General features: G+C 31.5%; 12 protein-coding genes and 3 long non-coding RNA genes across 17 annotated transcripts in view; 5 read left to right on the top strand and 10 right to left on the bottom strand.

The window, feature by feature from the left end:
• The window catches only part of Taf3 (TBP-associated factor 3), a 102,932-nt gene extending 4,360 nt beyond the window's left edge, over nt 1–98,572 (top strand). Inside the window, exons 2-10 of one of the 3 annotated variants that reach the window (XM_067272910.1) lie at nt 10,450–10,692; nt 13,739–13,910; nt 18,221–19,973; nt 30,337–30,537; nt 30,792–30,865; nt 38,491–38,773; nt 40,681–40,758; nt 95,599–95,699; nt 98,344–98,572. In XM_067272910.1, the coding sequence (XP_067129011.1) occupies nt 10,450–10,692; nt 13,739–13,910; nt 18,221–19,973; nt 30,337–30,537; nt 30,792–30,865; nt 38,491–38,773; nt 40,681–40,758; nt 95,599–95,699; nt 98,344–98,467 (3,029 nt within the window). In that variant the 3' untranslated portion in view covers nt 98,468–98,572. Of the gene's footprint in view, nt 1–10,449; nt 10,693–13,738; nt 13,911–18,220; nt 19,974–30,336; nt 30,538–30,791; nt 30,866–38,457; nt 38,774–40,680; nt 40,759–95,598; nt 95,700–98,343 lie in introns of all 3 variants that reach the window. The other 2 variants (XM_067272908.1, XM_067272911.1) reach the window with 2 other exon arrangements.
• Nucleotides 71,150–73,005, top strand: LOC136977446 (uncharacterized). The gene is made up of 2 exons (XR_010881092.1): nt 71,150–71,648; nt 72,847–73,005. It is a non-coding gene; the product is annotated as an uncharacterized lncRNA (long non-coding RNA).
• A 6,806-nt stretch (nt 98,573–105,378) lies between the features above and the next one.
• LOC136977486 (protein FAM200B-like) lies at nt 105,379–105,947 on the bottom strand. Its single transcript, XM_067272980.1, has 2 exons — nt 105,773–105,947; nt 105,379–105,689 (listed from the first exon to the last, which is right to left on the bottom strand). Exons 1-2 carry the CDS (start codon nt 105,945–105,947, stop codon nt 105,379–105,381), a joined length of 486 nt encoding a protein of 161 aa, XP_067129081.1.
• An 8,026-nt stretch (nt 105,948–113,973) lies between these two features.
• On the bottom strand, nt 113,974–114,462 carry LOC136977485 (zinc finger protein 436-like). Its single transcript, XM_067272979.1, has 2 exons — nt 114,222–114,462; nt 113,974–114,062 (listed from the first exon to the last, which is right to left on the bottom strand). Exons 1-2 carry the CDS (start codon nt 114,460–114,462, stop codon nt 113,974–113,976), a joined length of 330 nt encoding a protein of 109 aa, XP_067129080.1.
• Nucleotides 114,463–114,492: 30 nt separating this feature from the next.
• LOC136977483 (zinc finger protein 436-like) lies at nt 114,493–114,981 on the bottom strand. Its single transcript, XM_067272978.1, has 2 exons — nt 114,741–114,981; nt 114,493–114,581 (listed from the first exon to the last, which is right to left on the bottom strand). The coding sequence occupies exons 1-2, from the start codon at nt 114,979–114,981 to the stop codon at nt 114,493–114,495; spliced, it is 330 nt and encodes a 109-aa protein (XP_067129079.1).
• A 30-nt stretch (nt 114,982–115,011) lies between these two features.
• Nucleotides 115,012–115,500, bottom strand: LOC136977482 (zinc finger protein 436-like). The gene is made up of 2 exons (XM_067272977.1): nt 115,260–115,500; nt 115,012–115,100 (listed from the first exon to the last, which is right to left on the bottom strand). Exons 1-2 carry the CDS (start codon nt 115,498–115,500, stop codon nt 115,012–115,014), a joined length of 330 nt encoding a protein of 109 aa, XP_067129078.1.
• A 30-nt stretch (nt 115,501–115,530) lies between these two features.
• Nucleotides 115,531–116,019, bottom strand: LOC136977481 (zinc finger protein 436-like). The gene is made up of 2 exons (XM_067272976.1): nt 115,779–116,019; nt 115,531–115,619 (listed from the first exon to the last, which is right to left on the bottom strand). The coding sequence occupies exons 1-2, from the start codon at nt 116,017–116,019 to the stop codon at nt 115,531–115,533; spliced, it is 330 nt and encodes a 109-aa protein (XP_067129077.1).
• A 30-nt stretch (nt 116,020–116,049) lies between these two features.
• Nucleotides 116,050–116,538, bottom strand: LOC136977480 (zinc finger protein 436-like). The gene is made up of 2 exons (XM_067272975.1): nt 116,298–116,538; nt 116,050–116,138 (listed from the first exon to the last, which is right to left on the bottom strand). The coding sequence occupies exons 1-2, from the start codon at nt 116,536–116,538 to the stop codon at nt 116,050–116,052; spliced, it is 330 nt and encodes a 109-aa protein (XP_067129076.1).
• A 37,668-nt stretch (nt 116,539–154,206) lies between these two features.
• On the top strand, nt 154,207–205,850 carry ScsbetaG (Succinyl-coenzyme A synthetase beta subunit, GDP-forming). Its single transcript, XM_067272929.1, has 11 exons — nt 154,207–154,339; nt 171,402–171,546; nt 175,073–175,172; nt 183,216–183,306; nt 184,736–184,888; nt 186,096–186,185; nt 187,524–187,620; nt 203,711–203,872; nt 203,943–204,085; nt 205,145–205,265; nt 205,329–205,850. Exons 1-11 carry the CDS (start codon nt 154,277–154,279, stop codon nt 205,439–205,441), a joined length of 1,278 nt encoding a protein of 425 aa, XP_067129030.1. The 5' UTR covers nt 154,207–154,276; the 3' UTR covers nt 205,442–205,850.
• LOC136977443 (uncharacterized) lies at nt 191,736–192,284 on the bottom strand. Its single transcript, XR_010881088.1, has 2 exons — nt 191,932–192,284; nt 191,736–191,857 (listed from the first exon to the last, which is right to left on the bottom strand). It is a non-coding gene; the product is annotated as an uncharacterized lncRNA (long non-coding RNA).
• Nucleotides 191,851–200,570, top strand: LOC136977444 (uncharacterized). Its single transcript, XR_010881089.1, has 3 exons — nt 191,851–191,936; nt 200,207–200,352; nt 200,519–200,570. It is a non-coding gene; the product is annotated as an uncharacterized lncRNA (long non-coding RNA).
• An 896-nt stretch (nt 205,851–206,746) lies between the features above and the next one.
• On the bottom strand, nt 206,747–208,528 carry LOC136977479 (uncharacterized). Its single transcript, XM_067272974.1, has one exon. It carries the CDS (start codon nt 208,526–208,528, stop codon nt 206,747–206,749), a length of 1,782 nt encoding a protein of 593 aa, XP_067129075.1.
• A 112-nt stretch (nt 208,529–208,640) lies between these two features.
• LOC136977478 (uncharacterized) lies at nt 208,641–210,627 on the top strand. Its single transcript, XM_067272973.1, has 2 exons — nt 208,641–209,825; nt 209,950–210,627. Exons 1-2 carry the CDS (start codon nt 208,641–208,643, stop codon nt 210,625–210,627), a joined length of 1,863 nt encoding a protein of 620 aa, XP_067129074.1.
• A 7,140-nt stretch (nt 210,628–217,767) lies between these two features.
• Tbc1d22 (TBC1 domain family member 22) lies at nt 217,768–275,981 on the bottom strand. Its single transcript, XM_067272926.1, has 13 exons — nt 275,783–275,981; nt 259,034–259,081; nt 254,614–254,750; nt 247,476–247,661; nt 241,147–241,365; nt 240,259–240,329; nt 240,035–240,163; nt 236,879–236,944; nt 231,494–231,614; nt 230,454–230,636; nt 226,102–226,229; nt 224,803–224,898; nt 217,768–221,279 (listed from the first exon to the last, which is right to left on the bottom strand). Exons 1-13 carry the CDS (start codon nt 275,857–275,859, stop codon nt 221,142–221,144), a joined length of 1,599 nt encoding a protein of 532 aa, XP_067129027.1. The 5' UTR covers nt 275,860–275,981; the 3' UTR covers nt 217,768–221,141.
• On the bottom strand, nt 263,517–264,857 carry LOC136977497 (uncharacterized). Its single transcript, XM_067272994.1, has one exon. The coding sequence runs from the start codon at nt 264,785–264,787 to the stop codon at nt 263,567–263,569; it is 1,221 nt and encodes a 406-aa protein (XP_067129095.1). The 5' UTR covers nt 264,788–264,857; the 3' UTR covers nt 263,517–263,566.
• Nucleotides 275,982–288,358: the final 12,377 nt, after the last annotated feature.

Below are 288,358 nucleotides of genomic sequence, written 5' to 3'. Positions count from 1 at the left end.
AACATAATTTTACTTAATCTAAGAGGAGAGAACAACATCGTGCTTGCAATTGTTTACATTGAGGTCAAAAATGGCAGAAATTATGCTTAGGTAACACTTGAATATCACAATTGAGAATTTAAATACCTTATTTTTATTTAGTGTTTCAACAATTTGTTGTACAATATAATATAATATACAGTATAATGAAAACAAATTTGAAGATTAGAATGTATTTATTTATTATAAACTGTGTCGAAAATTATCTGTTTTTTTTTAATTTATTATTGTGCTATTTTATAATTGTAAAATATTACATAAAAAATTTAAAAATATATGTATAATTTGGCAGATTATATTTTTAATTCAATGTATTTTTAATTGATTTCATTCTCTATAAATTTAATTAAATCAAAAAATGCTTACTGGAATTGATAAATTAAAAATAAAATAACACCTTTCACTGTTCCAGCACAAAGTTTAATCATTTAAGAACGTTTTCGACTGACTTGAACAGTCTTCGTCAGTTAATCGTACAAATGAAAAAGAACAAAGAATTTGAAGTTGCGAAATATAAAATATAAAAAACAAAACTCGAACAGCGGTTGCGCGGTTAACGGTAATATGCTTGCGCGCTATACAAATGTACAATAAATACAAAGATGAAAAATAGAAACAAAAAGTGATAAATTAAACAATAAAAATAAAACAAAGTAAACAACAGTGCCGACGCTGAAGAAGTATCCGCTAATTTATGTTATTAAAAAAGGATTTCCAAGCAGAAGATAAACCGTCTGCATCTCTGTGGTTGATGCACTGCGTGGTTAACTTTGCTCTATGTATCTCCATTTTTTCAATGTTCCTTATCGCCTGTCTAGGACTTGTAGCCCTTCTGATTGCGGCTTTATCCCAGTAAACTGAGACATCTTGTTGTTTTGCAAAAGCTGCCAGAACCGTACTGTCAACGTTCCTGTTGACAGTACGGTTCTGGCAGCTTTTGCAAAACAACAAGATGTCTCAGTTTACTGGGATAAAGCCGCAATCAGAAGGGCTACAAGTCCTAGACAGGCGATAAGGAACATTGAAAAAATGGAGATACATAGAGCAAAGTTAACCACGCAGTGCATCAACCACAGAGATGCAGACGGTTTATCTTCTGCTTGGAAATCCTTTTTTAATAACATAAATTAGCGGATACTTCTTCAGCGTCGGCACTGTTGTTTACTTTGTTTTATTTTTATTGTTTAATTTATCACTTTTTGTTTCTATTTTTCATCTTTGTATTTATTGTACATTTGTATAGCGCGCAAGCATATTACCGTTAACCGCACAACCGCTGTTCGAGTTTTGTTTTTTATATTTTATATTTCGCAACTTCGAATTCTTTGTTCTTTTTCATTTGTACGATTAACTGACGAAGACTGTTCAAGTCAGTCGAAAACGTTCTTAAATGATTAAACTTTGTGCTGGAACAGTGAAAGGTGTTATTTTATTTTTAATAAATTTAATTAATATTACAAAAGTTTTTTAGTGGAGAAAGTTTAAAAAATTGCATCAAAATGCTAAAATTATCTTTTGTATTGTCTTTTGAATGTTACATCTATAAGGATTGGAATTTAATCAGTTATCAAAAATAAATTATTTTCAATTTTTTCTATTTACAATTAATTTTTTATTATTTTTTAAAAATAAAAACAATTTATTTATATTTGTTTCTGATATAACTATTTAAAATAATATAAATGAGAAATGAAAAAACTTTTTTGTTATATATTACATTTTTTTATTTATTTTATTTTTACACACTACTGGTGATGTTGTTTAGACAATGTTTGCCTATCTCATACAACAAAGAAATAACAAACCTGTTAAAATGTTAATCTAGACCAGCGATTCTCAACCTTCTTATCTCCGCAACCCCCCAAATAGTAAATATAAATAAAATTAATATTTTGCGACTCCCCCACTTAAAGGAATAATAACAGTAAGCCTTACTATTATTAATTGATTTTTGACTGTAATTATAAATGAAGCGTGCAATGCCATAATGTTGTAAATGCCAAAAAACAAACTTTTTAGGAGAGAGAAAAAACATTTTTTCTAATGAACAAACTATAATCAAATGCTATAAAAATTATTTTAACAATTTACACTTTGGAATAAAACATTGGGTTTAATTTCAAACACCTAAGTATGCTGGTAAGGAAACAAAAAAAGTTTAAAAACAGGGTTAGAGCCATAATGTTGTAAATGCCAAAATTGTGCAAGTGCATAAAGTTGTAAATGCCAAAAACAATCGCAATCATAAAATTAATGTTTCTGCAGCTGAAAAACAGTTTTGAATACCAAAAACTTACATTTAAATTATTAAACACAATTTACAAATTCAATATCAATTTTAACATTAAAAACAGGCAATAATCTATTAGTGACTGCTTCCTGGCTTCAACAATGTTGAGCCCACAGTTTTGGTACTTGAACTGGGCTGTAATCTTTATCAATTGAAATATAATTATGATAAATAAAGGAAAATATAAACAATAAGGTATTAATTTAGTGTAATAATAGTTAAAATGTATTTAAAAACTTCAAATTTAAAAGATTAATGGAAGTCCGAATATCATTTTGAAATATTAAATAATAAGGTGATACAGGTCAACTATTAATAAACTGGGATTCAGTTATCCGGTTCTGCATAAAAAACTCACTGCATTACAAATTGGAATAACAAAATGATGTAAATGTAAACCGTAACATTTTACGCGCCAAAAGTCACGTGGCTTGCACTTTGGCACTTAAAACGTTATGGCTTGCACATAAATTCATCTTCAAAATATAGCCACTTAGAGCGCCACTATCGCCACAATATTTTTTTGTAGGAAAAAACATTGCATTTAAAATTCATTTCTTCAATAAAATGTATTTTGAGAAAAATGGCATTTACAACCTTATGGCATTGCACGCTTCAAATGTAAATTTTTTTAAATATTACATAATCATATTGCACTAATTTTATACATTAAGAAAATACTGACTGTATAAAAAATGTAATACAACTATTCCTATTATTTTATGTCGCTGCGTTTATAGCAACGGGTATGATCATGCATGTATGGAGTATACATACATGAGCAATTTACAAGTTCCAACTTGATGTGTACGTACTCTTTGTAATTTGATCTCCTCCTATAATACTCGCTGTGAGAGCATGTTTGAACATGCAACTGGTTGCATTTGAACAAGTCGTGCTGTCACTAGTATAAAAGAGGCGCTGGCAATTGCACCACTTTGGTTAAGTTTCGAATGCAAAGCATGCGTCTGATGCTTTTATTTTAGTGTGTGGTCAACTGTGAAACTGAATTTTTTTTTTTTAGATTTCTAATGCAAAATGGATAAATTTGTGAAAAAATGAAGTGAGCCATCTACATCCAGTGAATCAGTTGGTAAAAAGACAAGGTTTCACCTCATTGGATGGAAAGTCATAGTGCGTTGTTTGCTCTCAAGTTCTCTCTGATGAAAGCATGAAGCCATCAAAATTAGTTTGACACTTGGAAAATAAACATACGGCTCATAAAAACAAACCCTTGGAATTTTTTGAAAGAAAATTACATACCTTGAGAAATCAATAAACTTCTATTTGTAAGTTAAGCCATACTGATAAAAGTGTACTTGAAGCATCTTATCTCGTAGCACTAAGAGTAGCTAAGATGTCCAAACCCCATACAATCGCTGAAAACTTCATATTGCCTGCTGCAATTGATATGGTCAGTGTTTTAATAGGTGTGGAAGAAGAAAAAAATTGAAAAACATTCCACTTTCTAACAACACAATATCAAGGCGAATCGATGACATGGCTGCCAATGTTCACAATCAGATAATTCAGCAAGTGAGTTCGAGTGAATTTTTTAGTATTCGATTTGACGAATCAACAGATGTAGTAAACATGTCTCAGTTCTTATGTTTTGTGAGGTATGAATGCAATAGGGACACATTGATCAAAGAAAATATGTAGTTTTGCAAAACAGTACCGGGTCATGCAACAGAACAATGTCTTTTTGATGTTTTTTATGAAGCTATGAGAAACTATACTAACATAGATTGGACAAAATGTATTGAAGTATGTAGTGATGGTGCAAAGGCAATAACAGGAAAGAACAGTGGATTAATGAAAATATAAGAGATTGTTTATACCAAGGGCAGAATGGATGCACTGCTTCCTTCACAGACATGCTCTTGTCACAAAAAATATGCCAGAAAATCTCAATCAAATTCTTTGTGAAGCTGTAAACTTGGTTAATTTTATTAAAAGCCGACCGTTACAGAACAGGCTGTTTGCTAAACTATGCAATGGAATGGTGCAAAAATAAAAAATCTCTTCTTTTCCATACAGAAGTTAGATGGTTATCGCGAGGGAAAGTGTTAACCCGGTATTGGAATTGTGAGATGAATTAATAATATTTTTCCAAGATAAACAAATGCCATTCTCATTGTTTTTACAGAATGAGTGTATGATGATGTTGGTTTACTTAGTTGATGTATTTTTGCTTTTAAACGACTTGAATGTGAATTTACAAGGACGTGATAGAAACATTTTATTAATGACAGACAAAGTTCATGCATTCATTAAAAAGCTTGATATCTGGATTATTTGCCTTCAAAGCAAAAATTTGGATATGTTTCCACTCACTTTGGATTATATTGAGAAAAATTTGAATGAACAAGACACTATTATTCACCACAATTTGGATTGCATGAAGATGCATTTGTGTGAGCTAAAAACTCAGTTGACGGAATATTTCCTGGTAGATAAAATGACTTCTCAAAGAGATGGGTACTGAATTTGTTTAGTGAAAATGTTGTTCCACTGCTAAGTTACCAGTTGAGATTTACGACCAGCTCATCGAAATGTCTGCTGACAAAACGCTACAACTGCAATTTACATCTAAAGATTTAAATATGTTTTGGCTTGCTTGTCGACATGAATATGGAAATTTAGTCACAGAAGCATTGAAAATATTAATTTCCTTTTCGCTACGTCTTATCTCTGTGAAAAGGGTTTTTCATCTATGGTTGCGCTAAAAACTAAATACAGGAATCGTCTTTTATCACTCGAAAACAATTTACTTTTGTGTGTTTCTAACGTAGATTCACATAATAATGGAGAAAATTTTAAATGAAAACAAATGCAGCCATCACATTAATTTATTTCTTTACATGTACACTTATTGTAAGTAAAATGTTTATAAGTTTATAATAAATGATTTTTCTCATAAAATGATTTCATTATTGTTTCACGATTCCCCCCTTTAATATTACCGCGACCCCCAGGTTGATAAATGCTGATCTAGATCTATTTTTTAAACTACAGTGGAACCTAGTTAATTTCAAAGTCATTTGTTTTTCCCAGTTGTCTAGCATAACATTAAATCAAACTGGTTAACTCAAATTTCTCAAAACTTTTTAACACTAAGTCTGAAATTTTTTTCGTGACCGATTTGAGTTAACCAGGTTCCATTGTATTTTTAATCAACAACTCTTTTTTACTATATAATAATAAATAAACTTTTAATATCAACAAATCATTCAGACTGTTTGTTTGAGTCACTTTGTTTATGAACTTAATTAACATAGAGTAACTTGGTCAATTAATCCCAAGATCTTTTATGATCATCATAGGAAGCAAGTATGGACTTGAGGAGATTTTTTGTTCCTAGAACAGAAAGTTCTTTGGATTAATTAAGTTTATAAACATAAAGTAACTCCAATGAAGTAGTTTGGATAGTCTGTTGATTTATTATTATAATCTAAATATAATAAAAGTAATGTAAACTGTAAAGTATGACTTACTGAGAAATATTAATCCATTGACATCCATATCCAAATTATTTGTTAATGCAAGCACAAATTTAGATAAAATATATTTTATAACTAATTTAATAATAATTTTTAAAAGAAAGTAGTTTTGATAGTATAATATACTTTTTAAGTTTACTTATCACTTTTGTTTTTAATTCAAAAATTGTATTTAGAAAGCTAGGATAGTTTATTAAGACTATTAAGACTATACAAATGAGTCTTTCGATGTTCTTTCTCACACCTCAGGAAAATAATAGTCTTACTTTTGCATAATGAGTTTTGCATAGTGAGGCAGATGAGCAGCCTCTAATAAAAGGTCGACTCTGCTATAAGACTGTTATTTTCCTGAGGTGTGAGAAAGGACATCAAAAGACTTATTTGTGTAGTCTTAATTGTGTATTAATTTTACAATTATAGTCCTGGCCATTTTCTCAAAATACAATAGTGTGCACCTGTAACAAACCTGTATGGATCATCAGAACTGGTTCGTTATAACCGATGTTCATTACATTGGATAAGAAATAAAGCATAGTCTAATTTTGAAAAAGAAAGTTTAATGTCTCAAAGATAAAATGTAACAAATTATTACATAGGAAGTTGCTTTTTGAAACGTCAATATAAATTCTCGTGATTACTTAAAAAATTCTGTTATTTTTATTTTTCAATTTTTGCTAGTTGCATAACATTCTACAACATATAGTTTCACCACAGCAAAACTATTTGAAATATTTTGCAAAGTATTATGCATTTGTAAAAACTCATGAACAACAATGGTGTTTTGCAAAACTTCAGAAATTGGCATTATCAGAATGTCTGCATATGTTGCATTATCATCATCATCATCATCGCTAATTTCATTATTTTTGGAAAACACTGATTCTATAATATCATTATCCGTTAAAAGTTCCTTACTAATAACACTCATCAACCTTGACATATTCTTCAAAACTGTAGTCAGAAAATGCATCTGGTAACTGCAGAGGAAACACATCTTGAACATCTTTTGTTTCACCATTTGTTACTTTACTTTTCAAAAGTTTGTTGATTGGAATGTTGTCATATAAACCAAACTCTTCTTTATTAGTTTGTAGAAAGCCAGTGTGTCAAAAACAATTTACTATTGTTGGCATTGATACATTTTGCCATGATGTATGGACAAAGCTTATTGCATCAAGAAGATTTATAGAAAACAATTCTTCACTATTATATATAGACGCTACCATTTTTGAAAAGGAGAATTTGCCAATAGCTGCTCCTCAAGTTGTCTAAAGGTTGTAGTTTTGAACTTGTATTGGGCAGCTTGAACACCAGTGTAATGCAACGTAAATTCTTGATGTCAGGATGTGTGGTGCAGTTGCCAATCAATAAATAAAATTTTTCATTTTTTTCTTCTGTTCTTTATCTCATCTTTTCAGTTTGCTACAGAAAATGCCAGATGTCATCCAAGCTCTTTGGTTAGATTTATAGTTTAACTGGTAGCTGTCAATTTTTGAAACATCTTGGATTTTTCAGTTTACTGATTACTAACAATTTTCTCTTTTCCATTCATAAGATTTGATGCTCTATGTATATGAAAGTTGTTTTTAACATTAATTGAAACCAATAACTAATTTTTAACAGAAGAATAATTATATTAATTTAGTGATCCATAAATTCATAAACTAAAGCAAGGTATATCATTATCTGTTAAACATTTTAATAATTAGTGGATTTACATTAATTTTAATTAATTATTTAGGGGATACTATAGATTACCACCTATGGAATTTCAGGTCTTTGAGTATATATCTGAACTCAGGAGACCGAGACGAGTTCAACGATACCCTACTTTTGGACCGGAGACGAAAAATAATAAAGTTATCATACTTTTTTCCAGCAATCGCGCGATGATAGGGAGTCGCGTCGCTCTCTCCGCTAAGTCGGCTTCGCTATCGCGATTGGGAGTCGCGTCGCTTGCCGTTAAAATTGCCTTTAGTAGACGTTTCCCCCCCTTTTTTTAATTTGTTCAAGAACTATCGTGAATCAATAACTAGTGACGTTCAGCACATGGCGGCTGTCGGCGGCTCCCTCCGGGAGGTCAGTCGGGAGCACGAACAGTGGGAATGGCTGCCATGTTTGCTGCCATAAGTAACATTAACCGAAATGGCGATCGCGCAATGATCGGAAGTCACGTCGCTCTCTCCGCTCTCGTATCGCGTGTTAACCCTATTGGAGATGACCGTAGTCTGATGTCATGGTTTGCAGACTTTACCGCAAGATGGCAGTACTAGCAACTATGGTGCCATCTTCATGAGAGCATTAAAAAAGTATGGTAACTTAAAAAGCATGATAATTTTTTTTATTTTTCGTCTCCGGTCCAAAAATAGGGTACCGTTGAACTTGTCTCGGTCCCCTGAGTTCAAATATATAATCAAAGTCCTGAAATTCCATAGGTGGTAATCTATAGTACACCCATTATTTGATATTTTAGAGCATATCAATATTTAATTAAAATTATTCTATCTGTATTAGTGTTGGTGTGTTTTGATCTCTAACAAATGGCAACAAACCAATTTGTAGTTCATAAATTTACAGATTATTAAAAGTAGCATAATTGGCCTAATTATAATCTGGAAATATTTGTTATCTATTTATTTACATTTGAAAATTTTTATTAAATATTTATATTCTCTTATATTTTAATATTAGCTTAAATTTATAAACGTTACTTTTTGTAAATATTGTTGAATTATTTAGCTGGAATACAACATATGCTTCACTCTATACTACATTGTGTATAATAAATTGCATTTTATATCAATGAAGGTCGAAACTTTATTAAAAATATATTTAAAATGGGATTACTCAGGTAAATAAATAACTTTAAAAAAACTAAATAAATATTTTAATAAATAAAATTCATACTGCACTCTTAGAACCTACAACCGGTGTGATATATATAAAAAAAAAAAAATTTGTCACACCGGTTATAGGTTCTAAGAGTGCAGTATTTTACACATCCCAGTGTTCTCCAGTGTAGTGTAAATAAAATTCATTTTGTATGTTAATGTTGCATTCTATATTGCCATTGCTTATGTGAAAATAAGTGAAACTTTAGTATAAATTAAAAAACTTTTTTATTAGTTGTATAAAAATGTATTGAAAATTTTAATATTTATAAAGCAAGATTATAATCTTTATAAATGTAAAAGGAATTCTGTTCAATAATAGAATTATCAGAAGACATGGCAATGACTCCCTGCCAAGTAAAGAAGTCACTGATTGACTATATATACAGGAATCAGAGTTGTCTATTTTCAAAAGTCAATTTCTCTGTCCCCAAATAGCTGAAGTAATTCTGAATATCTTGTATAAAAGAAAATTGTTTTCTTAGGTAGTGGTCAAAATTTCAAGATTTTCCATAAAACAGTTGCTAAAATATAAGCAATTAAAGAGTGCAAAAAAATCACTAAAAAAGCTGTATTCTTCTTCATCTAGCAGTACAGATGCTGAAACTTCTGGAACAATAGGTCAAAGTTCACAGGGTTCCCATAGAGCTAATTCAATTTTATGGCTTAATTTTATTCTTATAAAGATAAAATTGTATTGAAACAAATGAATTTTATTCAAAATGTTACTCAGAATAACAAAAGCTCAAATTTATGTGAATTAAAACTTTTTATGATGATTTTTCTAAATGGCATATTGAATGCATCAGTTGGTGGTGCATTTGTTGGCACCAACCAAAATGAATATTGAAAGCATTCAGATGGCAGCGCATTTGGTCAGCAATGTGTTTAGTTGGTGCTCGGCAATTGCTGACCAAATTATATGTCATCATCTTATGTCTTGATGTAATAATATAGTTATTAAACAAAAACAATTGTTATCCAAAGAAAAACATCTGAGATGTAAAAAAATTTTGCCAAGTAAAAACATATGACAATTTAGACGACAGTCAAAATTTTTTTAGGAGTTTTCCTTTGGTAAAGATAAGCTTAGTGCTCGGAAGCAATACCCACAAGATTTTTACCTGTGTTATTCTTTCCTACATTTCACTTCCTAGTACCAAGCTTATCTTTACTAAAGGAAAACTCCTAGAAAAAATTTTGACTGTCTAAATTGTAAGTTTTTACTTGGCAAAATTTTTTACCAGATGTTTTTGTTTGAATAGAATAATTACAATAGAACTGAATAATGATAGAATAATAAATTCAGAAAAATTTAAGTGGATTCTACTGTATTAGCTTAAGAGCAATCCTGAAAATTTTGAAATTTTCAGGATTGCTCTTAAGCTAATACAGTAGAATCCGCTTATTCTAACCATGGATATTGTTATCAATTGTCTAATGTTATCAGAATTTTCATGTTTATAGACATATAAGTTAAAATAAACGTATGAAATGTTATTATATAATCAGAGTTTCCATTATAGTCATTACTATCTTCTTTTTGATCTGTATTTTTGTGTTATTAACCTTAATATGCTGGTAACATAGTCATTATCAGTTATTGTTATCTGTCTTAATCAGTGCTTAATCATTAATTGTTACTTTACAGTACAATAGTTTAAATTCTGCATAAAACAAAACACTACTATATTATTATTATTATGAACAAATTTTTTAAATTTAGATGGAAGAACAGAACCAAATCTTGATGATCTTGGATTGGCTTTCAAAGAATTGGGTATTCTTATACAAGAAATGGAAGAATATGCTAATAATGTAGAACCTGTAGCCTTTGCTCATAAAGTATCTGCATTTCCTGTTGCTCATCCATCTAATCTTCAAAGTTTGAAAGTTGAAAATATGGAATCATTTCATGGATCAGAATGGGTTCATGAGAATCTTCCAGAGTCTCATCATGATTTGGAAGGTATTAAATTATTTGTAAAATATTAAGAATTTATTCATATATTTATTGCTCATATATAAACAAATAATAGAAAAAAAAGACTTAATTCATTTTGTTTAATAGGCTTAATTCATTTTGTTTTATACAGTAATTTAAATATATTTAAACCAAGGTTTAAATATATTTAAATTATAAAACATATTGCACTTTAAAAATTAAGAATTCAATGTCCACAAAATTACTTCATATTCACTTCGTTCTTAATTTAATTATGTTCTGTGTAAAAAAATAAGCAAATAAAATTGTGAGTAAATCATTTAATAGTATACATATTGCATAGATGTAGTTTCAAATAAAATCATATATCTTTTACAATGCTTTTTTCTCTTACTGAATGTAGATTGAACAAGTGGGAGCAAAAGTCTAAGTAGATTTTGACCCTTAATACTCACTGTGTATCTGACAATAAATTTTTCTTTTCCCTTTTCTATTTATTCTAGAGACTTTGGCTTTTGCTTTATTCTCCAATGTTAAATGCTGCTAGCAGAAATGATATAAAGCCCAAGCATTTATTTTGGGATAAAGTAATATTAATTAAAATTGATGCTGAAGATATTGTTGAAACATAGTCTTCTAATAATTGAGAATTGATATCTTGATATTGAAATATTGATATCTTGATTTAAAAAGTTTTTCAATATATGACAAGAAAAAACACGTTTACAATAACACCAAAGTATTTTTCGTAATTGGACAGATTTTTTTGCATGGTTTTTTAAAACTAGTCGTAAACAATAGTTTTGAATCAAAAATGATTCATAGATCATTAAAAAAAATCAAAGTTATTAATTAGGCCATTTAGTAAAAAGCAGTTTTAATAGAGTTGGGAGAGTTAGAGTAAGGAGTAACATATTACTACTGTTTTGGATAAATTAAATGTAATATTAAATTAATGGAGTAGTGAAACAATATGAATTATCTCTGTAATTGGACTAAATCACAATTTAAAATCTTGATATTGGTATGAATTATGAAATTAGAGTTAAGTGTAGATCAAGATAGACTTTGAAGCAGTACAGACAAGATTATTAGTCAATACAGACTTTAATAAGTATAATCAAGATGGACTTTGCAGAGAAAAGGGCTTAGAACTACTGTAAAATACTATTAGTTGGAAAAAATGTAAAAAAGAAAACTCTCCAGTTCAAATTTTAAATGAATGAATAGTAAAATAACTAAACCAACTGACAAGAGAAGAATGGATATCAAAGTGATTATTTAATATATCCAACAAAAGCAAACAGAATTTTAGAAACAAAAATCTGATGTAAATATAAGTATGTGAGTATGTGATTATAAAATGGTTTTTTCAGATTCAAAATTTTTTGAGATTATATTCTGGTTTAAGCAGAAGTCGTATAGTTGATCAAGATTTAATTCCACAACTTTGGTTTGGTTTGATTCTGAAAAATATTACAGAATTGTCTTTCATTGAGACAGTTTAAATCAATGAGAGACAATTCAAAAATTTTAAATAGATGCAGACAATGATATTGGCCTGTATTTATTTATTTCTTTCTTTGAAATAGCAATTAGTGTTAAACAATATAATTGAAAAGGCTGAAAAACTTCATGCTTAATGATATTAGTAAACATAAAAGATAAAATTGAAGATGTAACTGAAAAATTATTCTAATAGAAAATTGGTAAAATGTTGTCCAGATTAAAATAAGATAGCGACAACTTAGATGTATGTTGACTAATGATCATAAAAGAAAAGTTTATATTATAAGCCATAAGATAAAAGCATGATTCAGAACTGTAAATTTGGAATTACAATGTTGGAAAAATACAATTTTAACTGTTTATAAATGCTTTAGATCAGTGGTCGGCAACCTTTCTGACCTCATGGACCACTAAACTCACAATTTTGAATCCTGCGGACCACTATCATGAATTTTTTTAAATGATACAAAGTCTGTAGTATAATAATGATCACAAAAGTTTAATTTTACTCTATTAATATGAAACGCGTGTGTTTAATTATAACAAATTAATGCAAGCCTAAAGTTCATTGCTGCATGTTTGAAATAAGTTTATGGATTCTTGGCGTTTTTCCAGAAAGGACGACAATCACACTCACAATATTGTTTATTGTTCATTATTTATTGATAACAGTCACTTCATATTTGGTTTCAGATTCAAATAAAAACCCGCAAAGAGTGAAAAAAGCAACAGAGCATTTTGCATTTCTTTCGTAATACTTCACGTAACCTTCAGTTGAACAATGTCCAAATTTTCTCGTGGATCATTGGTTGCCGACCATTGCTTTAGGCAGCTTAATCAGAAAAAGACTGAAAAGGCTCTATAAATGTTTGGTAAATTTTGGTATGAATCCCCAAAACATCTTAGCATTGTTTGCAAAGCAGTTTATGACTGAAATGAAATAGCATAGGCAGTTTGATATTCATGATAAAACTTTTTTGAATTACATGATGAATGTGTAGTTTTTTAGAATTTTCCAGATTTTTGCCAATACCTTACATTAGTCATTATTGGAGTATCCCAAGATATTTTCAAACCAAATACTGTTACAATTTTTGCAATAATTCCATTCTGATTGTCATTCAAGATTATATACTTTTTGTACATTTTCAACTTCATTTAATTTATTCAATTTATTACCTTATTTTTCTATTATTTGTATCATTTTTTATATATTCTTTTTAAAAAATGCATAGATAACATCACAAGACCAAAACACTAATAAAATATATTCAAATACATTAGTCACTAAAATTGAGTTGTAGATCATCTCAAAAAACATATAATAAAATGATTTTTTGTGAATGTTAGAGTTTTGGTATTGTTAATTTTTTATATATTTTCTTGCTTGTTCTACTAATATTTTATAATCTCTTTTTTAAATATATTATTGGCATAATTGTTCAAAAACAAATTTAATGTTTTTTAGCATTTCTTATTAAAATGGATTGCATTATTGAAACTTTATTATTCTTATGAAGGATTTTTATTTAAACATTTCTATTTTTTCTCTATACTACAGATGAAGAAGGTATGGCTATGTCCCCTAGTTCAGCTGGTGATAATGGAGGTAAAAAGTTAGGATTAAATGGTATCATCAATTCAACAGATGTTGAATCTCCTTCTTTAGGAAGTCCTCATCCTGGCAAACGTTCTTTAGAAAATTCATTTGAAAATCCATCAAAGAAACCTAGGTGTGTATACATATATAATTTAACTTCAGTTTATATAATTTAATTTTAAAAATAAAATAAATAATAAAAATATTTTATGAAAGTAAATGTTTATTTTTGAAAATATAAGAATGTTAATCTTTTTGATAAAACATTATTGAATTTGTGTAAGCATTTTCTATTAAGCTATTAATCTATAGTGTTAAATAGAGAGTATTGCATGCCATAAATGATGTTCAAATGTCAACATCCTACTCTTTGTACCTATTATATTATTAAATATGTCAAATTTAAAAAAAAATTTGAAATTAATTCAGATGTCAACAGAATTATAGAAATATTTGTGCTAAAACTAATAGAAAAATATTGTGTTTATATATTTAAATACTACATAAAATATTTTTTATGATTTGTCTATGCAAAGAGCAGATTTTTCTAATTCATCTGTGCAAAGTTTTGATTTCTTAAGTGAATGCTGATTTTATTTGTGAGCTGTTTTAAATAAACATGCTAAATAGATCAAATTAAATAAAAAAATAAATAAATCTAATAATTGTACATTTAAATAAAAAAGTACTATTTTGAAATACTTTATTTTTATACAGTTGAAATTGTTTGTAACAAGCATAATTATAATGAAGCAAGCAAATCTTTAATTTGTTTTCCATTAAGATGTATTTTCACATAAATAATACAGTTATGACAAGTTTGCGTTATAGGTTTAATGAATAGAAGATTTTTGTCCTGTTTAGAACTTAATGAATGGGGAAAACCATTATCTACTGACTGAACCATCTGAGTTGTCGAGACTTCATTTTATAACCATTTTATAACCATTTTTTAACCAAAAGCATTTTATAACCATTCAGTTTTAAGTTTTCTTTCATAATAAACATATCGTCTAACAAAATAAAGTGTGTCTTAACTTGTAAAAAAAAATCCAGCAACGAGTTGCCTAACTTTCCCAGCAAAAAATATTGATGTTTAAGAAATATATTAGGAAATTTTAGAAAATTGTGTGTGGCAGCTGTGTTATGAGATTTTATTTAAAAAAAACTTTATTATTAATTATAATAAAAAGCAAATGCAAATTTTGAGGGCAGAGACAAGTTTTTATTTAGTAAACTAAAAATTTGTATAAGAAAAAATTTCATAACTAAGAAGTTTTTTGAGATGTTGCCCCATCTCCTTAATATCTCTCAACCAAATGGTCTGGTTTTCCTGAAAATTTCTAGGAATATTTTTTCCTAACACACATCTTCTAGCAAAATTTCGGAAATTTACTACAAAAGGGATAGGAGTTATTAAGCTTCAAATTGGATGGAAAATCCAGCAATGAGTTACATAACTTTCCCAGCAAAAAAAATTTAAAATTATGGGGCTGCCAATTGCTATGATATTTTATTTAAAAAACTTTTTATACTGAATTTTTGAATTGAAGTCACATGAAGGTATTCAAAAATCAATTGCAGATTATTTTGTTTAAATGTAAGACTAAAAAATTAATTTTTTTCTCATTGAAACTGTTGTTATTAATTTCTCTTAATTCATAAATTATTGCATAAAATTAAGAACAATGCATTTGATGCTTTTCAAATATCTTTCATTTAATAAGAACCTGATATGAAGTTATTTCCTAATAACAGACAACTTCGAACACCAGATTTTTTTAGTCCCTAGGCTGTCCACTATTTGGAGATTCTACTGTACTTAAAGCTAGATGTTTATAGATTAGCTGCCTTTGACATGGGAAACAGATGCTATTTAGCTACCCACTGTGGGTCAGATGCTGTTTGTAGGTTAATGTTTGCTTCATTTCTTCCTGTATATAAGGTGCTCCACAAAAGTATAGAACCACTGCAAATTTACTATACGAAGGTTAGGAATCACATGTATGATGTAGCTACCTTTCTTATATTATTCAGGATTTATGAAAACAATTTGTTGAAACTCATAGTTTCCTATATTGCAGCAGACAGCAGAAATTGTAAAAAAACTGATTTTAAGCACCACAAAACTACAGAATCGACTAGTAAATGAATGCAAAAAGCATTAAATACTACAAAATAGATTTAATTTAGTAATTTATTTGCACACCTCCTTTACTAATAACCTTAAAAATGTGTTTTGGCATGCTATCAACTAGGTTTTTTATGATCCATTGCTTCAAGGGAGTTCCAAGCAGTGACAATTGCTTGTTTTTAAGTGTTTAACGTCGGCATACTGACAATTTTGGTCATAAATTCGGCTAATCCATCACAAGTTTTCTACATGGCTGCAATCAGGAGAACGAACTGGCCAATCTGTTTATTTTCAAACCACTGTTTTGTATCTTGTGATGCATGTTAGATGCGTGTCCTGTTGGAAAATAACAAGAATTCTTCTGAATCTATGTTTGTATGGCAGCGATTTGTTCTCCAGAACTTGTCGATAGTCAGCACTATTCATGTGACAGGTAACAAATGCCAAATCCAATTTTCCCAATGCAGAAAAAGCACCCCAAACCATAACACTTATACTACTGAATTTCCTTCATGAAATGTTCTTGGGCCCTTTTTGTAAATTATGGTAGAAGAATGCTAAATCATCTGGTCCATCCAAGTTAAATTCTTTTTTGTCTGAAAAGGTTACCTATATGACAAAAAGGTTGTTATTTCTTGTGCTAGCATGATAGGTCTAAACAAAACAAAACTTATCTTATTTCATTGAGTGGGCATATTTTTCCTAGCAAAATTGAGTTGGGCAGCTTTGTGCTCAGGCTTAAGAGTGGAGCCACTTCTCATTCAAGACAGAACAATATTGTTGCTGTGTAAAACCCTTTGAGTGGTTTCATGATGTACTTGAGTACCCAAATAGTCCAAACATGTGAATGCAGTGGAATAGAGGCTGTTCATCTGTGGTCTCGCAGAGTAAGCTTTGGAGAATGTCCACTTCTACATTTTGGTCCCTAATTTGCAGGATTTGACAAATAATGCTAAACTACCTTTTTCAAATGCTTGATCTTGTTTGCTACTGCCTGCTGATTTAAACTGGTGCTTCTCAAAGCTACAATTTGTCCTTTCTCAAAATCTGTTAAATGGGTATCATGAGGCATGATAAAAAAAATACTTTTACACTTAAAACTTGCAAGAAATATGGTGATTCTATACTTATGTGGCCGTATATAAATTGACTTCATCGCTCTTCTGCAGTCAGCCACAAATTAGTTTCCTAAAATCATGTTTTTATAAGTTAGGTACTGAATTATGTGTAAAAAATCTATTTCTGTCTATTAGTGCATGTCTGACCTCAAAAGACTGATTTTTTTGAGCTGTTCTATACTTTTGTGGAGCACCTTATTACTAACATGGATAATGTACTGAAAGCTTATACTCCTGCCAGCATACTCTGGGTCATTGGAGCTACCGAGTTCTCTTAAGATTGGCACAATGTTAATTAATTTGCAAATATATCTAAATTTTGTTGACAATTGATAAATCTGAAGAGAATTGTAATTTAAGTGGCATTTACTGTACATTGATAAGCATAGAGGTCATTTTAACCGTAGAATGTATTGATAAGAAAGCTCAACTTTACACCAAACTAGATATGATATAAACTATAATTACACCATAAAAATATAAAGTGTAATTATCATAGAAAGACATGAAATTGATCTTAGTAATAGATCAAAAACAGTTGTCTGAAAATTAAATATATTAAAATTCTTTACTAGTGATTTAAGGTTTTTAAGGTGTGTAATTATATATAATGTATTGATATAACAAACGTACATCATGGAGAAAAACATTTAGATTCTAGCAGTTTTTTAAAGAAATAATATGAAAAATATGAAATAAGAATAATTTTTAATCATATCCATATAGAGCTATCACATCCCCAGAATTGAATTAGTAATTTGAATTTAAAGATTGTATTTTTTTTTAACGATTACTTTTTTATCCTGTAGCTTTTACTTGCAAATTACATTTGAATTCTAATAAGTTAATATGTGTTGTTAATATGTTTTTCTTTGTTAATTGTTAATACATTGTTCTTAAATATATATTTTTAATTGATTAAAGCCAAATGATCTTTGCCAAAATTATTATTGTTTATATATATATATATATATATATATATAATGTAAATTTTTTTAACATTTAATTATACATTTCCAAGTTTGAAATGTGTTTTGTTTAAAATTATACTCATTTATATATTATGATAAACTTTATGTTATGATGAACGTAATTTTATCTTATAATGAATATAAAATATTTGTTATAAGATAAAATTGTTATATATGTTAATAATTAATTAGGACTAAAGTATGAATATTTATTCATCAGATTATATACAGAGGAGGAGGGACGACCAATGAGAGAGGTTACTAGTGTTTTTATGACATCGTCAGGATTAATATCTCCTGCCTGTGAAGGCAGATTACCTGATGCATCAATACCTCCAGAGATGGATTCGCCTTTACATACATTAGAAACCAGAATAGATGCTTTAGATGGAATATCATGTGGAAACAGAGATAGAATGCTCAAAAAAGAAAAAAGCAAGAAAATGAAAGATTTTCATGCAAAGAAAGAAAGCAAAAAAAAATTAAAACCTTCTAAGAAAGAAAAAGAGAATAAAGGAAATGTTTTATTGAAATCAGAAAAGATTGTTAATGTGATTGCTGAAATTGATGAAGTAAAGAAAACTATATCAGAAGATATTAGTCAAAAGAAAAAATTATTAAAATGTCAAAAAAACGAGGATGATAAACCATTGAAAGTTAAAAATGATAAATTTAAGCAAAAAGAAGAGAAGAAAAATAAAGAAAGTACAAAATCAATTAAGACAAAAAATAAATTAAAGAACTCTTCTATAAATAAATTTACTTCTATTCCCAAATCTCCAAAATCACTAAAAGTTCCTAAATCACCATCAAGAGCAAAATCACCTGTTGCATCAAAAACATTAAAGCCAATTAAATCACCAGTATCAACTTCTTTAAAACCATTAGTTAATACTCCAATAAAAGAAGAACCAGTTCCATTACCATTATCTCATTCTTTTAAAACAGAAGCTGAAGAAAAAGAAAAATTTACACCAGTTTATGATGAACTTGATGAGTCCAGAGAAGAATCTCCAGAACCTAGATTAGTGATTGATGATTCTGCAGAAGCTCAAGCAAGACAGGAAAAAGAATGTAGAATGGCAGTGCTAGATGAATGTATTGATGCAGTAATTCAGAGAGCTATGGTAGAAAGTGAGAAAAGTGCTAAAGAAAATGATAGGGCAATGAATGAAACAATTGATGAAGTAGTTAGAAATTCAACCATTAAAAAAACAGAGCCTCGTGATATTTATGACTTTACAGATTCATCAAATAGTTCTCCTCCTCTATCTCCAAAGAATCCAGAAATGGGATCACCTATTATTCGAAATAAAAAAGAAAAGGTGAAAACTCCAGATAATATTTCGACTTCAGCTAATGAAATAGTAAAAAAAGGAAAATCAAAAGATAAAACAAAGAAAAAACCTGTGTCCAAGTCAAAAGTACCATCAACATTATCTTCACCAAAAACAAACAAAACACCAACACCTGTGCCAATTCAAAGTCCCACTGAAAAAAAAACACCTACATTAACTACACCTGAAAGAAAGGAAATTGTTGAAATAGATGATGATTTTCCAGTTATTTCAACAAGTCCACTTAAATCTACCCCACCTCCTCAGTGCCAACTCCCTCCTCCCGCTCTTTCTCCCTTTTCATCTTCACCTTTTATTTCTGCATCCCCTCACACCGTTAATCCTTTTTCTTCTTATTCCAGTCCATTTAGCACTATTCCTGCTCAATTTCCGTCTCGTGTGGCTTTTCCTACCCCACCTCTGTTTGTCCCTCATAGGTCAGAAATTTCTACTCCTTTTTTTCCTGCACCTCCATCGCCACAACCATTGAATTTAGCAATGTCAGGACCAAATGTTCCGGTAAAAAATTCAGATAAGAAGTCTCTGCAAGTTGGAAAATCAAATAAACAATTAGATGACAGTATAGAAGAATTGAATCCACCCAAGAAATTAAAATTAGAAGATGGAAATGAAAAAGTAAGTTTGATAAATAAATAATAATTTATAATAATTATGACTAATTATTACATATTCCTTCATTATTTTTATTTTTCTTATAGCAGTAGATAATAAGAAAAAATAATATAAAAAAATAAAAGCATTTTTCTTCTCTAAGGACTCAATCACATTGGGTGAGTTTATTAATCACTCCCTGACAAATTTACCTTCTGCTATTAAACTCACTCAATGTAATTACTTTGGCTAGTAAACTCACTTGATGATTTATCTGAGCAAGTTAAGTGGAAGATCAGATTACTTTTGTTGCTATACACTTGTGAATTTATTCTCTGACTATGAAACTTGCTGTGCAATCAGGTGCAGTGAATAACATACAGCAGAAGATGTAAGAATCTCATCTTTGACTTTAACATTTATATAATCAGGATGTTTTATATTCCATAATAGTGGACATTGTTCATAAATAACTAAAAAAATTTAATAATATCATTGCAGTTCCACTTTCTTGACATTTTACATATCAATAAATCAGGAGTTAACTGCACAGAAAAAGCATTAGTGTTGCTGACAGAAAAGTTAGTTACAATCATAGATTTTCTTTTTCATTGGTTTTGATAGTTTAGGCTAAAATTTGAAAATACTGTATATAAAACAATTGATGAGACTATATCTCGTCTCTAAAAACACGCTGCTGTCAATAGCTGCACACTTTAGAGGTATGAAGGAGTACGTCAGGTGTTGCAATTTGACACAGAGTATTTGGTGCCCAAATCATGCGCACATAAAGTAAACCATACTTGTAGGTAGTCAGGGAACCAAGAACCGGGTCAAAATAAAATACAGAATGCTGAGACTGTTTCTATAAACAGGCATGAGTGTGAGATTTGCAGGTGCGTTGCTTGCACTGTCCAAGACATAGTCTCATCCCAAGAATGACCTTGCTGTTTTACTTGTTATTTCTGCTAAGAATGACACTACTTTTGGATTTATTTTGCATTATCATTATTACATTGATTAAACAGGCTAAAAATCACTGTGTATTTAGTGGATTATGCCATCGCTGGCAACATTGCAGCACTACATACCTTACTACTACCAAGTAAAAGTGAATTTACTAGCCCAGTACAATTGATACTCAATGTGTGTGACCTCTAAACCATGCATTTTCATTATTTCTATCTGGCATTTTTCAATATAACTTGGAGTTGGATCCATCATTTTTTGTCTACAGTAATTGGTTTAGAAGGATAATTTATTAGACAGATTGCGGCCAAAGTTTTCATCGTGAAAACGTGAACGTCAGATGTTCAGCGCCATCATCCTACAAGCCTAGAAGTTTGACATTTAGAATGTCTAGCACGATTCCACTGATGTTCCAAATGCCATTATGAAACTTCTAGACATATGGGATGGCGGCACTGAACATTTGATGTTCATGTTTTTGTGATTAAAACTTTCGGCTGCAACCTCACTATTAGTCAGTCCCATGGAAATATAATCTCTTCTCCCAGGTGAAGTCTTGCTGGGGGTATATTTTGTAGAATCTTGGGTGCTGGTATGTATTGCTAAAGCTAACTTTGATAGATGCTAGTCCTGGTCTCTGTGATTCTCTGCTATATAAGCAGCAATTATATGTCCAATAGTTCGGTTAACTTGTTCTGTAAAATTGGACAGGGAGTGATGAGGCATTGTTAAAATATGTTTAATTTTTAAATTATTATATACCTCTGTCATTAATCTTGAAATGAATTGTCATATATTATAGTTTTTGGCCTGCCATATCTGCAGCTATACTCATTGACAAAGCAGTTTACAATTGTTGGCACCGTAACATTTCTTAATGGAAATAGTTCAGTCCATTTGCTGAAATAATCTGTAATTACTAGTAAATAACTATTACCTTTTCAAAATAGAGGAAATGGCCCTATTATATTGATTCCCACTTTATCTCCAGGCTGGGTAACTTTAGTACTGGTCATAAATTCAGCAGTCTTTCATTGGTCATACTTAGTGGTTTGACAAGTGTGACAAGCAGTGATGTAATTCTTGATTTCTGCCATTATTCCAGGCTAGTAACATCTTTGACGGATTTTCTTGATTGCGCCTAAATGGCCAGCAATTGAGTGATTGTGAAAGATTTTCAGAATGGAGCCTCTTGGTCCTTTTGGTATAATGCAGTGTTTCCCAACATGGGGCCCATGCCCCACAGGGGGAAATTTGATTTTTAAGGGGGCTATTTGAAAATTGATTCGTCCAGAGTTTAAGTTAACCATATAGCTGCTGTACGCTATATTTATTGTAAATATTGATTTAAGTTAGTTTTAGTTTTCTTTGTTCTTTGTTTCCCTTTCCTTCCAAAACTTTCCTTTTATAATCCTTTTCCTTTGGGGTTGGATTAACAATTCTGGGAACCTCTGAGAACAAAGAGATGAATGAAGTCCTGATGCCGGTGAAAGAGGAGAAAGGACATTCTTTGCCCAGACCTTGAGATGGACACATGTGAGTTGTGGTTTTCCAGGTCATGTTTGGCAACGACTGGAAAGTGCAAGAGACTTTGATGAAAGGATCGGGTTTCATCGTGGTTATGACAACAGTGTGGCAATTAAGTGTATATCTTAGGGGAGCATAAGAATTTTAGAAAGGCTTAAGTGAGGCATAGCACAAAATAGGTTGGGGAACACTGGTATAATGGGTCTTGGGTGACCCATACTATCTAATCTAATATAGTATAGTATAACATAATATAGTATGTCACTAGTTAGCATGTAGTGTTGTGACTTACAGATTACTTTGGCTGCTGACTTGGGATCTGTTGGTAATTCCCCATTTTCTAAATATTTATATAAGTCTGTCCATTCTGGGTTCCTGTATTATGTCATCAGTGTGAGATATATCCATTATGGCTAGTAATTTTTCCATTAAGTTAGTTTTGGGTGTCTCCTTGGTTTCGTGTGGTAGTCTTGACAATGTGTCCGGAAGTCGATTGTATTTTCTAGATCATGGTTCTCAGTTGGTGTTGTAGTTCAAGGTTCCATTGTTTGTCTGCAGAATTTGTATTCTTTGGCTGTTCTAACTAGTTTGTTAATGGAAGAGTAGTGTCTTACTTCTAGATGTTCCATCAAATGAATGGAAAATTGTTAAGGTTAATCATATTAGTCATTGTAAACCGCGCTTTAGTCAGTCGCTATCCGCTTATTTTGTGTGTCCGACCGTCAAAGAACCGCTCGGGATCGGGTTACGTATATACAAGCTAAGTTTTTGTTTATTGTCTGGTCAATGTACACTTCCGTTTGTCAATTGTTCACGATAGGAGGCGTCCTTTTCGTGTAAGATCCAAGTCGGATGTATGTGAGTTAATAAATGTTCTTGTTGCCTTTGCCTCGCCCTGTTTTTGACTCGTTCACGGTTATAGGAAATCACCACAGGTTATGGGCCCAGGTCCCGTGAACGAATCTCAACAGTCGAATTTGTCTGAAAGAAAGGAAATTGCATAAATTGAGAACCGCAAGTTGCGTCGAGACACGTGTCAGCCACATCTTCGTTCATCGTCCGCAATCGCCATCTTTGACGAGCTTCATTCGTCGGTCAACCTCGTCAGTGCTCTCTGTCAATATGGATATCGTGAAATCTCAAATGGAAACTTTGTCAGAAGACTCGCAGGGAAATATTAATTATATCTCATGGAAGTTTAAGCTAAATCTTACGTTGAGATCGAAGGACTTGTACGACGTTGCGAACGGAATCATTCTTAAACCTGAAGATGCGAATAATGCGGCAGATGTCGCAGCGTGGATTAAAAAGGATTTAGACGCTCAAACTTGTATAGGTTTAAATGTGAGCAGTAATATCGCAAAGAAAATTGCAAATTGCACCTCTGCGTATAGTATGATACACAAATTAGAAACTTTGTATGGTAAAAGGTCCGATCTCACAATTGAAGGACTACAGAGAAATTTTTTTAATTATAAGTATGATTCAAGTAAGTCTGTAGTGGAGAATTGCTTATCAGTTCAACAATATGCAGAAGACTTAAAAGCTGAAGGAGAAACAATTAAGGAAAGCTGGATTATAACAAGAATGCTCGGAATACTGCCGCCGAAACTACATCACTTCAGGACGTCATGGGATAATGCTAATCCAACGGACAAGAACATCGACACTTTAATTGAGCGACTTCGACTGGAAGAAGACAGACTGAAGGAAGACGACAAGAAGGAACCAATCGCACAGAATGCCCTCATTTCAAAACAGAAAACGCAAGGTAACAAGGACAGAAGTCAGCAGAAAAATTCAGGAGTCGAATGTTTTAGATGTGGACAAAAGGGACATATAAAGAAATATTGCAAGAATAAGCCGTGTCAGAAATATCTTGAATACTGCAGGAAAACCTACAATTGTAACAACTGCAATCAAAAGGGCCATTTTGCAAGGGAATGTAAAAATGAGAAGTCAGACGAATCAGACAAAGGAGATAAGACCAAAGGACAACGACGAGCTCTTGTCACTGTAGGATTGACGTCTACGAAAATAAATGACAAGAACTCAAGACGAAACCGACAGGATATTTGGTATCAAGATAGTGCTGCCACACAGCACATGACCTTCAGGAAGGAATGGCTGACAAACTACAAAGCGCTGGAGGAGCATACGAAAGTGATACTCGGGAACAACACAGAAATCAATGGAATCGGAGTAGGTGACGTCGAACTCGAGGCCTTTAATGGAAGGGAATGGTATCCAGCAACCGTGAAAGACGTTTTATATGTTCCTAATATATCATTCAATCTATTTTCAGTTACCCAAATGTTGGATAAAGGGTTTATTCAGACTGCCAATGCCAACACATCAGTTATCGAAACGGCCGATGGAAAGGAGCAAATAGCAGTAGCACAACGACTCGAAGGATTATATCAAATGATGTTCCGCAGAGAGATCACAGGAATATGTATGGTGGCCAACTCAATCAAAGTCTGGCACGAAAGACTGGCACATCAGAATGTGAAGTACTGCAAGAGTATTTTGGACAAAAACAATATAAGATATATTGATGACTGGGACAACAACGTTTGTATTGGCTGTGTCTACGGCAAACAACATCATATCTCTCACCCAAGAAATAACAAGGTAGCGAAGGAAGTATTGGATCTGATACATGTTGACTTAGGTGAAATGGATACCTTATCTCTGGGAAAGGCAAGATATTTTCTCTTATTCAAGGACGACTTTTCTCATTTTAGAACTGTTTATTTTTTACGAACCAAGGATGAAGCCCCTGCAGCATTGGATAAATACATGAAACTAGTTGAAAATCAATTTGGAAGAAAAGTGAAAAGCCTAAGGTCTGACAACGGGACAGAAATCAAAAATTCGACTACCAGAGAGTTATTGGAGGAGCTTGGAGTTTTACATACCAGAACAAACACATATACACCGCAGCAGAATGGACGAATAGAAAGGGAGATGCGCACCATAGTAGAGTCAGCTCGATCTGTTTTACATGCCAGAAATTTAAGCGAGAATCTTTGGGCTGAAGCTATTAACTACACTGTATTCACCATTAATCAAACAGGAAAGAGCTCTGTAGATGACAAAAGTCCTGCCGAACTTTGGTTTGGACGTATGGTAAACATCTCAAAATTAAAAAGCTTTGGCTGTGAATGTTATGTGTTGATTGAAGATCATAAAAGGAGAAAGATGGAGAGAAAGTCTATGAAAGGAATCTTCGTCGGATATGATCTCGATTCACCCTGTTATAGAATCTACTTACCAGATGAAAAGGAGGTCGTCTGCTCTGACAATGTGATTTTCAATGAAAAGTCTGAAACTAAAGGAAGCACTGCCGAAGTCGAGACCTGCATAAAAGAAAAAGGAACAGGAGAGAAGATAGAAGAGCCTGAAACTGAAGACGAAACCGTGGAGGATTCGGATGATAGATGTTCACAGAATCATTCACGATACATCACTCTAGAAGAAACCGATGAAAGACCACAACCGCCAGAGGAAACTCAACGAAGTTTACGAGATCGCCGAAAACTAAAGGCTCCAACCAGATTTAACGATTATGAGATGAGACTCATTCACAACTATGCCATGATAGGAGAAACCGAGGATATTTCAGTTAAGGAGGCTTTGAAGGACAGAGAATGGTATAAGGCTATGCAGAACGAGTACGACAGCCTGATCAAACTGAAGACTTGGAGCTTGGTGGAACCTCCAAAATATGCAAAACCTCTTACATGCAGATGGGTGTTACGTCGTAAGCAGGACGGCAGGATGAAAGCCAGACTTGTTGTGAGAGGATTCGAACAAAGACAAGGCATCGATTATTCAGACACCTTCAGTCCCGTGGCCAGACATGCATCTATCAGACTTGTGCTCAGTCACGCAGCATCCAGTAAAATGAAAGTAACAGTTTTTGATGTCAAGACAGCTTACCTACATGCCAATCTCAAAGAAGAGATATATATGAACCAGCCGGAAGGATTCTCTGATGGGACAGAAAAAGTTTGCAAGCTTGAAAAGAGTCTGTACGGTTTAAAGCAAGCCGCCAAAGATTGGAACGACGAAATCTCTGACTTTTTTCTCACAATAGGATTCGCTAATACCGATGACGATCCGTGCATTTATTATAACAACGACAGAAGTGTGATAATAATATTAGTTGTAGACGACGGGTTCATTGCCACCCAAAATGAAGAGGACATTTTCAAGATTCTGAAGTTACTGAATGACAAGTTTGAAATTACTTATAAAAGGACTTTACAATCACACATGACATACTTAGGTATGAAGATAAAAGTGTCGTCTGAGGGAATTTTTGTGAGTCAACCTGATTACACAGAACGAATATTAAAACGATTTGGGTATGATCAAGTGAACGCCATGAATACACCGATAGAGCCAGGAATGAAAACGAATTTTGAAAATCTTGTCAATGACCAGACACTAGAAAAACAAAATCGTTACCTCGAAGCCGTCGGAAGCTTACTTTATTTAGCAACAATTTCCCGCCCAGATATAAGCTACGCCGTCAATTATCTGAGCAGATTCAGTAATCGACCCATGAAAAGTCACTGGAAGATGATTAAAAGAATTTTTCAGTATTTAAGAGGAACTACACATTTTGGAATATTTTTTAACCAAGATCCGAAATTGATAGCATATACAGATGCGGATTACGGAGGAGACGCCAATAGTCTACATTCCACAAGTGGAGTTCTTATCATGAGAGGAGGTCCAATTGTATGGTATTCAAGAAAGCAGCGTCTCGTGGCGAACTCAACAGCTGAGGCTGAGTACCGTGCAGCAGTTTCATCTATCGACGATATCTGCTGGGTACGAAGAATAGGAATTGAACTGAGATTATTAAAGAATGATAAACCCACCCCGTTATTTGTCGACAATCAGTCGGCAATTCACATGCTTAAAAATGCTCACCAAGGAAAGATAACCAAGGGTAAAAAGCATATTGAGATTCAGAGAAAGTTTATTCAGCAGCATATTGGCACGACTGTTGAACTGAAACATATTAAAAGCGTCGATCAGCTTGCTGACATATTAACAAAACCTTTGAATCGTGTAATATTCAAAAAGTTATGCTGTAATATGATTAAGGAGGAGTGTTAAGGTTAATCATATTAGTCATTGTAAACCACGCTTTAGTCAGTCGCTATCCGCTTATTTTGTGTGTCCGACCGTCAAAGAACCGCTCGGGATCGGGTTACGTATATACAAGCTAAGTTTTTGTTTATTGTCTGGTCAATGTACACTTCTGTTTGTCAATTGTTCATGATAGGAGGCGTCCTTTTCGTGTAAGGTCCAAGTCGGATGTATGTGAGTTAATAAATGTTCTTGTTGCCTTTGCCTCGCCCTGTTTTTGACTCGTTCACGGTTATAGGAAATCACCACAAAAATTGAGATATTAAGCAATGAATCTGTTCTTTATCCTGTCCATATGGTTTCCATGTTTGATATAGTTGGACAGTTTTCCAAATGAAATTTTCTATGCCTGTTTTCCCATCATATGTCCAGCTAAATATTTGTCTAGCCAATGCAACTTCATCTATTATAGGAGTATATAATTTGTTTAATAAATGCTTAAATAACTGCCAATTAGTACCTACTCATTTTCTCCCATCTGAATGTCACTGCTTTTCGTGTCCACCTTCTAGTGAAAATGTGGCAATCTGACCCATCATGTAGTTGGAGTATGATTCATTGTAAAGTTCTGTTTCATATCCTGTATAAATTTGATGACAGGATATTCGGTGCTGCCATGAAACTTGCATGTAGTTGTTTGGATTGGGTTGTTTATTATCACCATCAGAGGAGGAGAGTTCATTGTTGATGTCATTGGTTGAACGTTTGGAGTTGGTGAAATGTCATTGTCTTTGGGTTGGCCAAAAGTTGGAGGTTTTACAGTACTGGAAGTAATAACTGACATTATATTAGTGAGACTATGGGTTAATGCCGTAACATGTGGCATTAACAAAGATAATTGTTGCTGTAAGATGAGGAATTCTTCTTGCTTACTGGAACACCAGCCATTGTGAATTACTGTTAGAGGTGTTAGCTAATTTACAAACAAAAATACTAGAAACCACAAAATGTATAAAAACAAACCAACAATTAGGAATATCAAAAGGTAATGAAGAAAAAGACTAATCAATTATAAGTAAAGACTACTTTCAACTGCAAATCCCAAAATATCAAATAACAAAATGACCTAACGGTTCCTGTTTGAATGCCAGTTATGTAACGTCTTATTCAATCAAATCAAAAGTCTGGATAATATTCTAACAGGCTCTTGATTTGATCAAATAAGATGTTACAAATTTAATTTTAAAAGCATGTTTTCAGAAATTATTTATTTTTTGTAAATTTATATATTGCTTTTTGTGTTGGCACCTTATTATGGGAATAACAGTAAAACTTATTTTTGTTCTTTATTCTTTGAAGAATTTTGAAATTTGAAAATATTTTATATACAGTAGAATCTGGATTTAATGTGTTTTGTTTAAGTAGTCTCAAGTCTCTAAAGACTTGAGACTACTTAAATTAAATACATAGGCTATCAGTTATCTGGTATATCCCCAGTGCAATCACCTAGGACAGGGATGGCAAATGTTCTTGAACCCACATGCAGTATAGTAAGCATACTTAGCTTTAAAGATGTTTATGCATGCTAAAGTTTAACTTTGAATAATGATATTTTAAAGAAATTAAACAAATATATTTTAATTAGATAAATGTAAAACAGCTGATTGAAAAAGGATGATCAGGTGATAAACTGAAAGAATGATTGAAAAAGACAGATGATAAATCAAAATTGTGTGATAGATTCCAGATGATTTTTCCTTATGTGCCACAGATTCACCATCTCTGACCTAGGTGTTTCCAATACAGCCTCTTCAACCTTAAAATTCCTGGTACACAAGACGACAGTTAACAAATAAACTAACGTTTTCGATCCTCCACCAAGGTCTTCGTCAGGTTCGTTGACGGTTTTGATAATGGAAATTGTGTACCGGGAATTTTAAGGTTGAAGAGGCTGTATTGGGACTGTATATGTACCGGTAGTCACGGGTGAAGATTGTCTTTCTAGGTGTTTCCATTTTCATGAAAATGTTAGTCATGTCACATATCCTGTTTTTCTGTTTATTCACATTTCATTTCTGTGTACAGTGCTACATGTCAGCACTATACTTTTTGCCTGCTGCCTCCAAAAAGAATTTGTATTGTAGGGTGACTTCAGGCTGGCTTTAGATCTATACTCTAATAAGCCAGCACTGTCATTAATTTGGCAACCCACTGTGCAAAAATTAGCCAAATTAGCAGGAGTCTACTGTATCTGTTAAAAATCACTGTGTATTTTACAACAGTTGACAGTTTCTAAATAATTGATATACATTCTTTTTATAAAATAAAATTATGTGATAGGAACAGAAATAGCAAAAATTTAACAGCCATTTTTATGCAGTTAATAATTGACAAAAACAATTTTTCACTTCATGCGAGGAATGTTATACAGAAGAGAAATCACACCTAACTGATGTTAAAAACATCAGGCAAAAATCAAGTGCAATTTGTTCAAAAATCAAACAATGTGAATCAAAATTTTTTAATCTAATAGTAATTTATAATGATGCACTCAGAACCAATTACAGTGTTATAATAAAACAACAAAAACAAACATTTTCAAACTCCTTCTGGGCTCTGCATCAGGTTCTTAACCATTTCTAATATTAATTTTTAAATTATTTTTGCCCTTTATAATGAACAAATTTGATTGATTAAATCTTATTTAGGGAAAATCATTAATCATAGAAATTTTTCATAATAAAATGAAATTTATATGCTTATATTCACATTTTATATTTAGATTAAAGAGAAAAAAGAAAAGGAACAGAAGAAAGAGAAAAAAGAGAAAGTAGATAAAAAGGACAAATCCAAGAAGAAAGGAAAAGAGAAATTAAAGGAGAAAGCTAAACCTAAAGATAAAATTGAAAAGGGGAAATCAGATAAGAAGAATAAACTTAAAAATGAAAAAGAAAAGAAAAAAACAAAAGAGAAGGAAGAAAAGGTATTCTGAGTTTAATCCCTTGTAATTGTAATGAAGAAACTGTTAACAATTAGGTTTATATTGATTCAAAAATTAATTCTCTGCTATATATTTATTTGCATTCGTTTACAGATAAATATAAGTTTAAACATAATGAAATTTAGTTTTTAAATATTTTTATTTAAATCAGAAGTAAAAAGTAAGATTAAGATCAGAAGTAAGATTTAAAAAGGCTTAGAAATAAAATGTATATATTTGAATCTTATTTTTATTAGCAACCAAAAGATGATAATAGCATTCCGAAAATTACTTTTAAATTGGGTGGAAATTCTGCAACTTCAACCAAAATGTATGTATTTGTTGAATTATAATTTACGCAAAAAATATATTTTAAATCATTTGGCTTTTTATTATACATTATTAAGTAACTTAAGCCTTGTATAGAATGACTGCCTTTATAATGCTTGTTTATTATATCTTAATTACTCTAATATTTTATCTTTTATGATTAAGATTTTCATTATTTTATTTCCCAAAAACTAATTTATTTTTTGCCTGTATTTATATCATTAGGTATTTTGTATTGCATGATTCTACCATAGTCTACCATTAATACTTTCCATTTTTCCCTAACTTAAACCTTGCTGTTTACTTTGTAATAAAGTGAATGAAAAACCTAAAATTAATTAATTATTAAATAACAACATTTATTAAAATATATTTTAAAATTATGATTTGCCTGACAAAAAAAATAAAATAATAATCATAAATTTAATGAATTTAATTCTAATATTTCTGATAGCTTTAAAGTCTGAAATAAATTAATAAAAGCAAAAATATCTAGTTTATTATACAATTTCTTAAAATTATTAACTGTTTATTTTGAAGCCTGCATTTTCAGAATATAACTCAAATGTTGTTAGAATGAATTGCATAAAAGTTTTAATCCTAAGGAATGTTTAATGAAAATGCATGAGAACTCTGCTCTTGTTTCGCTCATTTCCCCCTTTTCTAATTCATTTTCATATGTGGATTCTGCATGACAAGATTTATTATGTTGTTCTGCCCATTTATTTCAATTTACTTTAATGATATAGAATTCATTTAACACCATGAATTTGTCATTTCAGTAAATTAAAATGGATTCATTTTTAATACATTTGATAATTTTCATAAGACTTGTTGGTTTACATTTTATTTTTGTAATAGCAGAAATGTGCATTTCTTATTTTATTTGTTGTCTATTTTTTTTAATTTATGCCAAAAATATTATAAATTTATTATAACATTTAAAGAAATATAGAGCATGAATATTCATAAAGTAAAATAATTTTTTAAATGAATTTGAATATGCATTTCAAATAGCCTTAACAAAATATTTATATTTTCAAAAATATATTAATAATCAGGATTGAAAATCAATAACTGAAAATTGTTGATATTCTCCTAGTATTTTTTAATTTTAATTTTATTTTCAAAATATTGTTAATTTAATATTTTTGTAGACTGTTTCATAATTGAGTCTTAATCTCTTGAATTTAAGAGATTTTTTTTTCTGCTCCCCTCTTCATGAATTAAAGCTTTAGACAGCAAGAAACTTTAATTGATGATAATATTTTTTGAATTAAATTTCTTATTGTCAAACTTTGTGTAAATGAAAAAGATACAATAAATTTAAAGATGTTATTCCTAAATATGTAAATCTAATCTAAACTAGTGAGATGTAGAGAAACTAATAACAAATAGACAAATAGGTTCTCAAAAGAAACTTCCTACAGAATAAAGAATCAAATACAGTGGTGCCTCATATAACGTACTTAATCCGTTCCAGGTTCACGTCCGTTAAGTGAAACGTCCGTTATACAAAACGCATTTTTCCATAGAAATACATGTTAAAACATCTAATTCATTCCGCAGCATAAAATAACCGTACTGTATCATAAAAAAAATGAACATGGGGTGTGTTCTTTTATTCCTTTGCGTAACTCTGCGTGAGCGATATCCATTTAAAAATTCCTGCGGAACACGTTCCTAAATTCCGGTGGGAGTGCACGCCGTTGAACGGCAAAAACGGCCGCTTGTAGCAGTAGTTTACGGTGGAAAGCAACATGGCGTTCTCCATGGCTCAGATAGTTTCGTTTCCGGGTCCATTATGTGGTCTTATGAATGAGAATTTACAAATTGTGAAAGCGCCAGTTAGCGCACGCAGTGATGTAAGTGTCTTTACGAACTTTTTTCGAGGCTATTTTGAATGCTCTTTTAACAAATAATCCATTTTATGGTTAAATTTTACAATTGGCACCCTTTTTTTACCTTTTAAAGCTCATATTTTAGAATTATAGATTCCTCCATCATGATACTATCGATAGTGTGGGAAGTGCCATCTTTCTTTCACCATCATTCCTAAATGCCTACAAACAGCAGCGCACTCCCATAGTAGCGGAGACGCAGAGTGACGCTATTAAAGAACGCATCCATGGAGCAGTCACCAATTATGCCAGAAAGTCTGTTGTTCGCAGCGTCCGTTATTTGAGGCATACGTTATACGAGGCATCACTGTATATACTTTAGAAATCCATTTCAGATTTTCTGATCTATATTGTGTATACAGTCAACTCCGCATAAGTTGACACCCGGATAACTCGTCACTCGTTGGTTACGTAGTCAGTTTTTTGTGGTCCCTGCTGACTTACATAGGCATTAATGTTATTAACCTTAAAAATCTCGGTTTACTTGACATCGTTTAACTCATCCCACTGGATAAATCAACATACTTTTTCTGTTTCACACTTTTTAGAATTCTGATAAGTCGACTTCCCCTTCCTGAAAAATGAGTTCACACCACACAGCTTATTGTACGGTGTGAACTCATTTTTTCAGGAGGGGAGTCGACTTATCAGACGTCTAAAAAGTTTGAAACAGAAAAAGTATGTTGATTTATCCAGTGGTGAGGAGTTAAACGATGTCGAGTAATACCAAGTTTTTTAACATTAATAACATTATTGCCTATGTAAGTCGGCCAGGACCACAGAAAACTGACTAATTAACCTATGGTGTCAAGTTATCTGGGTGTCAAGTTATGTGGAGTCAACTGTATTTAAATAAATCATATATTACAGACTGAATGTAAATTATGATGCTTAGGCCACTTTCACACAATCTGGGTGTCTTCCTGGATTACTAAAACTTGAATGTCACCCAGATGGGTAAAAGTGCATTGTGAGGTATGAAACTTTTCATACCACACAGAAATGGTGAAATCTCCATCCAGAAAACAAAGCTATCTGGATTTCTTCACTACCAGCTTGTGAGCCCAGCAAGAACATTTGTCTATGTTGCAACCCAGTGGAACACTGGAGAAAATGCACATGATCAGATGACTGCCTTGGACACCTTTGATTAGCTTCTGTTCCACAGAACTTTTTTCTCAGCTCTCTCAGGAAGTATGGTAGAAAATCAAAGTCACAAAATGTTTTGTAGCTTTTTTAATCTTTTGCAATAGCTTGTGTGGATGATACAAATTCTTTAAGTTTATTGGAGGAAATGAAGACTAATCAGTGGAAGAATACAAGGACGGGAATAAAACCAGGAAAGCATGAAAAAACATTTGTGTAGACTTGAAAAAGGATTTTGAATGCAGCAGAAAGAAAATTTTATAACAAAGGAAGGGAGAGGAGACGATAATTTTCAGTGTGGGGAGAAACCAGGATTTCAGCCAGATGTTATCTGAAAACAACATAAGTGCATTGCCTATCCAGGTATCTGAATGGACAAACACCCAAATCATGTGAAAGCAGCCTTAATTGATATTTGGATGTAAATAACAGATATAGTGTATGGAAATGTTTTTGTTTGAGCAATCAATCTTTTTTCCCTGATTAATGTAGATAAATTGATAGACATTGGAAAAGATTTGGTGTTGAACTTTATACATTCTAGAACTAATCTGGACTTTGTAAAATAAAGCTTTTTCAATCTCTCAAGCTGTTGCTTTAGTCTTGTGGATAACACAAGAATAAAGCATCAGCTCGAAGGAGATTGAAAAAGCTATGCCAATGGCTGGCTTCATTTCTAAAAAAAGTTAAGGCATACATGAGAGACAAAGGCATACATGCATTAATGCAGATGAAGAACAATTCATTTTTTTAGTGTTAAAACCAGAAAACTGAATTCTTCTTCATCTGCATTGATACATGTGATGTACTATACAGTACATCTCATTCATTTTTATTTTTAGTATAAATTATATCTGACAAAAACCCAGTTATAATATAGGATAATAAATTGATAATCATTTAATTTCAGATGACTTTTTAATAGATAAACACAAATAAAAATCATAATTTTTTTATCAAAATAAATTTTTAACAAGAAAAATATTTTTGAATGTTTTTATTTTTATTGTCAGTTTTGTCCGTAGAATAGTTAGATTCTATTTTGTTATTCTATTAATGGAATTTATGATGATAATAGAAACTTCTGAAAACATTTTTATTTAAATTCAAAAAATCAACATGAAATGCTTAGCGTTAATGAAATTATTTGTAAAAAATTTCACTATTATCTCATCACTTTAGGGTTTCTTTTAAAACATTTTATATATATATATATATATATATATAATTTATTGTCACCAAAGGACGAGATTGGTATAAAAAAAGATTGATGGATGCTTGTATGGACAGTTGAGTTGTAGGAAATTGCATGTGAAGGTATGAGTAAAAGACCTGATTTAACAGACTTTGAACATGGAATGATTGTGGGTGCTAGAAGCAGTGGTGTGAGTATCAGCAAAACTGCTTCGCTTATGAAGTGTTTGAGAACGGCTGTTGTTTATATGTACAAAGAGTGGACTACCAAAGAAAAAAGCAGGCCTTAACATAAGGCATGTGTAAAATGTCTGAATGCTCAAATTAATTGAGCATTTGTGGAATGAGATCAAAAGTGACATCAGGTAGTTGGATCCAGAACTATCCATTCTTAATGAATTGGAAATGCAATTTATCGGATATGGTATCAGATTTCTCAAACTATTTGCCAACATCTCGTGGAGTTTATGCAAAAAAAGAATTGCAGAAGTATTGCAAGCAAAGAGTGACCCTACAATGTACTAAGTATATGGTCATAATAAATTGGCTACGCTGTGTGTGTATATATATTTTTAAAATCTTCACTTTATATAAGTGAAGATTTTGTCTTTCTTTAGTGATCTCTGTTGAAATTGAACTTAACAAACAATTATATATGCCTGTGATACTTTAGTCCACCTAGATGAACCTAAATCTCTGTAGACTTTTAAATACATTTATTACAAAAAAAGACAGAAAATGAAAACTACATAAATAAAAAAACTGATATTCCCAGCAAAGTAAGACTGGAGAAACTCATTTTAATTGTTAGGGATCCTACCTTCATGATCCACTCTAACTTCAGTGCTGGCTGGAATGGTGTTTTTCTTTTCCTTTCTCCTTTTCTTCTGCCTCTTTTCTGCCCTAAAACTCCATTCTCAATCATGTTTTTAATCTCATTCATGTTTCCTCTTGTATCCTGTTAGCTTCTAAGGAAGCATGTTATACCTTTCTATTGGGAAGGGAGATAATATTGCCATATGGACCAGGTCTTTCTGAGAAGCACCACTAGTAATCATTACCAAGGCAGCAAATAAACTACTAAAAATTAAGTCATAAGCTCTGACAATATAGAAAACTTTAATTAAACAGTATTTGTGATAAAAATGGAAATCAAATATATGAATAATCCACGTTTAAAAGTATATTGCAGAAATGAATCACCGTAGATTGTAATCATCTGATGGGTCTTGAAGTAATGTTTTATGAATTTTGAGACTTAAAATGTTAATAATTCCAAACTTTGTTAAAATACTTTATACTTTGTTTGTGAGTATGATCTGATATTTTGTTATTTAAATGAAGATCTCAGTTCTCACTATGCATTTTCTGTTAAAGTAATTTAAGAAAATGGAAAGTATTATAAGTAATTTTTTTTGAAAGAGAAACTTATATTCACATATCAGAGACATTTATAAAATGTCTAGTCAATGATATTACTAAATTAGAATAAATAATTTAAAAATCTGTTTCTAGCATAAATCTGATTTTGATTGGCTATCACTTCAGTATCATAAAAATAATGATTTTTAGAACAAGTTTCTGTTTTATTGTTTCAAATATTTTTCTAAAAATCTTATATTTTGTACATAATTACAGTTAGCAAGCTCATTTTGATAACCAGTAAACTGAATTGCTGCAACATTTACATTACCTTAAATTGCTGAGAAAATTGATTTAAACGTAACTAACGTTTTTGGCCTATCAAATTTTAAGTCAGTTTAGCTGTGAAATCCAAAATTTTTTTTAAACACATCTTGAGTTGATATTTCTAATTTAGTAAAAGTGCTTGATATTAGCATTGACATTTCACATCTTAAAATGAAACATAAAATCAAAATATGAAGTATTTTATTGAAACATAAAATGTTAACATAATAAAGTAGCATTATAAAATCAAATTAACCACAGCAGTTAATTTAAGGAAGTAACCAATATACCTTTAATAATAGGGTAAGGGTGCGACTATGCAGATGCGAGTGAGTGAATTTTTCCAGCCAGCGAGAATATGTAGCGAGAAGAGGCGAGACGCGATAAATATCAAAACCTGTCAGATATGTGCGAGAACCAGAAATTTGCTCTCGCCAGCTATATTTCGCGCTTCTCACTTGTGCATGGTTTTCCTTTACGAAAACTAAATCGCTCGCAACCTCTCGCTCGCTCTAAATTTGCATCTGCATAGTCACACCCTAAGGTTGGAGAAAGACTAATGTTTCCAGTCTAGTTAACAGGCTATCTTCAGACATGAACAGAATATCATATCTATTCACATTCCTCTAATGTTTTTGAAATGTATTGGTACTTTATTAACCAATACATTTCAACAGTGAATATGTGAAGTTTATTGATATACACTACGCACATTCTTTTATTAGTCTTATTTAGAAAAAGAAGAAAAATGTACTTGGTTGTATAATTTGAAAAATAAACTATAAATAATTGCAACAAAATGAATAACAAGTATCAATAATTATATTTTATAGAACGAATAAATAAAATTATATATTTGAAGTAAAAAATTCAAAAAATTTTTTACTTTGTCTTTCACATTATTGACATTTCATGACATATAAACAACAATAACTGAATATATGAAAATATCATTAATAAACTTTTATTTTTAATACCTTAGCCAAATTATTTCAGACTTTTGATTGCTGCTTTAAAATAATATAACAAATGTGCTGTTTATGAAATGTTTTATTATAAATGCTATAGAGTTAAGAAAATATACAATGATACTAACAATTAAAAATAATAAATTTTTGTTTGAAAATAATAAATTTATATTTTGTTTTAATCAGATTTTTAATATAACACTCAGCATGTTTTATTGCAAATAATAGAAATAATTAAAAAAAATTAATTTTATAATTATTAGTAATTTCTTTTATATTCATAATATAATTTAAACATTTGTTCAAAGTTTTGTATATTATTTATTTAGTTAGTTTTTTTTAAAAGAAGATAGATAACTTTTTCGTAAGAAATTTATAACAAATTTGAATAGTAAATTAAAAAAAATTACTTTTAAATATTACTTTTGGAGATTATCAACATTTAATCTTATAAACAAACATTCTAAAATATTTACAAAAACTAACATTGGATTGATATAATTTGATGGAATGTAATTTATGGGAATTGGTTTTCTTGCAATAAGAATAAAAATCTATATATAGATATAATGAATATCCTTCACTATCTGAAAGCTTAAATGATGATGCTTAAACTCTCAAATAGTGACAATTAAAATATTTCAATTTTGAAAATGTTATGGCTATTTGTATTTATTTAATATATATAAATTTAGTGTGATTAAATCATTATCCAAAACTGGTACAAGCTCCCCTCCATCGAGTTCATCAAGCCCAGAAGTGGAGAATGTACCTGATATTCCTGTGGTCAAAACACCATCTCCGCCACTACAAGTAGAACAAATACCAGCTTCTCCACCAGCACCATTGACTCCTCCTCCAGTGCCTGCACCTTCAATTTCTAATCCTAAGGGTCACCCAAGAACTGCTCCTAAAGGAAAATCATCTCAAACGGCTGTAGGTAAAAAAGTAACAGCTTCATCATCACCACCAGCAAGAACTGTTATAATAGAAACATTGGGCACTTTTGTTGTAAGTATTATAAGGTGTAAGAATTTAACTTTAATTACACAAATAATTTTTTAAAATTTTTATGATCCTTTTTTAAAGTTTATTAAAGATCCTTTTAGGTGGAAATTACTTTAAAACATTTTTAAAAGAAGTAATTATTAATTTAAATCAAATAGAATTGATAATCAAAAAATAATTTACATTGAACTATAAGATAAATTTTTAAATTATTGTTATACAAGAAATGTTTAAATTCTCTTTCGTAATTTTTGTTTTCGTACATTATAAAATCAAAATCCATTTATTAATTTAGCTTTTCTTTAAAAAAAATTTTATATACTCCTTAAAATTACAACTGAAGTTATAATTAATTAATTTTTTGTAAACATACACAATATTTAATCTTAGTTTATGTATGCATAGCATATAAATATCAATTCTTAAAACAGAATGATAATCAGCTTTAAAAATTAATTATCAGTCAATGTAATTTAAATACTTTTAATATATATTTAAATAAATTTCTATTATAAAAACGGTACAATATTTTATTTTTTTATATTAATATTTTTTACTTTAAAAAATCCTTCTCATATCAAAAATACATTAATTTTTTTTATATAAAAATAATTATACTTACAGACAGATATCTGACTTTTACCATTTCTACAATTTTGTTGTCTTTAACATTCTGAATATTTTTTCAAAGTAAAATTTATAGTAACTCAAATGAACAAATGAATAAATAAATATTCAAAATTTTTTAAATTCAGTAGATAAAGTTTAATAGACTTTTCTTATTAGAGTTTAAAGGTTTTTAATACTTAACTTATTTAAATAAATTTAATATGATATAGAATTTAATATTAACTAATAATATATATGAAAAACAAATTAACTTAAGAAATCAAACTTTATTATTATTAATAAATATTGATATTAAACATAAGTTTTTTGAAGATTGTAAAAGGCCTGTTGAATGATTTATTTAAGCTACAGTCTATGGAGAAAAATTTTAACTAGGAGTTTGACAATTTGTTACTTGACAGATTTCATTTTCAATTCTTATAATTTGGAAATTTAATTAACATCTAATAACTTTTTCTCATAATTTGTTGAGGTTTTATAACTTTTGAAATTCAAAATTTTATTCATATTTACTATTATATCTTTTTTTTTATACATGTATAATTATATATTTATTAACTAAAACAGAAAAAAATTTGTAGGATATTTATATCATAGTATTTAACTGAGATTTTACTAGATTTAAATAAGATTATCCATATATTTTAAAGGTGTATTATATAACACTAGTTTTTACATTAAGTTATAATTCAATACATATATATTTATAGATTGAATCTGTCAAATGCAATACATCATATTTATAGATGATATAACAAGATGAAACAATGTAAATGGTGAAAATATTAATTTTTAAATTACCATTATTATTCAACAAGAAATTTATTTAAAGATTACTACTGTTCATTTCATAAAAATTTGCTTTGATTAATTAAACCATTTGATTTTTATTTAATAGTACAGTTACATATTAATATATTTTAAAAATTTGTCAGTTAATATATTGTTAGTCTCAAACAAATTGATAATTTATTAAATAAGAAATAATATAACAAAAAATAAAATTTGAAATTGTTTTATTATTATGAGTAATTGTTTGAAAATTGCATAATTTCATAAATAATTAGAACATTAAAGAGAGTATATAATAATTTCAAAGATTTTTTCCAAGATTTTAATAATAATTTTTCCAGGAGTAAAATTTAAAGACTTGATTACATTTATTTTTTCAATTTTTTTAGTTTTGTTTAAATGGTATGCATGAAATATGATAATTTAGCCTTTCAAAATTTGATTGTCAATATGTGTATTCTACATTTTATGTCCATTATCTATGACAGGAGTGTTCAAGTAAAATTGATGAAGGCCAACATATGTTTTCTGTTGACCAGTTGCAGTTTGGAAAAAAAGCAAAACAAGTTAGTGGGGAAAAATTATCTTTTTGCACTAACTTCATAAATTATTTGTTTAAGAATACACAATTGTGCTTTTTGATGATGATTTATCAATCTTGAAATTTTTTATTCTATGTAGTTTCATTTCCTACATCTCTAAATTCTATCCTGATTATTTTGTTTTTATATTCGGAATGCATTTGATTAATTTTAGTAGAAAAAATAACTGTGAATAGAAAAAGCAAACTGTATCATTAATTTATTTTCTTTGGTTACTAATACTTGTGGTGATGCTTTCTTTCACTTGTGCAAGCTCTCTGAAATATTTTGCTGTCAGTTACAAAAGAATATATTAAAATTTTCTGAAATATACTATTGGTCTTTGAATTTCGCCTTCAGTAAATCAAAACTTTTTAATAAATTTTAATAAATAGTTTTATTTCTGATTGCTAGTTAGAAAACTTAACTTTTTACTTTAAGAAAAACTTATTATCATCTATATAGTTAAAATATTAATGCAAGTAAATACAATTTATATATTTAATTCTAAAAGCTGAAATTTAAATTTACTTATTATTACTTTCAAAGTAAAAGATAAATGATTTAAACATTGACTATTTTAAATGATATTTTGTAATATATAACATAAGTAAAATGAAAACATCTTATTTTTAATAAAGAAATCAAAGTTTTTAATAATATATTTTGCATTTATTTGTTGTCGTTATTTCAAAATACTTAAATAAGCTAAAAACATTTTTAAATGAATTTAACATTACAAACTACTTTAAATTAAATTAAAAATATAAAATTTGATAAAACTACAGTAAAAACCATTGTTATCCTTTTTTACTTTTTTGATTTTTCATCTGAGGTGAACTTTAAAGTAATGATAAACACTTTATAGTCTTTTAAAATAAGTTTATCATTATTAAAGTTCACCTTGCATGAAAAATCAAAAAAGTAAAAAAGGATAACAATGGTTTTTATTGTAGTTTAATCAAATTTTATATTTATAATATTATTTAAATAGATATCTGACTTGGTAAAAATAAATAGATAAGAATAAATCATCTTAACTTTTTTTAGTAGATTTAATTACAAACAACTGTTCAAAAATTGTCTCATACATCAGTAAATAAAAAGTAATAAAAACTCTCAGTCTTCTTTTCATTACTTATTCATAGAATAATTACTATTTAATGGCAGATATGGTATTAGTATGATGGGTTATCTTCATATTTTAATGATTATTTAAATACTTAAATTTATTTAGATTTCATGTATAAGATCCACAAAGATCTATGCATTGGGCATCATGATTATCAGATTTGACTTCTTGATATATTATGGGAGAATGTTTGTAAATCTAAAAATTCTGAACGACCAAATATAATATTAACAAATTATTGTTTATAAAAAATATAATAAAGTTTGGGTTGTTTAAAATGAAAATATTTGCTTTTTTAATTAAGAAATTAAATTATATATTTTGCAACATCAATAAAAAAGTTATTATTTCTAAGCAACTACGGAAATGTATGTCTGAATTATTTTACTTATATGTCTATTGAAAGTTTCAGCTTATAGAATTAAACAAGAATTGTATTTTTATTATTACTATAGTATTCAAGTCTTTAGTAACAGCTAAATTACTGTAGAATTTATATATTATTATTATTGAAGTTTACAGTTTTATTTTTAAAAAGTTAAGTGTAAATATTTTATATATTAAAATATGATTTATTGTGGCTAATAATTTTCTACCTATCTTTTTATTTTTATTCTCTGGAATGGGTTTGGCTTTCACAAAAATTTAATATTGCACTCTCTTAGATTTTGTTTCTCCTTGGTAGTTTTTTCCTTTAGTGATTAATAAAAAAAATCAGTGATTTCCCAATTTAATATAATTTTGCAAAGTAAATAATATATTGAAACATGTTATGAAATGTAAATGAAATATGTATTTTAGACATAGAATTCAAAATTAAACCCATCTTTTAATTTAAAAAAAAAATTTATTAGTAGAATTTTAATGAATGAGAATTCATTTTATCTTTAAGCATTCAGTATGGCTTAATCTTTAAAATTTCAAATACTAGAAATTCTAACATATTTTCAGTAATTAAATAATAATTTTTTCATTTTCAAAATATTTTTTATATGTTAACATAATCGTGGAATGAATAATTAGGTTAATAAATAAATAGCATCCTGTAGAAGATAGTATTCAGCCTGTTACTAAAAGAAATGAATTTTAGCTGTTATTGCGGTCACCTTTACCTAAGGATGGTCGGAATAATGGCCGAAAACATTTTTTAGTAAATAAACATGTGTGACTTCCTGAACTAAACAATCTATTTAATTAGAGTTTCAATATACTGCCATACTTATTTTCAGTGTGCATAAATTTAATTTAAATATTAAAATGGGAATTCACTGTAAAATTTTTAGATTTTAATTTTGTTAATATTTAAATTATTAATTATAAAATATTAATTTTTGTTTTTATTTTAAATGTAATTTTTATTTTTTAACTAATGTTTTTATTTTTGTTTATAATATTAGGAAAAAAGGTATAATTTAATTTATGATAAGTTTAAATACATAATATATAGCTGGATATTTTGTTTATAAGATATTATTAATTAATGTAATCTGTCATAACGAGAAATCTTTAATTTTCATATTGGTTAAAATAAATAATATCTATATATCTAAGTTTATAAAAAAGAATGTTATCAGATGTTTATAATATGATTTTTTTTAATTAACTATATAGAACAGTTAATAGTAGTGATAAACAAAAATACAATTGGTATCTTTGTGAAAAGCAATACAATAGAAAATTATTAAAGATATAATAGAATGTTGAGTTTCACTACAACTTTACTCAGCTTAGAAATACTAATAATAATAGTTTCTTAGAAAATGACATTGAAAGCTTAAATAAAACAAATTTGGTTTCAATAGATTCTATGAAAATAGAAAAAATTAATATAAAGTACAGGATATTAATACAAGGACATAAATACAGTAAAATATCAAATATAATGAAATTTGTGAGGGTTACTAAAATATATTTGTTATGGTGAAATTTTTTTTACATTAAAATATAGTCAAAATACCACAACATTGAAAAAAATCAGTAAATAAAGAAAAATTCTTGTATCTTGAGAGCAAGAAATCCTTAAAATTAATTTTTCAAAACTGTATAAGAAAGCACAGGTGAATCACTGTTTTATGCTTGTAATTTTTTTTAGTTTTTGATTCTCATTGCCTTGTGCATATTAAGGTTTTTTAATCATGACCATTATGGATTTAGCCATGTTTTCAATGGGAATGGTGACTGGTGAGGTACAGGACCTGATGTATCCAAATGGGTACAATTGCAGATGTGAAGGATGCTATTGGACCTTAACAGAGCTGTAGAGCATGTCCACAGGAGCAAAAAAGTCAAAGGAAATCATACTTCTAAATGTGACCCTTTACAAGATATAGCCTCCTGAAATCAGCCACATGCGATTTGCGAGTCATGCAGTATACTATGCACTCTGCTAATACTATCGCATTTAACTATTTAGCCCATGGAACTATGCTGGCTTCGAGTAGCCCACTTGACTGTTCCTTGATGTTATATAGTTTTAAGGAGTGTAGAGGCTCACTTCCACCAATGCACTTTAGTGTGAGTGATAGCAAAAGCACTAAAGTGCATTACTACATGCAGAGCATTGGTTAAGGCAAACAATAGCAAGCCTTGACAACATTAAGCATGAAGAATAGGCAGTATTACTGGTTCAAGGTAAAACTGTTTTTGGTCAGTAGAAATTAATGCATTTATTATTTGTTATAGGCACTGATTGCAGTGCTTATAACAAATAATAAATGCATTAATTTCTACTTGTTTGCAAGTGTAATGTCTGCAAGCAAGATGACCGAAACTCGTGCCCTTGGGTTTCACATTTGGAGGTGAATATCTTGCAGAGGATTGGGTGTTGGACTTTTCTTTATTTTTTGCTGACAAATATCATTTGAATGTCTGATCACCATGTTGTACTGACTGTTAAACACACAATAGGCTTAGTGGAGTCCGCAGCATGACTTCCTATAGTGCCTGGAAGCAGACTTTAGGCTGATTTCAGAGAGCTAAATCTGATGAAGAATGAACATTTAGAAATCCTGGGACAAGCAAAAGACCGGGAAATGAGAAACCCTAATTATGATGTTATGATAGCAACCTATAAGTGTAAATAATGATCCTATCTGAATTTTCTTTAATATGAATATATCCAACTATATTTGCATTATTCAAAATGATTAGACTGATTTTTGAATTTTGTATTTTGTAAAAAAACTATTATATGAAATCATTTGAATATTATTGACCATGTATGTAATAATAGGTATATTGGATAGATTTTTCAATATTTTTGCATTCTAAGTTTTTATTGCAAATCATTGTTATGTGTAGAGACTACACTCCTACTTTTTTATGTGGTTTCAGTTCATCTATCATTATCCTTATAGACAAGGAAATGTCTTTATCTTTAAACCAATTTATGGGAAATATTAGAAAGATTTAAAAGATGACTCATATCACAGTGAGATAGATGTATGTACTTTGCTATTTTTAGCACTATGCAATAACTGCTTTTTAGAAAACCTCAGATTTGTCAGTCTTGATCAAATATTAATTTTGTAAACATGATAATGGCAAGTTTTGTGATCAGTAACTTTTGCCTTATTGAATATTTATCAATGAATCTCAGGATCAAGGAGTATTTTGAATCCATTACCCAATATCCCATAAATCAGGGATGTCCAACCCATGGCCCACAGGCCTCACTGCGATTCACTTAATATTTTTATGCTGCCCACTGCACCCTAAATTTTTTTAGGTATATTTTCATTTATTTTAGTAAAGTATGTCGTAAAACTTTATTCTTGTTTCACTGGATACATGAAGTAATTTGTGTTAGAAAACTGTTTTATCTAGAGAACTTTTATGTATGTGGGGGTAGTACATACTGTCGTGAACAATTCTTTTCATGCACGAAAAACATCAAAACTGCTGAAAGAAATAGGTTGAGTGATTTCCATTTAACTAACATTCTTAGAATTAAGACTAGTATCATAAAAGCAGATATTGACAATATTATAAAACGAAGGCAATATCAAAAATCGCATTGAATTTATTTTTATTTTGTATGAGTATTATTTCTTTTTTTACTGTCAATAATACAGTATTACTTTTATAATAATACAGTGGAACCTTGCTTAACAAGCAAAACAAATTGTAAAAAAATGACGTGCTTAACAAGCGACATTTTGTATAATGAATGACTAGGAGAGGAAGTCCTGGATTGTGTGCATCAGTCTATGTTTAGCATTCATTCCCCTAGCACAGTGTTTTTCAACCTTTTTCATTGAGTGGCACCCGATTGAAAAATAAAAAATCGTGACACCCCTGACCAGTGGCAGATGTAGAATCTAAATAAGGGGAGGCTAATGGGCCAGATGAACCTTTTATGAAAACGAATATCACACGCAATGCTGGGGTGGATCCGGGAAACTTCCTCCCTGAGAAGAAAAATTTTAAAAATTGACAGTTTGAAGTAGCATTTTAATGCAAAAAAAGCATTTCTATGTGTTCGAAATCAAAATTTAAGTTCATTGAATTTTGTCGAATTACCTACATGTAAAATAATAGTCTCGCTATTGTTTTTTAAATCTACTTTTATTATCGGCCCTAAACTTTGTGACACCCTAATCGTGGTGCTGTGACACCCCAGTTGAAAAACATTGCCCTAGCATTGTTGTTTATGATCACACATTTTTCCAAACTTGGGTTCACATATATTACGTATAAACATCAACAACCATAGTTCATTATGTAATAAACATGCCAAACGATATGCCAAATTCTTGGGCTATGTAAAGGCTATAATTAAATATCAGAAATTAAATAATTTGACTAGAGGTAGGCAGTTATGCTGCCATCTCATATTAAATTTAATGACCAATTCCAAATTAAATTCTAGAAATGTCTAAAGTATAAATAAATTATTTATAATTATTAAATTTAATATGAGATGGCAGCATAACTGCCTACCTCTAGTTAAATTAATTTATTTCTAATATTTAATTATAGCCTTTACCTAGCCCATGAATTTGGTATATTGTTTGGCTGTTTATGAGACATATTATCTGTGATTTTTTTTTTGTTTTGTTTTCCGCAAATCGAATCTGCATTTCAGGTTGGTTCATTCTGTGTGAGAAAAGATGAAGATGATTCATGCTCCTTAACAATGTATATTGTATAATTTTCTTTGAATAAACATTATACATAAAATATTTGAGTATTTTTTCAGCATGGAATGCATTATCGTATTTTACATTAATTTATATGGAAAAAATTGTTTTGCTTAATGAGTGTTTCGCATCATGAGTAAGAATCTGAAATGAATTATGCTTGTTAAGTGAGGTTCCACTATAGATGCAAGAATGAACAAAATGCAAGAACAAAGCAATCACTGATTGGTTTGTCCTTGGACTAACTCTTTGTAGTGGCAAGTGTAAGGATTGCCTCTTGGTTGGCAGGTACAAGCAGGGCTACAAAAAGGCAGGGCAGTGAGCGTTCCATTGTATATATTTGTTATTAAAATTTGATATTCACATTTTGAACTTTTTAAAAGCATATATTTATATAAAGTACCTTTTAGGCCTGCTGAATATATCTAAATTTCTAATTTGGCCCATTAGGAAAAAAGGTTGGACAACTTGGACAACCCTGCCATAAATAGTATGATTTTAATGCAATGGGCCGTAGAGAAAGAAATTGACATATGTTGGAAACAACCTGTAGTACTTAGAAGCTGGTATGACATTAAGAATATAAGAATACTGGAGCAATGTTTCATTTACATCTTATAAAGCATCTAAACATCATTAATTAATGCACAGGACTCGAAAAAACTGGACACTACATGGACAGGAGTATTAGAAACAAGAAATTAGGGGGATATAACTAAATGCTTGCAAGACACAAGAATGAAAGAGGGAATTTGATATAAGTGAAAAATTAACATTTTTAGTTGATCTGGAAAGCAATATTAATACTATGCATACTGAAAATGAATGAGAAACCAGAAAGCAATTTTCATTTGCTTGGTGAAATTGATTCACACTATAAAGTGTAGAAAGTGAAAATTTTCAACATACTGGAATTGGAGGAGTGATTTGCTAAATTGGGAAATTTTTCATAAATCATATTACATGTTACATATTAGTTTCTCAGCTTTTTGCAATTGCTGGTGATTCACTGTCAAGGTGAATGCAAATTTGCTTTTTCATTTTTTTTAAATAATTGCTTTAAACTTTTCCTTTTTAAATTGAATAACATGTAAGTGAGAAGAAAGCGCTGCAGGTTATTAAAAAATGTATAAGTGAAATAGTTGTACAGTTTTAAAAAAGTTTGATAATATTGAAGTTAAACTTACCAAGACAAAAACTTACAATTTTACAAGTATACTGTAAAAATTTTGAATCGATGCATAAAAAGCCATCTTTATAGAAGCTCCACAGAGTTGGTACAACCAGCAGATGTATAGATGAAGGCAACTTTGTGAGTGGTATGCTGATGCTGCAAATTTTGCAACAATTGGCATTTTAGTAAATATCGCCTCCTCCCTTTGATTGGTCATCAGTAAAAAATGAAAGATAAATGAAATTTTAAAAAAGAGCTTATTCAAAATTCTAAGAAATATCTAGTATTTCTGTGACACATCTGATGCACTCTTATGACACACAACAGGAGTAATAAATATCATGAGTTGATGGTGCAATTTACATAAAGATATTCAACTTTCTTATGCAATGCTTTCATAATTGTAAAATGACCTTTGCCAATATCATTTATAATGTATTGTCACTTGCTTTTTATCATTTGATAAAAAAAATAATACAAACAGAAAATATACAGCTGGCTTGCTTTTCCAGCGGTTTAGAATGGTTTTTCTAAATGTTTTTTGCTTTCTTGAGAAGTTGTCTTCAGGATAATTTTTATTTAGAACATCAATGTTTTAATTTACAGTTCTTTATGGGTTCTACCCTTTGGAATGTTTTTTATTCTCTTTTTGATGGCGGGAGGGCACATGTGCTATATCTTATCTTCTAGCTAATCATTGGGTTTCCTTCTTCTCAAGGAATGTGCTCTGGTGCCACCTAAAAGAAAGTAAAAAACATTCCAAGAACATTTTAAAGATAGAATTCAAGATGAACTTTAAAAATTAAAATGTTGACATTCTAAATAGAACATATCCTAAAGTAGGTTTCTCAAGAAAGCTACTTTAAGATGTTTAGAAAAATCTTTCTAAACTGCTGGAAAAACATAAAATGTATATTTTCTACAGTCAACTTGCATTAATACAAATTGCTAGGGAAACAGTAGTTAGTTCGCTTTTTTGAAAGTTTGTATTAACAAGTTTCAAGGACAAAGTCAAGGTAGTATAGTTTAGGGAGTTGAGGCTTAAAATAGACAAACAAAATCTCTAAAATATAATGCAGTATTTTGGATTAATTTACTAAATAAACTGAAAAAGAATTAAATTTATTAACAAAAACAAATTTTAAATGATTTTTAAAATCAAACAAAATGGGGAAATGATGATGTTTGCCATTTAAGTGTAGTGTAGTATATCAGAGTGGTTAAACAAAACAAAGCTAAAGAAAATTTATAATTTTTTTCCTGTTGAAGATTATTTTAAAAAGTAGAAAACAGTTTTGGTGCCAAAAGCGTAAAAAAAAAGCCAAATTTGGCACAAAGTGGCCCGAATATGCAAACTAGCATGAACTATATCCATTTAAAGGAGTAGGCATCCTTAAACTTTAACTTGTATTTTCTGAGTATAGTAGAATGATCTACTAAAACTGGATGTTTTAATTGCTTTACAATTGGAGGTCAAACTTGTCTTTGTTTACTACAAGGAAAAAATTTACTTTACTCAAAATAGAACATTTATTACAGTACTAATTTTTATTGTTCATATCAAAAACTGTAGAAAGCAACCATGACTGGAAGTAGGATTATTTCTTGAGTGTTGTGGAGTTAATTTATAGTTCAGTTTAACAAATTTTGGCAAAATCTTTGTTCACTTTATCACATGAAAATTAACATTGTGACAATGCCATTTTGCCAGGACAATGGCAAAATTCTCTTTATCAGTGTTTGATTTAAGGCAAGTTGACTGTATTTGTATTACCTGTTCCAATTTGCATTTCATAGTTACTAGAAAATAATACTTTTTACTTTGTTTTTCAGCTGTTTTATTTTATTTCGTAATGAAGTTGTTGCCTGTTATCTATAATGAGAACACTTAGATTTGACTGTTTTATTTCCTGGTACCTTTCCTGTCTCCAATACTTCCTCTTTATTCAGACTTAAGACCAGCTAAAATCAATTAACTTTGGATACAGATAAACAACACATGTCTTAATTCCAATTAAAATACTAATTTGGTTTCCAGATACCTTAACTTCAGTGATGTAATGAGAACTAGTATATTCAGCAAGTGCCAACCATTGCTCTAGAATGAATTTCATAAATTTTATGTTACCTATTCTTTTCAAAAAGTAATCTGAATATATAACATCATTTCATAACTACTTTGACACGATGAAATATAATTAATTTCATATTGCATAAATGATATGTTATTTAGGAAGCAACTAATACATTCACAGCCTTTTAAGCAGCAAAACAGTATTTAATAATAATTGTTTTGTTACTTAGAAAGATATAATATACGTTTAAGCTATAGCAAGTATGAGAATGACAGCTTTTTATCTTCCTTTTATATAAAAACAAGGTTTATCAAGCCAGTGGTTTAGCGTGGGTGTCAGCCGCCCGGGGTGGAGGAAAATTTCACCGCCCCCTTATTTAGGTATTATTATTATTTATTGTGAAATTTTGCCGCCCCCTTAAAGTGCCGCCCCTGCCGCTCCCACCACACTATGCCACTGGGTCAAGCCTACTTGATAACACACTCCACAAAAGCAAATCAAATACATAGGTCATCCAGGAAGTAACGACATATTGTGCATTCACACTGTGCAGATTGATATTAGGCTTCTATCCAAAGTCAAATAGTTTCCTTGACATCTTTTCTCAGTGTTGTGTGAGTATTAGTCGAAACAAGTTGTTATTGTGCATTCTGTGATTGTTAACAATGAACTGTGTGATACAAAGTTCCACTGACTGTGAGGTCAGAGGTGTTATTCGATTTTTGAATGCTTGGAAGTTGAAATCTGCAGAAATTTACCATCAGCTAAAGGAAGTGTATAGTGATACAGTAAGGAATGAAAGAAATGTGAGAAAGTGGTGTGAAATGTTCAAAAATGGACAAACAAATGTGCATGATGAAACTTGACCCAGACGTCCATCATTCATCACAGATGATTTGAAGAATTAAGTGAAAAACGAAATCTTGCAAGACAGACACGTAACCCTGGATGAGTTACACATTTCTTTCCCAAACATTTGTTGTTTTTTGCTTGGTGAAATTGTGTCTGAACATCTTGGCTATAGCAAAATTTATGCACGATGGGTTCCTCGGCAACTGAGTGACCAGCACAGAACACAGAGAATGGGTGCAGCACTGACATTTTTGATGCAGTATCAATCAGATTGAAATGCCTTTCTTGATCAAATTGTGATTGGTGATGAGACATGGGTGTCTCACTTCACCCCAGAGATCAAGTGCCAGTTACTTGAGTTGGTATCATTCCTCATCATCAAAAAACTGCAAAAATTCAAACAAACTGTCAAAAACTCATGTGACAGTTTTTGGGATTGTAAGGGTGTTCTCTTGGTGGATTTCATGCCAAAGGGCACTACGATCAATGCAGATCAATATTGTGACACCCTAAGAAAACTATGGCAAGCAATCCAAAACCGTAGGTGTGGAATGCTTTCTCATGGTATTTTGCTTCTTTATGACAATGCCCACCCTCTTGATGTAGGTGGTTGCAGCCTGTGGTTGCAGCTACAATCATTGTAGCTGCAACCACAGGCTTGCTGGATTGATTTGGATGGGAAATTTTTGATCATTCACCCTACAGTCTGGATTTTGCTCTTTGTGATTTTCACCTTGTCATGAAGTGCAAAGAGTTTCTAGGAGGGAAATGTTTTGGAAGTGATGACAAGGTGAAGAATGCAGTGAACAACTGGCTTAATGGACTGGTGGCACCTGACTACGACAGGAATTCTGAAGCTCATGGACAGATATGACAAATGCTTAAATAATGATGGTGATTATGTAGAGAAATAAAGTAAGCTTCAATTTTGTAAGACATGTTTTTGTTAATAAAATATATTTCTTTAATTTATTAAAGCCGAACGGTCGTTATTTCCTGGATGACCCTCGTATTAATTTAAAATACAAGGGTAAAATATGTTTAAAATAAATTTTATAAATTCTTGGAATCAAGTAGTAGTACAGAAGAATTTTTCACTAAATATACAGTAAAGAATGTGGTTTATAGATTCCAGAGGATTAGAGTAGTTTTTACTATAGCCTACAGTGACCTTGTCGAACGAAAATGTTCAGTTCCCTTTTGCACATGCACAATGAATGGATTGAACAGAAGCATGACAAAGTACAATTGAATCTACTTGGTAAATATTTGCATGCAAAAATTTTGTATATTATACTCTATAAAATGAAAATTGATTTTCAAGTTGTTCTTTGTCATTAATCAATTTTTTTGTATGTATTTACTTGATTTTCAAATGATCTCCTGGCAAAACTAATAAATACAGTTGCTATCAATTGCTGTCTCAAATATAAAATGTCTGACAGACACACAAAAGTCCTAACATAAGCATGTCACTGCTATAGTGGAGTGTGCTAATAAAAATGTACTTAAAATGAGATTTCATGGTTGGGATGGTATAAAATATAACTTTTAGGAATTTGGAATATAATTTTAAATGTCTTCATAAACTTTGACGGCTATATTAATGCCAAATAAAGTAAAAAATGTGTATTCATAGCCTGAAACATAGGTCTACTTTAAATAGCAGACTATATCTATTTTTGATTATCAAAAATTAAAGATTTTTAATTGAATATTTATTATATAAAATACTACATGTAAGAAATTTTTTTAAGTAGTAATAATTTCAAAGTTCTATTATATGTTTGAAATAATATTTTTGGTAAATTATTTATTTTTCTTGTGAATTTATTAATAATTTTAATGTAGTCTTATTATATTAGTATTAGTAAATTTATAAATATAATTCTAATTTATTTAATAAAAATATATTAGCCAGGACATAAACATACTTTAAAAAAATTCACAAACGACTTCTTGGAACATAACTGTATGTGTCCTTCATCTGTTGTCCCTTTGTGAATTTTTTAAAAATGATTTTAATTTAGTTTAATTTTTTTGTTTGAGGTATTACTAAATCAAAGCTGCTATTGTAATAAATAAAAAATCATACAAGATGTGATCAAAAAGAAAGTGGATTTAGTCTATTACAATTTTAATACTGAACGAATTTAAATCTTTCAAAATAGTCCTCCCTGCATTTTTACTGCAATCCCATTGCTGCCAAGCCTCAAATGCTCTTTGGAAGTTATTGTTTTGAAAATTTTGAAGCACTTGTGATTTGGACTGGATCTCTTCAACCATACTGAAACACTGTCTTTTGAGTTTCAATTTCGTTATAGAGAACAAAAAGAAGTCACAAGAATCTATACCCAGTGAATGTGGAGAGGGAAGAAAGACTGGCATGTTATTTTATGCCAAAAACACTCTCTTTGAAGATTGTGTGTACAGAAGTGTTGTCATGAAAAACCAGGTTTGGTGGCACTACACTTCTGGATTTTTTTTTTTTTTTTTTTTTTGAAGAATGTCTACACAGTTGACTCGAAACATTACACTAAAGTCTGAATTCACTGTCTAATCAAACATCTTTACTACACTTGATACATGTAAAGCTATACCCCAACCAAAGCCTATATAAGCTATAACTTATATATGCTGGAATATATGGCTGGTTGAGTGCCTTGAGTAGCACGCCGTGGACGCTAAATGTGTCCCCAGCTGGCATTGTAATAACTGTCGATGGTTATAGCTTATATATGCTGGAAGAGGAGATCGGGTCGAAGGTCTGGGTAGTGTAACTGGTAACATATCTGCACGGATAGCAGAAGTTGCGGGTTTGAGTCCCGCTTTGGGCTGATTCTTTCCTTCCAGTAATTCTAAATTATTATTTAAATTATTTAATTAATTGTAATTATTAAATTTATTAAGAGATGGTGCCTAACGTCTACCTCTAATGCCAAGTTGTCTATTAAATTATTAGTATTATAGCCATTTCTCGCCCGATTATATTCGGCTTTGGTGTATAGATTCACTGTCTGACTGGGAGGAACAAATTCCTGATAAGCAATCCTTTTATGATAAAAAAAAAAAAAAAAGATCAACATACTCTTCATTACACTTGTGACTTGCCATAGAACAAAATTCAAAGTTAGCTCTTTGTTCAGTTTTCAATCTCTATCTCATATCACAGTATGATACTTACACAATGTTACAAAATCACAAGTAGCAAGTGTTCAGGTTTGAAAAACTCAACCTCACTTGCCAGACTGACACTCAAATGTGTAAGGAGTATCTTTGGTGGCAAAAAGATTATAATTTGTGTTATCACTAAACAGCAGAAACAGTCCAACTTCTTTTTAATTGCATCACATATAATGTTTTGCCAAATGTATATTTGGCAAAGTTTTTGTTAGCATAAGTTTTATTTATATCAATTGATCCTATTTTTTGATATAGTTTCTCTGAAATATTTTATAATTAATATTAATAGTTATTCAATACATATTTACCATGATTTTCTGTCTACAATGAATTTATTATGTATTCAAAACTTTCCAACTTTGATGGTGCAGATTACAAACTATTCAAGGTTAATCATCGACTTGTGTACTGGTGTAATCAAATAATTCACTCCCAACAACCTTTGAAAAAACCAGTAATAGTTAATTGAAAACAAACGTTTTCAACTGTTAACTCAGTCTTCCTCAGGGTTATAACTATTGAGATTTGTTACAACTTCAAAAAGAGTTTTGAAGTTGTAACAAAGTGTCCCTGAGGAAGACTGAGTTAACAGTTGAAAATGTTTGTTTTCAATTAACTATTACTGGTTTTTTCAAAGGTTGTTGGGAGTGAATTACAAACTGTTCTATATAATTTACAATGATATTACTGTGACACACAAAAAGAAGACATTTAAAACAATTATTTTTTTACTTCTGATGCTATATATTCAATGGATGTTGTAATCATCCTTGTCTATGTCTATCATTAACTGAACTGAACCACTGAACAAATTGTCATTCCCTTATTTCCTTAGATCTTATAACATTTTTGGGCATTCAGGATTCATTTTTTTCTGTACCTTTTCCTTTGTAAAGAGTGTCATTAAATATTTTTCATTTCATTGTCATTATGCCATTCTTCTGTTCTTTATGATTTTTACAGGTTCTGTCAATTTATACATTTGTTGTAAAAGTTAAGTATTATTTATTAAATATATTCAAGATACTCTTAGCATATATTGATGGCAGTATAGTTCAAATGATTAGTATCTTTGTAAGTATCTAGATTTTCCCCTTTTTTTCTTTCTGTCCTGAGAGTTATTAAGAGCACCTTTTAAATCATAGTCATTGTGGATTCAGCCAGGTTTATGATGAGTGCAACTGAGTAGTAAAAGATAGGCCCTAACATATCTCTCAGGTTACCCACGAGAAGTTATTGAGGTTTCTGACTCAGATTCAAACCTATAATTTAGAATGGCAGACTGATATCTTTACTATGTCAGCTGTTTGGTTGTCAAACGTCCAAAGTTAGAATTGAAAGTTGGAGATTTAAACTGATGTTATTTAGAAGTTAAAATCATTCTATATGAAGGTAATTGAGAGCATTGATTTATTGTTATGATGAACATTATTGATCCAAGCTTTGGATTGCATATTCAGGATAACTGTTTCAAAAGCATATAATAATGGAAATGTAACATGTTCTCTATATTAAGTGTTTGCTACATAGGACTCATAGATGCAAAAAAATTATTTAATTATTATAAAATTAGACTCACTTCAACCATTAACCTGGTGTGAATTATGATTAACTCTTGAATATCGAATGTTTTTGTAACCCCTTCTGGGTTCTTCCTCAGGCTTCTTTCAATTCTAAACCATCTGGATCTTCTAAAACAAATGGGAATATAAAATTCAGAACACCTCAAATAAGTTGGAGGTGATTGAGATTTTTAAAGCTAGCTGCAGATCCACATGCAATAATTTCAGGTTGGAGATATGTGTTTCTATGGCATGGCAGACTTTACTTGACAACAATATTTAACATTCAATCTTATTTAAGGATGATGTGGGAATGCATGTGCAGAAGTTCTCATTGTTCAAACTCATCCTCGTACTCTTTCATTTTTTAAGTTCAAATTTGATATTCTGATAATTTATCAGCAATGTTGGTTAATGTTCGATTTTATTTAAACATATCACAGGAAGGCATGTGTATAAGGATGTTTTATTTGAAATCTTCATCTCTCCATTCAATTATGTTTGAATTTTATATTCATGTTTGTTTTAGAAGATCCGGCTGGTTTAGAATTGAGGAAGAACTCAGAAGGAGTTACAAAAATGTTTGATATTCAAGACTTAATCGTAATTCACACCGGTTAATGGTTGAATTGAGTCTAATTTTATATTCATCCCATTGTGTGGTGCATATATGTATTTAATTATTTTTAACTAGTCTGGAAATATTTAACATGTTAGTTGATCTCCTAGAACTGGTCTGAGAAAATTAACATATTTTATTTTTATAATTCAAGATTTTAAATTTATATTGTACATCTTTAAAATAAATTAATTTCTTTCTTGGATTTAAGAATACCACTTTTTAATTATTAATGTCTTTGCAAATTGTATAATCTTATTGCTGACACCAAAAATGCAGTGTGTTATATAGAGTGATGCAGTGCAATAGACTAAGGAGGAACTGAACATTTACAAAATAAGTATAAGTTAATTTATATACAAAATACTGTTTAATTTTACTTAGCTTTTTAATTCTTCCCAAATGGGAGGGGTAAAACTCCCAAAATCTCCAAAGCACATGGTCTTAATCCAGTCTGTATATTATTATCTCATGTGTATACTTATTATATATACAGTCAAACTTTATTTATGTTTTTCAAGGGAACTGAGAAAAATATTGTACTGTATAAATGAGAAAAACGTACAAGTGAACCTACTACTGAATTACTTTCAGAGTGATGAATATAGTCGCAAATCACACCTAAACTCAAATTTTCCAGCGAATAAACATAAAAAACTTACAGATCGAATGTTTTCAGCCACAAATTTATCGGCCTTCTTCAGGAAAAAATAAACAGAAAAAGCATTCTATAAATAGAACATCACTGCCTTGCAAATTTATAGTCTTTTTATACTTATTCTTTTTTATATAAATTTATATTTTTAAATTTATAGTTATTTAAGAATATAGTCATTACAAAAATAAAGTTTAGCACAAATTAACACCATACAACTTTACAAGTAATTCTTAAAAGAATTTCACTTCAACACGCAGAACCAATAACTGGCATGAAAATTTCAAAATGGCAAACGTTTTTGATGCCCCTCCTGGGCTCTTCCTCAGACTTTAAGTGTTTCTTCCGTTGGAACTGGATTTTTTAAATTAAAGGTTTTTTAAATTTGGAACGTACCCTGTTTCCAAAACTCCGAATATGGAAGGAATCCACAAGCTATTTTAAATATCTTTTCCACCAATGGGGATTTGATATGTATACATTATATTATTTAAAATTTTCTCCTAAATCTAAATATAATATTAATTAAATTAAGATTTATCATCTATTAAGAATTGCCATGCTGTAGAGAGATTCATTTCTTCCTTAAATTTAATGCATGTGGATTTGCGATCTACCTTAAAAATTTCAATTGCTTCCAAAGTTCTTAGTTGTTCTTGATGTTGGGTGGTACAGATGACATGCACTTCATTGAATTTCAGTTTATTATATGCAGGGTTCCTATTCACCTGGAAAGTCAGGGATTTTCATTGTTTGGAAAGAGTCAAGGAAAGTCAAGAAATTTTTCAAAAATTTTCAAAAAGTTGGAATTTATCTTCTTGGCTGCCTTGTTAATTTTGTTTGTTTGACAATATTGCTGACCATGCTATCTGCAGGTGGTAAGAAGTAATGTAGTACAGTGCAACTTACCAGTACGAGAAGGGGTGCAGAATATTTTCAGGACCCAAAATTTCTCTAAAAATTATTGCACACAAAATAAAACCATAATAAGGAATTTATTAATAAGTTTTACATGTTTGCTTAGGTTTGCCTAATTTCTATAAATGCATTGAATAGTTTGATTGGATATATACTTATAAATATTTTAATGGTTTACTTCCATTCCGATATATTTACCTTTGCATTCCCTCTGTCAGTACTTTGTGTTTATACTCTCCATATTGTCATCTTAATGTTACCATAAATTTTTTTTTTTTTTTTATCATTACCAGAAAGCTGCCATAAAAATTGAAGATAAACTTTACATTTATTTCACTAAAGTTAAGGCTGTTTGCAAAAGATGCATTATTATTGGGTTGTTCGGAAAGTTCGTAGCGATTTTTGATAGCCGACAGTTGAGACACCGATTGACGCAAAAATGATTAGAATTGTACAAACCAATGAATATTATGATAAATGACCTTGAGACGCGTCCGTTACAAAAAAACCGTTAAGATTATTCAAATAGCGTTTAATTTGGCTCATTGCAAAAATGGATGCGAACAACGTGCATTATCGACACTTGTTTCTTTTCTTTTTTCGTAAACGCAAAAATGCTGTACAAACAGCAAAAAAGATATGTGATGTTTATGGTGGGAGTGCTGTATCAGAATCAACTGTTCGAAAGTGGTTTGCAAAATTTAAAACGGGTAATTTCAGCCTTGAAGATGCTCCTCGCTCAGGAAGACCTCCTGTTATTGAAGAGGACCAAATCAAAGCATTATTGGATGAAAACCCTCATTACACAACTCGAGAGATTGCAGACATAGTGAAGTCATCAAACAGTACTGTATTTCAACATCTAAAGAAGCTCGGATACGTGAATCGTTACGACATTTGGATACCTCACGACTTAACGGAAAAAAACTTACTGGATCACATCTCCATTTGTGATTCTCTTGAAAGACGAAATGAAAATGACCCTTTTCTGAAGCGTTTAGTGACAGGTGATGAAAAGTGGATCATTTATAACAACATCAGCCGAAAACGATCGTGGGGTAAGAAAAATGAATCACCATTAAAAACTCCAAAGGCCGGTCTTCATCCAAAGAAGGTCATGCTCACTGTCTGGTGGGATTGGAAAGGAATCCTGTACTATGAGCTGCTTCCACAGAATCAAACAATTGATTCTGATAAGTATTGTTCCCAATTGGATAAGCTGAACATGGCAATTAAAGAAAAACGTCCACAACTGGCCAATAGAAAAGGCATTGTGTTTCACCAAGATAATGCCAGACCTCACACGTCTTTACGAACATGCCAAAAATTATTGGAACTAGGCTGGGATGTTTTACCCCACCCCCTTACTCACCCGACCTTGCCCCGTCAGACTACCATTTGTTCCGTTCTCTACAAAATTCCCTTCATGATAAAAACTTTGATACTTTGGAAGCTTGCAAAAACCACGTGGATCAGTTTTTCGCGGAAAAAACTGGAAAGTTCTACGAAGAGGGTATCATGAAGCTGCCCCATAGATGGCAACACGTCATTAAAAACAATGGCGCATACATAATGGAATAAAAGTATATTTTTAGTATTAAAACAATTTCTTTTATTTCTCTTAAAAATCGCTACGAACTTTCCGAACAACCCAATATATCAATATTAAATTGTTTTTTATTTTTGTTTTATCACATTTTTTTAATTCATTTTACTGGATCTTTTGCTTTGTTGTTTTATATGAAAAATAAAGAATCAAGAATTTCCCTAAAAATCCAGACTAAAAATAAAAAGTAAAAAAACAAATTGACAAGAGAAGAAAAATTCTAGTCATTAAAAAGTGAAGTTTTGTTTTATTTTTATTGTAATGTACATGGATTTTCTTTTTTTTTTATTTTTTTAGAATAGAACCACTCTTTGAATAAAACAATCTTATAGATATGCCAATATAATGCGATCAAATTGGGGATAATTCTGGCAAGCTTCCAGGTCAATCCAAGAGCTTTATTGTTTTAGATGTAACCATTCTTTGGCTTTCTTTGCATATGTTACATTTAGCTTTATCGATTGATAGATTACTTCATAATTTTGATGATAATCTTCCCCGTGTTAGGATGAGAAATATTCTAAAATATCACAATATACATCAAAATCCATTATAGTTAAGTGAACCCCACACTATAACTTTAGTGGAAAATTTAATGGCTTATAAACAATCTGGATGGTTGGTTTTACATCTCAATTTCTAAATTTTTTCTCTGCTATTTAAATCAACATAAAGCATACTTTTGTCCTAAAAATGACTTTTTGCCTTTGTTTGGGTGTAAAACACAGTGAGCAAAAAAGTATCTGTACACCTTGTTATTTTTGCTCAAACCTAATATAAATGAATGCAAAATAAATTATAAGCAAAGAGTATCAATATATTGACATAACAGTTTTAATAGCTACCTTGATAGGTGAAATAATAAATTATAATAATAATACCAGTAAGTAACAGTTTTTAACACCAAAAAAGTATCTGCACACTTGCAAAGGTAAACAAAAACAAAGAATTCCTCAAAGAAAATTGTTAATAGTACTTAATATGCATGCCTCTTGAATCACTTACAGCTTGTAATCACCTGGGAATTGATTGCACTAATGTTTTTGTTGTTTCTGGACTGCTACAACCATTTCTTGCTGAGTGCTTGCTTCAGTTTTGTTTTGTTAGAAATTTTCCTTTTCCACACTTGCAAGTCTTCTAATAAATGCCACAAATTCTCTATAGGGTTTAAGTCAAGTGATTGGGGGCATTTTGAATACATGTTTTACATTATAAAACAACCACAACCTTATTACATTAGCCATATGCATAGGATCATTGTCCTGCTGGAAATAGTATGACTCTTAAATTCCCACTTTTGATACACTGCACAATAAGTTACCTCACAATATATCAATATACTGTCTAGCATTCATATTACCTTCAATAAAGCAGGGATGCACAACCTTTTGTGAAGAAGGGCCAAATTAGGATTAAGTTTACTGACTGGGGGCCGGACCTCCAAGTGATTAATGCGATGGCTGAGATTGAATGCTGGCAGCAATCTTCTTGATGTCTGGTGTAATGGCAGATGTTGAAACAACCAGCAGATTTTCCAAATTCTCGTTGGTTAACCTGTTCCGTGTTTTGCACTTGTTTAAATTCATAAGCGAAAACGCTTGTTCGCATACATAGGTACTGCCAAACATGCTTGCACAAAATCGAGCATTGTCTTTCAGTTTTGGAAATGATGTATCTGGCAGTTCTTTGTAAAATGTGAGGAGATTAGAATTTTTGAACTGTGATTTCAATTCATCACTGCACTGGATGTCTATCAACTCAAGTTGGACATCTGGAGGGGCGTCTTCCACTTTCACATCAAATGGAGTTGAAAAAAGTTGCAGATAGATCTTGTATTTCTGGAATTCACCAAACCTCTCATTGAATGATGTAAGGAGGGTGTTAACTTGGTCAGAGTAATCCATCTTCATATGTGGGTATTTCTCTTTCATGGTCTTGCAAAGTGGAAAGTGTGTAAAGTTCTCTGATTGCATTTGGGACTTGAAAAGTAATAGTTTGGTCAAAAATGCATTGATGTTACTTGTCAACTGAGAAACAAGTTGCATCTTTCCGAGCAATCCCAAATTAAGGTCATTTAGATAAGCAGTAATGTCAGCAAAAAAAGCTAAATCACACTGCCATCTTTGTCCCTCCAAATTCCTTGTAGTGTTCCCCCGTTCTTTGAGGAAAGTGATAATAGGCCCCAATAGCTCCACAAATCTCTTGAGGACTGTTGCCTTGCTCAGCCAACAAACTTCAGTATACGTGGGCAGGTCAGCATAATCAGCATCTATTTCTTCAAGAAATGATTTGAAGAGTCGATGGTTGAGTCCATGACGGCGGATTAAGTTCACAGTATCATAGACATCTTTCAGCAGACGTTCAAATCCCAGCTTCTTTGCACAAAGTTGCTGTTGGTGAATTATGCAATGATACTGGACTAACTCCTTTTGCCTGTCCCCAAGGTGGTTTTTCAGCAAGGTGACCATGCCATTCTCACATCCAACCATAGATGGTGCTCCATCAGTGGCAATGCTGGATAGCTTGTCAAAGTCCAGTGCTGATTTGTTGCAAACGCTCAATAAACCAGTAAGTAAGTCAGCACCAGTTGTATGTCCGGAAAGTGATGCCATGACAAGAAATTCTTCATTCACAATAAAATCTAGTGAAACACTTCTAATAAACACAATCACTTGTGCTGTTGATGATATGTCAGTGGATTCATCCACAGCCAAAGAAAAATAAGCACAGTTTGCAACTAAAATATTAAGTTGGCCAGAAATGTCTGATGCAATTTCCAAGATTCTCCGTTGTATCGTCATGCGGTTAAGACTGATTGTTTGAAAACACTTTGTCTTCTCAGGACACACTTCTCACTTGCAATGATAAGACATTTTTTTATCATATTGCCATCTGTGAAAGGTTTCCCATTCTTGGCTATTAAAGCAGATATTTCTAGGCTGGCTTCAACAGCTGCATCCAATTCTCCAGATTGTTTCTTGAACACATTTTGTTGGCTGATTAGTGATCGTCGTAACGATTGGATTTTCCGTTCGCGTTCCATACCTTGCAGAAGAAAATCCTTGTGTTGGCTTTCATGATGTCGCTTCAGGTTGAATTCTTTTGGCACTGCTACTGTTCCATTGCACAAGAGGCAAATAATGCTGTTGTTCTGTTGCACAAAACAGTACTTGTTAGTCCACGTTTCTTGAAATTGACGATTCTCGCGATCGACCTTGTGTTTAATGCCCGGCGCCATACTGTTCACTCTGCAAAACAATGTCTCGTTGTGCCGAAAATTCTGAGCCCCGCAATGAATCGTGTTTGAGATAAGGCAAGCTAGACTACCACGTGCTTTGTTCTGTATCCACTCTGACCAAAGACTAAAGAGGCGGGGACAGAAGACTATTACGCACACGTGACAAATGGCCAGGCAGGTCTTAATTCGTTCAACCCCTGTCCGGGCGTCTCCACTATTTCTCAGAATTTGTGAGTCAGATCGTCAACATGCCAGGTGCAGGACACTAATCCATCATAAATGTGGTTACCATTCTTATCTAAATTATATTTATGGCCTGTCAGTTTTACCCCGGTGTTCAGAAATGAATCAAAAGTGATTAACGCGGTGCAGTGGAAAATCTGAATATTTTAAATATAATAAAATTGCGATATCTCGTTTCAAATTGGCGCTAGAATCAATCTGTTTTTTGTTTTCTGTCACAAATATATCACAGTTTACGACTGTTAAATTTCAAATAAAATAAAAATTAAAAATAATAATTTAATTTTAAATTTACGAAAAAAAGAATGTAAAAATAAAAGTAAATAAAAAGTTCCAATTAATTTACTACTTAAATAACCTAAATATATCTGTTTTCTTTCAAACAAAAGAAACCGCAGCTTTCTAGCTACATGGAATCATTTTACAACCCTCTTTGTTGACAAGTTTATGGCGTGACGTGGTTTGTAATAATTATTAAATCCAAAATATTTTAGTGCAAATGGCTTCCTTTCAGTCATAATGACTCTATTCCAATTACAGTATTAATTTTCTTGGTCCAACTTAATAATAATAAATTTGATGCGAAAAAATTTTTTTCTATTCTTAGTCTATGGAGAGATATTGTTGTAAATTATTGGTTGTTATAGTTTTTTGTACATTTCTTTTTGAACTCTGGTTAGTTTTTTCTAGTTTGAATGACATTAGATTGATGAATAAGCGTCTTTTTAGAAAAGATTGATTCAAATTCGACTATACCAATCAGAATCTAGAATGTAAATAAATGCTAAAAAAATTGTTATTTTCATAGTTTTTCAGCGCTATTTTCACTTATTTTTGTTATTTGACGCTATTTAGACGAATAAGCAAGTTTTCCGAAGCATAAAATTGAAGATTTCCCGCCAAAATAGAAACTTCCTGATAACATCGGAAATGACGTTCTAACATCATTTTATTCTATTTGATTCTTCAAAAAATCTTTAAACATTGATAAGGGGCCGTATGTGGCCCGCGGGCCGCAGGTTGTGCACCCCTGAATAAAGACTAACTCCATTAGAAGCTATGCATCCCCAAACCATTACATGTCCACTACCATGTTTCACAGATGGCAGTAAATTTTTGGTTTTTCCTTCCCTACATGCTTTTTCCCATTTGAACCAAAAATATTAAACCTGCTTTCATCAGAAAATAGAACATTATTCCAGAACTCAGATGTTTCATTGATATATGCTTTGGCAAACTCTAGCCTTTTCAGCCTGTTTGCTTTGCTGATAAAAGGTTTTTTCTGGCTGTTTTGGTTTAAATAAGGGCCATATGAAGAATATTTGCGAATAGTTTATGAACCCCAATGTTGAAGCAACATTAGTTGCCAACTGTCGAGCACCTACAAAGGGATATTTCAATACTTGCCTAATCCTATATCTCTGCTGACTTGCATTTAGTTTCCTCAGATGTCCAGATCATGCTTTATTTTCTATACTACCACAGTCTGTTTTCTTTATTTTTATTACATACTGAACACTGGAAAAGTTCAACTTTAATGTTTTACCAATCCCCTGATAACTTAAACCATAATCCCATGGGGCTATAATCTTCTCTCATGGAGAATTCATAGTTTTTTGGAGTCATGACAACTGTAAATAATCAAATTTCTCCTCTAACAGTTGTAGAATATGCTTTTTAATTAGTGTGGGCCTATCAGGTGCTTGCTATTTGCATATTGTAATACTTAACTGTTGTAAAACTGGACAACACTATGTGGCAAATAATTTTTGGCATGGGAAAAAAATGCAAATTTACTTTTATAGACATATTTCCTTTGATAAGGTCAGAAATCAAACACGCATGTGGATATTAATTGTAAAAGTAATTCAATGATTACATTTATTTTGTTGTAGTTGTTTCGCAACTTTATTTACACAAAATAATGCTTGTGAACAAATACTTTTTTGCTCACTGTATATTTTTTGCCCAGGTTAATCATTTTTTTATTTTGCACTTTTTGGTTTGAATACTATTGATATACGACTCATAAATAATTGTAAATTGTTGTTTTTGAAACTGGTTTTCCAATTACAGATTTCAATTCTTGTGACATCTGTTGTACGCTTGCATGTCTATTTTGTTTTACAGTTTTTCTGTGCTGATTTCTGTCATTTTTGAAGTAATTTTGGACAACCAATGTATATTTCAGCATTTAAACTTTCACCTTCATTAAATTTTTGAAATATTTTTTGCAATGTAAATGCAAACAATTCACTTTCCTTGCTGTTTATTGTTGTTTGATATTTTCTTCATATAAAACAATAATTTTGGCCCTTTGATCCAGGCTTAATTGTGGTTTCTTGCCCATGATGTTTACTCTGCTTTTGTGACAAATGCTGGATTCTAATTTATGTAATACTCTATACAAATTATATTGTGATACAATTTACATAATTGCAGTAAGTTAAAAATAGTATTACTTATAATTGGACAATATTTATTAATTTATTCCATATTATTATAAATTTTTTAACATCATTCATGTAAGTAAAAAATTGATTTTTTAAACATATTTTAGGAATTAATTTTTTTAAATGAAAATATATCTAAATGACCAGGCTAAGTATCCCCTTTTATAATTTTTCCATAATTTCTTATTTCATCTAGTTATTGTCATTCAAGGATTGGCACTTTGTGATGGAGTTAAATTGTTCTAAACTTTTTAAACTGACTATACTGTCAGTTTAAAAATTGATTAAACTAAGATTATACTATCTTAGTTTAATCAATTTTAGATCATACTTTCACTCTGAAAACAGTTCTGATTTGGATGAATAATAGGATCATGACTGGTATAAACTGCACAATTTTAACCTGCACTACAAACAAATTCTAACACTGCAGCACTTTTTCCACAAGAAACATCAAGATTATATAAAGCTACAGCTCTAGCAGACAGTAACACACATCTTTAAACTTACACTCTGAGCACCTGGATGTAGCTCAACACACAAATAACATAAATACCATTAAGCAGTCATGTGCCAAAAGGCACTTCATGGCAGACATGCTTATGACCTAGCTCAGGACTCTAGTGACAAAGTTCTGGCTAGGGGCTGTCTGTTTGGAGAGATTGAAGTGTTTATGGTTGCCATTCAAGATTAGGTCATAAACACTAAAAACTACAGAAAACACATCCTGAAGAATGCATCACTTGCAAACGACTCATGCAGAAAATGCCACATTCTACCAGAAACAATACAACATATAACTTCTAGTTGCAAGTTCTTAGCACAAACAGACTATTTACATAGGCATAATCAAATAGCAAGTATAATACACTAAAAGCTTGCACACAAATACAGATTATTAAACATCCACATACCATTCTACAAATATACTCCACAGGCAGTATTAGAAAATGATACACACAAAATATACTATGACAGAGCCATAACCACAGAAAAACAATTCATCACAATACACTTTACATCACTTTCATTGATAAATACAGTAAGATTGCTTATATAATAGACATCTCTGTTTCAAACACTCATAACACACAAAAAAAATGCTCACACTGAAAAATTCAACAAGTACACTCTACTTGCTCAAGAAATAAGACAGATATGAGGAAGATAAGGTATTTATTGTACTTGTAGGCCTCTTTTCTACTGGTGTTATACCATATACATTACACAAAGTGTAGAAACAATAGTGCTCATATTTTGTTCAAGTAATTAAATCTTGTTCTAATAATGCCAATAGAGAGTTTGTTCACTTTCATTTATTTTTAGTAAGTGGAATTACTTATTTTTATCTTTAAATCTAGAAACATTAAACCCTAATAAAAACATACACATGGCATACAAAACACTGCAATATTGAACACATGTCACATTGTTAGGAAGTTTCTAGATGTTGACACATGTACTAATAACACAGAAGCTTAATGTAACACTCATTTGGCCCACCAGTGGCCAAGCAGTTTCATTCCCTGAACACTGGGAGTTTGAATTATTAAACACTAGTTTTATAGTGTATTTCGAAAACACTTGGCAAGTTTTTCATCAATTATCTTTATTTAGTTGAGTTGATATGGTGCATCTTTTTTGTATGCGTTTTGGGCTATGCCCCTCCTCAGCCAACTGTAATATAATGCATATTGTTTATTTATTACAATATGGAGAAAGTACATAAAAATTAATGAGTACACAAACCATATATAGATGTACCTTTAGGTTACACATTGTATAAATTAAAATCTTGTAAAATCTGATTTCTAACTAATTATTTTAATTTGCAACTTGAACACAAACTATATGGTGTATTTTCTCGGACACATGGCAAATTTCATCACTAAGTTTTCCTCAGTTGATACGTGTATTAAGTTTTGTACACGTTTCGGGCTGTTGACGCCCCTCTTCAGCCAACTTTAAATCACAGATTTTTGCAAACATAAAATTGTTTTAAAACCTCTCTGTACATTAATTAATTTTTTATCATCTAGTCGATCTTTTTCATCGAGGCCAGAGATTCTGTTGTACAAACGAATACAACATATATTCGTTTGTACAACAGAATCTCTGGCCTCGATGAAAAAGATCGACTAGATGATAAAAAATTAATTAATGTACAGAGAGGTTTTAAAACAATTTTATGTTTGCAAAAATCTGTGATTTAAAGTTGGCTGAAGAGGGGCGTCAACAGCCCGAAACGTGTACAAAACTTAATACACGTATCAACTGAGGAAAACTTAGTGATGAAATTTGCCATGTGTCCGAGAAAATACACCATATAGTTTGTGTTCAAGTTGCAGAATAAGCACCGGCACGGTTTCATAAACACTAATTATTTTAAATCTTTTTGTAGATAGACAATTGTACATTACCATTTTAAAAAGGTGTTTTAAAAATTTTCTTGTGGGTAACATTTATACATTACAGTTTTAAAAAATTAAGCTTTTTTCCGCTTCCTTTCTTCTCCACCCCTCTCTTGATGTTTCCGCTGGTATTTTTGGTATTGCCACATATGTCGGTTAGCCACCTTGTGGCGGTTTGATTGTGGATTATTTTAAAAAACCATCTTGTAAAATTATTTTTTAAGGGAATTATTTTTGAGAAAATTTTTCTTTATAATATATTAAGCCAGTTTTTGTTTATTTTTACACTTTTTGTTTATACTTTCTTTACTTTTTATAATTTCCATGCTTTCTTTAAACTTCCTATTGTATGTTGCTTTTTCTTTATGCAGTAATTTTACATTATCTTTGTCTATGTTACAGCCAGAGTACAGTGTTCCTAAATGCAGAATTTATTCTATTGTATTTTAGGTCTGCTATATGTTCTTTCAATCTAGTTTTTAACTTTCTCCAATGTAATATTTATTGTGTCCACAGGTACAGTACATGGAATTTTGTATACAACACCTTGGGCTTCAGTCAGTATTTGCTGTTTTTTCTTGGAGTTTAAGTTTAGCAGTCTGTTTTCCATTTTTTGTTATGAAGGTGCTAATTTGTAGTTTATTATTTCTATTTCTGTGTTGATTTGTTCGTACAGATCTTTAATATAAAGAAACTTAATATATTTTGTTTTAGTTGTCTGTCTATTTTTGCACAGGTTTCTTGGATTATTAATGTTTGTTTCCCATCTTTTTAGCAATCTCTGTGGATAGCCCGCTAGAAGAAATTTCTTTCATAATTCCTTAAGGTCTTCATATATATGGGTTTCTTGACTTGTTTTGTTTATGATTTTATTATCTTCCATTTTAAATACATTATATTTGACATATGACAGCATTTTAGATTGGCATCTTATTGTTACTTGATTAGAGCTTGGTTTCTTGAATGTTTTATATTCGAGATGTTGTTCTAGTCTTGTTATTGTAATGTCTAGGTAATTAATTTTTTGTCTTGTTAAATCTTCAGTTTCTATTTTAAATTTTATTGCTTTGTGTATACTATAGGTTTTTTTGTTAATTTCTTCTATTGTGATTTCTGTTTCATCATATATTATTAGAATGTCATCAACATATCTTCTGTAGAATTTTATTCCTGGTATGTTACTTATTGTATTATCTATATCTATCATTATTAGTTCAGCAAGTTTTGGGCCTATGACTGATCCCATACTTATTCCATCCATCTGAGTATAGTATTCTCCATTGGTCTTGAAAGAGTTACTTCTGTATGTGAATTCTATTAGGTTGATTATTTCTTTGTTGACTTCTAGGTTATTAAGTTTTTCTTTTATTAGGTTCCAAGTTATTGATGGATACATATCAACTACAGTACAGTCAAACCTGTTTTTATGCGGTCTTTTTTGTGTGATTTTTTTATTTGTGCGATTTTTTATTTGTGCGGTATAGTTGGTGACTAGTCTCGTGCGATTTGTCATGTCTCACGTTGACTTATTATAGCTAAATAAACTTATTACAGCATAAATTAACTTATTATAGTAATATTATTGCATGAATATGCGAAAAATGAAATAATTTATTTTTTAAGTCAACAAAACACCACCTGGACAAAAATATGTAAAACAGATGATAGACGAGATGATGCAGTCAAGTGCTGACATCTGTTGTCAATAAATTCTATTTCGTACGGTTTTGAGTTATTTTCTATGTGAGACTTTTTCTATGCGGTCCCTATCCACCGCATAAAAAAAATATATTTTAATTGTGTTGCGAAAACTATTTTTTATAGCCACTCGTGAAGTTTCGTGCGATCTTTTTTTATGCAGTCCCTATCCACCGCATAAAAACAGGTTTGACTGTATATCAAGGCTGGCCATTTTAGATTTTTCTTCTATATTGATTTTATTTAGTTCTTTTAATTTTTTAATCTTATTTAGTTATTTATTTAGTTTATTTTTTATTTTTTAACTGTAATGTATGAATGTCTATCCACAAGAAAATTTTTAAAAAACCTTTTTAAAATTGTAATGTACAACTGTCTATCTACAAAAAGATTTAAAATAATTAGTTAAAAATAAAATTTTATAAGATTTTAATTTATACAATGTATAACCTAAAGATACATCTATATATGGTTTGTGTACTCATTAATTTTTATGTACTTTTTCCATACTGTAATGAATAAACAATATGCATTATATCACAGTTGACCGAGGAGGGGCATAGCTCAAAACGTGTACAAAAAATTGTACCGTATCAACTCAACTAAATAAAGATAATTGATGAAAAACTTGCCAAGTGTCTTCGAAATACACTATAAAACTAGTGTTTAATAATTCATAAATACGGAAAAGGACACAGTTTCATACAATACAACACTGGGAGTTTGGTCGTGGATTCATGCCTTGCCAGGATGGGCTCATTATGTGTAGTTTTCCAGGCTTTCTCCATGTCTGTAATGCCAGTTACTTTTAAAAAAAGACCTCTTGGAAGGCATCCCCCTAGGCAGATTCCCCAAGTTTTGTATTGCCATAATTTAACAAAACAAATAAACAATTATTTGGGTAGATATGACTTGACTTTAGCACTTGGAACCAGTATCAGCTGAGCATAACATTTTCAAAAAAAAAACAATAATAATAATAATAATAGATAATTTTATCTCTTGCTATTATTTTTTTATTTAATAAAACTAGTAGTTATATTTTGACTTAATGAGATCATATTATATGGAAAACTCTATATTACTGTGTCTAGGATCTATAGACAAATTAGAGTTAATGCAGTTTAGCTTTGTGAGGGTTTGCTCTGTTTAGAGTCTAGTACAATAAAAACTCACTTGTGTGGCCACCTTTAGTGTATACAATTTCTGGCTGCAGTAAGTGAGGTGATCATCTAGTTGAAGTTATGAAAAATTTGACATACAGAACTGTAATTAGATTACTGTTCTGAATTCTGCTAAAAGTTTAATATAGATGATAAAAATAAACAAAAAAAAAATGTAATAAATTGACCTAATACTGTATATCTTTTGCTATATATAGTAATTCAAACTTTTACACAGAGTAATGTACTGTACAAGTATGATTAATCTGATCATACTTAAAGAATAAGTGTTCAGCTTTCTGTAAAAAGTACTATTGGGAAAATTTCAACCAAACTTGGCTTACATATTGTTCTGAGTATGCAATTTCAATTACCAGAAAAATTATGAATTCCCATACAAAGATGATTCTGGTATGTTAGAGTTAATCTTTATTTTCCCATTTCTTTGTGAATAAAGATTTTAATCATTGCAAAAATTATGGAGTTATCTTCTTCAAGTGTAAAATTGTATGGCTTACCTTAAATTGATAGTTGCATTCAGTAGCTAGCTAACAATATTTTTATTTAAATTTTATTTTAATGTTCCCAAATTATATTCTCTTCTTTGCCCGAAGAAGATTATAAAATGTAGAAAGTGCTTGCAATGATTATATAAGTGATAAAAATTGTTCAATATCACTAAACAGTGCTTATCTCATTCTTTAATTGGATACTGTTTTGATGTGATGAACCTAATCATTAGTTTTACAGTAGTTACCACTAAACTTAGAGCAGGCCACAGTTAACATGTCATGCAATAAATAGGTTTAAAAAAAGTAGCTTTGATTCATTGCATGAATATTTTACATAATTTAGAACAAATATACAGTAATTAATATTTATTTTTGCTAAATATCAACTTGATATCTTGCAAGTATAACAAAATTGAGCCAGTCAAATTTGAGTCATAGGCATCAAAAAACATAGACTGCTGTGTCACTCATGTCAATGAACATAAACCAGCCGATAATTTGCATTTAAATAATGTTACAATTGCTGTATTTCCAAAACAACTGATTATTTTAGCTTCACTTTAGCCTGCAGTAATCCTGTGAATGATATAAAGTGCTTTTTTAGTTTTATTTACAAACCTTTGCATTTTGTCTACAATGACCAGCAGAAAAGCTGTTTCAGAAGATTTAAGGAATGCTATCATTGCAAGGAATTGCAAAGTTGGGCATGTCTGAGAGTGCTATTAGAAAAGAGCTGATGCTAAGCAAGACAACAGTGCACCAGATTATTGTTAATTACACTAACCACAGCCATATTATACCTAAAAAAGCTGCTGAACATCAGCAAAAAACTTCAAAAGTTGATGATAGGAGTTTTGATAGAATCATAAAAAACAACTGCTGTGCCACAGATATTGAATGTAACTTACTTTACTTTACTTAAAGAAGGTAGAGCGCTGTCTGGCCTTTATGTCAGATTTTTGCCCTAAAGAAACAGAAAGAAGAGATTAGCAAAGAGAAGAAGTTAGTTGGAAGAGGAAGTAAGGAAGATAGGAAAATATTGAATGTAACTATAATATGGAATGTTACAACTGGAAAGAATGTACCTGTTTCAACGACACATAGAGACTGCAAGAAATGCATTTCCAGTTCTATGCAGCACATAAAAAACCTTTGTTAACAGCACAATTTCTTTTGAAGCTGTTAGCTTCAAAAGAAGAAACAGGTACAGTGAGCCAAAGAATATCTTTCCTGGTCTCAACAAAAGTGGCATGAAATTCTGTGGTCTGATAAATTAAACTGTGAATTATCAGCAACAAACAAAAGCAAATGTGTTATTTGATCTGCCAGTCAAGCTAATGAGCCATCGTTGTTATACTGTTAAGTGAAGTTTCTTGCCAGCTTCATGGTTTGTGGATGTATGAGCACTAGTGGTATGGGTCAGTTGACATTTCTTGAGGAAAAAAATTTTACTTCAAAATTTATCCACTAAGATGAAATTTAGTGCTGCTGTTTACTTAATTTGCATACTATATGCATTTTCGAGCAAATTTCAGGAGTTAAGAAACAAAGTGCAATAATTTTATTTTAATTACAGATGTAATTACAAATGTAGAATGCAGAATAAACAATTAATGCAAGATTAGACAAAGTGGGAACCATGACTGTTCTCCTATCAAAGAATTGTGAAGAACACCTTGATACTCCTTTTCTATCTGAAATTCATTGAGAAAACATATGCAATATACACATTAAGGAGACAATAGTGACAAATTTTTCCCTAACAGCTGAATTTTGAAATAAATAATTTTTTTTTCTCAAAAATCAAAACCACATATTCAGGATAGTATATTAGTATAATTGTGTTTATACTAATATACTGAATATGTGGTTATACATATATATATATATATACATACATACACACATACACACACACACACATTTGTAGAACAGTAAATAGAGTTACATGGCCACTTGTTTTACTCCAGGTTAAAAGATGTTAGAGAACAAAAGGGTCGTCTTCATTGATAAATGATTCTTGAAGAATGAGGGCTCCCACAATTACACAGAAGGCAAAAGGAATATTTTTGGTCTAGGAACTGAAGCTGACAGATAGTAAACTGTACAGCAAAAGTCAAAAAAATTGAAGAATTTACCTATATATATATGAAATTTGGTTGAGATTTGCCCAATAGTTAGTTCTTTCTATAGAAAGTTCTGAATACCTACTCTTTAATTACAATCAGCCTGTATTAACACAGAATAATAGTGTGTTGGAAGACAGTGTAAGTACAATGAATGCAAATTATTTGCAGTAGTATTCAAGAACTGTACAGTACAATTGTTTAGTATCTATAAATGGAATCAATACTCCAACAGAATCAATGTGTTTATGAAATAGTGGTAAAAATTTTGTTTAAATATTTTATTTTAATAGGAAAATCAGAAAAAAATTTAAAAATCAATACATGTGAAAGTATCCAAATGTCAGAAAAAAGCCAGTTTTATTCATTAAACTGGCTTTTATGTCAGGCTTATTGACATTTTTCTTTGTTGGGTGCTGTGACATATTAGTCACCTAGATTGATCATTGCTGATTTTACATAGTTACATATATACAAAAGCAAACAAGTTTTGTATAATATTATTGAACAAATATATAATAATCTTTTTTCTTACTAAATCTTAGAAATATATTTGATTTGTTGAGTTTAAATAAATGTTTACTTTATTTGAATTCATCTGTCAAAGGAGTCTCAACAAATTATTCCAAAACTATAGCAGCAAAGCTCAGTTCTGTCTAAAAGGTATTAAACAATATGTTGAGTTTAGGAATATGAGGTTTTTTTCTGTTCTATTAGCTATATAAACAGGGATAAATGTCACTTCAGGACACTCTTATCTTGGCCACCTACCATGATCACCAAAATGGAGTTTAATTTATATTTAAAAATTTATTAAAACTTATGTAATTTTATTGGGGGTAGTCACATAAGCAAGGTGACCATGTAACTGAAGTAGCTAAAAAAAAACAAGGTTTACTGTATTTAAAAAAAGACAAGCAGTTCAAGTGTTTTAAAAACTAAATCAATGCCACTTATTCATAAAATGTAATTGCAAAATAATTTTTATTGAATTCAGATATTTTATGGTAAAATTGTAAATATAGTAAAATCTCAATTTAACAGACTGTTCCTGGAAATCTGCCAACTGGGGCTCCAGGATCTGTGGTCAGACAGTAGATAAAATTTTTGACTACTAACGTTAAAACTCTTGCTTGCATAATTGTTATACCATAGAGTTCTGATTATCCAAGATAGTGTGGATCAAAGGTGTCTCAGATAACATAGAATGTTTTGGTACGAAGTGATCAAGAAAATATAAAATATTATAGGCAACACATCTTCTAGATCAGTGGTCGGCAACCTTTCTGGCCTCATGGACCACTAAACTCACAATTTTGAATCCTGCTGACCACTATCATGAATTTTTTTAAACGCTTAATACAAACTCTGTAGAATAATGATCATAAAAGTTCAATTTTACTATATGAATATGAAACTCCCGTGTTTAATTATAACAAATTAATGCAAGCCTACAGTTCATTGCTGCTTGTTTGAAATAAGTTTATGGAATCTTAGTACTTTCCACAAAGGACGACAATCACACTTACAAAATTGTTTATTGTTCATTATTTATTGTTAACAGTCACTTTGTATTTGGTTTTAGATTCAAATAAAAACCACCAAATAGTGAAAAAAATCAACTAAGCATTTTGCATTTCTTTTGTAATACTTCACATAGCCTTCAGTTGATCAATGTCCAAATTTCTCCACAAACCATCCAAGTTTTCTCGTGGACCATTGATGGTCCACGGACCACCAGTTGCCAATCACTGTTCTAGATTATTGTATTATAATATTATTATTGTATGTTTTCCAACAAAATTCTTTAATGGAACAAATATTTTAGGGGCCTGCCTCAGGTTTTTAGACTGTTAAATAACATCACATAATGTTTGAATGTTCTGGTTTGGAACACTCATTAGAGCATTCAATTTTGGAATAGTTTAAAAATCTGATGCAAGCCTTTAAAAGAGGCTAAAAATGTTTGTTCCATTAAAGAATTTTGCTGGAAAACTTGCAGACAGTATCATGTTGCTTATTGTTGAAAAAGTTCTAGCTTCTGAAAGGTATATTGCTGTAAAAATATTATTATAAAGTCAGAGTTTATGATGGTTACAATTAAAGTTTTCTTTAATCTTTTTTAAAATTCATATTTTCTTGAGAAATCACCAAGTTAAATATCTTTAGAAGTTCTAGAGCCCCTTTTGAATACCAAGCTTTGCATAACCAAGATTTACCAAATTATGCTGTATTATGTTTCTTTTTTTTGTTGATAAAAGATTCTTCCACAATTCATCTCAGATAATATGGAATCTCAGTTAAATGGGTCTCAATTAATCAAGACACTCTATATTTGTTGTTTATTGTATATTTAATGAATTTCAATTGTCACATTTCAAATTTCTGTTTAAGATTTAATAATAAAGTTTGTTATAGACCATGAGGATTAAAGAATTATTGTTGACAAAAAAAATATCTTATACAGAAGTAAGATGCACTGCAAGATTATAGAACTAATAGTTTTTATGGTAAACTTATAGTATTATAGCTCTTAACAAATGTTTTTTAATGTTTATCTTTTATTTTATTTTTTATAAAAACAGTAACTTATTTTTATTGCATTTTTTTGAAGTCAGTGATCAATGGCTGAGTAGACAATTCACATACTTGATGAACAGCAATAATTTCCAAAATGGTTTTACTTATTCAAGATTCAATTGCTATTTGTAATGGGTGGTATTGCCCTCTGAAATTCTTCTTCTTTTTTTTTTTTTTTAGAGTATTCATTAAGAACCATTAGGAATTAGTTTTATGCTAGAATACTTCCTGAAATAAACTTTGTTAAAGGATTATTCTTTGTTTATGAACTTTTTACAGGATACTGTATGTATATATACTCCCATTCTATTATGGTTTCTTCAAACCCTTTATTCAATAATCTACTATTAATTCTGCTCCTCTCAGAGATGATACACTTTTTTAGCTCAGTTTTATTCAATTTAATTCCAAGAATATGAAGAAAAGGTGCAAGAATAAAAAAGAACATGTTCTAGAAATTCTATGTATATTTTCTAAAAGAAATTGCAATATCTATTATCTCTGTCACAAAAGAAACATGTAAATGAAATGTATTAATGAATTTAGACATATAAATTAGTGTGTGAGCTACCACCCCCATTGGGCAATGAGTAAATCTAGGGGACAAAATGAAGCAAGTTCATGGCAGAGGGTGCTGGATGCAGTGTACTGACCAAATGGTGGCAATAAGCAAGGGTTGGGGTCACTGACAATCTTTCCCTTTCCTCTGATAAAATGGATAAGAAGAAACATTGTGTTTAATGTTTTCCAGATTTAACAATGTACAGTAAAATAGAGTGGTTTCAAGATGGAGAAAAATGTACAGTAAAACAAATAATTTGCCTTAAGAAAGCATTTCCTCAGTCACTTAAACACATTTTTGGAAAAAATTCAATATTTTTGGGACAACTGAAGAAACAATGTTGCAAGCCCAAATGATCTTTTAAAATTGCAGACAAGATCCAAATGATACTGGAACATGTTCAATAATTGTTAAATAATAATCATTGAGCACCAAATCTCTGACTTGAGTAATGTGTTGTTCATCAGTTGAAGTGGATAGTCTACTAGATGCATGAGTCATCTTTGATGTGTTCTCTGCTTTCCTTGAACATCTTGTACCACTCAATCCCTTGTTTTTGATAGACTATCACCACCAAAGGTTTTTTGTAACATTTCCAATATTTTTGTATCAGTAATTCCATTGAGAAAACAAAATTTAAAGCACATTCTTTGCTCAATTACACTCAACATTTTGAAAAATTGCTGGCACAAAAATTCTTTACACACAAAACAAGCATTCATTTGCAGATAATGACAGATAATGACATGCTAGCTACATATTGATGAAAGTTGTACCAAACATTGAAAAAAAAATGACAGCAGAACCCTCTTGCACATGAACAGTTTAAATGACCATTCTCTACACTTTTTGATTACAGTAGTATCATGTGTCTGGGAAACAAAAATAATAAAAAATAAAATTTTTTTATGTGAAAAAAATTTGATGGCATATATAAATTCAAAATATAAAAACTGTTTAACATATTAATGTATCAGACATGCTCCTAAATTGAGATATTGTTAAAAACAAGATATGGTTATATAAAACAATCTCAACAGCATACAGTTGAACCCATCTATCTTAAACATGTTTATCTTTAAATTTATTTTCTCCTCTCATTTTCAGTTTAAATTCAATATATTTTCCATGTTTATTATAAATAATTTTCTTTTAAAATCTCTGTATCTCAATTATGAATCAAAGTGTCAATTACAATTTCAAATCTCAGTGACTACTTTTGATAGCATAAATTATAGTTGAGAAACATCTCTTGCAATACAGTAATAATAGCAGTTAACGCTGCATTTCTCTGATTATCTATGAGCTTGGTTTGGTTTGTTTGTTTATGGTAATGCAACACATGGGTGATCTGCCAATGGGGAATACCACTCAGGAGAACTTTCTATGGAGCTGTCCCTGTTTAGGTGTTAAAAACATGAAGAAAACCTGGGGCCAAGTTGTTGGTGAGGTGCAAATCCATGACCAACTATCAGTGTTCAGTGGTTTTATTTACTCAGCTACTGGTGGGCTAAGGCTATGAGTTTGGCTTGTGTCTTATTGGTTTGAGAAAGTCAGGCATCAGAAACTATTGACAAACTATTTCTATTAAGGTATATCAGAAATGTTTTATTTATACCTAATACAGATTTGTACTGTACTTGCTATTGTATTAATGAAATACCATACATTCAATCAAACTTATTACTGTTTACTGTGTAGGAAAGGAACCTCTATATCTCAAAACTGTGTATTTCAAATTTTTTTTCCTCGTTCCTGTGAGATTTGAGATAGACTGGTTCAACTGTACTTATAATTGGTAATTGTGATGATGTGTTGTCAGCATGATCAGTTCTGAATCATTATTATTGTTTACATATTATCGTTAAATTATTAAATAAAAAAAACTTGTGTTGTTGAGATAATTAGTATTAAAAAAAGCAACTCTACTAACCCAATACTTTAATTAAAATCAGATAATTTGCCAAATTATCAGGCTATAGTAAGGCAAAGTAACTTAGTCTTATTATAGATACACGAACATCTCAAAAACCTGATACATTAGCAATAAGTCAAACAACAGGCTATATCAGGCTACTTTTCCATGATTATTTTTAATTAATTTCTAAATAATTTATTGCTAAGGGAGGTATTAGGTACCATCTCTTATTAAATTTAATAATTGTAATTAAATTAAATAATTTAGAATATTCTGGAAGAAAAGAATTGGCCCAGAGAAATTAGTTAAAAACAATCGTGGAAAAGTAATCTGATGTAATTTAGTAGTTGTTTGTCTTATCATAGCTTGATAATTCAGCAGATCGTCTGATAGTACAGTAGAGCATCATTTATCCGAAAGCCGATCAACTGAAACATCAGTTAACTAAAAGCTTTCCAGTCCGACTGTGTGGTGCTGAATCGAACGTTTTTGATACTAGATTAACTTCTAAAATATAATTTTTTTTTTGTTTTTATATTTTTCAATATATTTATTTTGTTTGTACAAAATAAATATATTGAAACAAAATATTATACAAATAAACAAAACAAAATATTATACAAATAAACAATTAAACAAAATATTATATTATACAAAATAAATATATGAAAATAAATAATTTTTAACGATACAGTAGCCACGATTATTATTATAAAAATTTTCGTTAGGCTTAAAATTGACGAAAATTCAACGCGAAGCGATACGCAACCGAGAAAAATTTCAACATGGGATAGGTTAATATATTTTTTCATACATAATCAGTTATCCAAACAACCCCAGTCCCCATTGATTCTGATAAACGACGCTCTACTGTACATAAAGTAATACTATCTAGATGAGTCAAAGTTTTGTCTTTGAAATATTTTTTCAGTTAGTAGCAAAATGTAGTATTAACTCAAGTATAAATATTTTAAATTATGGTGATTAAAATTCACTAGATATGCAATAACAAAAAGAGAGGAAAAAAATGACTATATGTAGTAACTCCAATTCTGGTGATAAAAAGTTTGCAATCATTATATCCAAACAGTAAGAGATGCTTAATGTTTATTCAACATTTTATTTTTTCTTCTGCCTCAGCTATGTTTTATATAAATATATTCATATAACTAAAATCATTTTTTACTTAATTTATTTGAGCTATTAATTTATATATTTATAATTTTGTTTAATTTGTAAGTTCTGACAATGAAAACATCTATGAAAATATTAATAGAAATTAATTATAATCAAATAAATTTCTTGAATAAGGCAAATGTTTTTTTTTTTGCTTAGAATAATTAAATTTAATATATAAAGAGTGCTTCAAAAGTAATGACTTTATTTTTTGATCTCGGATACTACTTCAAATAGGAAAATGAAGATAATATACATGCTATTTTACATGCCTTTATTAACTTTTTAATGATTTTCCACATAATCTCCATTAATTTCTAATCACTTTCTCCAGTACTCAACAAGTCTCTGTATTTCTGTTGTGTAAAAATCATCAGTCTGACTGAGCCAGATGTTGATGTGTTAGAGAACTAATTCCCTCAAAACCCATTCTTCATTAGACCAAACAGATAAAAGTTGGGTGATGCCAAATTGGTTCTAAATGGGATATGTAGGAAAATGTACTGTGAACTCCCTTGTCAAGATGGTTCTGTGAGGAATGCATTATCTTTCTGATAAACATTATCTTTTTTTTTTTTTTTAAAGCCAAACATACACATTTGTGATTTAAACTTCTTCAGCATCTCCACGTGGTAAACGTCATTTATTGTACATCCATGTTCTAGGAAGTCCACAGTAATTACTTTCCTTTAATCTCAAAAAATACTGCACATGACTTATTTCAGCTGATTTTTCTGTTTTATTTCAATTTAATTTGTTGATTTTTCTTTCTTGGAGAATCTTTGTGCCATCATTCCATTGACTGACATTTAGACTTGAGTTCATAGTGGTAAACCCAGTTGTCATCTTTAGTAACAATATTGTCAAGAAATTTTTCATTAAGGACTTGCATCACTGAAGATTCAGTAAAGGCCTGCAATCTCTGCTTCTTGTGGGCACTCATCAATGTGTGGAACCCACCTCTTACATAGTAATGTGCCAGAGATAATTATTAAGAAACTGACTATTTCCGGTTGCACACAATTCTCTAATTGTTGGGTTCCAGTTTGGAAAATTAGCTGATTTATTTGCTCTTTATTAGTCATTGTAGTGCTAAGGTAAGCTTGGCATGTCTTTCAAACCAACAATGCTCACATCAGCTGCCAGTTTACCATATAAGCTCCTCAAATGCAATTTCAGTGGGTGCAATGTGCTCTCCATTCAGGAATTCAATTGTGCATTACTACTTCAAATGCTCATTGATATCACCCACCAATTTAATATGTTACTGTACAAGGGATGACTAGGTTTTTCTGATGAAACTTGCAGTTGATGGGCAGGGAGATTAATATATTTATATTGCTTACCCAAAATATATTTTCACTGTAGCAATAAAAGATTTAAAAAATAAGAAGTACTTTTGGAGTACACTTTGTGTGTAAGAAACTCGATACAATATAATAATCTACACGTTTCCTGAAGATGGAGGAAAATCTGTAAGTACTCAAGTTTGTTCTGTATTCTTCAATGAGTTTTGAAGGTTTATATAATTATAAATACTAATTATATTAGAAACAAGTTATAGATAAATTATGTTCATCTTAAACTTTTCAAATACAAGAAAAAACCTCTTATAAAAAAAGCATGTAAATGAACAGTATAGCTGCAAAATATACAAGAAGTGACAATTTAATTCCTGAATGGCTGCATAGTGTTGTCAGTGACATAATTATATCAAAATGACATGCACATTTGTGTTTGAACATGTTTGAACTAATACATGCATAAATTTAAAACCAATAGATCTAGTTGTTAATTAGCATTTGGAAGATAATAGTTATCTGTGTGTACTCTTTGGCATAAATATGGGTGACTGAAATTTAGAACAATGTATTAATATTAAAGTTTGTGTGAAAGTTGGCAAATGCACAACTGAAATGCTATAATATATCCCAGAAACAAATCATTCAATGGCAATTCCTGAGTTCACCACACCCTAAAAAGGCATACATGTCACACAGTTTAAGACCATGCTGGTGTGTTTCTTCGATTACAAGGGAATAGTCCACCAAGAATTTTATTGAACAGAGACAGTCAACCAACAATGCTATTTAGAAGTACTGCAGAGATTACGAGATTCTGTTCGAAGAAAAAGACCCAAACTGTGACCTGACGAGCAGAAGATCATTTATCACTCCAAGTCACAGTGAGTATTTGCACTCACTGTGAGACATTTTCTGGCCAAAAAAATTACCCAATTAGATCATCCTGCTTATTCACCTGGTTTAGCTCCCTGTGATTGCTGCACCAAAATTAAAAACTGCACTAAAATGACAAAGCTTTTTTAATATAACTGATCTCCAACAGAATGTGAAATGGCTGCTTAACAGTATTCTGGAAAATGAGTTTCAGGCCTCCTTCCAGAAATGGGAATGCCATTTAAGTCAGTGTATAGATTCACAAGGAGAATACATTGATGGTGACAGTAGTCACTAGCGTATAGCTCCGTGTGTATATTTTTTAAAGAAGCATTCCAGGAATTAAATTGTCATACCTTGTACATAAAATCCAAAACTAAATTTTCAAAAATTTTCCAATATATTGAGTATCTGAAATGAAAAAATAATTACTTGAAATATTGTTAAAGTACTGTGAAGTGTCTATTAAAAAATCAATTATCCAAAAAATTGATTAACTGAAATTAGTTTCATATTGTACTCATTCTAGAAAATATGATGTTTTACATTATAACTCTGGAATTGGAGTTCTTTTTGAATTTTCCATTACTGATACCTGCTGGTATGTTACACTCCATTATCAACATTAGCATAAAACAAAACAAAATAATTGACTTTTTTCAAAAAAGTTTGTAATAAATAATTTTTACATGAGTACTGTACTTTATTTAATATTAATTCTACTATTATGTATTTTTTATTTGATGAAACTTTGCATTCAAAATACAAGATAGCAATGAAAGTAGAAGTACTTGTTTTTAATAATTAGACAGTTTTTTCACTAGCGAGGTTGAGGCCAAAGTTTTAAACATGAAAACGTGTACGTCGGACTTTCAGCGCCACTTTCCTGTAAGCCTAAAAGTTTGATAATGGCTTTTGGAATGCTGAGCATGATTCCACTGACTTTCCAAACACCATTGTCAAACTATCTAGGCTTACAGGAAAGCAGCGCTGAACGTTCGACATACACGTTTTTGTGTTAAAACTTCAGCTTCAACCTCTCTATTATTTCTTATCCTTTGTAAATTTTTATGCTTTACCTTGTTTTTTGGCTATCTTACTATCTTAGAATTACTGTGCATCCCATAGATATAAAGCACCAATAGATTTCTGTATAAAATAAGTAATACAAAAAATTGGCACATCACCACAATTGGCAGATGTGTATTTCTAATGAAAGTGGTATGCTGATTTCTAATGGAACTGATATGTTTGGACTGTTAAGCTTACTAAAAATAGGGTTTGTTGGTTTTTAAAATCTGTTTTGAAAAATCGGTTTTTTGAAGAAATTGATATTATTTGAAAACTGGGTTTTCCCAACTAAAAAAGCCAGTTTTTGAGCCTAGACTTAAAACATAAAAATTCATTAATTATTTGATTAAAAACATCAGCATTTTGACACAAAATCATTTCTGGCATAAAACGGGAATATTGTTAAATACTAAGTTTCATAAAACTAACTACAAAAACAAAAAAAAAATCTCCCTACACCTAAAAACATCCAATTCTCCCTACAATAGAGAGAAATCATGCAACAATGTAAAAACGTCTGGCAACACATGATGAATGTGTTTTTAATTTTATGAAAAGGGATAGTTCAGAAGAAATTATTTCAAAACTTGCTGCCATTGATGGATTGTCCATTAATAGCATTACAACAGGCTTGTTCATATGAGAGTCTTTGCAACAACGGGGATATTTCTTACTACAAAACAACTCACAAGTAATGGAACTTATTAATACATTTTATGAAAATGTCAAATATGAAATCATAAAAGAATTGAATTGTATGAAGAAGGATGGGAAAAAGTTTTCTGTAACTTTAGTTGAATGGACTAGCAAGAGAAATGACAGATATTTGAATATCAGCGTACGCCATTTTGAAAACAATTTTAATTTAGGATTAGTTTTCATAGCTAGTTCTTGTGATGGATGATAAGACAACATTAAAACTGGTTTCTGAGAGGCTACAAATTTTTAACTTAATCTAGCAACTGATATAGTTGCAGTAACAAATGAAGGTGCTGCTGTTATGAAAAAATTTGGCCAAATATTACTTATAATTAATCAACTATATTATTCACATGTGATATACTTAGCGGTTACTGATGTATTATATAAAAATAAAAACCTGCTGAAACTGATGTAAATGTTACGAGTGAGGAATCGGAAAATGGCAAGTCTGAGGATTCCGAGTATGACTATGACGAGTTAAGTTCTCTTGATCTGGATGATTGTAGATCAGACAGATCAAGAGAATAACTGTGTTATCAGACAAATATAAACAATCGATTTTCCAAATCAGAAAAATTTGCAAATTTTTATAAAATCTCTCATAAGAAATAGCATTCTCCAGAATTATGTAAAACAGAAAAATGAGAAGGCATTAAGTCTGATTCTTGATTGCTAAAAAAAATGAAATAGTTTAGAGACCATGATAGAAAGATTTGTACACTTAGCTTTGAATGACATTAGTACTTCTCACATGTGGAATGAAGCAGAGTATAAGATAAAATGATAGAACTCCTTAATGTTTTAGAACCAATATGTTTAACAGCTGAGGCCTTAGGACAACAAGATGCAAATTTATTAACAAAGGAAGGTATATTTGAATTTTTGTTATGTGAATTGAAAAATTTGAAAACAAATTAGTTGCAAGTTGTTACATGCTGTAGAGGCATGAATTCAAGAGAGAAGACAAACAGGATTAGTAACACTTCTCCTTTATTTACAAAATTCACAGAATGTTTGGACAAAGTCATCTAGTATATTTCTTCCACTAGCTGCAAAATCTATATTATTAAGTTATCTGGACAAATATTATTGAGATTATATTCAAATTATTCTATATAAGATGACTACAATGATGAGAAAAGTGGCAAAGAAGAAAATCAAGCTGTAGCTTTAAAAAATGCTGTGGAAAAATCATTGCATAAATATTTTCAAGAACCTGAAGAAGTGACCTTCATCCAGCCCTAAGATACTAAAAGAGGAGTTTTTAGTATTAGAGGGTACAAACAGAAGAACAAAAAATGTAGATTTATTATTTAATGCTTCAAAGCAATTAAACCCAGCTCAAGTGAGAGATTTTTCTATTTCTGGCAGTTTTGTGTGCAAAATAAGGACACGGTTGAGCAATAATCTATAGATGTTCTTTGCTATCTATGTTAGGAAGTTGTAAATGTAACCCTTAAACTTGGAATCTTCACACCCTTTCCTTTACAGTCCATGCCATGATCTAACTTGTGTAAACCCTGGTAAGTGGCGTGTTGTTCCTCATGCTTTCTGTTGAATAAATGTGTGTTGTGTTCTTACCTCCATTTTGTATCTATTTCTTTGTGTTACCTTCGACACAAACCTACATTAATCCACATCCTTACATTCTAAAATCATATTTTCTTAGGAAAAATAAGAAATAAAATATTTTGTAGGCATTCATTGTTGTTTGTTTTTCTTTATGGTTTTCTATAGAGTAAATTTTATAGTTTAATGTGATATTTTAGTTTGGTTTTGTTTTGTTTTGTGTAGATATTGGTCAATTTTATTTTGTTATATTTTTGAAATTTTATAAATATTAAATAAATTAAAAAGGTTTTAAAATAAGTTGTAAATATTCCTTATCTCCATTTTTGGGGGGGGGTGAAAATTTGAAAACTGGTTAAAACCAGTTTTGTAGAAAAGTTGAGATTCAAAAACCAGTTTTTTTAAAAGCTGGTTTTTGTATAAACCGTAACTAAAAAAGATTTGCCAATGGATATAAAAAAACAAGAAGTTGAAAAAGGAGAAATTGTACCTTAGACAAGAGGAGAAGTAACAGTAATGAGCAATTATTTATTATGACATCACAATGCTGAGTTAGTTTTTCATCACAGTGCTCTCAATTTTAGTAGTGTCTTGCCCCTGTATATCATACTATTCCTATTAACAATGGAGTCATGCTAGTCATCTGTCTAATTCCATTCAGGAGAAAATTTTTGAACTGAAATGACTTGACTTTTGTTCCAAACCAGAAGTTCATATGTAGTTAATCAGAGCTTCCTGTTTTTAAGCTTTCCATATCCAGTTTCAACTTTAATCTAACTAACTATGTTCTCAAGATTAAGAAAGGACAGACTGGCAAGCAGATGGAAGCCATGGGAATTCATAGGTCTACAATTTTTGAAAATTACAGTCCAGTGAAGTGGAAGGATAAAAAAAAAAGTATTATTGTTTTTAACCATTCATAATGCAGACATGGTACAAGTGTAGCATTGAGGTATTGTTGTAAACAAATCTAAGGCTATTATGAATTAAAACAACACAAGGGATGGCATAGATAAAGTTGATCAGCATTTATCAAATTACTGACTCCCACAAAAAAGATTATAAAACGATTTTTTTTATTAATGAATTTGGCATTATGGAATACATTCCTTATTTATTAAAAATGCAGAAGAAAAGAAACAGTCTTGAAGTATCAAATAAATTTAGTAGAATGCATAATGAAGAAATTTTATTCGCCACTTTTATCTACAAAACCAGGTAGAACAGGGACATCAGCATTTCCATTTTATCAGACAGAGAGAGACTTTTCTGATATAATTCTTTTCAAAGAAAAGGCAAATCCAACAAGAGTGTGTGCAAACAAGATGCAGAAGGAAATAAAGTTAGAAAAGAAAGCAGATACTTTTCCCTAGTTTGTGAAGTAGAACTTTGTGTGGCATCATGCTTCAAAATATATAATACAAGCAGAAATATATAAGCAAATAAGAAAATTGTAAATTTTATATAATGCATTTGCAGTAAATGTTATTACAAATAGTTATTGCAATACAGGTACAATATGTACAGTGTACAGTACAGTACATGCTGTTCCTGGAAGGTTAACATGTGACACACACAGGTGCTGGTATGCATTTGTCTCACATGACATTGATATATCATACAGCAGCCCTGATTACAAAACTCGTAAGTCAATTAGCTCAAATCATCATGTGCTGTATTGACATCCATGTTTGTCACATGCATATCATCATCTATGCATGTCGCATATCAACCTTGCAGGAATGCCTCTGATTGGTCAACTGCATGTGGTACACACATTGCACTCTATATTGCAACAGCTTTGTCATGTTTTTTTTCTTTAACTCCAGAGTTAATTCAAGAATGTAAAAGATGATAATATTTCAAAGTTTCATAACATCCGAAAAATTAATTTTTTCAAATAAATATTTTGTATTTATTATTTAGTATAGAAGATCTAAATAAACAAATAAAAAATTGCTTATTTTTAACACAGTTGCAAAATAAAAAAAAATTTGTTTACTCATTTTCATCATCATGGAAGGTTATAAAAGAGACCAGTGTTGTGGAAATAACAAGATATGCTGATTGCTTGTATCAGTCTCAAGATTTCCTTATAAAAAGTGAATCTGGGTTTAAATAGGACATCAGTAATTGAATATTGGCCCAAAAGGGATCAAGTGAGGATTCTAAAATGCACTATGTTAGCTCAGTCATATATCTACCAAGTTCATTATGATGATCAATTAAATTCATGGCAAGCATACTTTTTGTTGTACCAACATATTATGACAAAATGTTGTAGGCATTATTTGAAGAAGGTTTCTTGATGATAAATTTTCAATTTGATATCAAGTCAAATTGAAATTGAATATCATGATTTGATATCATGTCAAATCAAACCCCAATCTTGGATCTATTTTTATTTATCTAGAAGAATTGAAATATCTCGAGATTTAAGAGATGTTTGAATTTCTGTAAATTTTAGATTTGTTTGAATTTATTTTGAATTAAGGATGATAATTTTCAAATTAGTGTAAGCTGATTAAGAAGTTTTATGACAAGATGTAATAGAAAATTGGCCATTTATAAAATAAACAAGTAAAACGGCAAAGCCATATTTGGGACAAGACTATGTCTCGGATACTACTAAGCAGGATCACTTCAATGCTCATGGCGGGTCTAGTTCTCATTCTCTAATCTTTGGTATCGCTGGTTTTGAGCACAATCATTTACACTTTGCTGACCACGGCCCTGAGGTCGTTCACGAAGCATTTTCAGTGAAATTAACCTAATGTTGAAATTTCTCTCCATTGCATGTTGAATTTTTTCAGGTTGAATTTTTGCCAATACCTAACAAAAATTTCCCATTTTTTAAAAAAATAATTGTCGCTATTGCATTGAAATTATTTTTTTATTTTGCACAAACAAAATATATATATTAAGAAATGTTAAAAGAAAAAAATTATATTTCGGAAGTTATAATTTTATATTAAAACTAACAACTAGCATCATCTACTTTCAAAAACGTTCTGATGCTGAAACGCGATATCTCAGGTCAACTGGTCGAGGTCAGCACATCACGACCAGAGATATGTCAGGAATAACATAGGCTAGGTAAATGGGTTTTTTCAAAGATTTGTTTGTCAAAATTCAATTTTGCAACAGTCACATTTCTAACTTCCCAATGAGCAACGCATGCGCAAATCTCACACTAGTGCCTGTTTGTTGCCATTTTGTATTTTATTTTGACCTGGTTCTCAGTCTTCCGAGAACCTACAAGTCGGGTCTTTTTTTATGTGTGCATGATTTGGGCTGTGCCAAATTACAACTTTTAACATGTACTGTATCTTTTCATACCTCTAAGCTGGTAAGCCAGGACGGCACTGCAATTTTATAAACAAGATGTAGTTTTGTCAAAAACAAACTGAATGTGAAAGCTAACTAAAGAAAAAGAAAACATTTAAAATAAATATACTGTCTAGTAATATGATAAGGAAGAAAATATAGAAAAATAATTAAATATTAAAAACAAAAATTATACTGAATGTAGCACAAAAAATGATAACTGGTAAAAAAAAATATGTGAATGGGGGAAAAAAATACCCAAAATTCATTTCCCAGCATAAAAAGAATATAACTTAGTTGGTGTGTGACTTCCTTCAAAGAAACTCTTGAGTATCTTACTATTGGATCTCTGATTTGAAAAAAACTTGATGAGCTTGTAGCCCTAAAAATACAAACATCTCCTTACATCCCACTTCTCAAGTGTTTCTAAAAAAATTGGCCTCTGAAAATTGAATGCTTAGCTTATAAGGCTTTGGAAGTTTCATGTTTCCTTGGAACAGCAATAGCCAAAGTGGACAAGATGCTAGGCACTGGAGTAACACAATAATGGTTAGAAGTTTTGCAATTTTAGTTGTTTTTTTATGTAACATAATTATCTTATTATTTTACATAACATTAGCATTATTATTACTGTTATTATTCCTCATGTTTAAAGCTTATAAAACAAATTAAAGCAGATACAAACAGTTGGAAAACTTTAATTAAAATATACATATGTATATGGTGTAATCAAGAGCAAATAAATTTAGGCAGTTACAGTGCATGGACAAAAAAGACAGGTCTGTTATTAAAACAGCATAGCATAGCCATAGCTTCTACTTTCTTGGCTGTTATGTATACATAACAATGGAAAGTACTGTATTGGAATCATGTGAAATTTTACCCTCCAAATTTTTTGCAAATTTCCACATTTTGAGACCACCTGAATTCAAAAGTCAAAAAAATGATTAGAAAAATTACATGCCGTGTGTGTTGGCATCTATTTTGTTTAATATCTTAGGATAAAGTAAAGGTTAAGAAATGGAATTTGGCACAGTAGCTTATGAATAAGAGAGCATTAATGCTATTAATTTTGATTTTGAAAGGTTAAGGGGATGGAAAGGTAGAGTGTGACCATTTGTCATATCTCACATGGGAACAGATTTAATAAAGATTTTATTTGTTGTTAGCATTTTCAATTTTTTATAAAACTCATCTTTACCCTCAAAATTAAGTTTTTTGCCATTTTATAATAATTAAAAATGTAGAAAGTTTTTATAACGAAATCTTATAACAGTCATAAAAGTTGCACAACTTGTTGCTAGGTTTTTTCATTGTTAATGTTATAGATGAGGGGTGACAAACCTATGGCACGTAAGGAGAAATTATCTGGCACATAACATAACAACAACAACAACATATATGGTTTTGATTTATTGTCTGTCTTTTTCAATCATCTCTTCAGTTTATCACCTGATCATCCTTTTTATTCAGTCAGCTTTTTTTACATTTATTCTAATTAAAGCAAATTTGTTTAATTTATTTAAATATCATTATTCAAAGTCTAAAACTTTGGCATGCCTAGACATATTTAAAGCTAAGTATGCTTTATTACATGGCACTCGGGCTCAAAAAGGTTCACCATTTCCTCATGTATTTATGGTTGTTATACTTCAAATATAAAAATACCACTATATCTGAAAATAAATATGAAGAAATAAAAATTTTGTTTGGTGACGTTACAGTTAAATCTGCAGAGGCATCATTTTTGTTAAATAGGAAATGACAACATGATTTTTAATCACTTATGACATAGTTTTCAGAGATCCATTTTTTGTAAATGCTTGGGAACTGGGTCCTATTATTTGGACAAGATGCTGTTTGTGTTAAGGGCTATACATTCACCAAGTTTCATTTGAATTGGAAACCCTCTCCTTGTTAGTATAGCTTATGTAATAAAGATTACTTTTATTAATACTTCAATAAATGATTTGCTTTAGAGGTCTATGCTTTGTCTTTTGTCAATTTCTCTTACAGGGGCATTTCATTTAAATTGGTACAGATACTGAATCCAGTCTGAACCAGCATGACCCACACATTGCAAATATATTAATCAACATAGAATTTTACAATATCATTTTCATCATTATGCAAGTATATATGTAAATATACTTACAGAATATACTTAGCCTCCTGCCTCTGTTGGAGAACCAGCGTCTATTTCATTCTCTCAGAATTTCACATCCAAACAATATAAAAAGGGGAAAATATTTGTCATTCTTCTTCTTTCTGCCATCACTTCCATGGTTTCCCCCATCTGTTCTCTTTTCCAGATAATGATAACTGTGGATAGTTCACAAGAACTTTTCTTTTTTATTTAACAGAAAAGCACACTATTGCACAACAACATTACAACATTACTACCATAAGCATAAGGTTATTATATTACTGTATCCATGTTTCACAAATTTTTCTAGCCATCCTCTGCTAGCTAAGAACACCATGTTTTGTTTATCACTTTCATCTAACCAGGTTAAGATTTCTCTTGCCTTGTTCATCATCATCCATCTGGAGACAGTTATTTTTCTCTAGCTGTGCACAGATCCATTGCAGAACCTTTTCTTCTAATTCTTTGCTGGTCTTCTTGCACTGTCCTCCTACCAGCCTGTTTGCTTCATTCTTATTTTTGATAGCCTTAACGGCATCATGCTTGTTCCTCCACTTTGAATTTCCAGAGTGTTCTTCTGCATACAAAACTGCATTCAGTTTGAAGGCAATGCTATAAAGCAACTTGGTTGTCATTCTGATTGACATCTAATTCACTGATCTGTGTAAAATGAAGAGTTCAAAAGATATAATACAGGAGGATGTGCCCACTTTCATATTATTTGCTGTAAACTACAGTTGCATCCCATATCATAGTAAAAACATTTTTCAAGGATTCCCATGGGAAAATTACCACAGCATGTACAGTAGGGTGGTGCTTAAAATAGGGAAAAAATAAATTGCTTACTTTTTTGTGGTCCTACCCTTCAAACTATTTGAACTTGATATATTAATATTTAGAGGTAGCTCAATGACCACAAAGTTATAAAAAGAGCGATTTATGACAAATGAAAACATACAAGATCTGCTTTGGTAAACCAGACTTATTTCACTTTTGGACAATTACAGACAAATTAAATAGTCATGTAGACTCTACAATATTCAAAAACTTGATGGATTACAAACCAAAATGCAACGAAAAAATTTTTAAACATCACAATTCACAAAATTTGAAATTTTCAGTACTATGTTTAATGTAACTTTATCAGTTTATTTTGGTAGAGGCAGAGAGTGTCTCTTTCTTGCTGTCTGGATAATCTGCCTCCAACTGCTCTCTCACTAGATACTCTGTCTCTTTTACAGCTTGCATCTTCTTCAATATCTGTGCTGCCTCTTGAGGGTATTAGGTCTGCTATGTCTTCACCACTTCTCCAAGTTTTCCATTCTATGTTTTCTGTTAAGTGTTCCTGTCTCTGTGCTGATCATTTCTCCTCGCAGCTAATTTGCAACCATGCCTACCATTGACCCTTTACGTCCTTTCTCACACTGAGCTAACAAAAACTCATGATCCTCTGGAATTTTTATCATGTTGACTGCTCTAAGATGAGAAATATTTTTGACATTTCTCTTCCTAGAGCATCTAGTTTACTAACAAATTCAGCCTCGTTTGTTTGCTGTGTTACAGATTGTCACCTCTTATTTTTCTTTAGCAAACGCCATTATTCAAATGTTTGTTCTAGTTTAGTTATGCAGTTTCTTGGATCCATCATTGGGATCCTTGCCATTTGATAAAATATTGCCAGCTTTTTGACTGTAACAACTGATGATTGCCTGATAGTTTGTTTCAGTTGAAGATGGTGATATAAAAACAAACCAAGAGCCTGACATAAGGATGGCAACTTGTTGCCAGTTATAGATCTAGTTGCTGCTGCCACCATATTTATTATTTAGTAACTATGCCAAAATGAACAAAAATGTATTATGTGATTTGCTTGAGCAGTTTCTGGATTATATAGTCCATGCATCTGATGATATCAGCAGTCCTTCAGTGATGTGCCTGAACTTGTCCATACAAGCCAAATAGCCAATAGATGCTGATGTAAGTAGTATGAGTCACTGAGTCAGCCTCAACCAGAAACAGGGAAAAAACATTTTCAGCAAGACTTGATGATGTCAGCAAAATAAAGATCACGAGTCATGATTAATTTAATGGTTTATTTATTGAGATGACCAACTACAGTTTTACAAACTGTTGTACTAAAATGGATACATGTGGTTGAAGCTTGTAATTGCCATATACTCATCCTTACTTTTTCAAACCTATAAAACTTCAGTGACATTGAGCTACCAGTAAATATTTACCAATGGAGTAGATTCAAATAAGTTCCACCCTAATGTACAGAACACTTAAGTCTCACAAGCTGCATAAAGAAATTTAATGACACCCAGCATGTATTTAGCAGTTTAAATTAAATAGCTGGCATTTAAAGGAGACTCAATGCCTATTGGGTCTTTGTAAACTATGCAAACAATTTAATATATATATATATATATATGTTTGAAACTAGCCTAGAGATAAATTGATATTGTGAATCATCAATAGCTCTGATAGGATTTATTTTAGGGAGTGTATTGGTGCACTCCCTAAAATAATGGAGTAATTGAACAAAGTGATTGAAATTACTGCAATTACTACACAGTCAAGTCATATTAATATAATTACTCCTTATTTTTGACATCACAGCATGAAATAAGCACTTATCTGACAAAAATAATTTACACTTCATGCTGGGAATGCTACAGAAGAGAATTCACACTAAAACAGTGTTGACTAAAAAATTGCAAGTACTTTCAATTTTCAATTTTTATTAAAATAGGTGATTTTAACACTGTTTTAGGATGCACTTATCATGAGCTGGCTTCATATGTAAATAAGATGAGACATAGGCAATGTGTAAATATATCAATCGTCACTGTCGTGAGTAAAATGTGCAATTTATCACATTTGCAAAAGGTAGATGATCATCGGTTTTCAGGCCAAGGGTGGTAGTATTTCTGAAACTGCACAGTTTGTGAACTGTTTGTATGCTGTGGTTAAAGTGTACCATGATTGAACAAACAGCACCATTGTGAAGAAATGGTGTGGAAACTGCAGGGCATTCCAGGCCATTGATACGAGAGAAGAATATCAGCTTCAAAGGTATGTGATGGCCAAATGACACATTATAATTGAATAACTCACTACCTAAATAAACCAGGGGACTATCAGACATAAGTCTAAATGTCAACACAGTGAACCGTGTTGCAGATGGGGCTCTGCAGCAGACGGATGGTTACTACACCCATGCTGACAAAGATGCATCAGCAGAGAAATGGCTTCAATTTGTGAACCTCTTCTGAATGACAAAGGATTATCTTTTTCAATGAGTCACATTTTCTGCTTCATCAAACAGATGGACATTGGTGTGTTAGGTAAGAAACCTTCAAGAAGAAACATTCTGCAATTATTGCTGGAAGAACACAAATTGGTGATGGCAGCAGCATTATGGTCTGGGGAATGTCTTTTTGGAATTATTAGGGCCCACTCATATCTGAAAGGCGCACTCAACCAAATTGGATATGTATCCATCCTTCCAGATTAAGTTCACCTATACATGTTGATGGGCAGATGTAATCTCCCAACATGACAATGCAACATATCATATGGCCAGAATTCTCCTGTAGTGGTTGGAGGAGTATGACCAAGACTTCCAAGTACTTCCTTGGTGCCCTAATTCCCTAGACTTAAACCTAATTAACCACTAATTAATTATTATGCCTTTTTGTCCTTTTTAACTCTATTTAAAATTTATTTTGTATACTAGTACTTTCTATATATTAATAGGACTTATTATACTGGAAATTATGGATGCAGATATTTAGTCTTACAGATCAAAAATAATGTTCTTTATTTAGTTCACCAGGTGAACTAAATAAAGAACATTGTTTTTTATTATTATTTTTATTTTTTATTATTTTATTTTATTTTTTATTATTATTTTTAATCAAGCAGTATATTCCAATGATGATTGAATACTGAAAATGTTTAGTGAAATAAATTCAAATTAAAGTGTGAATAAATATAGGATTATTATTATTATTTATTGAAAACATACAAATATCAAACCATTATTTGAATTTGTTGGATAACAAATATGCTAAAGCAATCCTGTAGGTTGTGTTTATGCATTCAACTGCAAGTTTCCATTAATATTAAATTGGATATTATACATTCAATGTGTAGCTATCCACTATTAGTATAAGATATGTTTGTGTATTCCTGTACAATAGATTTTCTCTTTATAACTGATTTATGTTTTCTTTTATGATTTTAGTGCTTTTTCTTCTTCCTGACCATTTCAATGTGGTATTACCTAGTTCAAACAATCTCCATGTAATTTATGATAAGCCCGTAGAAAGTCAAAGTTTAATTTATTATGCTTTGTCAGGAATTAATTATATCATAAATGTTGAAAGTACCTCTACAAGTAATCAATAAATGATTTGTTATTGCATTATTGTATTCTTTGTAGAGGTTACTATACTGTAACCAACTTTAATTTACATAAATTGAAGATTTATTTCATGTTTAAATTTTTTTAATCTTATACAATGACTTACATTTTGTATTTTTTATAATTTGTCAAAAATGAATATATTTTATTCATTGACAAATTAAAAAAAATAAGTAAAAATCTTTAAAACTTGGTTCCATAGTGATATCTTAATTAAAAGGTTGTTTATGTGGCAAAAAGTTTTTCTATTCTGTACTACTATTTGGAAGCTTATATAAATAGATGTTTGTTGCCACTCAAACTAAGCTGTTTGTTTGTTTAGACATTAATTTTTGATTTCTTTATAACATAAAAATTGTTATCTACTGAATTATTTAAAATGTAAAGCTATTTTTTTCTTTCAGGATGAAAGTGGAAATAAAATTTGGATATGCCCAGCTTGTAAACAACCAGATGATGGAAGTCCAATGATTGGTTGTGATGAATGCGATGATTGGTATCATTGGTATGTAATTATTTATTTTGTTTTTTTTAGTATTATTATTTGATTTGAACAGGAAAAATGTAATGTTATATATCATATGATGTTTGTTACATTATTAATTTTTTAAATTTTCTCAAAACCCAGCACTTTACTTGAGTTAACATAAATACTGTGCTTTTCTCTCAAAAGCATAATGCAGAGTGTGAAGATTATTTCCAGGGTTTTAGGAGGATGCAAGGAAAAAATAAGTTTTATTGCCTAAGTTTGACTCATTCGTGGTCTGTTCATAAACTGCCTCCAGGTGTAAAAGGCAATAAACAAATAAACAAGTGGAAGTTTACCACCTCACAAAACATGTCTGTAATGGAATACTATTATATGGTAACCAAATGTAACAAATCCTAAAATTAAGGTATAATAAGTAAAAATAAAAATTAATATGTAATAAACAAGGATATAATATATAACATGGACCAAAATCTAGCTGATTAGTTGGACTCCCCTCCTTCAAACTGTGAAGAAGGAGATTGTGAATGAAGGTGAAAGGGCCACTACACTCAGATTTCACATATCCAATAACTCACAGAGAATGAGAAGTTACTCCTCTAAGAAAAAAATGTTCAAGTACAGATACAGTAATGAGATTTGAGGAAGAATGTAGATAGTCCAATGCAATTTTTAATTAATTTAATTTAAAATATATGCACTCCACCTCAAATTAGCAATGAAGTTGTGCTGGTCATTTCACTAGCTCCTTTCAGGGAAAAATTTTTGAATTGAAATAACATGACTTTCAATGCCACCCAGAAGTGCATATATTGTTAATCAGGGCATCCTGCCCCTAAACTTTCCATATCTGGTCTTGAATTTCATTATCTAACAGCGTTCTTTAGATTAAGGAAAGACAGACAGATGACAGTGGGAATTTATAGGTATACAGTTTTATCAAATTACATCCCAACAACTAATGTTAAATATATAATTGGTACATAAACACACAAATGTGATGATAGGGTGACAAAATTCACAAGACTTAAAATTTGTGGATTAGTTTCCATTTTGAGGAAAGTTGCAGAGCAATGATTGCCAAGCTTGTGATAATACTTTCTACATTATTGATGGAAATGCCTTTGAGTGTAGCTTTATAGATTTCAATAGTTTCTATGGTTCTTATTGTTTGAATACCAAATATTTTTTTAGCAATTTAATCTTCCCATCACAGGGACACACCAGGCTTGCTTGCATATTGTTCAAGTGTAGGGATATAATTATCTTTATCTCAATACAAATTCAAAGAATCTCATACAATTTTTGAACAGTTTAATAATCAGGAGCAGCCTCATAAAAGAATCCAAAAATGTTTGTTTTTTTTCAATTAAATTGTGCTAGCTTACGTATGTATGGTGTGTTATGTTTATTACATAAATCTAATCTCTTTGTAAGTTGTCAGTTATGACTGTAAGGAAAGATGTCAGCTTATACAGTGGCACCTCATATAACGTACTTAATCCGTTCCAGGTTCACGTTCGTTATACGAAACGCATTTTCCCATAGAAATACATGTTAAAATATCTAATTCGTTCCGCAGCATAAAATAACCGCACTGTATCATAAAAAAAAATGAACATGGGGTGCGTTCTTTTATTCCTCTGCGTAACTCTGCGCGAGCAACATTCGTTTAAAAATTCCTGTGGAATGTGTTCCTAAATTCCGGTGGGAGTGCACACTGTCGAATGGCAAAAACGACTGCTTGTAGCAGTAGTTTACCTGTGGAAAGCAACATGGCGTCCTCCATGGCTCAGATAGTTTCGTTTCCAGGTCCATTATGTGGTTTTATGAATGAAAATTTAGAAATTGTGAAAGCGCCAGTTAGCGCACGCGGTGATGTAAGTGTTTTTACGAATTTTTTTTCGAGGCTATTTTGAATGCTCTTTCAACAAATAATCCATTTTATGGTTAAATTTTACAATTGGGACCCTTCTTTTGCCTTTAAAAGCTCATATTTTAGAATTATAGCTTCCTCCATTGCGATACTATCGATAGTGCGGAGCCGCCATCTTTCTTTCTTTCACCATCGTTCCTAAATGCCTACAAACAGCAGCACACTCCTGTAGTAGCGGAGACGCAGAGTGACCACTATTAAAGAACACACCCATGGAGCAGTCACCAATTATGATGGAAAGTCCGTTGTTCATAGCCAGTCCGTTGCTCAAGTCACATAACAGCCAAACAGAAAGTCCGTTGTTCGCAGCGTCCGTTATTCGAGGCATATGTTATATGAGGCACCACTGTATTTCAATGAGTATCTGAATTTAAATCCACTCCAAAATCTATATGTCATCATTGGTAGTATAGTTTAAGACATTCTTTCTCAATCCTCATGTCGTCCTTGCTGTATTATTCTGTTGCAAGTCAAACCTATCTTTAATGTATGTAAATTGTGACTAGCCATATATACCCTAATATATTGATGACTCATGTTAATTAATCAATTTCTGTGTAAATTTAAAATAACTTTGCTATTCTCCATACTTTAACTAGGTTTTAATGAAATAAAGCACTTTTATATAATGTATAATAAATTGTGTATTGTGTTCCAATTGTATATAAATTATATTAAAAAATAGTAAATTGTATAAAAAAATATATTTTTTTCCATTTATAGGGTATGTGTAGGAATAGTAGTGCCTCCTAAAGAAGAAGAAAGTTGGTATTGTACAAGATGTATAGCCAAACGTCAAGGAGCAAATCCCAGAAGAAAGAAAAAGAAACATAAAAAAGAAAAATAATTTATATCATTATTGTTATTGTCTATTGTGGATATTGTAAATTGATACTGAATGTTGTATTGTACTTTGTTTTTGTGGGTAAATATATTGTTTTTTTTTACTGTATTTGTTTTAATTTATTGTGTATAAAATTGTTTTAATAATTATTTTGTTTATTTCTTCAGACTCTATTTTTTTAAATGAAAATTAAATAATTGAACAGATTTTTTAAAATTAATTTATTTATTTCAATTTTGAAGATTAATTTTTTGTTGTTGATATAATTATGTTTTTGAAAGTTTTTCTTATAATTATTATTAATTTTTTGAATCTTATTTTTACTAAAAAAAATGTTACTTTTTTATATTGAAATTGTTTTTTAAACCCAATAATGAAAGAATACATAATTTGTAAGCTTATTTAATCCTAAGAAATTCTGAATTTTTTTATAAAAAAAATAGATCAAAATTTTATTTTATAATGATAAAGTCCTCTAAGAAATAATATAAAATTGAATATAACAGAATATAAAAAATTACATTATGCAAAGTATGTTAATATCAAAAAAATTACTAGAAAAATACTAGTTAAAAGTGCATTTTTTCCATAAAATACCACACTTCAGAACTTTATAATAATACATAAGAATGTGTACAAAACTTTATTTTATAAATATTTTACTGATATACAAACTGTAGCTAATTTTGAGTTTTTGTTTTTTGTTAGATATAGTAATTGAAGCAGTAAAATATACTGTACAGTGTGTTCAAACAAAACATTTACTTGTGACTAGCAGACTTTGACATTATATCTGGCCATGCTTTCATTGTCTTATTACACATTGCCAGAAAAACTTAAATCTTGTACATTTAATTATCCTAGATTGAAAGAATAATATTTTAACAGAAATGGAATCATATAGACAATCACACTGGGGTATGCCAAATTATTAAGGACTGAATTAGCAAGTGTACTGTAGTTAATTACATTAGAGTGAGACTTGGCCAACAAATTGACCCCCTCTAAATCATTCAAGAATGTAGTTAGAATTCTTGAGGGATCTAAGTATCTTGCCAGAAATTTTGATGTTTCACAATGAGATGAGATTCTAGAAGCATCTGATGACAACTGTGGTGTCATAAAAATCAAATTTGCAATGAACATCTATTCTAATGGTTTTTATTATTAGGGGCAGTAGGATAGTATTTCATCTGTAATTAGATTAACTACAGTAGAGCATCAGTTATCCAAACGAAACCGATAATAACTGAAGTCAATGAAAACTGAGGTATTACTGTAATTAAAACTATAAAAAGTTTTTTTTATAACAAAATTTCATAACAGATGGCACCACGTATAATTTCATTTATTATGATTAATTATATAAATGTTATTTTTTAAATAAAATCTCATAACAGTTGGGAAAGTCATGCAACTTGTTGCTGAATTTTTTAAAATGTGAGTAGAATAAAATAAACAAGACTTTTTAAAAAAAAAAAAAACTTAGATGTATACAGTACATTACATAGACAAGATTCTTTTTTCAAAGCACATTTCATTGTGCAAGTTGACAATTCCACTTCAAATTATTAATTTAATTGCATAAACAGCACAAAATCATCATCATCAGCTGTGACATCAGTACACTCATCGTGGTCCTAACCTTTACAGACTATAATCTAACCTTCACCAGGCTTAGATTCACAATATTTGCTTGAACAATAAATGCTTAGTGTATTTTCTTCAATATCATTATTCAAAGTTTTTTCTTCAACTAAGCTCTTCATCTCTTGAATCTTCTTTTGTTTTGTTTGCTTTTCTGGTATCAGCAAAAGTCATAAAAACATTTTTCTAAATCAAGCATACGAATAATTAATGTTGCTTCTTAATCTGGGGATAAAAGTAGTTTTATAATTATTATTCCAAGGATTCATTTTTATCTTAGAATTTTTCAAACTCCTGATAATGCACATCTTTGGAATGCTGTAACTAAAGCTTTGATAAAATAAAATATGGCCAAATATCCATTTGGCCATATTTTATTTTATCAATTCTCTGGGGATGTCTGCAGCTGACCAGAACAAACAACTTGGTTAAAGAAGAGGTAAGGGGACTAGTTTTGGGCAAAGAGAACTATTTGGTCTTTTTCACCCTATTCTGCTTTTATGAAATTGTATTCAGATACGTAAAAGTGTGTATATGTTATGTGATTTGCAATGTGCATGCAGGATAGCTAGATGTTAGGGCTAACAACAAATGTTAATTGACTTAGAAAAGTCTCCATAATAAAAAGTTTAAGGACTAAATGTACTTTTACATGACAAAAGTCATGAAAAGTTACATTGTTTGCCTCAAATACAATACAATATTTCCTTTTAGCACCAAAACCACATGCCACTCTTGGCATCCTTTCTGCACTCATGACATATGAACTAGCCTTTATGTCAGTAATCTTGTTATGACATATCACTAGTGGTACCATAGTAAATAATCTGGTCCTTTTTGCCCTGCTGGACTTCTGTATCCATGGACTCGACAGTCATATGTAGCGTAAATGGACCCTAACATATTCATTAGATTTTTCACTCCTCCAGAAATCCTGCATACATCCTATTCTACTAGATGGTGCCACTTCCATAATTTGATTAATCTGAAAAGATTTTGTTTCAAACATCCAAGTGAAAGTGGATAGGATGAGATGGCCCAATATCTTGTCCTCTATAATTGCCAGATTAATTCCACTCATCCCTTTCCTTTGGAGCCACATGAAGAGTCTTATTTAAGAGACCCCTGTAGAGATGACGAAGATTGCTTACACAAATTATGGTCACAGCACAAGAAATTGAACATACACCAGGTATTTTTGAGCAGGTGTACCAGAACATGCTTTGCAGATACAGTGTTTGCAAGTAGTCATATTGAGCAGCTCTTGTAGTCCATTAGGATTGAAAGCAAAAAAAAAGTGCTTAAGAAGTATTATATTTTTATAAAAAAATGTTCTATTACAAATACATAAAAATAATGTACAAAATTTTAAGGTGAATCTTCTCAGTTTTTCTTTAAAACTTTTTCAATTTAAATAACAATAAAACACGAATTTGTTTTCATTTTTACAAAACTCAGAAGTGACATCATTGAACTATAAATATCTATAACTCCTTAATAAAGACTTTATTTGAAAAATGTTACTGAATATTTTTTATCTTATTTGTTTTTTTAAGAAATTTGTCCTACAAGTTTTAAAACAGGAATTTCAAAACACTCTGTACACTGTAGTTCATTTAAAACTTCTGAGTAGTTTTTATACTGTGAGAATATGGGCAAGGGGGTATTGCCCTCTTATCGTCAGATCGGGATCTGCTCACTTTGTCAGTGGATGGCATTAAAATTAAAAGGATTCGAGTGGGAGGCCACTTGGACTCTCAGTAAGACGTCGGAACTTATATGCTGGAAAAGAGGAGGCCTCAATGGCCTCCTTTTTTCCAGCATATAAGTTTCAAATCAAAATTTTAATCAGATAAAAACAAAAGGAAAGGCTTAAATACAAAGGGGCTTGAGATACAGGACCTATATTCCCTATTAACTGAGAGAGAGAGTTTACAAACAGATTATATTACCTCTGTGGACATCTCTGTGCTGATAGGAGCAAGAAGTTCAACTTGACAATGACTCGGCAGAACAATATAAGGAGGAGAGTGGTGGAGCACTGTTAGGCCTTGCAAAATGGTCAGGAACTCCCCAAATGGGTGGAAATTTGCCCCTTTTATTTCTGAATCCCTCCAATCACCACCTGAGAAGTTCATCAGCTGACGGGAAGATCAGATGTGTCATTTGGCCAGATGGTGTGAGAAAATCAAGATAAGGTGTAGAAAAAGGAAACTGAATTTCCCTTTTTCCCATAAAAAGAGGAATTTGTCAGTGTTTTTTCAGGATGTTGTATCTTTTATTTTATATCTTTTTTACATTATTAAATATTTTAAAATAATTTTTAACTTAAAGGTTATTGATATTTTCTGATTTGAAAAGAGAATTTAGAGTATTGTTTAGAAGTATCTGGATGGGGATCTGTCCAGCTCTTCACAATACTGTGGAGGGCTATTTTGGATTATTCAGTTTTCCATGCACTATTTAGCATGGATAATCAGGAGTTTGGTGTACAATATATATTATTTATAGTTGCATATCAAACCAACAAATTTTGTTTTTGTATGAGTGTGTGTAAGGGAAATTAAAAATAATCATTCTTTTTCAATTTTTTGGAGAATAAAAATATATACCTTAATAAAAAAGATGATTTTTATTAGATGTGTGCTTTATATACAAAATACATAAATGAAAATTAAAAATACAATAATACATTTGATTCATACTTTCAATAAACACAAAAAATATTTATCAATACATTAATGTTTAATATTTTAATACCCAAAACTTATAATTAAGCCATCTATAGCTAGAAGTTCAATTCAAAAAGTTTAGAACAATTTAACTCCATCACAATGTTCCAACCCTTTAATGACAGTAACTAGGTGAAACAAAAAATTATGAAAAAACTAAATAGAGGATATTTAACCTGATTTTTTAGCTTTATTTTCATCTCAAAATAATAATTTCTAAATAGTGTTAGTCATAACTTTACGTAAGTGAATGACGATCAAAAAATTTAGAATATTTGAAAACATGTTCAAAAAGTATAGAATATTTATTTTAATAGTTGGTTTAAATCTCCTGTATTATGAATTATAGATTATTGGGCTGCAATTTGAGCCCAATAATCTATAATTCCCACTGTGGTATGTCTGTTTCTTTTTGTTTGTTCTTCCTTAATCTCGAGAACGGAGTTAGATAGATGAAAATCGAGACCGGATATGGAAAGCTCGAGTAGGAGGCCCCAATTAACTATATACGAACTTCCAGTTTGCACTGGAAGTCACGATATTAAAATTCAAAAATTTTACACTGAAAGGAGTTAGATGACCGGCACGACGCTATTGCTAACAGGAAAAGTATGATCTACAGGGGCAAGACACTACTAATTTGAACATATATTTTAAATAAATTAAAAATATGATTAATAATTGCAGCCCGACATTGTGATGATGTCACAATAAAATAATTGCTTGTTTTTTTTATACTATCAATAAATGATTGACATTGTTCAAGACTAATTTCAGAACAAATTTATATACGTTTTTCTTTTAAATCTTGTTTATTGGTTGGGTTAGATTCTTGCAGTCCAAATAGACCAAATACAGGAAATCCTCGTTAATTCGAACTGGGATAGTTCGAAATCCCATTAGTTTGTAACTATGCTTTTGTCACAGCCAGGGATATAGAGAATTACATGTTAAGGAATTCGGTTAATTCGAAATACAGCTACTTCGAAATTCGAAGTGAAAATTCTGTCCGAACTGTGATATGTATAAGTTAACTCGTTCGTTTAGATCTTTAGATCGAGATGCCTCCATACTACAAGCGAACAATAGACCAAGAATAAGCTGGCCAATATGACTTTGCTCTTACAGTAACACCTTTTCGGATGTCACCCATAGAATACCCTTTTTTCTCTTATCTCATAAAATACGGCTGGGCAAGATTGGGCTACAAGTAGCAAATTGAGATATTTGTAATGCTCTAGGCCAGCGGCCCCCAATTTTTTTATCGCCGCGGACCAGTCAACGTTTGATAATTTTACCGCGGCCCGCTGAGAGGGGGACGTCGATTGTTTATATTTTAATTGTTTTGATTTAATAATTTTAATTTAATTGTATTTAAACATGCCTTCAAAATAAAATATATTCATTTTTGGTGTAACTGTAAAGTGATTTAACATTTTAACTCACTAGAACGCTAAATCAACGAGAACCTTGAACTTGTTTCTTTGCAACGAGACGGTTCCATCTGGGGGTAATAGGAAACAATGACACCCAAAGTGTGTTGCTTATGTCCGATTTATTCCGTTGTTTTGTTTTGGTTGCTGTCACTGCAGAAAACCCCGCTTCACACAGATAGGATGTCGGAGATGGCAATAGGGATTTAAGTGCTGTGGTGGCAATCTCAGGGTATTCCGCCATGACTTTAATTCAGAACATCGGCAGAGTTGTTGCCTCGAACGTAGTTTTAAGGCCGCCGTCATTTGCAATCTCCAGTAGTTGATCTTCTTGTACAGACATGCTAGATTCACCTGGTTTGTTGACAAATGGGTCGCGGATTCATTCCTTACCAGTTCGTGAGTCTTTTGTGGTTGGGAAGTAGCGCTCGAACTCTTTTAAAAGCAAAGAGAGGTGATCGTGCACCAACTGGGAGAATGAATGCTCAGGCTCAGTCTCGCCTAAAATTCCCACTAATGTCTGAAACATGTCCAAAATGCCTCTGTTCACGCGCCGTCCCCACAATTCCAGTTTGGCTTTAAATGCAGCTACTTTGTCTGCCAACTTGAAAAGAGTTGTCATTTTCCCCTGAAGGGACAGATTGAGTTCATTGAGCAGGCTGAATATGTCACACAGGTAAGCCAGTTTTGCAACCCATACCTTGTCACTGAAATGTGCTGCCAGCGGTGACTTCTGAGAGAAATCTTTGCAGTGGCTCTCGTAATTCAAATATTCTGGTTAGCGATTTTCCTGTGGATAACCATCTTATTTCTGTGTATAAGAAAAGGCATCTGTGCTCTGCATCCATCTCCTCACAAAGCTGCTCAAACGGGCACGAGTTAAGGGTGTGTGCTTTGATGTGGTTAATAACTTTAACGACATCAATCAATACGCTGTTAAATTCCGGTGACATGTTTCGGCTTGCCAGCATTTTCCTGTGAATGATACAATGCGTAGACTCGCTCTCAAGTGCAACCTCCTTAATCCGCGCAGTTAAATCCGACAGTAGTCCGGTCATGGCAACAACTCCGTCTGTGCATATGCCGACACAAAAGGACCATTTTAGTTGTCTTGATATATAACCATCCAGTGACTTGAACAGTTCTGTTCCTGTGGTGTTGGTTGGCAAAGATAGTGCACGTAACAAATCCTCATGTACTGTACATCCTCCTGATATAGGTATCGCTCACAAACAAGTAGTATTGCCTTGTTGTCGATATCTGTAGATTCGTCAAACTGGAGTGCGTACCACGATGATGTATTAATTCTCTCCAACAATTGTGTCTCAATGTCTTCGGCTATTTCCTCAATGCACCTAGTCACAGTGCTAGCCGACAAAGGCATATGTGCTATCTTTTCCACAGCAGCCTCTCCTAAAGTTCACGGCAAATGTCTTTAGTGGAGGGCAATATCAATTTTTCACTTATAGTGAATGGCTTTTTAGCCTTAGCAATACGGTTAGTCACCAAATATGATGCTCTCAGTGCATTCTCCTTTATCGATGTGGTGGCCCTTAGAAATTTATTCTGTCCTTCGTGTTCCCGTTTTTTTCTTTCAAAATACTCCAGGGGCTTGTCTTTTAATCCAGGGTGCATGGCGTTCAAGTGGCGTAGGAGTTTTGAAGGTTTCATTGCCTCATTAGAGAGCTGGTCGCCGCAAACTATGTAGAGCGGGTTGGTGTGTGGGAATCACCTGTGTGGAAATCCATATTTCAAATAGGACTCATAGTATTGTCTGTTAAAATTTTTGTGTGTCTTTGATGTTGAAGGCTCTTCTGTCTCTTCACTGGGCCTTTTCTTTTTCCCAAGGAAACTTTGTAACGACGTCTGTTTCGTACTCATTTTTGCTAATTTGTTGGTTAAATTTGAGCAAACACAGTATACACGTACACCAAGCACTGTTAACCTCTCGTCCATTGAAAGTCGCACAAACCCGAGAAAAATACACCACAGTAAATAAAATGGAAATATCGGTAAGCCTTAATCCTGTTCCTTACTCTCCGGTGAGGGGAAATTTCGGCATGTATATTATATAAAAACACGTGCGTATTCGAATGCAACATTGTATCAAAATTTCAAAGGAATCGGTAGGAACAAACGAACATTACATTTATATTTATATAGATAGATAGAAAATGATCTGCTTTAGTTCACCCAAATAATGCCTCACAGAAAAGCAAACTTAGGTCGTCGCACTCGCGGAGTTAGCGCCATCTGTTGGACATAAAAGCCTTAATCCTGTCCCTCTTTCCCCGGGGGGAATTTCGACATCTATATTACATAAAAACATGCCCGTATTCGAATGCAACGTCGTGTGAAAATTTCAAAGGAATCGGTGAAGAACTTTCGGAGATTAGCTATTAGGAACAAACGAACATTACATTTTTATTTATATAGATTAAGCATCAGAAAAATATTTTTAAGTGAACAACGATGTATACTTCATCTTAACAAAAAATTTAACTCTGCAAAATGTGATGTTGTTGGTCATTGGTTAAAAAATATTTTGCACAAGTTTACTTGATGGCATCTTATAACAACATCCAGTGATGAACCTGGCAGTGGGCCAAGGAGTCCTGGCACCCTCCAAAGTAAAGGAAAAAGTAACACTAGTAAATTTTTCAAAAATATTTTCCTAATTAAAATTCATTTTTTTATTTATATTGTGTCATGTGTTCTATTTCTATCTTACTTCGAATAATAAGTCAGATAAGGTAGGAATTTTATTGAATTTGCATTAAAAATTTTTATCCATTCAACTCGGCACTCCCAAGTTTAAATCTCGAGTGCATCAATGACATCATCCATCAAATAATTTGTAGAATAAAACTATTTGGAGAGAAGGATCATACTGTTCGTAAATCTCACTAATAGATTGTGAAATTAATTAATGACTTGCCAGATCCATGTAGTAAATGTATTTCGTGAATTTCTTGTTACGACTGCAACCACGAGGCATTGTTAGAAAATTTGAAAGGATTTTAAACAATGTATAGTGATATTGGACCCTGGATTTATATTTATATGTTCTTTTATATTTATGTAGACGAACTTTGCAAAGCCACGACGAGCACAAGAGATTCGCTTGTGCCAGTAAATATAGGTGGCGTATGATTCGACCAAAATGGCTGCCACAAAGGGTATAGCGTGCTTGACAACGTACGAGAGTTACTTGTGTGTTGTCTTTTTAATAACTTTTCTCTCTGTAGTCAACACGTTTTATTCGCATTTGTATCCGACATTAATCCTAGTTGATTTCGTAGTTGTTTAAGTCCGATGATTACATTGCTTAAGTATCAATTTCCCTTGAAAATTTTCTTTTTTTCAATAGATTAATTGATTTAACTTCACAGTTAGTTTAACCGTAGTTATTTCGTCTGTACCGCATTTCATCAGAGACAAAGACTATTGGGTTTTATTCACATTATTCTTTATTTCACTATGCATTTCGGGTGCAATCTTTTCCGTTTATTTTGCGCCCCTCATCAGGTGTTACATTTCTACAATTGGTAGAGAATACATTTGTTACATTAATTATTGTAGATGGGTTTCTTAATATATATAAGTTATAAAAGATTATTACAGTTTTTTTGGACTAGTCATAAAGAGTTATTACAATTATTATAATTATTACATTATTTAGATTGATTTAACACAAATTAATGTAAGGGATTATTTCAAATTTTATTATTGTTAGTATTATTCGGTACTAACCTTTTTTAAGACCATTCCGTTATGAGGTGTTTATGTCACCGTCCCCCGAGGCATTTCTAACTGTCCTTCGTTTAGTTTATTTGCGTTTCTTAAGCCCCTCCCCATTTCCTCCCACACTTCGTCTACCTCCATGCCGTTGTTTAGATTTATTGTGTTGCTTTTATTGACTATTGTAAAGTGTTCTTTGAATTTTCGTAAATAGTTGTCCTTCTCTCTGTGGATTATTTTTATACTTTTTTTATCGATTGTGCATCCGAATTTGCTGCAGTGATCGGTCCATGGTGATTGGTTATATTTGAGTCTGATTGCTGCTTCATGTTCTTTAATTCTGGTCTTTAGTTGCCTTCCTGTTTCTCCTATGTATATTGCTGGTTTTTTGCATGTACATTTTATTTCATACACCACTCCTGTTTCGTCTAGTTTGTTTTCATTTTTGATTTCGTTGATGTTGATGCTGTTTTTAATTTTATTTTTTAGTTTGGCTGCTATTATAATACCATTTTTTCTGAAGACTTTTCTGTATTTTTCATATGTGTCTTTAATATAGGGGAAAGAGGTATGTGTAATATTCTCATTGCGCAAATAAACTAAACGAAGGACAGTTAGAAATGCCTCGGGGGACGGTGACATAAACACCTCATAACGGAATGGTCTTAAAAAAGGTTAGTACCGAATAATACTAACAATAATAAAATTTGAAATAATCCCTTACATTAATTTGTGTTAAATCAATCTAAATAATGTAATAATTATAATAATTGTAATAACTCTTTATGACTAGTCCAAAAAAACTGTAATAATCTTTTATAACTTATATATATTAAGAAACCCATCTACAATAATTAATGTAACAAATGTATTCTCTACCAATTGTAGAAATGTAACACCTGATGAGGGGCGCAAAATAAACGGAAAAGATTGCACCCGAAATGCATAGTGAAATAAAGAATAATGTGAATAAAACCCAATAGTCTTTGTCTCTGATGAAATGCGGTACAGACGAAATAACTACGGTTAAACTAACTGTGAAGTTAAATCAATTAATCTATTGAAAAAAAGAAAATTTTCAAGGGAAATTTATACTTAAGCAATATATACAAAAAACCGCACCATTAACGTCTAATACTTACCGATGATTACACTTTGTGACATTTTAGAATATGTTGCTGATCGAAAAAGATGTCTTACAGAAGGAGAGGAAATACTAAAACTGATAACTTCACATCTATCCAGCTCTTTCTCAGCAAACAATTCACTTCAGTTTCACCATAGCTAATTTTTCTGAGCTTAAAATTCTTTTATACAAATGTTTTCACACTAATATAGGCCATCGTCAGGTTTAATATTATAAATGTTCCAAAATGGAACGTACCTTTTTCGAATATTTTACATATTTAAAATTCAAAAAAAAATAATAATAATTTAACTTTAAAATAAATTGAAAGAAGTGTGTATATTAAATAAATAAATAAACAAATAAAACAGAAAACAAAGCTAAGTAGAAAGAAATGATGTAAGGGTTTTTAAGTGTCATTCTTTTTTCTATTACAGTATATATTTCCACGCTGTTGGAAGCGCATTAGCATTCATAGCATTTAGGCAACGGTTTTTCATTTTACTTCTATAAATTTCCATCTTTTCCATCTCCAACACAATGGATGGAGAGTGCACTGTTTAAATGACTTTAGCCTCTTCTCATTTTACAATCGTTCCTTCAGTCTGTGCCATAATTGCTAATAGTGTCGTGTCCTTTGCGAAATTGTATGTATGTTCTCGCAGACATACCGCCAGGTTTCTTCTAGTCACACCCACATAATCTTTTTCGATTCCTAACTGTTCGATTCCTAAATGGAATTTTATATACCCCAGCTTCACCTTCCTTTTTTACGTTGTCTTTATTGTTCCGTAGCAAGCTACAGATATTAGTGCTCTTTTATAGATCATTCTCGATTTTTATAAGAAAAAGAGCATCTGATACAGCGTTGACAAACGACATAACAACACAATATTATCAATTATAGCACAGACTGAAGGAACGATTGTAAAATGGGAAGAGGCTAGTCATTTAAACGTGCACTCGACATCCATTGCGTTGGAGATGGAAAAGATGGAAATTTATAAAAGTAAAATGAAAAACCGTTGCCTAAATGCTATGGATGCTAATGCGCTTCCAACAGCATGGAAATATATACTGTAATAGAAAAAAAAGGCACTTAAAAACCCTTACATCATTTTTTTCTACTTAGCTTTGTTTTCTGTTTTATTTGTTTATTTATTTATTTAATATATACATTTCTTTCAATTTATTTTAAAGTTAAATTATTTTTTTGAATTTTAAATATGTAAAATATTCGAAAACGGCACGTTCCATTTAGGAACATTTATAATATTAAACCTGACGATGGCCTATAGTAGATCGGGTAAACACTTTCTATTCTAACAAACTACTTTATACCCAAAGCAGCCGCCATTATGTAGTTCGCGCTAATACCGCTAGGTGTCAGAACTATCGTTGGTACAAGGGAATTCTATCGAACGTCAGATGGCACTAGTTCGCGCTGTTGGTAGGATCGTTTGAATCGGATCAAAAAAATTAAAGATGGCGGTTAAAATCAAGCTTATAGTTGAGAGCAAAGAAATATGTTTTACTGTCAAATTAAAAGATATTTAAACTTATAAATCTTATATATAAAATTCTCGTGTCACAATGTTAGTTACCTTACTCCTCCGAAACGGCTTTACCGATTTTCACCAAATTTTATATGCATATTCAGTAGGTCTGAGAATCGGCTACTATCTATTTTTCATACCCCTACACCATTTCCCCCTTTTCAAAAATATATTTATATATGGATTAAGGCTTTTATGTCCAACAGATGGCGCTAACTTCCGACGACCTAAGTTTGCTTTTCTGTGAGGCATTATGCTTTTCTGTGAGAATGGACTGAAGCAGATCATTTTCTATCTATCTATATAAACAAAATATAACGTTCGTTTGTTCCTACCGATTCCTTTGAAATTTTGACACAACGTTGCATTCGAATACGCACGTGTTTTTATATAATATACATGTCAAAATTCCCCCCAGTGGGGGGAGATGGACGGGATTAAGGCTTACCGTGAAGAACTCGGCTTCTATTATACTATTTTACATGCGGTTTTTGATTGCGTTTTAATAGGTTACGTCAACAGAATATACACTAAAAAGGGATTTTTCGATATTCCCCAGCGGGAAAAGTGACGGGATTAAGGCTTACTGTGAAGAACTCGGCTTTTATTATACTATTTTAGATGCGTTTTTGATTGCGTTTTAATAGGGTACGTCAAGAGAATGTACACTAAGAAGGGATTTTTTGAAATTCCCCCACGGGGGAAGTGTTATACATTTATAATAGATACATTTTGAGCCACAACAACGCGTGGCCGGGTCAGCTAGTAGTAAATAAAAACATCATTATTAAAATATCCGATAAACTGAGATGAGAAACTAAATATTAAGAGACAATTTTGTGAGATTGTACAGCAAGAATGCATGGCGTGCACCCTTCCATTTTGCCGTTTTATGCGCAATTTTATTCACTGAGTAAATACGATTCTCTCCTACTTGTATACTTTCCGCCAATTAAAATACACGAGAGAAGCGATCTGTATCACATGACAAAGACTGGGCCGTGTTCAGTAACGCAGAATTCTTGCTAAGTCTAGTTATGCTGTAATGTTGAACTCGTTTCTAACTACTGCTTGACTCCTCCCACCACTAGCTACCTTTATATATTCTTAGCTCCGCCTACTAAGCCACTCAGAATTCTAACATTGGTGTTCTGCGTTACTGAACACAGCCCTGATCTTGCAACTACTTTTCGTTTCAGATGGATCGATCTGAAACGAAAAGTATATGCACTCCTACAATGAAAGCCAGTCAATTATAAGTTATAACTAAGTGAATTCTCGTTTCTTTTCTTTTCTTTCGAAGACACAATGTAGTGACGTAAACTTAAACACTGGGCGAATTTTTCATCCTTTTTATTCGGTTGGAACGCTTTTTTATTACATAACGCGTTTCGGGCCGATGCCCCTCTTCAGCCAACTTCTAAAATCCTGGTTGGCTGAAGAGGGGCATCGGCCCGAAACGCGTTATGTAATAAAAAAGCGTTCCAACCGAATAAAAAGGATGAAAAATTCGCCCAGTGTTTAAGTTTACGTCACTACATTGTGTCTTCGAAAGAAAAGAAAAGAAACGAAAATACAAAACACGGTTTCCTCAAGATAGAACTAAGTGAATTCTATTAATTGGAAATATTCGGGCATTTCTTTTGTTTAATAAAACAAATACACGAATACTGTCAATAAAATATAATTACAGTAGAGCATCGATTATCCGACTTAATTGGGGACTGGGGTTGGTCGGATAACCGAAAAGTATGAAAAAATACATTATTAGTATAGTGCATTAGGCCTGGTTTAAATACTAGCCTCCCTTTCATGGTCGAGCCAGGGCTGCCAGCTAAAACATGCAAAAATTTAACAAAAATAATATTAAAGTAGCCAAGACATAACTAAATATTGTAGCGCCACATCACTAGCGGACATTTGAATTTGCCGACTAGAACGCGGTCGGTTAATCGGGGGTCGGATAATCGATGCTCTACTGTAATTTAGAAGTCCTAATAGCCTCATTGTACATAAAACAAAAATAAAAAGCTAGAATATTTACAATTCATAGCAAATCATTAGCTCGATCCCATTGTCCAAGAATTGGGGAGAGAGAAAAAAAAAGGTTCTCATTAGAATAAACGCGATACATCTAATTACCTAAAAAGTAACAATTATTAGTTTTCAAGTTACAATAAATGAACTGTTGCGGAAGGGGTTGAAGTTAATGATACAGCGTATCTACTTCGCGATATATTATTGTCGCAGTGATTAAGTAAATATAATATTTTTTTTCTTGATTTTTAAATTATGTCCATTTTTCTATGAATTATATTTACTATTTTTTAAACTTTTCCGCCAATAGATGGCGCTACATGTAAAACGAGCAAATGAATGTAGTCGGAAATTAATTCATATATAGCAATTAAATGAATATGTTATGGTGGAATAAACAACATTACGTTTGGAGTGTATGAGCGTAACTGCCGAGTTTCGTAGCAATTGGTCGAATGGTCTAGGAGTGTTTAGCAAACAAACAAAACCATTTTCATTTATAGATTTAGATTTATAAAAATATACATATATTATTTACAAAAATCAAATGATTAAAACAATTTTTTTGAAGTCACTGTAGAAATTATGTACAGATTATAATTTATACCCGTTAAAATCACAGTAAAGTCAAAGTACTCTTCGTTGAGCGATAAAATACTTCATCTTCTTGAACTCGCGCAAACTGGAAAAAAAGATGTGAGAAATATTTTAAGACATTAAAATTCGTCACGAACAATTTTCACAAAGAGTTAAGAAAATATATAAAATGATTATTATAATAATAATCATTTATATTTTAGATAGATATTTTAGAATGGACGGCGATTGTATTGTTTTTTTTTTTTTTTCTCTTCAGGAAATTATATTTATGAATGTTTATACTTATTTTATTTAGAAAATATATTAATACCAACTCGTAAAAATTTTAAATAAACGTTAATAATGGCTGAATAAATTATAAATTACCTGTTTGCACATTAAGACATACCCTCCTCATATGTCTTAACATATTTCCGCTCTGAGAGAAACCTCTGTTGCATCTAGTGCATTTGTAAGGTTTCTCTCGCGTATGAGTCCTTTCGTGTTTCTTTAATGTAGAAGGATCAGAAAAACTTCTATTGCACCTAGTACATATATGAGGCTTTACTTTTAAATGAATCTTTCTGTGGTTGTCTAATGCCGATTTCTGTACAAAGTTTTTTGCCATGTTAGGTTTCGATAGCTGCTCTCTACTCTCTTAATTTTGTCCCTCCTTAGATGACTGCTGAGTTTTCTCATATCTTTTAAACGTCGTCTTGCAGCAGTGACAGGATTTCTGATTCATATCTGGAAAAAGTGTTTATTAAAAATGACTTTAATTTATCATATTTCTGTACTTTTAAAGAATGTGAGTTATAAAACTTATTTAATTCAGAAAATATATTAATACTGATTCGTAATTATTCCCAATAAACGTTAGTAATGGCTTAATAAATTAATAATTACCTGTTTGCACATTAAGACATACCCTTTTCATATGTCTTAACATATTTCCGCTCTGAGAGAAACCTCTGTTGCATCTAGTGCATTTGTAAGGTTTCTCTCGCGTGTGAGTCCTTTCGTGTTTCTTTAATGTAGAAGGATCAGAAAAACTTCTATTGCACCTAGTACATATATGAGGCTTTACTTTTAAATGAATCTTTCTGTGGTTGTCTAATGCCGATTTCTGTACAAAGTTTTTTGCCATGTTAGGTTTCGATAGCTGCTCTCTACTCTCTTAATTTTGTCCCTCCTTAGATGACTGCTGAGTTTTCTCATATCTTTTAAACGTCGTCTTGCAGCAGTGACAGGATTTCTGATTCATATCTGGAAAAAGTGTTTATTAAAAATGACTTTAATTTATCATATTTCTGTACTTTTAAAGAATGTGAGTTATAAAACTTATTTAATTCAGAAAATATATTAATACTGATTCGTAATTATTCCCAATAAACGTTAGTAATGGCTCAATAAATTAATAATTACCTGTTTGCACATTAAGACATACCCTCCTCATATGTCTTAACATATTTCCGCTCTGAGAGAAACCTCTGTTGCATCTAGTGCATTTGTAAGGTTTCTCTCGCGTGTGAGTCCTTTCGTGTTTCTTTAATGTAGAAGGATCAGAAAAACTTCTATTGCACCTAGTACATATATGAGGCTTTACTTTTAAATGAATCTTTCTGTGGTTGTCTAATGCCGATTTCTGTACAAAGTTTTTTGCCATGTTAGGTTTCGATAGCTGCTCTCTACTCTCTTAATTTTGTCCCTCCTTAGATGACTGCTGAGTTTTCTCATATCTTTTAAACGTCGTCTTGCAGCAGTGACAGGATTTCTGATTCATATCTGGAAAAAGTGTTTATTAAAAATGACTTTAATTTATCATATTTCTGTACTTTTAAAGAATGTGAGTTATAAAACTTATTTAATTCAGAAAATATATTAATACTGATTCGTAATTATTCCCAATAAACGTTAGTAATGGCTTAATAAATTAATAATTACCTGTTTGCACATTAAGACATACCCTTTTCATATGTCTTAACATATTTCCGCTCTGAGAGAAACCTCTGTTGCATCTAGTGCATTTGTAAGGTTTCTCTCGCGTGTGAGTCCTTTCGTGTTTCTTTAATGTAGAAGGATCAGAAAAACTTCTATTGCACCTAGTACATATATGAGGCTTTACTTTTAAATGAATCTTTCTGTGGTTGTCTAATGCCGATTTCTGTACAAAGTTTTTTGCCATGTTAGGTTTCGATAGCTGCTCTCTACTCTCTTAATTTTGTCCCTCCTTAGATGACTGCTGAGTTTTCTCATATCTTTTAAACGTCGTCTTGCAGCAGTGACAGGATTTCTGATTCATATCTGGAAAAAGTGTTTATTAAAAATGACTTTAATTTATCATATTTCTGTACTTTTAAAGAATGTGAGTTATAAAACTTATTTAATTCAGAAAATATATTAATACTGATTCGTAATTATTCCCAATAAACGTTAGTAATGGCTCAATAAATTAATAATTACCTGTTTGCACATTAAGACATACCCTCCTCATATGTCTTAACATATTTCCGCTCTGAGAGAAACCTCTGTTGCATCTAGTGCATTTGTAAGGTTTCTCTCGCGTATGAGTCCTTTCGTGTTTCTTTAATGTAGAAGGATCAGAAAAACTTCTATTGCACCTAGTACATATATGAGGCTTTACTTTTAAATGAATCTTTCTGTGGTTGTCTAATGCCGATTTCTGTACAAAGTTTTTTGCCATGTTAGGTTTCGATAGCTGCTCTCTACTCTCTTAATTTTGTCCCTCCTTAGATGACTGCTGAGTTTTCTCATATCTTTTAAACGTCGTCTTGCAGCAGTGACAGGATTTCTGATTCATATCTGGAAAAAGTGTTTATTAAAAATGACTTTAATTTATCATATTTCTGTACTTTTAAAGAATGTGAGTTATAAAACTTATTTAATTCAGAAAATATATTAATACTGATTCGTAATTATTCCCAATAAACGTTAGTAATGGCTCAATAAATTAATAATTACCTGTTTGCACATTAAGACATACCCTCCTCATATGTCTTAACATATTTCCGCTCTGAGAGAAACCTCTGTTGCATCTAGTGCATTTGTAAGGTTTCTCTCGCGTATGAGTCCTTTCGTGTTTCTTTAATGTAGAAGGATCAGAAAAACTTCTATTGCACCTAGTACATATATGAGGCTTTACTTTTAAATGAATCTTTCTGTGGTTGTCTAATGCCGATTTCTGTACAAAGTTTTTTGCCATGTTAGGTTTCGATAGCTGCTCTCTACTCTCTTAATTTTGTCCCTCCTTAGATGACTGCTGAGTTTTCTCATATCTTTTAAACGTCGTCTTGCAGCAGTGACAGGATTTCTGATTCATATCTGGAAAAAGTGTTTATTAAAAATGACTTTAATTTATCATATTTCTGTGCTTTTAAAGGATGTAAGTTATAAAACTTCGATTTGCGAGTCATAATAATTTGTTTAGCGATTATAATATGAAATTAGAGTGTTGTGAAATACTTTACGTAGTTTTACGTAAAGTAATACTTTACGTAGTAAAATACTTTACGAGTGTTTAGAAATACTTTTTACGTATCATCAACACTTATCTGCTTGTTTGACAATGAAAATAGCCGAAAACAAATGTGTACTTAGCATTGTAAATATTACTGAATATAAGAAATAATAATGTTTAATAAAATCCAATAAACAGCAATTGTTTATCTTTACACATTGCACATTATCATCACACTACATTCAAACACTACATTATTTAAGTTGTTCTAGACTCATTACAATTGATGTAAACTGCTGTACAATTAACATCTTTCTAGCGTAAATTACGAATGGCATCAATATGCCTCACAATCTCATTGAAAAGTAAATTTTTCGAACAGTTGATATTTTATATTCGTACAAACGAAAAATTTATAAATTTTGAAACAAATTGCACGATAATTGCAAACAGAGCAATATACCAAACGAACTTAAAATCTAATATACTTGATCTAATATACTTATTTGATTAAATTTAATAAATAATTTAAAATATTGTCTATTTTACTCTAAAGATAAAATTCAAATAAAGCTTGGATTTTAAAATTAAAATTTGAATAATAATTATTTTAAATACGAATGATAGAAAATTTTAGTTTCTAATTTTTTCGTATTAATTCCGTATCTTCGAGATTATTAATAATTTGAAATAAGAAATGTATTTAGCACATTTTTCCTGCTTTGACTAAATTATAATTTCATTTATTTACTTTGTTTTATTATTATTTAACGTATATCAAACAAATGACTCACCTTGCACAATAATATTTTCTTCGGATTTTTCTTCTGTACAGTAATCGCGATAACGTTTCTTGATTGGCAAGGAGTGACATGGTAAAATACTTTGAACAGTATTTATAATAATATTTTCTGTCTCGAATGATGCGAGCGTCGTATCTGTGGACGATTCTTCTCTGGACGAAGTTAGATCCAGAGGATGTTCCTGGAATGTCTTTTTCACCGATTCGGTAGACTGCTTTAGCATACTTCGAATTGGCAATTGATAGGTTATGAAGGGTCGAGGTGACGACAAGTAATTAAAATGATGCCTGAAAGTTAGTATTTGTATAAAAAGTTGTTGTTGTAAAATAATTATTCATACATTCTATTTCTGATGATGATTATTTATAATTAAAAGCAATTCTATTGTTTAATTATTATGCCTTTGTGTCCTTTTTAACTCTATTTAAAATTTATTTTGTATACTAGTACTTTATATATATTGACAGGACTTATTATACTGGAAATTAGAGATGCAGATATTTAGTCTTACAGATCAAAAATAATGTTCTTTATTTAGTTCAGGTGAACTAAATAAAAAACATTATTTTTTTTGTTCAAAGAAGTATATGTTCAACTTATCTACAAAAAAAATTAGAGGAAACATTGATTGTGTTATATAAATACAATTTTTATGCGTAATATGTATGTATTCATATAACTTAAACCTAGTTAATATATAATATGAAATTCAGTTTAGCTTCTCTGAAAACAAACGAAATTAACAAGCAAAATATTTGTTAATTTCATTATAGACAAATGGTATCTCTAATCTATTAGATTTGTTTTTAAATTATTTCTTTTGTTCCTATAAAGTTCTTACTAATTCGAAAGTTCAATTTTAGCCTTTATTTCGAGAAAGTAAGAAATGATCTTGTCGAATTCTTTCTAACTGGAAAATTTTTTAAAATTGTTTCTGACAAGCTTCAAGATTATCAAATTATTATAGCAAATACATAATTTAAGTACGTTAACTCTGTTTTTTCTTAATAAATAATAATCAATTTTTAAATAATGATTCATTGTCAATTTTCAAATTCATTCTAAAGATAAGATGATACCAGAACACGAAATTTTAATATAAAGAAATCTATATTAGAAAGCAGATATGGTTATTCGTTAAATATGAAATTCTAGAATAGAATGGCTTACATCTGATCATATATAACAAAATAATCATTATTGCCTTACTGTCCTTATTTAATTTCTTATTATACATATATTTTGTCAACGTGGACGTTAATTATTAACAGGACAATTATACTGGTGTTAAGCATTTACACAAGAATTGAGGAAAAAGTTCTTAAAGAAAACAGACTTTCTTTATTAAGCTACCTGTACACATACATCGATACACATCTGTAATTGGTTTACAATGTTCTATCAAAAAACACGCAATACCTTGAGTATTGCGTGTTTTTTGATAGAACATTGTAAAGGAATATAAAGCAAAATAAAATTCAATACAAAAACCAATTATTGTCGGTAATTGGATCATTGGCTGTTTGTATATCTTAAATATTATAGCCATTGTAACCCTGCTGATGAGGGGCATGATAGCCCGAAACACAGAATGATGTGAATCGATGTATGTGTACAGGTAGCTTAATAAAGAAAGTCTGTTTTCTTTAAGAACTTTTTCCTCGATTCTTGTGTAAATGCTTAACACCAGTATAATTGTCCTGTTAATAATTAACGTCCACGTTGACAAAATATATAATAAGATAAATAAAAGTTTTGTCTCAAGTGAAAAACGAAAGCATGTGCTTTGTTTAATTAGCTGACACGTGGCAGAGACTTTAGTTTCTATTTCTATAGAGCAGATGGTTTGTTCATTTCGGTTCATTAATTTTTAGGTATTCAAAATAGCAAATATTCGATACTGGGCATACTTATACATTAGTTTACGTTTAGCCTATATTATTAGACAAATGAATTCCACGGTATTAACTATAATAACGCAAAAAAAAATTTCAGTTATCTTAACGTACAAATCAAATGGCATTATTTTCATACAAAAGTAGGAATATAGACCATGAATTTTGAAACCCTTCACTTGCTGGAATCAGTTTACATAACCGTGAAATTGGCACTGTGGTAACAGGATAAAAACCGCCTTGCGCATAAATAATTTGATATTCTACGGAAAGAAAAATATTATGTCGATCAGTTTTTAACATAAATAAAAATATTTAGTAAATTTTATTACTATAGTTTATAAATAAATCTTCGAAATAAATCGAAATTCTGCTCAATACTTTGAAAATAAAGTAAACTTCCGCTGGCAATTTTTATTTAGACTCAAGAGGAATTTCTAGTTAGAAAAGAAGTATTTTTCTTCACTTTGTTCTAAAATAAAGCATTTCCTTAGCTTGTTATATTATTTTAATTATAAACAATACAATTTTCTAGAAGATATTTACAATTATTTTATTATGTTAAAAAATAAACCTTAAGCGTCCGCCATATTTTAGTGCAATAAAGTAAGACAATGGTTACTACTCTATTAATGTTATTAAATTTAATATTAATATTCTTATTACCTTTTATCAAAAGTACATTTTAAATATAGAATTTGTAATTTGTTATAACTAAATACTTGCTTTTAATTAAGTTATAATAATAAATGCATTCAAACATACCTGAGTACTTCGTTGCAAGGAACTCTCTTGAGAAAAACGAGAAATAATCCTACTGAAGTGTTAGCTTATTTTAAATACTATCGCTGAAGTCACGTGAACTTGACTCATTGTACCTACTCAATCAACATTTTTGTGACTAATGTTGATTCGTTGCTTAGTTAAGCCTTTCAAAGAATCGACCGTTAACACACGGGCTTACACTTATTTAAAAATAATTGAATTTGGACATTAACTGCTCGATTTCCTTCTGTTCTATTAAAGAATTTGTGTTAATAACAGAGAGACAATATAATGTTGCATATTTTCAATTTTCCAAAGTTATCCGTCATTACTTAGATTGTTTATTCTTTAAAAATTTTAAAAAAACGAAGTATTCATCAAATATTTATGATTTTCATTTTTATGCCTATTTACATCAGAAAACATTATTACTTGATTGATGTATTTGATTTTTCAATTTGTATAACACTTAAATATTCAACTTAATTATTTCTTCTTATAAAAGAAATTAAAAAAATAAATTAGACAGGGACTTATACATGTCGAGTTCGTGGGTATAATAATGCCTGAATTATTCTAAAATTACATAGTTTTAAATTTCGTAATTTTAATTTTGTACGTAACAAAATATTGTTCATTTAATATATTTGATCAGCCAAAATTTTTATTCGCTTTGTGAAAGCCATAAATGTTACTAGACATATTAGTGATTCCATCTTAATTTTATTATTTATGTAACATATAATCGTCATTGTTATATTATTTCATACTTTTAGATATTTCACTGTTTCGAGTGAGATATTCAACTACAAATAAGACATGGACAATTCACTCATAATACTAAATATTACGTGTTGCTTCTTTATTCTTGAATTTTCATGTTTATTGCACGTTTTGAATTGAGCAGCTTTAGCCTGTATAACTATATTAACCATTATTTCAAAGAATTAGGCTATACCAACTAGCCAATATGCAACACCCTTTTCTTTCCTTTTTTATACATAAATTAAAAAATTGCATAAAGTTTTGCTTTATGAAATAAAATTATAAAAGTATCGAAAAAACAACATAAGACATTTTTTCAGGAACAATATTCTTTTAAGATGTGTTTAAAAAAAAGCTATTTGTGTAGGCTTCGAATAATAAAAACAATACTTAAGTTGTTTTTTACTATGATCTTTTAATACCTGTTTAAGTCATGATGAATCAGGAGATTTAAGCTAACTTTCCAAATTTATTTTTCAGACGTAAATGAAAAACCAAGTTTGCTTAAATTCTGATATTCAAACAGAATATCTGCTTTCACCTACACACTATTAAGGATATTATTTTCGAAAAATATGAATTTATCTAAAATTCCTTTGTGAAAACGTAATTTAAGTATTGTAGCAAGCGAACGTACTATAAGCCTCTCGCAAAAATAATTAATAAATTAATATAAAATCGATTTAATAAAAACAGAAATGTAATACCGTGTTATATACTATAGATGTTGATTATCAGTCGTATAACTTATGCCGAATAATCGATAAAATATTGGATTCAGTTATTGCAAATTAGGCATAATACTATAAATTAGTTGGATTCGAATTGCTTGTAGTTGATTTTAACCAAATTTTGGTAATCTATCTTTCAATAACCGATGCATTCGTATACGCAAATTGTTATTTTCTTTATCCATTTGTTACTGTAAATCACACGATAACAGAGAAAGATGACTTGCGTAATTAGCCAGCTTAAGGCTATTATTGTCTACATACTTTCTTTTGAACATATCAAGACTTGTATGTGTAAAAGTATTTTGTTTTTCACAAATAAAAGAAGTGTGAAAACGTACTGCATGTTAAGTTCATATGAAATATCACAATAAATTATTTTTGTACAAGCATTATTTGATATCAAACATTAATATGCATTTCGATTTTCAAATCCATTTAAGTGGAAAAATTGTTAATTTTTCGTTTTAGACAAACACAAAAAATCTGATAATTCTTATTGATCTTCAACTTTTACCTTATAACTAATTAATGGTCTAAATAGTTTAAGCGCGGAAACAAAGTAGATTGGTAGTTATATTTATACAAAATAAACGTTAAATACAATCGAACATTTCTTCTATGGATACTTTCATAAATTCTTCAATAAACAAAAACACAATCGATTAATTTAGCCCCACTTGATGATGTGTTAAAGGTTAATCCTTCGAAAGGCTTGACTAAAGCGTGAATCGACATGACTCAGAACCGGCTGCTTTGTTAGAACAATAACTTGAACCATATGACATTAGTGACCTCATTTTGGTCGGACCAATATTAAGAATTCATAGTTCTTTTTCCCCTATTTCCTTAATATTTTAATTTTGTTTTTATATTGTTCACTTAAATCAGCGCTGTCCAACTTATCATAGCCCGCGGGCCATATTTTCTTCACCAAGCATTTCGGGGGCCAAGAAGGTTGATAAATGAAAAGTCAGTTTATGTTAATTAAGAAAATATTTTATTTATACTAAAAAGAAACTTTAAAATATTCGTAATATATTAATGAGAACATTGTGGCCGTAATTTTCACATAGTAAAATAATTTTAATATTAATAATAATAATTTAGTAACATAAATTTATTCATAGTAAAATGTACTCGCGGGCCGTAAAAATAATTTGGCGGGCCGTATACGGCCCACGGGCCGCCAGTTGGACAGCCCTGACTTAGATCTTGTTTATAAATAGGACTTATTATACTGGTGTAGTTTCTAACTAGCAAAGAGAGGAAGTCTTTAATTATTACGCCTTTGTGTCCTTTCTATCTTAATTTAAATTTAATTTGTATATTAGTACTTTTTATATATTAACAGGATTTATTATACTGGAAAATATGGATGCAGATATTTAGTCTTACGGATCAAAAAGAATGTTCTTTGTTTAGTTCACCTGTGAACTAAATAAAGAACTAAATAAAGAACATACCAGGTGAACTAAATAAAGAACATTATTTTTGATCTGTAAGACTAAATATCTGCATCCATATTTTCCAGTATAATAAGTCCTGTTAATATATAAAAGATACTAGTATACAAATTAAATTTAAATTAAGAGGAAGTCTTTCTTTGCTAGGTTTATTTAGACAATATAAAAACAAAATTAAGAATTTTTTTACCTGTTACAACTGCGTTCATCAACGAAGTATTTGCATTGCTCTAATGCAAATTCTGTATTTTGAAAGTATCAACCACTTGCCCATCGAAAACAAAAGAACGAAGTCATTCTTTGGTAAACTTCGAAATCGTGTGTGGCACCATCTGTTTTAAAATAAAATCTCATATTGTTATTTATTATAAATGACAAAAAGCTTAATTCTGAGGGTAGGAATGAGTTTTATTTTAAAAAATTGTAAATGCTAATAATCAGTAAAATCTTCGTTAAGTTCGATTCCATTCTAGATCTGAAAAGTGATCCCTGTGCTCCTGACCTTTAGCCGCCAAAATTTAATATCAATCCCCCTAATAGAGAAATCTCCTTGCAAATTTCAGAAATTTCCCACAGATGGAACAATAGTTATTTAGCCTCAAAGTGAGTGAAAAAACTCGTGCCTCCCTTCACACAAACATCCATAGTTTATACATACAGAAAAAAAAACCCAATTTTTTCATTTCTTGATATTTTACGGGCCCGAGTCCAAAGGTGTAAAAATTTTGGGGATTTTAAATTAAACTAGTTAAGTAACGCTGTATCAGCGTGTAGTCGGAACAAAGCTACTTTCTAGATCAGTGGTTCTTAATCTTTTTCTACTCGCGGCCCGCTAAATATTTCATACTTTTTTGTGACCCCCATTTTTTCAATAATAATTTATATTTGTTTAATTATCTATAATAAATTGATTTTTTTGTTATTACTTTATTTTTTTATATAATAAATGTAAATCATAACTTTATTATTTCATTAGCTATTTAAATAACATTCAAACTTCACAATTAAACACGAAAACTCATTAATTTTTAACAAAAAATAAGAAACATGTCGATAAATCGATCCAAAGTCGATGCTAAAACTAAACTAAAACACCCACAACTTGTGGTAAAGATTTTGCATATCTTTTGCAAAAATATTTAAATTTTTAAAGCCTACTATTAAGCCAACTATTTTTCCTAATTATTTTTAAAATTCCAAGCATTAATAGTTTCTTAAACTGCTTTGGAATAAAAGAAGTAAATACTGAGGTGTAAGTAGCTTATTTGCATTTATTTCTTCTGTACTAACAAAGTCGTATGTAGAAAGAAATAAGAAATAAATAGGAAAACTTTATCTTTCCTATTTCATTTTTAAATACGATATTTAGTTATACATAAATTTTGTTTTTATTATATTCTGAAGAAAATTTTGCATAATTTGGCGGCCCCCGGCAAACTTCTTATGGACCCCAGGGGCCGCGGCCCCCTGTTAAGAATGACTGTTCTAGATTATGAGGGGAAAAAAAACAAAGAATCATTTGTTTTCAACAATATATTTGATTTCTAATGGATCATTTAAAGGAACATATATAAGGTCAGAATAAGCCATTAATTAATTGCTATGCCAACGTCTCACGAAATTCTATCACTATGGTCCTTGGACTTACAGATTGACTCGTAGCGATTTTTATTGTAACTCTTTAAAAATACTGAGTCAGTTATTTTTTTCACTCGACTCAATGTAACATAGGTAAGACCGATAGCTATCTCTTTTTTCCTATATCGATTTTTGGAAGAGTTAATCCCTGTGATTTATGTATAGTCGTCGAGTATGCTAAGGTAACTATGGGATCGCAATATACTGCCATCGTACGAAGAGCGTGTTATGGGGATTATTGGAAACAGATTACCATAGATGAAAGGTCCCCGATAGCTATCGAATTCCACTAAAATAAACAGAGGAAGAGCTGGAGGGCGAGCATTTTTTTTTTTTTTTTTTTTTTTTTTTTTTTTTTTAACTCTTTTCGCCCTGTGGGCACTAAGAGGGCCTCTTTTAGTAGGCCCATTATGGGTTCGGCCAGGCCCACAATGGGGCGACCGGGTGGTGAGGGACGGGGCCCGACATATCCGAACGGGCCACCCCCGAAAAATTCCTGGGGATTATTCGACCCGTTCGGATTCGATCCCGGGTCCCCCAGAGCGGTAGGCTGCCACCTTGACCGCTCGGCCATCCGGAGGGCGAGCATTAGGAGCATATATAATTGTGAGGACCCGAACGGGGTTCGACTAAAAAGGGACGAAATTGGAGCTTTCCATTGTTTAATGGAAGTTTTTTCTGTGTATTTAAAACAAAGGAAAAGAACGAATTCGAGAAACACGCGACGAGAGAGGAATCAAGTTCTGTCGCGACGATGACCTCTCCCGCGCCCTCCATCGGGTTTCGAATTGGCACCAGGTGACAATGAGAGACCAATGAAGAGGCGATTTGGGAGAGAAAGATGATAAAATCGTCGTTTCAAGGACATTCGGAGTTCTTGGTCTTCGGTGCAGGGTGCTCCGCTACTGGGTTCCGGATAAAGTTTAACAACGAAGTCTGGATCGTCGCTTCGACCTGGTCTCCGACCTCCGCTCCCGACGAGTTGCGACCAGGTACATCCCGCCGCCGAAAGCGTCACAACAAGTCGTGCAGTGTGCCCCGGGGCCGACACCACCCTCCTCACCTTCATCGGAAGTTTAAACGATCGACGGGACTATTGAACTGTTACACGGACTGATCCGCCCGTTGGATTGGTGTTACGCCGAATTAAAAGCATTTTTGTAAGCTCCATTTTTATGTTTATTAAACGGTTTTAGATGGTAACCTGTCTCAGTGATGTCAGTCCATTCCCACAAGTCAGTCTGACCGCTCGACCGCCGTAACTTTCTTTCTCTCCCATCGGCTGGCCTTTACACTGGTGTCAGTAAAGTGGGATCTTTCGGCCCAAGTCACGCTGGTGGGGAAAGGTAGCAGTACCGTCCGCCAGAATCCCGAGGAAGCCGACACAAAATTTACGGGGTGAGAGAGAAACGTGGGTCAGAACATGGCTACTGAGACAGGTGTTCCATCTGCCCCATCGCAAACGCGGGAAGTAGGCGGAGGCTCAATCGCGGCGTTTGGTGGGATGATCCCAACCTTTTCCGGGGAAAGCGGGCGCATCTCCGACTTTTTTGATACGTTGGACGAGGTAGCCAGCTTAGCGGGATGGACCGCGAGACAGAAATTAGGTATCGCGAAATGCAAACTAGCGGGCGTAGCCAGAGATTTTGCATGGAGGGACATGCAGATGAAAAGCGTTATCGCGTACGACGAGTTTCGACGATTAATGGTGCAGAGGTTTGACCAAGAACCGTATTCGATTCGCGTGCAAAAATTTCACGCTTGCGTCCAGAGACGGGAAGAAAAGGTGCAAGAATTTGCGGTTAGGTTGCAAACTCTAGCCAGCGCGACGACCATCCAACACACGGGAACGACAGAGCAGGAGCGCGCCACCATAAGACAATGTCTGCAGCGGGAGCTAGATGAAAAGCTTCGCGTCCAATTTTTGTACGGACTAAACGAGAAGCATAAAAGAAATGTTATGGCACAAGACCCTCCCACATTTCGAAGATAGCACATGTAGTGACGTAAACGTTAACACTCGGGGAAATTTTTCATCCTTTGTATTCGGCGTTGGAAACGCGAATAAAAAAGGGATGAAAAATTCGCCCAGTGTTTAAGTTTACGTCACTACATTGTGTATTCGAAAGAAAAGAAAAGAAACGAAAATACAAAACACGGTTTCCTCAAGATAGAACATAAAAGAAATGTTATGGCACAAGACCCTCCCACATTCGCAGAAGCATTAAGGATAGCGATTAGGGAGGAAACGATCGAACAGCTAACGGGGAAAAATAGGAATTTGGTTGCGGGCGTAGAGGAAACGCAGGACGATCACGCACTAGAAAGGGAGAACAAAAACGTAACCCAAGAACCCGCGCTGGATGCGAAAATCGAGCAAATTTCGAGGCAACTCGAAGATTTAGGAAAAAAATTTGAGAAGCGCATTTCAAAAGAACCAATAAATAATCCTCGTAAGGAGGCGTACACGCAATTTAGGCAAACACCCCAATCCGCTACTACACCCAATTTTGGAAGGGGAAAAGCGCAGAATTATTCGAGCGGGCAACGCCAACCACGGCCTCCGAACTTTTCTAGACCCCCGGGTGGGCGATCATTTAGGCCCTCTCCCGCGAATTTCTATCCAAGGCCGTTGTGGCAATACCGCGGACCGAACCCTTTTCCACTAACGGGACAAGTAGACCGGGAAAAACCCTTGCCTTTTGTCCATTCATATCAGGTATGGCCGGAATTTAACCAGTGCGATCAGTCGGTGTCTAGGAAACAAACCCCGATAGCACCCTTTCCAAACCCAGTGTATTTACAATATACGGGTCGTGCTCCTTTTTATCAGGCCCATTATAGGCAGTTTGGGCAAAATGAAGGGCAAAATTGGGAACAAACGCCTTATTTTCCGGCGCGGTACGATCAGGATTGGCCGGAAGGGAGTTACGCGACGCCGCGAACACCGTTTGGGGCGACCGCCAGCAAATGCCTAGCCTTGCCAAGTTCAGAAGGAAGCGGCGAACAAGCCGATTATCAGAGGGAAGGAAGGCGAGATAGTTCAAAAGGGAATCGCGGCGATAGAGTTATCACGGTTAAAGTTAGAGATCAACCACGCGACTGGGAACGTTTACAGGAGGAAGCGCGCAATACAATCCCATTAGCGGGAGTCGGGAGATCAAAGAGTGAGGATTCTCCGCTGGAATTACCGCCGTGTACCTTGGTCTGCGAAATAGAAAGTAAAAGAACGCGACTAACGATAGATACGGGCGCAGCCGTTACATTAGTATCTAAAACTCTCTTTCCTGATTTGAGCAAAGTGCAGAAAGCGGAAACGAGCGCGGTAGAGTTAATAAGCGTAACAGGGCATGAAATAGAAACAATGGGAAAATATAACATAAAATTTAAAATTGGCAACCTAGCGTTTTCGCACGACTGTTACGTGGTAGACCCTAAAATAACCGAGCCAAATGAGGGAATTTTAGGAAGGGATATAATTGAGAAATATGATATAACCATATCCATTAAAAATGCGAAGCTAATATTCCCAACGGGAGATGAGATAACCTTTTGGGGATTAGCGAGTTTTCACAACAAAGTTAGTAATCCGCGAAGATTAGAAACAAGGGATAATAGACAGAAAGAGAAGAAGCCACATGTTAGGGTCGAGGAAAATGTGACACGATTAGACTATGTTGGCGAAGTTAGGAACAAGTTTAATAAATGTAACAAATATAAAAGACAAAGAAAAGGTAGCCGCGTGCGGATAAGCAAACAGAGAAACAATTTAGAAACTCTAAACCAAAGTTCAGCGGTTAGAAAAAACAAAAGGGAAGATGACGCTCCGAAAGACGTCGTGTTGTTAAACGATTGCGTAATTCCTCCGCGATCGGAAGTCATTGTGGAAGGAAATGTGAGAGGAGAAGTCTTTAACCAGGTAGGAGTAGTAGAACCTTGCACCTTAGACCGAGAAGAAACGTTTATAGCAGGGATCTTAGTGAAAACACAACACCGCGGTAAAATACCGATTAGAATTATGAATGTTGCAACTCAACCTATTAAATTAAATAGAGGAAGTAAAGTAGGCACCTTTTTTAAGGCGGAGGAAGAAACAAAGGAAATGGGCGAACGAAATAATGCATTACGTCCTAAGGGAAAGGAGTTAACTAGAGCTCAAGTAGCAAATTTATTCGATTTAAGCGAAATAGGGAAGGACAAACTGACCCCTCTGCTGGACCTATTGTATAAATACAGACAGGTATTTGCGAGGGATGATTTTGACTTGGGCTATTGCAATTTTGCCGAGCATAAGATAGATACGGGCGATAGTCCTCCACTCTATCGGGCTCCATATCGCATTCCCTATGCGCAGCGAGAAGTTATGGACAAATTAATTGAAGACATGATGGAGAGTGGGGTAGTTGAACCCTCCAGCTCCCCATGGTCATCGCCAGCTTTATTAGTCAAGAAAGCTGATTCGAGCTATCGATTTGTGGTAGATTATAGGCAATTAAATAAAGTGACGAAGGTAGATCCATACCCCTTGCCATTGATTCAGGAATCATTGAGCTTATTGGGCAAGACCAAATATTATTCTACTATGGACACGTTGAGTGGCTATTGGCAACTGCCGCTGAGCCCGGATTCAAAAGAGAAAACGGGGTTCAGTACTCCATCGGGGCATTACCACTTTAATCGCCTCGCGATGGGTTTATGCAACGCAGCGGCCACATTCCAAAGGTGCGCCGATTTGATATTAAGTGGGCTGAAGAACAAAATATGCTTAGTATATATGGATGACATCCTTGTGTTTAGTCCCGACTTCCACTCTCATCTAGAGAGGTTAGAACTAGTCTTCCAAAGATTAGCCGTAGCGGGATTAAAACTTAAGCCTAGGAAATGTCACTTTTTAAAGAGACAGATAAAATTTTTGGGACATGAGGTCTCCGAAGCGGGAATCCGACCGGATTCGGGAAAAATAGAATCTGTTCGAGACTTCCCACGGCCGAGAAATGAGCGAGATGTCCGGGCATTTTTGGGATTGACTGGATACTATCGAAGACATATAGCCCAATACGCGAAAATGTCAAGGCCTCTCTCCGAGCTTTTGAAGAAAGAAACGAAATTCCAATGGCAAGAGGAACAGGAGTCAGCTTTTGAGAGATTGAAGAAAGCGTTGACCTCTGCTCCGCTTCTGCGATCGCCTGACTTTAGTCGACCCTTCATTATAGCAACAGACGCATCCAATGTAGCAATAGGCGCTGTGTTGTCGCAGGAGGACGAAAGCGGCGACCTACCAGTGGCTTACGCGAGCCGCTTGCTCAAGAAAGCCGAGCGAAACTACAGCACGACGGAGAAGGAATGTCTAGCCGTCATCTGGGCCATAAAGTATTTTAGGCCATATTTGTATGGTCGGAAGTTTAAAATTATAACCGATCACCGGCCTCTAAAATGGCTTATCAACGTGAAGGATGAGAGCTCAAGGTTGAGCAGATGGAATCTGGCTCTGCAGGAGTACCAGTTTGAAATAGTTCATCGTCCAGGAAAGGCGCACACCAATGCCGATGCATTGAGTAGGGTGCCGATTTCCTCCATTGACGAGTTACTCCCAATATTCAGCAAGGCCCAGATCAGAGAACAACAGCAAAAAGATCCCTTTTGCATAGAGATTAGACGGAAATTAACCGACCTTTCCCACGTCACCAGAACAGAGTCCGAGTCCCGAGAGTAGTGAGTTCTACTTAGATACGGAACAGACGTTGTATCATAGGAAGTCTAACCCTGACAGAAATGAAATATGGGACAGATTGGTTATACCCAGGAACATGGTCGAATATGTCTTGAAGATGTTCCACGACATCCCTAGTTCAGGACACCTGGGGGCGAAGAAACTAAAGAAAAAATTGCACACTCAATTCTACTGGACCGACATGAACAAGGACATAGCTCACTATTGTCAATCATGTCAGGAATGTAGTATGCGAAAGAGACCGCAGCACGGGCATCAGGCACCCTTGCAAATTTTTCCCCGTATTACTAAGGTATTCGAGAGGACGGCTCTTGATATTCAAGGTCCCTTTCCCACTACCCATAACGGCAATAGATATCTACTGGTTTTCGTGGATCATTTCTCACGTTGGGCCGAGGCAGTGCCGTTGCCCGACGTCACAGCCAGGACAGTCGCTAAGGCGTTTGTTACGCACATAATCCTAAGACATTCGGTTCCGAAACAGCTACTAACCGATAGAGGCGCAAATTTCACCTCGAGAATGATGCGCGAGGTTTGTGAGCTTTTGCGAATAGAAAGATTGCTTACTACCGCCTACCACCCCCAATGCAATGGAATGGTAGAGCGTTTGAATAAAACGTTAGTAGATATATTGACACACTACACCGATACAGACCAACGCAACTGGGACGAGATGGTCCCGTTTGCGCTTTTCGCATACAACACCGCCGTGCATTCCAGCACGAATGAAACCCCATTCTATTTAGTATATGGGAGAGATCCGGTTTATCCGTTCGACGTGGTCACTGAACCTAGCAGACCAAGCTATGATGTTAGTGAGAACTATGCGAGCGAGCTAAGGTTGAGGTTGGCTTTGGCTCACCAATTAGCTCAAGAGCACGCGGAAAAGGCCGCGCTGGACAGGAAGGAATACCAGCAGCGCAAAAATAAACCCCATAAGTTTTTAGTTGGAGACCGAGTCTTTGTGACGGAAGTAGTAGTCCCTACTGGGTTGAAAAAGAAACTGGCACCTAGATGGCAGGGACCGTATAGGATTATAGCGGAGACTAGTCCTGTGGACTTTGTTGTCCAACATATCCAAACGGGTAAGAAGTTACACGTTCACGCAAATCGTCTGAAACCTGCTATCGCGAGAATGGAATTTGCGTCTTTATGCACCAGCGAACAAAGGTCAGAAACGATTCAAGGCGAGACTTCGGCTTCGGAACCACAAGCTTCCGAAACAGTAGACCCCTGGGATGAATTTATCCTAACGTCAATACAGCCAGATCAGGCAGAGCCCGCGGCAGCGATAGAGAGTAGTCAGCCAACCACCGTGGCACAACCGACACACCGATACGCTTTGCGGAGTCAAGGACCCGCGGACGAGTATCCTTGGGTGTTGCCACGAACCCATAGGCACGGGCAAACGGTGGAACCTCTCCGCAGAAGCGAAGGAGAAGGGGGCGCGTCAACGTCACAAATTCAGGGTCGCGAGCGCCTGCCGCCGCCTACGCCTATCGGCCTATTTACGCGATGTAAATGGTGAGCTCTCCGTAGGGAAGAGGCCACCATACCAAAAACAAAAAAAAAAAAAAATGTGAAAAACAATCGCCCTGGTGAACAGAATTGTCGCGAACGAATTTACATCTGTGTAAAATACTCATTGTAGATCCTGAAAGTTCAATGACGAAACGCGTTTTTCAAATTCCAAATTGTCGGAAAACCAAGAATTGTCAAAAAAAAAAAAAAAAAAATTGTCACGAACGGAACACTGATGAATTTGTCAAAGATTGAGTGGTTCATATAATCCAATTTAAAGAAAAAAAAATTTCCCCCAAAATGCATGTGCTTGATGATCACATCTGCCACAGAAAAAAATTCTGACGCACAGAAAACAACGAGGGGAGATGATGAACGATAATAGGAGGAAAACCGAAATTGTCGTCATTGCTTCATAGTTATCTACAAAAGCTCCTTTAGACAGAAACAACGAAAAATACAATTGTCTCTGACGGTGATTTGGAATTGTGATGTTCTGCATCGAAAAAAAGTCGATGACAGGACAATGTCGCCGAAATCAGAAGACGGACATAAAAAAAAGGGGAGCTAGAGACGTAGCTGCAGAGAGATGTTTGTGACTTCCGAACATGGTTTGCACGTACGCCGGTACGAAAGCATACCGGAAGCACAGGTAACAGCTTTTGCGCTCAGCTTCTTGTTGTGACAGATGAGACAAATCATCTATTGAATCACTGTTCGTGGTCCTAAACGGCAGAATTGGACAGGAACACGAATGCAGTCGGTATTTGCCTCTTTTTGGCTTTTTAGGAGATTTAGAATCGGATTTTAAGATTTATATAAATCGCTCAATCTACAGAGAAAAACAGAAATGTTTAAAAACAATTAAAAAAAAAATCGGGAGTTCCGGTTAGAAAAAAAAATGCTGTTTCAATAGGAAACCGAACTTTTATTCAATGTTACGCGACACCTCCTACAACTCGATAGCCACGCGAGAGCTATCAGTTCAATGTCGGATGCCCAGTGAAGTTCAAAACGGTATCCGCTCGCGAGGCCAAAAGCCAGTGGTTAAAATGTCGCATCCGGTGGCGACATTTTAAACGAAAGGGGGGTGCCCTGTGAGGACCCGAACGGGGTTCGACTAAAAAGGGACGAAATTGGAGCTTTCCATTGTTTAATGGAAGTTTTTTTCTGTGTATTTAAAACAAAGGAAAAGAACGAATTCGAGAAACACGCGACGAGAGAGGAATCAAGTTCTGTCGCGACGATGACCTCTCCCGCGCCCTCCATCGGGTTTCGAATTGGCACCAGGTGACAATGAGAGACCAATGAAGAGGCGATTTGGGAGAGAAAGATGATAAAATCGTCGTTTCAAGGACATTCGGAGTTCTTGGTCTTCGGTGCAGGGTGCTCCGCTACTGGGTTCCGGATAAAGTTTAACAACGAAGTCTGGATCGTCGCTTCGACCTGGTCTCCGACCTCCGCTCCCGACGAGTTGCGACCAGGTACATCCCGCCGCCGAAAGCGTCACAACAAGTCGTGCAGTGTGCCCCGGGGCCGACACCACCCTCCTCACCTTCATCGGAAGTTTAAACGATCGACGGGACTATTGAACTGTTACACGGACTGATCCGCCCGTTGGATTGGTGTTACGCCGAATTAAAAGCATTTTTGTAAGCTCCATTTTTATGTTTATTAAACGGTTTTAGATGGTAACCTGTCTCAGTGATGTCAGTCCATTCCCACAAGTCAGTCTGACCGCTCGACCGCCGTAACTTTCTTTCTCTCCCATCGGCTGGCCTTTACATATGTAGCGAATAGTTCCTAGTGAACCATTGACGAGACCTCCTTGCACCCACAACTTGACTCTCGGTATGATTCTGGCATTAACTGAGAGATTCAAATACTTGGAGAGACTAAGAGTTGAGTCATCTTTGAACGAAGTCAGGGCAATATCGGGAGTGTTTTCAGATGCTATATAAGCAAGAGGGCAGCCAGTTGACTGCAAGTAGTTTTCGTTGCTCGGTTTAACTTGCTCGTTTGTTGGATATAGCTCTACTGCCGTTTGGAACTGATCAAGTTCATCTCTGGATAAATAGGCTCGATTTCTTGTCGTCAGAATGTTCAGATCTGTATCAGAGAAATCACCCGAAGCTAGATGTTGTAAGATATCTGTGAAGAAACTATCTGCGCTATTTTGTCTATGAAAATTACTAAGTTCAATGAAGTTCTCAAAAGAATCAAATGCGAATGTTGGACATTACATTGTAAAAAACACTCGAGTAGAGAGGAAGCTGGTCTTTAACAGGAGGAAGCTGATGAAAATCACCAAACGGCTCATCTTTCTCGGGGTTTATCTCCCTCAGTCTTCTCTCGATCATGTAAAGCATTCTTGCAGCCAACCATTGACATTTCATCGATGATGACGAGTTTGAGCGACTTCATCTCAATCTGGAATCTCTGCGCAGCTTCTCCATTTAAGAGATCGAAATTTCGTACTAACGATAGGAAGACGAAGGAGAGAATGGATCGCAAAGCCATCAGTATTGATCGCTGCTGCTCCACGTTTTAAAAAGAAAACTTTTTAAACTTATTATTCTATAAAGATTCTTTATATTTGTTGTTGTGTATCTAGTTAGCAATAACATTTACCTTTCAAAATTACCGTTTTAATGCTTGTCATATTTTCCGACCACTAGATGACGCTTCTACACGTGCGTGCAGGAAGCGACTAACACTTGACTTCGGGCATTCCTTGTCAACATTATAACTCTAGAATGAGTTGTGCGATCTTGATGAAATTTTCTAGGACGATTCATCATCACTCAAGAATGAACTGAGTAAAATGTCAACTCTCAAAAATGAACCATACTGAAGAAAAACGCGATCTTCGTTTTGTCGTTTTGACCCCTATCTCCAGTTCTACAAAAATGGATCATTTTTGAGAATTGAAATTTTAATCAGTTCATCCTTGAGTGATGATGAGTCGTCCTAGAAAATTTCATGAAGATTGGTCAACTCATTCTAGAGTTATAATGTGGACAAGGAATGCATGAAGTCAAGTATTAATCGTCACTTCGTTCCGACAATTAGGGCCACATAGTCTCTATCAAGGCTCCTGGATATAATGGGTAATGGTCACAAATGAATCATGTTTTTTACGCAGTTTCGGAAGTGTATTATGGGGTGTATTCAATTTTACAATTAAAATACATGAAAGGAAGAAAAAACGTCTTTAAACATGAGGTTAATTATCTACATATATAATCGAGACGAGTTGATAATAATAATAATCAGCGCAGAGCCCAAACGGTTAGGAGTTGAAAGTTGAAATTTGGTACACAGTTAGGGTACGTCACGAGAACGCACACTAAGAAGGGATTTTTCGAAATTCCTCCCCACGGGGAAGAAGGATAGGAATAAGACTTAACACTTCCATCAACAATGAAAAGTGTTAAGTAACAATGGAATTGTTAAGAGAAAACGACGTGCAAGACGCAGATGCAGTTTTTTTCGTTTTTGCGGTAAATCGAACATATTTTTAGACCCATCTAAAAATTCTTTAATTCTGTCTGGAAACAGGGGATCCCAATTCTTGCATTCTCTGAAAACGGGTAAGGTTGACTATAATGTAATAATCTTAATTTTCACTATCGTTAATTTTGCCCGAGCAACGCCGGGCCCACCCACTAGTATCAAGTATTTGTAATTATTTGTAACAAATGTGATAAATTGAGTGTTAAATTATTTGTTTATGCTTTCGATTGTTTTGACTAAAAATGGCTGCCAAAGTGAATTATAAAGTTATATTATTTCTCTTATATCGACCTGTATTTAAATAGATTTGTTAACATATTCAAATTAATATCGAATTTACTTCTAATTACAATTTATGATGACCGTAAATGTATTAATTACAATTTTTTAAATTAAAAAAATTGTCTTAAATTGTCTCATTTATATTACTTTACAACTTAGCAATTAGTTTCTTTGTTCAAAGGTTTTCAATCACTTTCATACAAATGCATTGAAGTCATTAACAGAATTCGTACAAAAGCGATTCCAAAAGGATTCGTTCGATCTAAGTCTTTGCAGGATAATTAGTTTCGAGTGAAGCGAGTGACAACACGAATATGTTGAAGATAACACGTGTTCCGAACCTGTTTACTGTGACCCTTTCCTAGAAATTCGTGTCACGTCACGCAAAACATTGCTTTTGACAAATTTAGCATTTAGGAAAAAGTTTTTGTGTAGATGCATCATTCTATACATCCAGAAAAAATTATGTAAAAATATATATAATTAAGAGCATACAATTTCACTGCTTATGAAATAACTTTACTTTTTTATTGTGTATTCGATAATCGCAATAAATTTGTACAATTTGTTTCATATTAAGGAAAAAATAAAAGAGAAAAGCAACTAAATAATATTTACTAAAGGGAGTAAAAACAAAAAATATTTTAGCGTTTTGTCATAATATGCTTTATTCAAGAGAATTTACTCATGCACAGCATCTTCTTGGAACAAACGCCAAATACAACTCTCAATGACGATCCTTTGCTAACGAAACAGCAAAGACGTTTATGAACTGCCAATAAACAGAAGTTGTGGTGTGAATGAGTTAAGAGTTGTGTTATTTTCCTTTGCGCAATAGAACTTTACAATTTGTGTTACGTATATCTGTATTTATAATTATTAAATTTATCATGAGATGGCGGCCTAACTGCCGACTTTTAAGAGCCTATGTATGTATATATAGAGAGTAAGCCAATGACACTTTACAGCCATTTTTAGTCTAAACAATCAAAATTGCTTCATCGTAGACTCCGTAATTCTATTTAGCTAATCATAGTGTACAAAAAAGTTTTATAATATTTCTACGAATATTTATCGTAAATTAATTTATTTTAATTTTCTAAATTTTAATTTTTGGACAACGTTAACAACATAATCCACTTAAATCATCGAAATCGAAAAAATGGTTGAATGTCGTGAGTGGCATGAAAAAAACTAGTTAGATTAATCTTTAACCTATTCGATATTGCATATAACCGTAGTAATAAAAACTAATTTTCATGAAATTTTTTACCGTCAAAAATGTCAATAGTGACCGATAGATTACGATTTGCGTGATCTTTCAAAACTTCAGCAATTAGGGAATAAATTAAAAGTTAATTTGCAAATCAGATTTCTTCTCCAAATTTCACTTAAAAACCTGTACAATATATTAGTTATTTTGTTTCTGTTAACATTTTTCTGGTAGACGAGATGTGTTTTCTTTTATTTCGCTAAGACTTTTAATTATAATTTTCGCCTTTTATTCTCATAAATCTAACATTGATATTTGATATATTTCTCACTTTTTCAAGAGTATCAAAGTTACAAAAATAGAAAGCAATATCAGACAATTCATCCGTCGTAGATACTGGCTAAAATTAATAATAAGTCCAGTGACAGTTGAGAAAAAGAAAAGACTTTTTATTAGAAATAAGATTTTTCTTTCTATGATGGAAAAAATAGCTTAGTTAATTTTCCTTGAAACTCTAAATATTTTATTATATTTAAACACAAACTCAGAGTTTCATTTAAAAATTATGTAAATATGGACATGTTTTTTAAAAAGTTTTTTGCAGAAAATATACATTTTAAATTTATTTTATAGTGTTGCTTTTACATCAGCTTTTTTCGTTTTCCTAAATAGAAAAATGGCTTGGAAGAAATATGAAATTAACTCTGTTTCAATTTCTTGCACGATATTTTTTTTCCAGGAAGAATTTAGAAGCGATTTTCGGGACTGATTGCTAGACACAGTCATTTTATTTCATTTCATTTAATATCTGAAGATACTCATTTGTATGTAAATAACTTTAATATATCTATATCTCAGCGTTATAAAAGTATGTGATTATAATTTCTACCGCATTAACCACGAAAGTTAAATTATATATTCTTGCTTAATGGAGCATATGTTCATTTAACTTTCTGTGAACAAGACCTCTGTCGTTCTTTGTTAGGATGTTTCCACTACATTAAACTTTCACAGTGAATTTACAGTCGAAAATTATAAAATGGAACACATTTCACTTGTATTTTGTAGAACTGTTTGTTAACTTAAATAAGAGTTCCTTTTTTCTCCTAATAGCTCGAAGTGTTTCACTATCAAAGCCTGCACTTTTTTTCTGAATGGGCAGCCATGATATTTGGGAACATTTCATTACTACCATCGGTAGTGTGGCTGATCCATGACACCAACTTAGCGCAAAAGCTTTCAATCTTGTCCGATAACGTTAAAATATTAGAATTCCTGCCTTGTAGTTTTTTGTTGAGCTCATTTAAATTGGCGAATATATCCGCCAGATATGCAAGTTTTGCTACTCATTCTTCTCTTTTAAACAGAAAAGTAAAATCCGAACCCTAGGCCTCTAAAAACGTCTGGGTCTCATTTTTTAGCTCGTAAATTCGAGAAAGCACTTTTCCGCGAGAAAGCCATCGTACTTCTGTATGAAACAGAAGTAACTGATGATCTGCTCCTATTTCCTGACACTGCATTAAACAAACGAGAGTTCAGCGCTTGCGACTTGATGTAATTGACAATTTTGACAACTTCTTGTAGGACAGACAACAATTCATCAGGCAGAGACTTCGCCATCAGTGCTTCCCTGTGTAAAAAGCAATGTACATTTTTAATATTAGGGTTTTTTCAGAAGCCCTGGTTATAAATCTTCTAATTTTTCCCGTCATAGCTTCTGTTCCGTCCGTGCAAATGCTTATGCAGTTGTGCCATTCCAAATTATACTCACTGAAGTATTGGTCTGTTACTTTGAATATTTCTTCTGCAGTGGTATAACCAGGTAGTGGCAGACAAAATAAAAAGTCCTCTTTTATTTCATATTCGTCAGTGTACCTCACATTTGATATGAGATGCGCGTGACCACTGATATCAGTAGCCTCGTCGACTTGTAGCGCAAAAACTCCACTAAGCCTTAATTTTTCAATTAACGTTGATTGAATGTCGCTAGAAATATCATTAATTCGACGTGAGATCGTATCTGCTGACGCAGGTATTTTTTCGATTTCCTTAGCGGCTTCTTGGCTAATCATAATCTTGACAACTTCTTTGCAGACAGGTAAAATTAAAGTTTCAGCGAGAGAATGAGGCTTCTTGGATTTAACAAGCATATTAGCGATCACGTAGCTTGCTTTCTGCGCTTTGTCTGTTCGAAAGACGAACTCATAAGAGTTACCTGTTTCTTAGACTAGTCTTTCAAACGTTGAAAAAAGGCTTTGTCTTTTTGAGCCACTGATGGGTGTTTAGTAGTTAAATGTCGTAAAAGTTTACTGGGCACCATCGAATTATTACCCAAATTTTCTCCATTTTGGGATTGGGCATGATTCGTCTCCGCAATATATAAAGCCATAACGTACTGTACATAGCTCTCATCATATTTTCGATTAACAAGCTTAGGTTTTTTCTTCGTTGACTCTGCTTCTTGGGAATCATTAGTTTCACTTGACGAACTTGCGGTAGGTTTAAAGAATTTATATACACATACATATATACACCATTATACACACATACATGTATTAGGGTCTATTTATTTGTAATAAAAAAAAAGTCAATTACGTTCGCGACGACACATTCACAAACTAGCGGCTAGTTACTGGCGAAAAGCGATTTGTTTCAGTTTACAAAAGCGCGTGACAACGATGACTAAGCGGGGCGCAGCATTACAATATCACATTGACATGTGCATGCGTGCGGCGCGCGGGTTGGCTGTCCCGCTCCTCGTGCAACGAAGCGCTTCGCTCGCATAACTCTCAGCTATGTGTTGGTGCATCATCTTCACAAAACTTGACATTTTTCCGCGGCACACCAACTATTGACCACGGTACACCAGTGTGCCGCGGCACGCACTTTGCGGAACACTGCCCTAGATCATTTCTGACGCGCTATTAACTGATTGCCCCTGGAAGTCGGCCTCTTACAGAAACACGGCTTCCCTATCATCAAATGTCACGGCACGCCACTGCCGTGTTATATACACAAGAAGCCGACAAAGTAAGTTGGAAGATTGGTTCAAGTTGTTTACAAACCAATAAAAATGAATAGTTAAACCAATTAATAGAAGGGTTCCTAATCTTTTTTGCGTATTGTCCCTATTTAAAAAAGTATTTTTTCTGTCCACTCATTCAATGTTAAGTACTATACAGGGTGGGCCAACGAAAACGAAACGGCAGAGTGTTCGTGTTCGTCCAAGCAAATCGCTCGGACAGGTCGATTTTATTCTCGAGGGGACATCTTATGCAATAAAGTTTTTGCGAATCTGAATATTAACTAAACAAACATTTTTTTCGAAATAAATGTCTGTTTAGTTAATACAAAATAAATGAGTTTTTAAAATTTTTTGTTGTCTGTTGTATTCAGAATCGCAAAAACTTTATTGCAAAAGATGTCCCCTCGAGAATAAAATCGACCTGTCCGGGCGATTTGCTTGGACGAACACGAACACTCTGCCGTTTCGTTTTCGTTGGCCCACCCTGTATATATTACACAATATTATATTATATATAATATAACTTTTTATATAATTTTTAAAAAACATTTATTTAAGAGCAAGAAGAAAAATGTGTAAAATTGTAAATATTTGCAAAGTCTTAACTATCCCCGTAAACTTTCATTGACCCCTGAAGGGTCAATACCGACCCATCAAGAAAGCCGGAGTTAATATAATAGAATGTATTTAACAAAATATTTCAGTTTTAGAATTAATAAATCACAGGAGGGACAATCGTAAATTACTTATCAGCAGTTTATAATAAATTTAAATTTGATTTTGTACTCGACTTTTTCAACGAAACACCAAAACACTTAGGGTTGTCAACGTCAATCGGCATAAGAAAGCTGCGCAGCAGCACCGAATGGATAAAATGGAACAAGCAGCTCTTTGCCTGCCGTTCGTCATTACCAGACGAACGACAACCCAGAACTCACCACGTGGAGGTGGCTGCTTCAGAGTTCCACCAAGAGTTGGAAAGAATCCAACTCCACAAGTGACCAACATCACTTGTCGAGCCGAGTTCTTCCTAACTCGCACGATAAAAATATTCATAATTACCTCTGAATTCAGCTATTCGAAACTCACCATATTATTACTATCTGAACTAAGAAATGCAATATTACAACAACTAGTAATGAAAAAAGACGGAAATCTATAAATACACAAGGTCGTAATAAAATGCACGTTAGGGTCACAAAATTTAGTTCAATCTCATACCGAACCTCATTAACCAAAAACAATAAAAAAAAAAAAAAAATATTCGCCTTGCGCGCGATTTAATAAACCGGGGCACAGAAAGCCCTCTCCATCTCCGGTCGGCCTCTTCACTCGAGCGGGCCTTAAAAAAACGAAACACAGAAAGCCTCACCGTCTTTTGCCTTCGACCCGTTCTTGTATCTTCGTTCTTCGCCCTACGCGGGCCTGTTCGCCTTACGGGGCTTTATTAGAACGGTATCGACGGTAACCCTCGACCCGTTCTTGTATCTTCTTTCTTCGCCCTAGGAAGGCCTGTTCGCCTTACGCGGGCTTTTTTAGAACGGGGTGCTGTCTTCGTCTTCATCCGAGCGAGCCTTAATGATGCAGAACACAAAGAGTTAGTTTGAGTGAAGAGTAAAGAGTAACTCGAATAAAAAGGCCGACAAGAAATTTCATCTTTTTACTCGAGCGGGACTAAGAGAAAGGCGACATAGAGAGCCCTTTCTGCCTCCCGTACATTAATTAATCACAATTTGTTCTCAAATCTCAATGAAACGCAGAACTTTCGAACAAATTTACCCTTAACAATAGCCACCTACAATAGAAAAAGTCAACAATGCATTCTAACAATTCGTTACGTATTGTTAGAATGTATTGTTTGGAACGCGTGAGGTATTATGATCCCGTCATATTTTTACGTCACGCGTTACGTAAAAACATTAATCGGTTTGAAATATTTCAGAAAGGATTATTTTATTATAATAATGTTCATTAGAAACAGGATTACTTTATGATTTTTAAGTTAAAATAATGCTTTGTTTTCTAATAAATAAAATTATAAGAATGTCGAATCATTCATTTATTCTAAAGTAATGTTATCTGTATTTTTGAAAATCCAAAGTGGAATTTGTAATGATTGTGGCCCTTTGCACGTCAAGTAATGCTATCAGAATGTCTTACAGTCAGAGCCGGCCCCACCGTAAAACGAACAGAGCAGTCGCCCCAGGCGCTAAATCCTAGGTGGCGCCTCAGTGGTAAAGAAAATTATAGGAAAAAATTTTGTTTTCACTTTTCGATATTTAGATTGCGAGCGTGTGGCCAGTATGTGAATGGCCTTATCTGTTGAGATGCGCGCGGGAAGAGTGCATGGGCGGAGTTCCACCCCCACTTCAGTTACATCACCAGTGTTGCCGCCACGGGCGCTGCCGTTTTAGTTGGCTAGTCCATTTCGGAGCTCCAGCACTGCCGAGCGTGTTCCCGCGCTTTCTGCGTGAATTTCACTTGTCAGCTGACGTGTGAGTAAGTATTTTTTATTCGTTAAGATATACGTGTCCATCCCATAAAACTTATAGACAGCGACAAAAATCAAATGTTTGGAGGGCCGACGCGGCTCTATTGCCCGTTGGCGGGTCAGAAGTGGGTTCCACGGACGTGACATCTTCCCAAATTCATTTGCGACGTGTCCATCCCATAAAACATGTAAACAGCGACAAAAATCAAATGTTTGGAGGGCCGACGCGGCTCTATTGCCCGTTGGCGTGTCAGAAGTGGGTTCCACGGACGTGACATCTTCCCAAATTCATTTGCGACGTGTCCATCCCATAAAACATGTAAACAGCGACAAAAATCAAATGTTTGGAGGGCCGACGCGGCTCTATTGCCCGTTGGCGTGTCAGAAGTGGGTTCCACGGACGTGACATCTTCCCAAATTCATTTGCGACGTGTCCATCCCATAAAACATGTAAACAGCGACAAAAATCAAATGTTTGGAGGGCCGACGCGGCTCTATTGCCCGTTGGCGTGTCAGAAGTGGGTTCCACGGACGTGACATCTTCCCAAATTCATTTGCGACGTGTCCATCCCATAAAACATGTAAACAGCGACAAAAATCAAATGTTTGGAGGGCCGACGCGGCTCTATTGCCCGTTGGCGTGTCAGAAGTGGGTTCCACGGACGTGACATCTTCCCAAATTCATTTGCGACGTGTCCATCCCATAAAACATGTAAACAGCGACAAAAATCAAATGTTTGGAGGGCCGACGCGGCTCTATTGCCCGTTGGCGTGTCAGAAGTGGGTTCCACGGACGTGACATCTTCCCAAATTCATTTGCGACGTGTCCATCCCATAAAACATGTAAACAGCGACAAAAATCAAATGTTTGGAGGGCCGACGCGGCTCTATTGCCCGTTGGCGTGTCAGAAGTGGGTTCCACGGACGTGACATCTTCCCAAATTCATTTGCGACGTGTCCATCCCATAAAACATGTAAACAGCGACAAAAATCAAATGTTTGGAGGGCCGACGCGGCTCTATTGCCCGTTGGCGTGTCAGAAGTGGGTTCCACGGACGTGACATCTTCCCAAATTCATTTGCGACGTGTCCATCCCATAAAACATGTAAACAGCGACAAAAATCAAATGTTTGGAGGGCCGACGCGGCTCTATTGCCCGTTGGCGTGTCAGAAGTGGGTTCCACGGACGTGACATCTTCCCAAATTCATTTGCGACGTGTCCATCCCATAAAACATGTAAACAGCGACAAAAATCAAATGTTTGGAGGGCCGACGCGGCTCTATTGCCCGTTGGCGTGTCAGAAGTGGGTTCCACGGACGTGACATCTGAAATTCGTTTGCGACGTGTTCATTTTATAAAGCTAGAGTACCTAGATATGAGAGTAGCGACACACGGTTCATCGCCGCCGTGTTCTGTCGACTGTCATCACGTGTTCTATGGGTTTATATTAAGAAATGACGATTTTCTTTAGTTTAATAAAGCATTTGCAGGAATAAAATGTTTTATTAAACTAAAAAAAATAGTCATTTCTTAATGTAAACCCTTAGATTACGTGATGACAGTCGACAGAACATGGCGGCGATTACTCGTGTGTCGCTACTCTGAGATCTAGCAAGGGGTGCATATACTTTTCGTTTTGTATGGATCGATCTGTAAAATCGGATCAGTCCTTGTCACGTGATACAGATAGCTTCTGTCATGGCAGAAAGTACACAAGTAGGATCGAAAATGGCAGCAAACATTTGTTAGTTAATAATAGTCTCTGCTTGTTAGTTAACATATACGTATAATATTTTTAAAATTCAGTATAATATCTTTTAAATTTTATATATGTTAATTAACAAGGATCAATTAATTAAATTAAAATAATCCATTTTATCTCTCGATATTAAAACTGTAGTTCGTACTAAACGATATACGCTGTTACGAATTATCGTTTATTTGACAAAATTGTTTGTGCTTATTCATACGAATTTTTAAATCGTATTACTATGTGAATAAAATTATTTTCCACAAAATAAAATTTAAATAAAAATTTCACAAAATTAAAAAATAATACTTGCAGAAAAGATGAAAGTGCATGCCATACATTCTTGAGGTACAACTTCGCAAAATTGTATCTAAATACTTATTTTTTCATCTCAGTTTATCGGATATTTTAATAATGATGTTTTTACTTGCCATTTTATAAGTTTTAAATAAGTTTCTTTGTCAACAATTAAACGTGTTTCTTCGTTTTTTACTGTAAGCTTAACGTCAACCATGGTAGCCGCCATCTTTAATCTCTTTTATCCGATCCAAACGATCCTACTCTCTGCTCGGATTAGTTTGATCGCGATCCAGTTGATCCTAGATGGCGTTTGTATACGCAAATAGAGATCGATCGGATCGTAGTAGTTCCTTTGTATACACGATTTGAACGATCGAAGTGATTTGGGATCAGTTTGATTCCAAAAGTGTATGCACCCAAGGTAATTAAAGCGAATTATTCGCTTAGCCCTCAAGTGGGTGTACTCGATATTACATTTTAAATAAAATCAAATTTTTGCTTATTTTTCGTACATCATCACAAATTAATTTATATTTAGTAATTTAAATTATAAATAACTTGTATAAATATTTTAAAAAAACAACGTTTAACAAATTACTTTGCTTTTCGTTTATTCGTCCGTCGTTCGCTACCAGTTGACAAGTCCACATGGCGACCTTTCTTTATAGGCTGCTGCCGCCGTAACAAAATGTAAAATAGGTAAAACACACATGTATTATATTTTAAATTTACTTAAATTGTATTTTACGAAAAATGGCGATAGCATCAGAGGACGTTTTACGTATTTTACATTTTGTTACGGCGGCAGCAGCCTATAAAGAAAGGTCGCCTCCGTATTTGTGGAAATGTGGACTTGTCAACTGGTAGCGAACGACGGACGAATAAACGAAAAGCAAAGTAATTTGTTAAACGTTGTTTTTTTATATATTTATACAATGTATCACCGTCGGCCATGTATTATATTTTATATTTAATATAAATAACTTATTTAAAGAGCATAAGACGTTAGTTAGGAATTATTAACATTTATTATCAGTGATGTCGTTGTCGTTGGCAGCACGATTCTCTCAATGTTTATATCACTTTAGCGATAGAACTGTGATAAGAATGGATTTAGTACAGAAATTTATATATATATTTTTTTCGTAAACAAGACATTTATATTATCATTTAAACTTCTTGTACTGAAGCAGCATATACATGCTAACAGAGAAGAGTATCGTTTGTTCGAACATTTGTTCCTGTACATCTGCTTCCGCCATTATTTTTGAACTTGTGGCGGACCTCGTGGAAAGTTGAAGCGACTTAAGCTCCTTTGAGAAAGCGATTTAAGCTGAGCCGGTTGTTTGTAGTTAAACCGGTTTAACGTTAAGTCAGTTCCGTTCATATTTCATACCTTAAGCTGGCTTAGTCATTTAAGCTGGCCTAAAATGTACAGTGTGAATAGGGCATAATGCCCTATACACACTGTACGTACTGTACATTTTAGGCCACTATCCTTTATTAATGTCATATCTGTGTTCTTTCAGCCTAATAGCCAAATTCCGTCTAGTGACTCCAATATAGTTCTTCTTAATTCCTAGCTGTTTGTTTTCAAAGAAAATTTTATACACGCCCGCCGTTTCTTCTTTCTTAAGCTTGTCCTTGTCGTTTCTGAGAATACTATACAGATTAAGAGCTCTTACATGTACTGTACAGTACATGGACCCCCTGCTATTCATCGATATAATCAGAGAGAAAAAACTTTATTGATAATCTTATCTATAAATTATACTATTTCCATGTATTTTATGTTATTTTTGCATAAACAAGCGTTTAAATAAGCTCCTTCGCTAATTAGTGCCTTCTTCGCCGAAGAATTCCTCTGGTGGTCAAATGCTGCAATAAAATAATTATTATAATAAATTTTATTTCACTAAGAATCAAAATTATTAACATCTTTTGTATATATTGAAAGCATTTGTTTTTAAATTCAAGTATTAAACAGTATTAACATCCAGAAAACTTTTAAAAAATTGTATTCATTTTATTTTTATATATGAGAAGATTAAGCATCACGTGAATTCGTCACGGGTAGAAAATGTCGGCACGTTCGGCTTCCAAAGGCAAGTTAATTGCCGTGATTGGAGATGACGTTTGTTTTATTTAGTAATTAATTAAATTTGTGTTACTGACTATTAATATTTTAGTGATTAAAGCAGTTAAAACTGTTATTTCAGACACAATTTTATAACTGAAAAAAGAAGAAAAAAAACCTTACATACTTATGGAGAATTCTTATTGTAAACTCCATTAAACTTTTAGGTACTCACATCCAAGGTCCTAGACCAGTGGTTCCCAACCTTTCCTAGGATGCGGAACACTTTTGTGAGCAATTTTCTTTAGCGGAACACTTACTTAAGTTAATATGAAATACATAAGCTTGTCATCAGTTATTTTATTAGAATTGAGCAGTTATAATTCAAAATCTCTACTCGTATTATTAACGCCAATTCTAAGACAGGAAAAAATATACCTAAATAACTTTAATGGGAAACTTGTGCCTGATGTTTTTTACATATTTCATTCAGTTTTTATCATTGCCTTTATCTTATTCGAAACAGTAGTACACTCCATAAGTACGAGTCGTACATATATATTTAAGTTTATGAAAATTTTATGATTTTAATTTTTTGATATTCGGCGGCTCGAATACGATTGTACAATTTCCAATTTGCGACTAAATCTGCGGAACACTTGGGAGATGCTTACGGAACACCAGTGTTCCGCGGAAACACCAGTGTTCCGCGGAAACACCAGTGTTCCGGTTGGGAACCACTGTCCTAGACTATAAGCTCATAGAGAAGAAACGCTTCTCATTGGTTGCTCATTTGACGTCACTCCTAGTCGAAAACGAAATATCTTACTACGTCCTTATGGTGAAAACCTTACCGATCAGAGGCTCGTAGCTTTAATTACACGCTAACATTTCATTAATTACGATTTATATTTTATTAAATGTAAATAAAAATGGATTATAAATAACAGTGGCGTGCGGTGACATTTGATGATAGGGAAGCTGTGTTTCTGTACAAAGCCGACTTCCAGGGGCAATCAGTTAATTGCGCGTCAGTGATGGCCTAGGGTCCATTCGTACGTGCGTGTGGCGAAAGAGAGACGACAAGTATCTGATCAAAACCGTTTATTTGAACATAAAATAAACATACGCTATGTACAAAATAGTTTGCTTTAGGACAATCAATCGTTCAGACGTCCTGGGCGTCGATGTGGTTCTTTGATGGTCGATCGAAGGTGGCCCGGGACAGTGGCGTTGACAAGTCTGTAAGGCACAGGGAGACTTCGTCTGTTGGCGTCGGGGACACGGTCTAAGTCCAAAGTGGCACGGTTACAGGTTGGCACAATAGACGAGTACTTTTTTTTTTTTTTTGCGCGTTGACACACGGCGTTTTGGTTATTCGGAACGTTAACCGAGCGCCAGGTGTCCTCGATTGGTCGGAGGTTATATCAATCTCCGATCTTTCTTTCGTTCATTTGATTGGTCGTTCTCCCTCAATCACGCTTCCCGAGTGGTCGGTCCCTGGTTACTAAGCGTAACGAGACTCTTACCTGGAGAGCGAGAAAAGTCAAAATCGAAGACGAATATGATCTTCCACCGATCATAGGACGACTTCCTTCCGCGATTTACGGTTTCTGCCTGGTAGTTTGATAAACAATGGATGTCCGACTACAAACGACTTTCACCTATGTTTTTTTAAACTAATAAATTTTTCTCTAAATTAACCGTTTTTTTCGCGTCTCTCGTGACGGGTCAGACCTGTCCGGTACAAGGAGGGTCTAATGATGTGTTCACTTGTTTATAATCGATCAGCGCAAATCGCAACCGTCAATCTCGTAACGGTCAAATCGTAACGGTCAACTCTTTGATAACAGGTGCGTGTCTGGGAATTGTAACGGATAAGTTACGGCGGCGCTGATCGATTATAAACAAGTGAACACATCATTAGACCCTCCTGTACCTTACATTTCCATAAAAGTGTTAAACAAATAATGAAAATGAAAAAACAAACAATTTATGTATTTTAGTTCTAAAATACAAATAATAAATACTTAATACAAATTGATATGATACAAACAATGATAGAAAAACTTGTTTTTTTTAATTTTTTATAAACTAACTCTATTCGCCGATTTTTTTTCCGCAAAGTCGTTAATTACTTTATCATAAAAGTCGCTGGTCGTCGACTCCATCAACATATTTAAAAGCCCTTTTACTATCGAAAGCAACGCTAGCGACGACAGTTTCTCCTCCGACCGAGTGTTCCTGGCCAATGTATAAATTCGCTCCGTGTTCGAAAAACTGCGCTCAACAGACCCACCGGTAGATGGTACCGTAAAAATTAATGATATTAAATCGTATAATTCTTTTAGTACGTCTTTGTTCGGATTGACATTAATTATAATATGTTTTATGTCTAAGATTTACTTGTCAATATAGTCCGGACACGAATATAAATATTGCGATTCGCTACGTAATTTAGATAAATCAAAAAATTTACCATAAAAATTACTTAATTTAAAGAATTAAAACACGCTTGGAAAAATTGTTAACAATTTTAATATTATGAAAAACATAAAAGTGATAAAAATTCTAAAGATTTTATGTCTGAAAATCTGTCAATATAATTACAGTATAATTAAAAGAAAATTATAATTAAATATAACTTTGCAAAAAAACGTACATAAAAGTAACATTGATTACTCTTTACTTTTTAATTCTTATACAATTCACTTAGTCAAATAGCTCCCTACCCAGTGGCTAATGTGAAGCCCGAGCGATACTCGAGCTCATGTGTTTTTGATATCATAAAAATGTCAAATCAAGGAAACAAGCTTTTGATTCTGATGCTCGTAGAAATTGGAAGGATACTTTAAATCGGGAAATATTGAAGCTATTAATCGTGAGAAAAATGTTCTTTTTTAACCTTAAAAGGAGATGCAGCGCTGATATTATGTATCAGACTTATAAGAATTCGAAACAATTGAATACGAGCAGAGGTTTCAAGTTGCGATTAAATTCCCTTGATCGGAATAAAACACAGTGTCGAATTTAAACCTTTGATAGCTCGAAATGGTCGGTCATCTGCCTAGATACAGGAAACCGACCAATCAGGAGCTGGAGATCCAGGGAAGAGAGATCTTATAAAAACCTGGATCTCAAGGGCAAAGAGGCTTGTCTCTGCCTCCCCTTTGTGAAGACTTCTCCCAGACTTCTCGACTTCTTCCAGCCTCGAACCGAAGATTAATATCTGGACTCTTCCCTACGTTTACCAACCTGTTCCGGACATCGGGCTACTTTCATTCCGTCCAGGGACTTCCGACCATCCTAGAAACTCCAACCGACCGCCCCGGGGCCAATGCTTCACCGTCCAGCAGTGCCATCGGAACAAGACACACTAGACCAGGGGTGGCCAACTTTTGTGTACATAAGATCTACTTTTTATCTGCAAAATGTGTCGCGATCGACTTGTTGTCATAGGCATAGTTTAAGTGGGGCGGGGAGGTGTGAAATACATATACTATGTCTATACAATGTGTTTCAGTACGAGGTGCACTCCCGCGAGCTATGGGCAGATAAACAAAATATATGTTCAAAACTGATTTTTAGTTTTTAAATCACTTACTAAGTTTTCGAGATATAGGCTCATAAAGAAAATAAATTTCCAGACCCAACTTTTGATATTTGCAGCTGCGAGTTCATTCCGTACAGGCGGAACCTAAAATAATCGATTTTTGGATACTTTTTCAAGATAGATTTTTAGTAACTTAAAACATAATTTAATTTTTTTATCAATTGCAATGTATAAGTTGTGGTACTATTTGTTCGTAAATATGAAAAAGTTGTTATAAAAATGCACAGTATGGCTGATAATTTGACTACAAGATTTCACTTTCGAGATTTTTTTGGGCCAGGATAATTTATCATGGAAGAATGATATAAGGTTTTTAGACTTATTTTTTGCTAATCTGTCAATAATTCACCGGAGTCCACCTCGTACTGGAACACCCTGTATATCTACCTACATAAAAAGCAACATAATTGTTTAATGGGCCAAAAAACTCACGTCCAAGGGAATTAAAACAACATGAGTAATTATTAACAATATTTATTAATTCAAATTAGCTACCGATAAAGACAGATTTAGAATTTATTTTATTACCTTAACATTAATGGGAGGACTGAGTTCACATGTCTCTAACCAAAAAATCATTAGGTGTATATCCTGACAAAGATGATAATAATGAGTCTTTAGTATAGGAATCAGTCAGGACAGAATGTTGTTTAGTCTTCGTTAACTTTAAGAATGAAAATGCCAATTCACACAGGTATGAAGATCCAGAACAAGAATAAATATATTCGCTACATTTGGTGATACTGGGATATTTTTCTCGGTTGACGTATTTCCAAAAATCCAAAAATATAGAGGTCTGTTGCCGAAAACGCTCACTTATCAAGTAAATAGATAGGTAAGAAACGCCACAATTTAATTTAAAACATAAATAAAAGGTACTTACATTTTAAACAGAAGAAAAATTGAAACTCAACGTTGTCACCGTGGATATAAATAATATTGTTAATACTAAAGAAAAGAAGTTACCGTATGACAGTACCAAATATTCAAGCTAAATGGCTATGTTTTCTACGAGTCCAGACAACTGCATGCATATTGTTTTTGCGCGTTACGTTCACCGCGTTGCGTTCAGTTACAAGTGTAACACATTAAGTCAAGACATCGCGAGCGATCGACCGAAATTGGCTTCGCGAACGACCGGTCGATCGCGATCGACTTGTTGGCCACCCCTGCACTAGACTGTAAGATATAGTGTAAATAAACGGGTTTGTTTGTCACTGCAGCTATCTGCCTCACTTTCCTTCACCCCACATACGATAAGTCCTGACATTTGGAAATCACGAATTCGGCAACCTCACACTAAGGGTCGTTGGAAACGTTACACATGTGTAGCTTCCACCAGCTAAACTGGCTGAGTTGATGCTCTGTAAAGCGCATGCGCCAATACCCTCTGGCTGCTTTACACCATTCAGTTATTCTCGCCGTGGAAGCTGACCCGGTTTCGACATTCCTTCCGCTACTGATATTCGAATATACAATAGCAATCTATCGTTTTTTTTACATGTAGTATAGAAATTTGTAATAAGATACATAATGCAGTTATAATAAAATATTAATTTAAATTAATTCAAAGTACGTTAAAATATGAAAATTTATATTTTAGAAAATACAAGGTGTGTCTGAAAAGTTCAGTGAATGGTCTCATAAAATAAAGGAAACGAGATACAAAACAAAATACCTTTACTGGCATTCAAAGTAATCGCCATTAGGAACAACACACATTTGACATCGGTTGTACTGTACAGCTGCTGGAAGCTGTGAGCAAACACTTCTTTCGGTATTGCACGAAGCACCGTTGTCACACGTTGTTGGATCTGAGCAATATTGGAAAAGCGTAGGCCTTTCAGGCGGGGAACAAGAAGAAATCTGCAGGTGCCAGATCTGGAAAATATGAAGTGTTGAAGAACTGTCACCTGGTGTGTAGCGAGGAAGTGCCGTAATGTTCACGCGTTGCTCCATTTCGCAGTGACACTCCTTCTCACGCTGACTGCGTTGCATTGTTTGCTGCATGCACTTCTGTTTAACTGTCGTAATTTCGACGCTAGGGGGCACTAGTTGGCAAGTCTCTCACTTCGTCTGCATGAGCGTAACCTCCTAACCAGCACGGTTATTCAACTATGAGACCATTCACCGAACTTTTCAGACGCACTTTGTACAAGGGAAGGTCATTGGAAGGTGGAAGCGGCGCTTCCACCGCTTCCAATGACTCCACTGCTGTATGTACTGTACTGTACATTTATTGGCTTCCATATTTTTTATAATAAACATGTTTTAGTTAACCGAAATGGGTGTTTCATTTCCATATTAACCTAGGCAGCATTTTACTCATAAAATGTAGGAATATTGTAAGCTACTGCTAGCAAAACAATGCCAAATATGTAATCACTTTCGGTAATCCGACACCCCTTTGGTTCCATACCTGTCGGATTATCAAGGGACAACTGTATATACACTTTTCGTTGTATCAGAAACTCTTTTGCTGTACAATTATTATTGTATTAGTGTTTGTATTCTCTATTACTGTATTAATAAAAATTTTAAGTGACATTATTTAAGATTTGTTTAGAAGCAACTTATTTAAATGGGGCTCCCAATTTAAATTTTGTTTAGGGCCCGCTAGAGGCTTAATCCGGCGCTGCCTGCCCTGCAGTATGACGGGCAGTGAAGCAGTGAGTTGGTGGCCCGGATGGCATGGCCACAGTACCTCAGTACCACAGTCAGGGTCCACGTCTCGCACCCGTACAGCAAGACAGACCATACGTAGCAGCGTATCCTTTAAGCTTTATCTCCAGGCTTAGTTTCTTATCCGTAAGTGTTCGCTGGAGATTAGAGAAGGCTGATTTCGCCATTTTGATTCGTGTTCGGATTTCCTTGTCACATCTACTATCTCTTGTTATAATGACTCCAAGATATTTGAATTCGGCTACTTCTAGTAAAGTACCGTCTACAAAGATTTGCGAATTGTCCGCCGCGGAGTCTTAACAATAAATAACAAAAATAGCAATGTTTAACAACGACCATATTGATAATTGTTCTGTAAACTTAATGCCTATAGCGTGAGAAAATGATGTGACGTTGATGTAGATTGTATATTTTCTTTTTGCTTATCTGTTATTATTTTATACATAAAAATACATAAAATGTTAAGGCATTTTTATTAATATGTATATATATATTAATATAATTATTAAATATATTAATTATATATTAATAAATAAATCGACTCCCCCTCCTGAAAAAAATTAGTTCGCACTACACGTGCGGAGTGAATTCATTTTTTCGGGAGGGGTGACTACTTATCAGAGTGTGGGACACCAAAAGTATGTCGACTTATCCAGTAGTGACGCGTTAAACGGTGTCGAGTAAACCGGAGTTTTTTAAAACAGTATTTGAAAAATTCTATATGTTCAGACGTGAAGTCGCGATAAAAACGAACGAAACAAACTGGGCCATTCGGCCATAACGAATGCCGTACACCCACGTAAAAAGCAAAGGTGGTGGGGACGTAGATAATACAAAAAATATGAAAAATAATTAAATGCGTACATTTATAAAGAAAAAAATAATTAATTAGTAGTATTAAACATTGTGTATTACTTATCGTTATTTGTTATGTTTTTCCTAGAACAGATTTTTATTTTTAAGTCAAGTCACCTTATACGCGTGCCTACGGAGAATATATATGTACTGTATTTTAAAAGAACACTGCATATACCGTATATATAATTTATAAAGGAAAAAAAAACACCATAAATTAAAACTTAAATAAATTTTAATATATTTATTAAAAAATAAGTATATAAACAAATATAACCAGTACTAAAATCTCGTAAATCGAGATAAAAATAGGCTGATAGAAGCACGTGATTTACAGTTATGTTTACTTTTGATTAATGGAAGATGGCTGCTGTTTGTAAAAGTTTAAAATGGATGCGCTCCACAGTGCAGTTACTTAGGCTTCAGGTAAGAGAATTAATAACGTGTTTATTTATAAATCTTTCGCATAAATATAATAAAGAGCAAAAATGTTCTTAATATTTTAGAAAACGTGCAATATACTATAACATATGTGAATTTTATCATGAAAAACATCTTTCCATTGTTAAGATTTCTCTTATTAAATTTGTATTTAAATATAAAAAAATAATTAAATTTTTATAAATTTCATTTGCATAATTGAATGCTTTATATACAATTCTAAAACAACAGTAAAATGTCTAAAAACAAAACTTGTTAAGCAAATAAAATATTTATTTACAATAGTTGTAGAAGCATTTCTGAATTATTAGTTGTATAAGACAAATGGCTATTCTTATTTATATTGAAGTTTTATTTGCTGTTAAAATATTGAAAAATTTTTTAAAAGATATATAGAACTTGTTATATTACTGAAAATATTAATAATCAATAATATACTGTATATTAACCATTGCCACATATATACTTGTATACATGCATTAAATACATTACATACATTTTGTTGTATCAGATAAATTCGGATAGATAAATACGTGCTAAAGGGCATTGTGGCGATGCTTCTTTTGAGTATTTCGAAGAACGAAAAGACAAAGAATCTAATCTAGACTTAATAATAAACATTTGTTATTATTTCATTTATAATACTGGCATTTTTTAAGTTTATATTTGATGCAGCATTATACAATCTATAATATATTTTTATATATATAAACTTATATTGTCATTATAGTAATTTATTTTTTCCCTCTACAAGATAAAAAAAATAAAATTTTTATATCTAAAGGAATTGAAAGTATGTCAAGGATTTTTAGATATATTTATGAATATATAAAGTTTCTGAAAGTTATTTATAAATTACTTTTATATATATATATATATATTGTCATATAGCAATAGATAATCTATATTAAATATTTAATCAATATTCTTGTTAATATAATATCTATATATTTTTTAAGAGAAAATTTTGGAAATACCTTAACATTAAAGATAAGATTTCAATATCAAACATAAATATAATAATTAAATGGAATTTGGAATTTTACATAAAGAATTAAATTTAGTTTATAAATACGATTAATAGTAAATGATTTATTCAGAAAACTTTATTTAAATATAGTATAAAAATATATCTGAAAGCAAGAGATAAAAATATCAGTTGTTGTTGGATGTTATACTGTACAAGCATCCATTGCTTAATGGTAGTGCTACGTTCCTGAAAATCATTCTGCAAGTAAATATTAACCAGAAGCTCATTTTCCATTATTTTGAAAGAGGAAAAATAATGTTACAATGTCAACTAAAAATTTCTAATTAATTTCCAGAAACAACTAAAAACACACTATAATGTCTATACAAACTATCATATTAGGGTGTAAAATATTTAAAAAATTGCTTTCTGAACATCAAACAGTTAATATTGTTGTTAAAAAACTTGGAAGTAACAGGTACATTTTTCATGCCATGCTGTAGACCAGGGATGGGCAACCTTTTTCTACGTAAGGGCTGCATTTTAAAACTTATGAACTGACACGGGCTGCATACAAGAAAAAAGAGAAAAAAATGCTGGTAAATCACATTTATTCATATATAATTATAAATTAGAATAGGTATACTTAATTTAGCTTCTGGAACGAATGTAAACATAATATGTTGGAAATATTTGGTTAAATATTCGTCACTGCTAGTATTAAATTAGTTTTGATATGTCTGTTACTCGGTTTCTTGTTTTAATTTTTACTAAATTCATTGCGGAGAAACTATTCACATACATAAGTTGTAGGAATAAATGTTTGAATTTTTGCTGCATACTTCCTTAAGCTGAGAAATTGATATATTCATTCATATTTTATGCAACATGGGCTGCAAAAAATATTAATGTGGGCCGCAGGTTGCCCATCCCTGCTGTAGACATTGCATTTATAATAAGTCATAGCAAATAATGCACATCAATAAAAAAATTTATTAGAAAACTATGCAGGCAAAATTTACAATATAAATTTCAGTGCATTCTTACTTAATAATGTCACTGACACATCTATAAATTGGAGAATTGATTGACTACTGTCTACTATACTACTACTGTTAGTCATGTCATGAAAGCATATTTAGATTTTGTTGTAGATATTGGTATGTTATGACATGTTTTCCAGCTTCAGCTATATTCTAGATGTATATGCCATTTTTTGACTGGGTTCTTTTATAATGACTACATGTTATTCTAATCAATTTTATTTGGAATATAACTTGAGATTTTTCCAGTATATTGTTTTGTTTGAGATGATGTATTGAATTTTTGGGATGCAAATAATTTTTCTTACTAATTTTTTTAATATTATGTTTATGTATTAAGAGATAAGTATTTCTATGAAGTTTATGTATTAAAAAGTTTATGTGCCAAAAGATATTCTTCTAGGAACATTTGTTAAGCCTATATTTACTTATTTTGCAACTATAGTAGAGCATCGATTATCCGACTCAATTAGGGACTGGAGTTGGTCGGATAACTGAAAAGTATGAAAAAATACATTATTAGTATAGTGTGTTAGGCCTGGTTTAGATACTAGCCTCCCTTTCATGGTCGAGCCAGTGCTGCCAGCTAAAACACGCAAAAATTTAACAAAAATAATATTAAAGTAGCCAAGACATAACTAAATATTGGTCCCTTGGTCAATTAATTAAACAGTGCTGTATAGTTACATGTAAAAAGTTTTTTTTAAATCAAAAAGTATTGGAGGATGGACACAGATAAGTATAATTAATTATATTTTTATTTAAAACTAAGCATTGAGTGCCGTGATGTTGTCAAAGGTCTCAATGCAAAATCTGAATATTTTTATAGAACTGTACAGTACATCTGCCATTATTAATTTTTTCGTGTATCCCTAAATCACCAAGTGCATACCCCTAAGGATATGTGTACTTCCTGTTGGGAATTGCTGGTGTCAAGCAAAGAAGCAATCACTGTTAATTTGTGTGGGAAAATTTTTTTGAATGTTTTCAGAGTCTAAATTAAATTTATAAATCATACCAAATAATACATAAAACCTAAAATAATACTAACACATAGTAAAATAAATAATATGATAAATACATAGCCTACAAAGTAGAAATGTAAGTATAGTGTAGTTATTAAAATTATACCAGAAGTACTCTCTTCGGTAAGTAACATTTAAACTAAGAAACTGCCCTGTTCTCAAGAACCAAACTTTCTATGTCTGTCTTTTAAATTAACATGCCTATTTAAATTTCATTTTTGCAATACTGTCATCACCATTGTCCATTCTTTCTGTTTCAGCTTATTGAAAAGATTGGCTGATTTCTTATGTAAAGATGGAAAACCAGCTGTATACATCATCCACTCAAGCAATAGACTTTTCATTTTCTCACTTTATTTTTGCAAACAGATGCATAAAATAAATTGTCATAAATCACAGTTCCAAGCTGTAACAGCATGATGCTGTGTGTAATTCCCAGATATGTATTATTATGCAATCATCTGATGGTTGGAATACCAAGTAAATCTTGTAAATACAGGTATACCTCGAGTTACGTCGTTTTGAGTTATGTCGTTCTCGATTATATGTTGTTTGTCAAAAAAGTATATGGAAAAATAAAAATCAAGTTTAAGTCATTTTAGTTGACTTTACATCTGTCCGCCACAAATATTGAAGTTGTAATATCACTAGAAAAGCATTAAAAGCACATAAAATCATATTAAAATATGTACATTTACAGTAAATGCTAATATAATCATCATAAATCCTAGAGAATGAAACAAAAACATCTGTGTTTCTGTGTTTTCGTCTTATTCAGCAGTCTTTAAGTCCTCATTATTGGCGTTTCCTATGGTAGTTTCGACTTACGTCGTAACTACACAAGTAAATTTGACTTGCGCTGTTTTTCGACTTATGTCGCTTCTCCTGGAATCAGTTACCGACGTAAGGCGAGGTATACCTGTATTATCAGAAAGTAATTCTAAAACAGTTTGAGACTTATTTAATAACCAAATGCTTTTGGATCATTAAACCCATCTACAAGATTTTCTAAAGTTTTTACAAACAAAATTTTAATATATTTTTTCATTTTATATTTACTTCAGTTTATTAGTTTTGAATATTGAGTTTAAAATGCAAGAAGGATAACTTTTATATTTAAATTATACTGATGATGATTCTTATTTTTAGTATTCAAATTTACAAAAATTTAGAGTATCAATTAAATATTAATAATGAAATTATCATAATAAGTTGTATAAGGTGTACAGTACATGTTAAGATAATGATGTAAATTTGTTTGACAATCAGTATATATAAGTGTTGTGAATTTATAGTAGGTATTAAATGTATTTTATAAGAGGAAAAAAAAAACAACAAAAACAAAAAAGTAGATAAAAATACTTTTATTTATGTGTTTGTTATTCTTTTTCTCTTCTAAACATTTTCAATGCCAAATTTTATTTGTTGTAAGTCTAAGTCTAATCAACATGTTTTTGGAATGATTTTATATTTGTTTATTTTTAATACAGTAAAAAAATAACATGTTGCACTTTGTCTGTGTGTAAGAAAGTAAAAAATATTGTCTTCTGAAGAATTTATTTACAATATTTGAATAACTGAATGTTGTTATATTAAGTTGGCACATTGAGTCTATTTTCAATATTTTCTAAAGTTTTCACAAACAAAATTTGAGAATAAAAATGTAGGCTAAGTGATGTATTATGATTATAATTTAAACTTTTGAATTCAATTTATAAACATAGTACATACTCTGTTCCTGACTGTTTTATGACATTTCACATCTCTTCGTGAAACTTTCATATGTATTGCAATTTACAATTTTTTAAACAATAGTAATTTATATAGTATATATGTTACTGTGAAAGACCGAAATTAGAGAATGTCCTGTCGACACATACAAAATATATCGGTGAAAGACTGAATATTTGGTTATATTATTCTATATTAGAACAAGCACAGACAAGCTTTGATGGAGGTCGAAATGACACCCGAGAAGCTGGTGCCCCAGCTATATTGCATTCAGATAATGGTAGGGAATTCTTTAATCAAGTCATATCCGAACTATGCGCTATGTGGAAAGATGTTAAGATAGTTCATGGAAAGCCTCGTCATAGTCAAACACAAGGCTCAGTTGAAACGGCCAATCGGGATATACAGAATATGTTAACTGTATGGATGAATGATAATGATACAAATAAACGGTCAGATGGTTTGCCCTTTGTACAATTTGCCAAGAACATATCATGAAGGAATATGCCAAAGTCCTTATGAAGTCATGTTTGGTGTTAAATCAAAAGAGGCATAGCATCATCATCTTTGCCTGGCGAACAAATTGCAAATATTGAAACCGAAGAACAGCTCAAAGAAATTATTAATACTTTTGAAGAAAATTTGAGCAGTGGCCATAACGAATACCATATTTCAAAGGAAAATATTGAAGAGGAGCTGCAACCTACCATGTCTTCGTATCAAGCCCTGACTGAACAACACAAAGTTATTTCTATAAAAAGAGTGGCCGTGAAAGAGAATCTTCTACTGCAAGCAACGAAAATGTTACGAACCTGAAAAAGAAAATTTTCTTCTGCTCAAATTAGTGATTTATATACGAATACGAGTCCATACGAATACGAGTCCCTGATGTTGACTGTGGTCGTACAGATGACCGCAACGTGTTGGCGGTTGTTGTTGGAATAGAAGACCCCAACTTTTATAAATTAGCAAACAAAAATAGTACTCTCAAGCAGCTTTATACCCGTAATCAGTTTGTAATTTGTAAATAAAAGTTACTTTCCATAGATGAGATTGCTTCTCAAAACATATCGCTGAGAGAAGCAGCTGCAGCTAATTCGAAAAGTGGAGGGCAAGGCTATTACACGCTGTCATTGCAAAAAGAAGTGTTCCACAAATAAAATGCAGTTGTAAAAGCAAGAGACTCTTGTGCAATTCAAACTGCTATAACAGTTTAAATTGCTGCAATAAATAAGATTGTATAACGTTAATCACATAATTTATGTGTAAGTTTATTATTGTATTTTCTTTAATGATTTAGAATGTACTGTTCATTTTAGGTTCAACAGTTTATTTACATATGCTGTTACTTAAGCTTTTTCCTATTTTGACATATTAAAAAGTTGCATTTTTGTCTTAACATAATAAAAATATTTTTATTCAACATTCACCATCAGTGCATGCTGAATGTCGACATTTGCTGGTGTAAGTAAGAAATAATGATATTTAGCAAATATTTCATACATACACGAAACAGCTGTGTGAATGCTGACATTCACCAGAGAATGTCGACATTTGTTGGCTATCGGTCATTCACAGTAACATATATATATATAAAGAATAATCACTGCTAAGAAAAAATGAAAATTCCGTTATTTAAAATAATTTGGAGTGAATTAAAAAGAAAGAGGAAAAAAGTTAAAAATATGTAGGTAGTGCTTAATCATCTAACTGTGGTGTCATGGCATTCTATAAAATGTCAGCAAACCTTGATTTCTTAAAAGGCCTAAAATATTTGACTTTTTTGAATTTTCACATTTTTCTTGTAATGTATAATATATTCCCTTTTGATGCATTACTTTATTTTTCTGTAAGAAGTTTGCTTCTACTCAAACATTTCATCTCAGTGAATCAGTCAGTAAGGTCAGATAGTGTAGTTTTATTGTATAGATATTCAAAACTGACAGTATTTGAGAATTGTTGCATTTATATGATTTGTATAGTTTTATTTATTTTCTTAATTATTCTGTTGATGCTTCTTTTTTTAAATTTAACAAAAATAATTAAATATTTATTGTGTTGTTATAATTTATTGCTATTGTTACATTTCTGATTTTTTTTCCTTTTTTACTCTATTAAATACATTTTGTTATTTTAAACGATGCATTTAACAGATTAATTTCTGCTGAAAAATAAATATATAAATAAACAAGAGTGGTCAAAGTCCCTTTATGACATTACTGATAAGTTATTCTATTGTTATTATGACTTAAGTACAAACTTTTATATAAATCTAGATGCATTTATACCATATAAGTATTTGGAGATGCAATGATAAAAATGCACTAGCTTCAGCATATTAAAAACTTCATTAAATAAATATGGCCATGGATATAGGGTGGTCCAAAGTTTACAGCTGCATTTGTATAATGGAATACAGTATGCCTTCAATTTAATAGACGAAAGTTTTAGTATTGTATTTTTTATTCATGAATAGAGCAAGCTGAAAGATTGGATCATTAAATCAATGCATATAAATTATTGAATGTGCATTATAATAATACTTTATTCGTATTTATATATTAATAATGAATTTAAAATATATAAGATATGTGAAAACGTCAGTATTATATATATGTTTTTAAAATAAATTTGATTTAAGGGTCTTTCAGCAATAGCAAACCCCTTAATTAATCCACAATGCACAAATTAAAAAAATTATTTTTTATAATAAATTAATCTATGTAATGAAGCGGTTTTAACTGGTGTGCTACAAAGCTATTTCAAATGTGCCATGAGATTAATCTAAAAAATTAATGAATTTTTAAAGTTATACAAAGTTAACAAAGTTAACAAGTTATACAATAAATAAAAGCTATTTTATTGGATTGTTTAAGTTCTGATAAAACAGGTTTTCATTATAATTTAAAAAATTTGGAGTTGTTTTCATTAAAATACTAAACATTATTAACCATATTTAGAAGTTTACACCAACCTAATGTTATAGAGGTGTTGTATGCAGACGGAAATTGTTCTGTTTACAATTTCCATTTGAGTCTGGAGAATTTCTACCAAATGTAACTTGATTGTACAATTGATTTCATATAATCTCCTAATAATTACTTTATTTTGAACTTAATTTGCTGTGATTCCTCAGCAACAGTTAAAATATTAAAAAAGCAAAAATAAAACAGTTAAACAATTTCTCTCTCCTACAAAAAAGATATTTTTTTTTTATGAGACTAGAAAATGCTCCAATGTATTTTTTAGTAAATGTGAAATATATAGTATTTGTAGTGATAGTATAGAAAATTCTGTTTTAAAAAAGCATTGTAACTATATTACTCTGAATAATGTAATATTAATAATTTATAATTAGATAATGATGGTTAACACTGGTTAATTGTAGTAACCATTAATTAATGATAAACAAATGGGAAAATATAATTTGTGTAAATGCTCATGCAGCAGAAATCTGTGTTTAAATAATAAAGAAACCAAAAAATCTAGCAACTCATTGCTGGATTTTTTGGTTTCTAGTAAACACTCCTGGTAAACAAAGTTAAAATTGTGCATGGTATCTCTGTTATCAGATTCTATTTTAAAAAATTTATAATATTAATTTTAATTAAATGGAAAAAAGTTTAATTTTGAAGGTAAAGATGAATTTTATAAAAGAATTATAAATACTACTGATGAGTAAAATATTTATTAAGTCAAGCCCCACTCAAGATATGACACATGATCCTCTATCTCTCCATCCCTTGACCATTAACCACCAAAATTAAATAACCTCAATACTCCTACACAAACTGCCAAATGTTGTTTCTTAATCAATACCCCATCTAGAAATATTAAAGAAAATACATGCCAACATGCATATGCACATGCAAACAGAATTTTTTTCTTTCTTTTTTTTTTTTTTACCTTTTTTTGGGTTCAGAGGTCTCAAAACATTGAAATTTGCAAAAAATCTAGAAGGTCAAATTCAACATGATTCTAATTCTTTTACATGTTATATACGTAAGCCAGGAAAATGATATGCTTGTTTTTCATTGCAATTTCAACATTAACATAATTTTAAGGTAGATTAGATAAGGTCTCGGCTTAAAATGTCAAAAATGTGATGAATTATTGAAAAAAGAAACAGGCCGAAATTCATTCTATTATAGGTTATTATAGATAGTAACAAACAAAATTTTAATACTTTGATTTTGAAAGTAGCTCTGCAAGTGATTGGTCAATCACAATCAATTCATCCAGTTCTGCAATATTTAACAGTAAAATCTGCCACAATCTTTTCATAATTCTTGAAGTGTGGCTTATGCTCAGAAAAGTTTAGAACCACTGTAGGGATTTTCCTACACTGTCACATCAATTTCTGTTTATTGTCTGTATGTTAAAAATAGTTTACATTAAAAATATCAGTACTGGTATCCCTTGCTTAACTCGGGATTTGGTTAACATGCAAAATTAATCACAGCAATTCCTTTATGTACTGTACACAGCAGAACTTTCAGTTTACATGATTTACCATCTTTACTTAACGTAGATACCATATTTGATTAACACAATTTTGATCTACGTGGTAGCATCGAGGGATTAATCATGTTAATCAAGGGATACTTGTATACACTCTTCTGGCTATTTTGTTTTTTTAATTTAATTTTAAATTATATAAATTATTATAGAATATTTTGAAAATGGGATTTATAAATGTGAAAAATTAAAAATACAGAAATTTGTGATTTTTATAAATTTCTGTAATTATTTTATTTCTACACGATTTACATCGGAATAAAAAATACCTTGTCCCGTAACCCACAGGAAAGAAGGTATCTGTTTCCACCCTTTTACTGCATTAGATGCACTTTAAGTGCAAGTAGTTCCTCTTCTCCTCCCTTTTCCTCTTCTTAAAAGGTTTCCAGATGAGCATTGTGAACTAGTCTCAACAGTCATATTGGGTAACTCCGGATTAACTGATGAATGATGTGTATCTGATAATTGCTGCATGTTTGAAGATTGCTGTATGTCTTGAGATTGCTGCATATTATGCTTGAGTGGATCTGGTGTGTTGACCACAAAGATAGTATTATCAAGCACTCTACTGAATATAAGGGATGTGTGTATGGCTGCCTGTTTCTGAAGAATGCTGATGTCAATGTTGGATTCTAATTGATCTATGTATTTCTTTATGGCTTTTGCTACTATTCCTGTTGCTCCTATTACTATTGGGATGACAGTCGTCTGTGTATTCCATAGACAGCCAGTGGCGTGCCGTCATTGGAAGCGATGGAAGCGCAGATTCCACCTTCCAATGACCTTCCCTTGTATTTTATAAAATAAAAATTTTCATATTTTAACGTACTTTGCATTACTTAAAATTAATATTTTATTATAACTGCATTATGTATCTTTTATAAATTTCTATACTACATGTGAAAAAAACGATAAGATTGCTATTGTATATTCGAATGATTCGGTGGAGAAACCGGGTCAGTTTCCAATCAGCCAGATTATATAGGCATTGTCACATGCGGTTTACAGAGCACCAACCTCACCCGGTTTAGCTGGTAGAAGTGACACACACGTAAAGAGTCCTACTTTATATCCCGGAGCGGTTGTGGGCTCTTAGCCACCTGCCCGTCAACTTCCAAGCAGCCAGATTATAGGCATTGGCGCATGTGCTTTACAGAGCACCAATGTCACGGGTTAGCTGGTAGAAGCGACACACACGTAAAGAGTCCGACTTTATATCCCGGAGCGGTTGTGGGCTCTTAGCCACCTGCCCGTGAACTTCCAAGCAGCCAGATTATAGGCATTGGCGCATGCGCTTTACAGAGCACCAACGTCACGGGTTAGCTGGTAGAAGCGACACACACATAAAGAGTCCGACTTTATATCCCGGAGCGGTTGTGGGCTCTTAGCCACCTGCCCGTGAACTTCCAAGCAGCCAGATTATAGGCATTGGCGCATGCGCTTTACAGAGCACCAACGTCACGGGTTAGCTGGTAGAAGCGACACACGCGTAAAGAGTCCGACTTTATATCCCGGAGCGGTTGTGGGCTCTTAGCCACCTGCCCGTGAACTTCCAAGCAGCCAGATTATAGGCATTGGCGCATGCGCTTTACAGAGCACCAACGTCACGGGTTAGCTGGTAGAAGCGACACACGCGTAAAGAGTCCGACTTTATATCCCGGAGTGGTTGTGGGCTCTTAGCCACCTGCCCGTGAACTTCCAAGCAGCCAGATTATAGGCATTGGCGCATGCGCTTTACAGAGCACCAACGTCACGGGTTAGCTGGTAGAAGCGACACACGCGTAAAGAGTCCGACTTTATATCCCGGAGCGGTTGTGGGCTGTTAGCCGCCTGCTAGATATTCGGCCACCCTCGCCTGATTATGTGAATCATGAGCAGACTAGATCAACGGCAAGCAACCCGCGGGCCAGCTACGGCTCGCGAATAGTTTCTATCCGGCCCGCGAGATCTTTAATAGATTATTAAATTGGAAAAATAACTAATTAATACTTATTTTTCTAATTCTTTGTAATTTTCGAAAACGATAAGAGAAATAAATGTAGTAATTAACTTTTTATTTATTTATTTCATATTTGCAGACTAAAAAAATTACGAGTCACAAGAAAGCGTCAATTAACTACTACGGCCCGCAGAAAAAAAACGTAAAATTTATTCTGGCCCATGTTATAAAAAAGGTTGCCCACTGTAGACTAGATTTATATTTTAACCCAACCGATAGGAATTTACTGGCATGTTTTTATGATAGTTCTGTATAGTTGACAGGAGTTTTAAAAAAATCCATTAAAATATTTGATACATTTATTCCGCGTTTATTCCACTCTCCCATCTTATATTACTTACGGATTTCAATGTTAAACCGGTGATATTACGATTTAGTACGTCCCATCTGTAAGGGGATGCAGAAAAAACGCGTACAATTCTAGTACAGTGATAAAAAATTAACTGTTACTTTGGCTGCATCATTTACAACCAAATGTAATGAATGAGATGTACAATGGTACAAAAAAAGCTCTAGAATTTATTTTCCTTAAATTTACGATTTATGTATCGGTTGTCATAAAAATTTCTTTCCACTTCTTTCCCAAGACTACAGATATTCGAGTACAAAGTAACCGGTTTCGACTTATTTCTATTTAAGAAGTAGTTAAATAATTAAGCGATTAGGGAATTAGAAACATAAATAAAACCCCGATGAAAAAGCCGAAATTTTATTTAAACAGAAGCTTAACCGAACCAATCTCTTGCCGAGTACAGTGGGGTCTGATCTTTTCGTAATATTAGATGTAATAAAGACAGAAATTTCTCCAGTTCAATGAGAGTGACCGAAAAGTTGTAAATTTTGGAAATTTCCGTGAACACTCGATCCTAAAACGAATTAGAAAACGAACGACGGACAATCTGTTAAGTTTAACATATTTAGATTTTTACAGCTATGGTGAGAAACGTTTAAAATCTACAACAACCCCGTCGCGTCCTTTGATATATACTAGTGACGCGACAAAAGAGGCATTTGACATTGACCGGTATCGGCACCCTCGGGATTTGGCACGGACACACCTACCTGGACCGTCTCTGATTGCATTCATTTGCCACTCGTAGGGAGCTATTTCACTAAGTGGATTGTTTTAAGATTTAAAAAGTAAAGAATATTTTGTTATTTTTATGTACGTTTCTTCACAAAGTTATATTTAATTATAAGTTTCATTAAAAGTATATTCGTACAATTGAAGAATTTTTTGTACTAGGCATGTATATTCGTCACACATTTTGTTTTCCAAGTAAGTTTTTCTGATAATTTTAATTTTAGCCCTTATATCGTGACTAGTGATTCAAAAATTTATTTAAAAAAGTTTTGGCTCGAGACCATATAATGAAAAAGAAAACATTATTAAAAGAGAAAGACGAATGCCTAAATTAAATATAAATACGTCAACAAAAAATTTCAACATTTTGACGATAAAATTTATGACGAATGACGATTCTTTCGTAAAATTGAAGCAATTTGGAAATCAAAGCGGAATAGAATTTAACATTGGTAGACAATATAAAATAAATATTGAAAATTATAACGAGATAATTACAATTAATAGATATATCTAAATTAATAGATGTTATGTGTTTTTTCTCGAAGCGAGAATTGGCATTTAGAGGGCGTAGGGAATTTATTGAATCTAATAACGGAGGTAATTATATTGAACTTTCTTATTTATTAAGTACGTCGGATAATCTATTAAAAATACATTTAAAGAAGTATACGGTTTTTACTGGCTTATCGAACAAACGAATACGAAAGGGCCCTGACGTGCAATTAATTGATTGCCCCTGAAAGTCGGCTTCTTACAGAAGCACAGCTTCCCTATCATCAAATGTCACGGCACGCCACTGTAGACAGCTAACTTCAGATTTCAAAAGATGATATTTACTTATTTTTCAATTTCTTTAGCACCAATGTTGTAATCTGATGGTACAGTTATATCTATTAAGAATGTTTTATTACGATTTTTATCAACATAAATTAAATCCGGTCTATTGTGAGATACAATGACATCTGTTAGGACAGGCATTTCCCATAAGATCTTGGCCATACCATTTTCTTTAACTTGCAGCTGGATTAATGTTTCTTTCCACCATTGGTTAGAGACTTCTATTTTATGTTTTCGGGCCAGGCACCAGTAGACGTACTGGACAATGCTATTATGACGTTTTACATAACAAGTCCCCGCCAATTTTTTGCATCCTGATATAATGTGCTCTGTAATTGTTATTATTATTATTATTATTAAATTAATCAATAAATATTTATCAACAAGTAATATTTTTTGAAGTAATTAAAAATATATTAAATTCATAATTTAAAAATAAGATATGTTTTGTAATAAATTCAATGGAACAAATTGTTTAATGCATCAAATGAATAAAGATAAATAGATAAACCAAATAACTAGAATATGTAGGTAATTCAGTTTAATTACTAAGTAATTTGACACAAATGATTGATGTTAATCAAACCAGAATGGAACTTGAATTTGTAATTTTTGCAAACTAGACAGGTACAATACATTATAAGTTACACTAGCCAGACTTATGGTATGAACTTTACCTTCAGATATAATACAGCAGTACATATGTGTAGGACTTTCTTTTCGTCTTGTCTCCTACTTTTGTAACTTCGCTTGTGTTTAGTCCAGTAAAGACACTTAATTGCTTACTAAACTAACATTTAATTGTGACACTAGACATTACAATTAACGACATAAACATTGAACATTAAATTTGAATCGTCTCGTCTTAGTGGAAAAGAAAAATGAAGTCCCGTCTGGACTCGTCTTCCGTCTTCTTCCCGCCTTTTCTCCCAAAACGTCGTCTGGCTACACCCAAGTCTCGCCCCGTCCCGCTCTTGCCTTCGTCCCTCGCCGTCCGATGGCGCCCCGCCTCCCACATATATAAATATAGTTGAATTATAATACAGATATACAAAATGATCTGTTATCATTTATGTTCACTGAAAATTGTTATATTATTATTATGTATATATTATTATCCATATAAAATTGTCTTAAAGTTTTTAATATTGCTTTATATAAGTGAATTGAAACACATCTTTCTTTGACAAAGTAGAAAAAATAAATTAAACTTATAAATAAAAAAAGGAGTTTAATTTCATTTAGCTTAAAAAGAAAATTAATTTATAAAAATATGAAGTAAAATAGATTTTTTGAATGATTTTTGTGTTTGTATGTTTATTTTGTATTTTTTATGAAGGTTAAGTTTTAAATGTATATTTTAATTAATAAGCAAATTATTTCATTTAGACTTACTGATTTCAAATCTTTTTTGGACTTGCAGATTATGAACAATTAGGTGAAAGTTGCAGTGCATTTTATTATTAAATATTATAGAACCAACCAACAGGTCAATTGCAGAAGTTCTTGCTAATAACTTCTCTATTACAAAATATAATAGAAAATAAATGGTATACATTTCTGAAATGTAGTTGATAAAGTGTAGAACAACACTTATTTTTTTACAAATTTTAAAATTTTAATTTTTCCTATGGCACACCTTAAGTGTTACATAAGGTTCTGTGATTTTCCAATCAGTGTGCTTCGCAGCATACTGGTTGGAAACCACTGATTAACCACTATTTGATCTACCATAAATAATTATAGCCTTAAAATAGAATTAAACCAATATTTAAAAATTAACATTATTTATTTTTTAAATTACAAGATTAAAATTAAACATATTCATTTGCAAGCTCTGACTATGTAATCAACTTAGTTTAATCAATCTCATTATAATCCAAAATTAGCTAACAAATTTAGATTAATGGTGATGGACAAGATATTTACTTTTACCTTTAGTTTAGATTTCTTAATTTAACTAATCTTCTTACAGCCCAAAATTAATTTAGTCAATTAGACCTAAAGTTAGATAGTGAAACGATCACTTTAAATACTCAGGCTATAAATCTGCTAATTTAAATAATTAATACTAAGTAATTTGCTACAAGAGGTAAACATTAAGAGATGACACTTAACACCTACCTCCCAGTAGTAAATTACTTAGAGTTAATCATTAAAATTAGTGGATTTATAGCCCAAGTATTTAAGGTGATTGTTTGGCTATGTATCTATATATATATATATATATATATATATTGATATATCTGGCTTTGGTTTGTTTAATACCAGGTTGTTCAATAAGTTTTGTCGTTCGATAAAAAAAACACAATTTTATGGTTTGAAATACATTTTATTATTCAATATAATTTCCCTGAACTTCAATACACTTGTTCCAGTGATCTTCTAATTTATGGATTCCATCCCTGAAGTGAGAATCCGGAAGACTGTCGAAATACGCTTCCACGGCTGCTATTACCTCTTCGTTCGATGAAAATCGTTTCCCACGCATGAATTTTTTAAGATGTGAGAACAGCCAGAAGTCAGAGGGAGCTAAATCTGGCGAATAGGGAGGATGTTGCAACAATTCGTATTTTAATTCGCTGATTTTCGCGATGGTTTTTTGAGCTGTATGAGAGGGTGCGTTATCTTGATGAAAAATGATTTTTTTCTTCTGTAAACCAGGTCTTTTCTCACGAATTTTTACATCCAGCTGGTCCAAAAGATTACAATAATAGTCTGAGTTGATTGTTTTACCAGTTTGGAGATAATCCACGAACAAAATTCCTTTTGCATCCCAAAAAACTGATGCTAACACCTTCTTGGCCGATTTCTGGACCCTAACTCGCTTCGGAGCCGAAGTACTGGGTTCACACCACTCCTTAGCCTCTTGTTTTGATTCAGGATCATGATGGTAGACCCAAGTCTCATCCATAGTAATGAAACGACGCACAAAATCCTTTTTATTTTTTCTAAAACGCTCCAAATGTTGCTGAGAAAGTTGCATTCGAATGTGTTTTTGCTCCATAGTTAGCGAATGCGGCACCCATTGTGCACACAGCTTTCTGTAACCCAAAACATCAGCCAAAATATTGCTCACACTGCCTAATGAGATCCCTAGGGCTTCTACTAAATCTCTCTCAGTTAATCGACGATCTTCCAAAACCATATGCTGTATTTTTGCTACGATTTCTGGTGTTGATGCACTTTTTGGACGTCCTTCACGTGGATCGTCTTCAAGACTTGTACGGCCACGTTTAAATTCAGCAACCCATCTTTCTACTGTTCTAATTGAAGGTGAAGAGTCCTTATACACTTTTACCAATCGTTCATGAATTTGTTTTGGTGCTACACCTTCCAAAAATAAGAATTTTATCACTGCACGATATTCAATTTTTTCCATTGTAAAAAAATACACTGACACGTCAACTTTGAACAGCTGCAAATATAGAAATGAGTTGACAGATCTACATGAAACTTCACACGTGTTTATAAAAAAGTAGTACTATTTTTAGAGTAATAAAACGACAAACCTAATAGCGCCATCTCCTATTGAACGACAAAACTTATTGAACAACCTGGTATATTTATAGACTTAAAGTAGTTACATTGTTGTTTACTTAAGCTGAATCTCAAAAAAATTCTAATACTCTACAATAACCGATATTTATTCAGAAATAATTATGGAACCTTTACTGAATAATGTTTCAACTGTATTCTTGATATATTTTTATAAGAAGAAAAAATTTTAGATTTTTAAATATTTATAATTGTAATTCTTTTAACTTCTTTTAATAGGAAATATTAAATATTTTTATTTATTAAAAAAATATATTAAACATGTATCATATTTTACAGGCTTCATGTATTCAACAGCCTGTGAGATGTTTGAACATTCATGAATTTCAGAGCAAACAGTTAATGGCAGATAATGGAATTCAAGTTCAGCGTTTTAAAGTAGTTGATTCGATTGAACAAGCGGATCTTATTGCTAATACATTTGGTAAGATTTTGTTAACATTTAAATCTCAAAAGCTAAGTATAATTTAATTTATTTTAAACATGAAATATTTAAAAGTTGGGTAGTTGTTCTATTGTCTTTCCTTGTTGGATAAAATAATTAATACTACATAGACTTTACTATTTTTTCTCTCTAATTACATATAAATAAAGTTCATTATCAGTAGACAAAACAAAATTAAGTAAATTTAAAAACTGGAAAGTGAGACACAACATAGGATATCATGAAAAACATATGTTGGGATGAATGAAAAGACATTAGTAAGAATGGAAATGATAAGATTTGCTTGAAGCAAGTACAGGAAAGTATGTAAATAAGATAATTTGATAAAAAGAGTAAACTAATGGAAAAAAATTCCTGTTCTCAAATCGGCATGTCCGAACTCAACCTGACTCCATTTGAAAGAAAGAAAGTTCATAATAAAATAATTAAGAAATTATAACTTATGTATAGTTGAATTCTTTCTAAAGAGAAAACATTCTTTTAATTTAAAATTTAATATTGGAGATTTGATTAAAGATATGATAAAATCTGAACCAAAGATAGTCAACTCATATATGCCCCTTTTTTTAATCATGTTTATGAACTGTGAATTGAATAATTTTATCACTCCTTAAGTTGACAGATTATCACAAAAGTTAGTTTTTTTTCAGATTTATAACATGTGAAGATGTTTTATTTCATTTATTTATTTATTGTTTTTTTCAAATATTTTCAGTTCAGTATATCTCCAAAACTGGTTTGTATAAATACATCATGCACAAAACCAACACCAGCACTATGAAAAGAAAAATTTACTAACGTTTTCATCTATATGAAATAGACATCATCAGGTACAAATGATATAGAACAAAACAGCTAACAAAAATCAAATGTTTTTTGTTGTGTGTGGTGTATTTATTTTCAGTTCGTTAGCTAATGACAAGAAATCATGCAAATAGGAGTTTTGTGGGTTTAACTTTTACTACAATATACAAATTAAAAAGACAGCACCTTTAGTACTGTATAACAGTTTTTATATATTGCCAACATTTTTGACCCAGTTGTTAGGATATCTACTAAAATGGAACCTTTATAACAACTGCTCTTTTTTACCTGAAACACCTGAAATGATCTACTAACCAGGTTGAAAATGTTAGCAATACATATTGTTAAAGACCAGTTCATACATTTTGAGAACAGAAAAGAGAAGAGAAAAGAACACTAAGAAGGTTTAGTGCACAACATTTTGTGCATTACTAAAGACATACTAATCTTCTCTTTTGATTAGGGGGAAAAGTCAACAGAAGTTTTACTTTTCTCTCTGTTGGTAGCCCACAATCTTTTGCATCTTTAAACATGGGGCTGAGAAAACTGAAATGACCAAAACTATACCAGAATTATCTTTGATGAATTGTAATTTATCATTTATATACAGTATTTTAAAATAATGAAATCTAAATACAGGTATACCTCGGGTTACGTCATTTCGAGTTAAGTCGTTCTTGATTTTATGTCATTTGTCAAAAAAATATATGGAAAAACAAAAATTAAGTTTTTCATTTTATTTGACTTTACGTTTGTCCATCACAAATATTGAAGTCATAATATCACTAGAAAAGCATTAAAAACACATAAAATCATGTTACAATAAATAAGAATAAAAGTATATAAAATCATATTAAAATACAGTAGAGCGTCGATAAGTGAAACGTCGGTAAGTGGAATGGCCGGAAAGTGGAACGATTTTCAGTCGGACTGTGTTGTGCTGAATCGAATGTTTTTGATACTAAATTTACTTCTAAAGTATAATTTTCATGTTTTTTATATTCTTTAATATATTTATTTTGTTTGTACAAAATGCAGAAATAATTTTTAATGATATGATAGCCTCGATGATTATTATAAAAATTTTCGTTAGGCTTAAAATCGACGAAAATTCAACACGAAGTGACACGCAACGGAGAAAAATTTGAACATCGGACAGGTTAATGTATTTTTTCGTACAAAGTCGGAAACTGGAACAAATCATTAACTGGAAGGACCCCGGTCCCCAATTGGTTCCACTTATCGACGCTCTACTGTACTCAGAATCAGAATCAAAATATCAGTCTCAGCTGTTGATGCTGATGATCCACAGCCATCTACGTCTGTGATGTAAATAAACAAATTGAATGTAAATATTGGTAAATTTAACAAATTAGTTTTTTCTACTATTGCAAAATAATTTTAATAACTGTATTTGTTATTTAAACTTACAAAATCATTTTATTTTATTTTATTTTATAATGTCTTAGAGCAAACCACATTCACAAATAAAGAATCCGTGATGTACTGTAAACATCACCAAATTGTAAGCATGTACAGTACATTTACAAGTATGTATACGTACATGTATTCGTAAATTTAGATTACTTTTTTTGTACTATATTAAAAACTAAAATTTATTTGTTTGTAAGCTTAAAATAGATTTTTATTAACCATATATTATTAAAAATGCATTTATAAATAAAATACAGAACTGGGAATGGTTATTTATAGTTTAGCCTAGTGACAAGTAAATTTGGGGACAAGTAAATTTGACTTAAGTCATCTCTCCTGGAATCAATTACTGACGTAAGGTGAGGTATATCTGTAGTTTTATTTTTACATATACAGTAAATTTAAAACTTGCCTGAAATATTATAAATGCATTTTTGAAATAATCTTCCTTAATTTCTTTTATAAGGTGTTATGATCTTATATATAATCTTAATTTTCATCTAATATAATCTTGTATATAGATATTATTATAATCTTTGTTCTCTCTTCTCAAATTAAAAAATGAGATTGTACGCAGTTAATTAAGAATTTTACAACTAAAATAAAGCCTTGAAAGGATATCTAACTGCAAGTACTGAAAGCACATGAATGTTTCTTTCATTTGTTTGAAGTATGAACAATTAAGGGAAGAGAATAGAAAAAAGAAGAGACATTCTCCTCTCTTTCGTTCTCATGAAATATGAACTGGGTTAAAGGTATTGTCTAGTTAATAATGTTTATTTTACTGTACTATAATATATGTTATGAATCTCTAAAGTGATTCATTAGCTAATATTATTATCAAGAAGCTTGTTTTATTTATTACTTCCTTACTACAATTTATATTGAGTTAAAGAATTAATAATTATAATAATAGTGAATTTTTTTATGGAAGCAATTAAAATTGGATGATTATGAAACCAATAAATATAAATATTATTAATGTCATTTATATTCATTTTTGATTTTTGGTATTTAAACATTTAATAACATGAACAGATTCTCAACGATCAAATTTGTCACAAGAATCTTGACATGGTTATTTAACAATTACTTTTGTAGTTGATTTCTTACTTAATAATTGTGTTAAGATTTGACAGTTTGAATTATAAGTTATCAATGTTCAAAAAATTAAAATTATTTAAAACTTTTAGAGAGTTTTGTATAGTATTTTTAAAATATTAAATTTATATATTTATTTAAAAGAATACATTATTTTTTATTATAGATGTTAAAGAATATGTAATTAAAGCACAAATTTTAGCTGGTGGTAGGGGGAAAGGAACTTTTTCAAGTGGCCTTCAGGGTGGTGTTAAATTAACAAAAAAGTAAGGTTTTCAATGTATTTATTTATTTATTGTGAAGTATGTTTTTATAAGTAAATCAGCTACTGGAAAAATAAACTATTAAAAAACAAAAACCTTAATGTTTCCAGCAATAAAAACTATTTAATAATAACGTTTTCGACTGTTTTAAACAGCCATCATCAGTTAAAACGAACTTAAACAAAAAAGAATGCAGAAAAAATAGAACCCAAGCAATACAAATATTTAAAATTCAAAAATAATTCCAAAGTAAAAATGCCGTCGTATATTAGAAACTAACAGAACTGTGCATGCGCTAAATATCGTAGTAAGAATAAAAATAAAAACAAATGACAAAAATACTGCCGCAAAAATATTTCTATTACAAGAAAGAACGTTATGCATTTCGGTAAAACGACTTCCATGCCGTGGATAAACCATCTGCATCCCTATGGTTAATGCAACCCGTGTTAACGTGGGCTTTGTACATTTCCAGCTTTTTTAGATGTTTCAGCATTTGTTTGTTGGTCGTGGTTCTAATAATAGACGCTTTGTCCCAATGAATGTCGACATCTTGATGCTTAGCGAAAGCTGCTAGCACAGTAGTATCCAAGCTCTTATTGATGGAGTATCTATGCTCCTTAAGCCTCTGCTTTAAATGTCTCATAGTTGCACCAATGTATACCAGATCTGTATTAAACCGGCGATCTTTTAAAGGTATAGAATATACCCCCCGTCTTAAAACTCCGGTTTTCTTTCTTCTTGTCGTTTCTCAATAATCGATATATTGTAGGATTACGTCGATACAACAACCTTATGTTGTTATTTCTGGCTACTTTCTTAATCATCGTGTGCAAGAATGGAAAATGATTGAGAATCACTTTTCTTCCTTGATTCATAGGAGGAAGCTGCCGATTTTTTGCCTTCTGAAATTTGTCGATAAGCCCATCAATCTCCTTACTCCGATATCCGTGTTGTAATGCTGTAGTGCGGATGTAACTTAATTCCTTGTAGGTGTCAATAACACTGGTGCAATGTGTGTGAGCACGTTTGATCCAGGCATGAAAAGCTGCATATTTAAAATTCATCGGATCAAAAGAATTTTTTGGTATAATAATGGGCTGATAGCTGGGTTTTCTATAAACGTCCGTCCATATTTGACCCTCCTTGCATGTGATTGAAAGATCAAGGAAATTTACATTAGAAGCACTTTCTTGGTCCAGCGCTAAAGTCAAACCATATGGGTTTTTGTTGATTTCTTGAAGGAAATGCAGAGCGCTACTATCATTTTTCCAAAGGATGAAAACATCATCAACATATTTGCAAGAAAGAGGGGTGCCTATGGGGAGCCCTATGTCCTCTATTTTATGGGAGCTTGTATTACGTCGCTTGGAAAACAAAGTCATACCCTTCTTTCAACATCAAATCGTTTTATATACAAGCTATGTTGATGATGTTTTCATCCTTTGGAAAAATGATAGTAGCGCTCTGCATTTCCTTCAAGAAATCAACAAAAACCCATATGGTTTGACTTTAGCGCTGGACCAAGAAAGTGCTTCTAATGTAAATTTCCTTGATCTTTCAATCACATGCAAGGAGGGTCAAATATGGACGGACGTTTATAGAAAACCCAGCTATCAGCCCATTATTATACCAAAAAATTCTTTCGATCCGATGAATTTTAAATATGCAGCTTTTCATGCCTGGATCAAACGTGCTCACACACATTGCACCAGTGTTATTGACACCTACAAGGAATTAAGTTACATCCGCACTACAGCATTACAACACGGATATCGGAGTAAGGAGATTGATGGGCTTATCGACAAATTTCAGAAGGCAAAAAATCGGCAGCTTCCTCCTATGAATCAAGGAAGAAAAGTGATTCTCAATCATTTTCCATTCTTGCACACGATGATTAAGAAAGTAGCCAGAAATAACAACATAAGGTTGTTGTATCGACGTAATCCTACAATATATCGATTATTGAGAAACGACAAGAAGAAAGAAAACCGGAGTTTTAAGACGGGGGGTATATTCTATACCTTTAAAAGATCGCCGGTTTAATACAGATCTGGTATACATTGGTGCAACTATGAGACATTTAAAGCAGAGGCTTAAGGAGCATAGATACTCCATCAATAAGAGCTTGGATACTACTGTGCTAGCAGCTTTCGCTAAGCATCAAGATGTCGACATTCATTGGGACAAAGCGTCTATTATTAGAACCACGACCAACAAACAAATGCTGAAACATCTAAAAAAGCTGGAAATGTACAAAGCCCACGTTAACACGGGTTGCATTAACCATAGGGATGCAGATGGTTTATCCACGGCATGGAAGTCGTTTTACCGAAATGCATAACGTTCTTTCTTGTAATAGAAATATTTTTGCGGCAGTATTTTTGTCATTTGTTTTTATTTTTATTCTTACTACGATATTTAGCGCATGCACAGTTCTGTTAGTTTCTAATATACGACGGCATTTTTACTTTGGAATTATTTTTGAATTTTAAATATTTGTATTGCTTGGGTTCTATTTTTTCTGCATTCTTTTTTGTTTAAGTTCGTTTTAACTGATGATGGCTGTTTAAAACAGTCGAAAACGTTATTATTAAATAGTTTTTATTGCTGGAAACATTAAGGTTTTTGTTTTTTAATAGTTTATTTTTCCAGTAGCTGATCTAAGAGACTACATGAAACAATTATTACTATAAAATGCACTAAATAAAAAAATATAATTATCATCAATGATAATTAGTCAGTGAAGAATTTTAATTATATTTAATTTTATGTAAACTTATTTTAAGAAGAATGCTTATTTAATTATAACATCTTTGGAAAACTGTAAGAGAAAAAAATTGGCAAGAGCAATATTTTAAGTGAAATTGAGAAAGGCAGCATGAAGATTGTGCAATTACATTTTAAAATATGCATTGGTAAATTACATGCAGGATGTTTTGCTTAGATATATAATAGAAAAATTTTTAACATACAGAATACTAATGACAGAAGATGAATGCCAGTGTAAAGAGTAACTTTGAAATTTATAAATGTAGTGAAATTTAGCATGTACATGTGCAGAAAGTATCTATGTCTACTTTGTCAAAGATGTATACTTCTAGGTACAAAAACTCAGAAAAGTTTTTAAAATGTCTAATAAACTTCAGCATGAATTCCAGTGGTGATAGCAAATATCCAACCAATATTCTATCTTAACTCACATATTGAGAAGCATTTGTGGTATCACATTGTTGATTGCAGTACAAATTCTTTTGCATAAGTCTTCCTGATTGTCCACCAATGTAATATATACCAGGTCTTTAACAAACCCCCACAGTAAAAAGTCAGATGGAATCAAGTCTGATGATCTGGAAGGCCATGCAATGAAAAATAATTCTCAATCCATTCTGCAGTAAAATGGTCATTTAAGAATGTGTGGACATCATTGGCAAAGTGAAAGGGAGCCTAAACTAGTTAGAAAATTATTTCTTCAGTAAGCTGAGGCACAATATATTTTTGTAACATGTCAAAGTATGTTACTCTAGTTACTATAGCCTCCATAATGGAAAAAAAATTACAATTTTATCCTTTATGATCTCATACTAAATATTGTATTTTGAAGGGTCCCATTTTTGTTTAGCACATGTGGACTTTTGGATCCTAGATAAGGCAGTTTGAAAAACAAACTGCAGATGTGTTTATTTATAAACACATGGAATGTAGTCCTGTCAGAAAAACAAACTTGGCCTAGGAATGCTTTGTTGGCATTAATTTTGGCTAACATTGTTTCCACAAGGTTTTTCTATGCTGTCTTATCTTCTAGCTTTGCCTGTAGATTCAGTTCAATCTTGTACACATGTAAATGCAATCTCCTATGAACTGTTTCCGATGGAATTTGTAGTTATACAATAAGTAGCCTGTTGAATGGCTTTTCTTGAGCTTTTTTGAAATAACTGTTGAATTTATTCAATATTTAACTCATACTGTTTATGCTTAGCATGTTTACCAGCCTTTAGTAACAAACATCCCTTTTCTCTCTTATTTCATAATGGATATATCAGTTGGGATGTCTGCTATTGCTCTAAGGTTGTACTCACAGTGAAAATGATGCTGGACAAATATCATGGGCTTCAATTCTGCAAGTGATAGTATATAAAACATCTATTTGATTTTCAAATGGTAACTGGAATCTCTGGCAATGTAGAAAATATAGATGTAGACAATCATGTTCACATGCATGCAGAATACTAAAATACACTGGGCTTATAAATTTCAGAGCTGTTCTTTACACTGACATCCGCTAGGCTAGTGTTTTGTATGCAACAAATTTTCCTTTCATTATATGACTAAGCAGAACACTCTGTATATGAATCCTACCTATTAATATTATGATTTAGTAACAAAAATATGTCCATCTTATGCTGTTTATTTTGTTAGATTTGTATCAATTTAATTTCTTGAAAAAGCTAAAAACTAAATTGTTGGCTTGTCATTAAAAAATATTGTTATAAATTGAAGAAGAATTACATATTAGGATAAATAAATTACTTATAACTTATTTATAAATGAAAGCTTAAACAAAAAATTTACTGATATGATTGATATATTTTATTACAAACTGTTGAATCAAAATAATTTTATTTCTGTAATTTATTTAAACTAAATTAGAAATAGTTTTTCATTAACATTTAGAATGTAAAGATGGGAGTATATTAGTGTTTAAATATATTATATTGGGTTGTTCGGAAAGTAATTTCATTTTTTTCATAGAAAAATAAATGCAATATTCTTATAATAAATAAATATTTTATTGAATTATATATTGACCATTTGGTCAAATACCTGTTGTCATTGTTTCTGGTAGTAGCATGATTTCACATTCATAAAAATTTTGATCGTTGTTTACAAAAAACTGATCCAAGTGATTTTTGACATTGTCATTTCAAGTAAATGTCTTACAGTTAAAAAAAATTTTGTATAGATCGGAATAAGTAATAATCTGAGTGTGCCCGATCTGGCGAATATGGTTGGTGTGATAACACATCCCATCTAAGCTATAACAGTTTCTGACGAGTTACCAAACTTGTGTGAAATTTGGCATTATCATGGTAAAACACTACACTTTGTTTGTTGATCAATTCTGGCCTTTTCTGTTTGATGATATTACTCAATTTGTTTACTCAATGGCAGTACACTTTTGAATCAGTTGTTAAATTGTCTGGTAAAAGCTAAAAAAAAAAATTTCTTTAAAATCCAACCATAGAGAGCATCTCTCGTTAATAACATGTGGAACCCATATATCAAGCTTTGAAACGAAACCAATTCGTTTTAAGTAATAATAAACGGTTCAATTTAACAGATTTAATCTCTTAGTGATTTCATGTCTGGTCATACGGCAGATTGCTTCAATTTGTACGTTTATTTTGTTTTCATTGGCTTCAAATGGCCATCCAGGATGTGGTGTATCTTCGATATTAAAATTGCCAGAACACAATTTTGTAAACCAGTTTTCCATTTTGGCACTGTCTTTCTCTCAACACATCTTCTCCAAACATGTACCACAATTTTTTTCTTGTTTGAACAGCATTTTGATTTTTTAGTTATAAAAAAGCAAAATATGCTGAAAATGATGCTTTCGATTTTCCAAATTTGATGGGACACCGAAAAAAAAAAAAACAATTGTACAGAATCAAACAAAATTTTTTACAAATAAGCCTTAAAAAGTCAGCTGTCGAAGTATATAATGAAAATGTGGTTTAAAATAAAATTGGCTGGTAAAAATACATCTAATTCCTCTAGTAATAAAAAACGAAATTAGTTTCTGAACAACCCAATAGAAAAGAATAATTTTCAACTAGAAATTTTTTTGTATTTAAACTTTGTAAACTACATTCTGATGATACAAAAAGTATATTAATAAGAAATTAAAAGAAGAAACTTAAAATATTGCAAGTACTACTAATCAAATGATACAGCCTGATTCATATCAGGCTACAGTAAGGCTACTTAATTATTTAGATATTAAGCAATTTGGACTAGAAGTAGGTAGTTAAGTTGCAATCTTGTGTTAAATTTAATATTTAGAAATAAATAAGTTTACTTTAGAATATTTTGGAAGAAATGTGTAAGCTTAACTGCCAACCTCTAGTCCAAATTGCTTAATATGTTAATAATTGATTAGCTTTATTGAAGCACAATATAAATCTGGTTGTATCATTTGATTAATAGTGATTATTGGATTGATTGTATATGTAATTATATATTGCAAGCACGTCTGTTTCTTTACAACAGAAACTTCTCAAATAATCTATGAAGTAGAACAAAGCACTTTTGAAAATTTCAATATGATGAGATTGATTGAATTATTTAAATAATAATCCCATTTATCATTATTTAACACACGTGTGAATTTTTAAAAAGCAGTTTGTTTATTTCGTAAAACACTTCTAAAACCAGTCAATAATAAAAGACATCCACACTTTTCCAGCATCACTCCTTTATTACAACAAATGTTTTCAGACACTTGTAAGGGCCTGCATCAGATTGTAATGAATACAAATTGAATATTTAAACCAATGAATTTAATAGCGTTATAAGAGTGTTAAGCATTTGAAATGTGAAATTCAAAAATTAGACAAATTTATGTATTTTCAACTTGTAGCAGTCATATCCAAATAAATATAATTTTTTTATATAAATATTAGCAAAATTAAAATAAATAAATAAATACATCTATATTTACAATACCAGAAGTGAAATAACTAATTAATATAGATTATATTTTATATTTAAAGGTTTCATCCTATGTTAATTAGTAATTTCTGATATTGTAAATATAGGTGCACAGTTGAACCTGTCTATCTAAAACACGTATATCTCAAAACCTCTTTATTTCAAAATTTATTATTTTTTTTCTCTGCATTTTCTGTCTAAATTTGTTATATTTTCTATGTTTATCTCAAATTATGGACTGACGTATCAATTGATGCTATACATTCATAGCATCAATTGTAGCTGAGAAACATCTCTTGCAGTACATAGTTGCAACTGACAATGCTTTTCTCTGATTGGCTATGAGTTTGGCTTGTGTCTTGTTGGGCATCAGAAATTATTGACAGACTATTTCTGTTAAGATATGTCAAAAAGGTTTGATTTATACTTAATATGCATATGTACTGTACTTGCTGTTGTATTAATATAATACCATACCTCCAATCAAACCTATTACTGTTTACTGTATAGGAAGGAACCTCTATATCTTGAAACCTATATATCTTGAATTTTTACTCTCATTCCCATGAGATTTGAGATACAGGTTCAACTGTATTTATATATTTTATTTTTAATTTTACTGTATTTATGTAAAAAAGTTATATTTATTTGGATACTTCCTCTGCTACAAGTTTAAAATATGTAATCTTGTTCAATTTTCTAATGTTAAATGCTCTTGGAATGCTATTAAATCTATCAGTTTAAATGTTTGATTTGTATTCATTACAACCTGATGTGGGTCCCTAAAAGTGTCTGAAAACATTTGTTCTAATAAAGGAGTTGTACTGGCAAAGTTTGGAAGGTGTCTTTTATTATTATTTGTTTCAGTTGAATTTTTTTGTGTGTTGCAGTTTACTTGAGAAGTCTATGCTAAAGAGGGACAAAGACTCTCAATTTTTTAATTTTCTGTTAATAGATTTTTGTTACTTCCAGGAATAAAAATTAAAAAGTTTATTCATTTTCAAAATTTAAAGACTGATTATAATTTGTCAATTTTGACAATAAAGTTCTGATGTTTTATTGATATTTATATCTTATTTTTTCATAGATATTAATTACCTAATATTTTTATATCATATTTTATAATAAAATATAAATACATTTATTTATTAATAAAAAAATTTTGTGGCAATTGTTAAACTCATTTATGATTTTTTTTTTGTTATTTGTAAAGTTATACATTTGAAACTATTAATAAATGACATTTTATTAACACTATAAAAATTGTTTCATATAAGATATTAATTTAGTATATATTTTGCACCAAAAAACAAAATATTTAATAAATTCTAGTCGTGAAGATATTGTTCCTCTTGTAGAAAAGATGATAGGTCACAAGTTGAAGACGAAACAAACTACAGGAGATGGTGTATTAGTTACAAAAGTAAGTCTTAATTTGAAAAATTTTTACAGAGTAGTAATATGTAATTAGATATTTTTATCAATAGGTTTTGTTCTGAAAGATCATAAAGTATATGTATATATAAAATTTATATACTGGGTGATCATAATACCAAAGTACCTTCTTTTTAATGTTAGGTAGTGAGATATTTTGCAATCCAAATGCAATCAGATTGGTATGGTGACAAGTATATGTTGTTAGGCTAAATGACAAAATAGTGATTGTATGAGGGTAATATTTCTGATATCAGTTTAAATGTGATTTATTTTTCTGTCTTGGTTATGGTGATATGAATACTGAAGTTGTAGAATAACTCCTTAAGTTAGTCTAAAAAGACAGTTTTCTTAGGATTTCTATAGGAATCAAAAATAAAATATTATTATTAAATACTTTTGAGTAAAATTTTTCTCATTCTTAGAATTAAGAGATTCCAACATATTATTAATTCACAAGAAATATCAAAATATCTACAAGCCAAATTACAATTAAGTGATTTAATATATGATCAAATAATATAATTTGGCCAAAAGGTAACATTTTTCCCATGATTTTGTGCTAAGAGTAATAGCCAGAAATTGATTCGGCTGCAACTTGAAAAAATTGTACACCTGTAAATTCCCACTGTCATCCATCTTTCCTTAATCTTGAGAACAGAGTTAGTTAGTAGAAAGATGAGACCAGATATTGAAACCTTAGGAGCAGGAGGCCTTGATTGACTATGTATAAACTTTCAGTTTGTACTGGAAGTCATGTTATTTCAATTCAAAAATTTTCCCCTGTAAGGCGTTAGATAGATGGCTGGCACGACTCTATTATTAAAGGAAAAGTATGATGTACAGGGGCAAGCCACTACTAATTTGAGGTGGAGAGCACATATTTTAAATTAAATACATTAAAAATATGATTAAAAATTGCTGCAATTATTGTTGCAAAACATGATTAAAACAAGCAATTATTTATTGTGACATTGTCACAATAAATAATTGCTCGTTTACCTTATAAAATGTATTTAAAAATAAGTAAATATTTTGAGCTAAGTTTTCAATTAAATTAATTTCTAATAAGTTAATTTTGAAGATTCTGAAAATATGTTTAGATTAAGAGAAATACTAAAGAAGTATTATGTCTGGATTAACAGATTCTTAGGATAGGAATTCTTTTTAAAAGTATTAAATAAAAGATTTTTATTTTTCACTCTTGCAAGGAGTCTAATAGTTACTTTACATTAAATCACTTGATATTTTCATATTTTTATGTAAAATTATTTGCTTAGCTGAATTCTTTTTTATTGATATATCTGTAATGATCTGTCCTTGTAAATATTACTAATAGAATTTAATCAAAAAAATGACTGACTTAATATAAACAGAATAAGTTTAATTATTGTTCTTTATTTGACAAAATTTTAAAGGTTATGATAGCTGAAGCACTTGATATTTCAAGAGAAACCTATCTTGCCATTTTGATGGATCGAGATTCAGGTGGTCCAGTTATTGTTGCTAGTCCATCTGGTGGTGTTGATATAGAAGAAGTTGCAGCAAAATCTCCAGATCTTATTTTCAAGGTAGGTAATTTTGTAAAATTTATATTGGAGTGTAGGATAAAGAACCATAAACAAAAATGAAAAAATAAGTCAAAAATGTTTAACATGCAGGATGCTAAAACTGCTTTGAGATAACATTGCAACCTAAATTATGCACTGAAACTGCAATAGTATGAACAGGTCTTAATGCTTTCTGGCTTGCTGCAGTTATGCTTGTTGTGGGCAGGTCTGATTTACAATGGGAATGAATGAGAATGGTCTGAATAAGACTAAGGAATCCTGACACATCTATTCATAGTAAATTTTAGAGATCTAGGATGGATCAAGATCCTCATAATGATAGGCTGATCCTGTTGCTATCTGGCCAACAATTTTTTATTATATAGTTATAAACAGACAGACAAAGGTTGATTTCCTAATAGCTAAACATCTACAAGCCAGATTATAATCTCATCACATGGTAGCTAAGTGATTCACTTTTCTGTAGACCAAATTATGTAATCCAATGATTTAAATTAGTTTAATTATAGACCAAATAAAATCACCTTGTAGGTATTTGACCTTTAAAAACTTGGGCTTTGACTGTTGTTTATATCTGTATGCAAACAATTCTGAGTTACCTCAGAATTGTTTGCATCAGAATTGTTTACCTCAGCTTCAAGTTGGTCGAGGGCTGCAGAGGTTACAGATGTTCCCAATTTGGTGTTGATTAAATTGCATAAATATATAATTTAAATTAATATAAATTTGGAATTGAACATTGGATGGAAATCAAATGTAAATATAACTGGTAAAAACACGAAGCACAACCAAATCTGTAATCTTCTGCACAGTGTGCAGAAGATTACAGATTTGGTTGTGCTTCACGTCAATCTTTTCAGAATGTTCTAAATTAATTTAATTCAAAATTAATTTTTAATTACTAATCTTAATAGAAATGATGATGTAACTGCAAATTACAATATTTATTTAATAAATTGTGTAATTTGATCTAAAAGCAAGCTTATACATCAGCTCAAATATGATTTGACTTGTACATAAATATGACTATTGTACTGTACAGTACACGAGATAGAAGTACACTTGGTATTTTTCATCAGAAAACTTTTTAAAGAAAATATATTTTAGTGTTTTATTTTCATAAATCACATAATTGTGATCCATTAGTCAACTTAATTTGATTTTTATTTTAACAAGTCAATTTATAATAATTGTTTTTAATTTTAAGGAATCTGTTGACATAATGAAAGGACTAACAAACACTCAAGCCAAAGCCTTAGCTAAAAATTTACAGTTTCAGGGTGCATTAATAGATGAAGTAAGTATAATTTAAGTTACTAATACTTTTCTGTCTTTAAATCAAATTTTCTTTTTGAAACTTCGATAAAGAATATCTAAGTGAAGCTCTGAACTATTCAATAAATTTTTTAAAAAGATTTTGGTATTCAAAAGTATTAGGAATTTCAATGTTTAACATGAAAATAACCGATAAATATAACACTTACTAGAGCCTGTGAGTGGTGTGAAAATAAACAAAATCAAATCAACAAACGTTTTCCAAACACCTTCCATGTCCTTCCACAGGTTAAAATGGCTGGATTCTTTTTTATAAGATCGTTTCGAACTTTTAAAACGAATTTGAACGATGACAGTTTGATTTGTGTATTGTCTATTGCGCAAGCGTTGTATCCGTCGTGTTCCCCACTGTTCTGAATCATATTTCTCGTGCTTGTTTATATATTCTTACGTTGCATTCTTTTAATCTTAGGGTCACATGACCCCGTGTGTCATCTGACCTCAATCACCAGGCATCATTTTGTAATAACGCTTGCCAAGCAAGCAAAAGAGCCATCTCTTCACGCGAATTAATGCATGTCGTTGTAGTTTGCGCTTTATGAATCTCTATCGCTTCTAGCCATTTGAGGTGGTCTATCCTGGGTGTTTTAATTATTAGCGTGGCCCCCGCGAAGTCACACCGGGCATTAATGTGGACTTCGCGGGGGCCACGCTAATAATTAAAACACCCAGGATAGACCACCCCAAATGGCTAGAAGCGATAGAGATTCATAAAGCGCAAACTACAACGACATGCATTAATTCGCGTGAAGAGATGGCTCTTTTGCTTGCTTGGCAAGCGTTATTACAAAATGATGCCTGGTGATTGAGGTCAGATGACACACGGGGTCATGTGACCCTAAGATTAAAAGAATGCAACGTAAGAATATATAAACAAGCACGAGAAATATGATTCAGAACAGTGGGGAACACGACGGATACGGCGCTTGCGCAATAGACAATACACAAATCAAACTGTCATCGTTCAAATTCGTTTTAAAAGTTCGAAACGATCTTATAAAAAAGAATCCAGCCGTTTTAACCTGTGGAAGGACATGGAAGGTGTTTGGAAAATGTTTGTTGATTTGATTTTGTTTATTTTCACACCACTCACAGGCTCTAGTAAGTGTTATATTTATCTATTACACCCCGGTGTGTATGAGGACGATATGAAAATAACCAAATATAAAATTTTATTAATTGAAAAGTATCTTTTCATATTTTTAATTTCTCATTTATGGAATATTAAATAAATTAGCAAGAAAAACTAGTACAATGTTTTAATGAAGAATATATTAAAATCATTTTTCATATTTTTTAGGCAGCTGATCAAATTAAAAAGTTATACCAATTATTTTTAAAAATTGATGCAACACAATTAGAAGTTAATCCTTTTGGTGAAACACCAGATGGAAAAGGTAAGTAATTATATTGTTCATAAAAGTAAAAAGTTTGGGGGGATAACCTCAACTTAAGTAGAGAAATTATGCAATATCAACAGTGCTCAGCAAATAATCATATAGAAATAAAAAACACCTTAATTTGTTGCTGAGAAATATATATATATTGAAAAAACAAACGTTTTCAGCCTGATTAACAGGCCATCTTCAGGTTAAAAACACGAAAATGGAACAGACACGTTCCATGCGTAGAATACAAAGATTTAAATCAAAATTTAGAACAAAAAATTTAAATAATTGTACAAGTGAAACGGAAGAACATGTAAAATTAAGACAAAATAAAATAAAACAAAATAAAGTTTAACATAAATTTTCAAAATACTAATTCTAGAAAGAAGTAAAGAAGATCGAAATATATAGAAGTAAGCTATGTGAAGGCTGTTTAAATGCGATAGATGCTCTCAGCATCTATCGCATTTAAACAGCCTTCACATAGCTTACTTCTATATATTTCGATCTTCTTTACTTCTTTCTAGAATTAGTATTTTGAAAATTTATGTTAAACTTTATTTTGTTTTATTTTATTTTGTCTTAATTTTACATGTTCTTCTGTTTCGCTTGTACAATTATTTAAATTTTTTGTTCTAAATTTTGATTTAAATCTTTGTATTCTATGCATGGAACGTGTCTGTTCCATTTTTGTTTTTTTAACCTGAAGATGGCCTGTTAATCAAGCTGAAAACGTTTGTTTTTTCAATATATATATTTCTCAGCAACAAATTAAGGTGTTTTTTATTTCTATATGAAATTATGCAATATATATTGCTAATTACATTATTAATAACAAACAGATAAAATTTTAATGAAGTTTAAAATACTTTATATATTACAAATATTAGTATTTTTGGGCTAAAAATTCAAATTATCTGAAGTATGGGTTCCTGGCACAAAAGCACTAATATAAGGTGGGCGATTGGTTAATGAACATAATCCGTTCCAAGACTTTGTTCACTATCTGATTTGTTCATTAACTGATTATCGATTTACCATAGGTTTTTATGGGAATTTGATTAATTTGTTCTGGAGACCCCAAAAAATAAAAAAAATATATATATACTTTGATGTTGTTGAAACCGTGTTGTATTTGCTTATTGTGTACAGGCACAATGAAGTGACATTTTTCTCAACACTAGGCTAGTTGAATCTTTTATTTAGTTAGAACGTTTTTTCCATACATCAACGTTTCGGGCATCGGCCCCTCTTCAGCTAACTTGTATCCTTATAGCGTAGTTCGTTTCTCTGTGTGTTTCTTTCTCCATATCTTCCTATATTAGTATCAACTGCCGTTTCAATGTCAATAATTTGTTGATGTTGTTGAAACCGTGTTGTATTTGCTTATTGTGTACAGGCACAATGAGCAAATTAAATAAAACTAAATAAAAGATTCAACTAGCCTAGTGTTGAGAAAAATGTCACTTCATTGTGCCTGTACACAATATATATACTTTCTTATTACATTTATTTATATGTAATAATAAAAATACATATATACACAGTCTTGCATTTTTATTAGTCATGCTATTTCTGTTTCTGGGTCATTAAAGAATCTGTCCAATGTCGATTGCTTTTCTCTCTTCAGGATTTTTCAGGGATCTCTACGATGACATTGCTAAGCCTATTTACCTCAACTTGGTCTGGATGCCATTCTAAGACCGTTGTTCTGACATCCTACCACTTCTTCAAAAGATCTTTAATAGCAGATTGGCATTAATCCTCTTTTTCAGAAGAAAACATATCTTGCCGAGTTTCTTGGTGTTCTTCTGTCATCAGAACAGTTTCATGTTTATTATAGGCTCTTCAATGTTCTTTATTTCTCAGATGTAATTTTTTTACTCCTTTAGCTGATTGAGTCTTCTTGATTATACCGTATCTTTCTTAGATAAGATTGAACTGCAGCCTACTGTAAACCTGTTCAAGCTGTACTTCCCAGCAACATCAGACATCATCTGCCCACTCTCTACCTTTGCTATTATACTCTCAAAAATAAAAATGGATGCAGACCTTAACAGGGCCCACCTGACAGTCTCGCAAATACTATAAAAGAATTATTTCTGTCAGAAAAATAAAAGGCTGGAGTTACAAGGAAGAGTTTCAAAGTTCGGAGGAATACTATCCGATCAGTATATACCACGTTGAGTGTCAATATCGATGTCTACCGCACTCCAAAAAGTTTTGAATTGTTTCCTGAAGACAAGGAAAGACCAATTGGTATTCATTATTTTATGTCGCTTCTTCTTGTGTTTGTTTTGTGAGGTGTTCATTGTCCGAACATAAAAATCTTTCGCGAAAGTGTTCATTATTAGATTTGTTCATTAACCGGTCACCCACTGTATTATATATTAATGGAGATTAATATATATTAGTAGTAGTCGTTTGGGCAGCTCTAATCACAAAATTCTCATAGGATAACATGTATGGGTGGCACTAATCACAAAAATTTTAAATCTCGTACGATAACATGTATGGGTGGCACTAATCACAAAATTTTCTCGTACGATAACATGTATGGGTGGCACTAATCACAAAATTTTCTCGTACGATAACATGTATGGGTGGCACTAATCACAAAATTTTTGAGTACATACATTTATAAGTAGTGGATAATAATTTTTCGAGAGTAACTTACCATTCGACGGGAAATTTTTCAGAGTTCGATATAATTTTTAGATCGCAGAGTAACTTACCATTCGACGCGAAATTTTTCGGATTAAGTCGGTTGATATTAATTTTTGACTTACCTTGTCAAGTAAATAAATTTTTGCACACACAATTTAAGTGTGTTAGATCACACGTTTATAAATTATTTTATTAAGTAAGTTGGTCGATATTAATTTAAGTGTTAGAAATTATTTTACTTTGTCAAGTAAATAATTGCCGAGTCGCACGAATGAGGAGCTGTCGAGTAAATAATTTTTAGATCGCAGAGTAACTTACCATTCGACGGTGTCCCGTTCGATATAATTTTTAGATCGGTGTAATGTACGACATTTTCAAGTAAGTTGGTAGACTTACCATTCGACGCGAAATTTTTCAGATTAAGTCAGTTGATATTAATTTTTGACTTACCTTGTCAAGTAAATAAATTTTTGCACACACAATTTAAGTGTGTTAGATCACACGTTTATAAATTATTTTATTAAGTTGGTCGATATTAATTTAAGTGTTAGAAATTATTTTACTTTGTCGAGTAAATAATTGGTTTAGATTCGCGAAAATTTTTTCAGATTAAGTCGTTGATATTAATTTTTGACTTACCTTGTCAAGTAAATAAATTTTTGCACACACAATTTAAGTGTGTTAGATCACACGTTTATAAATTATTTTATTAAGTAAGTTGGTCGATATTAATTTAAGTGTTAGAAATTATTTTACTTTGTCAAGTAAATAATTGCCGAGTCGCACGAATGAGGAGCTGTCGAGTAAATAATTTTTAGATCGCAGAGTAACTTACCATTCGACGGTGTCCCGTTCGATATAATTTTTAGATCGGTGTAATGTACGACATTTTCAAGTAAGTTGGTAGACTTACCATTCGACGCGAAATTTTTCAGATTAAGTCGGTTGATATTAATTTTTGACTTACCTTGTCAAGTAAATAAATTTTTGCACACACAATTTAAGTGTGTTAGATCACACGTTTATAAATTATTTTACTAAGTAAGTTGGTCGATATTAATTTAAGTGTTAGAAATTATTTTACTTTGTCGAGTAAATAATTTTTAGATCGCGAAATTTTCAGAGTAAGTTGGTTGACTTACTTTTGATATAATGTACAGATCACAAAATTGTTAAGTAAATAAATTTTCACCTTTTATAAATAATTTTTATTTATCAAGTATGGTAGAATTTATTTTATCTAGTCAACTTGCTAAGTGGAGCGCTAAACAAATTGACTAGGTAAAATAAATTTGTATTACAAAGAAATTTAAATCGCCTCGTCCCAGCGAAGACGTCTTCGTTCCACTCGATTGAGGATGGTTTCTTATCTACAAATAAATATTATTTGAGTACATATAGTAATTGCATACAAAACAATATTCGGATTCGTTTTGTGGCTCATCTGTAAGTTTTCTAAATAAATATATTATTTTAAAATAAGCACCCATCTGTAAGTTTTATCTAGAAAACATCTTTGTAAATTATTTTACTCACCATTAGCGGGCACGATTTTTTCTCGGAGAATACATTTAAAGAGCTAAACAGGAGAATAAAAATATTTTAAACAATGGTTGTCAGCGGTTTTAACTAAATAAATAAAAGTTAATTTACACAATGCTTCAAAATTATTGGTTTGAAGCCGATGCTCGAAAAGTTCTCGGCCACAACCGGGCCGCGTCCGGGTGATCCCAGGGATCTGGCGTATCCCCGGTATCTCCTGGCCACCGAGGAGGCACTATCTCCTCCTCGGCCCACCATTCCGCATAGCCGCCTGTTCGCTCGGCATCGGCACTTTTTATAGTTTTTTTTACTAATTTCAGCATGTCTCTCTTCACCCTCTTGTCTTCATTCTGTATATAAATGATCTTATTGTTTAAATTAATATAAATATTTTATCGCGTTGTGTGTATAGAAATAAATTATCTAACCGTCTTTCCTGCTGTAATTGTCGTAGTTATAAAATTCGAATTATATACTTCTCTCCACAAGTCACCCGCTATTTTTTTTCCCCCGCGGAAGGACTATTATTTCGGAATATTGAGATTTTTCAACTCTTTTTATAGCCTGCTCCACGCAGTTTCGATCAACTGTGTCTCTATTCTAAACATTTTATTTAAAATTATTTTTAATAAAAATAATAAAACGCTTACCATTATCAAGATGACTGTTGAGCTTACCATTGTCAAGATGAAATTCGGAGCTGTGAAACTCCTTGGTTTGCGCAATTATTTATACTCATTTTATTTTCCTTTAGGTTAATTTTTTATTGCGTTGTATATTAAATATTCTTCCTTGTACAATTTATCATTCTCGAACACGCTAAAGTTATTTCCGTAAACAAGATCTATGTTTCTCACGGGCTAAATTCTGGTATGTCAGATATTTATTTTTGTTAATAAGGTCTTCGCAACTGCTACAAAAATGAAAGGAAATTACCCTCCAAATAAGAAAGGCTTTGATGCCATGAACGAGTATTTGCAGGGAAAATGTCTAATGTTTTTAAAAAAAGGCGATATGTATTATTAGAAAGCGAGCTTTCAAAGGATAGTTGAAAATATTGTGCGTGGAAGAGAATGATATTACGCGAGTAATTTATGATGATCACTAGACAAACATTTCTTCCAAATTAAATTTATCTCTTAATTCTATTTTAACTAAGAGGCTTAAAGTTTGTTGACACAACCCAGTTAGATTTTTTCCCGATGAGGCTCCGCCGGGATCGAAAATTGTTAAAGGGTTTTCCGGGCGAGAGGGGCTCAGCTCGGGTTGAGAACTGCGGACTTCCTAGTTCTAACCGTCTACTGCAATACAACACAGCTAAGAATTTATTAAATAGAAAATGAATTTAATGCGAAACAGACTGCCAAAACCTAAAATTTCTGAAGATCGGGAGTCGAAAATTTGACTTAGATCTAAGCATGCATAATACAATAATAATGGTAAGGAGTTTAAATTATATAAGAATATTTAGACGAAAACATATAGAGCGTTTATTACAGAAAATGTTTTAGCTAACGATCATTTTTGTGTGTAGAAGAGAATGATATTACGTAAGTAATTTATATATATTTGTAAGAAAAAATTTCTTTCAAATTTACATTATAAATTCATCTCTTAACTAAGAGGGTTAAAGTTTGGTGACACAACTCTGTTAGATTTTTCCTCGATGAGGCTCCGTCGGGATCGAAAATTGTTAAAGAGTTTACGAAATTAGTTTTTCAGGACAAAAGTTTTACGAAATTAATTTGCCGACACAGTTTAGGGTTTTCCAGGCGAGGGGCTCCGTCTAGGTTGAGAGCTGCGGACTTCCTAGTTCTAGCCGGTATAAACTGGTTCCGTCTCCCGGCTTGCTATATATACTCAAGCCGTCTACTGCAATACAGCAACCAAGAAAACATGTTGTCGGTAAGAATTTATTATTAAATAGTATGTAATTTAGAAAACAGAGTGTCGGTAAAAAGAGAGCCAAAACAATTTTTACACTTTAAATGCTTTTATTATTTTTCATTGAATTACAGCATTGGTTATACGTTACAGTAAGTGGGCGCGCTAAATACAAACGGTGTTTAACAAAGTTTTGTACAAATTCGTCGTTATAGACTTTATCCGTTTCACTTAATTCGTTTAAACATTGGTTTCTATTCATTTTATATAGAAAATACAAACAAAAATAGCCGCAATTCGTCGAATATAAACTCTGATGAACGTTATTATTCCAGCAACAAGTTTTAGAATTGCGTGTTATAAAATTTATTATATTCTGTTTCGATGGCTTAATCCCATAACTATCGTAGTAAAAACAGATTTTTCCGTCAAAGAATACCGATATCCAGTGAGTTCCGGGTTTATTTCTTTCGTCTAAGTTAATTATATACGATTTATACTTAGCGATGCAAACAGGTAAATCATCCGATGCAAAAACTCCTCCAAAAGTTTCTCTTATTTTCGGATCGCTGGATGCGAGCCTCCACAGCGTGACGGTGTTCATTAGTAATCGACAAAAACAGTCCTCGAAGCATCGATTTCTAGAGTATTATTGTATTCGAGTAAACAAATAACGTTTACAGTTTCTAGTAATGCCGTTGCGAACTTAAATTCGATTGAGATGTTTCCTATTTGATTTATACTCTTATGTGATTCGGAGGCGGCTCGATCCTGTGTTAAGTCGAAACTGTAGAGAGTATATCCGTCTTTATACTCTTTGTAAGATATGTTAGTATATTTATGGTGATTAATACATCCTATATCTTCAAATAATGATATAAAATTCCTTCCATAGGCGTTGCCTCCATAATTCGGAGAATATGGTTGAGGCGGAAACATTTGGTTGTCTTTTAATAAACATATATAATTTAAATTGTAATTTTTAAAATTGAAAGGATTATATTTTACATTTCCGTTAAATGCGGTATTAGAAACTAGTCCGATAGTCATTCTGTAAGGCAGCTGGCCGATTACGGCGTTTGAGATATTAGTAGATTGTATTCCGCTACTTAGGGTAAAAACTTTTACATCCGTTCTTCGAAACGGCATTTTTATGATGCCTGTTTGCAGCGCTTTTTCTATTCCAATTTGAACAGACGAACTAACGTCTACTTTATTAATTTTTAGAGACGCGTTTTTTATAATTATTTTATAATTATTGCTGGTAGACATTAGAGCAAAATCGTCTTTAGATCTTTCTAATTTAATTCTTAAATCAACGTTATTAATTAACAATTTAGGTTGATTAGACAAATCGATATGAAGCCTTCCGATTAAATCTATTAATTTACTTTGTTTAGCAATATTAAATCTTTTAGCCAATCCTTCATTATTATCGTCTAACGAGTCCATATATTGCGCAGTATCTTTATAAAATAATGCGCTCGTTAAAAAAGTTTCCTGCGCATCTTTTGAATAAAATAATAATGCTTCTAAAATAGATCGGTAGCAGTAATTAGTCTGCGAAATTATTTGTTTATCATTTAAAAACACGCTGCATTGAGAAAATAAACTATTTAAAAAATAATTAACAGGTGCGACCTTTTCTTCGGCAGAAACGTCCGTTCCGTCGTTTTTAATAATTTTTGCTTGAACGTGGAGATAAATCGAATGCAAGTCGATATAATTTTCGCCAGAACCGGATATGTAAAATTCTATCGGGGCACGGCTATCCGATATTGTTGCTACGGGATGAACAATAACTTCTGTAGTATTGTCGATGGCCAGTTGCGTCGAAACGGTGCTAAATAAGTCGAGCTCGCTTTTGGTGCAGGGGCAGGAATTCGGGTCCATTTTTCTTATTCCGAAAATATATCGTGTACTTTCCGTCTTTTATTCTGCGTCTGCTTCAGTCTCTTCGGTCGCTTTCGTTTTATACCCGATCCGCCTTGCACTTTTTTAACTACATCATCTTTAATTTCAGAGCCAATATCCTTTAGATGCGATTTTGCCGATTCTTTAAATGATTTCCCCGCAATTACGTCCGATCCAACACCCGACGCAAAATTTAATGCTTTGCGCCCCAGATACGATCCGATTCGGCCCAGAATCGGTACTGATTTTCTAAAAAGATCGGCGAAGAATCCATACCCTCGCTGAATTTGAGGCCCCGCAAAATAACCTCGTCCCGTCAAATGTTGCCTCAAATATAAATCGGGAGTCCATAACGTACCTCCTGCTTGATTACAGTAGTAATTTATACAAGCTTTTGGATCGAGCTTCATTTTGCACTTCTTAAAGACAAACTAATGCTAGATATTAAACTAACAGGTATTTATAACTGTTTAAAAGATAAAATTAATATTGTTTTTCCTCCGAAAAAGACTATCTCTTTTCCGCTCGCAGATCTCAGTTCGATTTCGATTGTTTCGATAAAATTTTTCCTAATAGGAAAATACAAAGGTTTGGAATAAACTTTGACTATCTGATCTTCTTTCGTGCCCATAACGGGTATAACTCTTAATAACGGCGCTGTTATATCTCCTACGTGATGAGAAGAAATAATATTCGAGTAAATAAAAATTTCCGAAATTCCCGCCGACATTTCGATGGGATAGCGACTTATATATTCGCCGGGTGGAAATTTTGTAGCCGTAAATCCGAGAAAATCTTTCAATTCATCTCCAAATTCTACAGAAATATTCCACGGAACTTTTAAAATAATTTTATTATTAGGCAGCAACGCCAGTTTTATATACTTAAAAATGCTAAGAAATTTTTCGGGAGACGAGTATAATCCGATAGGAATAAAGATTTTTTCGTCTTTATAAACTTTCTTAATTACTTCTCTCTTTCTATTTTTCTCCACTAAATTAAAATATTCGTTAGAGTAGTCCTGAGTCGACAGTCGAAAATTATGAGTCGAATTACCCCTTAATACAGTATCTTCGTTAGGTAAGTTTAGCATATAAAGTAATTTCGACGAATCCTTTACGGTGATAAATAACTCGTGCTCGTCTTTTATATTTATATCCACAGTTTGATTATTTTTATCGAAAATAAATTCTGCCAAATTAGAATTTGTTAGACTAACTATGTTCGAATTTATTATATCAAACAATTCAGTTTTATCGCCTTTAATAGAAATTAATGGAATCAAATATGATTTATCCGGCAAAGGTTCGTCTTCTTCTTTCACGCTTTCTTCGATCGTCACAATATACTGATTATTATGATTAGATATATTAAACCAGTTTCTCGGAATAATAGCTTCGGCAAGACCGACGGTCCAATTTCCGTGTAAATTAATAGGAGGACTCATTTTCACTGTGAAATGCGACTGCGTATTCCCCGGAAACAGGTCCATACTTGCATTACTTATCAGCGTCACGAAAAAATCTGATTGCATCATTTTGTTACCTTTTGTAATTCTTCGGTATAAAACCTTCCTTCTAGAATCTCGTTATTCGCATCTTTTAATACGTAAGTCGGAGGATGTGATAGAAATCGGTCGTGAATAACAAATATTTCCTTCGTCCAGCCCGGCAGATATCCGCGACTAAATGTTTTACGTATTTTCGAAATTCGAACTAAATCACCAATATTAAATTTAAATTTACTTTTCCTTTTTATACCGTACAGCCTATCAAAAATCGAACCGTAATGCAAAAGACTAACTTCAGATGGAGCCATCCCGATACTTCTATGAAAACTATTATTATATCCTTTTACAATATCGTTTAATTTATCGATATATTGATAAGAATTACGATAAGTAATTAATCTATATATTTTATTTCGTAAAGTTTTATTTAATCTCTCGACCACCGAAGCCTTAGTATCCGAATGGGTCGAATAGTGATTAATTTTATATTTTTTAAACAAATTTTTTACTAATCTATTATAAAATTCGGTTCCCTTATCGGTTTGCATATTTTTAGGAACATTGCGTTTAAAAATAATTTGAAACGCTTCGGCAACAGACTTAGGTTTTTTATCCTTTATTGGCACAACGTAACAATATTTACTAAATACATCAATTACTGTTAATAAATATTTTATACCGTTATTATATCTAGAAAATTGCTTTAACACAATTAAATCGGCTTGCCATAGGTCGTTAGGATAAAAAGCTTTAGTTTTTCTTCGCGAATATTTAACCCTTACAGGTTTATGCAACGAATAAACAGGTTGAGAAGACAGCCATTTTTCGACAGTAGATCTCGGAAATTTAGAAGCTTTAACTAGTTTACTCACTCCTCCAAACGATGCCGAAGATTTGGGGTTATAATATAACCGTCTCAGTAGTTTCTCCATTCCGGACTCTTCTTCCTCTTTTTCGACGACTTTTTCCACTGGTAAAATACTCTCGGAGAAATTGTAGAAAAAATTTCTTCGGGACTTTCGACTTGTATCGGTTGATATCGCGGCTTTTCGCCGATTTCGGGTAGAGTCGACAAACTTTTATTTCCTATCCACTCTCTAGGAAAATTTAGTTTTCTTACAGCTTCCCAAAACACGTTAAAACCGATAGGCGCAATAGATGTTTTTCGATTGCGAAACAAATGAGATAACAGATCAATTATGTGGCTTCGTGGTACTGGAGTGCCGCTAACTGTTAATTCACCTTTTGTATTCCATCCGTAGTCGTTTTGTCTCAGTTTATCGATTAAATGAGGAACGTATTTTTGATATAGCTGGGGTACAGATATAGTTATTTGTTTAATAAACGCATCCTCACCGTTATCGGAGGTAGGTGGTTTTTCTTCGGGTAGCTCCGGCGGTTTTTCATCGGGCACAACGGATACTCTGACAGGCTCCTTCGGCTTATGGACGGTTCTCTGATATCTCGAAATCAACTGACTTAATAATTTAACTTTACTATCGTCGGATAAATCGGTACTCTCGAGTAATTCTTCGATATTACTTCCAATTCTTATTTCGGGTTTAATTTGATATCCTGCCAGCAACTCGGGAGGGACCAGAGCCATTTGCTTCGCCATTAGATTCTTTTTCCTATTGCTTTACCGATTAATCCTCCTGCCATAGACAATAACGGCGCCAGTAGAAGAGGAAGGAATCCACCCGATTGATTAATCAAAATTTTTTTCTTGATATTTAAAGGAACACGTTTTTCACTTAATTTCCTGATTACTTTTTTATATTTTCGTAATTTATGAACGTCAGCAGGTATATTTCCTCTCAGAAAATTATCGCATATTTCGCACAAAACTTTAACTTGGTCGGAAGTAGCCTCTTTCAATATCGCTCTTCGTTGAGAGGGAGTAGTTTTGGCTAAATGCGCCAACATGTGATAATTTTTCTTTACGTTCTTCATTTTATCGGTAAGTATACCCAATAAATACCTTGTTCGTCCGGAAAACACGAATCCCGCACCGAAAGTTTCTTGTCTGTTTTAGGATGAAAATCCAGCAGCAAATAACCAAAATCCTTTTCTGTCGCTTTTTTATATGCGTCCATAAAAAAATTACATTTTCCTGCGAAAGCTTGGCGTCCCAAACAGCTTACTTGACTTTCGTCTCGATTATTTTTAAACAAAATCAAATAATGCGTATTTAAAGTAATATCTCTCATAATTCTATTTTTCGGAAACAGATTTTGCATTATCAGGATCACGCTTACATTATAATGGTGAGACTCTGTTGTGAACAGAAACGCAGTTTTTGAACTGAGTTCGTGCATCAAATCATCGATTACTACTAAATCCCATCCTTGCACAGATTCAGGTAGGCCGTACATAAATGTAATACCTTTTTCATCTCGAAAAAACGGTAAGTATACAGAATAACACCATAAAACTTTCTTTAACTGTTTTTCATAAATTTTACAACGAATAATTTTTCTTACTAACGTAGTCTTTCCACATTGCGACGGTCCGGCGATTATGCAGTTACTCGGGTGCTTAAAATACATGTCAATCGATTTTACTGACTTTAGCAAATTTATAATGTTTCAATCCGCAATTTATCTCTCTAAATATTAATATATTCTTTTTATTCTTTTCAACGTAAACTTCTCTCATAACATCCGAACAATCTTCGAACGAATAATATAATTTATTACTAACGTCGTTAATTCTTCCGTCTTCATCAACAATTACAAAACCGAACTTTCCATCTTCCTTCCATATATCTCCGTTAACTTTAAAATAACGCAAAACAACGGGAAAATTATCGGGAATATCGAGCGAAAAATTATTTACCGCAGCTATACAGGCGTCCAGAGACTTGTACAACCGAGGAGAAACAGAATAATTTCTGTCGCTGTCGTAGGTAAAAATAAAGCCGTATGCTTCCATGTTCGATCCTGGCATTAAAATAAATTCTAACGTATGTTAAAAATTTATATATGTCGACAATCAACCAATCACATTTTATAGTAAGTATGTCAAAAGGTATTTGTAATACATTATGAAACCGGAGGATCTCTGGGACGCAGGCAGGCTTCAAACCAATAATTTTGAAGCATTGTGTAAATTAACTTTTATTTATTTAGTTAAAACCGGTGACAACCATTGTTTAAAATATTTTTATTCTCCTGTTTAGCTCTTTAAATGTATTCTCCGAGAAAAAATCATGCCTGCTAATGGTGAGTAAAATAATTTACAAAGATGTTTTCTAGATAAAACTTACAGATGGGTGCTTATTTTAAAATAATATATTTATTTAGAAAACTTACAGATGAGCCACAAAACGAATCCGAATATTGTTTTGTATGCAATTACTATATGTACTCAAATAATATTTATTTGTAGATAAGAAACCATCCTCAATCGAGTGGAACGAAGACGTCTTCGCTGGGACGAGGCGATTTAAATTTCTTTGTAATACAAATTTATTTTACCTAGTCAATTTGTTTAGCGCTCCACTTAGCAAGTTGACTAGGTAAAATAAATTCTACCAACTTACTTGATAAATAAAAAATTATTTATAAAAGGTGAAAATTTATTTACTTAACAATTTTGTGATAGAACGATCGTACATTATATCAAAAAGTAAGTCAACCAACTTACTCTGAAAATTTCGCGATCTAAAAATTATTTACTCGACAAAGTAAAATAATTTCTAACACTTAAATTAATATCGACCAACTTAATAAAATAATTTATAAACGTGTGATCTAACACACTTAAATTGTGTGTGCAAAAATTTATTTACTTGACAAGGTAAGTCAAAAATTAATATCAACCGACTTAATCTGAAAAATTTCGCGTCGAATGGTAAGTCTACCAACTTACTTGAAAATGTCGTACATTACACCGATCTAAAAATTATATCGAACGGGACACCGTCGAATGGTAAGTTACTCTGCGATCTAAAAATTATTTACTCGACAGCTCCTCATTCGTGCGACTCGGCAATTATTTACTTGACAAAGTAAAATAATTTCTAACACTTAAATTAATATCGACCAACTTAATAAAATAATTTATAAACGTGTGATCTAACACACTTAAATTGTGTGTGCAAAAATTTATTTACTTGACAAGGTAAGTCAAAAATTAATATCAACCGACTTAATCCGAAAAATTTCGCGTCGAATGGTAAGTTACTTCTGCGATCTAAAAATTATATCGAACTCTGAAAAATTTCCCGTCGAATGGTAAGTTACTCCGAAAAATTATTATCAACTAACTTATAAATGTATTTACTCAAAAATTTTGTGATTAGTGCCACCCATACATGTTATCGTACGAGAAAATTTTGTGATTAGTGCCACCCATACATGTTATCGTACGAGAAAATTTTGTGATTAGTGCCACCCATACATGTTATCGTACGAGATTTAAAATTTTTGTGATTAGTGCCACCCATACATGTTATCCTATGAGAATTTTGTGATTAGAGCTGCCCAAACGACTACTACTTATATTGCATTTTAAACTCCATTAAATCATTATTTGGTTAACCTATCCCATGTTGAAATTTTTCTCCATTGCCTGTTATGTCATGTTAAATTTTTGTCGATGTTAAGCCTAACAAAAATTACACGTTTTTGAAAAAAATAATCGTGGCTATTGTATCATCTAAAATTTGTTTTATTTTGCACAAACAAAATATAATTTTTTTTTGTTTATACATTTATTAATATATCTATTTTGGAAGTTAGTTTTAATATAAAGATTATAACAACTAGCAACATCTAGTTTCAAAAATGTTCTGTTGCTGAAATGATATATCTTGGGTCCACAGGTCAAAGTCATTAGGTCGCCGCCTGAGATATGACAGGGAATACCAAGGAGTAGGTTAAATGTTCTATATGTAAATAGCCTCTGTAAGCTATTAGCTGACAATAAAGTTAAAAATATTCTAATATTTTGATTTGCATGTTTATTATCAAAATTCCTGAAATAAAAATCTCATTCAAATTAATTTTCTTGAATCAAAGACTTTTTACAAAACTCAAATGCTTTTAGCTAAATACTAACTAATCATTTTTCTTGACTCCTGATGATGGGCTTATAGCCTAAAAGTCCTTTAGTTTTTTTTATTATAAGTCTGTTTCTCACAGTTTGACCAGTAATTTCGGCAGGTTAGTGAAAACCAAGCCCTCATTTTCTTATTGTTGATCGAGGTTGAGGAATCTGTGAGTGATGTGGCATGCTTGCAAAACAACAACCTGCTGCATTATTATTATTATTCTGAAAAAAGCAGTTTAAATTATATTGATTATCTGTACAATTATAAAAGCAGGATGCAAATTTCATGGTGATGGTAGTAATATATAATATATATATTTAACCATGTAGATCAACTGTTTTATATACCAAACAGTTGAGCTATATGGCTTATGGAAGATTACATACAGTAAATAGGCATTCTTTTAAACCAGTTTTTATTTACTGTATATTGAATATATTATTACATTCTGTATAAAATCTGCTGTTATAATAATGCATATTTTTAATGAAATTGATTTGTAATAATAATGGAGAAAATTGGATTATTACAATAAATTATTAACTTACACTTTATAATTATACTAGCAACTTTTATGATATTGTCATTTTGTTTGTTTATACTGTTTGCTTAGACATTTTTATCATAACATATATTGAATTATACATTATTCATAGATGCTTAATTTATAATTCGAGAAGTTAATTGGAAATTTTAAGGTAAACCTTATCAAGATTTGTTTTTGGGTTAAATTGTTCTTTCAAATATCACTAAATCACCGTTTTTAAAGTCAGCAACAATATGATTCTTAATATAACTGATTTATATAAATCAAGTTTACACACACAATTTATTCAGCATTCTTCGTTTTGGAATGAAATTTGGAAAATGTAAATTATTCATAGTACAGTGATTCTCAGCTGTTATACTACAACCTAGTCATAGAAATGCCACAAAATTTCAAAAATTATTTTAAAATGCCAATTGTTTCTTATAAAATAAATAAATATTATTATAAATTTTAAAAAATGCAGATCTTTAACACTTTTCATTTATACACATAACAATATTATTGTACATTCAATACTGGCTCATTGGTTTTGCATTAATGTCAATTGGTCATGCACCATTGATCTAGATTAATCAACAGATAACATGTAGTAGGATTACTACAACCAGATTACATAGTCTTTTGCATTAGTTTCTAATTTAGGGAACAGTGTTGTATAAATATAATATACATAATATGTACTTTTTGTGGATAAATACTCTTGTGTACCAATTAGAATTTGGGATTTATTACAACTCATTTGACAGTTAACTGATTCTATAGCATTCCAAATTTTAATGTAATGTTTCCAAATATAGATATGTTATTTATAAAAATACCACTAGAAAAGATTGAAAGCTTAAAAATTTTGAAATTATATAGTTATAGTAATTTATTTTTTCATAAAATAGTTTTTTTACATTGCTGTATTTAAGTGCAGATCTATATTTAGATTAAAAAAAAGAAAATCTCTGTTAACAAATATTATAAATTTCAGTTGTCTGTTTTGATGCAAAAATAAACTTTGACGATAATGCCGAATTTCGACAGAAGGAGATCTTTGCCAATGGTGACAACACAGAGAGCGATCCACGTGAGGTGGAAGCTGCAAAGTATCAATTAAACTATATAGGAATGGATGGAAACATTGCCTGTTTGGGTAGAAATTGAATTTTTACATTCTATTAGCATCTCTTAAATTGCATATTTATAAGTTTTCCTGTTTTTAGTAAATGGTGCAGGCTTGGCAATGGCAACCATGGATATCATACATCTTTATGGAGGAAGTCCTGCCAATTTTTTGGACGTTGGAGGCGGAGTGAAGGAAGAGCAGGTTTATCAAGCATTTAAAATTCTCACCAGTGATTCAAAAGTAAAATAATTATTTTTATTTACATTTTATAATTTCATCTACAACTTTATCATAATGGTTGAAACACAAACTGTTCTAATCCAAATGTAGAATAGTCAAAGTAATAAAAATGAATAATGTCAGTGTTTCTGTCATGGAACCTATCCTGGCTGCATATAAATAAATTTAGGAGAAAATATGTCATATATGTTAAAATATTTTCTCTCCTGTGTAATGAATGGTTATATATATTATAGAACATGAAAAATAATAATTAGTTTGGAAAATTATTTTGATTTTCTAAAATGTGCTAAATGAATGGAAAAAGATCATCATTTGTTAATCTTCTGTTTATGGCAGGGAGTACAAACAGAAAAAAATTAATCAAGAGATTGACTTAAAATTTTGGACAACTACCAAATGAAAATGATTAAGTATAAAAATTTATATAATTTTTATTCTTTCTTGAACTGTCAATTAAATGAAATTAGAAAACTTATTTCATACAGAATATATGTGCTTTATATTTATAAGTGGAAGTTCATTTTTGATTAGTCTTCTAGTAAAATTACAGTCTGAACAACTTATCACCAGTACAAGGTCAGAAGCAATTATTGTGACACGAGAGTTTTATGGTGTTAATCTATAACAAAATTATAAAGGCATTATTAGCAAAATCTCAAAATTTTCTTTTATATTAGATCATCTGTTTTAAGATAAAAAGTGTAGATTCTTCCTCAAAAAAATAGGCTACATTAGCTTAAATCAATTCAAATTCATTTGATGGAAGAAAAATTTTGTCTTTTTTCTCATACATTTCTACATAAAATTTTCATCACTGTTATGCATTGTTAAAAGTAATCTCTATTATTAAGCTCTTGCAGTTCAAGTTCTTGTAAACAAAATAGTAATAATTATTTTAAAAACTTTGCACATTTTGAGAATAACAGCTTTCTACAATTAGCTAATTGTTTATTCCTGGTTAATTCTAACAAATTAAGTTTTATGTAAGCATTTGAGCATTTATTTTGCACTGCAATCAAATATAATATGGTCATTAGTTTTTCTTTTTTATTTCAGGTAAAAGCAATCCTCGTAAATATATTTGGAGGTATAGTCAATTGTGCCATTATTGCAAATGGTATTAAAAATGCTTGCAAAACCATGCAATTACAAGTGCCTCTAGTTGTAAGATTGGAAGGTATGCAATATAATTGTTATAATATTTAAAATTGAAGGTATTTTATAAAATTATTTTAATCAGGTACTAACGTGGACGAAGCAAAGAAAATACTGGCAGAGAGTGGACTGTCTATCACGACTGCCCTCGACCTGGACGATGCTGCGAGGAAGGCCGTGGCCAGCCTGAAAATCTAATTTTAACGGTTTGTAGCAATAGAATGGTCGGGAGAAAGATTTGTACCGACTTGAATGACAGACTAGAATTTTGTCGGCCATTTTGGCATCGATTGTTTTATAACAACAATTGAGAAATTATATATTTTATAATAAAATGACTAACACGTACGCCTGGCACTGCAAAATTTTTTGTGCCAAGATGTCTAGGGACTCGTCTTTTGCCAAGACGAAAGTGGTGTATTACCTAGTCCATAATATTATCATTATTTACAATGATGAAAGAATACTTATATAGATTAATAGAAAAAATTTTATATTGAATTTATACATGCCAAATATTAGTTTTTGAAATAGTTGTTACAAATATAAAAATATTTACTGTTTAAAATCTGTACTTTTAAAATAAAGATATTTCGTACTTTAAAAAGTTTACTTATTTCATCTTGATGATGTGATAGTTGTTGAAAAATTAGTTAGAATCAGTGGCGTGCCATCGGTGGAAGTGCCGCTTCCACCTTCCAATGACCTTCCCTTGTAGTTTCTAAAATATAAATTTTCATATTTTAACATACTTTGAATTAATTAAAATTAATATTTTATTATAACTGCATCATGTATCTTATTACAAATTTCTATACTACATGTGAAAAAAAACGAAAAGATTGTTATTGCATATTCGAATATCAGTGGCGGAATGGAAGCGCTTACGAGACAGCTTCCACGGCGAGAATAACTGAGTGGTGTAAAGCAGCCAGAGGGCATTGGCGCATGCGCTTTACAGAGCACCATCCTCACTCGGTTTAGCTGGTGGAAGCTACACACATGTAACACTTCCAACGATTCTATCTCTTAGCCCAGTGTTTTTCAACCAGGGTGCCACAGTGCCACGATAAAGGTGTCGCAAAGTTTAAGATCTTTAGGCATTTTCTTGGAAATTTACTTAAGTGTAGTTCAAGATAACTCATTGTCAGTATTTTGACAAAATTCAATGGAATAATTAAACTAGTACTGGAAAGATAAACTATTAAAAAACAAAAACCGTAATGTTTCCAGCAATAAAAACTATTTAATAATAACGTTTTCGACTGTTTTAAACAGCCATCATCAGTTACAACGAACTTAAACAAAAAAGAATGCAGAAAAAAATAGAACACAAGCAATACAAATATTTAAAATTCAAAAATAATTCCAAAGTAAAAAATGCCGTCGTATATTAGAAACTAACAAAACTGCGCATGCGCTAAATATCGTAGTAAGAATAAAAATAAAAACAAATAACAAAAATACTTCCGCAAAAATATTTCTATTACAAGAAAAGAAACGTTATGCATTTCGGTAAAACGACTTCCATGCCGTGGATAAAGCATCTGCATCCCTATGGTTAATGCAACCCGTGTTAACGTGGGCTTTGTATATTTCCAGCTTTTCTAGATGTTTCAGCATTTGTTTGTTGGTCGTGGCCCTGATAATAGATGCTTTGTCCCAATGAACGTCGACATCTTGATGCTTAGCGAAAGCTGCTAGCACAGTAGAATCTAAGCTCTTATTGATGGAGTATCTATGCTCCTTAAGCCTCTGCTTTAAATGTCTCATAGTTGCACCAACGTATACCAGATCTGTGTTAAATCGGCGATCTTTTAAAGGTATAGAATATACCCCCGTCTTAAAACTCTGGTTTTCTTTCTTCTTGTCGTTTCTTAATAATCGATATACTGTAGGATTACGCCGATATAACACCTTCATGTTGTTATTTCTGGCTACTTTCTTAATCATCGTGTGCAAGAATGGAAAATAATTGAGAATCACTTTTCTTCCTTGATTCATAGGAGGAAGCTGCCGATTTTTTGCCTTCCGAAATTTGTCGATAAGCCCATCAATCTCCTTACTCCGATATCCGTGTTGTAATGCTGTAGTGCGGATGTAATCTAACTCCTTGTAGGTGTCAATAACACTGGTGCAATGTGTGTGAGCACGTTTGATCCAGGCGTGAAAAGCTGCATACTTAAAATTCATAGGATCGAAAGAATTTTTTGGTATAATAATGGGCTGATAGCTGGGTTTTCTATAAACGTCCGTCCATATTTGACCCTCCTTGCATGTGATTGAAAGATCAAGGAAATTTACATTAGAAGCACTTTCTTGGTCCAGCGCTAAAGTCAAACCATACGGGTTTTTGTTGATTTCTTGAAGGAACTGCAGAGCGCTACTATTATTTTTCCAAAGGATGAAAACATCATCAACATATCTTGCATATAAAATGATTTGGTGTTGAAAGAAGGGTATGACTTTGTTTTCCAAGCGACGTAAAACAAGCTCACATAAAATAGAGGACATAGGGCTCCCCATAGGTACCCCTCTTTCTTGCAAATATGTTTCATCTTCAAATTCGAAAAACGATGTGTAACATATTAAATTTGCAAGCTCCAAAATGCTGGAATGGTATTTCGTTGCATTATCTATATTAGCAAAAAGAAAGTCTCTCAGTTCACAAAAACACGGCGGCAGTCTTATAGACGGAAACAAGGACTTAAAATCCATCACTGTCATATATTCCTTATCCTTGAGTGTAATGTTGTTGAGTTTTTCCACCAGTTGCACTGCGTTTTGTATAGCATAGGGGTATTCTTGAATCTTTGGCCGGATAAACTTGACAAGCTGCTTCTCAATGGCAAATGTAGGGGATCCGCACTTCTCTATTACAGGGCGTATTTGGTAACCAGGCTTGTGCGTTTTACCAAAAGCGAAAATTCTAGGCGTTTTTGGAGCCTGTAAAACTGAATTATGCATACGTAAAATACGAGCCAACGGGGTTAAAGAGAATTTCTTGACTCTTTGCTGCAGCGATTCCATATATTTGTTGGGAGCATGTTGACATTCGGTGGTTCTGATGTATTCATGTAATTTATGGTTATACGAGTCACGTTTTGTAAGGACAACACCTTTAGATTTATCTGCTTTAATAAGTACTATATCATTCATTTGTAGCCATTGTCTTGACATTTCAATGCAGCTGTGGAAACGTCTTGCTTCTAAGTTAGACTTTCTTTCATTTGCGGAGCTAAACCTTGCTTTCCATCTGATGTAATCTTGCCCAGTAGTATTCATATCCTTGATAATTAATTCAATATTTGGAACAATATCCTCAGGCCTTGGTACAGTAGTAGGAGCATAGAGAGGGCCATATTTTAGAGCTTCAAAAAGACACTTTGGAGGAGTGATGTTATATAAAAAACTTAAATGGTTACTACGTGGGCAGAACGTCAAACCTCGTTTGATAAATAATACATTTGTAACAGCTTGGGATAACATCACTCCTCCAAAGTGTCTTTTTGAAGCTCTAAAATATGGCCCTCTCTATGCTCCTACTACTGTACCAAGGCCTGAGGATATTGTTCCAAATATTGAATTAATTATCAAGGATATGAATACTACTGGGCAAGATTACATCAGATGGAAAGCAAGGTTTAGCTCCGCAAATGAAAGAAAGTCTAACTTAGAAGCAAGACGTTTCCACAGCTGCATTGAAATGTCAAGACAATGGCTACAAATGAATGATATAGTACTTATTAAAGCAGATAAATCTAAAGGTGTTGTCCTTACAAAACGTGACTCGTATAACCATAAATTACATGAATACATCAGAACCACCGAATGTCAACATGCTCCCAACAAATATATGGAATCGCTGCAGCAAAGAGTCAAGAAATTCTCTTTAACCCCGTTGGCTCGTATTTTACGTATGCATAATTCAGTTTTACAGGCTCCAAAAACGCCTAGAATTTTCGCTTTTGGTAAAACGCACAAGCCTGGTTACCAAATACGCCCTGTAATAGAGAAGTGCGGATCCCCTACATTTGCCATTGAGAAGCAGCTTGTCAAGTTTATCCGGCCAAAGATTCAAGAATACCCCTATGCTATACAAAACGCAGTGCAACTGGTGGAAAAACTCAACAACATTACACTCAAGGATAAGGAATATATGACAGTGATGGATTTTAAGTCCTTGTTTCCGTCTATAAGACTGCCGCCGTGTTTTTGTGAACTGAGAGACTTTCTTTTTGCTAATATAGATAATGCAACGAAATACCATTCCAGCATTTTGGAGCTTGCAAATTTAATATGTTACACATCGTTTTTCGAATTTGAAGATGAAACATATTTGCAAGAAAGAGGGGTACCTATGGGGAGCCCTATGTCCTCTATTTTATGTGAGCTTGTTTTACGTCGCTTGGAAAACAAAGTCATACCCTTCTTTCAACACCAAATCATTTTATATGCAAGATATGTTGATGATGTTTTCATCCTTTGGAAAAATAATAGTAGCGCTCTGCAGTTCCTTCAAGAAATCAACAAAAACCCGTATGGTTTGACTTTAGCGCTGGACCAAGAAAGTGCTTCTAATGTAAATTTCCTTGATCTTTCAATCACATGCAAGGAGGGTCAAATATGGACGGACATTTATAGAAAACCCAGCTATCAGCCCATTATTATACCAAAAAAATTCTTTCGATCCTATGAATTTTAAGTATGCAGCTTTTCACGCCTGGATCAAACGTGCTCACACACATTGCACCAGTGTTATTGACACCTACAAGGAGTTAGATTACATCCGCACTACAGCATTACAACACGGATATCGGAGTAAGGAGATTGATGGGCTTATCGACAAATTTCGGAAGGCAAAAAATCGGCAGCTTCCTCCTATGAATCAAGGAAGAAAAGTGATTCTCAATTATTTTCCATTCTTGCACACGATGATTAAGAAAGTAGCCAGAAATAACAACATGAAGGTGTTATATCGGCGTAATCCTACAGTATATCGATTATTAAGAAACGACAAGAAGAAAGAAAACCAGAGTTTTAAGACGGGGGTATATTCTATACCTTTAAAAGATCGCCGATTTAACACAGATCTGGTATACGTTGGTGCAACTATGAGACATTTAAAGCAGAGGCTTAAGGAGCATAGATACTCCATCAATAAGAGCTTAGATTCTACTGTGCTAGCAGCTTTCGCTAAGCATCAAGATGTCGACGTTCATTGGGACAAAGCATCTATTATCAGGGCCACGACCAACAAACAAATGCTGAAACATCTAGAAAAGCTGGAAATATACAAAGCCCACGTTAACACGGGTTGCATTAACCATAGGGATGCAGATGCTTTATCCACGGCATGGAAGTCGTTTTACCGAAATGCATAACGTTTCTTTTCTTGTAATAGAAATATTTTTGCGGAAGTATTTTTGTTATTTTGTTTTTATTTTTATTCTTACTACGATATTTAGCGCATGCGCAGTTTTATTAGTTTCTAATATACGTCGGCATTTTTTACTTTGGAATTATTTTTGAATTTTAAATATTTGTATTGCTTGTGTTCTATTTTTTTCTGCATTCTTTTTTGTTTAAGTTCGTTGTAACTGATGATGGCTGTTTAAAACAGTCGAAAACGTTATTATTAAATAGTTTTTATTGCTGGAAACATTACGGTTTTTGTTTTTTAATAGTTTTTTTTTTAAATTCAATGGACTTATATTTTGATTTTGAACACGTAGAAACACTATTTTTGCATTAAAATGCTACTTAAAACTGTCAATTTTTAAAATTTTTCTTGGGGAGGGGACTCTCTCCCCGGACTCCACCCTAGCATTGCGCATAATATTTGTTTTCTCAAAAGATTCATCTGTTCCCCATTAAAGCCCCCATTTTCAGATTCTAGATCCGCCGCTGGTCAAGGGTGCCGCGATTTTTATTTTTCAATCGGGTGCCATTCAATGAAAAAGGTTGAAAACACTGCCTTAGCCACTGCGTAGGGAGCTCTCTAAGTGAATTGTTTGAATACTCTTTACTTTTCAAATCTTAATGTTATTTTTATGTAAGTTTTTTTGCAAAGTTATATTTAATTATAGTTTTCTTTTAATTATACTGTAATTATATTGACAGATTTTCAGACAAAATCTTCAGACTTTTTATCACTTTTAGATGTTAATAATTTTAATATTACGAAAAAAAATTTTTCCAAGCATGTTTTAATTCTTTAAGTAAATTTTATGGGAAATGTTTTGATTTATCTAAATTACGTAGTGAATCGCAATATTTATATTCGTGTCCGGAGTATATTGACAAGTAATTCTTAAACATAAAACATATTATAATTAACGTCAATCCGAACAGAGACGTACTAAAAGAATTATATGATTTAATATCATTAATATTTACGGTAACATGTGAGGTTCCGGACAGGTCTGCTCATCACAAAAGACACAAAAAACGGTTAATTTAGAAAAAAATTTATTAGTTTTAAAAAACATAGGTAAAAGTCGTTTGTAGTCGGACATCCATTGTTTATATCAAACTGTCGTCGCTAGCATTGCTTTCGATAGAAAAAGGGCTTTTAAATACGACGTTGATGGAGTCGACGACCAGCGACTTTTGTGATAAAGTAATTAACGACTTGGCGGAAAAAATCGCCGAATAGAGTTAGTTTTTAGAAAAACTTGTTTTTTTAATTTTTTATCATTGTTTGCATCATATCAATTTGTATTTTAGAACTAGACAAAAATAAACAATTTATGTATTTATTTCCAGTATTTGTTTAAAATTTTTATGGAAATGTGAGGTTCTGGACAGGTCTGACCTGTCACGAAAGACGCGAAAAAACAGTTAATTTAGAGAAAAATTTATTAGTTTAAAAAAACATAGGTAAAAGTCGTTTGTAGTCAGACACCCATTGTTTATATCAAACTGCCAGGCAGAAACCATAAATTGCGGTAGGAAGTCGTCCTATGATCGGTGGATTGAATTCATCTTCGATTTTGACTTCTCCCGCTCCAGGTAAGAGTCTCGTTATGTTTAGTAACCAGAGACCAAGCACTTGGGAAGCGTGACTGAGGGAAAATGACCAATCAAATGGACAAAAGAAGGAACAGAGATTGATATAATCCCTGACAATCGAGGACACCTGGCACTCGGTTAATGTTCCGAATAACCAAAATGCCGTGTGTCAACGCACCAAAAAAAAAATTCTTGTTTATATCGTGCCAACCTGTAACCCATGCCACTTCGGACTTAGACCGTGTCCCCGATGCCAACGAAGGAAGTCTCCCCGTGCCCTAGACTTGTCAACGCCACTGTCCCAGGGCCACCTTCGATCGACCATCAAAGAACCACATCGACGCCCAGGATGTCCGAACAGCTGGTTGTCCTAAAGCAAACTATTTTGTACATAGTATATGTTTATTTTGTGTTTCTTTTTTGTCAGGTACGTCTCTTCCGCCACCACATATGTACAAATGGACCCTAGGCCATCACTGGCACAATTAACTGATTGCCTCTGGAAGTCAGCTTCTTACAGAAACACAGCTTCTCTATCATCAAATGTCACAGCACGTCACTGGTTAGAATAATTGTAGTTTAATCAATTATTCTATGTGGGAGTAAGCTGATGTATTCTCTTCGTAAAGATCACAGAATTTTCCACGTGTTTTTAATGGTTGGACGTTCTTCTCGCCACCATCTGGACTTTGTCTAGTTCCAACTCCAGATAGATCTACTGAACTATAATGGTTTTATTTGTCAACATTGCAACATTTGGATTATGAAATCCTCAAATTGAATTGGAGAGCTTGGTTACAAGTTCTCCAAATGCATCATGGCATGTCTGCACAGATTGTTATGCACAAACTAAGCTTGCAGTTTCAGTTTAGTACATAAGGCATTTCAGTGATTAAATTACAACACTTTTGTCTCAAAATTAGTGTAATTAAATTAATTGCATAGCATGAAAATGTATTAGAAAAAAAATACCCAGGTGACTTAATATAACAGTGTCTACACTTTTAACACCACAAAACTGTAAGCATTTGATACATGTATACATACACACGATTTTAAGCTATTGAAAATAAGCATAAGAAATACATCCTTGTTTTACAAAGAATTCAAATAGCCTATGCTCTTTTATCGCAAGTTAATTTAAGAATTAACTTGCCGATAAGAGTTTAAGTTAGGATTCAGATTACAATTAAATCTAGAATTAATGCATGACAAATACCAATTTTAACCATACTTGCAATTTTTTACTAGATTGAATATTCTACAGCCTCGAGTTAAAATTTCTTTAAAACACCTTCAAATATTAATAAGAAAATAATTTCCAGAAATCTTTGAAATTAATGTGATGTGGTTGTAAATTAATATTCATTAAAAAGTTCTGTTATCAAGATTTGCCAAATGATCACTTTTTGGCTCTGTTTTTATTCAAATACAACCTTTTTGATTTTTAATGTTTGGAACTTTTTGACAGCGATTGATAACTCATATCCAAATCTTGGTTTTGTAACAAGAAACTCAAATGATTTTATTTCAAAAATATCCAAAAGTATATTTAAATGACATTACATAAAGATTTATTGAACTAAATCAATTTCAATACTCCAGTAATTAAATGACTAAAGAAAACAGTTAATTACTTTTAGGTCTACTAAATTCCACAAAAAATAGAATGATAGAATTTATTTCATTAAATTTTGTATAATCTAAGTTCAAAGGTTTTTAATATATTTCTGTATTAGTACTGATTGAAGGAGCACTTACAATTCATAATTTTTGAGCACCCTGTAAAATAACAATAATGTAGCAAACTTAAAGGTTTGTGGAAGAAGTAATTATAAGTAATTTTCGCTTTATAAACAGAATGAGCAATTATTTATTGTGACATCATCACAATGGTGGGCTGCAATTTTTAATGTATTTAATTTAATTTAATTTAAAATCCATCTCAAATTAGTAGTGGCTTGCCCCTGTACAGTACACATCATACTTTTCCTTTAAGGAAAATTTTTGAATTGAAATAATGTCTTCCGGTTTTCTTCGGAAGTTCGTAATTGGGGCCTCCTGACCCTAAGGTTTCTATATCTGGTCTTGTGTTTCATCTATCTAACTCTGTTCTCAAGATTAAGGAAAGAAGGATGGACAGACAGCAACAGAGAATTTATAGGTTTAAAATTTTTTCAAATTGCAACCCAAAAACTAAATGCAGTAGAATGATTAACTCAAACTAGATTCACAAAAAATGTTAAGATATTATATAAAACTGGAAAAAACAAAGACATCATATAAAAATAATTTTATCTGTATTAAATAAACCACAATTTACAGAAATTACAAAGAAAATATAAATATAGTACCTTACAGTTGCTTAAAAATACTGTTCAAAGTTAAAACCATTTACATTTTAACACAGCCAACAGTAATACATGACAAACTTGTACAAGTTCAAAAATATGCAATTCTTGAATCATTTCTGTTGATGTGACATTTCTTCCAACCATATTGTGTGTGCAGAAGTAAGTGGTATGTCATAAAAGAATGATTACGTTCAATATGCTAAAATATCCAAAGTGTGTCATACAGAAAAGTTTTATATGGTTCCACGGGGAAAAAACCTATTGGTGACAAATCTGGAGACTTGGCAGTTTAGACAATGGATCAGAAGGTGAACCCTTCCAATCCATTGTCTAAATTGTGGTTAAAATGCTTGTGAGCCAGTGTACCACCAAGTTGAAAGCACTTCTCTTTCCAAAATCTAGAGGAACATTTCCAAGTAGTTCTGGTACAATGTCCTTAAGAAAAATAACACAAGTAACTGTATGCAGCTGAGAAACAGAAGTAGGGCCAATCAGAAAAACCACCCAGAATATTATCCCCTCTCGAGCAAAGGAGTTCTAGGAAATTCTGTTTATTATTTGCTTTGGTGAAGAAACCAATGAAAAAATTCAATTCTTGCAGGATAATCTGCAGGATGAAGTGCTTGTACAGTATGTTTGTCTGCATGCAAACATTACATGCAGACAAATGAGATGACATGGATAAAAATTATTCTTGTACTTGACATTCCATATTAGGCTTAATTAACATGTAGATCATTAAAAATTATCCTGGTGTTAATAGATGTATCATTTTCAAGACATTGTAATACTTTTTGTGCAAATTGTCTGAGGATGTCCAGCATTTTCTGCTATCTATATGAATGAATTATTTTCTAACAATTTACAGTAGATCAAGGTAAAGAAAATGTCAAGGACACCTTTTGGTTAAGAAATTGTTGGCAATTCATTGTGCTTCTCTACTGTTCCATTAGCATTACAATAACAGAAATGCATATAAACAAGCTCAGACCAACTGAAACACTCCATAATTAGTGAAATGATAGCAACCTTCCTGTTTCTACTGCAAATAAATTGTCAATTTGCATAGCCTATTGACAATTACTCGGACAATTTCATTTAATATTTACAGGGAATTTAGATAGGAACTTTAAAGTTTCTGAGCAAAACACTAGAGATGCAAAAGCATCCTAATTGCTGTTAACTTCGATCTGTATCTTGTACGGTTCATTTCACGAATCTTGTCCAAGCTGTAAAAATGCAGATAGCCGGGACCAGTCTATTTACTTAATGATAGGAGCAGATTGTTTGTTGAATACTGATAAGGGTACTGAGTTACTAAATAGGGCTCTTGAACTTTATAAAACTTCTAGATCCCTTACTAAATATTGTGCATTGTTCAGCCAAGATATATGAAATATGTAAACATCATTGACCCTGTTTATATGGTAAAAATTGCTTATAATTATTTCCTCTAAGTTTATCTATCTAATTTTTGAACACCCTAAATATGCATATAGTTGAGATGTGTGTTGAGTGAACATGCTATCTGCAGTTTGGAGGTGCAAAAATTTCCTGCCAAAACTAACCAAAGTCCAGAATGAAATTATTTACATTTAAGCTATTCTTTATAAAATAAGGGAGCTTGTACAGGTGACCATTCTTTATGTACATGTGATGGCTGGATGGCTGAGTGTAGGGTAGCAGCCCACTGCTTTGGAAACCAGGATTGAAATCAGATGGGTCAAAAAACCCAGGAATTTTTTGAAAGATGGTCTTGTCCAAGTATGTCAGGTGCTGTCCCTCATCATCCAGCTGCATCATTGTGGACCTGGTGAAAAACATAATGGATTTAGTAAAAAGTTCTCTTAGTGACCATAGGGCTGAGTTTTAAAAAGATTATGTATCTAGCAGGCAATGACAACTTTGCAATTGGTAGGGAATCCAATTATTTTTTAAAGTCAGCCATGCAAATCTGATAGTTCTGAGAGAGATTCTAAAAACTGTAATATAACAATGTCATTGCAATATTGACAAAAAAGTTTAACAAAATATCAAATTTTAATGACACACAAAGGGTTTGGATCCAAAGCCCAGTTGTAGAAAACAGCAATTATTAAACCACAGGATGAGTTTTAAAAAATTGAATGTGTTGTGAGGATTTTACTGTCTGCAAATTCTGTAAATATAAACAAAGATTTTAAAGAAAATTTTTGACTTTAAGTTAAAATTTTAGCTGTTTACCATAATTTCCTGCATATAATCCACAACAACATATAACTTGCAGAAAAGAGGAATTAGGAAAACTTATCAGCTTTCAAGACAAAAACAAACAATTCATATCCAACAAAAACATCTGAGATGTAAAAAAATTGTGCCAAGTAAAAACTTGTGACAATTTACATGATAATCAAATTTTTTCTCAAGAGTTTTTCTTTGGTAAATATAAGCTTGGCACTTTGAAGTGAAATGTAGAAAATAATAATACAGGTAAAAATCTTGTGTGTATCATTTCAAAGCACCATGTTTATCTTTATCAAACAAAACTGCTAAGAAAAATTTTGACTATCAACTAAATTGTCACACTTTTTTACATATCAGATGTTTTTGTTTGGATATGATATACAATGACTCCTACCAGGTTTTTAAAAATTTTATATTATAAATATTTGAGTCACAGAACTCTTACAAACATATATATTGGGTCTTATCAGCAAAAAGTTTGAGAAATGCTGAGCTATCACTCTTCATTCTTTTCCTGGACTATATGCAATGTCTGGAAATCTGGAAAATAAAATAAAGTAGAAATGTAACAAGTAAACGTGCTTTGAAAATAAAGGGCATTCACTTTTGCATCATCCTGTATTTCAAATTTATTTAAAAATTCCCCAAATATATTCTTGCAAATGATTATATTTAACATTTGTTCAATCATTTCCTATTTTAAAAAAATTCAATGTTCTGACCTGTGTATGTGCAAAATTTAATATTTAAGTTTAACTTATTATTTTCTGTTATTTTATTAAAATGATGCATTTTTAAAATTTCTTTTAAAATAATTTTAAAAAAATTACAAAAACTTCCCAATTAAAATGGCAAATTTAATTGTAATTATTTTCAAAATATTTTATTTCTTCTTTTCTGCCACATTTAAAAGGAAGTACACGACAGATGATGTCTGCACAAAAACTTTCTCAATTATTTAGGAATCAAAAGAATTTCTTTCTTTTTCTTTCTCAATTATTGAAATTTTCATTTTTATTTTTGAGATTCGTCACATCCATAACCAACGTTTATATATAAATATTTGACATTTTCAAAATATTTTACAGAATTATTAATAATAAAACATACAAAATTTATAAATTTGCAATGCAAAATCATTTACTGAAAATCTGATATGCATCTTTTTATTTAATTTTTATTTATGAATAACATTGCTACGTATCAAAAACTTTTCCTTTTAAATATAATTTTTGTTCATTCTGGCACTATATTCTTTATGTGCATTAACAGTACATACAATACTTTACTACAGATGATACTCCTCCTAACTGTCTTCTTGGGATTGAAATATACATGAAGCAAATTTTGTTTGGTTTCATTGTGAATGCTTTTTTGTTGACAATACATAGGATGATCAGAAAAAAAGATTACATGATTATATAAAGTCATTGAAAATTCTAGACTTGTGGATTAAAGTAAGGGCAACTAGCTCTCTAAGAACAAAGAAGCTTAGTTGTGCTCTTGAGTAGCAAACTTCTGGTCACAGTTTTCTGGAAGTATCTGGTATTTTACTATCTGAATTCTGGAATGTAATCATGCAGTTAATTTATATAATTGCTTTGCAACTCTATGGCTATTGTGAGAGGCTGTGAGGACAATGTTATTGTCATTTCAGTAATTCTACCTTCGTGACAGTACTCAGCTGCATGTGGTATAAAAGATGATGCTTCCTACAGCAGATCAATTGAAAATTATAAGACCACCTGATATAACAGCAAATGATTTCTATGTTTCCTGCACAAGGGCATTCATAGAGGGGGAAAATGGGGCACTCATACTCTGGAATCAAGTAAATATTTCTTTTCTTTCATATTGTAAATTTGTATACATTAAGTGTTTTTGAATTGATGCAATATTGTATTCTATAATCTACTTACAAAAAAAGGCCTAAAAAATTAAATAAAAATTTATTGATGTAATTATTTGTCTCCAAGCTTTGCCCCCACCCCGAAAAATTTTCTGTTGACTCCTATGTTCTTGCCTAAAGAAAACAGTAACTCATCATGTCAGTTGTGATTTGATGTGAAAAACATGGCAAGACTGTGGCTGTCAAAGCATGGAACCATTGTTTCATGACATTAACGTTAAACAATTGTATACTGTTATAAGTGCTGTAATTACTATGTATAAAATATAGAACTAATATAGGTTGGACATTTTTGTACTATAATATACAATTCCAGAATTAAATTTCTGTTTTTTTTATTCTTTTTATATATGATTATTTAATCTCTTTTTCTGATCAACCCTCATATTTATGAATAAATATTTTATTATGTAGCTTTTAGACACTATATAATAAAATATTCATTGAAAAAACAGGGACAATCAAATATAATTGAGAACAATTACAAAGCCTAGTGCAGAACGATTTTTATAGTCAAACATATATTTTTTAAACGTAATGCAACAAATTGTTACGATGTATTCCTTTACATATTTGCATAAATAACATTAAAAACACTTCATTTTTCTTAACTTGAAATAACAAGAAATATATCATAATGTAAAAATTAATCTTTAAGTGTATACATTCAATCTATCAGAATTACTATTCTTTGTATTAAATGAACAAATTTAGAAAAAATAAAATAAAATAAAATAAAATAATTATAATAGAGGAACTTTTTATTCTCTTATTTTATTGTTTTCTAGCAGCATTATTAGTCGTTGGAAGACACCTCAAGTTGGCGTAATAAACTTAGGATAAATATAGCACATTTAAAAAAAATACAATGCAGTATGCTACATAGCACCATATATTATGGATATTAATTGAAAATTAATAAATGTACTGTACAAAAAATTATAGTAGATGCTCGATTATCTGGAAAAAAAATAATGCCAAACAGTATAGATTAATCAAGAATTTGGTTACATACAGTATATAGTGTAGAAAAATCTTCAAAACTATTAGAAAATATTGTAATGTGGACTTACTATGTTTAACTTTACAGATTTCAAACTTTCTTGCAATATTGCTATCAAATACTCTCTTCACAAAACTTTCAACTGTATTTTCTTGAGTGTAACCTGCAGTTTTTCTTGGTATATGTGATTTAAGTATTCTGGATAATCGAGAATCTACCATACTAGAGTTTCGTTTTTAAAAAAGCAAGCATTCTGATGCAACAATGCAATTATTCACTTTGTTTTTACATACTAAATAATGACATAGATAAAAAAGAACTTTTTTAAATAAATATAAAGAACATTAAACTATACATAATTAATTAAAATACTATTTATTTGATGTAAATTCCAATGGAAATACTTTATAATTTAAACACATTTGTATAAAACTGCATTTATAGATATTTTATTAGGGTAACAGAATATCAAATTTAGGAAAAATATTAATAAAGAAACCTGAATTAAAATAACAGTGATGGAAACATTTTCCTATATACCATAACTTGATAATCAGACTAATGGTCCTTACTAATAAAAAAGAATAATAATAATAATTCTTTTCAATACATTATCACAGTAGAAAATAATATGCCAAACAAATGTTTACTTTTTATTTTACAACAGGGGAAGAGACCCCATATTTGATCACTTGAGAGAAAAGGAAAAAATAATGTTTCATATGAATCTGATTATCACAATTACCTTGTAAATTTTAACAGTTAAATAATAATAATTATAATAATAAAACAAAGAAACATTTTTAAAATAGATTATTATTATATCCCATTATTAATAAATGTTTCATGTTATAATAAATTCTTCGGCTTGAACAATATATATATTTTTTTCAACTCTTTTGTTGAACATTACCCTTATTTTTCATTAAAAGTGAAAAAATGGATTGGTCACAAGATCATTTATATATATTGGATCTGCATAGCAGATATAATATTAAGAGGCACTAGATTTATAAATGCTGATAAATTGCAACAAATTTTTTTTTTTTCAAACACTCTAACAAAAGTATAGTATTCTATACAGGGAAACTCTATCCTCTGGGGAAACTATTTTGCTAACATAGCAGGAAATATTCATTGCCATTTAACCAAGAAAACAAAACAAAATGATCCTTACTGATAGCTGATTTAGCCATGTCTGCTATGCAGACTGCTACATATTGATATGAAATGCTTACTTGACAATCATCAAATTATTCTTCTTTCATGAATGAAAGTTGGCAAGATCAGTTTATAATTCCAACTTAAATGATAAAATATCAATTTTTTTTCCTTCCATGGAATTCCTATAAGTGTGTTTTTAACTTATTAAATCAATCTTGTATTAAAACTAGTTCATTTCTTTGTCAACTGTAGATGATTGGGTGCATCTGCAAACATAAATTTAAGTCTATAAGCTTCTGCCACAAGAAGACTCATTTCTTCGTTACCCCAGTGTAACGTTGGTAGATTCTGAAGTGTTAGCATTAAACCCTAAAATAAAAATATTTACCTGTTTAAAACTTTGTTAAATGGTTTGGTTAAACATAAATTTTAGTCATAATATGTGATTTATGTATGTTTATATAACTACATAATATTTATTAACAGAAACAATTATTTTATTGTTAGTAATTGTATATTTTGTTTGTAGCTATTTTGTAAATATACAAAATAAAAAATATAAATAATAAATACATAATTGATTAAATACTTAAGCCAGAGATAGTTTAATCATTAAGTAATAATTTATAAGCTACTTGTATAGCTTCATCCTTAAGCCAATATCATATTTTTAAAGGCACATTAAGAAACAGCAATTTAATCTTTATTAAATGCAATAACTTATAACAATAATCCTGTTATATTTTCTACTGTTTTATGTGGAATATATAATTTTCAAGTTAAATCATATTATGATGTTTTATCACTTTTCCTTCTTTGCACTTCCATCTACCTAAATATACATCATAGAAAAACTTTATAAATTATATCATATGACATTTTATACAATATAACCTATTCTTTTGTATTTTATCTATAAACAATTTTCCCAACATATATTATTCTCGTTATAAAACTTAAGGATATAGATTCTTCTTAAATAATTTAGAAATGATAAACTTAAATGTTATTTCAGAAGTTTTAATTAAATATTTAAAACAACAGTGTTTTCAGTTTGATCAAGGAACAAACTTGAAAGAGCACATGATAAAATGATTAAGATAAAATAGCAATTTAAACGTAAAAGAAATATATGTATATGTATGTACTGTACACATATATAATATGTTTATATTTATTTTATTTAATTATTTAAATTTATCTGATATTTATTAATATATGTATATTGTCAATTTAACTACCAAATTAACAGATTAAAGAATAATTTGGAATAATTTAGGCTATCACACTGTTTCTATATTGTTTAATTAGAATGTAAATTATCATCAAAATGAAATGTGTACTTGTAGTGTCAAATTTGTTACTTTAATTAAATTTTAGATGTCTAAAACAATAATTAGTTACTTTATTAATTTTTTAATACATCTATACTTTTTTTTTTGGATAATCAAAAGTATATACTGTATCAATACCCAACTCGTACCACCTTATATAAGCAGCCTTGTTTAATAGAATCTAACTAACGTTTTCGATCGTGTTTAACGACCTTCTTCAGGTTAGAACATCGAAAAAAATTGAACACAAGAACGTTTAGCAGTAACGACCGCTCATTTGGAACGTTTTAAGAAGAACATTTAAATAGGATAGCGTGCGCCATCTCTACATCGATGAGTATTAAATAATACAATACAAGAGAATAATGTAAAGATAGATAACAAACAGTGAACAATAATAATAATAATATATGCCTCGTGGGGATATTGAAAATAAAAAAACCTTATGTTAAAGTATCTACATGACATGCAGTGTATTACAACCCACCCAAGCGCACTAGAGAAGCTGCAAGCAAGGATTAAAAGATTTGCATGCACACCGCTTGCTAAAGAACTGGGTATGACTAATATCGTTGTCCACTCTCCCTCGACACCAAGGCTATTTGGATTTGCTAAAACCCATAAAGAAGATAAGGCATTAAGGCCAGTGGTAGATAAAGGGAGCGCACCCACAATTTTACTAGAAAGATTGGTTAACGGCTTCATTAATAAATATTTACCCCAGAGTCCGTACAGCATAAAACAACCCATAGACCTCCTACACAGAATGGCTAGCATGAATCCGCAACAAGTTAAATATATGACCGTATTGGACTTCAAGGCTTTATATCCCTCCGTCAAGCTGGAACCATGTTTCTGCCACCTAAGAGACTTCCTCCTAAGCGTGATCAAGTCCCCAGAAAAGAAAAGAAAACATATACTAGAGATGACGCACTTAACCACATTCTCATCCATCTTTAGCTTTAAAGGCGTCACTTACACGCAACAGAAAGGTGTAGCCATGGGTAGCCCCCTGGCAGGTACATTATGCGAGATGGTCTTAAGAACGATGGAGAATGCACTCCTGCCTAAATACGCTTCGCAAATCCTAATTTACGCTAGGTACGTCGATGACGTAGTGGTTTTCTGGAAAGTAAAACCCAACATACTCCAATTCATAACGGACATAAACGAAAACAAATTCGGCCTCGAGATCGAACTCGAACAAGAAAATGATAAATTTATACATTTCCTAGATTTATCTATACAGCTGGATAGCCAAGGAGTTTTCCACACTAAAGTCTACAGAAAGCCCACTTACAACCCAATATTCATCCCATGGAACTCGCACGACCCACCAGCGTATAAACTCGCAGCATTCAGAGCGCTCGCCGCTCGAGCACACACACACACTGCAGTAGCACCCAAGACGAAAATAAGGAGATGAATTACATCATGAAGCTAGCTAAGAAGCACGGGATCAGTCACAAAGCCATCACTAGCCTCACCACGACACACACTAAGAAGAGAAACCTCCTAAACACAGAGGAGTTTACGTTGATGGACTATAGAGCGGCACTGAGCGGCATATATAGACGCATAGGAAATGCTACAAACAAAAGAATAATATACAAAAGGAGTCCCACTATATACCAACTGTTAAGAGCTGATAAAGACCCCCGGACACTAATTCCCTCCCGGGAGTTTACAAAATCCCGATTACGGACGCACGGAGGCAGAATAAATTATTTTACATTGGTGCCACCAGAAGATCACTCAAGGAAAGGCTAGCGGAACATCAGAGAAACATAAGAAACAAACAGTCTTGCACAGCGCTGGCGACTTAGGTCCTAGCAGAGCCCCAGGAAGTCCAAGCCGAATGGGCCCAAGCAAGACTAATACAAACAGTTCGTAACATAAAGCACCTACGTTATACAGAGGCATGGCATATCTACAAAGCTAGCCAGAAAGGGCAATCCATAAACTTCCGAGAAGCTAGTAAAATATCTACGGCCTGGTGCTCAGGCGACACGTAAACGCCAGAAAGGCGGATTTGCAGAAGCTTACGCTGAACCCGCTGGTCAGTCTCCGCACAGCTCCTACCCTTCCCTCGGTATATGAGATGTTCAGCATGCACCATATTCTTCTGTTAGTATTTTATTTTCAATATCCCCACGAGGCATATATTATTATTATTATTGTTCACTGTTTGTTATCTATCTTTACATTATTCTCTTGTATTGTATTATTCAATACTCATCGACATAGAGATGGCGCACGCTATCCTATTTAAATGTTCTTCTTAAAACGTTCCAAACGAGCGGTCATTACTGCTAAATGTTCTTATGTTCGATTTTTTTCGATGTTCTAACCTGAAGAAGGTCGTTAAACACGATCGAAAACGTTAGTTAAATTCTATTAAACAAGGCTGCTTATATAAGGTGGTACGAGTTGGGTATTGACAAGTCACGCAGTCAAAGATGAGTATATACTGTATTTTCTTTCAAAATAAACATTATTATTATTATTAATTATATTATATTTCAGTTATTTTTTTTTACATATAAGAAGTTTTTTACCTGAAAATCTTTTTCTTGGAGTAAATCTTTTGACCAATGAGTCAAAAATGCAGCACACACATACAAATGAAAAGTGGAGAAACCATTTGTTTCTGACTGTAAGAAAAGAAATCAATTTATATTTGATTAGATGTAAATAAACTGAATTATATTTATAGAGAACAAAATATAATTTTACAATATTTAATAATATCTAGAAAAGATGATCTAAAGGAATAGTCTAATCAAATCGGAAAAAAATGCACAAGATATGATTCTATGCCAATCCATGAGGATAAATTTCTTTAAAATTTTTATGATTTAATTTTTTCCAGTATTTTTCTTTTTCATTGTAAAGTCTTTGATAGATGTTACAATGAACTGTTATATATCAAAATAATCAAACTGTTCACCAGAATGAGCTATAAAATGTCATTAAATGTTTATGGGCCTAAAATTATCATCAGCACTTGTACTTCTTACAGCAATTTAAAATGCTTATACAGGTTGTTCTAAAGTAACACACCAGAAGATGCTTCCATGCATAGCATGTATGTATGTACCATATAGGGCACTACCATAGGAAACTTGTAATTTATGGTGTAAATAATTGTCATAACCCAATGCATGTAACTGTACCAGAAATATCCAGTACAAAATATACTTAGAAAAATTAATGAAAAGAAATGTTTTTGACAATTTTTAAATTGAAAGATTACAATTTAAAAAATATCAAAAACATTTGTTTTCATTATTTTTTGTAAATACATTTTGTACTGGATATTACTGGTATAGTTATGTACAGTACATTGGACTTAATTAAATCCAGTTTTATGTAGTACATAGTTATCATTAATTGTCATAACCAGTAATCATCAGGATATACTGTAAAATTAATTACTACTTATTTAATGAACGTAAAACTTAAAAAAATTGTAGTATTTAACCATTTTATTATGGTTTGACAATAACTAATATTAGTTTTATATGTTGTAATAATAATTAATTTAAGGTATAACTTGTTCCTGACAGCACTGCATATGGTGCATAAATTTTAAAAGTACTTTTTTAAAACTTTTTATGGTTCTACTTATTATACTTTTTAGATGTTTAATGGTACATAATTGTTATGTATGGAAGCAGTCTCTGGTGAATTGCTTTTGAACAACCCTACATATATATATATATATAAAAACACTTTGAACTACTTTAAGTAACAGCAACATTGTGATTCATTAATGTCTAACTGTGTAAATTTTAATAAACAAAATTAAAACATTTTTAAAAAAGTAATGAAAAATATTTGATATTTAAATTTACCAAATAAGTGTCCCAAAGACGAATTGTACACCGCAATGGAAGTTCTCTCATTAAAAGATTATTCATCCATCGAAATGAAAATTGTAAATATTCTACAGAATGTCGATGAAGATGTTCATGAAGTGGAGCTGATAAAAATAATCAAGTATTTGATGAAATTTCCAAAAATAGAGTACTGAATTATAACTTGAAATTTCAAAATATAACAAAAGAATTCATGAATATTATTTGAAATAAACATTAAAAAAATTTTTTTTAATTTAAATTGACTTCAGTACAAAACAAGCTATTTAAATATTTAATAACACAAAATTTTTGAAATAACTACTTAATTATTCTATAAAAAGGAAAAAAATGTGACTCAATAGAGATTTTAAATGTATATATTATTAAATTTAGTAATTAATTCATTTATGCATAGTGGATAAAAAAATAAACTTAAGTTTTGGCACAGATTTTATTACACAATACACAGAAACTCTTACACCACACTACTTTCAAAATACTGTAGCTGTACACTTCTGTCAGTATCTGTAACACCTGTCAAAGCATTCCTGAAAGCTATTTTTTATGACATCTTTACAGGATCTTGTTGCTACAATTTTCCTCTATGCTATTGATTGAAATTTACTACTCTTCAACTTTGCTTTCATTTTGCAGATAAGATGATAGTCTTTGAGAGCAAGATCAAAGGACACAAAAGTTGAGAGAGCATTGTTATGCTCCTTCTTGGTTATTGTCGGAATGTAGTGACGACTAATACTTGACTTCGTGCATTCCTTGTCAACAAAATAACTCTAGAATGAGTTGTTCGATTTTGATGAAATTTTCTAGGATAACTCATCATCACTCAAGGATGAACTGATTAAAATTTCAACTCTCAAAAATGATCTGTGTTTGTAGAACTGGAGATAGGGGTTTTTCTTCAGTATGGATCATTTTTTAGAGTTGAAATTTTAATCAGTTCATCCTTGAGTGATGATGAATCGTCCTAGAAAATGTCATCAAGATCGGACAACTCATTCTAGAGTTATTTTGTTGACAAGGAATGCATGAAGTAAAGTGTTAGTCGCTTCCTGCATGCACGTGTAGAAGCGTCATCTAGTGGTCGGAAAATATGACAAGCATTAAAACGGTAATTCTGAAAGGTAAACGTTATCGCTAACTAGATACACAACAAACACAAAGAATCTTTATAGAATAATAAGTTTAAATAAGTTTCTTTTTTAAACATGGAGCAGCAGCGATCAATATTGATGGCTTTACGATCCATTTTCTTCGTCTTCCTATCGTTAGTACAAAATTTCGATCTCTAAATAGAGAAGCTGCACAGAGATTCCAGATTGAGATGAAGTTGCTCAAATTCACTGTCATCAATGAAATGTCAATGATTGGTGCAAGAATGCTTTACATGATCGAGAGAAGATTGAGGAAGATAAACCCTGAGAAAGATGAGCCGTTTGGTGGATTCTTTATCTATTTGTTTGGTGATTTTTGTCAGCTTCCTCCTGTTAAAGATACTCCTCTCTACTCGAGTGTTTTTTACAATGTAATGTCTAATTACATTGTAATGTACAATTACATTACATTCGCATTTGATTCTTTTGAGAACTTCATTGAACTTAGTAATTCTCATAGACAAAATAGCACAGATAGTTCCTTCACAGATGTCTTACAACATCTACCTTCAGGTGATTTTTCTGATACAGATCTGAACACTCTGACGACAAGAAATCGAGCCTATTTATCCAGAGATGAACTTGATCAGTTCCAAACGGCTATATCCAACAAACGAGCAAGTTAAACAAAGCAACAAGGACTACTTGCAGTCAACTGGGTACCCTCTTGCTTATATAGCATCTGAAAACACTCCAGATATTGCCCTGCCTTCATCCAAAGATGACTCAGCTCTTGGTCTCTCCAAGTATTTGCCAGTAATGCCAAGTAAAGCCAGAATCATGCTGAAAGTCAACTTATGGGTGCAAGGAGGACTCGTCAATGGTTCACTAGGAACTATACGCTACATTATATATGCTCCTAATGCTCGCCCTCCAGTTCTTTTTCTGTTAATTTTAGTGGAATTCATCTATGGTAATCTGTTTCCAGTAATCCCAATAACACACTCTTCGAACGATGGCAGTATATTGCGATCTCGTAGACAGTTTCCCCTTACCTTAGCACACTCCATGACTATACATAAATCACAGGGATTAACTCTTCCAAAAATCAAAATACATATATGGAGGAAAAGAGACAGCTATCAGTCTTACCTGTGTTACATTGAGTCGAGTTAAAAAAATAACTGACTCAGTATTTTTAAAGAGTTACAATAAAGATCGCTATGAGTCAATCTGTAAGTCCAAAGCCCATAGTGATAAACAGAATTTCATGAGACGTTGACATAGCAATTAATTAATGGCTTATTCTGACCTTATATTTGTACCTTTAAATGATCCAATAGAAATCAAATATATTGTTGAGAACGAATGATTATTTGTTTCTTTTTTCCCTCAAAATCTAATCTAAAAAATAAAGGTGCGAGCAGCTTCGTTCCGACTACAAGCAGATAAATATACTAGTTAAGTAACACTGTATTAACCAGAAATGACCAATGCAAACTAAATGTTTCCATATTCAGTTTCCATTGGTGATGAAAGCTCTCAAAAACATCACAAAGATAGCTTTCAGAACTGCTTTGACAAGTGGTGCAAAATTTGTAGTAGTAGAAATTTGTAGGTGCAAAAGATGCTGTTATGTAATAAATGATCTTTGTGTTTATGCTTCTCGTTTTGCAAAAAAAGACAGGACAAAATTTGCTTTAACTAACAGTCACCATACTAGTTGTTCTCACTTTTTATCATGAGAGTTATGAGACCAATTTATTAAATTAACAGTGGTTACAGTTGTAGAAAAATGTATAAAAAAACTAGTTAAAATTAAATTATTGAGCATTCAAACTGTAATAAATTTACAAAACATAAATGTGAGAAAACAACAACAAAAAAAAAAAACATATCATCTGCGAGGTGGCAACATCCATCACTGCACCATCAAGATGCTTACTTTGAAAGTAGTTTAAAAATACAGATATTTATAGAAATGTAATAAAAATTATTTTTATCATCTGAGATATTAAACATCAAGAGAATAAAGTCATATTTTTATTTATTTTGTTATGACAGTCATTATCTTTAAATGTTATTGAAAAATATATAACATCTGTTATTAAATACAATTTTTCAAATGGATTAAATTTATCATAATAATTATGCAATTGTTATTTTAGAAAATGTACATCATAATATTGTCCAGGTTTATTATTATTTAAAATACAGTAATTTGCTTAGGGTTATGTTAAATCATTCTGCTATTTAAGCAACAGCAACATAATTTAATATAATTAAACCAAATTGTTAATAGTCACTTAAAATTAATAATGCGAAGTCTGGTTAAATTTACTAATAAATTAAGTTTAAATTTTAAAATAATTTTTTAATGAAGTTCTGCAAATCAAAAAAAAAATTTTTTTAAACAAGATTTTGTCTAAATCTATTTGAAAAATTTTTTGAGTTGTTTTAATATGTGAATATTTTTGTTGTCTATTTTGAGATAAAATGGCAATTATCCTTCACAATAATTAAACTTCTACAATTAAAATGTAACTGAAACTATGAATGCTTGTCTCATAGATTTGGAGACAAATGAATAATCTAATAAGCAAATACACAAACAATAAACAATAAAATATATATCATATTTCTTCAATTCTAGGATGCTCTATCAATTAAAATTTTAAAAAGCATAAAAATCACAACATAAATATATCTATAAAATTACCCACACCTTTGATTTTGAATGAAATACTAAAATAAAAGACTGTATTATGAATATTTACAATCTGCTATATTATTTATATGCTCTTCTATATACATAAAACACATTTTTGTTGCAATGCTGTATCATATCTTTTTGAAATATTAAATGGGGATTTAAATCCAAATTTTAGTTGAATTCAATTTTTACAGCATATTGATGCACATAAATGAAATGACTCTCAGATAAACTCTGAGAATGTAAAGGTAATGACAACTACACTATAACTCGTTCTTTGAAGTTATCAAATTGGCATACTTCTCTTGATATACGCTATATTTTGATTTCAGAAATATTAAAATGTGAGAGTAATGCATACATTAAGATTGAAGATATATAGTAATTACTTAGACATGAAATACTACATTAAAATTATTTTTACTAGAAGTTTTTCAATATTTTAATTAAAATCGGTACAAAAACAATCTGTTAATATTTTGCAAAGATTTAAAATAGCACTTTAATTGATATTAACTTACCATCTATTCTTTGGGTCAATTCTTTTAGAAGATTCACTTTACTTTGTATTCCAGGCTGGGCAAATGTATAGTTGTCTTGAATACCATCTAGTAATTTTGACATACACCAAAAACTATCTGCTTCAATTTCTTGAAGTTTATCTCTAGACAATTCAGAAACATCATATTCTTCAACTTCAGTATCTATAAAATATTAAAAGTAAAATCAAAAAATACATAAATATATAAATAATTAATTTAAGAAAATAATCTTTTTATAATAATTATGCTAAAATAAACAGTATTTCATTAAATTATTGATATAATGATTTTATAATTATATTTAAAATTAGTAGATACTTTCATAACCTTATCATATATAGAAAATCAGTAAAAGAGTAAAAGATGGCAGAATATTTCATTATATATTAAAAAAAATCAAATGTTTCATTGTTGTAATTGTGTCATACGATATTCCTAATAAGTTTAATATAAAAAAATACAAACCAACAGTATCAATCATTTATGATTTGTAACATCAATAATTCTAAAATTTAATATAATAAAGATTAAGTACAAAAAACAAAAATCAAAACAACATAATGTCATGAAATTGAGAATTAATTCAAGTAGATAATGTAATTATTTAATTCCATTTTTACAAGCAAGTGAAAATATTATAAAACTTTAATAAAAGGGCATTAAAAATCAAAGGTTAGGATGTATTATTATTATTATTTTGTGAATGAAAAAATATTTACAATAATAAATAAGACAGAAAAATGCTTTTATTTTTGTGTAAATGCAATCCTGATAATTTGTTATAGCAATACATATTGTTATTGATTGTATCTAAGGTTCTAGATTAGTCATAAACAATCACATGTTAACAAAATGATTAATTACAAATTTCTTTGTGTTTCATACTTTTATATTTCTTTATTGCTTCACAAAATTTGAATCAGCTTGTCAAAAACTGATCAAATTCTGTATTTATTTTAGAATAATTGTCCATTTGTAAAAGAACCTACAAATTTAATAAATTAGATAATATTTATTACCTGGAGGAACAACTTCTTGTAAAAAGACAACAAAAAATGGTGTTACAAGATCATTCATTCCTTGAACATAACCACTGGCAGGATGACGAATGGCCCAAATGTATAATACACGTTCAAATGCCTAAAAATACATAAAAAGGTAATAATTGCAATTTACATTTTATAATTAATAAAAAGTATTACATTAATTTTGTTTAAAAAACATATACTATTTCATTCAAAAGTTATAAAAAATTTTCTTGTTATACTTTAATATCTACTCTTTTCTTCAAATTCAAAACAATAAATAGCATAAACATTCTCTAACTTATCTTGCTCATTTTCAATATCTTTGCCAACATAATGCTCACATTTATATCTCTGAGCAAATTTATTGGGTTGTTCGGAAACTAATTTCGTTTTTTTATTACTAGAGGAATTAGATGTATTTTTACCAGCCAATTTTATTTTAAACCACATTTTCATTATATACTTCGACAGCTGACATTTTAAGGCTTATTTGTAAAAAATTTTGTTTGATTCTGTACAATTGTTTTTTTTTTTTCGGTGTCCCATCAAATTTGGAAAATTGAAAGCATCAGTTTCAGCATATTTTGCTTTTTTATAACTAAAAAATCAAAATGCTGTTCAAACAAGAAAAAAATTGTGGTACATGTTTGGAGATGTGTTGAGAGAAAGACAGTGCCAAAATTGGAAAGACTGGTTTACAAAATTGCGTTCTGGCAATTTTAATATCAAAGATACACCACATCCTGTATGGCCATTTGAAGCCAATGCGCAATTTTACAATTCTATGTATCAGTCTAAGGATACAGTGGTGTCATCCTGACGTGGTATCAAAGAGATACTGGCCCTACGGTCACAAATATCATCAAACAGAAAAGGCTAGAATTGATCAACAAACAAAGTGTAGTGTTTTACCATGATAATGCCAAATTTCACACAAGTTTGGTAACTCGTCAGAAACTGTTATAGCTTAGATGGGATGTGTTATCACACCAACCATATTCGCCAGATCGGGCGCACTCAGATTATTACTTATTCCGGTCTATACAAATTTTTTTTAACTGTAAGACATTTACTTGAAATGACAATGTCAAAAATCACTTGGATCAGTTTTTTGTAAACAACGATCAAAATTTTTATGAATGCGAAATCATGCTACTACCAGAAACAATGACAACAGGTATTTGACCAAAATGGTCAATATATAATTCAATAAAATATTTATTTATTATAAGAATATTGCATTTATTTTTCTATGGAAAAAATGAAATTACTTTCCGAACAACCCAATATAAACAAGTCTTTGAAACTAAGAACTTTTACATTGAAGAATTTAGTACAAAAAATTGCTTAACATCACTATGAACAATACATGTACAATCTCACTTTCCCTATAAATGCATTATTACATTTTACACAGTGTGATGTACCAATTGGCATACTACAGTCGATCCTGTTTTTGTGCGGTGGATAGGGACCGCATAAAACGCATTTAAAAAAATAAAAATAAAAATAAAAAAAAAAAAAATCACACGAAACTTCATGAGTGGCTATAAAAAATAGTTTTCGCAACACAATTGAAAAAATATTTCTTATGCGGTGAATAGGGACCGCATTAAAAAAGTCTCACGTAGAAAATAACTCAAAACCATAAGAAATAACTAGGAATTGCTTTTTTAACTCTTTGGGCCTTTTTCTGCAATCCCTAATGGGGAAAAAAATCCTCTAAGAATTTTATTTTTTATATTAATTAATTATTTCCACTTAAATACGAATCTAACATTAAAAAGTTAAAAATAATCCTTAAAAAATGATTTTATTTGATAAATATATCTGCAGGAAGTGTTATTTCATTTAACAAGGCTTGAAATTACACACCTGCAGTCTAAAGTGGAGGGGAGCTAACTTACTGCATCTGTTCAAATATAACATAATATTTATGATTTTTATGCTATTAAAATAAGAGGGGACTGAAAAAAACATATGAGAAAAAAATTTTACTGAATAAAAAAATGAAAAAACCTGCTGATGTCATAGAAAACATCCAATAGAGTTTTAAAAAATTTTACAGGAGTCAATTATATTCTAATTTGATTGAAATTTTCATATACCACACAAAAAAAAATCACAAAAAAAAATCGCACAGAAAAAGACCGCACAAAAACAGGTTTGACTGTATTTTCTACTAAGCCTAATTATCATTCATCTACCAAGGAAGAGATTAACACAAAATATGCTGAAAATAAGCAGTATATTCAAACACAAAATACACTGATACAGAGGTTATGCTCAAAATAAAATGAAATAAACATTTCTATAATTTCTAGAAATCCTAATTCCAGGTTTAGGAAAACTCAAAAATTACCTTAAAACTGATCAAACAAATTTGTTCAGATAGCATAAATGTAAATCAATACAACTAGTTTGGAGCTAACAGAAATAATATTTATCAAAGTAAATAAAATAAGGGTTAAAGTGTGCCTACGTAACCCCTACAGCGGCACTTCCGGTCGTCATCTTGTTTAACACTGCGACTGCATAGTTACAAAATGTTGAACAAAAATCGCCAATTTGAGTTCTATGAGTAATTATTTTTACTATATAAAACTAATTATTTTCCAAAAAGATTTTAATACTCACTAAATCAGGGTTTTTAATTCTTTTTCCTTCTTTTCTGTCCATGACTTGATGTGGCAACTATCTCAGATATATTCTTTCTTTTGCTTATTGTTTTGACATTCTTACTTTCTTTTGCATTAACTTTTTCCTTTCCATTTTTTTTTTTTTCATCATCTTTTTAAAAGATTTGGGTGCTGCAGGCACTGTTTCCAGTTCCTTCCATTTTACTATTTTTCCTGAACCTGGATAAATCCAACTCAAATGTTGTATGAACATTTTAAAAACGTTCCCCTGGTGATTTTAAGTGCCATTTCACAAACTTTTTGTACATGAAGGAGTATAAATACAAAACTGACATTTCCTTGGTATAATGTACAGGTAGATTTTTTCTATTTTTTAACAATCCCCATAATCTTTCTACTTTCAGGGTATGCTCACCAGTTGCTGAATTGAGAAAATTTTCTGAATGATTAACAGTCCTATGTTCTATTTCAATACTTTCTAGGTCATTTATGTTATTGTATCCTCTCCACTCATCAGTCATTATAATACTTTGAGATTTGACAAGTTAGAAATTACCCAGTTGAGTGTAAATTCACTTCTATCACTGACCTTACAGACAAAGCAAGAATCATCGTCTCTACATATACTGCAACTACGCATCTTGTCCCCCTCAGTTTCCATCTCTTTTCGTATTTTGTTTTTGCAATAACAGTTTCATCAATTTCTGTGGTTTTATTTGGACCACCAATTTTGAACGATGACAAATTACGAACAGCAACCATCATTACAAACCTTATGTAATTAGCCCAATCAATAGCTGTTTTTTTAGTTACACCCACAGACAAAGCAGCAGTACTTATCATACATTCTAAACAAAGATGACGCCAAATGAATGATAAAATATCGGCCCAACTTATGTGTCCACATATACCTCATAAAAGTTTCCTCATATGCCAAATAGTTTTTTTTTACAATTATTACATCACAGCATTACAGAATTTCTATCAGCTCTGTAGATTAATTTCTGACATTTCAAACAATTAACACAAACATCTTCAATACCCAACCGTACAGCAAATTTAACATCTGAACTAATCTTTTTGTCCAACCCTAATTCATCAAAATCTGATTCCATTAGGCAAAAAGACTTTTTAGAATTACAATGGGTCCAAAACTCGTCGGAGTTAAATTCAATTTCAGACATTATGTTGTTAAAAGTAATTATAAAATTTAAATTTCCTTGAAATATCGAAACAAAATTAAGAATTATTACCAACTCCAAGTTTTAAATTTCTCTTTAAACGTTATAAATGCAATTACAAAAAGAATACCTGTGACACTAACCAATTCTTCAAAAAAAGGTATACTCACATTTGCATAATATCACATTTGCAAATACCATTAATTTACATAAAATAAAACCAAAAATCTTTTAGTGGTGCCATCTATTTTCTTTTTTCATACACAACTGTCATCGAGATTACTGCCATTGGGGTTACCTAGGTACACTTTAACCAAAACAAGTAATCAAAGAATGACCTAAAGTTTGTTACAAAACTAATTAATTATAAATGGCAAACAACTACATCTACAGAAGCCAAAATTTCTCGAAATCAATCAGATAAATATGACTACATAAATATTCGTAATACAAAACTTACCATTTATTATATATACATATATCTTGTATACAGGTAAAAATAAAGTTAGATAAAACAAATAACTAATTTAAAATAATCATTAATATATTATTGTATACAAATAAATGTTAAAAAATTATGTTATATTACCTTTTTAAGTCCTTTTATATGACTTAACAAATAAATAATAATGTAAATCATTCAAAAAATTATGTTATTCAAATTTACTTTATTTTAAATACAGATTGACATTGAAAATAATAATGATTATACAAAAAGTTATAACTATATTACATATTACACATAATATCTGTTTACAAAATTTAAAAAACAGAAGAATAAGGAAAATATTGATAATGATTTCATAAAACTTAAAATTAATAATAAAAATATTAACACACACTTTTGACAAAGATCATCATCAAATGTAAAAGCATTTGAAGCTATTTTGCAATAATTCCTGTGAGATTTCCACCATCATAACCAAATCACCAAAAATTAAATTTTAAACAACTGTACGACAAAAAACATGAAAAAATACAAATTGATACTTTCATTTTTTAAATCAGTTGCACTCTATAACTTAAAACAAAATATTTTTATTAAAATTTTACATAAAAATTGACAATTGTCACATTATTTTTCTGAATTTATAAATACATATAGAGTGATCAAATAAATAAGTAAAAAAAAAAAAATTGAAGTATTGCCTCCTATACATTAATAATATTCATATAATATATTTTTAAGAACTAAAATATTTCAAATTTATTTATCATCATCATATGGTCTTTTCATGTTTAAAAAAATATAGAACTTTCAGCATATTAATTTTTAAACTGAGATAAATTTGCTTTAATATTTTCATACTTATTTGATAATAAATGATCTAATAAAATGTTGCAAAGTGAGTGTATTTTTAATTTCAAATTGATATCACTAAATAAATTATTCTGATCTGATCATCCAATTAACTTATCATTAATTTTTTTAAAGATTTCAGAAAATATACTATTAAATAGAAGTTCAAAAATCTGCCTCTTTTCAATATAGCAATATTGGACATGTTTAAAAATATGCAACAGAAAAATTTAATTAACTTCAAAAGTTTACTTACTTCCTGTACAATTTCCTGCTGAAATAATGGAACCAAAGGGCTCATTCTTGGAACATCAATATGAATCTTAAAATAAAGAAAAATCAATATTTACAATATTCTTTCAAGACATTTATATAATAATACTATATACGATATAATTTCAAAAATCATTCATAAGATATAGTTATTGACTTATATAATGTTTACACTAATTTGAAATTTTAATTAAAAATATTTGATAAATTTATAAACTAGAACAGTCCTGAAAGATAAACGTTAAAAATTGAATTCTTGATATAAAAAAAAATAGTAAACATTTTTTTAAAATCAGAAGTGTTTAATATTCAAAAACTCATTAAAATAATTTGTCAATAAAATATTTCAGTAACAGAGATATTACAAAACTATTAACATTTCCTACTACAACAGTTTTTATATAAAATTTTAAAAGTAAAAAATTCTAATTGTTCTGCATTATTTCTATAATTTTTCAGATATATGTATTATTATGAGAAAAGGAAAATGCTGAAATATCAATATTAATATTTAAAATGAAAAAGATCCTAAATATTTATAAAGCAACTGTGTGTGTGGGAACCTGGACTTTTGTTATATATACTTGATAATTATCATTTGATAACTGTCAACAATTACCTGACAACATCTCATTTTACATGTTGTCAATGCCGAAAGTGATGCTTTTCTGCAACCTTTTGACCTTTCAACTGTATGCTACTGACTTTAATATAACAATTAACAGCCCATTAAGGCAGTTGCCACCCATTCCTCTGATGGTTACAGTCATTACCCAATCCTCTAATGAACATCATCGCCAAACAGATTTATTAAGTGCCTCTTATTAGAATTAATGTCATCATCAAAACAGAACACTTAACTACCTCTTAATAGGATTAACTTCATCACCTAAACCCGGAACAATTCTAGATTTCACCTCTACTCCCTGGAAAGGGAAGTTACTACATCTACTAGTGAACCAACTAAACTTCAGATATTTATGTCTATGTGCAATATCGTGTAAACTCTATCTCTCTCACAACCATCTACAGTGTATAGGTCAGTTATTTTGATATAGTACAATTTATATATCATGTAATCCCTTTTTTCTTTTCAAATAAAAAACAGTTATTAGTTGTCAACTGGCATCTGAGTGATTCACTTCCGACTCACTGTCTCTCAGACCTCCTCCATCCCAAATCCGATCACCCATGCACGCAACCACTTGCATGACCTAGCAGCAACAACACGGACATTAAACAAAAACAGTCCTAGTTGCTGTATTATTATACAGTCATCGCCGAAGTAATATCATCCCTTCAATCAAGTAGTACAGAAGTCTAGTTTAAAGTTAAAATGTTTAATGCTTTTCATTAATAAAATTAAATTTGTTATCCAAATAAATTCTTTTTCTTAAATTTCTTTAATAAATTTTTCATTTTTGTCATTATGTTCACTAGCTGACATCTTGTTGTACTTGACAAAAAGAATACAATGAATAAATCAAAAATATTTATTATTTCAATAAATACAGGTAGCTGAACAACAGTAATTACTAGTTATTTAAAAACTGACAAATATTTTCAAATTAATGAAAAGGTCCCCAAAATAATCAATATTGACTCCTAGGCATCATTAAGGCATTTTCAGAATCTATAATTAGTTGAAAGTCAATTAAACATGGTTGATATAGTCTAATGGGTTATGTATATGACAGTTCTAGATGATGTAAATTTGTGTGTACTAAATAGATCTTTCCTATGAAGACAGCATGTGGATTAATTCTGGCTTACCAGAAATATTACAGTCAAACCTGTTTTTGTGCGGTCTTTTTCTGTGCGATTTTTATTTGTGCGATTTTTTTTTGTGCGGTATATGAAAATTTCAATCAAATTGGAACATAATTGACTCCTGTAAAATTTTTAAAAACTCTATTGGTTGTTTTCTATGACATCAGCAGGTTTTTTCATTTTTTATTCAGTAAAATTTTTTTCTCATACGTTTATTTCGGTTCCCTCTTATTTTAATAGCATAAAAATCATAAATATTATGTTATATTTGAACAGATGCAGTAAGTTATCTCCCCTCCAGCTTTAGACTGCAGGTGTGAAATTTCAGGCCTTGTTAAATGAAATAACACTTCCTGCAGCTATATTTATCAAATAAAATCATTATTTAACGATTATTTTTAACTTTTTAATGTTAGATTCGTATTTAAGTGGAAATAATTAATTAATATAAAAATTAAAATTCTTAGAGGATTTTTTTCCCCATTAGGTATTGCAGAAAAAGGCCCAAGGAGTTAAAAAAGCAATTCCTAGTTATTTCATACGGTTTCGTGAGACTTTTTTTATGCGGTCCCTATTCACCGCATAAAAAAAATATTTTTTAATTGTGTTGTGAAAACTATTTTTTATAGCCACTCGTGAAGTTTTCGCGCAATTTTTTTTTATGCATTTTCTTTTATGCAGTCCCTATCCCCCGCACAAAAACAGGTTTGACTGTATTTTTAACTGTATTAGCAAAAAAAGGGAGGTTAATAAAAAGTTGAGGAATCCTTGAAGGGGCCAACAGTCAAAAAAGTTTGAGAACCCCTGATGTAAAAGATAAAACTGATGAAGACCACACAGGAATATCTCACTACAATAATAATGTATAATTGAATAAAAACAAATTGCTACGGTTAAATCATAAACAAACTATTCTATACATAAATTTTACTTCAAATTTAACAATTATATCTTCAAATAGACAGCAATACAAAAAAATATATTTGTAATAACTATTACATTTAAATTATCAAATGTAATTCTCATATGTCAAAATAATGAAGACAACAATATTGATAGTATGAATGCACATTTCTGAAAGATAATATCAATAAAAAACATGAATAAAAGCTGAAAATAAGTTAATGTTCATTTGAAAACAAAAATATTCAAAATTGTTAACTGTAAATAAAATAAAAAATGTTAACAGTGTTCATAACTCCTTATGTCATCCTCGTTAATTCACACTGATTCTAATATGTATTAATTCATATTGTTAACTAAATTTATTCTAAAATAAAAATTAAATATTAGTGTTCGTGTTAATAAATTGAATCAACAGTTAATCACTGTTTTAAAATGTTTATGTTAGAAACAAAGTAATAAGTACCTGTCGATAAGTTTCCTGATACACATCTTCGTGTCGTGTATCATAATATTGGCGTATAAAATTAAAATATTCTACACGTTTCCTTTCTAGTGATGATTTTCTTCTATCAGCATTAGCTGGTAAATAACCCTATAATAAATTAATTAAATTTCCATAATTTAATGAGAATTTTATTATTATTATTTTAACTTTAAAAAAAAATAAAATTTTATTTAATGGCTTACTGATAAGAGTCTCCATGTATCAGGTCTTACAGATGTAGGAATTCCCGACCAACTAAGTTTTCTCAGATCATCTAGAATAAAGCAATGAAATAATTAAAAATATTTATAATAAAAATTCAAAACTAACTATAAATTCATTACTCCAAAGGATGAATTATATGTATATTCATGGCCATTTTATTTGCATGTAGTGTGTAATTAGATAAGAAATTAAAAATATGTAGTCCATAAAATTATAATATAGATAAATTTTTAGCATTTTTGTATATGTCTCTTATGAAAGTGTCTATTGGCAATTCGTGCAATCAAAATATAAACTATTTGTTTTTATCCAAATATTTGCTATAATAAGAAGTATAAGTTTCTAAAGAAAAAATAAATATGTAACATTATTTTTATTTATTTAATGAAAAAAGTTTATCCAAATTTTGGTGAATTAACATATTCATTAATTTAAAAGCAAATATTCTAAATATTTATCAGTAGAATTTACACTATGTTCTAATGAAATGTTCAGGTGAAGTTCATCCAACAACAGCTTACACTATTGAATTTAAAAATTTTTAATACATTCTTCTTTTATAAGAATTAATTTTTTAATTTATTGTTGCAAATAATTCAAGAATTTTTTAAATAATAAACTTCTAAAATACTAATGGAATTAGAAAATTAAGACATATCTCAAGAGTTAATTTTTCTTTTTGAAAAAATACTTAATTACTTATTTAAATATTTTTTATTCTATTATGTAATACATACAAGAAATAAATTAATATAAAATCTAAACTTATCTAGGTATAATAGAGAATAACATGTTTGGTTACAGATGGTTAACTGTAACCAAACATTAAAAAGAAACTAATTCTTAAAATAAAGTTTATAATTTACCAAGATCTGTATTAGGACCCTTTAAGAGAGTAGAAAACTTTTCTAATCTTGCAATTTCTCTTTCTGTTACACCAGGTGAATTATGAGATTGAAGTGGTTCTCTAGTAGATACCCTCTGTGGATAGGAATATGGCGTTTGTCTAATTCCTAGTCCTGGACCTTGAGGGTGCATATGTGAAATGACTGGAGGGGAGGGATGACGAGAAGGTGATGATGCATCTAAATATATATTCAAATATAAGAAAAAAGTTTTTGGACCTACATAAATAATTAATTTAACTACAATAATAAATTATTGTAGTTAAAATGTGAATTTTAACTACAGTAATTCCCAGGCAATTTATATAAAATATTTTAGGGAAGATTTTAGTTTAATTTTTACATTTAACTATATTATTTGTTCATTAATTAATTTGCAAACTGATTGAATAAAACATTTAAAATTAAATAAAGTTTGAAAATGGTTTAATAAACAAGTATTCTTGGCAACTGCAAAATTTAATTTCATGTTTTTAGCAGTGTTAAAAATTAATGATAAATATTTATATTACATTATAAATATTTTTATTTTTATTAAAAAACTAGCAGTACCCACCACGCATTGCTATGGTTCAAAATGTATCTATTATTAATGTATAACACTTCCGAGGGGAGAATTTTGAAAAATTCTTTCCTAGTGTATATTCTCTTGATGTACCCTATTAAAACGCAATCAAAGATGCAAAAAACTGCATCTAAAATAGTATAATAGAAGCTCAGTTCTTCATGGTAAGCCTTAATTTTGTCCCTCTCCCGTGGGGGGATTTCAACATCTATATTATATAAAAACATGTGCATAATCGAACGCAATGTTGTGTCAAAATTTCAAAGCAATCAGTGAAGAACTTTCAGAGATTAGCTATTAGGAACAAACAAACATGTACATTTTTATTTATATAGATTAGACATGCTGTAAGAAAGTAATATGTTTTTAGATTTTTAAAAAATGTAAAAAAGCCAAACAATATTTTAAAATTGACTAATGGTTATAGCTATTTTAACTTTGGAGTTTTAAAGAAAAAATTTAAACAGTGCAATGAAAGTGTTACTTGATATTATTTTAACCTTTTTCTCTTATCCTCATTTATTATGAAATTGTAATATAAAGAATACAATATTTTCTTTACTTAAATCATAAATACTGGATTGTTTTTAAATATTGAATTCTACACATTTATGTAATAATATTTCTAAAAAAGGTAAGTGACAATTTAAGAATATGTTGGTTGTTACTTATATTTTCTTATATGTGAAGTTTTAGATAATGTAATTCAGCACTTGGAAATTTATAACTGAAAAGGAAAATAATGTTTTCAAAATACAGTTTGACCTCAACTTAAATGTACTCAACAGATGAGAATTCAATGCAACAAGATGCTTTCCAATCTATAATACAGAATATTCGAAACAACAAGCACTGACTGATATTTTTAAAAACAAAATATTGAGTATGATGAAATTCAAATTCCTATGTGCTCTGATCAGAAGACCCATAGGTTCCAGTCACTATTTTCTTTGTTTTATTCACATTGTGTATTTGTTTGTTAGGGTATGTCATTCATTCTTAAACAGTTATGCAATTTAATGAATATTATCTCTACATTGGAAACCTCTCTATCAATGACTACAATTTTATTTCACTACACTTTATTGATTTGATTATCATTTGAACTAACTAAAATATGCTCTTTAACAATGCTGAACTTAGATTAAGAATAAACCAAACTGTCTTTCAATGTTTAAGTTGTTTACTTGCAAAGATTTTTTAATGTCAATTTGATATTTCAAAAAATCTTCAAACTGAGCATATATCATTCAAATTACAATTTTTAAAAAAGTACATTAACAGATTCCTAATGTGCCATTTGGTTTATTCTTAATCTAAGTTTGGTAATAAAAATAAAATTTTTGTAAATAAAAATAAAAAGCATATTTTTATTTACTACAAAAACTGCAAAACGGTTCTTCTCACTTTTAAAGTCAAAGACGAAGTGACTCATCAAGCATATCCAGCTGCAATTTCTATTAAGCTGCCATCAGCACAATCTAATGTCTAAATGGATCTCCGTTAAATACATCTCCTTTCCACCATGTATAAGACTGACTCTTCTGAAGATAGAATGAAAATTATTGGCTAAGCTCATCAATGAAAAAAGAAAGGAGATTGCTTCTTCAGAATGTTTGCTTTATCTTGCCCATATGGCCTTCACCAAATGATGTAATCCTCTGTTTTTATATGAACAGTTAGTAAAGATTTATGCTATCTCATTCAAACAGTCACTTGTAATGAAAGAAAAAATAAACAAAAAGTTTTTCTGATCTTATGATCCTCCAGTTACAAGTCAAATCTCTCAATCAAGATTAGCTATTGTAACTACTGAGATGTCACAGTCCCAGACAATATCCATCAATTTTTAGAATATGGACTTAAATATATACCATCTGTAAAAGTTCCAGTAAATCAGTTGATTCCATCTGTCATGGCAACAGCCAAAAGTTGTCAGTAGTCAAAATCTGATTTGAAAATAGTGGCCATTTCTAAACTTTATTCTGCTCAGTATTTTTCTAACCCTACTTATACTCAACTTAATTTGAACCCAATTGTGGTTAAGAGAAAATGTAAGTTGGCAAAGCAGTTTCTCCACAACAAAAGTCTAAACTATTGATTTCAGAGAAGATCAAGAGATTTGTTCTGTTAATTCAATTGCCTTTATGTCCTTATATTATACTATTTTATTATATTATTGTCAACTAAGGACTTATCATATTAATAGGACTATTATACTGGTGTGCCAATTTTTGCAAAGGAGGAATTCTTATTCAAAGAAAATAAATTTTATTTTTTACCTGTTGTTTTCCCTGCAGGGAAAAAGAACAGCACATCAGAAGTGAATCACTTGGAGACCAGGTTAACAACTAATAACCATTTAATTTCATAGAAAAAGAGTGAAGAATACAATTTCAATTTAGTAAGACATTAAATTCAATGGATCTATATTGTAAGGGGTCACGAGAGAAAGAGTTCACATGAGATTCGTGTGGAGATAAAGACCTGTGGGTTGATGGATCCATTTGTAGACCTGATGCAGGAGAGGATTCAGTCTGTCCCTTAGGAAGGTTGAATAATCAAGGAGGTTGGCATGTTAGAAGTGTTCTGGATAATGTTCTAGGTCAGAGTTGATCATATATCCATTTTGGAGGCCCATAGTTAATGGTATCAGTTGAAGAATTGGCGATGACTTCCGTTATAGCAGTGGTTCTCAATCCGTGGTCTGCGGAACATGGGTGCTCTGTGAAGCCACTTCAAGTGTTTAGTGAAAAAAAAAACAAATATACAATTAAAAATTGTTGCAAAAGAAAAATCAATACAATGTAAAATAATTTTTGTATGGGAATGTAATCAGCAAATGCCAATCTACTAGACCAAGTGCAACTGATTTCAAAAAGGTTTGCCACCCCTGCTTTAAAGCTGATGTATTGTAAGTGTTCTGCGGAAAAAAATGTCAAAGTTTAGTGTTCCCCAGCTTCAAAAAGATTGAGAACCACTGCATTATAGGACTGGGTGGCGACTTGTTGCATCAGGGAGAAATGGGTGATGACTGCCTATTGAGGGACCAGCAACAACTGCCTCAACTGCCTGTTAGTTGTTATATTAAAATGATGAAATTGAAACAGCAGGTCAGGAGGTTACAAGAAAGTGTCACTTTTGATGCTGAGAACTTAAAAGACAATCTGCTCCCAGTGTGAAAGTTGACAGTTATTCAACAAAGTTGTATTGTCAAAATGTTCTGTTGTGAGTTCAGATTCTCACACACACAGTATACCATAAATTTGGCATGTTCCAATACTTCAAGCCAGAAATTTCTTTTCAACCACCTAGGGACATAAATGAAATACATCTGCCCTTATTCACAGGGCATATTTATACCCTTTGTCACCCTTATTAGTGCAGGAGGAACTGCATCTGCAGCTACAGCAGTATCGAATGTGGGATACTCACGTACAAAATTCAGGTATATTAATAACCTGGTCCACAGATCTCTCTTCCCACCTACTGTTTTACAACCCACTAATAACAAGAAAAATCTGGTATTTGCTCAATCTTCTGTTCCATATTTAGTGGCTGTTACTCTACATGTAGTTTATGCTTTCAAGAAACAAGGTGGTTACACTTTTCATTAAGCTGCAATCATCTGTTTATAGAATTCTTTGTAACAGCAGGGATATTCTTGCTTTTTTGGAAAATTTAGGAGTCTTCATAACCTCCTTACAGCAAAGCTGTATGAGATCAAAAACGCTTTACATAGGCGCTACTTTTTTTTTACAGTTTTAGCACCAAGGGGATGAAGACCCAGGACTACTCAGACATACTACCAGAAAATTAGCATAATAGTTGTTTTCAAGAATAATATTGATAATAGAGCATTGATTATCCAAAACAATTCAAGACTGGGGTTGTTTGGATAACTGATCATGTACAAAAAAATATATTAACCTATCCCATGATGAAATTTTTCTCCATTGCATGTCGCTCTGCATTGAATTTTCGTCGATGTTAAGCCGAATGAAAATTTTTTAAAATAATAATCATGGCTATTGTATTGTTAAAAATTATTTCTTTATTTTGCACAAACAAAATAAATACACATATTCAATATACATACATGTATATTGAAAAATATAAAAACAAAAAAAAAATTATATTTCAATAGTATCAAAAATGTCCTGATTCAGCATGACACACAGTCCTCAGAAAAAAGCCACACAAACAAGCAAAGCTCACCACTCACAATGGGAAAAAAAGCCTTGTTCAAATACTGGCACGTCCTTAAGTACCTTCTCATGGTTGCACCAGGGCTGCCAGCTAAAAACATGCATACCAACAAAAATAATATTGGGGTAGTCCAAGACATAGCCAAATATTGCAGTGCCACAGCACAGCACGAGCAGAAATTTGAATTTGCTGACTGGAACACTTTCAGTTAACTGATGTTTCAGTTGATCAATATTCAGATAATTGATGCTTTACTGTAATAAGATTACTACTGACCTTGCTAGAAAAAAATATTACAGAATATTTTACATTCTTATGGTCTGAAGCTTCCCTCCTTAAGTGATGTTTAAATCACAGAACCATCTCTGAGAGTCATTGTATTTAACAATGTTAGAGCTCTGTAACAAATTTATTCTTGATTTAACAGAAATATGGGTTACATTTTATAAAATATTTAAAAAAAACTGCATATTTTTGTTTGTCTATTTTTATTTTTAAGATTGATATGTTGAAATCATAACATCTATTTGTGTCTGTTCAATTTTACATAAAAACTATGCACTATGATTTAAAATAAATGTATTTTGTGTTTGGAATCTGTTAATGTACTTTTATAAAAGTTGTATTTTGAATGGTATATGCTCAACCTGATGATGATATTTTGAAATGTCGAAAGTACTTATACAGTTATTTTCGTCTACAAGTACATAATTTCTATTATCTGTGTTGCAGAATCCTTAAAACCAGTATAATGAGTCCTGATAATAGAAATTATGTACTTGTAGATGAAAATAACTTTATAATAAATTAAGGACATTGAGGCATATTAATTCGTCGAAAGTACTTGTTTGTAATAAAAAAATCTTTGCAAGTAACAACTTTAATGCCAAAAGATAATTTGAATTAACTTTTGTTTTCTTATCATTAAATGAATGAGTGTCTGATAAGTATCACATATGCAAATGATTAAGTTACTTTTTCATTTCATGCTAGTTCATAACCTAATCAATCATTTGGAAAACAATGTTATACTATTAAGTAATATGACAGAGTGACTAATTATGCTGAAATGAGGTACAAATTTTGACCATAAAAAAATAATGGAAAAGCTTGACCTTCTTTACAAAATTTTGATTAACAAGAGATTTTTCAAGAACAGCATATACTTGTAAATTGGAGTTTATAGTGTACATTTTGTGATCAAGCTGTTGAAAAGAAAACTAAAAATTGTAAATAAATACATTTAAGAAGACTTGCATTACTGTATAGTTTTCTGGGTTTGTGTGTCTATTATATGTGTAGTTTTCTGGGTTCAAAGTTATAAGTTAACAAGTTTTAAATATATATTTTATTCATCCTCAAATTTCAAGACTAGTTTTACTAAAAGTAAAATTTTGTATTTTAATTACATCCCATTTACAGTTTTAATATACAAAGCAAGGATAAATAAAATCAAAAGTGATTCAATTTCTGAAGTTAACTAATTAAGAAATGCATATATAATTAATCAATTTACCTTTTTGTATGGCCAGTCTTTGCATTGCAGCTGCTCTGATTTCAGGTGAACTGCTTGGACTATTAATAGATCTTGAGCCATTCTTTGAATTCTCATGATTATATAATGAAAGTTTATTCAATTCACTGTGATTAGTTATAACAGAAATAGCTGTAGATTGGGCCACACGAGGCAAAATTTTCACATCTAAAATGTTTATAAAACAAATTAGTAAAATACATAAAATATTTATACACTAAAATTAAATATTATAGGAAAAATATATTGATAAAAAGTGCATAGAATAAGCAGTAACAATTTAAAAATTCACAATTACATTTAAATTTATAAAATAAAAGTAGGTAAACATAAAATGTTAAAAATTTATCTGAATTCTTTTCTAAAATTTATATTATTTATCTAAATAAATAATAAAATTAGCTATTTAGACACCTTAAATCTTACACTTCAGAAAATTATTTAGAAAATCCAATATTACAATTCACAAAAGTAAATCAATACTTCTTATTTATTTTTCACATTCATATCTATATGAATAATTTAAATATGTAAACAAAAACAACATAACAAGTCAAAAAATTGGCTAACAACTTTCAGATAAGGTAAGGCCCAAATTTCAGTCTAAATTTGATTATTTAGAAATTAGGCAGCAATCATCAATACAATTAGTGGCAAGTAGAAAAAATTTATAATTTTAATTATACTGAGTAGAAAATAAAAATGGTAAGATGATGCTGTATGTGCAATACCTTTTGTCTATATGTAATGATGAACTCACCTATTTGTATCACAAAATACTTTCACTAGAAGTCAACCTTGCACGAGTGCTATTTATGGCCATCAAAATCAAATGAAAACATTCACATACTTGCATTTCACATCTGTAGTCCATGTAGTGTGTAACATTGCACTATATACTACAGCATGGATTCAATACTATGAGCAGTGTTACCATTTTGATAAAATTGTACTGAATTCAGTATGTTTTTATGAAATTCCATACATTCACTTTTCAAAAAAAAAAAAAAAAACGCTATTTTCAATACAAAATCTAAAACTTGTGATTATGCAAAACTTTTATTATCAAAACATGGCTCTTTTATTCTCTTCCCCAATTCTTTAAAGTTATGTCACTCTAGAGGCCTAGTGGTTAGTAGTTTCATTAAGATAAAGAAAAGTGGAAAAGTAAGTATAGATAAATAATAACTACAACTACACTTAAACACCAATAAACCAGAAGTTTTTGCTAATTTATTGATGTTTAAATGTAGTTTCTATTATTTATCTAAATTTACACCAGTAGTATCATAAACTGTATGAAAAGTAAGTATAGTTTATGTAATTTAAATAGTTGAATTGATACAAATTAAGTAGTGTCTATTTACTTATTTTTGTATTTTTAATGAATGGCTATTTAGTGTTTGCAGCAAAATTATTTAAATTAAATTCTATTACTTAGATTAAATGGTTAAATAAAAATGAATTTAGTACGAAATACAGATTTTTATTTTAATGTTATATGTGACACTGGCAGCTGTTTTTATTTATTTATATCATTTTTTACTTTGTAAACAGTGCTACAAATATATAAAGTTGTTTTTTAGAAGTTTTCATTTACTGTAAATGTCCTACTTTCCAGTATGTTTTCAGTCAAGTCTTATTGCACTTTCAAATTTTCTTGTTGCAACACTGCCTGTGAGGTATGCTTCCTCCATGTAATACAGGGGTCGCCAAAGTGGTCGATACAACATTATTTGGGGGTCGATGAAAAGACTAAAACTTACAAATTTTGAATTGAGCTAAGGATTGCTAAGGATCATCAAGCTAATCCATCTCATTGATTGTCAGTTACAAAAATTATTAACAACATATATACAATAAATGTAAAATTAAAAAAATATATATTAAAATAGTAAGAGCTCTTTTTTTTTGCTTGTAACACAAACTTTTTGGTGGAGGTCAATGTGAGGTTTTGAAAAGTTGTGGGGGGTCGATGATCAAAAAAGTTTGGCGACCCCTAATCTAATAGCAGAGACAGGAATGAGCAGTGCCTACCTTTCTATCTATTTACCCAATGGATAGCATTTAAAGGGTGTGTACAGCAACTCTGTGGGAGATTAAGGCAATCTAATACTATCCTTGTTTGCAAGAGCCATAAAAATCTAGAACTATAGCCTTGCACCAGATAGGGAGATACAGAATGCCATGTATATTAGTGCAGAGATTGATGTAAATTTGAATTTTCGCTTTGAAAAACTCAATAAAAAATATTTTTACTCATATTTTTGGGCATCATTGCCTATCTTGCATGCTCTGACAGAACACCTTTAAATATGATGATATATTGAAATAATGATACAATGTAATGCAGAATACGTAGAAATATGCATCAACATGCATGACTACGTCAGGGAGTCATTATATGGACCGTTTATTTTGAAAGTGGTGTAAGTCCATTTTTGGAAAAAATTGAGAAATCACATAATATACATATAATGTAGTGTGAACTTTTTATTTATAAACAATTCACACTTATTATTTTAAAATAACCATAAGCTTTGATCAATTAAAAATTCATCGGTAAATGACATTGCATAACCATTGATTATGAAAGTGGTGTAAGTCCATTTTCTGCAGTCTAAGCACTTGGGCTTCCATAAATTACATGTGCATTTCTCTTGAAACTTTTACTCCCTTCTCTTGTACCAGTTTTTCCAAGTTTTTGTAACTTCTTCCCCTCTTTTGATGTCCAACATAACTCAACCCCCATTAAAACTTTCATCACTTTATGAATGATAGATACCATAAGTGGAAATGAAACATACAAGAAATTTTGAAATATATATAATAAAATGCTTAATCTCTATAAAATTTAATGAAATAAATGGATGTCACCTAATGCTGAACCGTTCTTATCTGACTTGTCTTAACAAAAGGGATTAACCCCCTCCCTCCCTTCCAGTGGACATCATTTATAGACAGCCCCTTATAACTGAGGAGGAAAACTATAAATTTTACCCATAAATGTACAATTTGATAGAATGGAAAAAAAATCCATGTAATGAACCTAAATGAAAAGTAGTGTCTAATGGTAGCTCATAATAATGATAAACTTATCATAAAACAGTTTAACAATAAGTAAATATTTTTAATGTTCAGAATAAACAACACAATTTTATTTCTTGTTATTATATATAAACAAAATCAGAATAAAACACAATGTGTTTCAAGTGAAATTGAGTTTTACATAAATAGAAATTTAATGAGTTTTACAGTTCAGTAATTTTGAAAGTGGTGTAAGCCCATTAATGGCCCTAAAAAAATATATTAGTTTAGTTAAATTCACATAGAAGTCTTTATGCAATTAACTTACATATTTCTAAAGTCATAGAAAGATTGTAAAACTTAGTACACTTTATTTATATTTTTGAATCAACTAAAATGCAAACGTTTAAATATCTCGAAAGAAGAAAAAATGGACTTACACCACTTTCAAAATAAACGGTCCATATACAACAAGTTCGTGTAAAAGTCAATGAGGCACATGTGGCAAAATTAACATGTTAACATTGACAACAGGTTTAACCAACCATATTAGTCAATTTTCAAGGCTAAAAGATACAAGTGGAACAAGCAATCAACACAAATTGTCATCCCAATTATGCATTGGTCTTAAGGCATCACAGCCTGTAATAAAATTTTAATAGAAATAAATAAGAATAAAGTTGTCTTCTGGAATAAAATCTGTCCTGATAAAATCAGTAGAGATAACGTTCTGATTAAATGAGAAAACCTTAAAAGAATTTTTTAGAGTTTTTTTTTAACAATATGACATAATTTAACTGTAAATTCTGTTGTTCGTAGCATAATGACCAGCAGCAGTTATCAGGAATCAGCACAAGTGTCTTTCTGTTGCAAAGAAATTAGAAATTCTGAGAGCTGTTGATGAAAGTTGAAAGAAAAAAAAAAAGCCCAGAAATTTTGTATTCCAAAATCAAGCCTGTCAACAATCATTGCAAGTCATGAAAAAAATTGAAAAATACTGTAATAATTTTTGTAATATATTGAATTTCTAGCTGCATTTTCTGGACACAGGTCGTAAAAAAGAAAAGCAGAAATGGAGTTTTTGTTGAAATGGTGAACCATTAAAACATTAATCCTATTTATTAAAAACTGGTGTTGTGTTGTATATTTTACACCTCATGCCACACATATATTTTCCAGATCAGAAAAATGGACTGGGTCAATCACTTTTGCAAATGATGATTTGGATACTAAGATTTTGACTGGCTTAGGAATCAAACTTCCAGTAAATGGTGTTACATTACAAGAAAAAGTTCAGCAGGAGTCTTTGAAACTTGGAATGACAAGTATCAGGACATCTGATGGATGGCTAAGATATTTAAAAAAAGACATGAAATCTCTCCTCTGAAAACATGGTGAGAAGGAATCTGTTCCTGATACTCTTGTTAATGATAGGAATCAAAAAATTACATTGTTGACTGATGGTTATAAGGAAAAAAACATTTTTAATAAAGATGGGACTCCTTTTCAACATGCTTTTGATAAAACATTATCCTACAAAGGACAGACATGTCATGGCAATAAAAAAAAAGCAAGGAAACGCTAACCCTTCTTTTCTGCACCAACTTAGATGGATCAGGAGAACTGAAACCCCTCATAACTGGAAAATTTGCAAAGCCATATTGTTTCAAAAATGTGGAGCAATTACCATGCATCTACAGGCACAGTTCCAATGCATGGATGGTTACTGAAATTTTCCAGCAGTGGCTTCAGTGTCTGGATTCAACAATGAGCTCTCACAATCACAAGATTATCCTGTTCATTGACTCTTGGTTCATAAATTAGAAGAACTATCTTTGAAGAATATGAAGATGCTGTTTTTCCCTCTAAACTGCATAAGAAAGCTGTAGCCAATGGATCAGGGTATCATTTCTTGGCTAAAATATACATAACAGCATGATCTAGTTCAATATCTGTTGAAGCATATGGACACAGACATCAACATAGCAAAACTGAAATGAAATGTGTTTCAAGCTATGCAGAGTCTGTCTGGACTGTATGTTGAGACAAAATGCTTGCCAATGCTATTTCCTATTGCTTTTGGAAAACAGGTTTTTCAACAAAAGTGGATGTTCATATCACTGAAAATACCAATAAAAAAGAGTGATTGAGAGGCCATATCCAGTGTTCTATGGCTTGAAAGAGTTTCCTTCAATGATTTTGTAGAAAGTTTGTAAAGGAGTTTGAACCTGTTAAGCTGTGAGGCAGTCTACCGTCAATTTTTCGGATTAAAGAGACTATTACTAGATTTTGTAGAAGTTGATAAAGATTTGATTTTAACAGAAATAGGTAGAAAATTTTTGTACAGAATCACAGCAGCCCACAACTGAAAGAAAGAATGATGATGAAGTTTAGAAGCCAAAGAGAAGCAATGTGAATGCTGCATTTCAAACTCTGGAAGCACTCATTCTGACATCAGAAGATACCCATAACAACAAAATTATTTATGGAAATTGAGTGTGCTGCTACAAATCAATGAATGCTCAAGAATCAAATGAAGCAAATAACTATAAAAAAAATATTTCTCAAAAACTAAATACTGTAATTTGTAATTGTACAAGATGTGTACAATCCAACCACAGATAAGAAGTCCTGAATTTTATTATATATAATTAATTATTTGGAGAAATTAGTTGGATGCAATATTAAGCAAATGTATGTATGTTCATAATTTATTTTCATAATAAATTAACTTTCAAAATTACTTTCAGAATTGTTTATTATACAAACTTGTAGACAGCAGCACAATAATCAAATTAATTCAGTACAATTGAGCTCTATCATAAAGAAAATAAAATAACAAACAATAGCTTAAAATCAACGCTTCACAATGTACATTTAGTCTACTTTCCTCACCTGGCATGAAAATAGACTGTTCTTGGAAATCTGCCAACTGAGGATGTGATCCATCCTAATAATGAACCATCCTAATTAACAAACAGCTTACATTTTGGTTCCTAGAAAGTTTGTAATTAGGATGTTTACTGTACCAATAATTAACTTCTCAATAACTTAACAAATCCAAAATAAGTAATCAGAACAGTCCAGCAAAAATTATTTAATTTATATTTATTAAGCTTTACAATTGTCTTTTATTCAAAATTAATTTAAATAAGACTTTATATTTTGTTTATTTTGTAAACAAATTTTACAACCATTTTATTACTATTGAATTCAAACAATTTAATAAAAGTTAACAGTTATAAATTCTATTAGTTTACAGAATGCAATTTATCATCCCTGTAATTATGTACACTCAAACCTGTTTTTGTGCAGTGGATAGGGACCACATAAAAGAATACGCATAAAAAAAATCACACAAAAAAAGACCACACAAAAAAAGGTTTGAGTGTAATTTTCATCTAAAAATGAGGTGTGTTAAGGTAGCAGATAAAATTTGTTATTCCATCTCATCTGCTATGTTAAACCCTTAATTATTAATAATCAAATATCTCACAAGATAAATATTTTATTTATAAAGATTGCTGATAAAAATACTATAAAAATTGCAAAAATCATTTATATATAAATCATTTTGACAAAGGATAGAAATGTTATCATTTATCTCCTATAATTACCAGAAGATTTATCAAGAAGAAATGAATATTTCTTTTTGATAAACATTCAATTCATTTAACAAATGCAATTGGATAAAAAAAAACTATAGTTTGGTCTTTCTAAGAATCTTTAAAAAATGAGACTAAAAGACATCTAAAGCCTGGACTTATTACATAAAATCATAATTTATTTTATTATATATAAAATTAGTTTGATTCTAATCATACATTTTATGATATATTTGTTCAATTTTCTGAAAATGATTTTTAAACAAAAATTAATTCTTTAATTTATTTAAACATTTTAAGTTTATTTAGTGTTTATAGTTATTCAAAATATTTATTTAAAAGTATATTTAAATATGTCTGTACAAGTATTTTTGAAATCATTATATACATATTAAGAGTTATTTTTTAATGATGATATTAATAAAAAATTTATAATAATGATATCTGAGAGAATTATAAACTTATCAATTTTGTTAAATTTCACTTACCAGAAACAACATAAAAATCATCATCACCCAAATCCCAAGCATCATCTGTACTCTGCTGAAAATCTTGAAAGGAACTAGAAGATGCATTTCGTTTATGTTTATATTTCAGTGAATCTCCTTTTTTAGGTGTGGAAGGTCTTAAAAAATTTTAAAAACTAAATTTAGTTACAAAAATTTTACTGTATTTGGTTGAAATAATCTACTATCTTTTATAATTTTTATAGAAATGCAAAAGTTTATATAATAAACCATACAAGTTGAAAAATACTTCATTACATTTAATTTATTAGGAATAACTATACAATAATCTGTTTGAAAATAATGATATCACTGTGCAAATTTTAACACAAATAAATATAAATAAAATTTAGCAAAATATTTTCTTTTTATTAATAATTATTTAAGACATTTTTGAGCAATTATATAACATTAAAATGTTCTGTAACCATATAAAACATCTCAAATACTAAATTAGTATAAAAATAATAAAGTTTCATTTGTCTTTATACATTAATTTTCAGATTCATAAATTTCATTATTATTATTATTGTAAGTTAATTTATAATAAAAACTTATGCACATATAGAAACTATAAAATTTTTATTAAAAAATAATATTACTTTCATATTTTAAAATCATTAAATTTTAGAACTTTTTTTTTTAAATTTGTAAATACTAAATTATGTATTTTAAAATTATTTTTTTTTCTGAATGAATCTTCTATAATAAAAAACTAATACATATATATATATATATATGATATATAATGTAAAATATTTTTATTTTATACATAATTTTTATACTAACAATAGTTTTGGAAAATAAAATAGAGACAAAGCCAAGGAAAAAATTACTCCATTTAGAAGACTGAAGAAGATAAAACAGTCTTCTCCATTAAAAGCAGAATATAATCTGAAGCAAATTTCAGATTTATAATATGGAAATTCTGCCAATATGATCCAACATTGATAATTTTGCAACTGATCTGATCCTCACTTCTATCCATACTCTACAGTAGGGGTCACCAAAGTGGTAAATATTGACCCCTTGGGGGTCGATATAACATTACTGGGGTCGATTGGGGGGTTCAATTGAAAAAATTAACTAAAATCACAAATATAACTATACATATTATTATGTCTTTGAATATTGTTTCAATGAATTTAATAGTACAGCTACCCCCGTCAGCATGTAAAATGGCTACAAATGAAGTTGCACAGGACAGACAGAAATTTCAGAGTCCATACTCAGTTCTTATTACATAGTACATGTCAAGCATTCGCAGCATTCATTAACTTGTATCTGATTTGCAGTACACTGACGTTATTAGCACCTCTGTGGCAGTTTTTAAGCCACTGTTCATTTAATTTTAGTATTTCACATAAATACAATAAATGTAAAAGATGTAAAATTAAAAGAAATGTATTAAAATAGTAGGAGCTTGTTTTTTTTTGCTTGTTACACAAACTTTTTGGTGGGGGATTGATGTGAGGTTTCAAAAAGTTGTAGAGGGTCAACGATCAAAAAAGTTTGACGACTTCTGCTCTACAAGTAATGGTAATAAATGAAATCCAGAAAATTTATTGGTTTAGAGAATATTCATTTTATTTGCTAACCATTTAAATTCAAGTATAAAGAAATAGAAGTTTACAAATTAATTTACAAGAAGCTTTCAGATCTAGGCCCTAGGCAATTATATTGTCTAATTTATCTAGGCCTAACTCTGGCTCTATTTTTAGAAAAAAATTTGAAAACACCCTGAATAAATTTATAACTTTATAGAAAAATTACCAGATTGAAAATGACAGATCTGAAATTGCTGAATCTGGTGAATATTGTCAATATTGTTTGCATATTGCCTGTCCATTGTTATGCGATGCCCTTATCAACGTGGTGTTGTAAAAATGACACCACTCTATATATCATGTCTTTATCACTGGAAAAATCACATGGAGAGAAAAAGCTCTGTTTACTATGGGTTAGTTTTACAGCATATGTCCATAGTCATGTTCAAATGTATGTAATGGACAAATTATGCAAAGGATACATGGATGTACTATAGATTACCACCTATGGAATTTCGGGACTTTGAGTATATATTTGAACTCAGAGGACCAAGACGAGTTCAACGATATCCTACTTTTGAACTGGAGATGAAAAATAAAAAAGATATAATACTTTTTTTTGTGTTCATGCGATGATCGGGAGTCGTGTCGCTCTCTCCACTAAGCCTATTGCATGTTTAACAGGCAGTCAGGCAAGTCGGCCATATATACCATCAACAAAGGCAGATGTTGATCCACGAGCACACTGATTGTCTACAGTTCGAGTTAAGTCCTTTTTGCACACCCTCATGCTCGTTGACCTCGGGGGCTATGGCTCCTCAGTCTCGCTATCGCTCACAGTCGGCTAGTACTACGAGCTGATAGTGCTATTGCAATCGGGAGTCGCGATGCTTGAACAAAAGGAAAAAAAGGAACTGGTGTTCGACTGTTCGTGCTCCTGACGGACTCCCCTCAGGAAGGGAGCCACCGATTGTTTAATGTCACTAGTTATTCATTCACAGTAGTTCTTGGACAAAAGAAAAAAAAGGAACTGGCATTCGACTGTTCATGCAATTTCTTGCCTTTCAGCGTGTTTTTTTAAAATTTGTTTGCAGACTTGTAGTTGCTAGTTTTTAGTTTTTTTAAAATTTGTTTGCAGACACTGTAGTTGCTAGTGCTGCTATCTTGATAGCAGTGACTAGCAGCACTAGCAACTACAGTGCCGTCTGTGCGAAAGCATTAAAAAAGTATGATAACTTTCTTATTTTTCGTCTCCGGTCCAAAAGTAGGGTATCGTTGAACTCGTCTCAGTCCCCTCAGTTCAGATACATACTCAAAGTCCTGAAATTCTATAAGTGGTAATCTATAGTATCCCCGAATACATTTTAAAAAAATAAAGAAAAACAAAAATATCAGAATATCAGTTTATAAATGAATTGATTCTAATATATTGGGAACATTCCAAAATGCTGATATATTGGTATTGGTTACATCTCTAATGAAAATCGGTAATATCAGATATCATCATTGCACAATGAACCTTTTAGATTGAGATGTATTTGGCCTACTGGTCACCCCACCTGTACAATAAACAATCATTGTTATGATAAAATATCCCATTGATAAGATTTTTAAGTCTGTATTAATTTTTGTAAATTTTATAAGTTTAAATAAATGTTTTAAATGCAGAAAAATCAAATGAATTATCATCAACACTTCTTGCTATATTTGAAAAATTTTATTTTACTAAATTTAATTATTGTTTAAATAAAACTTGTGAACTGATTTAAACAATTTTCACATTTTCTGTCATTCTCCATAGTTTTTTCTGTATATGATATTTTAATGGAAGTAATAGATAATGTGACAAAGTCAAAAATAAACCAAATATGTACTGTTAATGTAGTGTAAGTTATTAGGAGCATTTACAGACCACCATCTTCAAAATGAATACACACTAACTATATATTTGTAGTGTCTATACTATCTGTCAAAGCAATATTAGAATCCATTTTTTAATGCCTCTAAGATATTTAGTTGCTGTGGTTCAACTTTGACTTCCATTGATCACCCTAATCAGCAAATATCTGACCAAGAAGAACATAAGAGCATAACAGAGCTTTCTCAATTGTCTTGCTCTTTTGATTTTGCTCCTGCACACTATCTGTTTCCTGAAATCAAAGAAAAGTTGAAGGAATGCAGATTCCAATAAGCCACAGTGGCAAGTCATTAAAGATATCACAAAAATGGCTTTAAGTCTTCTTTGACAAATGATATAGACAGATGTTGGCAAAAGTGGCTAGCTGCAGAAAGAGCTTATTATGAGAACATGTGTAAAAATTTCTGTATTGTGTAATAATACCTGTACCAAAATTTGATTTATTTTTGATTGTATTATGTTTACTGTGACATGATACATTCATAGCTTCAAAGAGTGTCCAGTTCATTATCACTGTCAATGTGTCTGAAATTATCTCAGTTTTTAGAGCCTAAAGCCCATGCTTCTAAGTTAGCACTTTTTAAATCGCCATATATATTATTGATTAAATTGAAAAAGTAAAACTTTTCTAATAAACAAAATAAGTATAGAATAAAACATTAAAAAGGAAGGGGTCTTTGATGTTTGTTCTCCAAATTATTGTATTTGCTAATATATAACTCAGGAGAGCTTTTCTAACATTACATCATTGTGGAATTATTTTATCAATTCTCAATTTTGCTTTTTATTTTGTTCTACTCATTTACATATTGTTATAAAATAGCATATAGAAAATTCTATAAAAAAATTGTAATTTAAATTTTAATTAATTTTTTAAATAGAAATAAATCAGAGAAATTAGTTACTTTTAATTATCAAATAAAAAAATTTAACTTACTGTGATTCAAGTCTAGGAGGATGCATAGCTCCATACACTGGTTTAATACTATAAAAAAAATACATAAATATTAAATTCTTATTAAAATGAACAACATATGTAAATGAAATCAAAAAAATATTTCATTTTAATGTTGAGATTCATAATGAAAAGAGTAATTTCAGTAGAAAAAAACAATATTCTAGTTTCATAAAACTGTATCAAATGATTATCTATAAAAAAAGAAGATATATGATGCTTTGATAGGTTTTTCAATTTATAATTGTGTCTTCACCATTTGTCATTTTCTGTATCAAATGCCAAGTCAAAAATTTTTTGTAGTAGACTATTTTCAAATACCTTTAATTTCTTTTCCATTTTTTAAAACCTTATTGTATCTCATAGAATACACCCATGATATTCCTTCCTGTTGTAAGAGGCAACTAACAGACTTAGAAATAGGCCAAAAACCCATTCTGTAAAAAGTCGCCATTATAAGACTGTACAACTTCAGAAAAAACATAAAATCAACATAACAAAATTAATACAATATATGAAGTACTATAATCCTTATATTATATCTTACAAACTTCACATTTTAGGTTATTATAATTTAAATAATGAGAAACCATATATAACAATTCTAAAATTTATATATGTAAACAATCAAAAAATTTAACCTTTAAAATTAAAATCTTTATATACAGAAATAAGCATTTTTGTAATGACATAAAAACTAATAAATATAAAAATAATTACTTTTATATAAGTAATAACTTTTCATGTGAATATTATTTTTATTCTACTTGATTACAGCAAGAGATCAAATGAAGTGTGGACTTATGAGAAGTAGCACAAGGAGTTTCTGGTGATATTGCAGGTTGAAGGTACAGCACCTGACAGATTCATTATGCATCACCAATTTCCAAGTTTAATTATTATATTTTCAATTTCCAAATCTCTAGTTATTTTAAAAAGACATTTCTAGGTATTGCAACATTTATTTAAAATAACTAGAAATACCCTACAGTACAGAACAAATTTACATGATGGATAGTTATGTGAAGAAAAAGTTATCAAAAATTAATGCACAGTATAAAAAAATTAAGGCATTCATCTGAAAAAAATGGATCATCTTACAGTTCTGTTCGTAAAGCTACAAACAGAATCAAATCTAAGCATTTCTAAATTATATGAACATTTAGAAATTATTAAAATTTATGATAACGTAAGAATAGACGAAAACAAAGGGGTACAACTAGATCCCATCTGGCACTCTTACTTACACACCTGAAACCTATTAGCCAGAAGGTAATACTATATCATCAACACCGGATACCACCCTATAGCAGCATTGCTTCAGTAGTAGTGAACATTGTTTCTATGAGCTGACTGCATGCAAAAACATATGTAACCTTTCTTAAAACAGCTCTTACTTTTGTAACTGTAATCTTGTTTATAGCATTGTATTACATTCATCTACAATAGTATTTATTTCACAATTAATTTCATTAGCAACAATTTTAATCTCTGGTTACTATTTGTACAGAAAAAATAATATAATGACTGTGAAATCATTATATTATTCAAATATGAAGTCATCCACACATCAGCAACAAAATAGATTGTTCCTTTTATATATGTATAAAAATGTGATTTTTGTAATATTTTAATTATAAACCTGTTTATAACAAAAAAAAAAAAAAAAAAACCACTTGTACTTTTGTAGCCTCCTGTATATTCATCAAATTGTAACAGATACAGCTGCTGAAGAGGGACAGACAACCTTTCCAAAATTCATACTGTTGTCATAATAAACCTGTGTCTGCCTACTTCTGTGTGATTACTCTGACAATGTCAATAGTGTGTGATAAGTCCTCCATAAAGGCAAAACTTAGTGCTCATAGTTCCATAAAAAATATATTATTATTTACAAAATTTTGGTAAAGGTAGAAATTTTTCAGGTTCTATAGTAATTAAAAAATATTTATGTGCAAGTTTTAAGGATTATGTTGTCAAGTCTTCTAGCAAATTTTCTAAAAGCAAATTGCTATAGTATTTTAATAATTTTATAAATTTTTAAAACATCATTATACATAATTAGATACAATAGTTCATAATGATCCATAATTTTTATATCAGAATAAAAATTACAAAAGTTTATGTATATTATTACATTATTTTTATAATATTTAGTTATTTAATATTATAATATTAAATTATTATAAAATAATATATAATATAATATATGAATTCATTCAGCTATAAAATAATATATAAAATTTTTATATTATTTGATGGTTGAATGAATTCAATGAAATGACAATATAGAGAGGTTTCAAGGTCGCATGTCACGTGAGAAAACACACGTTTGCTCCGCCCATTCGCCATTTTTGTGGTAGTTTTCGTTCGCTTAGCTCGCACGTGGTTTGTTGTTCGACGCCTTTTTTTTAGTTTAAACGTTCGAAAATACTGCTGTTCTGTTATCATGGATAAAGTTAAAAAAGATTCTTTTCTTGCGGGCTATTCTAGCAATCTAATAGGACGAGATATAGCTCTATATGAAGAGAAAATTTCGTTATGTGGAGGCGATCCATACGAAGCCAGTTTATCAGACTTTGTCGTTGATCAAGAGTTGTGGCTGAAAGTAGAATTTGGTGACATTATAAACTATTTGGTTTTGACAACAAATTTCTACACCCTGTCACAAATGAAAGCGTATAAATCTTTAGAGGCCCATAACTATTTAACAAGTGGCTGGGTTTCTCCTGATATCAAAGTAAAAGTCATGAATAACAACAAAGTAATATTGCTTGGAAAGGTATGTTTTCTTTTGTTTGTTTAAACTCGTGATTTTACTTATTTCTTAACTAAGAATTTTTGTCTGAAAGTAAAAAAGTCTTATTAAAAACAGCTGTGGCAATTTTTTTAATTCAAATTGTTCAGTACTTTTATTTTCTAGTTGAAATGAGTATATAATAAGCCTACTTGTTTTTAGTTTTAACATGTAATGTTTATAAGTTTGCACTAGCTAAAATCTGAAATTACATTAGTTCATTTATAAATGCACTATACCTAACTAAATTAATATAAGCAAATCAGTAAACTCTTTTAGGTTTTAAAATATAAATTAGTGTTTATTAATGTTAAAATTAAATGTTAATATAAATGTTCTAATGCTAGCACATTTCTTGACATAATTTTCTTAAATTCTTGAGAATGCTTTTTTCACATAATGTCTATTTTTTCAGGTTAGTCATTCTCAAAGCTTGAGAGTTCCACCTTTAAAAGTGTGGATTCTTGGCAAATCTTCTGGAGAAATTGTAACAGCGCACTGCAATTGCATGGCAGGTTGCTCTTCAGCATGTTCACATGTTGGTGCTGTACTTTTTGCTTTAGAAGTGGGTGTTAGAATCCGGGAGTCAAAAACATCCACCGACAGAGCAAATGAGTGGTTGCCTCCACATTCAAGAGTTCTTGCTCCTCGACCATTAAAAGAAATAAATTTTAGTTCGTCAATCTCAAAGTATAACTGCATGACTAGTTTAAATATTAACCAAAGGTCATTCAAAAAGAGAAACATGAAGGTAACACCTATGAATGACAGTGAGCTGGATTCATTTTTGTCAGATGTGGCAAAATGTAATCCACAAGCTTGCATTTTGGCTGTTACACCAAGATTTTCAGATCATTTTGTTCCAAGTCAGGATATACCTTTTCCTTTAATGTTTGGAAATCTGTTTAATCCATCACTTGTTGATCTGGAGTGGCCTGAGCTGGAAGAATACTGTTGCAAACTATTTCAAGAGTTGCAACTTACAGAAGACCAGGTAAAAAACATATGTGACATGACAACAAAACAATACAAACAGAAACTTTGGTTTCAGTATCGAGCTGGACGCATAACTGCATCTATTATGAAAGCAGCATGTCACACAAGTTTAACAAATCCAGCAAAGTCATTGATTAAAAAAATTTGTTACCCATTTGAACATCGATTCAAAAGCCCCTCTGTAAGATGGGGATGTGAACACGAAAGCCATGCACGATCAAAATACGAAGAAAAACATGCTAAATTACATCATAATTTCATTATTAAAGAAACAGGATTTCATGTGTTACCAGATCATCCATTTATTGGTGCCACACCTGATGGTCTTGTAGAATGCAACTGTTGTGGCCAAGGAGTGGTTGAAGTAAAATGTCCTTGGTGTCAGCGACAACAAAATATTGATGAAAACACGCCTAATTTTTTAGTTAAGGAGAATGGTATTTTCACAATTAACAAAAACAGTAATTATTACTATCAAATGCAAACACAAATATTTGTATGTAATGTCGAATATTGTGACTTTGTAGTTTGGACAGAAAAAAGTTTGCATATTGAGAGAATTTATAGAGACTTTACATTGTGGAATACAATCATTGAAAAAGCAAAAAATTTTTTCAAATTATGTATATTACCGGAACTGACAACACGTTGGTATTCAAAACAATAGATTTAATAAATGTTTTTTTTTACAATTTCAAACATTACACAGTGTAAACTTGATTTTATTCAAATGGCACAACACTATTACATAAATTTATTAAAGAACAACTGACATGTACAATTTTTTCTATTGACGTGACATTGTCATGTCCTTTTAGTGTCACATGCTCAATTGGCAATGTTGATTCTAAAATTTTAAAATTATTTTTAATGCGACCGATTACTCGCTCTACATGGATTCTCAAATGAGATAGCTTTCTGCTTTCTGCTACTTCCAATGCAGAAAGTTGTTGTTTACCTCTGGTAAATGCAGGAACTGCTAGCTGTGCTCCAGTAATTCCAACACTATCTGTAATGTTGAAACCTCTGTCTGCTAGCACTAAATCCCCAGGCAGTAAATATTTAAGCAATCCCGAATGTTCGGTTAGGTGTTTGTCACTAACCCTTCCTCCCCAAGGTTCTGATATAAAAGACACAGAACCTTGAGGAGTAACACCTATTAAAAACTTTATTGTGTTATGGTGCTTATACTGGGACCATGTCAAATAGCGAGCATCTAACGATGAAGGCCGTTCAACAAAAAGCTCAAAACAGTCTATTATTACTGCAATCTTACTGCCAATAGTTTTTTTAAATTCTTTGGGCATAGTTTTTTGCAGCACATCTCTTTCAGGCCAAACAATCAATCTACTTAACCTGATGTATAAAATGTGCAGCCACTTGTCAAAGATTCGGCATATTGTTGCCTTTGAAATATTAAATCTGTAAGCCAAATCTTCCAAACTTAAATTTAAGCGAATTCTCATCAAACATACTATCATCTCTTGAAAAGGAGTTAATTTTCTGGAATTTGGATGATCAATTTGTTTACAACAAAGGTTCAGCACCAATGATAGCAATTTAAAATTGCTGAGTCCAGTAAAAAAACGAATCTTGTTGTCATCACCCTCAAAAAACTCTTCATTAAGAACATATGTTTTTTTTAATAACGAAACTTCAGTTTTCAAGTTTGCACACTCAAGTTGCAAGCTTTCTATATCTTTAACTTTAAATTCGGTCTGGCAAGTGACAGTTTCAAGTAAAGATGTAGTTTGTACCCATGCATTAGATTTTAAAGGCTCTGCTTCTTCCATTTCTGCAGTTGTAGAGATATCTGCGTCTTTAACAGTAGAAGGTTGGGTGCAAGCTTCAGCTTCTAAGGCAGCTCGTTGTATCTTGCGATTACGTGCTCTTTCATAACGCTCCTGATTTGCAGTTAAGTTGTGGCTGCTCTCATATCCCATGTGTAATGTTGGCACCCAGTCTGGTGATGACTCATCATACAATGAAGAAGGTTTTCCTTTGGGGTGAAAAAAACTTTTTAAATAATATATTATGACAATTTAATATTAAATTAAACACAGTGTATTAATAATAATAATGTTATTAATTTCACATATTAAAAAAAACTTATCATAATGGTATGTTATATATAAATAATAAATAAGAATTTGTCAGGAACAAGTTGAACATTACTATGTAATAATTATTTGTTACTAATGTAAAAATGCCAAGTAAAAAGTAGCATCTTAAAGAAATGTTAATGTTGCTCACCAAAATAACCCAACTTAGCTATTTGTAAATGAACAATGGAAATTATTAGTTTATATCTTAAAAATACACTTATTTATGTAAATTAGACTGGAGGAAAATTGGCTCAAAATGCACTTCTAATTCTTCATCTGCTAAGTGATTATCTTTGTTTAACACTTTAATGTTAACTCTACTGCATATTTATTATAAGCAGACACTATGATACTCATGCAAAAGTTTATTTAATTTATTGATAACTAGTAATTTGATTTCTTGTTTATTTGAAATGAAATGTTTCTGACAAACTCTTGTATTGATATTCACTTTATCTGTATTGAAATTTTTCCGGTTAATTCTCGAGAGCCATGCAGTTTGCCTTCGTCGTGAAAGCTCCTCAGTTTGGGATCCTTGATGACAAATAATGCCGGGTATTTTAAAAAATGATGTTCCTTTGTTCTTGAGTGAACTAGCATTACACCCAATTACACAACAAATCACCATAGTGATATTCGCGACGAAAAAAAACAACACAAGAACTCCAGTTAAAGCGCACGTGAGCACACACAAAACGTAAACAAGTCACAAACAGTCACAAAGATGGCGCTGGACAATTGCGCATGCTCATGACGTCACTCGTGATGTCGACATGAAACCTCTCTATAGTAATTGTTTTATTATCTATTCTATAATTAATCTAAACTAATTTGAGCAAGTTATGTAGGATGTCCCAAAAGTAATACAGGATCTAAATTTTAAAAAGAGCATATTATTTATTCATTAATTGGCAAAGTTATCATATCATTTTAAAGGGTAAACATTGCAATTAAATATGGAATAGAATAACTGATGAGTGCCCTTCGTGATTCTAGACCCTCTAATATTCTTTTGATAAAATATTCAAAGTATGGCCTAATCACTCTACTGGTTTAAAATCCACACCAAACTGTCATTCATTAAACATGCGTTGGTTATTCTTAAACACAAGAATTTTTCATGTCCAAATACAACAATTTTGCTTTTTGACATACCCATCAAGGTAAAAATGCACCTCATTACTAAAGATGATTTTCTTAGCAAAATTGCTATCTACTTATTGATTCTCCAGCACCCAATTGATGAATACGTAGTGCATCAAATGATCATTTGATTTCAGTTTTTAGGTCATTTGAATATTGAATGGGTGCAGATACAGATCTTTTGTCAAAATCTGCTGGATGGTGCTTTTCGAAATGTCCAATTCCAGTGACCAATGGCAAATTGATGTCTCAGCCATGTTATCACTCACAGTGGTAGTGGTTTTCAGCTGACTGGCCAATAATAGGATAGTAGCTGTCCATAATTGAGCTTGTTTGTTCAAATTTCAAACCAGTTTTTGCACAGTTGTTTCATTTTGCATGTATCTCCAATTGAAAATGCCACATAATTTGTGCACAGACACAGTAAAACCTTTCCTTTACTTGTAATAAGTTTTGATAATTATTATGTGCTCCTCCATCGTGTATCACTCCATATTAACTAATTGCAATGTGTTTACTACATGATGTCACTTTAATATTATGCTGCCAACCCAATGGGAGAAAAATGGCATGCAATTTAAATCCTGCATTAATTTTCGAACATCCTTTATTAGTTCTGTTAAATATTTTTTATCTTTTTTTTCTGCAAGCACTAAAACATTTTTTTTGCAAGCTTATCATGAATTCAGCCAGGAAAAAATAGTGCAGCTGAATGGTAGTAAAGGCCAAACATAACTGCATCAAACTAACCATAAAAATTTCAGACTTAATTTGAACCTGGTCCCAATGTAGCAGGTTGATGCTTTTACTGTCTCATCCATTCCATTTGGCCTTTTCTGTTAAATAACAGAAAACTAGCATTGTTATCTTTTTATACTTTGAGTTACCATTATTTTGAGATATTATTAAATATATATATATTTTTATTTTTTATAAAGTACTTTATAAAAGAAAAACTTTATTAAATGTCAGACTTTTAATCTGTTAAGATTATGTGAGCATTAATGAATATTAAACAGTTTTAATGAAAACAAAACAGATATTTTTTGTAAATTATATTTGCTATTAACGATCAGAATTTCTAAAATTCTGATCTTTAATAGCAAGTATAATTTACAAAATATTTAAAAATAATATTGATCTACAAGTTAAGATCATGAAGTTAATCATTAAAAACAGAATAAAATCACAAAATTATATATGAAATTATATCTATGATCAAAATCATCCATATCATCCATAAGACAAAATGCTACCATAATAATTTTAAGGAGTCACTTTATTACTTGATAAAATATTTTCAAGATTATTATATCTCATTATCAAATTCAAACTTGTTTTTATGTTCAATTTTAAAGTTATTATGTTTGAATTTGATAATGGGATTGTCTCAAAAAACATTTTATAAAGTAATAAATTGACTTCTTAAAAATTAGCATTTTGTTTTATGGATGACATAAATATGGTGTTACTTATCAACAGAGATACAATCAAAATGAAATTAATGATTATGATCGACTATATATTTATAACAAATTTATTTTGATATGAAAATGTTTATTTCATATGTAATATCATTATGTTGATAAGTCAACATTAACACTTTCATATAATATTTTAAAAGTTTTTAAATCAATAATACTTGACTAACAAGAACAACAACGTCGTCATCCTCGTTTTTGATTAACATATTGATCAAACAAGTCAAGCATGTGTACCTCATTTAATTCATTCAAAAATGCAGTGATCATTTCATATTTACTTTATATTTTTCTATAAATCCAGTTATTTCTATAAAATTAAAAATGTTTTTATTTAATGGCTTTTACAATTTATACTAAGCAAAAATTTAATCAATATATGCAAAAACTATTTCAAAACAAATAATTTACATAATATTTTCCATTGATTAATCATAATTAAAACAGATAATGAAACAATTATTATATTGTCATTTCATCCAATTCATTCAACCATAAAATAATATAAAATAATTATACAATATTTTATATTTATTTTTATATATTTTATAATTTATTAAAATATATTACATAATAATTTTTTCAATATTTAATTAATTATTTTATAATATAATATTATAAATAAATTTTTGAGGAAGAATGTTAATGAAGCCTCTTCGACGTGGCTTACAGAAGTGAGTTCATTCTCAAAATTTGTAGAGATGATTTTGATGAAACTTTGCCATTTTCCATTAATTGTGATAAGGAATCCAAAAACATAATTAAAAAATGGTGATCCATGACTTTGTTTTTTATGGTAGTGTCAAAGTGACAATATCAAAACTTTCTAATGTGATTGATCACACCTAATGGAATTTAAGGGGCAAAAATAAAACCAGTATTTCATGTACCTAATGGAAAATTTTCACAAAAAATGCCAAAACACAAAAACAAGGCAATTGGCACTGATTGTTTTGTTCTTCATTAACCTTTCCATGGGAAAAGTATAAAGATCACATCTTCCATGTCCAGCAGGTGCAAGAATCATCTCTTTCTGGCTCTGCCTCAATTCTTTCACTATACAACAAAGTTATACAATATCCTTATCCTTGTCACAATTTTCATTCTGATATAAAAATTATGGCTCATTATAAATTACAGTGGGTGATTGGTTAACAAACAGTTTGGACTGCAAACAAATTGGACAAAGAACACTTTGCGAAAGATTTTTATGTTCAGACAACGAATACCTCACAGAACAAACACAAGAAGAAGCAACATAAAATAGTGAATACCGATTGGTCTTCCCTTGTCTCCAGGTGACAATTCAAAATCTTTCAGAGCTTGAGACATGTTGACATCGACACTCAACCTGATACCAATCAGATAGTATTACTCCGAACTTTGAAACTCCCCCTTGTAATTCCAGCCTTTTATTTCCCTTTCTGACAAAGAATTTTTTTATAGTCTTTGCAAGACTGTCGGGCAGGCCTCATTAAGTTTGTCACATTGGGTATTCGTTAACATTTTAACACCAAATTTCGAATTTCATCAGGCTTCACATTTACATAATTTTTTTTGTGCACTAGTTAATTTCTATTCCCTGAACTTTTGTAAGTGCTTTTCTGAACTTTTTATTTAAAAAAGAAACTGATAATATTATGAAGCCTAAAGAGTAAAGTTTTAAGAACTGTGCTCATCACAGAAACCAATGACAATGCTATTAATTACTTCTGAAAAATCCTGAAGAAGAGAGAAAATCAATCAACATTGGACAGATTCTATAACCCCCACAAACGGAAAAAATGTGACTGATAAAAATGCAAGACTGTGTATATATGTATTTTTATTATTACATATAAATAAACGTAGTAAGAAAGTATACAATTTTTTACTTTTTGGGGTCTCCAGAACAAATTAATCAAATTTCCATAAAAATCTATGGTAAATCAATAATCAGTTAATGAACAATTCGAGTAGTGAACATGGTCTTAGAACGGATTATGTTCATTAACCGATCACCCACTGTACTGTATGTATATATAATTATGTATTTTTACATTCTTACATTTTTACAATTCTGTTTTTAAAATAAAAAAGAAAATTAAATATTAAAATATTTTAGCAATTTTTTTTAGAAAATTTATTAAAAGACAATAACACAATCCTTCACAACTGCTCATAAATATCTTTTAATTACAATAAAACCTGAAAAATTTCTACATTTACTAAAATTTTGTAAACAACAATAATATATTATTTATTACAACAATCACCTGAAAAATTTTATAAAATCAATAATACAATTAAACTGAAACAAATTAAAAACATTATTATTATGTCCAGATAGAGGAAGTGTCATAAGACCATTTGACATTGTTCCCAGACTGGGAACAGTTTTATATAAAGGAACACAATATCCAAAGCAATATAAATTTTCCTCTTATATGTGACTAAATTCTGTTTTTATTTGTAGTATTAATTTTATTTCTAAACTTTCATGTCTTGATAATAATTACATGTATCTGTTATTAGCTTCTCAACATTTGGCATTATATGTTCAGGAAATATTTTGGCTGCCTTGGGTGCATATATGAGATGTATTTGATGGTATCAATGAAGATTTAGGAGGGAAAATCTTGTCCTAGCATACTAATGGTATATCAATATTTATTTCAGTTATAGGTTTTTGCTTCATAAATATTCATTGTAACTTTTTGCAATATATAATTTTTACTTTCTTGGCAAGCCTTTCTTGAAAATCAGTAACCTTTGTATACTCTTCTCAAACTGCACCTTTAAGAGCTAACTAAACTTTCCAAACCTTTAACATGAAGTTTCTTTATTAAAATATCAAATGTTTTCGGTCAAATTAATTGGCCTTCATCAGGATCGAACAACTTTTTGCTTTATGACAAATGAAACTGATTTTGGAACGTTTTTAACTTCAAAATTTGCACATGTCCAAGAATTAATAAATAAAATCAACATACTGATAACATATAAATATACACATACACTGACTATACACATAAAATGAAAGTAAAAATAAAAATAAATAACAACAAATAAATAAATAACTAGATAGATAAATAAACAAGCAATGATATAATGGGCACTGACTAATGCTTATTTTTTATCTGTCCATTCTTTTTTCTTTTGCTGATAAATTCATAATGCACCTGCTCTCCATGCTGCGAAGACTATATGGGATTCTCTAAAGTTTATAGCCTGTGCTCTTGTGAATATGCCAGGCTTCTGCATATTTAAGATGTCTCCTGTCCTAAACCTTTTGTATTATTTCTGCTTTTTCCCATTTCACTGAAACCTCTGTTAGGTCTGCTATAGCATATGTAGCTAAAGCAGTGACTGATTGTTCATTCTGTACATTCCTTTTGTGTTCTTTTATTCTTTCTTTTAATGACCTCCATGTAGCTCCAATGTAGTACAGTTCTTTTTGCTGCCTCTTGTCTTGTACGGGTATTCTGTAAATTCCAGGAATAAGGCTCTGGTCTATAGGTTCTTCGTCCATCTAGTATACTGTTGGATTCCTTCTAAAGACTAATTTTTTGTTAGTAGCTGCTCTTATTTCTTTGTAAATGTTGCTTAAGGGTGCCATATATTCCATTACTGTGTACTCTTCTACTCCTCCCCATTCATTGCCTTAATAATCATCTTTCCTTGTTTTATTGATTAAGGCTTTTACTTTACTCTGATTGATTCCAACCTGACATGCTAGCGCTTTGATGTGTTCTAATTCTTTACATCTGTCCTGCACATTGCTGCAATGTGTGTATGCTCTTTTTATAAGTGCTCTGAAGGATGCCAATTTTTAACTTGCTGGGTTGTGGAAGGTCCACGATGAAGGCCAATTAATTTGTCCGAAAACAATTGATATTTTAATAAAGAGACTGCATGTTAAAGGTTTTGGAAAGTTTAGTTAACCTTCGTATTTACTACATATAATAAAATAGGATCTTCCTCAAAAAGAATATTTTCAACATTAATTACTTTATACAATATAATACACAGATCTTGTCATTCTAATAGCTTTCTGTAAGCAACTTTGCCAGCAAATATTCACATCCATGTGGTAAATGTATCCTGTGAAACAACATCAGTAACACTTTGTTCTTTTGGCATTCCAATAGAAAGTTAAACTTAGCCCTAGCCCTAGTCAGGGCTAGTACTAGCTTCTTGTATAATCTAGCTGGCATAGTTTCATACAATGTCTTTTTCTACTAATGAAAACTGGATATGTATAAACTGTAAAATAACTCTTAATACCTTGATTCTCCAGTACAAAACAAAACTGACTAATGTTTTCAATCTAAGACTAAGATTTTTTATCAAGTCAATTAAGTTTTTTATGTACGATTAACATTCAAATATTCTGAATACAAATTGAACAATGACATATTACAAAAACTAAAAAGAAAAAAATTTAAAAATAATTAATTACTGTAAAATTTCACACATGCAGTATACATTAAACATATAAATAAAAATTATTTTACACCAATACTTTAACAAACATTTTTTGGTTTAGTGATGATAATGTGACAATGGTTCAGTGTGGACAATACAAGGAAGTAATACAGAAAGGAATGACTTTCAACCAATAAATACCCATAACTTTCTAATAATGATTCATTCAAAACTATGTTCATCATATATGATTACATTGTACATGAAGAGTCATTAAAAGGGGTAGTCAAGTACAGTATCACTTCACATCATGGGACTGTAGTTTATGGTATCACTTTGATATAATAAAATATAGTTCCATGTATGCACCCAAGGCAGCCAAAACATTTCCTGAACATATAAAGCCGAACGTCGAGAAGCTAATAACAGACATAAATGACAGCCAAAAAGAGTCCTATAGATGACAGACCAATTACATATAACATATCCTAGGTATTTTCTAGAAAAACAAAACTAAGCTCTGTAGCACAGGTTTTTGTTTTGGCTTCAATAAATCCACAAATGTGGTAACATGCTTCTAATGTCTGACCAAAGCAGTTTAAAACTTGAAGATGTAACTAAATTTGAACACCTCTTCAAAAAATGGAACATTTAAAATTTAAAACAAAATATTAAACAAATGAACAATTAAATAAAATATATATAACAAAAATAAAATAAATGCATCAAAATATAAGGGCTGATGCAAGCTAAGAACTTATATATTGTAATTTTTCTTTTATACTAAATTTCCATGCTGAAAGGTAGTCCATCTGCATTGCTGACATTTTTGCAACCATCAATTAATTTGCTTTTATGAATTTCAATTTTTTCTTCACCTATTGCTAATGATGAGAAACACATAGTCTTAAGGAAACTTGTTTCATTCCTTATACGGACTGTTTAAAACAAAAAAAAAACTATCAAAGATTCTTTATATAATGCAAGAGAGGTAAAAGTACAAATCTAATCAGAATCAGCATTTTTTACAGTATTTTATTGTTCTCTAACTTGAATCGTGTTAACTTGAAGTTTTTCCTGTCACTTGGAGCTTCAAGTCATAGAAATTTTACTGTAAATTATTTCATTTAAGTAGACAAAAATGAATTTTGTTGGATTTTAAGTATAATACCCCTAAAATCTAATTATATTTATATATTTCATCAGAATGTAAATCATTATTATGTTGTTACTTCTATATATATATAGTAAGACCCCATTTAATGCGGAGGATGCATTCCTAGACAACAAAGCGCTAAACGAAACAGCATTAAACGAGGTAATTTTAACACAGAGGAAATAGGGAAAGGGGAACATGCAAACAAAAATAAACAGATTTTACTTTAATTTTAAGTTATTTTTATATTAATTTGCATAGTAATATATGTTAAATAATACAAACATATGACCACAAAAATGTAAAGTTCATTCTTGTGACAAAGGTTCTGGCTTTTCTGAAATTCTCGTTTTTTGCAATAAAGTCATATAGTTTCATTTGTCACTTTTTCTCTTTCCTTAAGAAAATGTCAGTAGCAGAAGATTGCATCCAAAATGCTTCGTTTTGTTTTTGCACTCCTTTCAAAATCTGGATCATTTGCTACAATTTGATCAATGATTTTGGTTATCATTATCAAACTTTTACTAAGGAAATCTGTAGAGAAATTTTTTGGGTTCTTCATTTTCAGAATCTCTGTTTTCCAGTTCTACATGAATTGCTTGTTCTGCCAGTTCTTGAAGGTCATCGTTGGTAAGGCTCTCACCAGAAAGCTGTAGTAACTCCTCAACATCCTGCTCATCTACATCTCCTAGTCCTGCTGTATCAATTAGGTTGACAATTTGGTCAATCTAACAATACAGCGATAGGCTCTTCTCATTGAGAATTCTTGGATACCTTTGTCCTTACTTCTTCCACATTCTGTTCATGCATTTATCAGTTAATTCTTGCCAAACAAAGTCTATACATGAGCCAATCACAGCCTGTGTGCCGGACTGTGATTGGCTCATATATTTAAGTGACTCGTACAACATGGATTCATATAACATGGAACTTATCTACCGTGTTATAGGGGGGTCTACTGTATTGTCTACGGTATCCATGATGTTATATTTTTTCCAAAATTGCACAAAACAGACAAACATAGATTTAGGGGAAGTACAGTGCCACTTTTTGCTGATTAGTTTGTGTTCATAAATAATTGTATTGTATACGAATCAATGAAATGCTGTGATAATTTGAATCAGCATAAATTTTGAGCTTTTTTTTAGACTTCAAGCAGACTGCATTATTTCAAATCAGCGTTAATCAAGGCAGCATTAAGCGGGGTATTACTGTACTTTTAGAATAAACTTGATTTGAAAAATCTTAAACAGGTATGATATATTTTAAGGAAAGGTTAATGTTACCTCAGGTAGCCAAGATGGCGGCTCGTCTCTAATTCCAGCAAGGAAACAGTGGGACGCACATTCTAACCTAACCTAACCTATTCTAATAATTTGGTTGCTAATAATTATGGTAATTTATTAGAATAAGTTAGGTTAGGTTAGAACGTGCGTCCCACTGTTTCCTTGCTGGAATTAGAGACGAGCCGCCATCTTGGCTACCTAAGGTAACATTAACCCAAGGAAAGTATATTAAAAACAGTTTTAAATTAAGGATTCACTCAATATTTACTGTGCAGTTCTCTTTACTACAATTAGTACATTGATCTTTAACATGGATTTGTGTTCGTTTATAAATATTAAAATCACAAGACATACCAAAATATGCTGTTTTAAAAAAAAACTAATAAAGTACTTTTTTTATGAATTAAAAGAAAATACTTGAATAGTCCTTTAGAAAATCTTAAAAAATTCCATTACTTCAAAAAAATAATCTTTTTATTAAAGATCTTTTGATTCACCATCATTTGACTTTAGATTCAAAACTGATATTAAATAAAAATTTATTGTCAGGTTAATTTTAGTAAGGTTATGATTAATTACAAATTTAAATTTTTGTGCAATTTTGACAATTTAAATTAAAAATTATTCCAAAATATGTATTTAATATTAAATTTTTGTAAATTTATACTCATTGTTAGGATAATAATTCCAGTAATTCTGCAACAGTATCTTCCAATAATTCTTTAGCAAAATCTGGACAAGTTATACTTTCTGCAACACTATATTTACTATACATAGTATTTTCTAACCTTCCTTTCCTTTTCTTTCTTGCTTATTTAATAGCCATTTAATTTTTTTTTAATGTATTTCTACTTACATTTATTCCTAATGTATTCAAAATATCTGCCAACTGATTCATTAAAATAGCTATTAAGCAAGCAAGGAATTGTAAGGAGTATATACAAATATAATGCATGATTTAGCATTAGATTTCATTACCAAGCCATTAACAACTTCATAGATAAAATAATTATCTTTTAAATGATTATTTATAATGTATAAATCATTTCTATCCTTACAAAAATTTAAAAAAAGATATATAAAAAATGTATTTGAAAAAAAAATAGAGTTAATTCCTTTCCTATTTTTTAAAAGAACTTCAACAAACTGCTTAAATCTAAATTAAAGTGAATAATCTCAAGCATTATCACTAATAACTTAATTATAATGAATGATGATGTTAATTTTCTATAATAAATGAGCAAATATTAAACATTTTGGAGAATAACATTGAAATTATTTACAAATTTGATGTTAAAATCAAGGCATGAACAGATGTTATTAAAGTCAAAAAAGTAATTATCATATTAAAGAACTTTACCTTCCAGGTACATTTTTTGTATTTTTCTTCCAAAAAGCACCTTTGTTATCATTATGACTGTCATCAATATCTTCCATTGTAATAAAAGTTTACGTTGAACAAAAATCCATTCATAATTAATGTTTATTTAAACCATATACCATATACACATCGAAGATTTTAACATACAAACTACCATCTTGACCATACGTCACTTACTCTTTCTCCCTCTTTTCCTGAATGTAACTTCCGTCTTACTACTTTTTTTATTTATTTTTAATAACATCTGCTAATTTCTTTATACTCAACATATAAATTATTTTTTTAAATAAATAATATATTTTTATGGCCAATTTTAATTTTTCATTAAATTGAATATTTATTATTATTATTATTATTTTATATCGAAGATCTACCAGTCGGGATCTGCGCCGATGTAATTTTATCGGCGGCGGCGGCGGCGGTGGTAGCGTTTGAAAGTTTCGTCAGAGGCGCGCATTTCTTTCTTCCTTTTTTTTCGTGGACAGTGCAAACGAATGCAAGTTGGAAATTATCGCAGCGTACGCTGGCATAGCAAGCTATAAGCATCAATCGTTTGAAAAATACTATACTTTTAAGGAGTAAAAGCAATCAGCTACAATATACTGTATAGAGTGGTTGTGACCTTAGATACAGCGCTCTTGATGGCAATGACGGGTACTATCGACAGCCATTTTATTTTAAGTCAAAACATTGACGACTCTACCATCCACTGGGCAGGATTGTCATTTTAGAAGCTATTTTTCTCGTCTAAGTCTAGATTGTTTTGTTTGCCCGAAAATTTGAGATTTAGGCAATTATACGAGTGATATAGATCTAGATTGTTTCATCTCAAATTTAGCTATTTTCTAGATTTTATTTAATTATTATAAAGAACGTAAGATCAGAGTTTAAAGTAGTGTAGTCAATTTAACAATATTTTTATAATCTAAAGTCAAGCCAGATTTTGAAGGTCTTTACTCTCAGCCATATGATTGTTTATTTATAGTGTACTCAGGTCAGTCTGCTCCGTACCATATTCAGTACGTTGTTGACTTTTTCGGACAGCGTTTTTTCTTTTGCGCAACATAAATAGTGTTCCCGTGTTTTTATTATAGTTATAGTTTGTGAAAATTTTGGTTTTAACTTGCGAAAATATTTACAATGAAAAACTACATTTTGATCTTTGTCATGTTATGAACCATATTATTGAAGTTAAAATCCTTCTTTGAGGCCCTGGGCTGGGATGAAAAACATTCTTTTAACCACATATGCAGACAAAAACTTATCTTGATTTTCGCGATTAATTAAAATTAAGGGAACTAAATTATAAAGAAAAAGAGGAAAAATAAAATTATTTTAATATTAAACCACACGGCAAAAAAAAGAAAAAATAATAAATTAAATTTTTTACAAGACAAGACGAACAAAAAAGAAAATGTTAGTTAAGGTTTTTTTAACTCTTTCCGCCCTGTGGGCACTAAGAGGGCCTCTTTTAGTAGGCCCATTATGGGTTCGGCCAGGCCCACAATGGGACGACCGGGTGGTGAAGGACGGGGCCCGACATATCCGAACGGACCACCCCCCGAAAAATTCCTGGGGATTATTCGACCCGTTCGGATTCGATCCCGGGTCCCCAGAGCGGTAGGCTGCCACCTTGACCGCTTGGTGCTAGCTTGCCACCCTGGAGGACTGGGGATCGAATCCGGATGGGTCGAAAAATCCTGAGAAATTTTTCGGGGGTGGTGCATCCGGATATGTCGGTCCCTGTCCCTCACCACCCGGCCGCCCCATTGTGGACCTGGCCGAACCCATAATGGGCTTGCCATAAGAGGCCCACTTAATGCCCACAGGGCGGAAAGAGTTACGTTGAGGAAAAACATTTTCCACTTAAAGGATACAAGGTTCGTTCAACGCCGAACGAAAAAAAGTGTCGAATTCTATTAATAAACCGATTTCTCGGGAACCGATCTGAACCAATTTCACCTAGTAACGGAGAAAGACCAATCAAAACCGAGAATAGTGATTAATAACCAATAAAGTTACGATTTGAGAGATCACAAGATATTTAAGCCCAGACTTGGTTCTTCTCCGCGAAACTATGTCCCTCGCTGGGGTTTCCCGCAAGGTTTCATCTTCGTCCAATACTGATGTATTCTCCGATAGTTATAGACATTTGTTGAGAGAAACTTCGGAAATTCCGATCTGCATTCGTCGGATATCGTATCCTGTTCAAGATCTGCTGGTCTTAGAATGCGACATCCGCTCAGCGATAAGAAACCGCTCTCGTCATTTCCTCTTCTTCTTCGTGACAATAGTACTTTTATTATAAGTTAATCTTATAATCGAGATGGGTTGATAATGCTAATAATAATAATAATAATAAAAGAGCCATAATCACAGATAAAACAATTTACAACAACAGACCAGACATCACACTCATTGACAAATCACATACATTATAGATATATCCATTCCAAACACTCACAATGTACAAAATACATTCACTGAAAAAATTAGTAAGTACACAGAACTCCGCCCAGGAAATAAGGCATCTGTGGAGGATGGATAAGGTGCTTATTGTACCTGTTGTTCTCTCCTCTACGGGTGTCATACCACACACACTGCACAAAAGCCTGGACACATTACAATTGAATAAAAACACATACATCACACTACAGAAGGCGTACAGTACATATTGAATACATGCCATATTGTTACGAAATTCCTGAATACAGACACAGACACACACACACACACACACACTGAAACACTGAAACACTGAAACACTGATTTAAGCTATACTTTTTCTTTGGCTGTCAAAAGAAAATAAAAGAAAAATCATACACAACACTTTTAAAGATTTTTAAGCAGGGGAATAACACTTATAAAAAAATGTTTATGCACCCACATAAGAATTGGTGATCTCACTTGGGATCTCAACCCTATATTTAGGGAAATTGCTGTTCTAACAATACGAATGAAAAATGATCAAAAAGTACCTAACGGACGTGATAAAATAATCTTACATCAGATTTAACAATCTATTTTACCATTTCTGTACACCATTCATTAGAGAATTACTGAAACAGAAGTTTTTTTTTATTAGCGAGGTTGAGGCCGAAGTTTAAACGCGAAAACGTGTACGTCGGACGTTCAGCATCGCTTTCCTGTAAGCCTAGAAGTTTGACAATGGCGTTTGGAATGTCGAGCATGATTCCACTGACTTTCCAAACACCATCGTCAAACTTCTAGGCTTACATGAAAGCGATGCTGAACGTCCGACGTACACGTTTTCGCGTTTAAACTTCGGCCTCAACCTCTCTATTTTAAAATATCTTAACTTATACATCAAGGTTTATAAACGTAGGGCTAAGACACGATGCCGTGATGAATCGCGGCAGTCGCCATGTTGGATCCATCCTTTTGAGGCTGTGTGTACGGTGTTTTTAAAGCAAAGCTGATTGCTTCTTTCGATCTCTCAATTAGCTGGATTTCTTGTTATATACAGGGTGGGCCAGCGAAAACGAAACGGCAGAGTGTTCGTGTTCGTCCAAGCAAAGCGCTCGGACAGGTCGATTTTACTCTCGAGGGGACATCTTTTGCAATAAAGTTTTTGCGATTCTGAATACAACAGACAACAAAAAATTTTAAAAACTCATTTATTTTGTATTAACTAAACAAGCATTTATTTCGAAAAAAATGTTTGTTTAGGTAATATTCAGAATCGCAAAAACTTTATTGCAAAAGATGTCCCCTCGAGAGTAAAATCGACCTGTCCGAGCGCTTTGCTTGGACGAACATGAACACTCTGCCGTTTCGTTTTCGCTGGCCCACCCTGTATATGTATTAAAATGGTTTGGTGTTCAGCACCGAATTGTAAAAATTCGACAGCCATAGCCAAAGGTGTAAGATTGTTTCGTTTTCCTGCTGACAAATTCGGGACAACTAAATGGCATCAATATTGCAGAAGAGATAAATGGAAACCAACCGAGAATTCGAAGGCTGTGTGAAGTTAGTGGATAAAATAATGTTAAAAATATAAATTTACGAATCGTTTAAAATAAATTTGTAATGTAATGTAACTAAATTATTTAGATACATTTTGAGGAGTCACAATTTGAAGTTAAAACAGATAATGGAAAAATAATTATTGAAATGGAATGCAATTCTGATTCTTTTTTATGTTCCAAATTCTCCATTCTGTCTGCGATTAAGAAGAAAAACACCTAGGGTGCACATACTTTTCGTTTTGTATGGATCAATCTGTAAAATCGGATCAGTCCTTGTCACGTGATACAGATAGCTTCTGTCATGGCAGAAAGTATACAAGTAGGATCGAAGATGACGGCAAACATTTGTTAGTTAATAATAGTCTCTGCTTGTTAGTTAACATATACTGAATTTTAAAAATATTATACGTATAATATCTTTGAAATTCTGTATATGTTAACTAACAAGAATGTAATTAATTAAAATAATCCATTTTATCCCTCGATATTAAAACTGTAGTTAGTACTAAGCGACATACGCTGTTATGAATTATCGTTTATTTGACAAAATTGTTTGCGCTCATTCATACGAATTTTTAAATCATATTACTCTGTGAATAAAATTGTTTTCCACAAAATAAAATTTAATATAAATTCCTCAAAATTAAAAAATAAAACTTGCAGAAAAGATGAATGTGCACGCTATAATTCTTGCTGTACAATCTAGCAAAATTGTTTCTAAATACTTATTTTTCATTTCAGTTTATCGGATATTTTAATAATATTGTTTTTACTTGTCATTTATAAGTTTTAAATAAGTTTCCTTGTCAACAATTAAACGTGTTTCTTCGTTATTTACTGTAAGCTTAACTTCAACCATGGAAGCCGCCATCTTTAATCTCTTTTATCCGATTCAAACGATCCTACCCTCCGCTCGGATTAGTTTGATCGCGATCCAGTATATCCTAGATGGCGTTTGTATACGCAAATAGAGATTGATCGGATCGCAGCAGTTCCTTTGTATACACGATTTGAACGATCGAAGTGATCTTGGATCAGTTTGATTCCAAAAGTATATGCACCCTAGTGGTTGACGAGTAGTTAATGTTGTTTTCGACAATGCGACTTAACTTAATTCTGCTTAGAATCTTAATCCCGCTTAAAAATGTACAGTGTGAATAGGGTATAACACGGTTTGTCAAGTATGGCACAAGCGGAGGCTTCCGTGGTTAAATGGAACGAAGCATCTATTCTCAAGACCGTGCGGTTCCCATCGTTGGCTTTGCAACACGAAAAGATTGAAATCTATAAAAGTAAATTAAGAGACGGCTGTATCAATGCAAGAAATGCTGATGGTTTAGCTTTGGCATGGAAGTTTTTTTATAAAAGGAAAGTTAAAACACACAAATTCTTAGTCCTTGTCTGCCCTTTATAATGTGATGCTTTTTGGTGTATTTTTTATGCATTTAATCTTTTATGTATTTATTTTATTTTATTTCGCGTCACTTTATTAATACTATTTATATTAATATGGCTTCAATGTACAGTAGAGCGTCGTTAATTGGAACGTCGGTAATTGAAATGGCCGGAAACTGGAACGATTTTCAGTCCGCGCATTCTTTTATTCAGCGCGCTTGCAGCGCTTTTAGCGCATGTGTTCAATTATTAAGCCTACTGCCAGCGCGCTTAAGCTGCGCTTTCAGCGCACTGGCAGCACCTCTCGACCACGCTAAAAATACTGCTTACAAGATGGACGCCTCCGTGAAGAAGTATCTTTTTCGATTACCAAACGATAAACAGTTTTTTTGCTACATTAAATGAGCAGATTTTTAACTCCTTTGCTTCAAGTATCTTTTTAATAAATGTGAAATGTATAATAACAAAACGAAATATAAGAATCTATTATTATTGTCTTTGTTTATGAAGTCAAACCTACCGTTAAAAGTTGGTTTATGAAATACTGTTTCTAATTTTTATTTACAGATTCTAGCAATTTACTGCAATATTTGAGAGAGAATAAAATTTTGCCTTCTGAAGTAGACTTATCATCATTAAATCATTTAAAAATACATAAAGTGTTAATAGAATCAGTCAACGCCAATGACACAAATAAATCATCATTTCTACGTTTTCTTATAAAAAACATCGAACTTAATGGCTTTTCTTCTAATAATACTGAACAAACGCGCGTAAATATAGCAGTAAGAGAATCATCGTTTACATCGGCCATTTTGAGATAGCTTTCTCTCCAGCAAAAGTGTTTTCGACCGTCAGCAGCAAAAACGTCACTTCCGGTAGCAACTGCTCAGCGCACTGCTGAATAAAAGAATGCGCGGGTAGCACATGCGACTATACGTACGTCATTTCCGGTCACGTGACTCCGCAAAATGGAAAATATAAAATTGTTTATATATAGTATAAATAATTTTTATGTAATAATTTAATAAATAGTGGTTCATTAGACATTTTTTGATCGCACAGAGGGGTTGAACCCCCCTTCCCCGCTCCTAGAATGTTACCATTATATAATATAATAAATAAATAAATAAATAATATAATAAATAAATAATATATAAATATATATATAATAATATAAATAATATTATATGGTAACATTATAGGAGCGGGGAAGGGAGGTTAACCCCCCCCAAACGATAGACTTCCCTGTGCGATCAAAAAATGTCTAATGAACCACCGGGGGGATACGGCCGGCTAGTCAGTCGCATAGCGATCAATACACTGTCCCTCGGAGAATAAAGCCTTACTATGTGCTAGAATGTCCATATGAACCGCATTAGATATAAGACAAGACAAGACAATACAACATTTTTTGGCCCGCGGACCGGCGGTTGAGAAACAGTGATGTAGCACATGCGACTATACGTACGTCATTTCCGGTCACGTGACTCCGCAAAATAGAAAATGTAAAATTGTTTATATATAGTATAAATAATTTTTATGTAATAATTTAATAAATAGTGGTTCATTAGACATTTTTTGATCGCACAGAGGGGTTGAACCCCCCTTCCCCGCTCCTAGAATGTTACCATTATATAATATAATAAATAAATAAATAAATAATATAATAATAAGTAAATAATATATTAAATAAATAAATAAATAAATAATATATAAATATATATAATCATATATAAATAAATAAATTTTTAAATTGTAAATTTCTAAATTTTAAAACGTGCGACTAGAGATCCGGATGGCACAACGCGCTGATTGGTCAGCTGAATGACGTCAACACACTGAAATAGGAAATGCTGATCGATTATATTTTGTGGTCCTCAGAACGAAGTCATGCTGGAATAGATTGTTTTCTTTTAGTTGTGGTATGGAGCGAGTATAATACAGTACATATAACATTAATAACGTGCATTATAAAAATACAAAAGAAATCTTCTGTTCACATTTAAAATATATCAGAATCAATAGATTTTCTTTAAAGTAATAATATATTTGTACTTTTATTAAAGTGTTGACTTATAAGTTGGCAAACTACATTAAATTATTATTATTTAACTATATGATTAATAAAACATGCAAGCTAAATTTACAAATTTACAGGAATGTTTTTAAAATGGCTTACTTTTACTTAAAAAAATTACTAAGGTTTATTTATTTCTGTTTGAACGAATTTTAACTTCACACTTGATCTTTATGCACCTCTCAACCAAATTATACATAATAGATCATTTTAATAGTGTGATTACTTTTATAAATTTAAATACCTCATATGCGTGCACAGATAATAAATAACAGAAAAGTTATACTTCGTGACAGTTATTATTCATTAAAAGTTCAAAACAAGATGGAATTTATAATTAAGACGAGCCATTTTTTGAATTTGTCATATGCATTCGATTTAATTAGTTGAAACAATAAAATTAACTGAGTTTTGTATACCTCTGAAGAAGGAAATTTTCACAAATCTTGCTTAACAAATTATAAAGTTTAAATGTAAAAGTTATTGAAGAATTTTGAATAAAGACTATTCTTCATATATAACTCATATCAAAGAAAATTTTTGAAATGCTTCAGTTAGGATTGAGTTCTTTTGTCAATAGATATTTTTGTGCTTTTGAATGTCTGTTCAAAATCAGTGGGTTAAGAAAACACATTTTAAATTCACAGAAAGTTCATATATCTAGTTCCATAATATCTGTAAATATGTTTTAATTTGAAAAATGGTCATACAAATTTGACTGAAGTATAGTATTCCTATATAAATTGTTGAACAATCAATAATACTGTATTTAAATTTCTTTGAATATAATAATTATATGTTCTAAATAAGAATTTCCATAAAATACTTTATATTTAAATTATCATAATATTTATTTTACATTTCCATATTTCATATCAATATGAATGTCAGGAAAAAATAACCATTTGTACTGTAATGTTTTCATAGTAAGCTATGTTTTAGCCTTTTTTTTTGTTAAAATAATATTACCATACTAATGAATATTTCTAGATGCCTCATATGTGCTGTATACCTGGTTGCTAGGAACATATAAAGTGAAATGATATCCAGTGTCTATATTTGTTTCCACAGGATTTGATTTGAAAAGCAAACCAATGGATTACAGAATTTGTACAAAAAATAAAACATTTTGAATATTAAGTTAACAATTATGCATTAAAAAGAATAAATTATGTTTAGCTGAAAATATATATATATTAAATTGTTAACTAATCTGCCTTTCCAGTCAGGACATTCTGTTGTAATATTTTTTAAAATATTACATAAAAGTTTTCTGTAAGGTTAAAAATATATATTGTCTAATGAAATATGTACAAAAAACACTTAATTTGCAATTTAAATTTGTTGTTTTTGATGATTTTATTACAGCAAATGTACAAAAATGCTTTATTAAAATATGATTGAGTGAAAAGTTCTACCATCTTTAAAACTACTTGATAAAATAAATCAAAACGGTAGTAAATCCAATTAAATGTGTTCAATTTAATATCTGTAAATACAAGCAAAATGTAAATGTGCTAGTATACATGATCATTATCAGTATGGATCTCTAAAACACTTTCTCCTTTATTCTGCATCATTTTCTGAATGTTTTCCTTCTGTGCTTCGCTAGGTTTTTTCATGGAATATGCTGAATCTCTCTTCTTGGATTTCTGTTTAGTTGATTTGTATCTAGTTTGCTTTGTAATATTTTTATTTGCAGGTATATTGTTGCAGGTAGTGCTTGAATTAATGTTAAATGAGGATTCCACTGAAATTTTTCTCAACCAATCATTAAGGAAAGTGTTTAGCTCACACATTTGTATTTTATTGAGTTTTCTTTTTTTCACTATTGCATGAACTGCATTTAAATTTTTTTCCAATTCACAATATTCAGACGATTGATCAATAGTTTTAGTTTCTTTACTTATGCATACACGATAATTTTCTACACTCTTAAAAAGTGTATTCGGATCATCAGCCAAAATGTCACAAGATAATTCATTTGTTGCATTCCTGTTAGAAGTTTCTTTTTCTATTTTGATTACAGCATGAATATGCTTACACATGTTTAAACTTACTTCGTAATCCGGACATGTACATGAATACACATGTACGCACACATTACATTTGTTACATAACAACTTGCATCGAGTATGGTCTTCAATGTTCTCATTTTTTTTCTCCACCACATATATAGAATTTGTTATGCTTTGTGATTTTACTTGCCATTGTATACTGTCAATGACTTGGTAATATCACAAAATGCTATTGCTTCACTTTCTTTGTGACTTTTATGTATTTTTGCTTGCCTGTGTGAAATAGTCCCCTTGCACATCTTTATGATGCGTTCAAACAATTTGTCACGAGTCATCTTTAACAACACATCAATACAATGGTCCACCCACTTCCAAACTCATTAACTGTTAATATAGTACTAAGATAAAAATCATATGCAGTAGTGCCATGAGTGGAGTCCACACAGATCATCTGCTGTCCTAGCATCTTTAATAATTCTTGTTGAATAGGTAACATGATTATCAATATAAAATCTTCATTACCAAGTTTCTGTTGAGCATCAACTTCCCCTTGCTGTTTAAAATATAAAACTGGAGACTGTTCTAACGATTTCATTTTATCCACCCATAACTGCACACTGAACTTATCTTCAGGATGATATTTCTTCTTTTCCTGAAGGTTATATGCACACTTAATGTTTTGCAAATCTTTTCTTGTCACAAGATGAATGCGATAAAGTTCATTACTTGCAGTATCTCGAATATCATCTAAGATTCTCTGCAGGGTGACTCCATTAGCAAGTTTTCCTAAAAAGTAAAGTATTGATAATTAATCATTTATTACTTTTTGCAAATCAACCAGTAAAATACACTTTACCTGCAATAACTGCTTTTTCACTATCAGACAAATGGATGTGTGCAAGACTGAAATCATGTCCACAGTGATTTTTATGGTATTTAACTATTATTGAATTTGATGTGATGAAAACCTCAATAGAAGCAAGACATATCTTTCCACTTTTGCAAGATCCCTGTGATTTTATTTGACGTTTCCCACATCCTTTTGGAACATAATTTCCTGATCGATGACATGTATAGATTTTTTTAATTCTGCCATCGGAAAGTATTGTTGGACCATTACGTGATATAAAAGATGATTTTACCAACTTCTCTTCTTTATCTTTCCAGACAAAAAATTCTAGTGAGCGAAAGTACAATATTAATTAGTTTCTCAGATGAGTAACTTTTATACATTTCTTTTTTGTAACTTAAGCAACTTATTGTAACTTATAAAATTAAAATTGTATTATTATTTACTCCAATTAAACAAAGACAGTCCACAAAAAGTTCACTTTTAGGAAAACAAGTAAGAACTGTAATTTACAGTAAGTCTTGCAGCTACACATAAAACACAACTTATAAAAATCCAAATCGGCTAAATACTAAAAAGTAGGTATAAATTAACTAAAAGTAACTTCTACCAAAAAGTAGTATTCTATTCACTGTTATACAGTGTTTAATCTTAATACTTGTCATACTACAAAACTTCATCTGTTAAATACACTTTTAACATTACATGTTTCAGATATACCATTAATTTAAGAATCGCCTATACTGAGAACTACTTTAAAAACACTCAAATTATGGTTTGACACTTAAAACTTACCTGACATATCATTAAACGTTAGCTGTTCTTCACATTCTTCATAGCCGTGTTTTTCAATACAGTGCTGTCTTAAACTTTCAATTGAGACACATGCCAGGTTCAAACATTCCTCGCTTAAAGAAAATGGACAAGGCAAATTTTTTCCTAACTGACATGTCACAACGTTGTGTAAAAGACGTTGATGTCTAATTAAGCTTTTCTTTGCCTTGTACTCTTTTTCACAAATGTTGCAAGGAAACATTTCGAATGCACGCTTATTTATATATATAATTTGAAAAGAAAAATCACAAATGAAAAATCAATTTAAAAATAGCTGTTCCCTCTCACGACAATATGAGGACTAGACTAATCGACCAGCATTTCCTATTTCAGTGGGTTGACGTCATTCAGCTGACCAATCAGCGCGTTGTGCCATCCGGATCTCTAGTCGCACGTATTTTAAAATAGAAATTCAAAAAAAAAGAAAAAAAAGTCAGATCACACGAGAGGGCGTCAGATAGGAGATACCCCGGGGGCATCACGAGGAGGTACAAGGATCGGAGGATTTGGGTTTCCGCCCCCATTTAGTCCGGAGAGACGCGTATTTCGTCTCTCCTTATTAAACGAAGTCAAACAATTAAATAAGACGCCCGATTGTTATATTACATTCTTATTATTTGTATTGTCGATTGTTTATTGTTTCGTCAATCGGTATCATGATATTTTCACAGAAATTTTTCAATTTATAAATCAAATTCTTCACAATTATATTAATGTATAATTAACGAATTAAATTATGGCAGACAATTTGTAAATTCGTTCTAGCAACAACATTCTCCATTGCAACTTTTTACTTATCCTGTTTTAAATTTACATAAATTCATAAACATTCACTTTTTCTAAACATATTTCTTGTCATTGTTTTAACGGTAACCACAAAGAGTTAATTATTTTACAGAGAAATCTTCGTTTTGGTCAACTTGAAACACGTTGTTTTGCACGTGGAACGAAAAAGGGAGGGTTTTCTCGTGCAAATCTTACATTTTAATAAAATATATATCATTCGACGGAGGGGGAAAGTGTTTTTATTTCCTCAGCTGTTACATATAGCAGCGAGAAAGTATGGCGATCGGTCAAAGAATGACCCTTCAAGATTTTTACATTTTTGGACTCGGGCACCTAAAAATTACGAGAAATGCGAAGAAATTCGAGGGGGGTTCTGCATGTATGGATGTAGTGTGTGTGTTGCACGATTTTGTTTACCCTATTTCAAGCCTAATAACTCTTGTGGTTTTTGTCGAAAATTTTAGGAATATTGCAGGAAGAGATCGTGTATTACGGGAATTGATTCAATTAAATTTTGGTGGTTAAAGTTCGAGAAAGTTGGGAGATAATGGGGGTCGTGTGTATCTCCAGGACCTAATGACGATTTTACTCGTTATTAGCATT

The sequence above is a fragment of the Centruroides vittatus genome, unplaced genomic scaffold (assembly GCF_030686945.1).
Source record: "Centruroides vittatus isolate TY-2023 unplaced genomic scaffold, ASM3068694v2 contig_459, whole genome shotgun sequence".
Taxonomy (NCBI): domain Eukaryota; kingdom Metazoa; phylum Arthropoda; class Arachnida; order Scorpiones; family Buthidae; genus Centruroides; species Centruroides vittatus.
This window is presented reverse-complemented; position numbering and strand designations above follow the sequence as displayed.

What these genes read in the sequence shown, in the direction of transcription:
- LOC136977486 (XM_067272980.1), bottom strand. Translation starts at nt 105,947, where the DNA reads ATGAAACCTTCAAAACTCCTACGCCACTTGAACGCCATGCACCCTGGA. An exon ending in ATCATATTTGGTGACTAACC is followed by an intron (nt 105,690 to 105,772) that starts GTATTGCTAAGG and finishes CGTGAACTTTAG; the next exon opens with GAGAGGCTGCTGTGGAAAAG.
- LOC136977497 (XM_067272994.1), bottom strand. Translation starts at nt 264,787, where the DNA reads ATGGGATATGAGAGCAGCCACAACTTAACTGCAAATCAGGAGCGTTAT.
- LOC136977485 (XM_067272979.1), bottom strand. Translation starts at nt 114,462, where the DNA reads ATGGCAAAAAACTTTGTACAGAAATCGGCATTAGACAACCACAGAAAG. An exon ending in ATGTCTTAATGTGCAAACAG is followed by an intron (nt 114,063 to 114,221) that starts GTAATTATTAAT and finishes CACTTTTTCCAG; the next exon opens with ATATGAATCAGAAATCCTGT.
- LOC136977483 (XM_067272978.1), bottom strand. Translation starts at nt 114,981, where the DNA reads ATGGCAAAAAACTTTGTACAGAAATCGGCATTAGACAACCACAGAAAG. An exon ending in ATGTCTTAATGTGCAAACAG is followed by an intron (nt 114,582 to 114,740) that starts GTAATTATTAAT and finishes CACTTTTTCCAG; the next exon opens with ATATGAATCAGAAATCCTGT.
- LOC136977479 (XM_067272974.1), bottom strand. Translation starts at nt 208,528, where the DNA reads ATGAATACTACTGGGCAAGATTACATCAGATGGAAAGCAAGGTTTAGC.
- ScsbetaG (XM_067272929.1), top strand. Translation starts at nt 154,277, where the DNA reads ATGGCTGCTGTTTGTAAAAGTTTAAAATGGATGCGCTCCACAGTGCAG. An exon ending in GGTGTTAAATTAACAAAAAA is followed by an intron (nt 175,173 to 183,215) that starts GTAAGGTTTTCA and finishes AATAAATTCTAG; the next exon opens with TCGTGAAGATATTGTTCCTC. An exon ending in ATGGTGTATTAGTTACAAAA is followed by an intron (nt 183,307 to 184,735) that starts GTAAGTCTTAAT and finishes AAAATTTTAAAG; the next exon opens with GTTATGATAGCTGAAGCACT.
- LOC136977482 (XM_067272977.1), bottom strand. Translation starts at nt 115,500, where the DNA reads ATGGCAAAAAACTTTGTACAGAAATCGGCATTAGACAACCACAGAAAG. An exon ending in ATGTCTTAATGTGCAAACAG is followed by an intron (nt 115,101 to 115,259) that starts GTAATTATTAAT and finishes CACTTTTTCCAG; the next exon opens with ATATGAATCAGAAATCCTGT.
- LOC136977480 (XM_067272975.1), bottom strand. Translation starts at nt 116,538, where the DNA reads ATGGCAAAAAACTTTGTACAGAAATCGGCATTAGACAACCACAGAAAG. An exon ending in ATGTCTTAATGTGCAAACAG is followed by an intron (nt 116,139 to 116,297) that starts GTAATTATTAAT and finishes CACTTTTTCCAG; the next exon opens with ATATGAATCAGAAATCCTGT.
- LOC136977481 (XM_067272976.1), bottom strand. Translation starts at nt 116,019, where the DNA reads ATGGCAAAAAACTTTGTACAGAAATCGGCATTAGACAACCACAGAAAG. An exon ending in ATGTCTTAATGTGCAAACAG is followed by an intron (nt 115,620 to 115,778) that starts GTAATTATTAAT and finishes CACTTTTTCCAG; the next exon opens with ATATGAATCAGAAATCCTGT.
- LOC136977478 (XM_067272973.1), top strand. Translation starts at nt 208,641, where the DNA reads ATGTTATATAAAAAACTTAAATGGTTACTACGTGGGCAGAACGTCAAA. An exon ending in ACCAAGAAAGTGCTTCTAAT is followed by an intron (nt 209,826 to 209,949) that starts GTAAATTTCCTT and finishes ATGAATTTTAAG; the next exon opens with TATGCAGCTTTTCACGCCTG.
- Tbc1d22 (XM_067272926.1), bottom strand. Translation starts at nt 275,859, where the DNA reads ATGGAAGATATTGATGACAGTCATAATGATAACAAAGGTGCTTTTTGG. An exon ending in ACAAAAAATGTACCTGGAAG is followed by an intron (nt 259,082 to 275,782) that starts GTAAAGTTCTTT and finishes TTTTTTTTATAG; the next exon opens with TATTAAACCAGTGTATGGAG. An exon ending in ACAAGAAGTTGTTCCTCCAG is followed by an intron (nt 230,637 to 231,493) that starts GTAATAAATATT and finishes AATATTTTATAG; the next exon opens with ATACTGAAGTTGAAGAATAT.